This window comes from Mytilus trossulus, chromosome 7 (genome assembly GCF_036588685.1).
Source record: "Mytilus trossulus isolate FHL-02 chromosome 7, PNRI_Mtr1.1.1.hap1, whole genome shotgun sequence".
NCBI lineage: Eukaryota > Metazoa > Mollusca > Bivalvia > Mytilida > Mytilidae > Mytilus > Mytilus trossulus.
This window is the reverse complement of record NC_086379.1, coordinates 78,749,901-79,032,868: the sequence shown is the minus strand read 5'-3', so window position 1 is coordinate 79,032,868 and position 282,968 is coordinate 78,749,901. Positions and strand designations below refer to the sequence as shown.

At 31.9% G+C, this 282,968-nt stretch overlaps 10 protein-coding genes across 16 annotated transcripts; 4 read left to right on the top strand and 6 right to left on the bottom strand.

Annotated features, from left to right (window-relative positions):
* Positions 1-15,543: 15,543 nt before the first annotated feature.
* Positions 15,544-21,208, bottom strand: LOC134725914 (QRFP-like peptide receptor). The gene is made up of 3 exons (XM_063590202.1): positions 20,097-21,208; positions 16,919-17,134; positions 15,544-15,988 (listed from the first exon to the last, which is right to left on the bottom strand). The coding sequence occupies exons 1-3, from the start codon at positions 20,910-20,912 to the stop codon at positions 15,761-15,763; spliced, it is 1,260 nt and encodes a 419-aa protein (XP_063446272.1). The 5' UTR covers positions 20,913-21,208; the 3' UTR covers positions 15,544-15,760.
* Positions 21,209-25,605: 4,397 nt separating this feature from the next.
* LOC134725913 (uncharacterized) lies at positions 25,606-48,850 on the top strand. The gene is made up of 19 exons (XM_063590201.1): positions 25,606-25,813; positions 27,002-27,151; positions 27,656-27,832; positions 28,230-28,357; positions 28,852-28,929; positions 29,240-29,360; positions 29,519-29,647; positions 29,823-29,909; positions 31,523-31,627; positions 31,883-31,964; positions 32,284-32,396; positions 34,472-34,566; positions 35,464-35,503; positions 36,166-36,264; positions 36,597-36,692; positions 38,492-38,635; positions 47,070-47,123; positions 47,715-47,800; positions 48,364-48,850. The coding sequence occupies exons 1-19, from the start codon at positions 25,637-25,639 to the stop codon at positions 48,662-48,664; spliced, it is 2,262 nt and encodes a 753-aa protein (XP_063446271.1). The 5' UTR covers positions 25,606-25,636; the 3' UTR covers positions 48,665-48,850.
* Positions 48,851-57,800: 8,950 nt separating this feature from the next.
* On the bottom strand, positions 57,801-69,057 carry LOC134725911 (coiled-coil domain-containing protein 6-like). Of its 2 annotated transcripts, XM_063590197.1 has the most exons (9): positions 68,761-69,057; positions 67,456-67,605; positions 67,007-67,135; positions 65,103-65,206; positions 64,393-64,550; positions 63,602-63,758; positions 61,664-61,776; positions 60,761-60,897; positions 57,801-59,008 (listed from the first exon to the last, which is right to left on the bottom strand). In XM_063590197.1, exons 1-9 carry the CDS (start codon positions 68,980-68,982, stop codon positions 58,940-58,942), a joined length of 1,239 nt encoding a protein of 412 aa, XP_063446267.1. In that variant the 5' UTR covers positions 68,983-69,057; the 3' UTR covers positions 57,801-58,939. The 2 variants fall into 2 exon arrangements, with proteins under 2 accessions (XP_063446267.1, XP_063446268.1); XM_063590198.1 differs by lacking the exon at positions 60,761-60,897.
* Positions 69,058-69,134: 77 nt separating this feature from the next.
* Positions 69,135-86,404, top strand: LOC134725912 (uncharacterized). Its single transcript, XM_063590200.1, has 8 exons — positions 69,135-69,278; positions 75,509-75,623; positions 76,973-77,140; positions 77,683-77,757; positions 80,914-81,136; positions 81,826-82,034; positions 84,075-84,235; positions 85,499-86,404. The coding sequence occupies exons 1-8, from the start codon at positions 69,246-69,248 to the stop codon at positions 85,748-85,750; spliced, it is 1,236 nt and encodes a 411-aa protein (XP_063446270.1). The 5' UTR covers positions 69,135-69,245; the 3' UTR covers positions 85,751-86,404.
* Positions 86,405-93,433: 7,029 nt separating this feature from the next.
* Positions 93,434-103,163, bottom strand: LOC134725910 (hypoxia-inducible factor 1-alpha inhibitor-like). The gene is made up of 8 exons (XM_063590196.1): positions 102,993-103,163; positions 101,604-101,848; positions 100,347-100,495; positions 99,478-99,623; positions 98,905-99,011; positions 97,353-97,416; positions 96,074-96,184; positions 93,434-95,499 (listed from the first exon to the last, which is right to left on the bottom strand). The coding sequence occupies exons 1-8, from the start codon at positions 103,119-103,121 to the stop codon at positions 95,455-95,457; spliced, it is 996 nt and encodes a 331-aa protein (XP_063446266.1). The 5' UTR covers positions 103,122-103,163; the 3' UTR covers positions 93,434-95,454.
* Positions 103,164-105,106: 1,943 nt separating this feature from the next.
* Positions 105,107-158,680, top strand: LOC134725909 (major antigen-like). Of its 5 annotated transcripts, XM_063590191.1 has the most exons (23): positions 105,107-105,428; positions 112,691-112,771; positions 114,364-114,429; positions 114,848-114,999; positions 115,499-115,595; positions 116,017-116,691; positions 125,082-125,180; positions 126,776-126,991; positions 127,435-128,169; positions 132,803-132,886; positions 135,302-135,421; positions 136,887-136,955; positions 138,455-142,564; positions 144,808-144,915; positions 145,609-145,707; positions 147,980-148,088; positions 149,023-149,143; positions 150,268-150,411; positions 151,594-151,717; positions 152,420-152,506; positions 153,137-153,266; positions 153,815-153,937; positions 155,787-158,680. In XM_063590191.1, the coding sequence occupies exons 1-23, from the start codon at positions 105,318-105,320 to the stop codon at positions 155,900-155,902; spliced, it is 7,776 nt and encodes a 2,591-aa protein (XP_063446261.1). In that variant the 5' UTR covers positions 105,107-105,317; the 3' UTR covers positions 155,903-158,680. The 5 variants fall into 5 exon arrangements, with proteins under 5 accessions (XP_063446261.1, XP_063446262.1, XP_063446263.1 ...); XM_063590192.1 differs by lacking the exon at positions 136,887-136,955; XM_063590193.1 differs by lacking the exons at positions 105,107-105,428; positions 112,691-112,771; positions 114,364-114,429; ... (1 more) ...; positions 115,499-115,595; positions 116,017-116,691 and adding an exon at positions 121,002-121,103.
* A 3,725-nt stretch (positions 158,681-162,405) lies between these two features.
* Positions 162,406-165,711, bottom strand: LOC134727274 (mitochondrial import receptor subunit TOM22 homolog). Its single transcript, XM_063591653.1, has 3 exons — positions 165,525-165,711; positions 163,320-163,562; positions 162,406-162,601 (listed from the first exon to the last, which is right to left on the bottom strand). The coding sequence occupies exons 1-3, from the start codon at positions 165,591-165,593 to the stop codon at positions 162,518-162,520; spliced, it is 396 nt and encodes a 131-aa protein (XP_063447723.1). The 5' UTR covers positions 165,594-165,711; the 3' UTR covers positions 162,406-162,517.
* Positions 165,712-165,800: 89 nt separating this feature from the next.
* On the top strand, positions 165,801-222,854 carry LOC134725907 (exportin-6-like). The gene is made up of 24 exons (XM_063590188.1): positions 165,801-165,882; positions 167,207-167,297; positions 168,564-168,676; positions 168,993-169,190; positions 169,716-169,875; positions 170,633-170,767; positions 171,586-172,012; positions 173,186-173,312; positions 185,835-185,938; positions 186,502-186,610; positions 187,030-187,122; positions 188,181-188,410; positions 189,115-189,207; positions 190,144-190,294; positions 192,208-192,354; positions 192,852-193,041; positions 193,603-193,758; positions 194,868-194,988; positions 195,253-195,312; positions 195,586-195,697; positions 216,111-216,266; positions 218,672-218,770; positions 221,414-221,644; positions 222,103-222,854. Exons 1-24 carry the CDS (start codon positions 165,880-165,882, stop codon positions 222,202-222,204), a joined length of 3,408 nt encoding a protein of 1,135 aa, XP_063446258.1. The 5' UTR covers positions 165,801-165,879; the 3' UTR covers positions 222,205-222,854.
* An 11,818-nt stretch (positions 222,855-234,672) lies between these two features.
* On the bottom strand, positions 234,673-256,671 carry LOC134725906 (myosin heavy chain, striated muscle-like). The gene is made up of 33 exons (XM_063590187.1): positions 256,358-256,671; positions 255,775-255,918; positions 255,143-255,327; positions 254,277-254,400; positions 253,702-253,794; positions 251,660-251,723; positions 251,334-251,432; positions 250,970-251,073; positions 250,207-250,458; positions 249,591-249,740; positions 249,133-249,303; positions 248,464-248,640; positions 247,960-248,086; positions 247,630-247,691; positions 247,228-247,315; positions 246,644-246,761; positions 245,144-245,401; positions 244,319-244,784; positions 243,879-244,088; positions 243,259-243,404; positions 242,571-242,661; positions 241,069-241,458; positions 240,530-240,775; positions 239,989-240,185; positions 239,673-239,805; positions 239,181-239,397; positions 238,303-238,543; positions 237,775-237,967; positions 237,366-237,626; positions 236,705-236,944; positions 236,258-236,458; positions 235,492-235,671; positions 234,673-235,002 (listed from the first exon to the last, which is right to left on the bottom strand). Exons 1-32 carry the CDS (start codon positions 256,556-256,558, stop codon positions 235,495-235,497), a joined length of 5,826 nt encoding a protein of 1,941 aa, XP_063446257.1. The 5' UTR covers positions 256,559-256,671; the 3' UTR covers positions 234,673-235,002; positions 235,492-235,494.
* Positions 256,672-262,199: 5,528 nt separating this feature from the next.
* LOC134725904 (myosin heavy chain, striated muscle-like) lies at positions 262,200-280,802 on the bottom strand. Of its 2 annotated transcripts, none has more exons than XM_063590178.1 (27): positions 280,677-280,802; positions 280,010-280,294; positions 277,892-278,035; positions 277,226-277,410; positions 275,916-276,033; positions 275,519-275,611; positions 275,101-275,164; positions 274,077-274,279; positions 273,173-273,574; positions 272,495-272,845; positions 272,086-272,280; positions 271,744-271,831; positions 271,040-271,415; positions 270,311-270,776; positions 269,537-269,892; positions 268,985-269,132; positions 268,153-268,731; positions 267,550-267,746; positions 267,206-267,338; positions 266,739-266,955; positions 266,103-266,343; positions 265,420-265,873; positions 264,815-265,054; positions 264,293-264,493; positions 263,681-263,860; positions 262,995-263,037; positions 262,200-262,479 (listed from the first exon to the last, which is right to left on the bottom strand). In XM_063590178.1, the coding sequence occupies exons 2-26, from the start codon at positions 280,208-280,210 to the stop codon at positions 263,032-263,034; spliced, it is 5,838 nt and encodes a 1,945-aa protein (XP_063446248.1). In that variant the 5' UTR covers positions 280,211-280,294; positions 280,677-280,802; the 3' UTR covers positions 262,200-262,479; positions 262,995-263,031. The 2 variants fall into 2 exon arrangements, with proteins under 2 accessions (XP_063446248.1, XP_063446249.1); XM_063590179.1 differs by having other exon boundaries at positions 262,995-263,034.
* Positions 280,803-282,968: the final 2,166 nt, after the last annotated feature.

Sequence of the window (282,968 nt, the reverse complement as noted above, 5' to 3'; positions counted from 1 at the left end):
TCAACAAAAAATTTATATATGGGGTTCTTTGATATATGCTGTGTCAACTATTTAATCACAATTCAAATTCAGAGCTGTATCAAGCTTGAATGTTGTGTCCATACTTTCCCCAACTGTTCAGGGTTCAAACTCTGTGGTTGTATAAAGCATCTGTGGAGCATCTGGTTATATTTGTTGTAAAGTGAAACTTCACATTCAGCACTGATGTCAACACTTTTATATTTATTTCATTACCCAGCTGCTAGATAGAACTTTATATTTGTTATATAGCTGCTAGGCTATCATTGTAAAGCGTTTACATGCAGAAGGTGAGAGCCTACCCTGTCATTTATAATCCTAGAATTGGAAAGCCTTACATTTTAAGAAGTACATTTCAATGGCCACTTGTATTGATCAATATAATGAAGGTATATTCTTGAGAAGTAGTATGTTGTAAATCATTGTTTTTAATTTATTTTTTATTATTTCCTGTCTTTTTGCATTACTATATTAATGTATTTAACGTTTCCATCACTATTTCTTTGTTTTTTGCAGTTTACTATATATCCATATCCATATACTAAATTTGTTATATAGCTGCTAGGCTATCATTGTAAAGCGTTAGCATGCAGAAGATGAGAGCTTTCCCTGTCCTTTATAATCCTAGAATTGGAAAGCCGCCCTTACTTTTAAGAAGTACATTTCAAAGGCCACTTGTATTGATCAATATATGGAATGAAGGTATATTCTTGAGAAGTAGGTTTTTGTGATAAGTGGTAGATGTTATATATATAACATATATTAATATAAGATAAAAAAAAGAAATTACAATTGGCAAATGATCTTTATCATTATGCTTCAATGAAGTTAAATTCTGTTTAAAACTTACAATGAGGCAGCCATACATTTTCTGAATGAAATGAAAAATGACCCACAGTCCTACACCAACAGATGGTTTCACTTTGCTCAAACAACAAGACTGCTTATGAATCCTTAAAGCTGAGGAAAATATCTAAGAATGATATAATCTGGTAGTTATTCCTTTAATCAAAAATTTTTATAAAAGCCTTTACGAAATCTTTCAGTCAAATTTTAATAATTTTTTTCTAATATCTGACTGCGTTTATTGTCTTTTAATCACCTAAAGAGGGTAATATGTAGATTTATTATATTTCATGATAGGCAGGTTATAAAATTGGTCTTTATTTACCCTCTCCTTTAACATATCTAAATGTTTCTATTGTCCTGTTTGTTCTTGTTTCAAAGTTGCATCCTTGAGATTGGCATGTTTTATGGAAAACATTTATTTTTCTCTCAATCTGGGCTTTTGCCATCATTTTGTGTCCATCGTTGTTGTCTGCAGTCTGTTGTTGCAAATTCTTCCTCTCTGAAACCATTGAACAAAATATGACTAAACTTGACCTGAATGTTCCTTAGGTTCTAAACTGTTTCCAGGAATTTGATCCATCAACAAACTAGGCTGCTGTTGTGAAAAATAAAGCATGGGTAAAATGCCATATTTGACAAATAGAGAGGATTGAGTACATGACCCCTAAAAATCTTATCTACTCTTTTATTCAACATAGCTGAAATCGTCAATTGATCCCTTATTGCTATTGATTGTTTGCAAAAATCTATAGAAGATAGAGAGAATCATCAGTAGTAAAATGTAAGGCAAAATAAATTTATAATTAGGTCTACTTGAATGTAATCATAAATAGGAGTTATTGCCCTTGAAAGATGTGTTTTAAAAAAAAATGCAGAATCTATTAGAAAGAAATTGTGATTAGCAAACATTTTCAGCAAAATTTTATCTTTTAAGTCAACATGTCAAAAATGGTTAATTGACTCCTTATAGGAGTTTTTGCCCTTGATTTTTACACTTTTTTTGCATAGTTTGCAAAAAATATAAAGAAGATCAAGTGAATTGTCAGAAGTGAAATGTAAAACTTTCAGCTAAAGAAAACATGGACAAAATGACAAGTATACATTTTATAGATAATGTTGCTCTCAAAAGATATGTTTTACCCATTATTTGCAGAAACTATGCGATGAGCTAACATTCTTGCAAAAAAATAAGGTCTACAATTAGTCAACATGGCGTAAATCAATAATGAACCCTTAACAACAAATGGAAGTTTTTAACGACCTTGACTGGCTATACAGCCCTTGCACGGTCGGCTTAGAACCCTTAAAAGAGATATTGGTTTGAGATGATGTTTACCCATTTGTGCATAAACCATGGTACAGAGAGAATCTAAAAGTAGCAAAAATGTGCAGTAAAATAAGATCTTCAAAAAAAAAACATGCTCCAAAAATCGGAGAATGACACCTCCTAGTTATATTTGTTATTTCCCATATTTTGCACTACTAATTAGTTTTGATATATATAAAAAATAACACTAACAAATATGTATTGCCCTTTAATGGGAGAGATCCGTTTGCGCCAAAAATGAGTCCTTTTGTACCACAGCTTTTTTCTCTCCAATGCTACGTTTGCGCCACCTGTTTTAAAATTACATGGTATAATTTGCGCCAAAAATAAAACATATGATTGTGCCAATTAGAAGAAAAATGACTTCCCTCCTCCTTTATTTGGACTTGGAACTGGGAGTTTACACAGCAAATGTTTCCTTTTCTAAAACATACGTTCTTCTTTCTACTGCTGCATGGGTGCTTCAAAATTTGTTTTATGTAGTAGCTTGAAGGACATTGAAGGATGAAATGCAAAAAACAGATCATAATAATTCCTGTGGAATGCTTCTGCTCCATTACTCAGCAAAGCTTCTTTTTTCTTCTTTCGGCATGCCGCATATTTTTAGCTCACCTGGCCCGAAGGGCCAAGTGAGCTTTTCTCATCACTTGGCGTCCGTAGTCCGGCGTCGTTAACTTTTACAAAAAATCTTCTCCTCTGAAACTGCTGGGCCAAAATAATCCTAACTTGGCCATAATCATCATTGGGGTATCTTGTTTAAAAATTGTGTGGCTTGATCCCGCCAACCAACCAAGATGGCTGTGACGGCTAAAAATAGAAGATAGGGGTAAAATGCAGTTTTTGGCTTATAACTCAAAAACCAAAGCATTTAGAGCAAATCTGACATGGATAAAATTGTTTATCAGGTTAAGATCTATCTGCCCTAAAATTTTCAGATGAATCAGACAACCCGTTGTTGGATTGCTGCCCCTAAATTGGTAATTTTAAGGAAATTTTGCTGTTTTTGGTTATTATCTTGAATATTATTATAGATAGAGATAAACTGTAAACAGCAATAATGTTCAGCAAAGTTAGATCTACATATATGTTAGCATGACAGAAATGGTCAAATGACCCCTTTAGGAGTTATTGCCCTTTATAGTCAATTTTTAACCATTTTTCGTAGATCTTAGTAATCTTTTACAAAAATCTTCTCTGAAACAACTTGGCCAAATTAAACCAAACTTGGCCACAACTATCATTAGGGTATCTAGTTTAAAAATGTTTGGCGTGACCCGGCCAACCAACCAAGATGGCTGCAACAGCTAAAAATAGAACATAGGGGTAAAATGCAGTTTTTGGCTTATAACTCAAAAACCAAAGCATTTAGAGCAAATCTGACATGGGTAAAATTCTTATCAGGTCAACATCTATCTGCCCTGAATTTTTCAGATGAATCGGACAACCTGTTGTTGGGTTGCTGCCCCTGAATAGGCAATTTCAAGGAAATTTTGCTGTTTTTGGTTATTATCTTGAATTATATTATAGATAGAGATAAACTGTAAACAGCAATAATGTTCAGCAAAGTAAGATCTACAAATAAGATAACATGACCGAAATGGTCAGTTGGACCCCTTTAGGAGTTATTGCCCTTTAGAGTAAATTTTTAACAATTTTTTGTAAATCTTAGTTATCTTTTACAAAAATCTTCTGTTCTGATACTACATGGCCAAAATTAAACCAAACTTGGCCACAATCATCATTTGGGTATCTATTTTTTTAAAATGTGTGGCGTGACATGGTCAACTAACCAAGATGGCAGCCACGGTTAAAAATAGAACATAGGGGTAAAATTCAGTTTTTGGCTTTTAACTCAAAAACCAAAGCATTTAAAGCAAATCTGACTTGGAAGTAAAATTGTTTATCTAGTAAAAATATATCTGCCCTGAAATTTTTAGATGAATCAGACAACCTGTTGTTGGGTTGCTGCCCCTGAACAGGTAATTTTAAGGAAATTTTGCTGTTTTCGGTTATTATCTTGAATATTATTATAGATAGAGATAAACTTTGAAATACAATAAATGTTGGCAAAGTAATTTCTATAAATAAGTCAACATGACTGAAATTGTCATTTGACCCCTTTAAGAGTTATTGTCCTTTATAGTCAAGTTTTAACCATTTTTTTGTAAATCTTAGTAATCTTTTACAAAAATCTTCTCTGAAACTACTGGGCCAAGTTAATTATAGATAGAGATAATTGTAAGCAGCTAGAATGTTCAGTAAAGTAAGATGAACAAACACATCACCATCACCAAAACACAATTTTGTCATGAATCCATCTACGTCCTTTGTTTAATCATTCACAAAAACCAAGGTGAGCGACACAGGCTCTTTAGAGTCTCTAGTTATTAAATATTCAGAAAAGCAATAAGTTTTCTTCTCTCTCTGTGCATAAACTGTATAATGCATTTCAAGTCATTTCTCTCCAAGTGCTCATCTTCCATGCTGAAATATCTCCGAACATATGATACTTTTAAAGCCAAAAATAAGAATACATATTTATCATTAATATCTATGATAAAAATGTGTACAGGTGGACTGTCTCAAATGAGTTTCCGAATTTTGGCGCAATTGATACATTTGGATAAAAAAAATTGGCGCAAATGATACCCCTGAAAACAGTAATAAGCGCAAAAGGACTGCTGCCCCTTTCATGGTGATTTTTTTAAACACTTCCTCCAATTTTGACAATTATTTCGAAAAACTTTAATAAATAAGTTTAAAATGTAGACAAAGAAACTTATTATCTATAGAAGATCTACAACAATGCCAACAAATAATAAGAATTAGAAATAATCAAACATGATAATGATGTCAACAAAAGTTAAATAATTTCAAAATGGCATATTTTTACCAGGTGATCGATTTTGGCTCTTGGGGCCTCCTTTAAACAATATGAACATTAAACGTCTGATTATTTAGTAGTATATTTATCATGGAAAATATGATTTTCGAGGAAAGTCCTTCCTGATTTGTTTCTGTATTTTTTTGATAGTATTTCCTTATTTCTTTTTGGTACATTATTTTCTATATTCTTTATATATAAGCACTCGGTCTTTTATACTATATTTCGTAAACCTCATCTACATCCTCAATACATGTATGTCATTCTGTTTATATATTTAATGCCTTTGTAATTCGGTTTATGTCGGGGTTTTGAGTGTTGAATCATCGAACATAAAATGCTATAATCGCATTCTTTTTGCATTATCCAATTGCGTCCAACGAGGAACGATAACTATGATGTTTAGTAAGTAATAATAAATCGGAAATTTTTGGTTTATTGATATCATAACGGGACAGCAAGACAACAACACAGGCATTCAGGACATTTACTGATCTTCGTAAACAGATAAAAGTGTCTGTCCAATATGTTATTCTCTAAATCGTCAGAGTCTATAAAATTTGTGCTACATTTTGTTTATCACCTGAATTCCTATACCGGGTCAGAAGCATCTTTTTGTTCAGCCTCCAAATTTAGTCACAGTCAAAGGTGTCTATTGTAACTTACAGCTCTTTTCGTAATTGCTAGCAAGACAAAATATATAGATATTCTATTGATTTTGACGGATGACATTGTGTGCCCCTGACTTCCTCTACTACTAGAACTGTTCTGTATTATGACCAGAGAGATGATCTGATGTATGCCCTTTAGACCAGTTTAATATTTAAACAGTTCTACCCTAGAACATATTGTATCTTTAACAATTTTGGACAGATGTACTCCAAAACAGTTTACCTCAAGTGTTCTATTACTTAACACGGAAGCGTAAATATTTTTTTACTATGGCCACTCTTGAGATCAAAGCTCACTCTGGGTCAGCTATAATACTGGCAAATTTGCATTGACATATGTTTTCTCATTGCATGTGACGAAATGTAACAAGTCTTTGTCGTAAATGATTAGAATTTCTATTGACTCTGACTGAAGGCATTTTGTTTGCGTCTGACTTAGAGCCGTTCTAAATCATAACCAGAGCAAGGCCGTAGCGCATGTTCTTTTAAAGTGAGGATGCATGAAACGGAAGAAGCTTATTTCAGCATTACTATCTTAAATAAAAAACCAAAAAATATATAACAGACTGATTGCGTTTTTTTTATTAGCTAGCCTAGTAAGTAACAAAACAAGTTTCAACTCTGTTGGTCAACCAAAACTTTCCGATTCTCCTATGACCTGTACTATCAAAAAGCTTCAACACACGTTCTGATGTTTATATATATATTTATGTCCAACAGCAAGTTATAAGCTTCTTAAAGACGAGAACATATAAGTTTTAAGTCTTTGGTCTGACCTACCGTTCGGGGTTCGAACCCACGGCCTACCGAAATATAATCAATGGAACACGCTAGCATACAACCAGACAATGCTAATAATAATAATAAAACAAAGAAACACAAAAAAAATATTTTCAAACAATACCAAAAATATATTTCATGTTTTTATTAAAGATAAATAAAAATCATGAATTGCCTTATACATTAAAGACTTCCATATAAAAGGCGCTTCATGATTTTGTTTGAATTAATTATTAATAATCATTATGTTTTGGTCAATGAAATATTTTATCGATTTGCATTTGCGGCATGTTTGTTGTTCAGTGTGTAAACATTGGTAGATTCAAAAATAAACCAAGAAAGTTATAAGCCAGCATACTTATCGGGGGTGTTTATACTCATGAGTTTCCCTTTTCATCTTTTTTTCTCTTTAAAGAACCCGTCTTCAACCAGTTTTGTAACGACATAAATAAGATTTGTTTCTATTTGTGTATTTTGATTTGTAATCGGGACACTTATTTTTGTTACCGTCACCGCTATGCATGTAAAATAATTATATTCAGAATCGCTGCTGCAGATTGGAAACACTGTATGTAGTGTGCCGGTAAATAGTTTGAAACTTGAAACTCGCATATTGATAATGTAAAATACATGAAATTAAAAAAAATTGCCACTTCTAAAGTTTGATAGTCGTTTCAAAAGTGAGGCATTTGCCTCATTTGCCTCCATTACGCTACGGCCCTGAGTGAGAGAGCTGCTATAATTTATGTCAAATAGAACTGGTATACCATTCCGGAAGTTCTTCTTACAGTTTTACATTTGTACCATAAAAACAGTTTAGACCCTTTTACCAATAGAACCATGTAACAGTGTATATTCTGTCAATAAAGGCACACCTTCAGTACGAAGTTATAATTTAGTCAATCAACAAAATAATAATAATAAAGCCTCAGTACACTAAACATGTATGTCATTGTGATCCTTCACCAGCATCACACATATCAAGCTTTCTTATAATGATACTGATTCTGACACTTTACATGTAGTTGTATGACAGCTTTTCATGATGTTGCCAGTTATGAGGCGAAGTTAGATTTAGTCCGTTTATCTTCGTGTGTATTATGTTACACAGAAACAAGGATCACTGAACCAGAATTGTGGGTCCATTGATTTTATGCTCACCTGGCCCAAAGCCAAAGGGCCAAGTGAGCTTTTCCCATCACTTTGCGTCCGACGTCGTCCGTCGTCGTTAACTTTTACAAAAGTCTTCTTCTCTGGAACTACTGGGCCAAATTAAACCAAACTTGGCCGCAATCATCATTGGGTTATCTAGTTAAAAACATTTGTCCGGTGACCCGGTCACCCACCAAGCAAGTTGGCCGCAATGGCTAAAAATAGAACATAGGGATAAAATGCAGTTTTTGGCTTATAACTCAAAAACCTAGGGATAAATTTTTTTATCAGGTCAAGATCTATCTGCCCTGAAATTTTCAGATGAATCGGACAACCCGTTGTTGGGTTGCGGCCCCTGAATTGGTAATTTAAGGAATTTTTGCTGTTTTTGGTTATTATCTTGAATATTATTATAGATAGAGATAAACTGTAAACAGCATTAATGTTCAGCAAAGTAAGATTCACAAATAAGTCAACATGACCAAAATGGTCAGTAGACCCCTTTGGGAGTTATTGCCCTTTATAGTCAATTTGGGCTATCTAGTTTAAAAATGTGTCGGGTGACCCGGTCAATCAACCAAGATGACCGCCATGGCTAAAAATAGAACATAGGGGTAAAATGCAGTTTTTGGCTTTTAACTCAAAAATCAAAGCATTTAGAGAAAATCTGATGGGGTATAATTGTTAATCAGGTCAAATTCTACCAGCCTCAAAAATGTTCAGATGAATCGGACAACCCATTGTTGGGTTGCTGCCCCTGAATTGGTAATTTTAAAGACATTTTGCTGTTTTTGGTTATTGTCTTGAATATTATTATAGATAGAGATAAACTGTAAACAGCAATAATGTTCAACAAAGTAAGATTTACAAATAAGTCAACATTACCAAAATGGGCAGTTAACCCCTTTAGGAGTTATTGCCCTTTATAATCAATTTTTAACCATTTTCGTAAATCTAAATTATCTTTTACAAAAATCTTCTCCTCTGAAACTACTGGGTTAAATCAATCCAAACTTGGCCATAGTCATCTTTGGTGTATGTGGTTTGAAAAATGTGTCCGGTGACACGGTCATTCAACCAAGATGGCCGGCACGGTTAAATATAGAACATAGGAGTAAAATGCAGTTTTGGCTAATAACTCAAAAACCAAAGCATTAAGAGCAAATCTGTCGGGAGTAAAATTGTTTATCAGGTCAAGATCTATCTGCCCTGAAATTTTCAGATGAATCAGACAACCAGTTGTTAGGTTGCTGCCCCTGAATTGGTAATTTTAAGGAATTTTTGCTGTTTTTGGTTATTATCTTGAATATTATTATAGATAGAGATAAACTGTAAACAGCAATAATGTATAGTCAATTTTTTAAAAAAATCATAAAATTTGTAAATTTTAACTAACGTTTTCCACGGGACCAAGTTCATTATAAATCATTATAGATAGAGATAAGTGTAAGCAGCAAGAATGTTCAGCAAAGAAAGATGTACAAACACATCACCATCACCAAAACACAATTTTGTCATGAATCCATCTGCTCCCTTTGTTTAATATTCACATAGACCAAGGTGAGCGACACAGGCTCTTTAGAGCCTCTAGTTGTTTTATCGAGTACACAATCGGAGTTCAAGTTGATTCTTTTTTGTCAAACATACGGATAAAATGATGATAGTGGTTCGTGTTAGACAATATATCAAAGCAAAATATTACTGAAAATTCGGCCATACTTTAGTATCATATGTATTGCTATCATTGAAACTTTATCTTAGAAGTTGCAAAAATTAAAATTAAAAAAAATCCCAAGATATTCAATTTGACAGTTCTTTCTGCAATAAACATAAAATGATCAAATGTATCATTACAATGCACAAATTAATGATCTCCTGAATTGTCAAATCCATGCATAGATTGATTTGATAATAACAATAATGAAAATGTATAGAGTGCCCTATAAAAAAAATGAAATTGTAAGGTGCTGTACATTCAGAATGGTAAATAAGACAAACCAAATGCCTACTTTAATATAAAAGGTCAATACAAAAAAAAGTGTATGCTGAACATGCATCAGTACCTAATGATCTGTGTGTTTCACCTTTGCATTTATAATTTCAGAATGTACCACTCAATTATAATGTAGCTGCTGTAACGATATGTCAGTTGTATAAACGTTTAAGCACCCTTGTAGAAAACTGTCTAAACATTGAAGATAGAACCCCTAAAAGAATTTATTTTCAGAAAAAGTTTGGTGTTTAAAAATCGAAACTTGAGGCGAACAGTATATAAAAAATATATATAAATCAATTTATTTAAGGTATTGCAACTTTTTTTTCTCTTTAAGCAACTTCTGATTTTTTAATTATATTGTTGGATATATACGCAAAGATACATAAACAGTTTGCTTAACACGGTTCTTTATCTTGATCATTACTTAATTGAAACAATGTCGGCAGTATTTTTTGTATGCTCACTTTAATATTGCCAGATACTACTTAAGATGTGTATGCTGAGGCCGATTTAGGGGGAACCGGGCCCCCTGTTTCTGGGAAAAGTTTGCTTGATTTATATAGGAAATCACAGGAGCATGACGGAAGCGGGCACCCTCTTAGGCAGTCAGTGGGACCCCACTTATGAAAATTTGTGGTTCCGCCACTGTATGTAAGAATAAAACAAAAACAAATAAATGAAAATGGTGAAGGGCTAAATTTCTTGTCGCATAAATTTTAAAAACTTCAGCCAATAAACCAGTAAGATTCCAGTATCATATTCGATCAAACGAACTGTTCTATATAATCATACAAAGGCACACCAACGCACTTATTTTCTAAACGGAGTCATTGGCGGATCAAGGGGGAGGGGTCCGGGTGGGGTTTAGAATTCCCCTCTTTTGTTTGGACAATCAATGCATTTGAATGGGAGCATATAGTTGGAGTCCCCCTCCTTTACTATGGGTTGGCCCCCCCCCTTTTGAAATGACTGGATCCGCCCCTGGGAATGACATCTTTGATTCTAGTGGCAATAATTTCGGTATATGTTCAAATAAATGTCACTTTGTATTGCATGAAAAAAGGGGGATTAAGAGACATAAACTCCAAACAAAAGTACATACAATACTTTCATATTTATCTGTATAACGAACTGCTCGCTTTTTTGCTGATCGAATCGTACAGATAACGGAATTATGTAACTCTGACCAAAAAACCTTTCTTTTATAATATAATTATCCTATAATCTGATAATTAAACAGTATTCTGTGTCAAAATATGCATATATTTTACTTCCAGTTTGATATCATGTGTGTCAGTCGATTTCTTTTAAGTTACTTTTTTGTATTCATTAAATTGTAACACCACCATAGAACATATCTGTTTTTCGTCGTGTAGTGGATAAAGCCCATTTGAAAAGATATCATGAACGAAACTACAGTGTTCCATTTGTGGTACGATATATATGTTTCTTTTGCGCCTGTCCCAAGCCAGGAGCCTATGACCTTTTTAGTCTTGTATGATTTTTAATTTTAGTTCTTGTGTATAATTTGGAGTTTAGTATGACGTCCGTTATCACTGTACTAGTATACATATTTTTTATGGGCCAGCTGAAGAACATCTACGGGTGCGGGTATTCTCGCTACATTTAAGACCCATTGGTGGCCTTCGGCTGTTGTCTGCTCTATGGTCGGGTTGTTGTCGCTTTGACATATTCCCCATTTCCTTTCCCAATTCCATTCTGCTTAACATGTTTATATTTACAGTTCTTTGAACACTGAGCAAGAAAAGATATATACAGATCAAAGTTAAGATACAACCCAATTTCAGTAAAATATAGTGTTGGGTATTTTTATGCCCAATTTATGGGCATTACGTTTTTCTGATTTGTGTGTCCGTTTGTCTATTCGCTCGTTCGTTCTTCTGTCCCGCTTTTAGTTTTTGGTCGAGGTAATTTTTTTATGCAGTTGAAGTCTAATCAACTTGAAACTTACATGTAGTACGCATGATCCTTATGATACGATCTTTATAATTTTAATGCCAAATTAGAGTTTATACCCCATTTTCACGGTCCACTGAACATAAAAATGATAATGCGGATAGGGCATCCGTGTACTTGGGACACATTCTTGTTTATAATGCTTGTAAGTCTGTATGTATAAAGGCAATTTTAATGTATAATGGTAAGTTACCTATCAAGATCGCATTTAGTTTAATTTCAAACTGTCATTGTTTTTTTTTAATTATGCTTGCCCCTTTTTATAATAACCATACATAAGGGATGTAAAAACACAATTGTGTCGCCCTGACAGATTTGATTTTCATGTATGATTTTGTTCTGTAAGTCAAAAATATCAAGCATGTTTTCATTCTGTAATATGTTTAAAAAAAAACACTTTACGAGGTAATTTGTTTTTCTGTTACGATTTAAGTTATTTATCATATGTTTATATTTCAGTTTCTAAGGATATCTTAAAAGTCGTTCAGTGTTCGTCTTTATCACATGGTAATTGCAAGATGCAAACATAAAACTACCATTTACTTTTGAGTCTTTTACCTTTATATTTTTTCATAAAGATTTTTTTACAAGAATTTTCCAAAATGAAAAAAAGTTTACCGACGATCTTTAAGGTTTTTTTTATGTAATTCAATCAAAGAGTTTTATCATTACTTAATATACATAGTTGCGTTTACTTTTATTAGGATTGCACCATATGCCAGTGTCAGCATTTTACCGATTTACCTGACCGCTTTTATTTTGTCGGTTTTATACTTGGCATAAGAAAAGTAAAACAATAATTAAAAAAGAACAAGGTACATTTTTTAAAAGAGGGGCAGTCGATAAAAACTGACAAAATACCAACGTTAGACCTGATCAATCAGAGTAACCAACGGAAAACTACTGTCATATTCCTGGCTTGGTACAGGAATTTTCAGAATTATATGGTGAGTTAAACCTGGTTTATAATTTAACGGGCAAGATATTGCGGGTTGTGTTTTGACTGAATTTTGGCTTGTCGTTGTGTGTGTTTCCATAGAGGTTTTACCATTGTATGTAGTAATTGTGTATCCATAGAGGTTTTACTGTTGTATGTAGTCATATCTATCTTCGTTAGTTTTTATACGACCGCAAAAATAAAAATAAAATATGGTCGTATATTGGTATCACGTCGTCTTCGTCAACGTCATCCGAATACGGATGATTTCCGGATAATATCTTTATGCTGAGTTCACACGTAGTTCTTATTCGATTCGCATTAGCTAATTCGAATTAGTTTATTCTAATTCGAATTGGAATGCGCGTCAAATTCGCTTTACTGTCCTAACGACGTTATTTTTTAATTCGGATTAACAAAAACGTATTTCTAAGGCGAATTGGATAATTCGAATCAATTCGAATTAAAAAAGAAGATTACAAGTGAACGTGATTAGCGAATTTGATTCGCATTCGATTCGAATTCAATTCGAATTAAACGTACGTGTGAACGAGGCATAACCATGCATTTAGATTTTTGTAATTTGGGCCACTTTATCAATCGGTCTACATTGAGTTCTAAAGGGTCCAAAATTGAACTTTATTTGATTTCATACACAAAATGAATTTTTGGGGTTGTTTGATATGCCGAATCTAACCATGTATTTAGATTTTGGATATTTGACCATAATAGGTAAATGTCCAATTTGATTTTTTTTAAATTATTAGACAACATTCATTCTGTGTCTGAACCTATGCTGTGTCAATTATTTAATCTCAATTCAAATTAAATATTTGCCCTAATTGTTCAGGGTTCGACCTCTGCGATCATATCAATCTGCAGCCTGCGGAGCATCTGGTTTATCTAGTGTGTTTATTTTTATGAATTATTCAAGATCGAAACTAAATTAAAATATTTTTGGGATAATGTAAAACAGCAACCCAACAATCAAAATATGTCGGAGGTGAATTAAATAAAAAAAAAAGTTTAACTAACTCAACTTGCTTTAATTTTGTGCTTCTGGTGAGGCTTATTTAAGCAATATGTAACGAATGCAGACAAGATGAGCTTTAATTCTATTTGTAAAACTTTACCGACGAGGCATTATCATCTTTGGTGTTTCAAGTAAATTCAACTACGACGAAACCTGAAAAAAAATTGACTCGGAAGATGTTAAACAAAACGTCGTGGCAACAAAACATTATCTTTTAAAGATGTTGACAAATTGAAAAAAATACATGTAATTAAGTTATATTAGTATAATGCTCATCATTATTTAATATAAAAATAAGGAGATGTGGTATGATTGTAAATGTACAACTATCCACCAAAGTTTAAATGAAGAGAAAGTTTATCTAAATCTTTTAAAATTTTCGCTCTTGGTCATCTTAAGACAGTCATAATGGCGATAATGCAATCACATTTTGGTAGTACGCCTTAAAATTTGAAAAAAATCTTAAAGAACGCATTTAAAAGTGATACTCTGAATTTAGATAAAGATTAAAAGACTTCTAGGAAAATTGACCATATTTCATGTATCCGAATGATTCTATCTTGATTAACTGATCACCTTCAACCATCCTCTGCTTTGCTGTTACTAAACTCTGCCAGAGCATATTGCAATAAACCGAGATTAGAAATGACACGAGTTGTTTGAATATCTTTGTTATTGTCCTGGTGCAAGTGTTCTGAAAATTTTGCAAATAAGTTTTGACGCAGCATATGTATGCATACAGTTTCCTGATACAATCTAATATAAGGTTATTGAGTGAACATTTAATACTTGTTTCCGTACACAATCTTTGAACCAAACATGCATTAACAATGTTACCATGCTTTCATCATCTTAAAGTGGGGAGATGTTGAATAAGATCATTTGAAGATGAGGTAATAAGTACCAGGTAAAGCATCTGTTTACTTAATCACACGTGCTATTCCTGCTGTTCAAACTTTTAAAAGTAATCAAGTTCAAATATTAATATACTTTTGTAATTTCATTATATACTTTTGTAATCTCATTATATACTTTTGTAATTTCATTATTCATGAAAATTTATTTTGTAGACATATATGAACTATAAGGAGATGTGGGTTTATTGCCAATGAGACAATTATCCGCCAAGCACAAAACATGTGGATCTTAGCAAGTATAGGCCACCGTACGACTGTCAACACTACATATCATACTATAGCAGTCGAAAAAAGTCACCTATACAACCTTTAATACTTTTTGCTTAAACTGTCAGTTGAGTGGTATTGTATCGTGATTAAAATTCGTATAAATTGTAGCCAGACGGAATGTTTTAAGTTCGAAAGAACCGCACCCTGAACTATATTTCGTCTATTTTGTAATGTTATGACTGCGGCAATGTTGTTTTCAAAACTTCGACCTAACTCAAACTTGAATACATTCACGACTTGAAAGAAGAATACAAACTCATTTTATTTTCACATTAGCACTATTTATTTTGCATTGCTGTACATTGAGCTTTTATTTCTGTCCTGCTAGTAAAGCTCAGCAAAATACACTGCTATATATATGTTCCAACTATTGGTTACTTCAGAGACATATAATACAACTTTTACACGTATTCACTTGACATATGATGTTAATAGGGTGACACATATTAGCATTATACTTAATTACAAACTTATTATAACATCGTTAATATTCTCTTTACCACAGTGCTAACCCGATATAAGATATGCAGATGCAGCTTTTTTGGTATTTCTCTGTGAGGTGTATTGTAATATTTCAGGTAATACAAGGTAATTAGTGCGATTCTGGATTGCTTTACTATTTTACATCAAAGCATACTTATAACTAAGATGTGTATACATAGCCCTTAAGTGTTATTCACTTGTTAACTTTTGTGGGGTTTTGTTTTTCTGATCTGAGATTCATCCCGTGAATAAAAAAGGAGACATTTCTGAAATGAAATGAGATATACACCAGTGCAGTATTTAATCGTATGCAATTCCATCAACTGAAATTACAGTCAGATAGAAACAAGGAAGGAATATTACATGGCCCCATTTGTTACCTGAACAAACGATCTTGTCAAACTAGTTGCATATAATCCTGCCCTCTGTATACAGAAATACAGTATTGATAAACTACTTTATTACATCAGAATGCTTTACACGAAGTTCCTCTTGTCACATCTAATTTGTGTTTTAAGTTCTGGCAAGGTTCGTTGCTAGGTTCTAAATCTACTGGAAGTGACATCTTCTTGCGAAGTTTTCTATCTGTATATACTCCATCATTATCCTTCCAATACTGGGTCATCAATGTACCATTAGATACTAGAGAATCGGAACGGTTTTTAAACTGAAGACACAACGAACACAGGTCATGCTGAAATAAATATGAAAAAAATACAATAATTGATGTATGTCGATGAGCTTATTTAACATTAAAGACAAAAAAGTATATATTAAAAAATATTGTATTCTTCAACAAACGGCACCAACCACAAACTAATTTAATTTAAAAAAAAAACACATTTAAAATATAACACGCATAAGCTAGATGGATTGTGACTTGGTGCATTCAAAAAATGTGGTGGGGCTTAAACTAGTATTACGTACGCTGGTACACAGATCTCCATCCAAACAAAAATGAATAAAAAAAATCCTATAGACAGTGGTGCATCTAATAATATACCGATTAATTGAAGCTCAAATTACAGATGTTTTTTTTACAGAAACAATTGAGTTATTTTTGTAAAAAATCCTTCAACTGAACTGCCATTCATCAATTGTATTGTATTTTATTTCTATTTTTTCTCTTCCTGAATTAAAATACTGTATTTCTAACGTGATGGCTGCGATGTCTTCCTCTAGAGACAACCGAAGGTTGAACGAGAGACAACATTTTTTTCAGATGTAGATATAGGAAGATGCGGTCATGATGAGTGCCAATGAGACAACTGTCCATCCAAGTCACAAGTTGTAAAAGTAAACCATTATAGGTCAAAGTACGGTCTTCAACACGTAGCCTTGGCTCACACCCAACTGCAAGCTACATTTATATATAATTTATTCATTAATGTATTCATTTTCTTTGAGATTTTGTGTTGACTGATATTGTTCTGTCACTCATGCCTTCTGTCGAACATCTTAGGCGATTTCAGATTATGCTTTACAGTGAAAATCAAATTGGCGCTTGCATATTTTTACAATAGCTGTAGCCATTTTCTATTTTGGTTAGACTGCTTTGTCGCAATGACTTTTAACATACGGTACCCCTTTTTGTGTATAACTACACATATTTTTATTATCTTACCCTAAAACTGGCGTTCATGACTGTATAGATGATGGGATTAACGAAGCTGTTAGACATAGCTATCCAATGGACTGCGAAGTATATTGTGTGTATCACTGGCATCAGATCTGGGCGTGTAAATAAGTCCGAGTTGAAATCAACAGTCAATATAAAAGCATGCAATGGTATCCAACAAAGTCCAAACAGAGCTACTATAGTGATCAACATTTTCACAATCTGAAATTAGAAAAATATTTTGACAGTTATCTTTTTCTTGTATTATTTGATTGCATGTGTCTAACATTGTCTAAACGCTCGCCACATTTATCAGGTTTCGTTTACGACTCACAGAGGCCGAGCAGGTGAAATTCAAATTACATTTTTCTGAATGACAAGAATCTTCAAGTTTAAGAATTTAATTTTACTTAGATTTGTAAATTGCAAATAAAAATAATTCTTATGCATGTATGTGACTTATTGCTGATAAAAACACAACCTATGTATATGCATTTCTCCATTTAATAAAAATCCAAACATACACATTTTCCTCGCAAGTTGAGCGATAACGCTCGAATTTGAAGACTTCCTACGATACGCTTGCAGAAGATTTTCTTTGATTTTCAGAGCTTTTCGTTTTTAACGTTTACAAATTCAACATTTTCAACAAAATTCAATGAAATTAAGACTTCGGATTGCAATTTCTATTAAAATAAATCCATAAAGCAAAGTTTATAAAAAAAAAATTAAAGCATATAGGCAATTTTGATAAAATGCATTTGGTCAAGTTTGATGACATTTGCATTTTGAGTGTTTTGATTTTGACTCTGTATGAATAATTGCAAGGTTCTAAAAACCAACAAACAACTACTACATGTCGGAGTAACAAAATCAAAATATTTGAGGTATGCATTGAAAGAGCATTCTTGATTATTTAATGTGTTGCGTTTCTATGAACATTCAGTATAGTCGAATTTCTTTTATTTTCTGATGGCGATATTAATTCATGTAAAAAATTGGATACATTTTTTGAACACCAGATACTAATAAAAAATCTTATCTCTATATGTCTATGGTAAAACAGCAATTGTATTGCATTTTTATTAAGTTCTTCAGCTGGTAGGTTAATAAAAGATAATGCTTTAAAGATAACTTCATGTGTTGGATATTGAAGTTGTTTTCTTTCTGAACTGTGCTATTCACAAAAAAGTGTTAAATACACCTAGAAGTAGACCTTGGTCTGAATGACTGTATCTAATTTACACAAAGGTATTCTTATAAATATAGTTTTCAATAAGATAGGAGGAATGCTTTTACCGATCTGATCACATGTTATTGTCGTCCTGAATATGCATGAAATATTTGCCACTGAACGTTAAGCAACTAACATCAATCAATCAATTGGTAGATAGATATTAGAAGATGTGGAATGAGTGCCAACGAGACAACTCTCCATGATGGCATCCAAATAACAATATAAGTAAACCATTATAGGCCAATGTATTTTATTACCTATATATACATATAGATGCAGTGCATTCAGTTTAATTTAATTACATCTTGGTGTTAATGCAATTATTGATGATTTATCATTCTTTACGAATGTACGAGACACAGCAATGTTTTGCAACCGAAGGAATGGTTATAGAAACGTCAGCTCGAGGTGGAATTGGGGTATGGATGGATGGATATAACGAGGAATTTACCTCCAAAGTATGTTTTACATAGGTAGACTTACGAGTTACCACCCGTTATCCTCTCTGTTCTAACGACCTGTAGTGCTAATGTTCATACTTAAAATGATAATGGAAATGGGGAATCTGTCAGAGAGACAACAACCCGAACATAGAAAAAACAACAACAGAAGGTCACCAACAGGTCTTCAATGTAGCGAGAAATTCCAGCACCCGGAGGCGTCCTTCAGCTGGACCCAAAACAAATATGTACTAGTTCAGTGAAAATGAACGCCATACTAATTTCCAAATTGTACACAAGAAACTTAAATTAAAATAATACAAGACTAACAAAGGCCAGAGGCTCCTGACTTGGGATTTCGGTGTTATTCCACACGTCTGTTTTTTTTTATTGAATTGTCCCTACCAAAAATCAGATTGAAGCGGGTTTTCTTAAAACTATCCTAGAAGTCAGTTGAAACGATTAATTTTTAAATAAATATATATATAGTTTTAAGCAAATGTGAGTAATAAGTCAAACTACTCGGAACTCATATACATTGTATAATCGTAATTTGCTGTTATTTGTGATGTGTACGTAGTATATAAGTTCATAGTTCAGTGACGAGAAATAGTCTTCTGGTGGTCTTATTCAGATATATGGCGGACAACTGCACTGACAACTTTTGCTATATCTTTATTTTGTCATATGAATGTTAAAAAAACAACGAAAGTTTATCATTGGGCCAAAATATATGCAAAAAGTGCAATTCAAATACCAACAATCATTTTAATGAGTATCTGACTAGATTTCATTTTAAAATTTTTAAATCATGTCAACGCTATGGTAGTATTGACCTCAGTATTTAATTTCCTTAGCTGTATTTGACAAAACTTTTAGGAATGTTTGGTCCTCATTGCTTTACAACTTCGTACTCTATTTGGCCTTTTTAACTCTTTTTTTCATTCGAGCGTCACTGATGAGTATCTACTTTGTAGACGAAACGCTCGTCTGGCGCATATACAAAATTTTCAATCCTGGTATCTATGATGAGTTGATTTGTTAGTTTAATTTTCTCGCTAAAAATGTAAAACATTTGACATATTGCGTTCTCAAATGTATAGCTTGCTATGCTGTATAGAATTGGCTCATCAGTTTCAGGGGTCGTGCAGTGACCTATAGATGCTTCTATATGTATGTAATTTTATCTCATTTGGCGAGTTGTCTCATTTGCAATCATATCATATTGTCTTACTGATTTTCATAACGGTATGTTAAGGACCAAATAAAACGTTTTGAGTATCGACGAATAAAATACGAAAAGACATCTCTAATACCATAATATTCTAAACAACAACACCAAGTTTTAAAGGGTTAATGTTGTTCCATCTTGTGTTTTCTATGCCACGGTTGTGTTTTGTGGGCTTCTTTTGTCATCTTTCGTTGTGTTGGGGTTTTTTCCCCGACTTTTTTTGCCAGTTGTTGTATCTAGTTAAATGAAGATGATAAAACTGATCGTTATAAGTACCTGTCTTGTTGCCTTGTTATGTTGCTGGTCTCTGGCCTCGTTGACCTGACCTGGCATTTTTCTTCTCCATAGAATACACCCAACGATACTGTAAGTCACACTTAGAGTGGCCAGTGGAATTATCAAAGTTATAAATAAAATGAATAAAGTATAAGCTCTACGTGTGTATAAAGTATTGTCATTCCAGTCTTCTACACATTCCAGTATTTGAGTTAAATTATTGTGTCGGGCTTGAACGACTTTAAACTGGACAACATTAAACGTTATAGATACTATCCAAATGACTGCAATCATAATTGTGTGTCTTTGAGAAATTATTCTGGATTTCAATGGAAACGCAACGGCATAAAATCTATCTATTCCAATGGCAGTGTTCGTAAAAACACTTGCAGTAACTGCAGTAAGTTGTAAAAACAATACAATTGGACACATTGGCGGAGAAAATACCCATCTTTGTAACAACTTTGTAACAAAAGTAAATGGAATACAGAATATTGCCATGATCAGATCAGCAACCGCAAGATTGAGCAAAAAGGGACGTAAGTCGGTGCGACATTTTCTTCCCTTTGTAAATACAACAATCGCTAGTATATTCCCTACTATTGCAAGTAACGTTGTTACTGAGTATAACACAATAAATATCCCAGCCGCCTCGGGTGACAAGGCCAGGCCTGTCATCGTTACATTATTATTATATCCCGAGAACGGGTCAACAATTTCATTTTGTGTTGTCACTGATAATCCTAAAGAACTATTACTTCCAGATTCTGTTGAATTTAAAGCGCGAATGCGTCCCAAATCTACCAAATTAGCCATTTACATTAAACAAAAAAACTATTCACACATATTATTGTTTTCAAACAGCGACGGTCTTTTTGTTCCAGACTATTTTGTGAATCCTCAGTATTTGTGAACATTTTCATAATTTCTTTCGGTAATTAATCAGATATCAAACACAGTCTGTGATGTTTGACTGATATTCAGAAAGTCAGAACTAAGAGAAGTGCAGTGCTATGCTCCGTCAGATGTATACAACGTATAGATATGATTGCAACTAAGTATAGAAAACAACAACGTCAAACCTTGTCATCTCGGCAGATAGTATCACAAATAACCGGCTGTCCATCATAACACATATCATAAATATTGTTAAATACAACAAATAGCACAATTAATTAATATAATTGAAGAATCTATTAATAACATACTGGTATCGCATAATGCATTTTGTCACCCCCAAAATGAGTGATTTGTCCAGATGTATTAAGATTAATCAAATAATGATGTTGAATGATAAGGTATTTATTGGCATGCTATTTTTATTTAAGTACTTTATACAATAACAAATGTTTGTACTGGTGATTTGAAAATAAATGAAAGATTTTCAATTAAGGTGCAGGTTCGTTTAATATTAATATTATTTAGTTAAATTTAAATATGATTTGCAATAATTTCTAGGTATATGTTTTTAGAGTACAGTTTTAAATTTTTTATCTGAAATGTAAAAAAAACGGATCTCCTTGGATTCCCCTCAGTTTCATTTTACGTTCATCCTTCTAGAAGATGTATTTTTAACTAAACCATTTAATTAAAGGAAATTTGGCATGTCTGTTTTATTTCTCTAGTTCAATTAGGAAAACGTATTGATCAAAGTCCAACATGAAGGTATTATATCTATTAAAGATTCATCAAAAGATCACAGTTTACACGTGAATAACAATAAAACAAAAACAATTAAGTAGCACCATTCCATTCGCAAGTATTTCAAAGTTTCAACATGATATAGGTTCATAAGTACAAATATACGATATCATAGCATTAGTATTCATAGAAGGATTTCAACAATCATTCCAATAGACATGAAAAAGTTTGTTTTGCGTCACAAATTAAGCCATGTTTGCTATGTTATAAATGAATACCATATATACACCAGTCCCAATTCATTTCTACTTTAGAAAATGCAACTTTACTAGCAAACTGAATAAGGTTAAATTAAACATGAGACTAAGTGTTGTTCGATTATTTCTACCAAAAAGGGGTGAACTTAAGCTGGGGATATATTTTTCTTTTGATTTCTTTTTCCGATATTCAAACGCAATTGATGAATACTTAGTCTAAATCAGTAAATATTGTAAAGCGGGTTTAGATTATTTTTGATGATTGGAATATTACCAATGTTCGTAGTTACTGTATACTTGATGATAAAAATGTGAATAATTAAAATAAAAAAGCTGTCAGATTTTAAAACTTTTATTAAAAATTCAAGCAGCAAAAATAGGAGGACTGAGGACTAAAAGACAAATCACAAATAGTGAATTTCTCATTTCTAATCGCAGTTCAGCTAGATGTATTTAGCCTACTCACAGAATTCTTTTTTTGTTACTTTCTAGAGGTGCGCCTGAGACGAAGGTTTTGTATATGGTGGTCGTGTGGTCTAGCGGGACGGCTACAGTGCAGGCGATTTGGTGTTTTTTTTTTGTGAATTGCTAGATTGATGGTTCAATGCCAGCAGGTCTGATTTTTGATATTAATACTAAACCGACTAGTTTTCATATAACAAAAACAGTCCGTTGTCCATTCTGCTTATATTTTATGTAATTTTTAAAGATGATCTGATTTCTATTTAGTTTTATGCATAGTCATATCTGTTAGGCAATGATCCTTGCGTTTTTGTGTGCGAAAAATGGAAAAAAAACATTAATAAAAAAGTCAGAAAAGCAACTGACAGATTCCTGATCTGGCATAGGCATTCCTTAGAACATGGAGGGTTTAGTGTCGCTTTCTTTCTAGCTTATACGGCCATTTGTATGACAGTTGTTTAATGTTGTAATTTGTACAAGCACTTTTTGTACAAATTACAATTTATACAAAGTCAAAATACAAATTATGATGTGTACACTATTTTTGTACAAATTATAATTTTTACAAAGATCCGTTTTTTTGGCAATTGTGAACCATCTCTTTCTATGCAATAACATTTTAGTATCAATTTCTTATGGAAGACATATATACACCATTTTGCGTGAACTCGGTGTCTGGTTACAATATCAAATAGCTCATGCCTCGGAAGCGATTTTCTGGTTTAACAAGGCCTAATATTTGAAAGCCGAGGATGTATAAGTATCGATACATGAGAAGCTTTATGCCAAGAAGTATCTGAAAATATAGTCAAATCCACCTAAAGTCAACTTTCTCTGAGGGAGTTGAAATCTTAAATTAGCTACTTTATTATTTCAAAATTTATAAACAGGCAATTTTAGAAAAGTTTGTTATAAATCATGTCAGTACAATTATGACAGTTACAACTTACAAGGAAGCTCTTGAACGGAACGTTATTTAAGATACAGTTGTAGAGTTCTCATTTCAAAATAACATGTTTGTAAAAAATTGAGTGCGGAATAATATATTTGTACAAATGGTTTATGAATCGGTTATGTCTTGATGTTTGACAACAGACATTCGCCAAATCTGCTTTTTACGATAAGAAATATTCTAGCTGCTATACCTGATCAACGTCAGTTTTATAAGTGAGCAACACGGTCGAGGGTATCAATAATTGGATTAGAAATATTAGAAATCGCTGACCTTCTGGTTGATTTTATCCCTCGGTTTCTGCGGAAATTGTGTTAAATTTCATTTTCCCTCTTCTTTATTTTTTTCAGGTCATGGTGTTGTCTGTTTTCTTCGACTTATTCACAGTTGATTGCTCTATATCTTTTCACATTTTAAGTGAACTTAATATGTTTATTCACATGGCATACACATATAATACAGATGCCAATCGTTTAAAACCCACTTGAAATCTAAATAAACCTAAAAAGACATCTTTATCGTTAAAACGAATTTTTAAACTCCTAACCACTTATTTAATTTGTTATTACTTTTTTTATTGGTAATGAGAGATTTGGTGCATGCAACCTGTCAATAGGGCCAATCAATATTAGCAAGGATTTGTGTAGTTAGACAAACTATACACATCCTTGATACTAGTAAGCTATTCTCATCACTTGGCGTTCGCCGTCCGGGGTATCATGGTCCGGTAAGTCGTAGTTCTCCTTCGTCGTCAATAAACGAAAATCTTCTATGTACTACTGAGCCAAATTGAAACTTGGCCACAACTACTATTCTGGTATATTGTTAAAAAGATATGTGCGTTGATCCCGCCTTCCAACTGACATGACTGATAATAATACATGGGGTAACATGCAAGTTTTGTTTATTGTTCGGCTTTGTATAGAAAAAAACTTTAACTAACATGTTCAAAATGTTGAGCTGTCCGATAACTATTCATATAAGTTATTCCTTCCTTAAAGGATTCGGTTTTGTTCTTCCAAATTTACCTATCGTCTTGAAAACTATAATAGATAGACTTCCAGCACCTTAAATACTAGTACCAAACTAACATGATTTTCACCACTATAGATTGTTTTTGTCTGTTACCTCGAAAACTGTGATAGATTGATATATTCATTGATATTTAACACCACTCTCAACACTATGGTGCTATTTCGTGGCTGTCAGTTTTTATTGGTGTAGGAAACCGGATTGCCCGGAGATGACCACCGAATTCGAAAGAAACTTGATTGACAATCTATGTCAATCAAGGTTTATGACCCCTTCTGTAGCCATGTTATATCGAAATTTTTAAAACTGCAATAGTAATTAAATTAATAGTAGAGATGGGCCATTGTGTACATATACTAATGGGAAACTTAGTGCAATGCATTATTATTCATTGTTTCAATGCGTGAAGTAGAAAAGGGGGATTTTGTGGCAAATAAAACCATTTTTTTTTTAGAAAATCCACAGACTTTAATACAGAGAATTTTTTTTATAAAATTCAGAACATTGATGACTATAACTTGTTTTTCTATGATGTGCTATAGCGTTTATTGTTGGCAAAACTTTCTTAACAACCTTTAAATTAAAAAATACTTCTTGCTGAGTCACGAAAGTTGAGCGCATCCTAAAAGGTGTACTTGCATTGGTCCATATTTATATTTGATTTCACCAATATTCAAATATATAAACTTTGTAAAGGAAATCATTGCTAGCTGATTGCATGCAATAATCCTCTATCTATCAAGCAACGGATTTTTAAAGATGAGATTTCAAGGGAAAAGGCTGTTGATTTTCCATAAAATTTCCGTATGTTAAAGCATTGAGTCAACAGAAGGGTACATAATCCTTAAGAAACTTTGATAAAAAGATAGAAACTGGAAAACGCAGATTTTATCAGCAAGCTGACAAGATCTCCAAATTGTTCAGCACATATAATATCGTTAGATGTCGTCTTAGAGGAGTTATAGCCCTCAAATGACGATTTCTCCCTTGTTGTGTTTTGGACAAAAATTATAGTAGATAGATAGCCACTGTCTTCAACGCGGACGTCAAAGAAGACACTTTTCACGGAATCATTTCGCTTCAAATCCAGATCCGTTCACAATTTACAATCAAGACTGGTAACTGCCACTGCAATCATTTGCATTAGATCTGACGTAGACAAACTATCAATTATTGAACCAGTCGTCAATCGCGTGATGATGGCCAGTTGTTTGGGGCAGTTGTTTGGCGAAGACTGTTATTGTTTGAGTAAAATGATGTATGCATATGTGGTTTTACTGCTTGCAGCAACAGTATGCTGTAATGCTGATGCCAATTATATTATAGGCACAGGAATTTCAGATATTACAGGACCAGCTGCAGAAGTTGACATGGTATGAAACAACATGTATACATGTAGATGAAAAAAATAGATGGGAGTCATATGTTTTTGAAGTGCCTGTTATCATCTAGTTAATTTTTTGTCTGAACTGAATGTCATTTATGTGTTGTATGTGTCAAATTTTAGTTGAATTTTAAAAAAAAATCACATAATTTCATGAAAATTAATCATTGGTGCATGACAAATTTTGGTATTCAGGTTTATGACCCCTTCCGTAGTCATGTCAAGTATTTGTATAGTAAGATACAAATCATTGGCCCTGTGAATTATGAAAATTTAAAACTGCAATGGTATCAAAACAAAAGAGATAATATAATAGAGACGCGCTTTTTATAGCTGACTATGCGTTTTGGGCTTTGCTCATTGTTGAAGGCCTTTAAGTGACCTGTAGTTCTTAATTCCTGTGTCATTTTGGTCTTTTGTGGAGAGTTGTCTCATTGGCAATCATACCACATCTTCTTTTTGTATATGAAAACAAGAAATCAATTCAGATTAGATAAAAAAACATATGGGGTATTGTATACATGTACATTAATCTGAGAGCATCCCAGAGACCAACAAAATATTAACAGTCTTCAACACTATAAAAAGATGTTAACTGTAAATAGTTGTGTATAATCATATATTGGGTACATCTTTGCCCTCCAAGGTTTATGATCCAGTACCCTTCTCTCAAAGATGATTTTGGGTAAAACACACTCTTTTCCATCATGGACATTTTAAATTTGAAACTGGGTAAAACTGCTTTTAGTTTGAATTGTACCAATGTGATATCTAAAGCATCCCAAGTTTGATAAATAAAAATATGTGAATAATTTTTAATTTTGGCACCAACAACAAAAACATAAAACAGAATAATTTAATTTTGGATGTAACACGTCTTCTGATTGGCTGACATAATTTTGTTATGAGCCCATAGACATAACTTAGTCATGTGACCCTGACGTTATTCAGTGTGCAACAAATTTTTTATGTTATTTCTTCATAGACAGAAAAAAATATTACAGTCATTCCTTAATCAAATTATGATAAAAATAAACCACTGAATACATGTACATACATATAAGTTTCTGACTTAGGACAGCACATGCTTGACCATACTGCAGGGTTAAACTGTTTGTTTTCTTATTGCACATAACTGTCTCAAGTATATCTATCAGATTTACCTTTAATGATTTAGATGGGGTATGCCAACCCAGCACAAACCACACATGGAATACATCTGAGACAGTACAGCAGAGCATTTATCATCTCAGATATAAAGAACAGCAGTCGCATAGTATTTGTCAATACAGATTCATGCATGCAATCTCAAGGCTTAAAGTTAGAGGTAAGAATTGAATATTGTTTGACTTTTTTTTAGGAAGTGATTGTCATTGGTTTCTGATATGCCACATTTTTACATGAAGTTGTTTTGAATAGACTGTTTGGTTTCTCTTTTCAATTATTTTGTATTAAACTTTTTCATCTTTAATTTGCCTTTAATTATGCATCAGTATATCAACCATGTATCTTTTTCTGTCTGTCAAACTATTGGCTGGAACAAGCATCATATAAGGAGTAAAGTTTCAGTATGGAAACTGAAGAGATTATTACTGTTATAAATAGCTTTCCATTGACTTTAGGGTAGTAAAAGTAAAAAAAAAATCTGCTTTTGAAAAGTTCGTGTCAGTGTAGGAGTTTATATCATGCATATTTTGCATTTTAACATTATGGACAAAGAATTGAAATCTTATTGGTCTACATATATTTTATATTTGAGGGTTACATCTACAGTGTATTTTCATCTAGTTATTATCATTTATTATGCTATTTGTAAATTATTTGATTTCAGATAGTAAAACGATTAAAATCTAAGTATGGTAACCTATATACTGAAAGAAATTTATGTATCAGTGGTACACACACACATTCTGGACCAGGTGGATTCCATCAATATCTTCTGTATGATATTACATCTCTTGGTTTTGTTAAAGAGTCTTTTGATGCTTTGGTAACAGGAATTATTATGGTAAGTTCATTTAAACAGATGATCTTTACGAAATATTATTTGCTCAAGACAGTGGACACCAATAAGATAATTATGAAATTATTGCTTTTGTATACATGTATGATGTGTCAATGTTAATATTTTAACCAATTTTGTAGTAATGTGATAATCATAAATACTAATACATTTAGATTTAAAAATGATTATGTTCATCTCTGTGATTTCTGCAGTTTGTATGGTGAAGAAATAAATAAGTTCAAAGAGTTAAAGGTCTTCTGTAACATTTTAACAATGCCCATTGCATTTTACATTTCAACAAAGTGTATTTCCAAGATTGTTTTGCTATGGTTTAGTTGGATTTATATAAGATATTCCTATATAATAAAATTTTACAAAGATTTGATTTTACATTTAATAGAGCATAGATAGGGCTCACAGTAACCAGAAGCCAGGGAATATCTATGTAAACAGTGGAGAATTGTTGGAGAGTAATATAAACAGGAGTCCTACATCTTATTTGTACAACCCACCAGAAGAAAGAGCCAGGTAAGGAAGGGTTCTACATTGTTACTGAATTTTACTGGTACATTAGAAATTAATTAGAAATTAAAGAAGATTCATTGATTTTTATCAAATTATTTTTAAATTTTGATTTGTTACAAAGTGAATACCTTCAAAACAAGTCCAATTGATCTCCAACAACAATCTAAGGTCAAGGCCATACAAAAGTGTAGATTTGTTTTAGACAATTTACTGTCTAAAATTAGAACTTTGAGCTTGATAACTGAATATTCTTTAATTAATTGATATGTTTGATTTTAAAGATTTTTTATTGCATTTAGCTATTACAAAATTGCATCTGAAATTTGTATTAATTATACATGTAGCATTTATATTTTTAAAGAAACAGTCAATGAAAAATTTAGTTTTAAGAATTATATTTGATACTGTAAACATGTCTTGTTTTATAATACAATGTATATCAAAATATTTATGGGTCTAGTTATGTTAGAGGACTTGATTGAAAACTTTTCTTTCAGATATAAGCATGATGTAGATAAGAATATGACTGTACTTAAACTTGTTGATGCTGAAGAGAAGGACATTGGAATGATAAGGTAATACAGATAGATTTTATTCGTCATTTACGCAGCAGCAAGGAACATTTCACTATACCATTGCAATTTTGTTCATATCACACAAAGTTTATTTGCATTTATATTTGCAATGAAAAAGAGTTACTGTTACTGATAGTTATACTTTGGTAAGTTTTGACATCAAAGACACCACAATTTTATAAGAAACATGTTTAATCATATCATGTGCTGGTCTTATCATTCATATTTTTATATTTTTGGATATTTTTCCATTACTCTGAACATACATTAGTTGTTATAGCAGATATTTAATTATATATATTTTTTTTAGTTGGTTTGCAGTTCATTGTACGAGTATGAATAACACCAACCATTTAATCAGCAGTGATAACAAAGGATATGCAGAACAACTGTTTGAGATGAACAAGAATGGAGGAGCCTTCCCATCATTTGTAAGAAATACAATTATAACAACCATTAAAATCAATTTCTTTTTTCCAATAATTGCTTGCCCAGTCTTAATAAAATTAAGGTTGATTAAAAATACTCCATGCTAGAATTAAAAAGTTTTAGTTTCTGCAATTCATATTTCTTCTTATTTTTAATACAGGCAAATGGTAAATTTGTTGCTGCCTTTGCTCAAGCTAATGAAGGTGATGTTTCTCCAAATACAGCTGGTCCCAGGTGTTTAGATACAGGGAAACCATGTGACTCACCCCACAGTACATGTAATGGCAGGGTAAGTGTCTCATTATTCATTTCTAATTTCATTTTCTTATTTAACATGTTTTAGTAGTGTTTATAATACATATTCTTGATTTTTTAAAACATGTCGACAAGGAATCTTGGGATAGCAATGTTTTAAATGATATTTTCACTATTTCTTTATGGTAAAATTATACAATATATTTCAGAATGAAATGTGTGTAGCTTTTGGACCAGGAAAAGATATGTTTGAAAGTACAAAAATCATTGCAGAAAACCAATATAAAAAGGCATTGGTAAGTTAGTTGACTAAGTTTTAACAATTGTGTCACATTGTGATTGATTGTAACAATCTGTTAAATTGGACTTTACAAATTCATGTCACAGAATAATGTAAAAAATATCTGTCTATCAGCTTCAGGTGCAGAGCATGTTATGTAAAGACTCAATTACTAGTAATGTTTTTTAATATCTTAACAGATATGTTGATTTTATATATAAATTCTAATATGACATGCTTCTTTAGCTTTGTTAACAAACCGATGCTTTATTATGCAATAAAATTATTTTGCACATGCGTATATTGACTACGGCAGAAAAATGATTTTTTATCAAATTGGTATACGTTTGATGTATTTCATTAAATTAAAACACTTTCAAACACTAAAATGATACACATTTTGTTACTAATACTTTGAAAATGACAACAATGTGTTACAATTCGAAACTGACATATTTGACAAATATTCCGCAACGTTCATGTTCGCTGTTCTTACTTAAAAAAACTCCCTCTGAAAAACAGGTTTCATCTATCCTGTTAAAAAGGCGTGTCATTGTATATAATAATTTCATTGAAACATATGTTCCGACGATAAAATATAAAATAAAGTATAGGTTATTATTACTGTTGTACTGAAATAACAAAACTGTTTCATATTTCTGATAGCAGGGAATCGAAAACCCATTCTCCTAGTAAAAAATAGGCGTAATAAAATTTAAATAAAGTATAGGTTATTATTACTGTTGTACTGAAATAACAAAATTGTTTCATATTTCTGATAGTAGGGAATCGAAACCCATTCTCCTAGTAAAAAAATAGGCGTAATTACCATTATACCACTAATGTTTCCAATCCATTTTAATCGACAGGGAGGTTGATGGAAGAGCCTACACAAATAGTGTACACTTATACACAGCGAACATAGAAATTATCTTATTTGTCCTAATCAGAATCGAAATAATTGATGCCAGCTATACTTTATTGTAGTTTTAACATGGGTAGACATTATATTCACGTTATTTTAGCCCTCGCTATCGCTCTGGCAAAAATAATCACGAATATAATGCATACCCATGTTGAAACTACAATAAGGTATAGATGGCATCAAATATTTCTTAATTATTATTCCATGCCAATTAACTTTGGAAGGAAGGGGGGGATATTATAAAGAATCACTCTACTATCTGTCTGTATGTCCATGAGCCTTATAAGTGCATTTACTACTTAATGTCTAGACAGATATTGATGAAATTTATACAGTTATAGTTCAATAACCGTGGATGTTCACAGAAGAATATAGTTCTGATCCTAAATGTTTAAGGGGAAATAATAAAATTTACCAATATTGCAATATGTGATAATTGTCTCTCAAAACTCCTAACTGGCTTGACAGATGTTGATGAATCTTTGCACAGTTGTAATACGGAAATTTAGAATCTGCTGAAAGGAATTAAAAATTTGGTCCTACATATAACAGGGGAGATAATCCTGTTAATTTTTTCCATTTGGCATTACGAGGTAATCTTTAAATGTGTGAAACTAATATCTAGGAACATTCTAAATGTTCCTGGTTATATTTTTTAATTCAAATAGAATAAAATTGTATCAAATGTGCTTCATTTCTTACAGGAACTATATGATTCTGCCAAAACAATGTTGACAGGTCCAGTTGATTTCCGCCATTCTTATGTAGATATGACAAAAGTTGAGGTGCAGCTGAATGCTACAACTAAGGTTTGTAATAACTCAAAGTTCTTTTTTTTAGCATAAAGCATGTACTTCTATTTGAAAATGAATGTCATGAAAACACCCATTTACAACTATTTAAAATAGTGACAGTACTTTTTTAAATCATAACTGCATGAATTCAGGAATCACACACTAGAAATAAATATATATATAACAGTAAGAAGAATATATATTATGAAATGTATTGTACTAATTTTAGACCATTAAACATGCCCTGTACCCCTGTACATCTTATTACAGGTAAAAACATGTAAACCTGCCATGGGATACAGCTTTGCTGCAGGAACAACTGATGGTCCAGGGGCATTCAATTTTGAACAAGGTAAAAAACATGCAGCAGATTTTAAGAAAATCATTTAAAGGAAATTAATTATTAAGAAATGTTAAGATAAAAGTCTGAAAGATGTCAACCGCACAATAAATGTTATGGTAGGATATAATGTTCATAGTTTGCCGATATTTTGTGATATTTTTTTAGGTTTAAGAAAATTTGATTTGAATAAGATGCAATATCAATATAAACTAAATCAAGGTGTGAACTTCATCAACAACAATTTCAAGGTAAAAAGATTGCAATATAGGTGCTTAGATTTTGGGATTATGTAATTTAATGTAAAACATATTTTTTGTATCTTACTTAGGATCCAACTCAACCAACCCATTCTGGAACTTAATAAGTAGTTTCCTAAAAGCACCAACAGCTGAACAGATAGCATGTCACAAACCAAAACCTATACTGCTGGATACTGGAGAGGTGAGTACTAGTATATGTCTGATAATAAAAGTTAAACTTTTATAAAGTAGAGAGGAAAAGGCAGGTAACATATCAAATTTTGAAGTCAATATAACTCAATAAAATTGAAAACTAAAATTTAAGAAAATGTAGCAAACCAGACATCTCAGTTTCAATATACAGACTTTGCCATTTCATTTGTGAGCTTCGCATAATTGCATATAACGTGACGGTACCCAAATTGCACCTATTTTGACAGTTTTTTCACCTACGTTTTTTTATGATCAAGAAAAAAATGTCCATACTGTGTTTATTTTGTAGCCCTAACCTTCTTTATTGTATAGGTACACCAATTTAATTTCAAATTCATATTGAGTCATCAAAAAATGGGTTTGAATCAACCTCCAAACTATCCAGGATTCTGTAATGAGGAGTACCCAAATTGCATCCATGCTTAAGTTCACATCGTCAAAAGTCTAATAACTGAGCTTTTGTTAAATTATACCCCCGCTTTAAAAAAGGGGGGTATACTGTTTAACCTATGTCTGTCTGTCAGTTCGTCCGTCCGTCAGTCAGTCGTTCCATGAAACTTTCGTCACATTTTTCTCAGGAACTACACATCCACCCTTTCTGTAATTTGGTATCAACATTTATATATGTCAGCCATACCGTGTGATCATTGTCTGTCCATCCGTCAGTCAGTCCGTCACATGAAACTTTCGTCACATTTTTCTCAGGAACTACATATCCACCCTTTCTGTAATTTGGTATCAACATTTATATATGTCAGCCATACCGTGTGATGCGTTTTCAGATTGATCACTTGACAACTTTCTGTTTACCAAACACTTGTATGATTTTACATATGATAGCCAAGTTGAAAATTTTTGTCACATTTTTCTCAGGAACTACAATACAAGGATTTCTGAAATTTAGTTTCAGGATTTATATAAGTCAGCTATACCATGTGATGCGTTTTCAGATTGATCACTTCACAACTTCCTGTTAACTGAACACTTGTATGATTTTACACATGATAGCCAAGTTGAAAATTTTTGTCATATTTTTCTCAGGAACTACAATACAATGATTTCTGAAATTTGGTTTCAGGATTTATATAAGTCAGCTATACCGTGTGATGCGTTTTCAGATTGATCACTTGACAACTTCCTGTTTACCGAACATTTGTATGATTTTACACATGATAGCCAAGTTGAAAATTTTCGTCACATTTTTCTCAGGAACTACAATACAAGGATTTCTGAAATTTGATTTCAGGATTTATATAAGTCAGCTATACCGTAGCTCGCAGTTTCACTTGTTTTTTTCAAATCTTTGGAACAATTGGATATAAGTCCATGCTTACTCTTCATATTTTACGAAATAGATACTCATAATATATTGTATTTGCTAATTTTAAAAAGATGACGTTTTTGATGACGTCGCATGGTGACGTTTTCGTACATTTTGCTTTTTCAGTAAACATTCCATCTGTTGATAAATACTGTGAACGTTATGTGTACATCTAAATATGTTGAAAGACGTGCATAGTATCAAATCATTAAAATACAAATTGTTCATCTCTAGGAAATCTTGTATAAAGATTATCGTTGCTATTTTTTTTAAACAGTTGCAATTTGGGTACTCGGTGCAATTTGGGTACCCTTACGTTAGTTTGCCCATAGTTCTAACAGTTTAGTAGGAAAGATGAGAACTAGGATTAAAACATCTTTTCTGGGTTTACTTTAATCAAGAAAGCTCAAATTAAACATTTTAAAAACCAATGATGTATAGACCTCAACACTTAAAGAGTTATATAATGAATAAGACACCTAAAAATATATTCATCTTAGGTCAAAGGTCATAACAAATGTTCTAAAATTTCTTTTCCATATATACTGGCTACTTTCATGGAATATTTTTTACATTATCAGATACTGATGGGTAAGAAAAGAAAGTCAAACCTGAAGTATTATTGTATTACTCGAAACAATGAACCAATCAAAATGTGTATAATGATATAGAGGTCTTTACAATGTTTACACATTTAAATCGTCTACCCTATTACTATGTTTGTTTTGCTTTATCATTAATAGATGTCATCTCCGTACATGTGGGAACCAGAAATTGTAGACGTTCAATTATTGAGGATTGGGCAGTTAGCTTTAATTGCTGTTCCAGCAGAATTTACGTAAGAAGTTTAAACCTACACATAAATTTCTTTTTACATAATAGCCGAATTACTTCAAGAGATCATTACTCAAAGGTGTATCAGAAGAAATGGGATGGTCAACAACGGTACCAATTTGTCTACAAGTCTACACCAAATGCACATTTTGACAATAAACAAATAAAGGAGTAGGGGCATTAAGGCCTAGTTTTGGCCCAAGAAAATAAAATGTTTGATAACCATTTCAAATTGTCACATAATGTTTAGAAATGCATGGAGTCAAGAAATATACATGTAAAACATAAAGATTTTTATCTAATGACGTCACAATTACGTCATTATATGTACTGTTTTCACAAAAACGATGAAAAAATACAGAATATATGCAGTTTTCTATCTTTATTTCCGTTGTGGAAACATCCTGTGCAGCCAAGAAACAACAAAATAATGTAACAGAAGCTTTATTATAACTATTGGCATAATCTCACCAAATATAAAGTTGTTTCTTGGGTGCGCACATACTTTTTCAATCTAAAATATACTTTAAATTTGATGAAAAAACAAGGAAAATGACGAAATTTAACACAATATGCAAATTAAGCCATGCTTTGTTGCAATGGTAACTTGTTCAATGTCAAATTTGTTTTGTTTTTCTTAGTACCTTATACCTTAGTCAAGTTTTCAGTTATTTAAGAATATGTATGATAACTTTTAAATTTGCAGTATTTTCTGGGCCAAATAAGGGCCTTATTGCCCCTACTCCTTTAAAAATCCAAGACACTTTATTCATCATAATGGCCCTTGACCATTCTTGTCCATTTTAACTAGCTATGGTATTGTCAAAACATAAATTCACTTACAATAATAATAACCTCCTTTCAAGCAAGTTAGTATTATAATTACAATTTTTGTTTACAGAACTATGTCAGGTAGAAGAACTAGAGATGCCGTGAAAAAGGTATGTTATTTGTTATCTAAAAATAAGGAGATGGTGTATGATTGCCAGTGAGACGATTATCCACCAAAGGTCAAATTAAGTGGATGTAAGCAATTATAGGCAACCATATATCATTCAAAAAAGAGAGAACTCCATACCATATGGTTGGCCATAAAAGACTCTGACATGAAAAGTAGGAACAATCCAATTGAAAAGTAATGGCTAATTTATATCAAAACAATTTATGAAAACAAATATGACAGACATTAACTAACAACAAGCACTAAACTACAAGCTCCTGACTTGGGACAGACATATAAAGAATTTAATGGGGTTAAACATAATTTGTTTGATAACCTTCAAATTTAAAAGGATTATAATCTAAAATTATTATCAAGACAGTAAAATTTGCTCCAAAAGATTCTTTAATGTAATATAGATAGTTTTATTTCACATATTTAAAACATTTCCTAAGTATCTGGTATTATTACAATGTGTCAACAATATTCTGGAGAGTTAAAATATGTTTTATGCTTCAGTTCTATTCAAATGTAGCCTGTTGTGCCCCAAAAAGATCCTCCAAATTCAATGACAGTAAATGTATAATGGAATAGTTATCAATAAGTCTTTTGGCATAGTGAAGATCTATCCAAATCAACATCCATTTTTACTATTTTATTTAGACCTTAGTTATGAACGGATTCCCAGCAGATACCATTCCAGTTATTGCAGGACTATCTAATGACTATGCTGATTATGTTGCAACATATGAAGAATATCAGGTATGTCATACTTTTATTTTCCTGTTTTAGATTGCTGACCCTTTCCATAATGTATTGACTCTAGTCATTACTTTTTATCTGTTTATATCTTCATAAAGTTTTTTTCATTTTTGTCTTCTATTATGTAACTTCTCAGGTAGTCGGAATGAAACTTGACAGAATTTTTACTTGTCAAACATTGAAATTAAAAAAAATGGAGCTAGTATTTTGCTTCATGTTTTCTAAGAATATTTAATGAGCTTGCCAGCAAAGAAACAAATCTCTGCAATCGAAAGAAAAAGAAAATTTCGTTATGATTTTGAAGTTCATATGATATTTACTTTATTTTCCAGGCACAGAGATATGAAGCAGGATCTACTATTTTTGGTCCACACACATTAGAGGCATATATACAACAGTTTGAGATATTAGCTGAAGCCATGGCTAAGGTTTGTAATTGCACTTAATAATAGAATTAGATATTGTCTTCAAGTTTTAGAAATACCCTTGCATATTTGAACACAAATGTTTTTGTTGCAAGAAAGATGATATATAAAACAGGTCTAGCCTTTTATTAGCTCACCTGGCCCAAAGGGCCAAGTGAGCTTATGCCTTCACTTGGCGTCCGTCGTCTGTCGTCGTTGTCTGTAGTTGTAAACTATTTCAAGAATCTTCTCCTCTGAAACTACTAGGCCAAATACTTCCAAACTTTAACTGAATGTTCCTTAGGGTATTTAGTTTATAAATGTATCCGAAGTTTTGATCTATCAACAAACATGGTCGCCATTGCTAAAAATAGAACATAGGGGTCAAATGCAGTTTTTGGCTTATATCTCAAAAACGAAAGCATTTAGAGCAAATCTGACTCAGGTATAAATGTTCATCTATCAACCCTGAAATTTTCAGAGGAATCAAACAACCCATTGTTGGGTTGCTGCCACTTAATTGGTAATTTTAAGGAAATTTTGCAGTTTTTGGTCATTATCTTGAATATTATTATAGATAAAGATAAACTGTAAACAGAAAAAATGATCAGCAAAGTAAGATCTACAAATAAGATAATATGACCAAAATTGTCAATTGACCCCTTAAGGGGTTATTGTCCTTTAATGAAAAATTTTCAAAATTTGTTCATCATATTTGCTAACTTTAAAAAATCATCTTCTCTTAAACTACTCAACCAAATTCAACCAAACTTCAACTTAAGATCAGTAGGGTGTATAAAAAAAAATTGTGTTTTATTTTCTATTTTGTCAAAAAACATGGCCGTCATGGCTAAAAATAGAACACAGGGTGAAATGCAGTTTTGGCTTATATCTCAAAAACTCCAGCATTGAGAGCAAATAAGACAAGAAGTTAAAGTATTTATTATGTCAAGGTCTACCTGTCCTGAAATTTTCAGCTGAATTGGGTAACTGGTTTTTCAGGTGTAATGCCCCTGAATTGATGATTTTAAAGAAATTTTGCAGTTTTTGGTTATTATCTTGAACATTATTATAGATACAGATAAACTGTTATAGCAAAAATGTTAAGCAAAGTAAGATCTACAAATAAGTCAATTTGACCAAAATTGTCAATTGATCCCTTAAGGAGTTATTGCCCTTTAAAGACTTTTTTTCACAATTTGTTCATCATGTTGACTTACTTTAAAAATCTTCTCCTTTGAAACTGCTGTAGCAATTTCAGCCAAACTTAGACTAAATGAGTTTCAGAGTATGTAGTATAAATTTTATATTTTATTTCCTTGTATGTTTTAAAAGAAACATAGCTCCTATGGCTAAAATAGAACATAGGAGAAAATGAATTTTTTTTTTGCTTTTGAAGAAAATAGGACGATTCAAAGAACATTTAAATAAATTGAAAAGCCAAAATAATCATTGATGAGAGATTTAACCAAAAAAATTAAGGTGAGTGATTCAGGCTCTTGAGAGCCTCTTGTTTATCATGTTAACTGAATGATGTGTATATGCTGATCATTGTTTCTGGTTTTTATATTTTATATTTGGTATGGAGCTCTTTTATGATGAGTTGTGCTGTGTAGAAGATTTTCAAATCTGCCAGATAATTAGTTACTGTTAAGACCATACTTTACTTTGATGTTTTTGTCATTGTATAATAACGAATATTTATAAGTGTATACTATGCAAAATATTGTGTGAAACTGATTGTTGAAAGCCATACTGTCACCTGAAACACTTAGATATAGAAGGCTCTAACAGCAATAAACCTTACTTCTGTCTTTATTTAGGGAACACCTGCAGCACCTGGACCTAATCCTCCTAATCTGTTAGACAAGCAGCTGTCCTTTCTGTTACCAGTTGTATTTGATCATGCACCATTTGGTTCACATTATGGTGATGTTGTGGTTGATGCCAAACCTTCATACAAACAGGTAGGTTGAAATAAAACTCAAGATAAACATGAGGTAACCTGTTATCTAAACTTATTACTTCTTCATTCTGAAGATTCTACCTTTATTTTTTCACATAGTATTTCAACTCAAAAGGAAGTGAGCATTGAGAGCTAGTAAAATTCTTCACTTAATTGACAAGCTGCAAAAGTTATGAATTTGTTTAACATATATGTAATGTCATAACTTAAGGATGTACACCTCTGAGGAGCCAAAAATTTCTAGAATTAAAACTTTATTCTTAACCTGATTTTTGGGTTAATAAGACTGTAGCAAAATAATTGGTGAAAAAAAATGATATGGTGGTTTCGCTTCTTTTTTTGGTATGGCCCTTTGAAAATGGCCAAATTTGATGATTTTCCAATTTTTTATCGACTTTTACCTACTTTTGGGCTATTATCGTGAAAAAAATCACAGTTCCACAATTAAACTTTTTTTCATACTTTCTATAAAGATGAAGTGGACCAATCTAAATAATTTTTACTAAAAAAACTATAGGTAGGTGTTAAGTACAGCTCTTTATAAGAACCAGGCAGTGTGCCTTATACATGTGATACATGGGGTCTCTCAGATTTTATCTATAATTGGCCTAGTAGAAGCAATAAATGATAAATGCTCAAAAAATAATTTTGAGTGGGAAAATATAAGTGGTTGCCATGGTAACTGACACACAATTTTTTGGTTGTTAAGCGTTGTAAAATCTTTCAAAAATCAGCTAAATCACCACATTTCAGAGCCTGATTATGAATAGAATAATGCATTTTTCATTAATTTTCATATGTAACATTGATAGAACTTGGTTTAAGCTTCATTTTAGTGAAGATTGCATGTCAACCAAATTTGTAATTTTTTTGTAAAATTTTGTGAAAAAATGCATATTTTCAACTTTTCTGAAAATTGGATTTTGGCTGAATTACCACATTTTCTCTGGTGTTTTTCAGAAAAGTGCAAATGTGTACAGAATAGTTAGCACTGTAGTTATGAAGTTTGGATACTACTTTACCAAATTTAATAGAAAAATGTGTGGGATTTTTTTTAGTTTTATCACCATAGCAACCGTTTTTTTCCTTGGAAACGGAGTTTTCATTTGCAGAATATTGCAGTTTAAGAGCTTAAATGTCCTGAATTTTTCATAACTGATAAGAAAAATACATAAATGCTAACGCAAACTTTAAACTACAATCGTTAAGTGTTGTTGACCTCAATTGTTACCACGGAAAGACATATTATCCATAGCAACATCCACTAGAAAACTGCATAAATAGAAATTTATGTAAAAAAAATATATAAATAAAGGGTTCAAATTGGAATATGACTTCATTCTTTGCTTCACTCACAGTCTTGTCTGGGATTTTTTCTTCAGATTGTTCATTATATGTAATATGTCATGAAACATTAGGGTTGGGGGGTTTGGGGGGCTTGGAAAAAGGGGATGGGGGGTAAGTTGATTTTTTTGTTTAAATGTTGCATACAAGTAGATACTTGAAAGGAGAATTGCGTTTCGTCGTCCGAAAAAACGTATAAAAATATATTAAATACATTATCTGAGTGCCGATTACATAGACAAAGATTCAGACTTTGTTAAATTGCGAACACATTTCTTTGGTTTGGCTTACTTTCAAACTGACATGATTGAAGAATGCTTTGTTGAATTAATAGCCGATGATCCATCTTGCGATACATGCATGAAGTTTGCCGATTATATATTGGAATTGTGTATAAGATGGCAAGACGAGATTACCACCAAACATTTGGACATCACCTCCTGACCAAAGGATAAGAGAACAACGAATGGTGCCGAGCCTTTAATGCCCACCCGAACGAGCAGTTTTACGCTACCCATCTTAACATTTTTGTCTTTGTCGATGTGTTATTGAAACTACAAACAACATCGTACATAAAGATGAGAACTCTAACTGTAAAAACATCCGTTGGGAAATATGAAAAGCAGAAGATGGACTTCCTTCTCGAACACAATACAAAATTTGTAAACGGTGAATGTACTACTGTGGACTTTGTAAGACGTGTTGGCTACACCGAAATAGTCTGCCAGAACTGACTTATGATCTCATATCAAGATATATCTGATAAGTGCTGACTTTTGAACATACGCTTTGATATATATACATTTTAATGATGAATTTTACTTGCATGTAATGAAGACCTTTAACTTATAAATATTTTTTATTGTGGCTTTGCTTTCATCAACAGATCACTTTTAATATTATTTGCGGATAAGTAATAATTGATTTTTCCAGAATAGTAACTTTTTTTCCGGAAAAGTAAGATATCTATTTGCGGAATTGTAAACTTTTTTTTCCGGAAACGTCATATTTTTTTTCCGGAAAAGTATTGTCAATTTGCGGAAACGTAAAATGCCGGAAAAAACATTAGTTTTCGCACTTTAAAGTAAATAGAAATCTATGAAATTTTAACGCAAGGTTTATGACAATAAAGGAGGTTTATGATTGATTTTGGGAGTTTTGGTCCCAACAGGGTAGTAATTAGGGACCAAAAGGGTCAAAATTAAACTTTGTTTGATTTCATCAAAAATTGAATAATTGGGGTTCTTTAATATGCCGAATCTTAACTGTGAATGTAGATTCTTAGTTTTTGCTCCCGTTTTCAAATTGGTCTACATTAAGGTCCAAAGGGTCCAAAATTAAACTTAGTTTGATTTTTAATAAAAAATGTATTCTTGGGGGTTCTTTGATATGCTGAATCTAACCATGTATTTAGATTTTGGATATTGGACCATAATAGGTAAATGTTAAATTTTTAAATTGTTAAGTTCAAGTTCTTAGACCACATTTATTCTGTGTCAGAAAACTATGCTGTGTCAACTATTTAATCGCAATCCACATTCAGAGCTGTATCAAGCTTGAATGTTGTGTCGATACTTGCCCAAACTGTTCAGGGTTCGAACTCTGCGGTCGTATAAAGCTGTGCCCTGTGGAGCATTTGGTTTAAGGTTGACAGATGATAAACTTCATGGGATTGCAATAGCCGGGTCAACCTGGCTTATAGAAAGGCAAGATATATATGGCCCTAACAAATGTAAGAAAATTCTTAATTTCTTATGGCACACATCCGTCTGAGATGTTATTCCACCAGCATAAATCACAAAATTTATCCGTAACATACTATTAACAAACCAATAACAGAATCATTTGGTCAAAGCATTTCTAAACTGAAACTGAAGTGTGATGGACGGGCGGATATAGACGGACAGGCAAATTGAACACATTTTAAGTTGGTGGTGATTTAAAAAATAATAATAGGCAATGGGTGATAGCTAATATCGGAAGTCCAGTATAATGGAATCCTCTTAATATATACATGTAGCTATTAACATATCATCAATAACTGCTTTGTTGTACTACTATCCCGCAATTGAAATTCAGGATCTCCGAGATAGACAAATATAATACATCTGCTAAGTTGGAATTGTGCTAATCCCGGTAAAATAATTATGCTATTACCGGCAAAACTATCAAATCAGAATTATCAAGCAATAAAGTTGTATCAATAAGGAATCATTCCTCACTATGCGTCGTTCTACATATATCTCACAAGTTCTAGATTCCGATAACATAATATCTTGTTGTGTGTGTGTGTTTTGGGGAGGGGGATTCAACTGAAGCACACTTCTTATCCTTCTGAAACCCCCCTCCTCTCCTTTAAGATAGTAAACCGGTAAATAGAGGTAGAATTTTTTAGGATGAATCTTCAAAAAAAAAAATGTTTTGCTATTCTCAACATTTTTTTTAACCTTTACATGAATTACGCCCTTATTTTCTGTATATGTCTCTGTAACCTTTACAAAAGACTGCATTAATCCCGAGATTTGGAATGGAACCACTAAGCTTAGAATTTCTGCATAAATACAAGATTAATAACAGTAATAATTTGAATACAAATTCCACACATTCAATTAACTGCAACACTAGAAACAGAGCAGTACATACCAATCTTATTTTTCTTTGTAATTATCAATGTATTGTAGTCCAACAAGTTGTAAACATTCATGAATACAAGACTTCAGTGTCCCATGTGGAATAAAAAAAGTAAATTTCCAATGTCCCACTCTTTGTGCACATATTTGATCGATTCAAGGTCATGCGAAGGTACAAGGGCAAAAACTAAAATAAACACTTTCGTGCCGCATTTTTAATTTTTTTTGGGGCCGCTGGGGGGGGGGGGGGAGTTGTAGTAGGTTTAACCCATGTTCGTCAGTGCATTAGTTGTCACAAAGTTGGTTTTTATAATTTTGGTTTGCCTCAATTAAATCTTATGAAACATGTATACACAGAGATCAAGTTTGAATGTTATTGGTGTCACTGTTAACTGTATAATTTGCCTTATATGGCCTGGTTAACGTAAGAAATTTCTAAAAGCTACCATTATATTTTTCGACTTTCATGTAGATTTTTTTTTTATCTTTTCGTAATAATGGCATGTGACCGTCTCATTAACAATTATACCACATCTTCTTTTTAGTCCGACAATCCATTGCTCCGACCAGCCCAATACTCCGACAGTCCAACACTTATCAAGTCAAGCATAAGGGTAACAGGATAAAAAAAAATTGTCCGTCTGTATTATTACGTTTAGGTATAAAAACATGTTTTTAAAGAAATAATTCCGTATATATAACATCAGGCTTAGGTAGTTCGAATAATTTCTATATACTCAATTCGAAATCTGTATATAGTATAAAACAGAACAGAATATTTTATTTTTTCAAATTAAAGGGTCTATAAAGAGCATATAAACAACCAGTGATGGTGCAAACTACTTTTTTTTTTTAACTTGGCTGTCATGTGAAAAGTGTTCGGTAAACAGGAAGTGGTTTAGTGAAGAAACTGAAAACTTATCACACAATATAGCCGACTTCAATAAACCTTTCAGAAATCCTTGTAATGTAGTTCATGAAAAAATTCAACGAAAATTTGCATGGGATGGAGGGATGAACTGGACGGATGGAAGGACGGAGAGACAGACAGAGGCAAACCAGTATACCCCACTTTTTTGAAGCGGCGGTATAATGATTGGAACAACATAAAGACTTTATAACAATAATAATATGATATAATTATCTTTATAGCACCATAAGCCTCAGTCACAATCGGAGCCAAAATAAAATAGAAAAAACCCTACTATATTTCTCAAATAACAGTCAGTATCAAGACATGTACTACATAATTCAAAAGAACTATTTTTTAACAATACAATCGTCAGTATCCCCCATAATAGTCAAGTTTTCTTGTGTTAACATCGAGATGTGCTAGAAATGTGCTGAAAGAGTCCCTCCCTCAAATTGTTATGAAGTGAGCATTCGATTGAAAATTACACTCATCCTCATCTCTATCAGCTGTACATTACAATTTTTCAATTCTAAATGTAATGGGTGAGCACAGATTCTTAACTAACATATGCACTTCCTTTCTTAAAATCTACGGAAGCGTATTAGCGCCACATATTTTTTTTTAATTTTTCTTCCAATGTTTGCGTTACAACGCAAACATTTGCGAAATAATGCAAACCTTTGTTTTATCTTATTTCTTATTTAAGATTCAAAGAAAACAGTTGTTATTAATAGAGGAGGCTGTTTATATCAAAATGTATCACTATTGTAGTCATTGCAAAGTAAAATCCTTGATTAATTAGATCATATTATTGACTTCAATAATGAGCAGAATAATATAAGAAAATGTGGTATGAATGCCAATAAGAAAACTCTTTATCTAAGTCACTATTCCTAAAAGTAAACCATCATAGGCCACAGTACGGTTTTCAACACGGAGCATTATCTTACACTGCATGAACAACAAACTATAAAGGCCCCCCAGGAACAATATCCTTGTTACTACTAGTATATATATTTTACAAAGAAAATTGAGTAAATTGCGGTTATACGGAAAAACAAAAATCAACCCTGCTAATAAAGCTATAACCGATTATAAATATAAAGTAAGCTCTCGTTTGTGTAAAGTAGGTTGGCAAGAAATCTATATCACATGTAAAAGATTTATAAAAAAATAAATGGGGGTCAATGCCATTTTTATGGCATTCAAATGAATAAAACCTGAGGTTTCCGAAAATCTGACAAAAAATCAAAAACATGGCAAGAGAACTGCAAAGTACCTTAACTAACCTCTGAAGCTAAACCCAAGTTATAGATTATCGATCTCATATATATAAAATGTCTGAAAAAAAAATGAATCGATTTATAATCAGGCTCTCGGACCAAACATAATCTTTTGAAGATTCTACATGTATGTTATCTTTAAAAAATAAACCTACCCCCCCCCCCCCCCCTCCCTTTCTTTCTAACCTTCCAACCATAATATTACATTATATATTACATTTGTTGAACCGTATGAAATAAACAGAATAGACTGTAAGTGAAGCAAAGCAATCATATTCCAATTTGAAAATAAACACCCTCTATTTATGTATTTTTTTACATAAGTTTTTATTTATGCAATTTCAGAGTGGATGTTGCTAAGGATAATATGTGTTTCCGTGGTAACAATTGAAGTCAACAACACTTGACAATTGTTATTTAAAGTTTGCGTTAGCTTTTATGTATTTTTCTTATCGGTTATGAAAAAATCAGGACATTTAAGCTCTTATACTGCAATATTCTGCAAATGAAAACTCCGTTTCCAAGGAAAAAATCGGTTGCTATGGTGATAAAACTAAAAAAAATCCCACACATTTTACTATTAAATTTGGTAAAGTAGTATCCAAACTTCATAACTACAGTGCTAACTATTCTGTACACATTTGCACTTTTCTGAAAAACACCAGAGAAAATGTGGTAATTCAGCCAAAATCCAATTTTCAGAAAAGTTGAAAATATGCATTTTTTCACAAAATTTTACAAAAAAATTACAAATTTGGTTGACATGCAATCTTCACTAAAATGAAGCTTAAACCAAGTTCTATCAATGTAACATATGAAAATTAATGAAAAATGCATTATTCTATTCATAATCAGGCTCTGAAATGTGGTGATTTAGCTGATTTTTGAAAGATTTTATAACGCTTAACAACCAAAAAATTGTGTGTCAGTTACCATGGCAACCACTTATATTTTCCCACTCAAAATTATTTTTTGAGCATTTTTCATTTATTGCTTCTACTAGACCAATTATAGAAAAAATCTGAAACCTTCATGTATCGCACACTGCCTGGTTCTTACAAAGAGCTGTACTTATAAGAAAGTTTTATCATATTTTGACGCTTTTTTGTGTAAAATTTACCATGCTGTCAATTTTGTCTTTTTGTGATTTTTCTCAGTTTTTAGAACAAAGTGCATATTATTTCAACTTTTTTGTTATAAATGATTGAAAAAATACATATCTAAGAAATTTGAAAAGACCAAAATGATATGGGATGAACATGATTCTTGTAAAATCAATTTTTTTATCCCTCACCCATTTTCTAAAATTTTGGCTAAAAATACTGACTTGATTGGTCGTAAAATTTGTAAACTGGATCACTCAAAAACCGTTCATTGTAAATACACATTTTTTTCACAGAGTTATGTTTGATTATATTATTTTTAAAATTCATTGATATTTTCCACTTGTATCACATGTTTTGGAAATAATTCATGAACGAGATTTAAACGAGACTGAACGAGATTGAAAAGTCAGAGGAATACATCCTTAATAAAAATATGATAAATATTCATCACTATTTCAGGTCAGAATAAGACATGAATTTGATTCTTCTTTAAATATAAAAAAATAAAAATTCCAACCTGGCCTAGCCATTCAATCATTTGTCAAGAGTACCTGACCCAAGTAGACTTTTTTGGAATCACAAATTCACCTGAAGAGTAATTACTGTTCACCAAAAAATAATAGATTTCTACGATATTAGAGGGGCATTATGTTTTCTGGTCTGTGCCTCCGTTCGTCCGTTTGTTCGTCCTGCTTCAGGTTAAAGTTTTTGGTCCAGGTAGTTTTTGATGAAGTTGAAGTCCAATCAATTTGAAACTTAGTACACATGTTCCCCATGATATGATCTTTCTAATTTTAATGCCAAATTATAGTTTTGACCCCAATTTCATGGTCCACTGAACATAAAAATGATAGTACGAAGTTCAGGTTAAAGTTTTTGGCAAGGTAGTTTTTGATGAAGTTAAAGTTACATCAACTTGAAACTTAGTACACATGTTCCCTATAATATGATCTTTCTAATTATAATTCCAAATTATAATTTTGACCCCAATTTCACGGTACACCGAACATAGAAAATGATTGTGCGAGTGGGGCATCTGTGTACTATGGACACATTCTTGTTCACCATTACCCCTCATATTACATGACTACTTTGATAGAATAAATAAAACAGTTGATAAGAATATTGTTTAAACTGATTATTCATAATTTTATTTCAGGGAGATTCAGTTGTAGTAAAGTTTATTGGAGCCAATCCCAGAAATGATAGAAAGGTAGAGTTTTCATGTTATCATTTTATGTTTCAAAAATATTTTATTGTCTCTGTGTATAAAGGGATTATACTTTTTTTTCATGCGCATGTATGCTCTGATTGATTATTTAGTGGCCTTTGTTGCCAATGGTCTAAGTAATCAAAATGTTTTATCAAAAAAGAAGTTGCTAGTTAAATTCCACAAGAGGTAGGTGTACTTGAAATCAATCTTAATTGACTAGGATTGTCAGTTTTCCTATTGAAGGTCAATGGTTCTCCAAGGGCACTCAATAATTTTCACGATTCTTCCATCAATAAAATATGACACAATGGTCATTCAATCAATGAACATTGTAGCAAAGTGTTCCCATATTTGTGTAACTTGGAACTCTGTGCTCTGTAATTGAGACATCATTTAGTATGGTGAAATCATTATAGTTTACCTTTTACATTTTTACCCAATATACTTTGGTTTATATACTTATATATTGCATCCACAAACTGTATTCAAATTATAATCAGTTGGAGAACTAACACACAAAAATACATAGCACGTTTCATTCAACGTTAATATTACTTTTGTATAAAACTTGACTTTTTTTTGTATTTTCAGTGGGAGAATACATTCCTGACCGTTGACATGTTAGGTCCTGGTCAAAACTGGACAACTGTTTACACAGATGGACAATGGCCAACAAAGTAAATATTTATTAATTGTTTAAGATTATGCTTATTTATCCATGTATACAGTAGTCTTCTTTCTTATGTGCATTCCTTTTCTTTAAGTATACGGTAATGATCATAGGAATATGCACTGCTAAGACTTTAAATAATGGAGAAATGACTGACATCTTTTGAGAAGGTATTTTTAGAGTTACTATTGATTAACACTGTCTTTTCATCAAAGTAGATCATAAATGTCATTAGTTTGGTAATAGTGACCCGTTCACAGATATGGTTGAATTTTTTTTGAAGAAGCTTTTTTGCTCCATGCAAATCTCGGGTATGGCACCTGCCTTCTTAAAACTTACACAATTTCCTGTCTGAGAAGATGTTAACAACTGATTCAAGCAAGCTTTCTTAACTTAATATCTACAGCTTACTTTTAATAGAATGTTTCTAGACAGAATTGCTGGTTAATAGGTTGGGTTGTACATTCCAAAGTTTACTTCTGATTTTCTTAGGTGATTGTTTTAGAGATTGTTGAGACAAGAGGAATTGAATATGAACTTGAATTAATGCTTAAAATATTGATATTTTAGATTTGAATGGCATTCAACCAGCATGTTCCTAGGTGAAAGTCAAGCTACCATTACATGGGATATTCCTGCTGACCAACAGATTGGAACTTATCGTATTCAGTACTTTGGAAATTGGAAAGAAATTAGTGGATCCATTACAACTTTTCATGGAAAAACAAAACAATTCAAAGTTACTTCGCTCAAAGACTTTTACAAAAGAAAGCTTCAAAAGTCATCATTAAAAGAAAAAATTAGGCAGAATATGGCTTTGACAAATGATATACTGGCGTCAAAATTTAAAATTCCACAAAATTTAGGTTGATTGAATTTAGATCATTTTTGTGTAGATTTCATTCCAGGCTACTTAATCTGGGTCAATGTATGCTAGTCATTTTTGTATGCAGTGATTTCAGCAAAAAATATGTCTCTTTAATTATATTTGATTGTTACATGTACTAATTTATTGAAATTGTTTTATAATTTTGTAATTAAACAAATCTTGTTTCAAGCATTTTTCTCTCTTTTTTTGTATGAATGCAATTGTTCACAAGGCATTTTGAACAATTTGTTATAATTTTAACAGACTATATTAAGATGCAGCTTTGATAACCCCTTTCATAAGGTCAACTTTAAATGACTGTCTCAATATGTGGATTGTTCTTCTGATTGATTCTGATCACATACCCATCAGTAAAAACATGGGCGATTGTAGTTCAGAATTTACAATGAACCCTTTGATAATAGAATTAATACAATGCACTTATGTTTACACAACACTCAGTGTATTGAAGTTGTGAAATTAATGCATAATTAACCAAAGATTATTAGAAATCTGCAGACACACATTGAAACACAGGACATGGAAAGTTTTCAATATACAATTGTATCATTGTTGATCAGTTTGGATGAATTAATTGCCTGGATAAAAAATCACACTCTTCTGCAATTTTATTGCTCAAGTTTTTTTTTGAGTAATTGTTGTCATAAAGTGTTCTGTTGTTGGGATTGTGACTTAGCGTGATATAGTAATCTGGCAGTGGTGGATACAGCAGCAGCAGCAGCGTTAGCTCACTTTTTAAAAGCTTTATATTTTAGAAAGTGGATGACCTGGATACTTTGTATATAGAAGCCTCATGTAACTAAGTTTCATTCTGTCACATGCCCATGGTCCTTGACCTCATTTTCATGGTTCAGTGACAAATTGAAAAAAAAGTTAAGATTTTTTGTAATGCTAATTTCTGTCTTACGAGTAAAAGGATACCGGCAACTATATTATGTATGTGCGTACCTTGCAAGGTCCTCATGCCCGTCAGACAGCTTTCACTTGACCTTGACCTCATTTCATGGATCAGTTGACAAGATTAAGTTTTGGTTTTTAAGTTCATATCTAGAATACTATAAGCAATAGATTTAGTATATTCGGTGTATGGAAAGACTAAGGTGTACATGTCCAACTGATAGGTGTCATCTGACCTTGACCTCATTTTCAAAGTTCAGTTTTTGTGTTTTGGTCTGTTTTTCTTATACTGTGAAAGTACTTTTATTTGTGGGGTACCAATTTTCGTGGTTTGACAATTCAAGATACATTTATAGCATATGTTTATGTTACTGATTTCTGTAGGTGACATGTTTATGGCCTATATAAAACCTTTGATGGATTTAATCTGTTGTTCACTTTATCTTGGGTTAATTGGTGTTGTCACTACGATTTACATGGGTCAATGATATTGCAATTTCCTTCAATTCTGACTATTCATTTCTAAGGGGGCGTATGACATTTGCGCCGATTTTGAAAATTTTCACTCTTTCATTTGCGCCGATTTCATTTTTTCATTTGCGCCGATTTTATATTTTTCCTAATTGGATTTACAGGTAAGTTACAGGTAAGTTCATACTTTTACATTGGCTGAGCACAGAGTATAAAGACAAATTAAGTGACATTGCAATTGGTAAATGGTTATCCGAATGTTTCGGGTTACCATTCCTTTCCCTAAATGAAATCGATGACTGCTTCACGTTTGACATTGTCTGACGCTCCGCTCCTTCTGATGACAAATTTCAGACAACGTACAAGTACACATTACATAACGGTCAACCAATTTGTAATGGCGTCCAAAAAATTATCGAAGGGATGATTTCAACTTCACCATTTGGAACTCTAGGTTTAATAGCTTCCTTGTGAGAAAATGCGAACTATAGAAATGCCCCCACCAGTACGTTTGCCAGACAAAGAAAAGATGGCCTTCGTTATCGACAATTACGCCAAATATAGAAGAGATGAAATCACAAGAAAGGAATATATTAGATGTGTTGACTATACATGCTCGGCAAGACCAGATTTATGATCGGATTTGAGTGTATTCCGTTTTTATGGATTTGAATGCTGTACATATGTTTTTAATTCGTCATTTTAGTATAAACAAAGTGTTTTTATTTCTTGATTTTAGGCAGGAGACAATAGTTATATACATGTTATGATTGACGATTCATAACATATGAACAACTGGCTAACGGAAGAGGTCTTTAACGATAAATAAAAATAACATTACTGGGATGGAGAGTTGTCTCATTGCACTCATACCACATCTTCTTATATCATTTCACCTGTAATTTACCTGTAAAAAAATCGGCGCAAATGAAAAATAAAATCGGCGCAAATGAAAAATAAAATCGGCGCAAATGAAAAAAAAATTCGGCGCAAATGAAATGCAGATCGGCGCAAATGCAAAACGCCGTTCTAAGGGCTTTAATTTTTCAATTATTTTTTTTATGCAGAAAACAAAAAGGCACGAATTTAAAAACACACGAACATGTAAATATTGCCCAAACCACAAAATTAAAGTACTTTCACAGTACTGTATGAAATAGGTCTTTTACTATAGTTGGCGTGTGGAATGATTGTAAGGTGTACATGTCTAGCTGGCAGGTGTCATTTGACCTTGACCTCATATTCATGGTTCAGTTTTTTGAGGTTTGGTCTTTTTTTCTAATTATATACTATATGCAATAGGTTAACTATATTTGGTGTAAAGAAAAATATAATGCTGTACATGTCAGTTTCGCAGGTATTTGACTGTGACCTTATTTTCACGGTTCATTGCTCATTGTTATGTTTTGTGTATTAGTCTGTTTTTCTTAAACTATAAGCATTAAGTCAACTATATTTATTGAAGGAACAATTGTAACCTGTTCATGATGGCCTGGCATGGTTCATCTGACCTTGACCTCATTCTCATGGTTCATGGGTCAATGTTTGGTTTTCACGTTTAAGTCTGTTTCATAGAAACTATAAACAATAGGTCAACTATATTTAGTGTATTGAATGATTGTGAGGAGTACATGTATTTTTTGTTTGGTTTATATGACCTTGACCTCATTTTCTTGGATTAAGTTAAGTTTATGTGATACATGTAGTAAATCTTTATATTTAAGATTAGTCAAAAAGGGAACATTTCAGTGTGTCCACTCTTGTCTATAATAGATGTATAAAACTTGACTTCTTTGCCATCTAATATCAGAAGATTAAGCATATATTTCTTCTTTTGTTCCTGGTGGCTTGTATCCAAGGTACAAAGTAATAATAAGCATTAGTCTAATCCCTGTGGATCCTTAAAGGTACATGGTCCTAGAAATATCATATTTGATAGAATAATTGTCAGGATCTGTTGTGAATCAAATCATTGTGGCATTTTAATCTGGTAATTTGGATAGGCAGTATTGTCTTTTGACTGTCATACATTGTGTAATTTTAATGTATAGCTTTATGGTGTAAAGTTTATCAAAAGGAAAATCTTTTAAGACCAGGTTTAAACTACAAGTATCACATAAACATAACTTTGTCAAGAACCATGAAAATAAGGTCGGTGAAATAAACTACTGCAATTGTTTGCACCTGTCCTTAGTCAGGAATCTGATGTTCAGTGGTTGTCTTTTGTTTGTGTGGTCCATAAGTGTTTCTCATTTCTCGGTTTTTACATAGATTAGATCATCGGTTTTCCTGTTTGAACGCTTTCACACTATTAATTTTTGGGGTGTGAGTCTAGGCTCTGTGTTAAAGACAGTACCTTGACCTATAATAAATGATTCTTATATATTATGGCTTGGAAGGAGAGTATTCTCATTGGCACTCATACCACATCTTCCTATATCGATATGCCAGGTGGAAATGTACACCTTACTTTCATTCAATAAACCATATATAGTTGACCAATAGCTTATTGTGTGAGGGGAAAGGAATTAACTACAGATACTTAAATGTTGGTCAAAGGTTTAATAGACAATGAACCGGTAGATCATGCAAGATTCAGTATACCTGACATAATTATTTCATTACTTATAATATGTTAAACTGAATCCTAAAAATGAGTTCAAGGACAATAGCCATAACCAGACAGAAACTTGAGAACATATGTAATCTGTATACAAGTATTCAGGTCTTCTAAATTTATAAAGCTTTAGTTTTATAGATATAGTGTATGCCTCCGCTGCCTACAGTATAAATCCTAGAACTAAATTTCAGGACGCTCTGATGTGTGGTTCCTGAGAAGGGACAACAAAATTCATGAGATGTACCAACACACAGAGATGCAACAGCAAACCCCTCCTCTTTGGAGCAGGGCCTTGGGGTATTATATCTTGATACATATACTTCCAGTTGTCTCTGCTTTTTGGGAGTCAAAACAAAACAGAAATATCATGTGTCAATTTTACTCAGATACATAACAAGGTTTATATACAACAGAGCAGCACATACATAACAAAAATTATCACAATTGTCAGTCTGACAGTACAACAGACTTATATAGCTTAATAAAATACTTGGTCAATCACATTAATTGATGAAATATACGCTTTAGAAAGCTAGCTGAGCATAAAACTTTATTCTAAAGTTAGAGAATGCTGGTGTGAATACTATCATTTTGTAACTAATAAACAAATAAAGCATGCAAAAGAAAGAATATTCCATTGGCATTGAAAATGTGCCAGATCAGTTGTAATATCATGAGGTCTTTGCCTCAAAAGACTTTTCGTAAGAATTGCCATATGAATTTTGATTTAATTTTCCAAACTTTTTTTTGTATAATACACTCAAAGTCTTGAACACTTAACTCCATAAGATTCGGGTAGAGTTTATATAAATCAGGGACCATGACAAAAATTTGGTGACAAATTAAAGTCATCCTTATTGGTTCATTATAATAGAGGTGGAACACAATTAAGAATTAAGTTCCATCTCTTTACACTGCAGGTAATCTACACTTTTGAAAAAAAACATATTTATACCTGAATGGGTTAATCTTTGGATCACTGACATCCATATCTTTAAACAAACAAAAATTTCTAGACTTACTCCAACGTTCAAAAACGAAAAGTGCAAAAGAAAGAAATGATATATATATATGATTAACTACATAAATTCCATCCTTCTGGGAAGGATATAAAACAAGGGATACTTACATTATATCAGTAACCAGAGAGAGGATTTCAACCTTGACTTTTCTGAATTCAGAATTAAATAAATAAATGTCAAAATCTGTTCTTTTTTGCATTCAAAGTAAATTGAACTTGGGTATGTTTTTTATGATAATTAGATATAAGGTGACTTAAGATAATGATTAATAACCAATTGTTCTACATCAGTAGCTGTCCTTCATCAAACCAATACTGTATCAAAACTTACTAGACTAAGAAATATGGTTGTTTACCTTATGTTAAAAGAAAAAGGATAGAATACGCAAATATTTTATAAGCTTTACCTGTATATAAATTTTTATACATTTAAAATTGTAATTTTTTTTAACATTTTTTGCACTCTCTGTAACATGAATTAAATACTGATAGCTTCAATAATTTACCAGAAACGGATAAAAATGTACTTCTACAAATTACAACTTTAAATAAACTGGATTACAAATTCCTGTTGGATTTTCCAGAGACAAAAGGGATAAACCTAAGCAAATCTATAAGACTATATTGAAAATATCTGCATTCAGACTAACCAACATTTCACAATCATTCACGAGAAACTGCTTTCTATTACAACACACATTCAACAGATTTCTTTAGAAAAAATAAAATTAATTATTACAAAATCAATGACATCAAGCATAAGGCTATCTATATTTGCAAATTTAATCATTTTTCATATATAAAGCAAAATAAAGTCCAAACTTTTAAACAGTTGAAATCAACTCAACTGATAATTCCTTAACAGCGATTTACCTGAACCTAGGAGTTATTCTATTTTAAAGTTCAAAAATAGAGATCTGTTAGCAATTGCTATCATTAGAGAGTTAAATTATTCTTCCAATAGGGAACATACTTTATATACTTGTTTAAATAAACCAATTTTTCAAGACGTTTTGGCCATTGGCCTTCCTCAGTTCTTTATTTTTTCTTTCAATTACATGGCTGACATTACATTTGTATTTCCTATGTAATGTCAGCCATGTAATTGAAAGAAAAATTTAAAACTGAGGAAGGCCAATGGCCGAAACGTCTTGAAAAATTGGTTTATTTAAACAAGAAGTTAAATTATTGGTAACAACTACTTCATTTGAAGAAGAATGCATAAAACCAATTAGTTGTTGTTATGACAACCAGTTGGTATCTTCAAAGTAAACAAACTCAAATAATTAACCTTTAATCTGAACAGAATAGCCATAAGATTTACTATCAATTTCGTTGTTATTAAAATCAGCAATTCAAGAGTAAATGTTCAATTTCAAATTACTTTATGCATTACACAATACAACATAAATGCTTTTATCTATATAGCTGCCATTATATCTGACAATTCAAACAATAAATAAGCTTCAAAGACAAAATATAAGCTTCAAGGTCAATCAAGGACTAAATATAAGCAAACTTGGTTATTAAACACAGATTACACAGTAACAGTTTTAGATAAAGGAATTGCTTTAACACTTCATATAGGAAAAAAACATTTTTGGCATCTTATTAATTTAGACAGTTGGGTGCAAACCATACATAACTACATAAATAAAGATGCATCATGTTATATTCAGAAGCACTTTATCTGAGCAAAGTAAGTGTGTGACATTTGTAGTATACAGTCTTTGACACCAACTAAACGTACACAATGTAAACATGCAACCACTTAAGAAGATTTCATATTGACCATGTTTATGTACTAGCAGAACACTTAACTTGTGAAATATGTGCAAGCAGCATTTTGTTTGTGATATTCATTGTCTGCACACAGCCTGTAGTTATGATAATTTTAAAAGTCAGTAAAAAAGCAGGAAATATAGTGCTTAAAAATTAGAGAAAAATCATGAAAAAAGGATAGTATTAAAATGATGACATTATTTGCAAGCATTTTTGTGAGTAAGACAAATTTGATTGTTCAAACAATTGGAAATGGATCATTTAAATGTCATCCTATTTTCCCTTAAAGCAAAAATACTTTTTTTTATCTTTCTTTTTTGAGACTAACTTTTTATTTTCAGTACATTTATCTAAAAAAAAAAATTTCTCCAAAAGTCCAATATCACTCATATATTTTTTACAAATTAAAAATTCCCTTCTTAAAAAAAGCATTATCAGTGCCATAAAGACCCATCACAGAACAAAAGACTTTTTTTTTATCTTGGCTTTAGCATATTAAACATTATTGCATCAGAATACTGAACTAGGAAGGTTAGAAAGCACTAAACAAAGGCATATTTAGATATCTTTGTACTTTAAAGTCTATAGCTAGTTTCATGGGTGCAAACAATACATACATTGTTATCAGCAATACAACAAAAAAACAGGCTTTCAAACTTAGAAATGTGTTTAAAATGAGCTAATTTCCTAATGCATGTAGAATAAAACTTTGGTTAGCTTGCTTGCTTTGTTTGTATATTGTACAATCATTAGGATAACACCAAATTAAATTCAAATATGATATATACAGGTTAAACCATGCCTTATAGAACTTATAGAACAGTGCCGTTTTATTGTCAACCTATGTACCTTAACCCGTCCATATGAAGAACCGTTTTTTCTGTGTGACAAGTGCGGAAGGTTTTTCGGTGATATAACTATTCACATCGTACTTTCTTGTGAAAATTTCCAGTCAAAAAGGGACAAGTTTTGGTGTGATTTAATAGATATAGGTCCAATCGAATTCAGTGCCTATCTACATAGCTTAACTGACAAAGACTTTTTAGCATGCATCTTATCATGTCATACAGACTTCGATCTAAACGAAGATAAACGGACTATGTTTCAAAGGGCCTGCATCACAAACATATACTGGATGTGTGCGACTTGAATTAGATGAAAAGAACAATTTCTACATATTAAACAATTAGTTATGTTTAAGATTTTACTGTGTGAACATTAATTGCTACTTTCTTAGGCTGATAAACATTTAATTTTATTCTCTTTACGCATTCTTCACATTTATATATTTGTGTAAAGGTTAATTTTGATATACTGTATGTACATATACTGTCCTATCTTCCAACTTTACTATAACTATCGATCTAACTAATGCTCTTCATTATTGGAGGAAATAAAGATATATATATATATATATATGCCTATATAAATTGTTTATAGATGTCAATCTCATTTTCAAAGCTTGTATAAACAATGATACAAACAAAGCAAGCAAGCTAACCAAATTTCTACTTTGCAAACATTAGGAAATCAGCTGTAAAATGAGCTTTGAACACTTCTGCTATGATTTTAAATGTAAAGCTGTACTACTAGAAAGCAACACACCAACCAAAAGATACTTATATACCGACAGCATTTACTTTCTGGAGAAGATACTTATATACCGACAGCATTTACTTTCTGGAGAAGATACTTATATACTGACAGCATTTACTTTCTGGAGAAGATACTTATATACTGACAGCATTTACTTTCTGGAGAAGATACTTATATACCGACAGCATTTACTTTCTGGAGAAGATACTTATATACCGACAGCATTTACTATCTGGAGAAGATACTTATATACCGACAGCATTTACTTTCTGGAGAAGATACTTATATACTGACAGCATTTACTTTCTGGAGAAGATACTTATATACTGACAGCATTTACTTTCTGGAGAAGATACTTATATACTGACAGCATTTACTTTCTGGAGAAGATACTTATATACTGACAGCATTTACTTTCTGGAGAAGATACTAATATACTGACAGCATTTACTTTCTGGAGAAGATACTTATATATTGACAGCATTTACTTTCTGGAGAAAACTTTAATTTTAATATTGTTTTTGGTAATTTCTATTGTATATGTTTAAACACTTACTTTTTTCTTAAGGGGTAAATTGAATTTCAAGACACTGAGCTAAAGAGGCTTTTAATACAATCTATATATCAATAATTATACACATACATGTACAAGCATATTGAAAAAATATTCATTAGTCAAGAGGGGGCGAATAAAATTTAAAAAGAAAAAAATGTTGAGATGCATTATAAATCTTTAAAAGAATGGAATGATATCATAGTATTGTAATATATGAGCAAAACTTTTATGCATGCAGTGTGTTTTTATCAACCATCTCTTTAAATCATAGTGAACACAACCTCCGTCAAAACATTAGTTAACTTGGATGAAAAAAACAACACACTTGAAAGTTACATGTATCTGCAGACAATTCTTATTTGAAACATTCCAAAAGCTTAAAAAAGAAAATTAATCTAAATAGACAAAATCTATTGACAAATGGTTGCAACCTAATTAGACTAAATTTCTTAGGACTGTTTTGTATAAAATCTGTAATTTAAATCACACACAGTCGATCATTTTAAGACACGTAACTATCAATTAATGTAAAAGGTTTTATGATAATTTTTATAAAACTGGTCAATTCTAATTCAATTTGATGATGATATGTTATAAAAAAAAAATATCAGGTGTTGAAAGTTAAGAGAATCAACTATAGTCCAGTTTAATAGGTGTTTTACTGCAGAACCATTGATATTTTACATCTAACAAATATTCAAATAGCTCATAGTAAAATTTTAACTGATTAGCTGCAAGAAACTGTAAATACCTGTATAAAATTAGGTGTAATTTCAGGATTAGTAGAAATTAATCTTTGAACTTATTTTTATATTTCAAACCATGCAAATACTGATATTAATTCAAATACAATGGTCAGCACAAACATACTGAATTCCACAAAAAGTTATCTAACTTGCCAATATACATTTGATACAACTGCTTGTTCCTCTAGTGCTTAAGGAATTGATCATAAAGTGCTCAAAACTAACAATAAACAAAAGCATATAATATATGTAATGACAATATGTTTACTTGGATCAAGCATGCTAAATCTAATTATCTGTAACACACCAGTGTTTCCCTTTCTTAAACAAAAAATATAATATCCAAAATCAAATTCCTTAAAAGAAGTGCCTCCATTATAAACAATAAAGTAAAAACAAACAGATGGAATATCCTTTTCTAACAGTAACTGACTGCAAATAACAAAAATAATGCAAAAGCACAATCAAAACCACAGTCTTTTCCCCTGTCGGCTCTGGAAATCTTGGCCTTGGATAAGCGTGAAACACAAATCACTTTTAGCACCAAACAAGAAATGGAATTCTTCTTTCAGGTTTTATCATTTCTTTCTGGAAAACTGCTTGGTCTAGCAAATTTTTCAGTACTAGGTCTTGGTTTCTGAAAAAAATAAACAAATTGATAATTTCTATTTTACCTCAGTATCAACCGACATGTAATAAGATTTACAATTTACCATGATGGCATTTAGTAACAAAAATGTAGTTAAAGTGTTAAAGAGACTAAGAAGATATAGGGGTCATAAAATGTTTAACCCACAACATGTGTGTCTGTCAAAGTCAGGAGCCTGAGGCCTTTGTTTGTCCAGTATGTTTAAAAAAAAACTTAGTTCATTTATATGTTTTGGAGTTTGTGTGACACCCATTTTCACTGAACTAGTACACATTTTTGCTTAAGGGAATCTGTTTTCTGCTCTTTGGTTGGTTTGTACTCTCTTTGACATTCACCATTACCATTCTCAATTTTTATTAGGAAATTATACAATGTAGCATGGTAAAGAGAAGATGACAGAAAATTATGTATGAAACTATATAACAAAATGTGTCTGAGCATAGATGAGTTTCTGATGGCAGGACTGAAAGAATTAATATACCCTCTGTAGCCTTACAGGCAGGAGGCAATAAAACTCAGATGTGGGGGAAATCTTAATAAGACAGGAACAAAACAATACAAGTTTAAGATATTTTAAGGTCACAACACATTCTTTGATGAATGCCAAAAGTAAATTTTATATGCCTGACTAAGCACTATGGTGTGTACTGACATTATATTGTAAGCTTAAACATTATTCTAGATAGACATGAAAATTCAACCATGTCAATAAACTTTGAATAATTTGTTCTTCTCCAATTTTGGGTGAATGACCAACACATTTTTTTCGTTTTTTTTTTTGGTGACTTTGTCCTCTTTTGACACACCTAAAGTGTTATAGAATCATATACGAAAATATTACGGTAAACTTCTATTAGATAATAGACAGTTAATAACAGACAACATGAGTGCAATAGACTTTTTCAAAAAGTGACAACTTTTTCCTGAATTCATGCAATGAAAAAGGGTGTGCACATTATGATACAAGGTATGATCAACACTAGGCAACATTTTGTGAAAGTTTCATTGAAATCCAGTCTGTAGCAATATTTGTGGATACAAAGTACAAACAAGGTAGACACACATAGAAACATCCAAACTGAAGACAATGAACAAATGAACAAACTGACACAACAATTACTATGCACTGACATTTTATAGGGTAGGCTTTTCAAACAGTCACAAAAGCCTGAAATGATAGGCAAAGTGACTAAAATGTTCTCTTTCTATCATGTCAAACACGAAGTTTAAAGCTACTGGGAAAGACTTACACCACTGCCTCAGGTTAGGGGAGGGTTGGGATCCCCCTAAAATGTTTAACCCGTCCACATTCTGTATTCATGTGTCTGTTCCAAGTCTGGAGCATGTAATTCAGTGGTTGTCATTTGATACTGAATTACATATTAGTTTTCGTTCATTTTTTTTGGACATAAATTAGGTGTAAGTTTTCTCATTTGAAATGTTTTACATTTGTCATTTGGGACCTTTTAATTTTTAGCTGACTATGCATTATGGGCTTTGTTCATTGTTGAAGGCTGTAAGGTGAACTATAGTTGTTAATTTCTGTGACATTTGGTCTCTTGAGGAGAGTTGTCTCATTGGCAATCATACCACAGCTTCCTTTTTATATTAACACACATAACTCTGATTGAAAGATAGAACTTCACTAAATCTCAATGGATGTACAGAAGTATAAGTGTAAATCTATATGGTTATTCACATTCTTGAATGGGAAATAAAATGTGTGTGGGGTATAATTACCTGCATGGGCGAATGTACAGGAGGTGACGTTCCAGGGTAATGGTGGGGAGGGTGAAATGTTCCACTACTAGTACTGCTGGTACTACCAGTACTCCTCCTCATGGGACTTGGAGGACTAAACGCTGGATAATTCACTCCTATAATTATATCCATACTCGCTCTTAATACTTAATAAAAGGCAAAAAAGTACACAGGCATTTTAGAAAGTGTGGAAATTAAAGAAAATTTTATTTGGTCAAGGATATTCAAATTTAAATTTCAATTTTGTAATTAGGAAATTTAGCTAAGTATAGTTATGTTAGCTTTTTTCCCCTGATAAGCACAATCAATTATGCCATTGTAAATCTGAATTCAAAATGAACTGAACTACATTTAGTTTTTTTCTAATACAGCAAAACTACTGAAAGTTCTAACGCATGTAGGACTGTAGGATTTTTCAAATCACTACCAAAGGTTTTACTGTATAAATAAGCTGCACTATTAACAATTATTCGGTAGACGTGTTGATTAACTAAAGGATATACAGGAGTCACTAAATTATACCTCTCCTTTTGCCCCCCATAAAATACTAAATGTATCAATGACATCCATTTTGCAATTCAATTCTGTGTAATTGGATATTAAGTGTGAAAATATCAGCACTGTTTATAGTGGCCTGATAGAACATTCTTTTAAGCAATGTTCTATAACAAATGTCAGTATTTGTGTTAATTCAAACCTCAAAACATCTTGAATTTAATAACTGTCTAACCAAGTCTGCTCGTTATGTGGTTTAAAACCAGATACACATTTTTTTCTTATTTTTACATTATTTGTGAATTGAGATTTGATGCTTGAATACACACAATTGGGAATATTAAAGGGCATGCAAACAATGACTACAGCTACCATCATTTCACTAACCTGGAGATATAGGTCTGGCTGTATTAGGAGAACCATATGGGATAGGACTTGATACTGTTCTAGGTCTAACACCATGACTTAAATCTTGCTGCTTTGTCATTTCATTAAAATGCCTGTAAACAAATGTGTTAACACATATTTATGCATATCTTTTACAATCTAGTTTAAATTCTTTAAGTACATGCAGTAAGCATTCATACAATAAAACTTACAGAAATCGATTCCTCAAGAATAGCAGTAACTCTGTAAGGTTGTAATAAATATTGACAAGATTGATATTACTGGTTTTTGTAAATAAAGTTACTTGTTATTCCTGTTATAAACTGTTGACACAGAGATATGCCTTTAAGAATTGAAGAAACACATATTATAAATCAAATTAGTATAAAAGTCCATACTCCTGAGCAGGGTTTGTGCTGGCGGTCGCCATTTTCGCAATTTGCGAAAAAATAATAATTGTGGCGATTAAAATTCGTCATTGGCGAAAGAATTTGGCGAAAGAAATATATATAACAATTTATTTTCAGCCATCTTGTTTATTTACCTTTTTACGGGTTTCTCTGACTTTACCGATCAGACAATACTCGGAATTCACCTTGAACTCGTTAGATTTTGACAGAAAATCAATAATCAGCTGATTGCATTCATAGCTATCGACATCAAAGGACTAATTAATAAAGGTGTTGATTGTATGATATGACAAAATGATAAGGTTAAATGGCTTCTGTCACATGTCACAAAAGGGATTTATTAACCACTTTGCGACGCACGTGTTTGAAGCAAAATTTTTACGCTTCCTTTCCTTCTTTTAATGATAGTCCAGAAAAGAAAATTGTTGTTATAACGAATATTGTTCAAAAGCAAAAAAGGTCTCTGATTTAAAACTTTATCATTTAACTTTCATATAGATCATTGATTTGAGTTGGTACTTCAAAGTTGTTTCAGTGACACACGTGTTTCAAGCATATAGTTTTACTTATTTACGATGGTCTAGAAAAGAAAACTGTCGTTATGAAGAAATCTATTTAAAAGGTTGGCATGAGAATAACCCTTCCATGTAATGACTACACCACACACGAGGGATCAATTCCAAGTGATAACATGCTTCATTTCGTTTTAAAAAAACACTTCTTATTTAGGAGGGGGGGGGGGGGGGGGGCTAGATAAAAAGGAAAATTTTTAAAAGAAAAATATATTGGTGTTACTTGGCGAAAAAAATAATAAAGTGGCGAAAAATATATGGTTTTGGCGAAAGAGGTGGCGAAAAAAAATAATTGACCCAGGGGAAACCCTGCTCCTGAGGTTATAATAGCAATATAGGAAAGGTGTACTGAAATAAGAGGTCTCTAAACCAGTGTTCTCCCCAGGCAATTTTAGCGCCACGATATTCAGCCCGATCACATTTTCCCGCTGTGCCATCGCACTGACTGCAGCGATATCCAACGCAAGCGAGTCGTTATATTTTTTTTTATTATTTTCATAATTTTTCACTTTGGATCACATGATTGACTGGTTTACTATTTCTGAATAAATAATTTTCGTTGTATTAAGTAACTCTGTGGGACCAGTCTAATAAATTTTTACAAAATGGCAACTTTGAAAGATAAAAATAAACAAAGATTTCAACTTAACATCTATTGTTTTAATAAATAGAATATATAAAGGCATATATGAATGAAATGAGATAAAATAAATTAACCACATTTCCCCACGACACTCAAAATTAACGGGCTCGTCTAGATATATCACATGATATAGTCAGTATCAAAAACGAAATTACCTATTAATTTATATGTCACAGGTTGTATGAGGCCAGAAGAAGAATAAATACTACTAAAACATCATTTTTACATTTGTTGAAAGGGAGACAGATTCATACATAACAAAATGATATTTGATTTTTTGTTTTCAGACAATAAGTTGACAAATCAAACATACCTTTCATCATCCATTTCAAGACTAGATTCACTTTCAGACAGGTGACGACAAAGGTTTTCTCTTCTTTCCATCTCCAATTGTAATTTTCTTTGTAGACGTAAATTTTCTTCCCTTATGTGTTTTTCTTCTTGAGCATAATGTGCCATTTTTTCTTCATCTACAATGTATGAATATATTCTTTAATTATTAAATCGAATAATAAGATCTTTCCAGGTGTATTTCACCATTTTTATTCATTTTCTCACTGATTATAGCTGTCAGTAGAACTATATAGACGAAATAGCCATAGATTTAATTTCTAATAATTTCATTTTCTCACTGATTATAGCTGTCAGTAGAACTATACAGATGAAATAGCCATAGATTTAATTTCTAATAATTTATTTTTTCTAAATTTTTAACCCATATCAAAAACCTATTCCTAACCTGATTAGATTGGTATTGAAGGTTTAGTCCTGCTTAACTACTAATTTAAATTCAGTCTCAGAAGCTTACAGTGTAAAGTTGTTTATTTTCAAAAACTTGTCTACTTTCATTATATACAGGAAATAAAGAAAAATTCTAGGTACTGTACTTCAATAACTAGCCTTAACAAGGAGACTTTATCAGGGCAAGCTATACAAAAACAGACATCAGTCTGCTGACTGTTCAATTATAGCCATTCATGGCTGATAAACAGTAAGACAATTTTGATAAGGGGAATTCAGGAAGGAAAATGAAACAACAATACTGGCCTGTTGGTCTCAGTTTTATTTGTTTCCTGCACTTTTTTATCTGAAATATATATTTACGTTCTACTTGTGCTCTCCGCAGCATGTCTTTCAAATTATTGACTTCTCCTCTCAGGTTTTCTATATGTTGTGTTAAATTCTGTGCTGTATCGCCATTGTTCATATCACGGGGGGAAGGAGGGCCAGTCACAGGTTGGTCTAACTTTTCCTGAAGCAATCTAAATAATAAACATACAACCACATGTATCAAGTTCTAACTATCCTTTTTCAAACACAAAAATTCAATTGACTACCATTAGATGTCTGTGAGATCCAGGGCATCCATTGACAGCTCCAGCTTGTGTGGTCTTAGTTTTTTGTACACACTTCCTAAAGATAATGAATCCTCTAACTTGCATCAATAATCAAGGTATGAAACAATGGTAAGTCAAATTTAAGTTTATGGCCTTGAACAGAATTAGATTTCGACCTAAAATGCAGCATATTATACACAATAACCCTTCTTGTGGAGGCAGCCTGCATGAAACAGTGTATTATTGAACTCACTATTATTTTGGAATGTATCATGCAAAAGTAGGATTTATTTTCAGCAACTTTGGCCTTCTACAGTAAAGCTGTTTTAAAAAAGACTGACAAATTAATTCATGGTTCAGGGTCCAAATATATATCAAGATTGATATTATAAGTTTTAGTCAAGTTCATTCTTGACACCCAATTTATTTTTAATGATACGAAATTCCCAAGATAGAGGTCATTTTAAAACAACATACCTTTTCTCTGCTTCTAATTTGTCCATTCTTTTCCACAACTTGTTGACTAGGGACTCTTGTTCTTGTTCTAATGCATTTTCTAATTCCACTTTTTCTCGTCTTAACTAAATACAAAAAAAGACTGATTATTTGATAAATCTTAAAGTCATGTGAAACAAGTTTCTTGTAGTTCTAATGTTGTCAAAATTATTGAAACAATACATGCAATAAGCAGCATTTGTACAAAACTATTCCTGTTTGAATGGTTTTACACTTTTAATTTTAGGGGCTTTTTATAGCTTGCTGTTTGCGTGATTCAAGGCTCCATGTGGAAGAATGTACTTTGATCTATAATGGTTTACTTTTACAAATTGTATTTTAGATGGAGAGTTGTCTCATTGGCACTCACACCACATCTTCTTACATCTAAGTCTGGTATGCATACTTTTATATTTATTACACATCTATACTGTAAAATAAACAATTAATATTTCATTGAGTGATAGTTGAGTTTATTAATTTTCTAGGTTGATGTCTAAGTTTAGGGATCGTGACATTGATTAATTAACAACAAAGAAAATGTAGATTGTGACGAATAAGTGACTTGATAATATATTTTTCTTATATTTGCCAAGCATTCCAAATTGTTCAATTATTGTTGTAATAAGTATTGTATAAGTAATGTGTTGATCAGTCTCTCATTGATTATGTTCTATATTGATTAGTTGTTCTATAATCAATACAGGTATTTAATGTAAAACCAAGATTTCCCAGCTGCACATATTAAGGGAACTGATCACACAATATTAAAAGTTTCATTGTAAGAAAATCAATAAATATGATCTGATGACAACTGTACCTGTTCAAGAGTAACTTGTTTAGACAAGGTTTCATGTTCTAACTTTACAACTGTACCTGTTCAAGAGTAACTTGTTTAGACAAGGTTTCTCGTTCTAACTTTACAACTGTACCTGCTCAAGAGTAACTTGTTTAGACAAGGTTTCTCGTTCTAACTTTACAACTGTACCTGCTCAAGAGTAACTTGTTTAGACAAGGTTTCTCGTTCTAACTTTACAACTGTACCTGTTCAAGAGTAACTTGTTTAGACAAGGTTTCTCGTTCTAACTTTACAACTGTACCTGTTCAAGAGTAACTTGTTTAGACAAGGTTTCTCGTTCTAACTTTACAACTGTACCTGTTCAAGAGTAACTTGTTTAGACAAGGTTTCTCGTTCTAACTTTACAACTGTACCTGCTCAAGAGTAACTTGTTTAGACAAGGTTTCATGTTCTAACTTTACAACTGTACCTGTTCAAGAGTAACTTGTTTAAGACAAGGTTTCTCGTTCTATCTTAACAACTGTACCTGTTCAAGAGTAACTTGTTTAGACAAGGTTTCTCGTTCTAACTTTACAACTGTACCTGCTCAAGAGTAACTTGTTTAGACAAGGTTTCTCGTTCTAACTTTACAACTGTACCTGCTCAAGAGTAACTTGTTTAGACAAGGTTTCTCGTTCTAACTTTACAACTGTACCTGTTCAAGAGTAACTTGTTTAGACAAGGTTTCTCGTTCTAACTTTACAACTGTACCTGTTCAAGAGTAACTTGTTTAGACAAGGTTTCTCGTTCTAACTTTACAACTGTACCTGTTCAAGAGTAACTTGTTTAGACAAGGTTTCTCGTTCTAACTTTACAACTGTACCTGCTCAAGAGTAACTTGTTTAGACAAGGTTTCATGTTCTAACTTTACAACTGTACCTGTTCAAGAGTAACTTGTTTAAGACAAGGTTTCTCGTTCTATCTTAACAACTGTACCTGTTCAAGAGTAACTTGTTTAGACAAGGTTTCATGTTCTAACTTTACAACTGTACCTGTTCAAGAGTAACTTGTTTAGACAAGGTTTCTCGTTCTTTCTTAACAACTGTACCTGTTCAAGAGTAACTTGTTTAGACAATGTTTCTCGTTCTAACTTTTCAATCTTCCTCATCAATTTGTTAACTTGATATTCTTGTTCTTTTTCTAATGTCTCCTCCAGTTCTACTTTTTCGTTCCTAAGCTGTAACAAAAATATCATTTATTATTAAAGAATTTAATACCACACCTTTTTTTACAACAAAAACAACAAATTGTCCTTTATTTTGAAGGGTAAATGGCATGACCCCAAACATAAACTTTTAATGCTGTTTTTCATCATAAAAGCAGTCAGGCTTTAACAGGGAGCATAAACAAAAACCTTTCACCTCGCTGCAAGTTTAAAACAGCCCCTGGCATCGGCATTGGATAGACTTTGTAAGATGTAATAATCCTTTTTTTTTCTTATTTGTGTTGATACTTTTTTTTCTTAAAATTTCCTATCAACACATGAATAAACTTTACCTGTGTTAATTTTCTTGACAAATCATTGGTTAAGAATTCTTCTTCTTGTTCATAATTCATAGCCAATGACTCTTTTTCCTTTTTCAGACATTGTATCTTCTTTAGTAAGGTATTACTAATGAATTCTTCCTCTTGTTCAGCTCTGGCTTGCTAAAATATATTAACAGTACCATAATAAAATGACTGATCTATACTTCAACAAGCATGACAAGATGTTGAAATTATAAAACATGTGCAGTGATTAAAAAAATAAGACACTATTGTTATTAAAACCTCTTGTAACGGAATTTTTATTTCAAATAACTTGTAAAAATAAAAAAAAAAGTCAAAACCAAAAAAAAACAAGATATATATTTTTTCTCTGGTAAAGGTATGTATATATGATTATATGTTTATAAGTATTGTCTTTTTTAAAAATGTGTAAAAGATTTTGATTATGTGAGTAAAATTGAGAAAGGAAATGATGAATGTGTCAAAGCGAAAACCACCTGACCATAGAGCAGACAACATGTGAGTGCATGGATGTTTTCATAGTGATTATTTGATGATTACCAGACCAAGTATTTCAGGAATATTTGATTGATTGTTGGTTGCTTAACATCCAGTGGCAAATATTTTATGCATATTCAAGATGAGAACAAGTTAACATTACATACAATAGGTAGGTTGTTGTAATAGAGGCCATCTAGGATGTTGGTCGGGATGTTTTGACTGCCGCTGGAAAACAAGGGCAAGGACTATTTGATTATCCAGGACTGTTTAAAAATACATTGTGATTTTATTTGCAAAAAAAATGTGATTATGAGAGTACTTTGACACCCCATGAGCATGATGAGGGGCCTCAGAGCTCCAGGTGGTTGGCAATTTTTTTCCAGAATAGACTTGATTGGGCTTGATAAAGGTATTTTGAGGGCTGCCAAATCAGAAAATAGCTGTGTAAGCAGAATCCCAGAGCGGATTACTCATTTGAGGAACAATCCATTATTTGTCGGGTTTTCCCCACTCTTATAAAACTATTTTGATTTGAATCAATCAGAATTTTAATCATGATAATAGTGTACTTCAAAATCATGCATTATCTTGCTGATTCTCCTATCAAACAAACTCAAACATTGTATACATGTCCCATAGTCTATGAATCATATCTTAAATTTAGAAATGACAAAGAGACATGGAAGTCCTGTTAGTGACAACAATGACAACTCATCTCTTGACTAAAAACAGACATTTTACGAACATTTCAAAAGATATACGGAACGAAAATCCCTTTTCTACAAATAAATTAACATTTAAATATATGCTAACAATGTTGACACTGGCTTTCTGGAGTTCTTTTTTGTCCTCCTGTAACGTCTTGCATTTCAGTTTATATGTTTCTAACTCCATTTTTAAAACTCTGTTTTCTTGCTGTAATGATTCTATTCTTTTCTGAAGTTGTTCTAATGTTGCCGGAGATGGTGGTTTAAGCGTAGGGCCCCCATCAATAGAGCTCGTATCACTTTCGAGCTCGCTCGCACTGTCCGCCATTTTTGTTGTTTTCTTTCAAAACGTGATCATTTGTATTTTCGAATTTAAAAATATAATATTCAAAATGCCCTCAAAATGTGTGAGATTTTGATAATCAAATTAATACGAACACATTTAATATATCTCAAAAAAAATATTGGCTAATCCGAGAATCAATTAATTAGAAATCTATGTTCGTAAAAAGTCGCACTAATTAGTGAACTTTGCGAACTTTGCGCCGAATTTCTCGTTCGATATTATTGTGGATCTGGCCGCTGCTTAGCATGGCAAAACACGTTAATGTGTCAGAATTGAAGGTGAGAGACAAAAGAAACAAATAAAATTGGTTGTATTGAATGTAGTATTTTAAATGAGTCTACAGTCCAGAGACAGCCTAAAGAAATGTTGGATTTCTAAAATTCTAGTCACTTGACACTTCGGCATTTGGTCAAATCGGCACCACTTATAATAGGGAAGCACAAGTGGGTGTATCTTTTGAACAATAACGGTAAACAAATCTTGCAAAGTGAAGTTAACAGTAAAACATTTTTGGCGCCTGATGATAAAATGTACACTTTATACCTTATACATGTACCTTTATAACGTAACGGTACCCAAATTGCAACAAGTACCCAAATTGCATCTATTTAGCAAAAATAGCAGTGGAAATCTTACAAGGTTTCCTAGGGACTAAGCAAGTTGTATTTTTATGATCCGATAGTATGTACATCTTTCAACAAAGGTAAATATATTTAGATATACACAAAACGTTTACAGTATTTATCAACAGATGAAGTGTTTACTGAAAAAGCAATATCGTCTTGGTACCTGTTTTGACGCAGACCAGAAATGATGCACCAATTTAGTTTTGGGTTTTATATTTCTAAACAAAAGCTGTGACGTCATCGATAATTACTATTCATAACATGATGGTGAAGGTCACATGACTACAACATAGATGCCTCAAACTCTGTCCAGAAATGTTATTATTGCTTGAATTAGTAAAGATAATGCAATTTCCGCCATTTTATTAAGGTCAAAAACATTCTACCCTTCCCAGAATGATTATCAGTCCTAAATCCACTTTGGCCGGCAAAAGCATGTAAGCACATGCTGCCCCAGTTTGTGCTTTTCAAATCATATGACTGTCATGTGTCATGGTATTACATTTAAGCGGGAATCACTGTAGAACAAATGATCGTCACTTATATACTGAGTGCCAGTGAAAACGCAACACTTATATTTAAAAAAAAAATCTTATAATTTTTATTTTATTTATATTAGAATTTTATATAGTTGGTTTAAAATGACTTTTAAGACAATTGACGACAACTTTATGGTTGAGTGATTTTTGGAACAAATGCGAAGTAAGGTTTATTTTGAACGGACATAAACCGAGTTCACCGCTTTTTAACATACGCACCGTTTTCACGATTTTGTCATTTAAAGCTTGGCTAATGTCATGAATTTGCAATAAACATCTGAGTAAATGCCAGGAATTTCTGACATCCAGCGACATGCAGTTTTGGGCATGATCCAATGAAGTCTTTCAGTACATACAATCACGAGAAGACTGAAGTTGTAGCCTCTACAATAACCCAAATCATTCACAAATTCAACCAAAATGGATCATTTAATGATAAGCGACATCCCGGGGTACAAAAAGCAAGAAACGCTCAGCCGGACCGATACATTTGGTCTTAAACATATTCGATATTTAATCTGATGGGTGTACAAAGGTCACGAGAGTTAAATGGTGGTCACGGTAGATCCTTTGGAGCAATTTCAGTAATGCATCATTTGCGCAGAAATCGTTAAAAAGCACCAAAATCTTTCCTTAGTGACATCTAAACGGCCGTAAGGCATAAATATCGAATTCTGTAGACCATAAATCATTCATTGTGTACCAAAAATCGTCAGTGGATGTTACATAGACATTTGGCACCCATCTTGGCCAAATGTCACGTGTAGCACCCGATTTTGGTCCAATCATGCAAATTTTGCATCAGATTGGACATGATTTAGACGATGAAAACCACCACCAATATCATAAAGTCAGCTTGAGTTTCATATGCGGGACAAGTGGAACAACATTCCTTGAGATCACATTAAACGTCCGGGTTGATTAATTCCACGGGGCTGTCGAGATTGCGCTACACAACTGGGTTGTAACATGTTTTGTTAGGACTGTGAGTTGATGATTCGACATTGGATGTTTTGTTTACCTATAGCGTCTGAAAGATGACAATGGAACATTTTTGTTTGAAATCGATCTATTGTTAGAATTGTTAATTTTCAAGAACAATTTATTTTTAGAGATTATCATTTCTAATATAAATTTTATTTTTGAAAAACCAAGTGTAGCGTTTTCATTGGCACTCAGTATATAATTTTCTATGGTTTATCGATTTTTTTTCATTCATTGTACAGAGAATACATTGATAAATGTTTTAATGTCAATGTTGTTTTATGAATGCAATTACTTCTTATTTTCAAGTATATGGAATATATATGTCACTTTGATAAATTTTGAACAATTTTATATAAAATTTGAAATAAAATATAGGTTACAATTAAATTAATGAAAAAAATTGTGTTGCTATCAACATGATCATAAAAGTGACTGTATATGTCAAAATTTGTTATTAAAATTAAATTTGTTGAATTGTGTTAACTTTAAATTATCCGGATTGAAGCAATTTTTAGAACATCAGGTACACTGCAAGTAGTTTTTACTGGTTTGTTTATAGTGCGTCATTACTGCTATCCATTATAAGTTGACAGTCCGTTTGTAATGTTAGCAAACATGATTTTTATTGCTTTTACTGTTTCAAAAATCAACTGTTTAATGATTGAAATACATTAACAAGTGATCAATCTTTCATTCTATTCCGTGTTTCTTATTCTTTTAAATGGTAGATTAAATGCAGAGACAAACACAACGTTAGGTGCATCATTACTGGTTCCTCGGGGATATGTTCTGAAACGTCATCAAAACGTCATCTTTTTAAAATTAGCAAATACAATATGTTTCAAGTATCCATTTCTTAAAAAAAAGAGTAAGCATGGACAAATATTCAATTGTTCAAAATATTTGAAAAAAAATAAACAAAAGCTCTGTTATTCGACTTTTTACGATGCAAATTTGAACATGGATGCAATTTGGTTACTTCTCATTACAGAATCATCGATGATTTGGAGGTTAGTTTACACCAATTTTTCTATGATTCCATATGAATTAAAAATTAAATTGGTGTACCTATATAATAAAGAAGGATACGGCTACAAAATAAACACAAAATGGAAATGTTTGTCTTGATCATAAAAAGATGCAGTTAAAAAAACTGTCAAAATAGGTGCAATTTGGGAACCGTCACGTTACCTTTATCTTCGGGTCATTGCATAAGCCAAAGGCTTCTACTGTACTGTAGTACAGACCCCTCATCTTGGATTGTTGTACAAATGTATATGATTTCTCATCTCATAATAATATATTTAATGTGCTTTTAATATGCCTTTTATGTGCAAACCATTTCATTTCATGCATTTGTGCTTTTGTGTTTTTATCTCATAATTGCATGTATCAGTATGTGTTAAACTTGTAAGATGCTTAAAGAACTTTTGTGCTGCATGTTTATATACTGATTGAACTCTTGCTTTATATGTTTAATGTTGTGTGCATGACTCGATATGTATGTTTTGTTTTATTTGTTGTTATGTCGGGTTTAAAAGCTCTTCAGAGCTTATGTTTGTAATTGCTTGCTTATACCGACTCTAAATAAAGCTTTATGTCTTATGTCTTATGTCTTATTTATATATAACACTGTAACACCCCCGTGATATCACGGGCCCGTGACGGAATTAAAGTATATTACTATGCGCAAGCCTTGTTAGTATTAGCATTGCCATCTGATAAAGTCATGCCGATTATAAGATACACAGTTTTTCTCTGCTTTCAAATCTTTTTGTTTGAACCCGTCGAACTGGAACATACCAATTATTGGTAATATTAATTATTTGGAAAACAAAAGGTCCTGGAATGGAGTATTTTTTAATCAACAGCATTGTCCTATATTAGTTATAAATAAAGTTGAATTCTTTGATTCGCTGTTTTACGTCATGCCCACTAAGAAATTGAAAATTGTCCTTATATGCCTTATATTTTTAGTATTCGTATTGTTAACTTAGAAAGTCTTACTGATTAAAATACTACAATAGGTAACACTTTGACAATTTAGTGGTGTCAACCCTGTGATTATGACCCGTGTATATAGCATAATTATATTAATCCTGAATACACCGTTTGGTGGTGCGCCTGTCAGTTGGGGAACGTACAGATAAGGTAAAGGTAACAGGTGAATATACTATTGGTATCGGACTCAGAACTTCTTAATTATTGGCAATATTAATTACGTGGAAAACAAAAGGGCCTGGGGTAGTGTAATTTTTAATCTACACCTTTGTACTATATTAGTTGTATATAAAGTTGAATTCTGTGATTCGTCGTTTTTACGTGATGACGGCTGACAAATTGGACCTCGTAATTATAGTATTATAGATATTAAACTTTATATCAAAAATACTTATTTAGATGTGCACAGCTGTTAGAAACACTTAACACAAACATATATGAATTTAAATGAGTTCTAATTTTCGCAATTTAATGCAGACTAAAAAATATTCAGAGTCTTCGCCGTCACCGTTGAAGTCTTGCACTGTTTTTTAGAAAGATATAATGAGTGACTTCTAGTATTATTAGATGGTGCTATGGTAAATAGGCTCCTCCAGTCGATGTCATCTATACCATGCAATGATTTGTAGACTTGTATCATATCACTCCTATCCCTATGATATTCCAAGGTTGGCAAACCCAATGAATGTAGCCTGTCTTCATAAATTAAGATGACAAATATTTTTTACCAGTTTTGTGGCCCTTCTTTGTACAGATTCCAGTTTGCGGATGTCTTTTTTAAGATATGGTGACCAGACACATGTCGCATCTGAGAATCTGTGCCACTTGAACTATATACGTCGTGCAACAATCACTTTTCCTTTGTGGTGTAATTTCCCATTAGATGTCAAAATTTTACACGTACATTTGTGATGTTAATTAGTTATTGCAGACAAATAGCAATAAAGTTGTATTGGAACTTATGTCATATTGACATAAAGGAACCTCTAGTTATGACAACTGCACATTACTGGTTAACATGGGCTCTAAGAATGGTGCCAATGTTTTTTTATTTCATACAACTAGACAGGAAATGCAGAGAAAAAAACAACCAATCTATTAAACAATGAATAAATTACTTTTTCTACCAAACTGTGGATTAAACAACCTCTTGCTTAAAGTAGATTCATGGTATACAGCCACCTTGGATTGTACTATTGCAGTACACAATCAGTCTAATTTGCCCAAAACTGTTATTTGTAGACAGATATGGAATTTTATTGGTTAGACTGTTTATTTATATGGAGAAAACTTGCTGATTTATTGCATGAATAAAAATATTTAAACAAATACCAAACATTTTGTCTAAGAATATTTCTTACTTTGGACTTAATCCTCTTCGCTCCTTGTGGAACATAGGGCTGCTACAGTTGCTTTCCATCTTACTCTATTTTGGCCTATCCTTTTTGCTTCGGTCCAGGTATATCCAATTTCCTCGAGCTCTTTGTGCTTTGATCTTTTCCAGCTGTGAAATGGTCTTCCCGGTCTCCAATGTCCTTGGGGATTCCATTCTAATGCCTGTCTAGCGATGGTACCTACAGGTTTCCTCAAAGTATGCCCAATCCATTGCCAAGTTCTCCTCTTTAGCTTTTTAGTTGCTGGTTCTTGGTTGGTTCTTTCCCATAAGCATTTGTTACTAATGGTTTCTGGCCACCAAAATTTACAAATTTGGCACAGGCATTTGTTGATAAAAACCTGGATTTGATGTTGTACACCTGCTGTAAGTCTCCAGGTCTCTGCACCATAAAAAAGGACTGATTTAACATTTGTGTTAAAAATACGAATTTTGGTGTTTTCTGTAAATGCTGTTGATTTCCAAACTGGCTTCAGCATAGCAAAAGCTTGTCAAGCTTTACTTATTCTCGTCCTGATGTCTGCATCTGTCCCACCAGTTCTATCCATGATGCTTCCTAAATAAGTAAACTGGTCTACTTCTTCAATATCTTCCCCTTCAATTGACACTGTTCCTCCTTTTCTGGTCTTTACTTTACTTTACTTTCATAATTTTTGTCTTCTTGATTTAAGGGGAAATAACTCTTTTAGTAAAAAAAGATTATACTGGAATGATCATGATGAATAGGGAAATACATTGTGTACTTTCCACAATTAGAAAAACTTTTATGACTTACTCAGTAAGCAATATCCAATGCCCCAATTAATTCCTTTAAAAGAGTGTTAAATCCTTTAAATCCTTTAAAAAAAAAAATTGCAAGCTGGGCCATTTGTTCATGATTTAGATTTTGTATTAATTGATTTAGTAGCTAGTTTGCTTCAGATTTACCATTTAAATCCAATTAAGTTTGAAGCTATTTTCAGGGATTTGATTGGTGGGTACAGTTCAGAAATCCATATGATACCATAGAGAAACATGCCTCTTTTCTTGGAGTAGAAATAGTTTGTTTTACAGGAACTCTGCTAACCCTTATACATGGTAAGTGTAGATATGATTGGTTTTACAGAAACTCTACTTACCCTTACTTATTATATGATAGTATATGGTAAAGTAAATGATTGATTTACACAATCTTTGCTTACATTTCATCATTTGTACAAATGAACATGCTTGTAAAGGAAAACTTATAAGAGTTTATATATAAATATACCTCTACTTTTTTTTTTATGATTTATGCTTTCCCTGGATGGTAGATTTTCTTTTTTCATCAATATAGGGTTTCTTGATTGCTGATCTTTATCATGTTTATTTTATAAATATTCTGTTATGAAGTCAATATCCTAGCTGTCTCCTGATTTTTTTTAACTGACCTGACCCGAAGGGCCAAGTGAGTTTTTTTCATGACTTGGTGTTCGTCGTCGTTAACTTTTACAAATATTTTCTCCTCTGAAACTACTGGGCCAAATTTACCAAACTTGGCCACAATCATCACTTGAGTATCTAGTTAAGAAAAATGTGTCCAGTGACCCAGCCAACCAACTAAGATCATGTCAAGATCAATCTGCCCTGAAATTTTCAGATGAATCGGAAAACTGGTTGTTGGGTTGCTGCCCCTAAATTGGTAATTTTAAGGAAATTTTGCCGCTTTTGGTTATTATCTTGAATATTATTATAGATAGAGGTAAACTATATATAACAATAATGTTCAGCTGAGTAAGATCTACAAATAAGTCATCATGACCAAAATGGTCAGTTGACCCCTTGAGGAGTTATTGCCCTTTATAGTCAATTTTTAACAATTTTCATTAATTTGGTAAATTTTTGAAAATTTTTACAAAATATTTTCCTCTGTTTTAAACTAATGGTTAAAAAGTTTATTTTAGATAGAGAAAATTGTAAGTAGCAAGAATGTTCAGTTAAGAAATATCTACAAACACATTACCACCACCAAAACACAATTTTGTCATGAATCCATCTGTGTCCTTTGTTTAATATGCACATAGACCAAGATGCGAGACACAGGCTCTTTAGAGCCTCTAGTTTACGCTATAAGGATGTTGTAAAAAAAGGCAATCATGCCAGATGTCATCACATAGGATCCGACAACATGATCTCTATGCAGATCATTAAAAAATAAATATAAAGAACTACATAGAAAATTATTAAAGAAACAAATTGCAGCATTGTATCTTGTTTGATGTGATTGTTTCTCCTGTCTCTGTAGAGATGATCAAACATTTTATGAGAAAGGGTCTTATTTTGAATTTGAGAGGAGATTTATCTTATAACAATTGATGTTAAGATAGATTCTATTTATTTAATAGTAAATCTTATGTAATGCCATAATTTAAAGGACACCACATAACTTTTTATTGTAAATATTTCAGCTATAAGAAATGGTGGTAGATTTCGATGGTTATGGCTGGCAACTGTTCTCCATGGAATAACAGTGGAATGTGTTTCTTATTTTTTACCAGATATTGATAATTTCTGGCATGCCCAAGGTGTGGTCACCTTCCTAGGACTCAGGCTTCCACTATACATTGCTTTGATATGTAAGTGTTTATTAAAATTAAATGTTAATAAATAACTTTCAAGAATCTAAATGTTCATGTGTTTGAGATTTTTTTACGGGGACAACATTTGGGTATAGTCTGTGATGAAAGATTTTCAAACTTGAATAGCACTATGAGCAAAAAGAAATTGCAGAAACAATTACACTATAAAACTGACAGCAGCAATGGTAGGTGAGACATAACAGTTCAATAGAATTCTTAGTAGATTTTTGTGTAAATATTTTGTTATCAGTCCTTTCATTATAAAGCATGCAGTTATCAACTGTGAAAGTTTCTAAATAAAATAGCTGAAATAATGTCATATCTCTGTGGAGTGGATTTTTTTTTGGTGAACAGAATTAGGACCAAAGTGCATTGATACTTAAGCAATTTACTATCTACAAGATTCTTCAAATAAATCAGTCATTATTCTTCCCAAATACAATTTGTTTGAAGGAAAACTTGAAAAGGGAGATGAGGGGTAAATTTTATCTTTTGCTTGTTACATTGTAATACATTAGAATACTTTTTCTTGATTACAGATCCGTACTTTATATATACAGCCTCTGTAGCAGTGTCCCACATGAGGTTACCCTGGTGGGGAGAACCATTTGCAGGTTTGTTAGAACTAGAATATCATGGACTGATTCTATTACCAGTACTTTCAATATTTAAGGGTATAATCTGCTATTTTTAAATTTACAGATTTTGAATAACTATTTTGATAGAAATTACTTATAATAAAGCTTATTTAATTTATTTTTTTACATAATTTGAAGGAACATTGATTGTTGGCATACCTGTAGCCAGGGGGGGTGTTGTTAAAGTCAAGTTTGTGAGTCCAACGAACCCCTCTTGGAAATTCCTGGCTACAGGCCTGGTTGGATTAAAGATGTTTTTCAACCTTTCCATACTTTTTTTACTTGAAAATGTGTTTAGAATTTATTTGTTAAGGCTTTATGATATAGATATATTAATGTGAACTGTATATGGACTTGAAAGGATTATTTGAATGAAAAAATTTCAATGTTATTACAGTGAGTTGCGTATAGGTGTTACTGTAAAATTTTACCTATAGCTCAACCTGTTTTTAAAATTGTCAACACAATAGGGACATTTAAATTGACCAGTTGGTATTGTTAGATTTGAATCTACCTTGATGCTACCTGTAAAAAAATTTATTCACCTAACCAAAAGTTTCAGCATGCTTTTTTCCTGAACTTTTTTTTACCTAGGATTATTCTATTGAGAGATTTTTATTTTACTGTCATTCAAAATCTTATTACGAGTGATCAAGCCAAACAAGAATGACTATATCATATATTTTATTTTCTTGCAGTTAATTTAAAATTGCATGACCTAAAATGCACTACATTTCATCTAAATGTTTGCATAGCCACTACTAGCAGTGTTTAATACCCTAAATAATCCAGTCGTAATATTTCACTCACTTTAATGAAACCTCAAAATCATATTTGAACAAACAATTTCATTTATTTTTTTACACTTATATTTGACATCTCATCCAGAATTCCAAAGACTTTAAATAATTCCCAATTTTATTCATTTTTCACTACTTCACTAGATTTTTTTCTAAATCCATAGTATAAATCCTGATTAATTTCCAATGATATACATCCTAATTTAACAGGTGCAGAATCTATACATAATTCAGAATCATTTCCATTACTATATTCCAAATAGTTATCCTCACTTATATTTTGTAATATTTTATTTGTATTTTTACTATATATCACCTGATTTTAATATATCCACAGTAAAAATTTTATTTCATTTCCTATAATAAATTTCCAAATCAATCAATATTTGATTCAGAATTTTATAATGACTATTTCCAATTTCACATTCACTTCAAACATTTCCTCATGTTAGGAATATTTTACTTTCATTTTTCACTTTATCACTAGATTAGACTATATCCACTGCATTACTTCACATTTTATTTCATTTCCAAGATCCCACTTAAATAGGGAATCATCTTAAATTTGTAATAGATCCCAAAATTAATAATGAATATTTCAAAAATCACATTTAAAGCCACAGAAACATGTTGGATGAACACACACTATATCTCTTACTTGAATTCCAGTTTTGAAATTTTTAAATCTTTAACATAACTAAATCCCATTGTATGAAAAATTGAATTTCCTTTAGTGAACACAGCATTTTAACTCCCACTAATATTATAATAGATTTCAAATTAAAAACACATCAAGGTATACTCCAAAATTATTTCGAATTTTATATGTACAACATCATATGTAAGCCCCACAAAACGGTTTGAATGAATTATTTCCTCCTTGATGTCCTTCATGACAATAAAATCTTGAAAGAAACAAATCACAATTTAAGAAGCAAAATTGCTATAAAAAGTCTGAGTAGTGAATTCAAATAAAATAAATCCAATATTGAATATTGTATGCACAATGACACCAAAAAATTTCAAACATTGCAAATAATAATCCAAAATGAGAATCTTGAAGGGTCATTTGAAGAAAAGAACAACATATCCCTCTGAAAATTTAAACTGTAAACACCTGAGCAGCTATTTCTTGTTTCACTGGCAGCTGGACAATACTATGTATAAGGGTTAGAATTTTAAAGAAGCATTTTGGTGTAAAAACAGTTTAAATTTTCAAACATAGCAATACATATTTATTTTAATCTTTTACTGATTTAGAATTTTAGGTAAAAAATAGATAAATCATATATATATCAGGGATTTAAAACAATTAAAACCAAAACTATTTTCTTCCCTATCAATTTTTAATCGAATAATCCTAGGTAAAAAAATCTTCAGGAAAAAAGCATGCTGAAACTTTGGGTTAGGTGTAGAGGTAGAATCAAGGTATATTTTAAATCTAACAATACCAACTGGTCAATTTAAATGTCTCTATTGTGTTGACAATTTTAAAAACAGGTTGAGCTATAGGTAAAATTTTACAGTAACACCTATAAGCATCTCACTGTAAGATTGGTGTAGGAAGGCTGTCTCTCTCTCTCTATATATATATATTCGATCCCTAACATCACTGAAGAGACATTTATTGTCGAAATCTGGATCTGGTGTACAATTTTTTTGCACCTCATGTTTGTGGTATAACATCTGCCTGCAAGTTCATTGTTTTCTGTTTAGCATAAAATTAATATTAAGATCCATTTTGTTGCATCTTGTGATCAATTTATTTGGCAATCACCAATGGCAGTCAGCAGGGTTTAAGAACATCAGTTGTTCGACCTGTTAGTCAAATGCTTTTTTTTTAAATACTGTGGATTCATTATTATTTGTTGGATACCAATTTTCGTGGGTACTGGCGAACCACGAAATTAAATGTCCAACGAATAACAAATATTGTATGTAGAAAACCACGTAATTAGACATCCACAAACATGCAAATTTCGCTCATTCCATGAAAATTAGTACCCACCAAAATAAATGAATCCACAGGATGTTTTTTCACTTTTTTAGTCTTTTGGAAAATATTGTTTGTGCTGTATTTTTATACCATTCTGAAGTCTGAATTGATATATATTTATATATATAGAGAGCGAGAGACAACCGACTTGTAAACAGGCTAATTGAATAATATAGAAAATTACTGAGTTCTTTATTAAAAATACAATGTATGATCTAAGCAGTAATAATCATGAAATAATTGATTTTCCAATGTTGAGATTTGACAAAATATTGTTCACAGGTATGTTTATTTTTCTTACCCTGTGTACTCCAATTGTTATATTTTCTATTTCAGTTGGAGTATCAGTCGTATTGATAGACCTGCCCTATGACATCATGGGTATAAAGTCGTTATGGTGGACCTGGCATGACACAGATCCTAACATTTACGATCGGCATTATTGGGTGCCGTGGACAAGCTATTACTTCCATGCAACATTTGCTTCTGGATTCACATTTGTGTTCCATGGAATAAGAAAACTTCTGGATAATCAAACAGAAAAATGGGTCTCATCAAGGTAATAGAAAATATAAGATTTTTGTATTGATCCTCCACATTTTGGTAATTGCTATTCCTTTAAAAAGGATTTTGAAAGTAAAAAAAGAAATTCTGAATACCCCAACAACCAACATACTTTCTCAAAGGTAGATTAACTGTATACCGCCAATCTGCCATCTTGGATTAAAAAGTAAGCAGTACACAATCGGTCTTAGTAGCTCTTTGCTTACATCTGCACATTTTGAGTCATACAGCATAATGGAAATGTATGTGTAAGATTGTTTATTTAGTTGAAAGGAAAATAAGTGATTTATTGCATTTTTTTTTTAAATACTGTAAATTCAGAAATTATTGCGAGGTTTTTATTATTGCGAATAATGCAACTGAGTTGTAAACGCAATAATTAAAACTCGCATTTTGTAATATTTTAACTGAATTAAGCATGACTTTTCTCAAAATCGTAAAAATTAAAATCGCATTCAAGTGTAAAATGACAAAATCACAATAATAAATGCACGCAATAATTTCTGAATTTACAGTACCAAATTACAGTTTTTGTTTGTATCGTTATTTGAACTTAGCTGTATAAGAGGAGATAACTCTTTAATATTTTATCTGCATTTTAAAATGATTAATTCTAGTAGCAGTCAATAATGTCTTTCTGGTTGTTTAAAATCCATGAATAGCTGTGGGTTTTTTTAATTTCAGTTTTTCCAAGGAGCTTATCACATGTGTATTAACTGGACTTCTTGGAATGCCATTAGGAGTTTTACAATTCTTACCAATCTACCATCCCCTCCATGATACCAACAAACTACACTCAGAAGTTTGTGTTGCTCTGCTATTTGCTTTCTATGTTATGATTATATGGTCTGCAGACAGATCTAAATCTGAAAGCAAACCAACAGATAGGAAAAGTAAGTGTGTTGTGTGATAAGTCAAAAATATATTTATATCAAAAGAGTTTATGAAAATCTTACAGCATTAACATGCACAGATGGTCATAAGTGATTTATTCATGAGGGGTTAAACTTAACAATAAATCTGAAAAAAAATTCATCACATGTACAAGGTTAAAAAATTCATCACATGTACAAGGTTATAAATAAAATGCCAAACAAATGTTTCATCTACATAAGGATCATCAAGGGCTCACCAGTCAAAACAGTTAAACATACTTTTAAAATTGAATAAAATTCATATATTACTAATAAGTTTGAGTGGAATTCTTATAACTTTTCTATATTCAATACTGCACATGGAATAGTATGCAGGGGCGGATTAAGGCGGGGGTGTGGCAGGCGTGCACCTCCCTAAAATTTGCAAAGTATGGGTTGTCTTCAACTTGTTTCAGTATCAGAAGAGAACATTCCTTCTTAACATTCAAAGTATATAAAACAGTCAGTTTAACCAGGTACTTTCTATACTAAGTAACTTAGTAACAGAATCAACGTGTTTACTAATCAACTGACCTACGATTTATTTGAGTTCAATAAATATTATATACTTCAAAGGAAGGTGTTTCTGACTGTATTCTGACTGTATTCTGACTGAAAAATTAAAAAAAATGTTACATTGTATTTGCTGTTTTTATAATCAATTTCTTTGATAATCAAAGTGCTGAATTGGGGATACCGTATAACAAGCATGGCTGGGATCCCCACAAAATAAAAATAACTTCGTAAATGCATCTTATTCTGATTTTATTGATTTGTGGCGAACACAGTATATATTAAGTCTGGCACAACCTCCGAAAATCCAAAAAGTAAAAACAGATATTATGAAAGGACAATTGAAAATCACGGTGAAAAGTGGAAATTTTCGTTTGCAAAATAAAATTCTAGTATCTAGTATTGGTCATGTGAGCTGATGTGATCTGTCTTGTCACGCTTTGCTTCCGTTGATCCGCCCGTCTATCTGTCAACTCTTTACATTACCGTTGTCCTAATCAAGTTTGTCGAGGATGGTGTTATGAAGTTATCGTAAATACCGCACACTGGATGTTTACTATGTACCGCGCTTCTATCATCCACTTTATGATAGAAGTGTTAAAGTAATTCTTAAGTGAACTGGTCTCATTTCACATATTAATTGAAACCATGTACATGATGTACAAATGCCTAAGACACATTGATGATCTGCAAACAAGGGCTTCTTATTTTTGTGATGTTTCTGTATTTTTATTTATTACAACTACCAGCACCAATGTCTTTCAAGGATTGGTTGACTGAGATATTTATTACCTGATATTGATATATAAAATATATTAGAAGTGCTGGTGTCTTAAGTGTAGATTGATTTGCATAGGAACACAGAATCAAAACAAAATGTTCTCATGATCTTCAGCTTCTATTTTGTGCTGCAGCTTTAGAACTGTAGCTTTATAAACTCTATCATAGATATGCAGAATGAATCTCAGACTCTTACATGTAGTGCGTAAAGTATTGGTGTTAGGAGATTGTTGAAGATTTTTTAAGTTTGTAGGAGACCTTGCCATCATAACTGAGAGTTTTTTTTCGCGGAACAGGGACATATTGTTTTACATCTGTCCGTCCATGATACTAGTGATTGTAGATTGTTGTCAGGTTGAATTTAGGTGGTTTCTACTTGAAACTTTAATTTCTTGCTGACTGTACCTCACAATAGTTTTAAATACCTAAATTGCACCCCGTAAGAAGAATATTTCAAAAAAAATAACCTATAAATTTTTTTTTTCGCCCCTCTCCAATCGCCGAATATAAACACTGTGCCCCCCCCCCCCTAATCTGAAATCCTGGATCCGCCCCTGGTATGATGGCATGACAAATAATGGCATCAAAATACCTTAAAAATTGGATTTTAATTATAACAGGTTAATTTTGGGGCTAAACTTATAATGTCATAAACAACATAGCCTATGCTATAAAGTATAAATATATCAAATGTTAATTTGGTTAACCTAGGGAGTTTTATTTTAGATAAATACAATAGTGAGATCCTGCTTCAATTGATCCTCCATTATGGATTCTACGTCATCCTTGTATTCATATCTAAACCAGAGAATAATGTAGTCACAGGTCTACATGAACCTGTAGGAGCTTGTCAGGAAACGGTACCAGTCTACACAGCATTTGGTCATGTAAGTTTAATACCTCTTATTAATTTTGTCACTCTAAAAAGGGGGCGATACATTATTATTTTACTTTTTGAAGATTTATTATTCTTAACACTTTTTGTCAGAATTTAAGTTTTATGTATTTTATATGAAACACCTTTCTTGTAGTGGTTTTATCTTCAGTTTCTGATAGTTAAGGTGGTACCAAACACTACAGGGAGATAACTCTGTAAAGTCAGCTAAACATTTTAATAATGTTGTGTTGTAAAAGGAATATTAAGCTTCTCAATGATCAAAATTGGTGTTTGTCAAATTGCTATATATAACCAGTGTAATTTTTCTGATAAAATGGTTGGTTAAAAAAAAATTAATTTTTATATTTTTGTTGAAGTGTCAAAGTAAATACTTTGACAAAATTTTATGAAAATTAAACGAGCCAAATTAATTTTAGTGAAAGTGTTCCACTTTATTTTTTGTCTATCTGATGAGTTTAGCCTTTTTCAACTGATTTTTATAGTTCGTTCTTATGTTGTACTGTTATACCACTGTCCCAGGTTAGGGGGAGGGTTGGGATCCCCTTAACATGTTTAACCCCGCCACATTATATATGTATGCGCCTGGCCCAAGTCAGGAGCCTGTAATTCAGTGGTTGTCGTTTGTTTATGTGTTACATATTTGTTTTTCGTTCATTTTTTTACATAAATAAGGCCGTTAGTTTTCTCGTTTGAATTGTTTTACATTGTCTTATCGGGGCCTTTTATAACTGACTATATGCGGTATGGGCTTTGCTCATTGTTGAAGGCTGTACGGTGACCTATAATTATTAATGTTTGTGTCATTTTGGTCTTTTGTTGATAGTTGTCTAATTGGCAATCATACCACATCTTCTTTTTTATATATTGGGTACCACCTTAAGCCATCAAAAAGTACATTTAACAAAATTGATTTGCCTTATTGGGATTGTGAAAGCAGTCTTCATGATTACCTTAGATAATAGATAATAATGATGATTAAGTTTTATTTAGAGTCTGCAAAGTAAACAAACAAGAACCTAACATAAGCTCTTTTGAGCTTTTAACCAACATGCATAAAGACTTGAGGCCCTGGCCCAGTAAAAAGATTGTCAGCCAGATGAATTTCCCCCAAAACAGGCATCATAAGCCATAGAAGTTTATTTTTGGTAAGACTAATTTTGGGGCTTGTTCATCTAGAATTTCTTTGTGAAGACTGTGAAGTAGACACAGTGATTTGAAATGCATGTTTACTATTTATTGTTTGTATTTTTAGGTGTTGGCAAAGAATAAATATCTATGTTTGGACCACTATGATGAAGCCATTTTTGACTTTCACTGTGTGAAGAATTTACCAAAACCCGGCACTGACTATTATACAATTTGTGGAACAAAATTCCCTAACCATGCTGAATATATTGCAGTTGTATGTGGTGTTTGTACATTTGGATTTTATTGGTTTTTCCAGATTATGACACAATCATACAGCCTTCCAAGAACAACACAAAAGAAAGTCAAAACCAATTAACTTGTTTTCTACATTTTTTAATGAATGATTACTAGTCCAAAACCACCTTATTTAATCTTTCTTTTTAAAATAACCCGTTCATTAATGTACCAGTCATTATACTGTAAGGTGTTGGGTGTTTCGTCTGTCTGTCTGTAGACAATTTGTTGATTGTCAGCTTTAACTTTTAGTCAAGTCAACCATTTCTTGTTTAATTTTTATAACAAAAGCAAAAGTATTGATTCTAGATATGCTAGTCACACTTTTTTAAAGGTTAATAGGGTAATACATATTATTTTTGCAAAAAGTTAATGTAGTATATTGTATATGTTTTACCTCAGACAGTTAGTCTGTTGATTTTTTTTTATTAGCATTTCAGAAAAGTTGTCTTTGAGAGCTTAACTACCAGAAGCTGTAGTTCTATCAAAATTCACCTGGGTGTGCATTATTTTTTCTGGCATATTTTGTAATAATTAGTGAAGTCTTTTAGGAAATAAAACATGTGCTTAAAACCAAAATCTTTTGTTGAAAATGTTTGTTGATTATATAAAATTATGTATGCTTCAATTTTGTATTCTGTTAAGTTGGTGCATTTGGTGTAGATGTAAATAATAGTGCTGAATTAAGTTGGTGCATTTGGTGCAGATATAAATAATAGTGCTGAATAAATATAAAGTTTTTCATTGATTGAAGTTATCCTGCCATACATCTATGAGATTATTAATTCATATATATAAGTTTTGTTAAATTTATTTATTCAAATTTTGTTAATGGGATCAAAAAAGGGGTATGGGAAAGATGCCATTGAGGCATAATCACAGTGTAAATGTCTACATTATTTGGTTTGGGTGGAGAGTTGTCTCATTGGCAATTATACCACATATTCTTATTTTGATTTGAAATTACTGTGCTTATTCAGTGGGCTTTTGCATATCACAGTAGGTATTTAACTCGTTGAGTGAACAACTAATGAAAGTGACAACATCTGGGCAAATATTGTCTTAGTTTCAATGGCCAACGGTCTATTTTGCTTTATTATTGATAAAATCATGTGTTTAAAGTAACCTACAAGGAATTTTCTTGAAAATTCATTACATGCAAGCTAAAAAGGGAAAAATGTAAATCACAAGAAAGTTTCTATTATAAATTTCTCTTTTGTTAAATGCATATTGGTAATGATTTTTTTAAAACAGATTTCAACTCTTTAGCAAAAGTAGTTGTTAGGATTATAAAAAGAAAATCAGATTAACATTACGAACAGTTGAATTCCAACATGTTCATTTAAACAGTGGAATTTTTGGTGAACTTTTTAAGATATGCTTGTACATACATGTATGATAATTTCATTAAAGATCTTTGTTGTTGTTTGAAATGTAAAATATATAGTATGCTGTTGTAGTTATTGTTTTATGTTTCTTGCTTTTGATGTAAATTACAAAAAAGTTTCACTTTTCTTTGTTCCGATATATTACCAATCAGATTATATATCCTCAAAAAATGTAGTGAGCATCTGTATTGCATGTTGCATGGCAAGCAAACAAGTTTTCTGCTCTTTGGTCAGGTTGTTGTCTCTTTGACACATTCCCCATTTCCATTCTCAATTTTATATATGCAGATATATTTAGTGGGATAAAGTCCTTTTATAGTTTGTCTATTAATAACTCATTAAAAACGCCATTTTATCATAGGTTTTAAGGAGAAGTAAAATAACTGGTGTAGTGAGATAATGGTACATTCCATGCTTAATTGAAACAAAACGAAATATTTTTAAATGCATGTAAATGTTTTCTAATGATTAAATATCCAGTTGTTGTTTACATTGTCATATCTTGTTGAAATTACAGTATAAATAAATAACTGCTGAATTTTGATATTGAATATTGTTTTCATGTTGACCAATAGTCTAATTGGAAAGTTGGATCTTCTCGATTCATTTGGGCCCTCAAAAGGGAAAGTTGGATCTTGTTGATTCATTTGGGCCCTCTAAAGGGAAAGTTGGATCTTGTCGATTCATTTGGGCCCTCTAAAGGGAAAATTGGATCTTGTCGATTAGTTTGGGCCCTCTAAAGGGAAAATTGGATCTTGTAGATTCATTTGGGCCCTCTAAAGGGAAAATTGGATCTTGTCGACTCATTTGGGCCCTCTAAAGGGAAAGTTGGATCTTGTTTAACCATTTGGAGCCTCTTGTATTGTAATTGATATGCATCTTGTTTTTCAACAGTTCAGTTCTGAACTTAAACCATTCATAAACAATTTACGTCACACAAGGTGGCTTCCAATTCATTTATTTATACTTGAATTGATATTGCTGTTCCAATTTTAGGAATTCACAAGATGTAATGAATGAATTGTAGGAGTATCCTACATTTATCTCTGACTTGCAGACTTGATAATGTAAATAAAAAGAGAACTGAGTAGACAGCAACCCAAGTTACCCAACATCAAAAAATTTAAAAAATAAAACATCCAGGAGGCAACATAGTGCTCAACAATAGACATGCGTCTTAACAATATTACAAGGTCTAAATTGTACCCAGTCTTATCTTTGCTAGCCAAAGGTTACATTTCAGTACTCTTTTCTCCACCCTTGGTGGATAAAATCGTATATTCACAAAGGAATGTTCATTGTCGCAATTGTAACAGGCAGCATCCTATCAATCAAAAGCAATTTGAAGATAATCACAGGTAAATATAGAAAATTTAAATAAACAAACCAAATGTTGATTGTGCATCAAGTCTTAACCCTAGCAATACATAGGATGATATTTAGTGACAACTTTATAGTTCTTAACTAATTGCAGCTTCTCAGTACGTTTCTTGTACAAATAATAGAATGTCAAAGCATATTTTCTGTTCCTGATTTACTGATAATCACAGGTAATGTAGAAAATGTAAATAAACAAATACCACATCCTGATTGTGCAACAATTCTTATAGTGCGGTGACTGAAGGTAGATTTTTTTTAATTTAATCTCCCTACCGAACACACACCTATTTAATATATCATTGGAAAGAGGAAATCATGTACTATAATAATATGCCTGTCGTCAGGACAAAGTATGGTCACATTTTTTTAAAATTGAGGTCAAAGGTCATATATGAAAATCTGAAAATTTGGGAGGGTTTCAATTTTGACATTTTTTTTCTATTTCTAAACTCTACATAAATACAAACGATACTGTTTTGGCTTTATTGATGTTTGTTGTTATACATAAACCTTAATCATTAAGATTTATTTTATCAAAAAAATCAGAAAACAACGTTTTATAAACAAAACTTCAAAAATTAAGTTTTCAAGCGATAAAATGTTTAGAGCACCTTTACCTTTTGAAAAATTTCAATTTCAGGTAAAAATCAAGTGTCATGCAGGACAATACTTTAAAATTATTTTTTAAACCATCATATTGGGTGAGGTATCAAATCAAAGCAATAGAGCACTACAGTCAAATATGACCTCAAATTGAATTGCGGATACTTCAGGTTTTATTCGTTGCTTTGGTTTTTTTTTCACAATTATTACTGCTTCCATATAGTATTATCTGTTGTTGCGTATTTTACTCTGTACCTATATCCCCCTTTTTTTTCCTTGCAACGTACCAAAAACTTTAAAAGTATTCCATATAAAAAAAAGAAGATGTGATATGATTGCAAATGAGGCAACCCTCCAAATGAGACTTAAATTACCAATACGTCCCGTACCGGCTTCAACAATGAGTAAAATTTATACTGCATAGTCTTCGATTCACGAAATGAATATTGTTAAACAAACGAAAAATCTCTAGACCTGATTGATATACAAAATGAATAAGAAACAAAAAAAATATAGTATATAGAAAAAAACACTGCATTACCGCCTCGTGACTTGAAACAGACGCAAACAGAATGTGGCGGGGTTTGACTTTTTAAGGGCACGCCAACACTCCCCAAACCCGGGGGCTGTGACCGTGTGTATTAGTTCAACAAGCTCTATACCTAATCAGCCGTTATCTCCATCATCTTCCTTTTCACCAACCGTCATAAGACATGTTTTTAATTTTTCTATACATTTCACATGGCCACAGGTATGCACATGAAAGATTCTGCTCAAAGCAAACACGTTATTTTGAGTTTTTCTTTACAAGTACAGACAAGGTATTGTAGGAAGTCTGAAGACATTTGTTCCAAAGAAATACCAGCTTCAAACCATCCCTTTCAATTCATCCAAGATTTAACAGAGATCTAAATTGGGGTTAAGATGACATCCATATGCTTGTTTGCAAAGATGATGGGGAAACATTATGCATGAGACGTACACACTATCTTGATTTCGCTCAATTTCATGGTTGGCAACACATGAGATAGTGTCGCACTCTACTTTAAAAAGCATAAAATCCATTGGCATTCAATATTTCAACAAGGTGTTTTGAACCAAACTCATGGTACATTTGTAAAGCCAATCCTAAATGAAAAGGAGGAAAAAAAAATGGCCACACAAACGGTTGACGCAACAATTGCTTAAGCAATTACGCAATTTCTGTGATGCCATTTCCTGAGAATAGTCTTGGCTATGCAGATTCATCGAGTTACCATAAAATCAATTGCAATAAAGACGAAGGTATTGACTGAACTGAAGAAGAAAGAGATAATTCTTCCGAAGTAGGGTATACTTCTGTAGAGTTTGTAGAGATGTCTTTTCTATTGTATACTTGCAGCGGAATGACATATCTGTCCGTTTTTTGTGTCTATTACATATGACATTAAAAATTTTGAGTTCAGTTTTCAATTGACTAGCAGCTGATATGGCATCTCAAATAGTTATTTTGCTACAAAATATTGTTATATTTGCCTTGAAGTTGTTTGACAACTGAATTTCTATAGAAATCAATAAGTTTAGACTACATTTTACAAGTAGAATATTTTAAATTAGAATCAGCTGGAAGAAAAAATCTACTACTAAGTAGTATATTTATCTAGTAATGGTGTCATAAGGAATGACCATTACATCGTTGTCAATAGCCAAAATGAAATTAGTAAAAGCAGTATCGTGATCTGAGATATCTGATTTTTTTTTCGTTTTTAGCAAATAATTTGTAATGCAACCAAAATGACAGAGTGCTTGAAGTTTAAAAGATGGACGGGAAACCATTTTAAACTTTAAATTAACTTTATCTGACACGGTTAAAACATTCTTAATATGCTCATCTGATTCAAACTTGAGTATTTTTTTATCTTTCTAAAATGTTTTGTTGCAACAAAATATACAAGCGGTCCAGTTGAACGACTGCATTCTAGAACGCGTACACATACCCGAAACTGAGGGACAACAGTCCGATAATTGTATGTCGTCATTAAATATCAGATTAGAAGCTTTTTCGCTCTAAAAGTGGGAACAAATATGTTCACTTGTGTAACTTTTGTAGCATGAACAATGATAAACAGCCTGCACGCTAAATTAACAGCTATCGCCTGAAACATCTTGATGTTCACCTCATCTAATCTTTTATTCAATGCAGATACAAAAATCAACTTTCCTATACTGGTAAATTGACTCAAATTTTTTTTTTTTCTTTGCATATGAAGCACTGCATAAAATTTAACAACTTTTGTCTTTTCTTTGGACTTAATGGAGCAAGTTGCAACAGACTTGACATATCACGGAATATTTACTGAAACTATCCGTCAGTTATTTTGATTTTACAATTAGACTTTTCTGACAAAGTATATTAAATGTTATATAACAAAAAAACATAGAATATAAACAGAAACAAACAAAGAATGTAGCAGATATCAGTGCAAATATGTGTATATAATAGCGAAAAGGTAGTAATATCATATATCAGTTGAGAGCAAATTATTGACTAATACACAAAATGTGACAGAAGGCAAGTGATTAAGTTCCATGTTGAAATTGAAGTTTTTTATTCCATTCTTTTTCCATTGATTTCTTATGGTTTTTTTCATATTTTGGTTCCGAAATTGTTATCACTGATTAGTTTTATGAAATACTATATGCTAAAAATATTATGGGATAATTTTTATTACTTTTATGAAGAAGAAACTAAAGTTTGTATCTGAATTTGCAATTAAAATTACATCAATTTTTAACAGTCTAAACTTCGCAAATTTTATAGATTATTAGAAAATGAAATACTAAATAGAATATTTCGATATATGAAAATAGCTTCAGGAAAAACTATTTCAGTTAAATATAAGCAAACATACACAATTTTTCATTTTGAAAAAGGGGTGTTGGAACTCTCCAATATACTACTAGTCATTAAAACGCCTTTTTAGAAAAATGTGACTGTACGAAATTCTGACGACCGTTCAAAAACTAATGAAGACATATTTGTCTTTAAGTTAAGACCATTTTTAGCCGTGTGTTATTTGGGGAGATTAAACTCGCGATCTAGACGACTTTTTACACTTCTGTCACCGCACTATTAACCCTAGCAATACTTTGGACGATATTTAGAATCAATTTTTATGTATATTTTCTGTTCCTTATTTTCCAAATTTGTAAACACATTTGATATGATTGATATTTTATTTGGTCTTTTTATGTTGAAATATTACACTACTGTCTTAGGTTAGGGTGAAGGTTAGAGCTTGTTGAAACCTTTAAACCAGTGTCATTTTTATGCACCTGTCCAGTTGGGAGCCTGTTGCTAAGTAGTTGTGGTTTGTTGATGTGCTTTGGAAGTGTTTCACGTTGGTTTTTTTTATAAATAAAATGGTTAGTTTTCCTGTTTGAATTGTTTTATACTAGTCATTTTGGGACCCTTTCTTGCATGCTGTTTCGCAGTTTGGCGTGAATCAAGACTATGTGTTGAAGGCTGTACTTTGACCTATAATTGTTTACTTTCTTGCATTGTGCTTTGTGAACATGAGTGAAACCTTTTGACAAAAAACTAAAACACTTGGTGCTAATGTTTGCCATTATGTGTAGTCGACCATATTAAACCTTCAATACAATTTGACAATTATTATAGGAGTTATAGCCATGTGGAACTTTAACCATATTTTGACCACAATAACACATTGTCACTTACAATTTAATTTCTCATTTAAAGTTAACAGCACAATCTTATTACATTTGTGCTTCTATTCAATGCTTTACATACAAAAAAGGACACACTTCAAGTAGACATTTACAAAACAACCAAAGAACTAAGATACAAATATCAGTTTCTACAAACCAAGACTAAATTAACACAGAGACATAGTAAGATGAAAGAGTGTCCTCCTTGGAGCAGGATCTGCTTACCCTTCCAGATCACCCTCAGATTTGGTAGGGTTGTTTTGCTTGATCTTTAGTTTTCAATGTTATGTTTTGAATACTATTATTTGTCTGTTTTACTTTTCTTTTTTAGCCATGGACGTTTCAATTTATTTTTCAATCTTTAATTTTGAATATCCCTCTGGTATCTTTTGCCCCTCTTTTGTAAATTAGGGTTACTGCAAACACTTAGCAACCATTAAATCATAAACTCACTTGAATTACTTTAATGGAGTTAGAGTCTATCAAGCGACAAGGATCATTTATGCTTCTGACAATTTAGATCCAATAACTATGGAATGACAAATCAAGGAGATTGACATTCAAATCACTTTAAGCCATTTAAGGGGCAAATTCTTTTACAGAATGGAACAGAACAACCTTCACCTTTAAAACAAAACTAATTCACCATCAACAGGACAATTTAATTACTTTAAAAAAAACACAACAGTTCATATACTTGTTTATATCAATTAATTCTTAACATTAAATAACACATACAAATATTAATCCGAAAGCCCAACTTTAACATACTATACAAGTTAGTAAAACAGTAATAAACTCTTATAAAACCTTTAAAAAATCTGTCCAATGTTTCTAATACATTTGTACCATGATTATTTACCTCTTCTAGAAAGCATAAGAAATATTTGTACATTACAGAGGAATCTGTATATTGTAAACCAACTTATCTTGTGGATACATATTTTAGCATAGCCTTTTCGAGCTGATTCCACAGGAATATTAACTCACAATTTTCTAAAATAGTTTAACTTGTTTTCATAAAAGAGAAAATTCTAATTTGTCATAATCGCAACGATAAATACTCACAAAAAATCTCTTGTGAAAATTAGTTGGTTTACAGTATTCCACCATTTAATATTATAATAGGTGCAACCAAAACAATACATATACTATGAAAAAAACAGAAAAAAATTAATATAATAATACAAAAATATGGGACAGATGTTTATCAATCTGATTGAAATACATATTCTAGGTCCATACTTTGCTTACAATTGTCTGACAACGCTCTCTTCTGGGTCCTCATGATTCAGACCTTCAAAAATTTTAAGGTAAAATTTCATTGGATAAGGTAAAAATAATTAAATTACTAAAACAGAAATTAAAACGGAGTGTTGTCAGATTGTTGTTAAATAAGTGTTGACACAATATCTGTATTTTAACCAGATTAGATGTTAATGGGACAATATATAATATATAGTTTCACAAAAACCAACTAAACTGGAAGTTTACATCACATCCTCTGGAATGAGAGCAAAACTTAACCATGAAAAATCCCAATAAAGAAAAGATCAAAATCATTTTGTTGTTTAGCTTCAAAGATGACCACCCTAATTCAGAGTTTTTAAAACTATTTCAAATACTAAATTAAAACTCTTGAATTCAATGAAGCAAAATTAAAATGCCATCAAGCAAACTAAAAAGTCTTAATAAGTATACATAAGTAGTCAAAATTATAATAAAGCACAAGTAATAACTTTTTTAGATTTATAACATAAAACACCTAACAAAACATAAACTTCAAAAAAGGAGGTACAAAAAGTGTCATTACTTGGTTCCTGTTATTCCAAAAACTTTAAAAAAATTTCAGATATTTCAAAATTTCAACCTAATGTGAATGAAAATCAAACACTTTTAATTGTATCTTTTTCGTAGTCTTTACACTCTTTCTAGTTTTGCCTATTCTTGATTACACATCACAATGATAAAACAGAATTCATTTGGGATGCAATGACAGAAATTCAATAATAAGTTGAGTTCAAATTTGCTGAGTGTTTAAATGAAAACATTGAAAAAGGTTTATAGAGGCTGTAACAAAATCAAGTGATTGTTGACTTTAACTGAACTTATTATAGACTGTGTACTAGTACGGAGTTTGTTTCATTTATTGACTACTGGCTGTTCAATGTCCAGCGGCAAATATTTAATGCATATTCTGGACGATATTAACAAAGTAAACTTTCTTGACAAAAATAAAATGAAAAATAAAACGAAAAGATAGGTTATGAGATGTGGGCGAACCTTTAAAATGTATCTGTTCATTTCACTTATGCAAATAACTCAAAAATGTAAATTCCAGTGACACAATTGTAAACATATCATGATTGAAAAATACGAGTGGAGGAAATGAAAATCCTGAGTAAATATCAGCCACACAACTTAACAAAGCTAATACATACTACAAAATTATAAGGGTATTGATTTCATAAATTTATAATGTTTTTTTAGTCAAATGAAAATTATGTTACTTTTTTTTTCATAAATCAAACCATAAGTATACTATTTATTATTAAGCATATGAAATACAGCACTAAATATGAATTTAAACCAAATATCTTTTGATTTCAAGGTCAATAACTCCTATTTGGCTAGCACAGTCGTGAATTTCATACATGGATGAACATTTGTTCTGATGATTTTGTTCATTGCAACTTTTAACTCTTCAAGTATATCTCCCTAATACCATATTTTGCATGAATTCTGGAACCTGTAAAACAAAATGTTTGTATTAACCATTGCATGAAAGAATTAACAAAAATTGTCTTTAAAAGATTAAGTTGAATTATTCATGAGCTATTATTACATTGTATTAGTTGTTATTGGGTTTAAACTAGTTTTCAGTAACTGAAAGTACTCTTAGATTAGAAATTTGAGTGTGTGTTTTTTTTTGTTATCTTTATGCAAGTTGTATTTTTGTGAATTTTGTTTGAATTGTTATCAGAGGTAATGTATAGCTGAGTATTTGCAGTATACAGTACCTATTTGCTCATTGTTAAAGGCCATTCATTGCCCTATAGTGGCTTAAATCCCCTTCATTCTTGATTAGATAGTTGTTTCATGTCACATCTCATATTTTTAGTTGATCATTGGCTTTTGTGTTATTTCTAGGATTTCTAAAACTTCTGTTTGTATTACTTTTCGAATGCTTGCTAAATTATATTAAAATTAAAATAGCCTGTAGAAAAAATAATTTCTGAACCAATACCTTCAGTTATTATAAGAAATCAAAAGGTCCCAGTGAAGTACACAGAGATCAATAGTTATGTTAAAGGGTATCTCACCTCATCTGGGTTGTTCAGTGCTTGGGCAATCATTTTTTCTATGTTTCTCATCATGGCAACTTTTTGATGTGCATTCAAAGGATACGTAACTTTCTCTGGTGTTGGACGACCCTAAATAAAATACAGAAACGGTAATGGTAATACATTGTACTTGCAAGCATCATAATAGGACATTGATAGGATCTGTTATGTAGTATTAGACATGACTAAAAATAAATAAATCATTTAATATCTTGTTACATAGTGGGCATTTACTTTCAATAAATTCTTGTCATAAGAAAAAGTTGGGCATAATTTCAAATTACTTATCACATTTTTCCATTTATTTACATGATAATGTGAATTTTTCTTAATATAAATTAATTCCCTAAAACTGCCTTTTGAGATAAGAACCTTAGACACACTTGAACATTGGGAATCAATAAATATTCAAATATGCAATAAAGCTTTAAATTTAAAAAATAAAAAAGTATGGACGATTATACACAAAATATTTAGTTTTTTTGCAGTATGTAAATTTAAATCAATGATTGAATTTGAAATAAAAAGCATTGACTTTTTTGTTTAGTAATTGTTTTTTTTATTCTTATTTACAAGTTATTCTCAGAGAATTTTGTGTGTGTTTACAACAATTTGTTCAAAGAGAATTAAGGTGGTACCCAACACTTTCACTAAAATTAATTTGGCTGAGTTGGCTCCTTTAATTTTCATAAAATTTTGACAATGTATTTACTTTGACCCTTTTTTTGACCCAAAAATAAAAAAAAAATAAAAAAATTTGAACCAACCGTTTTGTCAGAAAAATTACACTGGTTATATAGCAGGTTGACAAACACCAATTTTGATCATTGAGAAGCTAAATATTCACTTTACAACACAACGTAATTAAAATATTTAGCTGACTTTACAGAGTTATCTCCCTGTAGTGTTAGGTACCAACTTAAGTCATCTATTTTGCTATATTCAATAACTAAAAAAATGTTGCATGAGGATTTTATAACAAATTTCCTTTGATGAGTTCACTTTCTTTCAACAAAATTGGTCAACTAACCTCAGACTTATCAGATGAAATAATGGTACATTTATTCCATTACATTGTTTTTCCCAATATATTAAAAAAATAAAATGCTATTCCCTAAAAAAAAAATCTTTATATATTGCAAAATCCTTTAAAAATAATTCCACAAAAAGGTATGTTTAAGCTACTGGTACAAACCCATTTTTAAACAACAACAAAATAAGCTTTTCAAATGTTGACACATCATTTTTATAATCTTACCTTGTACCAGAATGTGACAGAAATGGTGTGTCCTTCATTTGGTATGGATTCAACCTGGTGCCACCTGAAATACACAATCATCATCACACCACAAATTATGCCTCATTTATTTAAGTACAACTAGAGCAATATTACCCTTAAATATTATGACATGATAATTCTTATATGATTTGCATATAAGGAAATACGTTGATATGATTGGTTGAGAGGAATTCTGGTAGTTGATATTGATGTTGGTTATTTTTCATTCTAATATGACGTCCTTATTACGCTTTGTAAACAAAGCCGTGTTCTAATGAGCATAAAAAATATGTTTGACACATGCGCACGAACTTACTGTGTATATTAACGTTATTTCCATCGTTATCCTTTAAAATGTATACATTTAAGCAGCTAGCATAAACTTTTATTATATATTTTTATAAAACAACATATATTTACCCTGCTCGTAGTTTTTAAACTTATCAAATATGAAATGTAATGCAGACTCATCGTGGTGGGAATGGGAAAAGTCAAACATTTTTATGGTATTTTCGTACGCTTCGACCTATAAAAATACTGTTTTTGTCCTATTAGAATCGAAATAATTCCTTCGTGTCATGCTCTATGCTCATTTTAACATGGGTAGGCATTATATTTGACCATATTTTACACCTCGCTAACGCTCAGTGTAAAATATCGACAAATATAATGCCTACCCATGTTAAAATGAGCATAGAGCATGACACGAAGGAATTATTTCTTAAATAGACAACGTTGATTGAACTTCTTTCCATAACCAATGTAAATAAGATGGCGGCAATAATAATAACACTCACGTTAACAAAATTTATTGTCACTGCACGTTCATAAAATAATATAATACACAAAAACATTGTTGAATGATATAAATGGTTTGTGCAGTTTACTTTTTATCATATACATGTAGCAAATTTCATCGAGTACAAATTTATTCGTTAACCAACAAATATATTCATGCGTCAGGCCTATTCAATGACATAAATATATAATTTACGTTTGATAGGGGTAACGAGTGGAAAAATATATTCCCTATCTCCAATTTAAAAGAACTAAAGGAATTTATTGGTGTATAAATTGGACCAAGTCACTCACAAACATAGCATAAAAGTCCTTCAGACTTTTATTATACACCATTAAATTCCTTTAAAAAGGGGTAAAATCCTATAATGTTACCTATCTAGTAGTAATGTAATCATGAAATTCAACAAAAGTATATATGTAACAGGATTTTTTTATTTGAAATTATCTCCCTTGCATATTTTTGTTGTTTACAAATAGATAATTTTGTACAATCTATCAATCATTTCACCATACAGAGATATAATCTGAATGAAGGTAACACAAACTTTCCAAAATGATTGATTTTACTGACAATATGCACCTTGTGAAGGATATATAGGAATCAATGTTAAAATGTTCATTTCATCACATATTGAACTGTTAAAAAGTCACACTTTAATGTGAAATGTATGAAAAATTCATTCGTTGTATTTCATGAATTAATACTAAAGCTAAAACAAACTTTACTTACCAATATATAGGGATATAAAGAACATCACCAGGTCCAACTATTGTCTCAAAACCTGTGGCATTTCGAAACTTTGGAAATTTCTCAAAATCTGGGTTATCAAAATCAACCTGAAAGATCCAAACATCACAAGATACTTAAAGCTTGAACTTAAATGTATGCTTCATACATTTTTTTAATAGTGAGTTATACAATACTTTCATTTTCACTTTATTTTTCTCCTTTTTAGTACAATATTGTGTTTACTGTCTCCTTTGTACTTCCAATAAGCAACAATTCAAATAATTTAATGTAAATTTCTAATAATGTAAGCATCGCATGGAAATCCTTTGATCAGATAGAGGTCAAAATGATAAGACTTATTCATTAATATTGAAATTCTAAATTCCACCTTAACATAAAGGCATGAATAAAATTTTGGATCGAAAAAAAACAACAAATTGCTAGAAGACTCAGTATTTAACAAGTTTACTTCTTGTTAAATAAAACATTGATAACATTTGTGAATGAAAATTAAGAATAAATATGATATAATTGATGGTCTTAATATAACATATTGGTAATGTTTCTACAAACCTGACTTTGTCTGTCACATGGATGATAGGTAGGATGTGGATATAAATTTGGAAATTCTTCTGGTGGAAATAAAATAAATCTCTTATATCCATATACTTGTGCAAAGAAATTCTCTTGTTCATCATAATGGACTGGAGTTATGTTTCCTACAATGTACACTTAATTTGTAAACAAAAGTATATTTATATTTAAATCATTAAATGCTATACAGGTTCCGATGATGTACATGTATTAAATTTAAACACTTTAATTCAATAAATAACTAGAAGTTGCACTCTTTGTCATGTTAAGTTATCACTTCTGATAATTCAAATTTTGAAAAACAGGAAGTATATGTCTAACAAACAAAAAAGATTTAAAACTTTCAAACTTATCTTGTCATGCTGCTGACCAAATTTTGATAAAGATCCTTTCAAATAAATTTGTTTTGAAATATGTCATGAAATTAACAAGGTGCTTAAATGATTATCAACTCCCATTAAAAAGTTCTCATTGGCATCAGTTTTCGATCTTAATTAAAATATTGATCTGAATTAAAATATTTTTATAGAAATTTTATAAAAAATCATTAGGAATTACAAAGGTGATATCGCCTACATGGCAAGCTAGTACAAATTGTGGCTTAAATACTATTCTTCTTATTATTATTATTGAGAAAAAAATATTATACTCATCTCCTGAGAAGAACAGGAAATATAAATAGCAAATTCAATTATGGAGTTTAATAATTTGGTAAAAAAAATATTTTACAAAACATTTTTTTTTGTATAATGGCCTGTTTTGTTTCCCTATTACATTTTTTTATTTTTTTATTCAAAAATTGAACAAGCCATATTGGGAACTTATAAGAAACAAAACATTGGATATACCTTCTTGGCCTATTAGTAACATGTTATTTGTGAGAGGGCCAAAACTATTCTTTTTCTGTTGAGCTGTTACCCAGTTCCAGTTGAATCCAAGGAAGTCTGAGACAATGTTCTTTCCAACTGTCTCATTCAATGTCTGTTGTAAATAACATCTGTCAAACAATAATACAAACAAAATATAGCAGACATTCAGTCTTTGTCATTTGTTAATGTGGTTCATAAGTGTTTCTAGTTTTTTATATAGATTAGACCGTTGGTTTTCCTGTTTAAATGGTTTAACACTAGTAATTTTTTGGGCCCTTTATAGCTTACTGACTGTTCAGTGTGAGCAAGGGCTCTGTGTTGAAGACCGTACTTTGACCTATAATGGTTTACTTTTACAAGTTGTGACTTGGATGTAGAGTTATCTCATTGGCACTCATACCATATCTTTCTAATTTTTACTATTCATAAAATATTATCAATATTTAATATTCATGTCAAAGGATATCATAAAAAATACCCCCGTTCCTATGAAAAATATATTGCTTCCACCTTCAAAGGTGTTTTTTTATACAATAATATTGTATATCATTGTTATGAGAATAGTCGTATTAATTTTAGCTCAATTTTTAATTTCATATTTGTTATATGAAACTTGGTTTCTTTGTGAAAACTTCAAAAACAGGATGTTATTAGTATTTAAGTAGAATTGGTATGGATCTTTGTTAATGAAAGTCTTATGTTGACATTAAATTGTTTGGCAGTGCTCTTCACTGACTGCTATTGACATCTTTTATACTAAATTCATTGGATGTGAACTAATTGATACGATAGTCTTGGCAAACATGATGTTTTAAGTGTCTGTCCCAAGTCAGGATTGTTGTTGTTGATTTAAGTCTGTCTATTTTTCTTTTTCCTTTGTTGTTTTGAAATAAATTAGGTTGTTATTTTTCAATTCAAAATATTTTATTGTTCAAATATCAAATGAACATTTAAAGAAAGGGGTTGTTGGTTTTTTTTCTCTTGAACTGCTTAAACTTTTCATATTTCTGGGCTTTTATATAGCAGACTATCTAATATGGATAATGATTTTGTTCTTTGGTGAAATCTGCAGTGAGCTAAATTGCATAGTTGATTATATCTACCTCATTTGGGATATGGTGGATAGGTGTCTCAAAGGCAATCATATGTTTGTTTCCTTATTTTTACAGCTTTATCGAATGCTGTTTAAAATTATTTTAACTGTTTTGATATTTTGGAAGGACAAATATTCCATACCTTTGTCCTTTTGATTTTCCTTTGTTGATTTTTTGTACAAAGTCATCAAATGTTAGCTCTTCTTGTTCCATTGGCTTCTTGAAGCTTTTTACATTTGGACATTTTTTGTCATCATAATATTTGAATTTTTTACTGCTTGAAAAATAGGTCATAAACTTTCCATCGCCAATGTTATCATGGAGATAATCTATGTTCCAATGCTTGGCTGATGCAACTAAATTTACATCTGGAATGACCACTGGCAACTGAAAAAAACAATCATAATTTCATAAACATGCTAAGTTGATTGTTTATTTATTAAGTTAAGACTTTCTTAAGACTTAATCCCACATATTAACCATAACAGAGATTCAGGTTGCTATAGGTGATGAATACCACTATGTAATGGAATGCAGCAGTCTACTGGCAGATAGAGCACTAATTATTGCAAAGACCTAACGAACTGTAATGTTTTAAAATTTTATGCTATTATGAACAGAAATCTTAACTTCAAAAATTGTGCAAATTTAATATCAGAATTATAAATGACAAACTGGATTCTCTCTGATGTTAACCTGTCGGCTATACTGATCATACTGATGTACTACAACTCATATTTTATGCTTCCTATACAAATGTGCAATGCAATGTAATGTTAATTAATATGTTGTTTTTCTTTATACCTTTGTTCATCTTAGGTGAATAAAATTATATACAAAGGTAACCAGGTTAATGCGATAGCAATAAGGTGAAGTGTATTGTTGCATTCAATTACATAACAAAAAGGTGTCAGAGGGACAGTAATTTTGGATTTTCCTGCAGAGGTTGGACTCTGATCAGTTGAGCAAGTAAAGACACAACAATTGAGCTTAAATCAACTCTGAATTTGGAATTGGACTGTGCCATGTGGAATATTTGATACAGCATGCTTAGGTTTGTGACACAATATGAATGTGATCAAAGAAATTAAAATTGGAAATTGGACATTTACGTAATACCTATTATGGTCCAATATCCATGAAGTTCGAATAGAGAAATTCCCAGACCCCAAAAGGGTCAATCCCGAAATTAAAAACACCTGATCCCGGAGTCCTGATCAAGGTCCTATCCCCCCTCATACAACCATATCAACATTTAAGCATACATGTACATGTACTGTATCATTTTTATAAATTTTATTATTGATTTTTAATTTTCATTAACATTAGAATTATAAACCTTAAAATATATAATGTAGGATTTTAAAATTACCACAATTGCTAATAATCAAAATAAAGCTGATGTTTTTATTTGATTTATGTCTCTGATTTAATTTGGAGAGGGAAAAATGACTACATGATATGATGTAGCAATGGAAACCGAAAGTTGACTGTAGAAATGAAACTAGAAATAATTCATTTGGAAACATACTCCATTTGCGATACGTTCTTCACATTCTGGATCATGACAGCTCAGTCTAGGTATGACTTCGGTGGCGAAGGTGTATTTTTTCACTTCAAAACTTTTTCTTCCGTCTGTGAGACGTGTTGTTTGTGACATTTTGTTTACCTTCTCAGTTATCTCCCCTACACATGAACTTGTCTAAAAATACATTTTATTTTTGAAAGGTGCACAGAAGTTCATTACCTTCTGTATAAATCTGAATTATATTTTTTGATAAATTAAGATCGTGATACAATTTGCAAAGTAAAGTAAAATAGTTTAAATAATCCTTATGGCTTGGGACTATATTTTAGTAAGCCGTATTCAAGAAAGTTCCGGAACTATTTTCAAATAATATTTTTGATGGCCTGTGTACATGATAATTTCCCGAAACATCACTTAAAGGAATCTTCACCATGTATTTATCGGACGATACACTCAAACTATAATTATATGAGATTTGTGATATCATTTTAAACAGACAGTTCAACATAAAATAAAATAGTTTCACTTGTTTATCTCACTCATGATCTGTCTTTTCAATTTGTCCAATCACTTGACATGATAAACGCCCTCAGTATACGCCCCTCATTGGGTGTCCAAGTAATCACATAATCTCAACGTTTTCGCCAATATCATCTCAATGTCATCAATCAATTTGTTAACAAGATTATCAAATTAATAAAAAAAAATATGGATTTTCAAATAATTATAAAACTTCTGGTCTGGTAATCAAATAATCGATAGAGAAACGACCAAGTAATCACATAATCAAAAACTCCACTTGGAGGCTCAGGTGCTGAGCACATGCATAATCGATTTTTTTATCCAAAGGTCGCATAAACTATGTTTCTTTCTGTTTTCCGATTTTGTAAATGTTAAAAATATTTTTTTTTTCAATTTTGATCTCAGTGATCATTAATTGTGACTAATTCCCTTTTAAGTGTTTTCCTATATTATGACAAGTAAGCGGGATTAAAACATCGACTGCATAGCCACTTAACTGAAACAGAACACTTCATTTTTATTGGAAGAAACATCAATTTCAAATATTAAAAAAAAAAAAAAAGAAGAAGATATGTGATATGATTGGCAATAAGGCAACTCTCCACTAGAGACCAAAATGACACAGAAATTATCAGAGACATATTTATTTATAGTCAGCTATAAAAGGCTCCGAACTTATGATGACAATAAAAAACAATTCAAGCGAGAAAACTAACGGCCTTTGGCTTATTTAAATAAGACTGTATCAAGATCGTTGTTGAAATTATCATGCAACCGTCAAAACAACAGTATTTTAAAAACCTTCAATTGAATATGCAGCTACCGTATCCGGTAGCGATCTATATAGAATTTCGCTCTTTTGCCGGTCTTATTACAGATATTTTATCAGATTATATGAAATAAAAATTTCATAGAAACTTTTCATACACCAATGAAATATGTGACTAGATGTAAATAACCTTTTAGCCTTTACTTTGCTTTCAAAGTCTTTGTAACACTATAGTATAATATTTTGAGGTTGTTGAATTAGCTAGAATGTTCCTTTTTTCAAAACTAGTGGGAAATCGTTTTTAAAAGATTTAAATAAAATGTCGATTTTTTTTATATTGGTGTGTATGTTTTACTTTATGTGTATTGATTAAAAAAATCATATCATTTTTGATATTTATGCTTTTTAAAAAAAAGTGTTATAAAAAGGACAAAAAAATCGAGACTTCTTGATATTAAAGTATAAAATTAAGTATAGGCCTACCAATAATTATGTTCCTGGTAAAGCATATCATTTTCACTATGCATGCTTTGTATCATGACTGATTTTTGTCTTAAAGAAGGCCTATATATGTTTTTTTTATCAAAGTGTATGTTTCTATATTTTTGTCTATTCTTAATTTATAAAGCCGGACCGGCAAAATAGCAAAACTCTATCAAAATAGCCACTTCCTCATTATTAATTTCAAAATTAAAGATCCAGGCCTCGAGATCCTGACAATGAGACTATACAAATCCTTGTTGCAGGTTAGCAATTGTGACCTTACTATACGAATATTTGTTACAGGTTAGCAATAGTGTAACCTTTCAGTTCCGGTTACCTTATATATTACTACGCCGTGTTGACAGTTCCACACCTGTTTCAGAAGACCTGTTGATAATAATATTTCGTGAATATGTTGCCTTTTACTTTTCGTGGTCTGGTTTGATGTATAAAAAAACAGGCGGACAAAATATAACTATGACTAATTTAAAGTGAAATTCGCACGATTAGATATAAGTTCGAAAGTACCAGGAAAGTAATGTAAACAAAGTGTAATGGCTCTTAAATGCAGAAAGTTTGAACCCAATATATTCAACAAACTTAAATGTCAGAGCTGTTTTGGAGCAAAGGAACATCATTCTGCAGAGGCTCTTCAAAATAATAAGGTATGATGACTGCAAATTCCCACCTATATAAAATATATCTGCACAATTGTGTCGACCCTGGTTTCATTTATAAAAATTAACAAGGGATTTAAAAGGGAAGGGATGCCCTTTACCCTCAGTCGTCTTCTGGTTGTTTTCAGCTACCGTAAGCGTCAATTGGTTAAAAAATTCATAAAAATACAATTTATCCTTATTTTCTTTACAGATGTCTCGATTAATTGAGGGTAGTAATGGGGTACCTTCATGACGTACACAACAGTAAAAATTCTTGCCAAATGACGTTAACGGTAATTTAAAGTAAATGACGATAAAACACGTTCTTTCATTCGAAAGAAAAAAAAATCAGCTGAATTTGACGAGCTACGCTATTTTTTTCCCAAAAATAATGGTAACGATAATAATTTGACACATCTGATTAATCACATAAAGGATATTTTGAGGAACTACAGATTTTTTTAACCAATTTGACGCCTGACGATAAAGGGGCATTACCACCCTTATAATTCTTGTTACCTTTATCTAAGGGAAAAAAAAACATGATTTGTCAATATCAGTAGATTATTTTTCGTCTAAAAGAAATAGTACATTTTATCGTCATGTACTTATAGGTTATCGTTGATCATCTCAACAAGATTGATTTTCTTGTTTGAGCCGGGACCGCGAAAACGAGACAAGCAATCGAGTTGAGATGACCAATGATAATCTGTTTATCGCTATTTTACCTTTGACGACGTTGGTCAATTTCGTTAGCAACACTGCGGTTCTGCTTAGTTTCTATTGATAATTTTCCAGCTCAAGCAAGTAGCATGATATGAAAAATTATCACAAAAAAAGATCAAAGGAAAAATGCACAAAATAGCGATAACAAAAATTAATACCGTGAACGTCAATTGGCAAGAATTTTTACCGTTACTCGTTCATGAAAGTACCCTCTATTAGACCCTCATTAAAAAGCAAATCTTTGGTGTTAGAACAATTTGTTGGGAACTTTTGTATTAAATTAACTATAAATAAATTTCCAAACAGATCTGCTTTAAAATGGTCAAGCCAATGGAAATTTATATGGGTAACAAGAACTTGACAGTCCAATCTAATAGAAATAAGTTCTTTGCACTTGCTCCTCATTGTCACATGGAACATATGAACAACGAGGAGAAAGTGCGAAGAACTAATTTTAATTATAAAAATTTATATTGTTGACAGTCTTCACCTAACTTGCTTGAACTTTAACACGCTGAACAACACAAGGAACACCAAGCACTCGCCTCTTTCATAAGCAGTTAACACCTTACACGTTCACAACCTTTAAAAAGTTTGTGTGTCTCGCTAACACTCTCTCTTGTACAGCTCATGCCAGATTTTTATGAAACTTATTTGAAATACAGAACAGACTTATTATTCTTAAAAGATTTATGTCCCTGAGAAACATTAATTGTTTTGTACATGTACATGTATATTGACAATTGCATCATTAGCTCTCTTATACAAATGTATGTACATATATGTGTTCAATTCCTTCCAATTTTTTTTTAAACATATCATTTCATAGGTTTATACCAGCAATGACCTTGACCGGTACAAAAATCAGTAACTATTAAATATTTTTGCAAAGAGTTATATCCCTTATGTACTCTCATGTACATGTACATATACAATTCTTGCAAGATTTATATGAATTTAGAAATTTTTATTTTGGGATGAAAACATCCATGTCTTACACAAATTTGAAAATCAATGCAAAGCAATTATTTTTTAAAAGAGTACCCAGTGTGCCCTTGGAAAATTGCATTGTTAGCACTCTTGTGTACAATTCCTCTTGCATGATTTCTTATGAAATTTTATGTATAGGTTTATATCAGCAATGTCTTTGTCACTTTCGAAAAGAAGTGCTGATCAAATATTTTTAACTAGTTACAAATGTACATGCATGTCCCTTGGAGAAATCAATGTTTTAATGAAAGGCAATCAATATACATGTAAAAAGTTCTTCTTTCTCAAAAATTAAATTAAGCTTTTTAAGGCACATTTTGAATCATCAAAAATTTCATGTAAATGTCATTTAAAAAAATGAAATGATGTTCTTTCAACACTTTTAACAGTTAGTGTGTTCACTAATAAATAATCCATAATGCATTAAAGGAGGATATTTTCTGTTGCTTTATTCAATGAAATTATCATGTATTTTATACATCTTGTAAATCAATAGAATTAGCAGATTTTACATATTTTCATCATGATCAGTTCTCCAAACTAACCATACTGGATGTATTGTACTGAGAATTAAAAAACACTGTGGTGCACATATATAGGAAATTTATATAAATTGCATTTGTCTTAGGAATATATGTTCAATTGATACATGTGTTGTGCAGCTGGTAAACTTTAAGAACTGATGTTTTCTCGATATTAAAATAAAATAAATTATAAATGCTGTGTATGTCCATTTATAAATATTAAATACATATTTTATTTAGGTTTTGTGTTGTTAAATGCCTTTATACATTAATATTGTAATTAACATATACTCCCGATCTGCTTTGATTTATGTATAGCAAATCTTCTGAACCCAATGTTTGGTTTGTTACATGTTCAATGTTTAGATTCTAGCCAAGGCTGTTCTTTGCATCACATGAATCATACATGTACATGTATGTGAAGGAAATAATTACAATATCAGCTGTTAGGGCTAATCAGGAACATACACCATCATTTCTGTAAACAAATTATAACTAGAAAATAAACAAATCAACAGATAACCAGTACACATTTTATTTAACCATGCAAACTGACAAATAGAATGTATCTACATGAACATGATTGTACTTTAAGAAATATATAAAACTGTTTACTAAATCATTAAAATCGGTTGAAAATTTGAAGGTTTTTTAGTATCAAATTAACTTTATTTCTGTACATTTATTATAATTTAATGATCTTCAACTATGAAATGTGCACATCTGCCTTTATCAAAAAGGTAGTAAATATTATTTTATTGATTTTTTGCATCAGTGGAAAAGTAATTATGCACTTTAATGTTAATCCATGTAGGTGTATAAAGTTATAGAGAGTGAATAAACTCCTTAAGATTCCAAAAATGTTTTTCATATTTTCATTAATAAATATCATCAATGTCCTTGTTATTATTCATCTTTTCTCCCACAAATATGTTGAAGTAATAATACGCTTTTGAGCATAGGTGACTAACTACGACCACTGCCCTAGGGTCTGGTATGAATGTGTTGTGATTGATATGGACATGGCTAGTCATTTGGATAATCATCTTCCTTAAAAACATTTTAACAAATACACATATTATTTTAAAGTATCATCAATGACCCAAATAAAAAATTCTTCTGACAGGTTTAACGATTTACATTTGAAACCATTCACCCGTAGATAATATTAAATACAAGCACCTTAAATTACCTCGTTTTATAACATTTAATTGAGTGAACACTGAGGTTTATACAATGATATTATATAGCATTATATAATGGTACATTTATTTCTGACCATGGCCCCTCTGTCATATAATAAATGACAAATTCCTACCTCATCAGGACACACTTGTCTAAGGTAGATTTTATTATGATAAATTTTCTTTAAAACCTACTTCTTTTGTGGTTATGTTGGTCACATAGGTACAGAACAATTATGTATTATACATGTGTTTTCCTCAGACAAACAAAACAACATGAAACAAATATTATGGTCCTGTATTTAAAAAAAAAACGGTTACACTAGAGAAAATATTGAAACTCCTGTATTTTCACTGATGATTTTAAGACAATAGGATCTTTAGAATGTCATTGTTTTGATAACACTTACAAATGTACATGAACTTCACTTCATCTGCAATGTATTAATTATTGATATGACTTGTAACTATGAAATGTAACCACAATTTACAAAATATTTATAGATACAATATACATGTAGAAAGTTTCCAACTTTGGTAAAGAAGTTTGGTCCTCTGACTTTTCCACATTTTCTATTGTTGTCAAAATAGGAAAGAAATGTTTTAGAATTTTGAAATGAACTTTTTTTTCACTTCTTCCTTATTTTCTTTTATTAAGTAGTAGTATGCTTGTTACTTTAATTCTTGTTATTAGTATTCATTAAATTCCTTTTTCTTCAAATTTTTACACATGTATAAACTTGTACAAATCATTAATTGATAAGGATTCAATAAAATGGAGTACATTTGTAGTACAAAATATAGCTTTCATCCACTCCATTTGGACTCTTTTTGATAGTTGTCTCTTTAGCAATCATACCAAATCTCATTTTGTTTGAAGTACAAAATCTAGTTCATTTTATTACTAATGAGCAATTTATATACTAACTACAAAAGATCAGAGATTCTAAGTGAAATAAATATAAACCAGTCAACTTTACATTTACTTTATATCAAAGTCACCCTAAAAGGGACATTATTATTTAATGATTAGTTAAACTACAATATGCAAATATATGTATTATGATAAAACATGTAAAAGTACTTGTAATTACTATAACTTCACCTGCTATTTATTTCTGTATATATATCTGAAATATCATTTGAGTTTCAATAAACATGAAATAATTCTTCTTATCATCTGAATCATTTTGCTACTGACCATGCAAGACCAAATGGGTAGTCGAGGGCGTTAAACACCCCATAGCAGTAGTACATTTTGTGGGGAATGGTTTATCATGAAGTATATTTACAAAGTATAAATTTGATAAAAGTTCGGTCCTCTTGAATGCTCTTCATAGATCTTCATATTGTATTTGGCCTTTTGTAATAAATGCATGTCTGGCGCACTTAAATGAGTTTTTGTATACTTACCATTTTCAAAATAATAGGGTTTAGAAGAGAAATTAAAACACTCATACTAGTCCCCCCATTTTTTGCTCAAAACATGGGAGCTTGCATTCACTGAGATTATAATCCTTATTACTATTTAATAATCAAAATTATGAGAGTGATTCATTTTCTAAGTGTACATTTTGTGCATGCACTAGACATTCATTGCAATGCACCAAAGCATTAACTTTTTTTTGCATTCCATTATCAAAATAAAAGATTACTAAGTAGAATTTTTAGGGGAGAAAACTGCACGGCATATGCACATGTTTATCTGATTAAACTGATTAAATCGTAGTTATAGAACAAATATTTCATGAAATTTATGTCTAATGGCATTATGCAATTGCATATACAAATGTATAAGCATCAATTTGAAAACTTCAAATAATTTTGAATATCACTGTACTCATTAAATTAGCATATATTTGTTTACAAATAAAAGTCAGTGGGTACCTGGAGATAACATTAGGATCAATTCTTCTGACAGGCAGAAATCTGAAGTAAAGTTTTAAACATATGGGTTATTATCTTGACATGTAGAAGGTTACCAATGTTTGAAATGTGATATATTATTACAGGTGAAACTTATGTTAAATAGGGCATGTATATACTTTAAAAGAATTTAAATACAAAAAAAGGATAGACCCACTATTGTTTTGTCTTTTAATTTACATATGTTCAGTACATGTCATTTTTTAAGTTACAAAATTAGGATAAGACCACCAGTGTTTTGTCTTTCAATAAACATATGTTTAGAACTATACATTTTTGGAGTGGCAATATAAGTCTTTTTATTTAATTTTAATATACCTTCCTATAAAAAAAAAAATAATACATTTATTTGTGAACATGTTTGTTACAAACACTTTCTTACACAGGTTTAACAATTTGAAAGAATAGGAATGGACTCCCTATTAAATCTGACACATTCTTGATTTCATAACCAGATGTTAGAGATACAGTACAGCCCATGTTGTGTTGTGGGATCTGCTTTTCCAAAGAGAGCAGCGTACTCATAAACATACAAATTTTTGCTCTTTAAAAAACCCCAAATATTTAAAACAAATATGTATCTGTGGTACCTGCAAGTCTCATTTAGTCTGAAAGGAAACATAATGTCCACTTCCTTCATGCGAGGGGGTGTTGGACAGGGTAGATAAGGTATAATTTTTATGGATCCTGCATTTACTCCCATTTGACAGGGGGAAAAAGAAATAAACAATGTATTTTTTTTTTCGGATTCATTGCATACATATGATTAATTCACTGCAGGAATAGCTTCATTGTGAAGGAATATTTTTATAACATACTATTCACACATATGAACCAGTATGGTACTTTGGCCTGTATTAGATAGAGTTACAAAGTTTCATTTCAATTCTTGATCTTCTCGAGTTAAACAGCTATACAAAACAATCAATATTCTATTAGTTAAAGCATTACCTTAGATTTAATTTAAACAGATAATGCAATTTTCATCTCCTTCTTGGAGACATTTCGAGATGGTTGAATTCTTAAGAGTCTCATCATGAAGTTACAAGTATCAGGTTTATCGTGATATGGCATTATCAAAGATGTGTGGCCTTTCTTATAGGAAATATGATATCGATCCAATGCATTGCTATGAGTATTTTTGTTCGTTATGACAGCAGTTATTCCGGCCCTATTTTCTTATGATTCTTTACATTGTTTGGAATACTCAGACTGTATATTTGTACTCTATAGATGATAGGATAGTAGACTGATTGACAGTTAGGAATACTATTTTTACAACCCCAACTCTATTTTCATCCATGTTTAACATTATTAAATGACATTAGGCATTGAAAAGTACATTTTGTACATGTAGAATAAAATTATACATGTCATTCTTGAATATGTTTTCTAAACTTGATATACCAACATTTATATATCGATCTTTGAATTTTTTGCTTTCTCAGTCTGCCTATTCGATGGACTTAAGATATTCCTAATCCAAATGGTGATGAATAGACAGAGAATTCAGAAGATCATCATGTTGACATTTATACCTGTATTAAAATGAATTATAACAATCAAGGTTCAAAAGCTGGCATATGATATTGATGATGATAGTAAATTTGATAAAACAAGATACCTGTACTTGCAAACTTTCATTTCAATCTATTACTTAAACAGTCCAAACAGTACATACATGTAGATATGGTTTTACATTTGTAGTTTTTGGGGCCCTTTATTGCTTGCTGTTCTGTGTGAGCCAAGGCTCTGTGTTGAAGACTGTACATTGACCTATAGTTCATTAATTGTATACTTTTATAAATAATTATTAGTTGTCTTATTGGCACTAATACCACATCTTCCTATATCTATAGATATATGATTTGGACATACATGTATTTATCAAATTGTGTTTTTTTTTTGTGTTTTTCAGGCTTCCAGAAAAGTTTCAAAGTGTGGCTACCTGTTTGTTGCTCCAGATTATGATTTTAATAATCCACTAGACAAATCTAGGGTAAGCTCTCACTATCAACAAAAAGATTTGTATTTCATTCAATTTAATGGTCAATATTCTAAATAAAAATGTGAAAGGAATTTTACATTTAACACAAACACAACACTGAAGGAATGACATATGTTTCCTTGAACATCTACTGATTGTGAAATCATCAAAATAAAATGAAAAGAATTGAAATATACATTTCATAGATAGATACCATATTTAATTGCTTTATAATGACATTTTATTTTTAAAAAGACTCATTTTTATCTCATCAGTTTATGTTAACTTTAAATGTAATTTATATATCTCGAGGTTTTAAAAATGAAGAATGTGTTTTTTTGGGCATAAATTTTTATCAAAAAGAAAGGGAAATTCACAACAAGTAAAGGGAGGTCTTCTCTGGATGGAATGTGTATAGCCAGCTTCAACTGAACAACACAAGAATCTACCTCTCTTGGTATCACAGTTAATCCCAAAAGTTGCTGTTAAAGTTTCTGTGTAATAATTAAGGACAACTTTAAGTTGCAGATTACCAAAATAAAGCTATCCACATCCATTTGGTATAAACTGTATGCTTATTAATGCATTTTCTAGCATTCTTTAGGGTTCAATAAAAAGAATCATAACAAATGGGAATAGATAGAAAACCATACAGAATTCCTAAGTTAATCAACTAACCCCACACATTTTATTCCCAAATTATTCACTTTAAATAAAACTTTCTACAAATGACACAGAAAGGACCATTCTCAATTCACACTTCTTGACTTCTGCTAATAATGTTCCTATATACTACTGTAAATTCAGAAATTATCGCATGCATTTATTATTGCGATTATGTCATTTTAGGCTTAAATGCGATTTGAATTTTTACGATTTTGAGAAAAATCCTGTTAAATTCATATAAAATATTTCAAAATGCGAGTTTAAATTATTGCGTTTACAACTCAGTCGCATTTTTCGCAATAATAAAAACCTCGCATTAATTTCTGAATTTTCAGTGTACTGTTAAGCACATTAAAGATTGTGGAGTTAAATGGCTATGAAGACATTCTTCATAAGGAATAAAGTCTGATTATAGGTGAAATTGAATGATATCATATTGAATCCAACATTACTTATATTTCAAAGTGCTCTTACCCAGACACATGCAAAGCATTTTTTCACCACCATCATAAAGACCAACACACTAAAAAAAAAAACTTTTTTAATGTATATAGAAAATTTGTACTGTTATGAAGTCAGTGATAATTTATAAATGAAAGGAGATGATGGTGTATTTCAATGAGGCAGCAACCCATCATCACAATCAAAGAAAGAACATCTTGAAGTCAACATGTAATCTTCATTGATAGACAAGTGGGACAAGTTCTGAATCCTTGAATTCAAAGAGATAGTGTGATTTTAAATAAGGGAGGGAATAGAAATTCCTCAAAAAATATAATCAACAGAACAAAAATACTAAGATATAATTTATAATTAAATAATACTACTACTGACAAGTCCTTGACATTTAGACATGCACATTAACATGTGGTGGTCTTACAAAAATTATGAAAATTGTGAAATAACTATAACCATTGATGTTTTTGTTAATATTTCAGAGATGGCAGCGACGATTATTTCGATTGTATGATGATGGAGAACTGTCATACTATGTGGATGAAGATGTAAGTTTAACTTATAATAAAACATAATTCATACATGTATATCAAAAGTTCTTTAATTATTCTATTTTCAATTTTTGGACTAGAATCTCATTTGAAAAATTTCAGAAAGGGGAGATAATTATTACCATTGAAATATTTTCCTGTCTTCTTTTCTATTCTGGGAATGATAGATCATGATAACTATGGTAGACATGAGGCCGTTGAATAGTATATTAGTGATTCTAATACATTTAAGAGTGAATTATGTACATAATCAGTAAAGGAAGATTTTGGAGAGGCTGTTTGTGGAACAAGGGTCCTCAAAATATTGTAAATACAGAATTGAACTGAAATTGAAAGTTGCCATTTATAACCTTGACCTGATTAATTTAAGAGAGTGTATAATTGCCTAATAAATAATCTTGTTTTTTTATTCCAGCCTGACACTATACCCCAACAGATAGTAGATATGAACAAATGTACGGAGGTTAAGGATGCAGAAAAACTAACCACCCATCACTGTTCCTTGGCTGTCATCACACCAGACAAAACAACATACATTAAAGCTGCTTCTAAGGAAGAAATTATGTGGTAAGGTCTAAATCTTTGGACAGAAAGGGCATCAGGATTCAGTCATTTCATATCAAACCAAAAAGTTATTGGAAAAATTCATTTTTGTGATAATCATACAGACTGTTACAGGGATGAACAAGTACACCTTCCTGTCAATAGTGTTCAACTTTATATAAAAATATTTTTTTTATTATTTGATATACATTTATAATAAATTTAAAGAAGTAATGGGTTATATAAATTTTCTCTAATACTTAACATTTTTTTGCTATACATGTATGAAATGACTAAACAATGATGTTCTTTTAGCATGTTTAGTTAACATTAACGTAAATTTCAATGATTTTATATTATTCTGTACACAAAACATGCAAAAAACAAACAGATGAACAATTTGATTGATCATTTGAAATCCAAAATAAAATGCATCGAACGATCTGTTTAAGTTGTTATAAAATTAATGACTACATGATAAGCATTAATAATTGAAAATAATTTGCTGACTTATCTTATTCAGGTGGCATGATGCTCTTGTAGTGTATCCAAGAAGTCTGCAGAAACCAAAGAACAGGAGGTTTACTATGCCAATCTTTAGTAGCAAAGACAAGATAGCAGTAAGATATATATCTAAAAATTCTTGTAATTCTAAATTTATCAAGTTACTCTTCTCCTTTTCTAAATGGAGACCAATACATCTGTTTAAAAATGTAAGAATTTTTTACTCTATATTCCTACAGGAATTCATATTCAAACTTCTTCCTGATTAAGTTTACTGTGTTTTACAAGCTTTGAAAATGATCCTTTGAGAGAATTATAAATGGATGTATGCTTGGTAAAATATAAAATGGTTCACTTGTTCCCAATATTTGGATGGTAGTAAAGCGAATAATTTGTTTTAAGACAACTCAACACATTAATTACTACGGGGACATATAAACAAAGTAATTTTTCATAATGATCTATGACATGCATTGGAAAGGGATACAGATATTACCATTTTGAAGAATCTCCTAATATGGTATTTTATTATTTCAGCCTTTGGACAGTGGTAGATTGTCAGGTGAAAGTGCTGACACTGCAGCTATTACTACAGGAAGATTTCAGGTAGAGAAAGTTAAACCAAAGGAAACTCATATGACCTACCGTGGTGTTAGAAATATGAAGCACAAGGGAGATAAGCACTTACAAGATGGCCTTCGTAAGAGTAGTAGTTTACATGATTTATCATCAGATGAGGTGGGATTAGATTTGGCTGCTTCACGCTATCTCAGCAGGTCAGGAGAACAATTAGACAAATTAAATGGCGCTCAAAATATTCTTAATGATCCAAAGGTTGTAAATAACCCATACTTCACATTACCAAGGAATACCTGGCAAACTCTAGCTAATAATAGCAGACAGACAGCTTCACAGCCTGCTTTGACACAGCCGCTAGCGCCACCTAGTAGTGCAACAAAGAAACCAGAAGAGAGATCAGGTATCACACGACCAAAAAATACAACTGAGAGGAACAGATTACATAGAGAGCGATCATCCAGTCTGAAAGATTTCCATTCACAGTTTACCCTGGCACCCGAGAAGGGTAATAGGACATCCTTATCTGGTATAGATAGGTTGACAACACATTCTGATTCAGTTGATGGGACCAGTGATAGAGGCAGTGTAAGCAGTGTGTACTCATCTAAAGACAATGAAACAGATGAACTCAAGGTAGGACTACATCATATTATTACAAGAAGTCAGGATACATGAAATACTGTGGATTCATTTATTTCAGGGGTACCACACCCAATTTTCGTGGATTATGGAAAACTTGCATGTTCTTGGATATTTAATTTCCTGGTTTTGCTAAGGTCTGCATATAGGCCTGTAGAAAATTTGTTGTTTTTTAAACATTTAATTTTGTGCTTCACCTGGATCCACTAAAGCCACGAAAATTGGTATCCAATGAATAATAATGAATCCATAGTAGTATTTGTTCTGTTATGTAGCAAGGTAAATGCAAAATTTTTGATGAGAATGCTGTTTGTCTGTTTTAACTCCAGTCAAAGGGAGACAACTGTTATTGCTTATGCCTGAAAATATGCATAAAGTATAACACTATATTTCTTCTGTTATTAAATGTGGAGCTTTCAACTGTACTCAAAGAACTTTCCATTATTGCTACAAAATAACTTAATATATACAAAAGAAATCTGCTAAAACTTCCTGTAGACAGCTACATCAAATGGTCGTTTAGTAGATAAATACTTGTTCTCTTGTCTAACTTTACCAGATAAATTTATTTTGAATTATGTTATTTAATCAAGCATATGATAAAAAGAAATAAGTAGCCAATTTTGTATACAAAAGTAACTCACAGCACTTAATGCATAAAGCATGTATTGATAACACTTTCTGAAAATGATCATGAACTTTTAACTTTGTTTAAAATAACATGCTTCTCAAAATCACAAAAAAAGTATGATTAGAACTGAATACAATTTCATAGTTTGAAAACATAAATATGTTTTTTGTTAAAATTTAAGAACAAATAGAAGGAAAATCTCTAGGTAGAGAAGATCTTTTTGTTGTGATCGTGCAAATGCAGAACTTTTGTCAATGTTAAGATTAATGATAAGCTTCTCCACATCACAAAAAACAGTTTTCTTAACTCTATCTATTATCTAAAATTAAAATACTGCCACTATTGCAATTGTGGTACCACTGCTTTCTCTTTTTTTCAAATTTCCATTCTTGACTTATTAAAATCAATATCAAGGACAAATACTGGTTAGCTTATAAGTTGTCAGGTAGCACATGCTTAAAAATCTTCTTAAGTGGTCATTTATTTATGGCTTTCATTTTCATTAATAACCAATGTAAGTGTCACTTATAGACCCTAATAGCTCAGTTAACAAAATAAAACATGTGACACAATGTTCTATATGACCCCATAGGGAAAATTGAAAATAAACACCATAAAATTAAAAGGAAGTAATAATTTTATACTGTACTCAAGTACTACCCTAGTAAATAATAAAACAGTAATGAGAATTATTGGTTCATTTTTATGTCCCATTTATGGGCATTATGTTTTCTGGTCTGTTGGTCCGTTTGTCCGTCTGTTCCTCTGTCCTGCTTCAGGTTAATGTTTTGGTTAAAGTTTTTGGTGGAGGTAGTTTTTGATGAAGTTGAAATCCAATCAACTTGAAACTTAGTACACATGTTTCCTATAATATGATCTTTCTAATTTTAATGCCAAATTAGAGATTTTCCCTCATTTTCACAGTCCACTGAACATAGAAAATGATATTGGAGATGGGGCATCTGGGATCCGTGTACTTGTGACACATTCTTGTTTTTTAAATGTTAGAAGTGTTAATGTAAACTGTTATGCTTTTTATTAAAGTGAGGAAGGCTTTTCTATAGTAACTGGTGATGATGAGCACCTTCATTTAAAGAGTTTGATTTATATTTGATCTTATATTCTGGATTTGACTTGATAAGTTGATATAAAGTGAAGGTATAATGAAATGTGATGCCTGTCTGAAATGATCTGTATGAAATAATACATGCTACTTGATGTAAATATTTTAAAACTGGGATCAGAAATTTGACATTGACAGTTGTTTTAGATGCCAGTCATTAGAATAATAATCTTTGTCCTCCTGTCCATAAGTCTGTCCAAATAAGAACAATACTCAAAACGCTATTCATCCAGTACCCTGCAAAAAGCCGTGAGGATGGGTGGAACATATGTTGTAAGTTAATTACATGCATTAATCTCCTATTGATTTATTTATCAAGAACTACCAAAATCCTCATAACAAGAGCAAAGTTAATACACGTATAAAACTGGAAAATCTAAAAAAATTCAATGTAAGTTTTCTGTCTTTTTCGTATGAAAACATCACCGGATAAAATAAATGAAATTTTGGTAAACAAGATTGTAAACATGTCAACCTGTATATATTTTTGTTTTTGTGTAGAAATATTATAATTGGATTTTTAATTACATAAAACCTTATTATGATAAAAAATAAATTACATGGATAATGGTGTAATGGATAAAGTGTCTAAAACATGATCAACAGCAGGGACAACTCTGTATTCCAGATTATTTTCATCAAATTATGCAAGAAATTCAGTAAACTTGGTTATTTTATTGTTGAGGCCTCGATCATGAAGATAAATATGTATGATATTTCAGCTTTATATTTTAAAATATAACAGATTATTGTTTGGATTTCTGTCATGTCATTGCACAAAGTAAAAATAATTAGATAGTAATAAGAGCTTGATGTTGGAACAAAACTTATTATAAGTTTATTAAATTAATCTTGAGTCATGCAGTTTAACATACTATATAGGTAAAAGGGAGTACATCCTCTTTCATACCTAACATCTCTGCCTCTTACTATAAGCTGAAAAACTATCAGATTGGTTTAAATAATGAAACAGTGCTTTTCTATATACTGGTGTTTTCCAGTCTGGTTCCACATGGTCTTCCTTAAAATACTGTAAATCATTGTTTGTCGACATTTTAGAAATATTTCAAAGTATGTGTTCATATTATCATTAAAAAATCAAATTTGCATCTTATATAAAAGGGGCATTAAGTGCTTCCTTGACCTTCAGTCTGTCCCATTTTCGTTTCTGCATTCTACTTAAGTTTTCCTCATCCAATTTTTTTGAAATTCATACGCAATATTAAAACTTAAACTGTCAGACTGTTTGAATTTGGGTATTGAATCAATTATCATTCTAGAGTAATGAACATTTTTAACTTTAAAAATTGGAAAGCTTTGAAGAGCGGGGGCATTCATGTCCTAAGACATATTCCTCATTTATTGATTAACTTCATTCACCAATGTATAAAAAAACTGGTGTACTGTAGGTAATTGTATTCCTTTAGAGTTTTAGTTTGTAGTGTAAAATAACTTGTTTTTAGTGATAAGTTTCATTCCTACTCCACGTCTGCCCAGTTACAGTACCTGAAAATAGATACATTGTACATGTAAGTAAACAACTGATAAACCGTCTGCTTTGATCAAATATCATATTCTTAATTAAACTCACTTTGTCAACTTTAAATTGAATCAGAGTTTGTTGACAAGAACTTCGCAACAAAATGGGGGTATTGTCCGCCATAAATCTTCAGGTAGTAATAAAAGACAAGATAACAGGTACATTAATATTCATCTTTAAAATGTGTATCCTTCTGTTACTGTCACATGACAGAATACTTCACCTTTATGAATATTTACGTATTTTAGGGAAAATTACTCTCATTTATTATTACCAAGTTTTAACGGAATTTTTATTGCAATTTTAAAATGAATTTAGTTTTATCCGGTTGACAAATGTATTTGTAAGTATCTCAGAAACAGTTTGGTTTCATACATGTACCTGGATCTGACACCTATTCAAATTTTTGCTTGGAACTAGCAGAACATTAATCAGCTCTTTTCATGTTCAAAGATAACTAAAGTGTACACATCAGATGAATCAAGGCTTAGCTGACCAATGTCAATAATATGTCAATAACATCAAAACTTTGGGTATCAACTTTGAATAAATAAAATTTGTAAAGTTTGTGAAATATCAAATAATTGTTTTAACAAATTCAGGATAATCCTTTACAGCTGCTAAAGAATTGATGTTTATTTAGTTTTGATTTAAAATGGTGTAGTAATTCTAATTTATCAATAGTTTTGGGATTAACTTTTATTTGAAGTTGACACAAGATACTGAAATTCACCTAAATATTTAGACATGGGATAAATTTTGCTGCTTTGGACTTCTTTTTTCTTTAAAGTTCAAATTGCTACTTGAAATACAAGTACATCGATTATATCCTGAAGAACAAAACTTTTAATTGTCAAGTAAATCTAACATTTTCTGATCAGATTTATACTGAAGCATGTGATTTAAATTTTATTGAGATGATAAAATGAAGGATTATGCAAATTTATAAGACATTTATGAAGACTAGCACATCATAAAAGTTTTATGATTCAGTATTATATGGAAATGATTATCTGAGTTGCACAATGGATGATACTGATTATTTATATCTTATAAATCATCTTGATCTATATGTTGACTTGTACATCTGGAAAAATCGTCTAATATGTCAGGTGAGAGGGACATTTTTATACTTTGTATCAAAATATTAAAACCTGCTACACATGTGACTGTTTATGATAAAGATTGACCTTTTTTTCTGTATTGGACCCTACATACAAATGAACAATACTTTAATCTGTAACTTATTTTTGTTATTTGACCGAAAATTCAAAAATTTCGGTGTCAGCTAAAATAGTAACTGATACTTTTTTTTATCCAAAGTATTGTTAAATGTTAAAAGATGAAGAAATTCAGACAAGAGCGATAAGAAAGGTTCTTTATAAAATCTATGTGAACAGAGAAAAATATTAAATCTCCTTGTTATACAATATGAAAAAAAAAGAATTCATTTCCTCTTGAAAATACAAATATAGAAAAGAAAATGTGGTATGAATGCCAATGAGACAACTCTCCACAAGAGACCAAAATGACACAGAAATTAACAACTATAGGTCATCCTATGGCCTTCAACAATGAGCAATAAAGAATAGTCAGCTTAAAAAGGCCCTGAAATCACAATGTAAAACAATTCAAATGACAAAACTAACAGCCTTATTTATGTTCAAAAAGCACAGATAAAGTTATTGAATTCGGTCTAGTTCACTTTTAAACTTTGACTTTCTTCTTAGATCATGAAATCTGTTCATAATATTCACTCTGAACTGAATTTGTACCATTCCATAGTTTGCACAAGTTAATATATTCAGCAGGAAGACTTATCACCCACAAGGGTGCACTACTCTTGACACCAGTTGACAACTCATTGCTCTTACTTAAAAATGTAAATACTTAAAACAAAAATACCACAAATACCAATGGTTTGTGGTTAACCCTGGTTGGTGATTCAACCAATGACATCCCTATTACCTAACCACAATGCAATATGAGAGCTTAACACCAATAGACTTATGTTTAACTTATTTGTCACTTGATTAAACAATTGATCTGATAACAAAACAGAGACACCTCCTGATTTGTCTCTTCAAAACAAAAAAGAGACAAGACACCAACTTTTGTAAATAAGTAGTTCAAGCTATGGTTTCCCTGTAGAAATAAACACAATACTTCAATAAAATTTACTTTGGTAAGAACTTGAAAAGAAGGCAAAAATTATCCTCGTTTGTGGTCACTTCTCTCATACCTGTTGTGATCTGTCAACTTTTATAGTATATAATGAAAGAAATGTTGGTAAAAACTTTTGTTCATCCCCAAAGTAATCCATAAAAATTTCTACAATTCACTCATTTCTGATAGGTCTTACTTTGACATTTGTTATTAGACGTTTCATAGTGTCACATGATTTGTATTAGTGTATGTGTGTAATAGATATATAATAAAGAATAATAAAAAAAGAATACTAGTGAAATAATAACATTTAAAGTAATTATAAGTATTGACAAGTTTTATGTCAAGGTGATGGAATGTGTCGTCCCTGGTCCTGAGGCACTTAGACGGGTAGAAGACATTATGAATTAAATGACGTATATTGACTGTATGATTTGGTGTACGATTACATCAAATTAGGCAAATAAAAATGAGAGATACCCTCAATTTTAACGTATATATCAATCAAATAAGGTTCATTATTTACTTCTTTAAGTCTTTCATCTAGAATTTAGTGGTGCATTAAATAGAGTCAAAATGAAGTACAATCGCTTACAATTATAGAAAGATTTTCTTTTAGATCGGAATCACAGCCGTTTAATTAAAGGTTATGTAATATAACATTAAAAGTAAGTACACTACCATTGTTTTGTAAGAAGGTTTAGATCACCACTTTTTGTCCACTATAAGATGGATGTTTAGGGAGGATTGTAGAGTTGATAGATTGGATGGTATTACACACCTGTATAATTGTGACCTGATTGTTGTATTATTTACATAAATTACAAATTCTGACAGGTATCTTATATTTAATGGTATCATATAGTACGGATTGTAGTGTTTTAAATGTACAAAATCATTGGAATTTGGGATTTTAATGAAAGGACAACATTGTTTTTAGTGTAGAAAGGATACATTTAAAATGTTTGTTATACCTGGGATTTGTTTCAAGTAAGCTTATTTCATTATATGTTCTTCATCAAGAGTACACACATGGCAGGTATTTGTTTATTGCTGGATTTAGTAAATAAATTTCTTCTATGACATGAGGTATGGGACTAATTGTTTGCTAATGTAATGCAGCCATTTTTGTTATGCCTCAGCCCTCTGACAGCTACAAGAATATTTATAACCAGGCACTGACATCAATAGGTAATGTTCAATTTAATTCTTCATGTATCTTAGTAAGAACTTCTCATCATAATCCAGGTATGCTCTTATTGCAGATTTTGACAAGGTATATTTCCATCTGATTTTTAGTTATTTTTTGGAAGCTAACCATGAAAGTCTAAAATTTCTAGTAAATATTACTTTGGATTGCTTGAAAGTATTTTTAATATGAAATAAAAAAAAAACAAAAAAACAGTGTTTTATTTCATATACAGGTAGACAATCTATATTTTGATTTCAAACAATTTTCCTGGTTATTTCTTGTTTTGATGCAATTTGATAAATGTCTCATAATTATTAATAAGCATATGTTTGTATGAATAGATCTTTATGACAATCTACATAATATTTTGTTCCATGAAAACAATCTTCCTATTGATTTTGAAAATCTACTTTTCCAGTCTTAAGTTATTGGTCTGTAATAAATTCGAATTTGACAACTGAGCATATGTCATCTGAACTCAGGTGTTAATATTGAGTCTATACCATAAGCCCTGATGTTGCAATGTTTCTATCGATTTGCTGTAAAGTAAGGGAAGCATATACATGCATGTATGTGTTATTTTTAATATGGGAGTTTAACATGAAAGCACTAATACCAAACAGAAAAGGTCTTTTATACTTACATTTAATGCTTCATTAATTTTGTTAAACCCCAAGTTAAGAGTTAGGAAACTAACTTACTTTTAATCATGGTACAATGGTATTGTTACACCCCTTGTCTGGTGACTTCAAGGAATAGTTGGTCACCTAACCTACTGTTGATGCTGACTTTAGCAAGAAATTTTACTCTCTGAGATTTTTTCTCCCATACTTTATCTTGCAGTCATGCTTCTGTGGATTCATTTATTTTTTCGTGGGTATCAATTTTCGTGGATTGCTGAAAACTTGCATATTTGTGGATAGTGGATTTCGTGGTTTTGTCAATCTCTGTATACAAAGCCTATTGAAAAGATGATATTTGTTCAACATTTGATTTCGTGGTTCCACGAAATCCACAAAAATTGATATCCAACGAATAATAATGAATCCACAGTACCTCATTTTCAAATGTATCCGTCAATAAATATCATATGAATTACATTTATCATAAAATGTACAGTGTCTGTGACTTTGACTAACTGTAGTGAAATATTTCATGCTTTTTACTTTGAAATTCAATTCTACTTCAATAACAGGTTTAATTACCCTTTGATTTAAAGATGCTTTAATTTATTATAAGACTGAGTCAAAGTTTGTAATTGTAGATAACTTATCTTTTACTTTCACAAACCTTCAGATAGGTTAGAAATGTAATGTTATACAATCTAGGAAGAAAGAAATATAGTACAAATTGTAATCCCTGATGCAGTATTTATCTCTTTACAACTTGTAGTTGGTGTGGATAAACTTTTGTATCCAGACTTTGAATTTATTACTTGATTAATATCGTTTTGTAAAACTTCAATACGACCAGAGCTGATAACACATATTAATATCTGTTGCATTTTATGCATATATTGCATGTTATGAGAGGCAATAAAATTCTGTAATTATTGATATCAGTTGTGGGAGACACTTTGTCTCCAGAGATGATGAATTTGGAAAATGTATTGATTTGAGGTATGAGAATAATTGGAAGTCCATGTTTAGTTTGCTTTGATAATTATTCAGCAGACAAGCATTTAACTATTGGTTAATGTCATTTTAATAAATGATATTATCTTTTATTACAGATGGCTAAATCTAGTGAGTTACAGGCTGCAGGAAGATCACAGTCAGCTTCAGCCTTGCATCCTGCAGGGGCACAGGCTAGTGTAGGGACGAGATATGAGGTAAGTTTTCAAAATAACATTGGGACAAGGTGAAGACAGGGAGAAAATAGGATACAAGATGCTCTTGATGAAAATCAGTCAATTACACTTGTAAAATTCTTCAAATGTTAAAAAAAAGAAATTTCAGGCTTAGGTTCTGAGATTTAATATATTGGGTAATTAAACACCCCTCAATCATACAGGTAACCAGTCAAAGAGAGAAACCAGGTCATAATAGGGAGCAAATGGAAATGTTGGAACTGGCCTGTGGTCTGCTTATGTACAAAGTTAGATATTGTAATGCAAGCAAACAAAAGGTAAGAATAGCAAGTGTTTGCAAGCTTGATAAGCTTTGAGGTTGTGTAGGCAAAGCAAAGCCATAGAGAAACTTCAGTAGAGTTATCAAAAAGCACTTTACAAGGGTCTGTTTACAGAGTTTCCATATACGCTTTGTCACCTATAGTCAGGTAACAATTAAGTAATGTGTGAAGCATTCAAAAGTAAAGCAGAGAGTTTCTTTTTTGATTATAGTGTAGAACTAGGTATTGGTATGCATTAAACAGTGTTAAGCAAGTTATTTTCTAGAATTATAGGTTTTTACTTTTTATTGAAGTGCATCCAAAGGAAGGTCTAAATGCCTTCATTGATTTGATTTCATTTTGAGTTGAATGTATACTAAAGTGAAGAACTGCCAATAGTAAAAAAAAGTTGTTTTATAACTTTTATTGAATAAAGAAAGATTTCTTGAATATTGCAATGCTTTGCTTGATTTCTTGTTTTATACTTTCAAATCTTGTCCTGAGAAAACTTTCAGCTTTTCAGTAGAATTATTTTGTGTGAAGTGAGAGTGAGCTAGACAGCACAGCATTTTAAAGCATGTTTAAAATAAATGGAGGATTTCTGGATTTTGTTTTACATTTATGTCTGTATAATGAAAGCTTAGGGGCGGTGATTAGCAGGTACTCATGAGTTTGTTAAATCAGGAAGCCAGAGTTTAGAAGTTGATATGTATAGCTACAATTGAAGGCTAAAAGAGCAAAAGTGGAAATGAAATCAGAATGATTAATGCTTGAAATCAAGAATGGACTGTTAGACTTGCCAGTAACAAATTAGCAAAAATTTGTTGTTTATTCAAATCAACTTAATGCTGCTTATTGAAAATAAAGAAAAAGAAGGGTTGATTAATTTAGAACACAATATTTGCATGTTTTCTTAAATCTAATTGAATGGTATTTAATTATTCAAGGTTATAGGTTTATCTTGAACATAATAAACTTCTACTTTGATTTTAATCAGAAGTAAACAATAAGTTCATCAGAGAATAGAAGGTTAAATAGAATTTTATCAACAGAAAAGATTGTTATTTAAACAATGTTGAAAAAGGTATGCTTAATCTTACGACGCGGCTGATTTTAAGCATGCCTGTGTAAGGTTGTTACTTTTGTTTTGAATTGTTATTGATACTTATTTGTGTAAGAGTTTTCTGTGTTTAACAAATCGGCTGAAATAAAATCCAAACAGATGCTTTAAGCAAGTTTAAATGTCACTGAACCATGCGTACTAGTTAAGTCAAGGTATGGTTAAAATGTTGAGTAAAATAATGTGTTTGATTTTAGGATCTTATGTACATGAAGAAGGGCTGGCTGATCAAGCAAGGTATATCAGAAAAAGATTGGAAGAAGCATTGGTTTGTCTTGACTGGAAACTCTTTACGTTATTATAAAGATGCCAAAGCCGAGGAAACCAACACTTTAGATGGTAGAATAGATTTATCTACATGTTACGATATTGTTGAAGTCAGTATTGGTAGGAATTATGGATTTCGTATAAAGGTAAGTCTAAATAAAGTTATCATTTTGATCTTAATTTTTGTAATGGAGCTTGGATTGATTTGATCTTTATTGTGCATTAACTCTTTCATCAGGTTTTAGTAAAATATAAAGAAATACCCTATATATTCAATTTGAAGGATGATTTTCAAATACCAACTTTTTATAGTCATATACTGTAAACAAACTTATTTTCACGGATACTTTATTTTGCCTTAAGCCCTTTCTATCCCATTTTGCTGCGAATTAATTTCGTGATTTTCAAATTAACTTGAGGTAGTCGTATAAAGAACAATCTAAGATTTACTTATTCTTTTGATTTATATTCATGTTATTTTTCTACTCCTAAAAAATAAGTTGGATTACAGTAAGTCAAATGTCTCTTTCTGACTTTGTTTATTTTAAGCCAAAGTGAGGTTAAAATGTTATATTTCTACTTGTTACAGACAAGGAATGGAGAGTATTTGTTATCAGCAATGACCTCTGGCATAAGAAACAACTGGATGAAAGCTGTTCGTCTTGTTATGGATTTACAAAACTCAAATGTTAAATCTGAGTCTAAATCTTCTTCAACTGACTCTTCTCGTCAAGGTTCAGAAGAATTAGACCAGGCAGCTGTCAATGGTAGACTTGGCACTGCAGCTTCTAGTGATAGTAAACAAGACACTAAAAAGAAAGAAAGTTTAAAAAATTCTCGTAGACATCATTCTGATATTAATTTAGCTGTGAATGTAGGACAGTTGTTAAAGGTTAACGAAATGAGTGATAGTTTGGAAGGACTTGACTTAGGAAATGTTCAGGTTCCAGAACAATCTACTCTATCTAGGGATATAGCTGATGCAGGTGATGAACCAAAGCTCAAAATGTCTGCTAGTGATTCTGCTGTTGATAGTCTTCCATTAAATAGATTTGTAGAGGGAAGTGAAAACGTAACTCCAGTATCTGCATCAACAACTTCTGTTGATCCAACAAGGCCTAAAAAGAGTGAGAGCAAGAAAGAAGAAGATGAGAGGAAACAGCGTGCAAAATCACCCAGTGCCAGAATCAAGGACAAAACAAGGTCAAAAGCACAAAAAGTATCCTCTGATGATCTAAGAATGGCTATACCTGGCTCTGATAAAGATGATACCAAATATTCCAGTTCTGATGGAGATACAGGGGACCAGGAGTCATCTCAAGCTGTAAGTTGTTATTCATTATTCAACATGGATACACTATTCAAATTGATATTTGTATATGAATAAATATATATACAAATCATCTAAACATCAACCCAACAATGTTATATCTGTAAATTTGCTTTCCCAAATAAATATGAGTTTTTTGGCAATTTTTTTTATAGTAGATACATGGACAACAAAATTGTCAGTAAACAAATGATCAGCAGGACAAGATATTTCCATCTTAATCCTGTTACCTTCATATTTAGAAATCTTTCTATACAAGGACAGGGTGCCATATTTTCCCTTATTTTTCCCTAAAATTAAAATAAGATTTACACTTATAAGTTTATAACTATGTCAAAGTTGAGATACTGTAATACAAAAAAACTAAAACATGGAGATAGAATCAATGATGTCACAATAAAAGTTGGTGTGAGTTGATGAAAAGTCACTAGAGATGAAGAAATTTTATACGACCGCAAATTTTGAAAAAATTTTCGTCGTATATTGCTATCACGTTGGCGTCGTCGTCGTCGTCGTCGTCGTCGTCCGAATACTTTTAGTTTTCGCACTCTAACTTTAGTAAAAGTGAATAGAAATCTATGAAATTTTAACACAAGGTTCATGACCATAAAAGGAAGGCTGGTATTGATTTTGGGAGTTTTGGTCCCAATATTTTAGGAATTAGGGGCCAAAAAGGGCCCAAATAAGCATTTTCTTGGTTTTCGCACTATAACTTTAGTTTAAGTTAATAGAAATCTATGAAATTTTGACACAAGGTTTATGACCACAAAAGAAAGGTTGGGATTGATTTTCGGAGTTTTGGTTTCAACAGTTTAGGAATTAGGGGCCAAAAAAGGGCCCAAATAAGCATTATTCTTGGTTTTCGCACAATAACTTTAGTTAAAGTAAATAGAAATCAATGAAATTTAAACACAATGTTTATGACCACAAAAGGAAGGTTGGTATTGATTTTGGGAGTTACGGTCCCAACAGTTTAGGAATTAGGGGCCAAAAAGGGACCCAAATAAGCATTTTTCTTGGTTTTCCCACCATAGCGTTAGTATAAGTGAATAGAAATCTATGAAATTTAAACACAAGGTTTATGACTATAAGAGGAAGGTTGGTATAGATTTTGGGAGTTTTGGTCCCAACAGTTAAGGAAAAAGGGGCCCAAAGGGTCCAAAATTAAACTTTGTTTGATTTCATCAAAATAGAATAATTGGGGTTCTTTAATATGTCGAATCTAACTGTGTATGTAGATTCTTAATTTTTGGTCCCGTTTTCAAATTGGTCTACATTAAGGTCCAAAGGGTCCAAAATTAAACTTAGTTTGATTTTAACAAAAATTGAAACCTTGGGGTTCTTTGATATGCTGAATCTAAAAATGTACTTAGATTTTTGATTATTGGCCCAGTTTTCAAGTTGGCCCAAAACGAGGTCCAAAATTAAACATTGTTTGATTTCATCAAAAATTGAATAATTGGGGTTCTTTGATATGCCAAATCTAACTGTGTATGTAGATTCTTAATTTTTCGTCCAGTTTTAAAATTGGTCTAAATTAAAGTGCAAAGGGTCCAAAATTAAACTAAGTTTGATTTTAACAAAAATCAAATTCTTGGGCCTCTTTGATATGCTGAATCTAAACATGTACTTAGATTTTTGATTATGGGCCCAGTTTTCAAGTTGGTCTAAATCAGGATCTAAAATTATTATATTAAGTATTGTGCAATATCAAGTCTTTTCAATTGCACAGTATTGTGCAATGGCAAGAAATATCTAATTTCACAATATTGTGAAATAGCAAATTTTTTTTTAATTAAGAGTTATCTTTCTTTGTCCAGTAAAGTAAGCAAGAAATATCTGCAAGATTTTTTTTTAATTGGAGTTATCTTTCTTTGTCCAGAATCAACTTAAATCTTTGTTATATATAATATACAATGTATATTCACTTTTTACTACCAACTGATAAATTTAAATAATCTTTACCATTCAGTGATAACAAGCAGTTTTTTTATATCTTAATATTTTATGATGTATTTAAATGAGTAGTAATTGTTGCAAACTCCATTAGAATATTTTAATTGAAATTAGTTTTGGAATAAGGGAAAGGGGGATGTGATTAAAAAATTGGGTTCAATTTTTCTCATTTGAAATTTCATAAATAAAAAGAAAATTTCTTCAAACATTTTTTTGAGAGGATTAATTTTCAACAGCATAGTGAATTGCTCTAAGAGAAAACAAAAAATTAAGTTCATTTGAATACATTCATTCTGTGTCAGAAACCTATGCTGTGTCAACTATTTAATCACAATCCAAATTTAGAGCGGAATCCAGCTTGAATGTTGTGTCCATACTTGCCCCAACTGTTCAGGGTTCAACCTCTGCGGTCGTATAAAGCTACGCCCTGCGGAGCATCTGGTTACACTTTAAGGGGCTTATTGTATATTACAATATGTACTTCAGTTTTTTGGTCCTTAAGTAGCATAAGTGTACCTCTTTTCCTTTGGAGACTCGGTAAAAGATGCATTATAAATAATATAAATGTTCCGGACCATATGAGTATTTGGACCATACTCATATGGTCATGACTATATGCGTATACTCATATGGTCCGACCATACGCGTATGGTCCGACCGTACGCGTATGGTCGGACCATATGAGTATAATACTCGTTTGGTTATTAACGGGCCAGACCATATGAGTATTTGGACCATCTAGGTATATATTTTTTTTAATTACATTATAAAAGTTTCAATAACACAAAAACTTTATCTAAAAAAATGATGGTAACATGACAATGCATTATTTTTATAATATACTACGTAAAAATTATATATTGATGCCATAGTTAGTTTTCATCGTTAATCACATTTACTTCCATGCAGTATCATATTTCTTTTGCATTTGCAAGTCTGGGTTGTGCACGATCCTTTTCATTTACACCTTTTGTTTTGCTAGTGAAAAGCTAGTCTTTTTGTAGCTCTGCGTACAGTGAACTCGAGGTCTTGGGCCATTCCGATATGTCTACGGTGTATTTTTTTAAAGAAGCTCTAGATCTCAAATATCGTAACATGACTGCAATACATCATATTCACAAACCACTTAAATAAACTATGTTACTTTCCAGTTACTCCTTAATTGAGTAATGTTGTTCATAGATATAGGAAGATGTGGTGTGAGTGCCAATGAGACAACTCTCCATCCAAATAACAATTTAAAAATTAAGTTCATTAAGAAATTTTTGGAAGTTTATTTTTTTTAAATCGAAATATTGCCATTCACTCGTAATAACAAATCGTATTGGCCATTGGTAATGACCATAAGTATAAAATGTGTTTATTATAGTTTTGACAAGTAAGTAAAATTAACTAGGCTAATTTTTATTTAGCTTATCTTTTTATTATAATATATTAATACAATTACTTTTATGATAGCGTCTTTTTGATGAACAGTCATACCATATGAAGAGTTTAGAAGTATTAAAAGTAAACTGTAACAGAGTGTTAATTACCCCGACCATACGCGTACGGTCGGACCATACGCGTATGGTCGGACCATATGAGTACATTTGTATATACCCATATGGTCATGACCATACGCGTATGGTCCAAATACTCATATGGTCCCGAACATAAACATAAGGTGATGTGGAATGATAGCTAGTATCCACCAAAAAGCAGCACCACACTTAAAAATATTTTGGTTTGCCCAAACCCTTTTCTGGACAAAGAGAAATTTAAGTGTCAGATGTTTCTTAATCTTCATGCCTATTTGATAAAAAAACAAAAAAACTTTTCACATCAGGACAATAAAAGATTTTGAGTAGGCAGCTATTTTCTGGCTTGGAAGGGTTATCACAAACAAACATATCCATTTTTATGGCCCATTAAGGATATAGATGTAGGCAGCTTCAAACCACCATATATATGTACAGCCTTTATCAATGAGCATTTATTTTACATTTTCTTTCCTTTTTTGCATGGATTGAAATCAAATAATCAGTTCATCTATTTAAGGATATAATCTCTTACTTTTCTCACTTTAGTGACGTTACACTACAATTTATTCATAATTAAAACATGATATTGATCATTGTCTAAACATGACACTATTTCTGCAAATCAGATGAATTCATATTGATATTGATGGTTCTTCTTTCACAACACATGTGTATCTTGTCTTCTATTTATTTTGTAACATTTAATTTGCCATTGATTATAGATTATTTTTCACCACATGTTGCATATTCTTACACCTTATAACAGGACTATCTTTATCTTGTAGTCAATTTTATAAAATACTTTGTGTTAATGTACCTTGTAAGACTGATTGAGCACTTTGTTTATGTTAAACTAATGGAATTTAAACATTCTTATGTTTTATTCAAGTAATGTTGTGAGTGAAATTTATAAATGTCCTTTAATTTTATAGATTGGAACTTATGTAATGGATGTTGTTGACAAAGCTTTAACATGGAAAGCACAACCTTTATATTCGTACCTGATGAGATACAAAGATATTTGCATTTGACATGTGTCACATGTATACTTTTAGTGCAGTTGGAAAAGAAAACTGATAAATAAACAATGTGGATATCATTAGAATAGGATAACATATAAATGTAAATGATGTTTATGTTTATTACAGGAGACTTCATACCATTCCCTGATGGATGATAACCTGACTGCTTCCTCTGGGGATGGCATGTTGGTGGAACTACTAGAAACTGAGGTGGGTATATTGTATAATAATTTTATTTTTGTGAGGATTTAATTTTCTTCGTGCATAGCTGTGTGGTCTTAGTAGTTGTAGACCTGTCACTTCTTCGTTAAAGTTCAGATGTCACTTCAGTACACATGATCAGGTTAAAGGTCAGGCATCACAACAGTACACATGAGGTTAGAGTTCAGACATCACTTCATAGTATTTACAACAATAAATGAATTTAAGAATTTTTACCTGCATTTAAAAAAGGAATGTTTTTGAAAGTCAGTCATTTTCATCACTAGAACTCACCTTAATGAGATTGATCATTATATATTTATACAAAAAAGGAGATGTGGTATAATTGCCAACGAGACAGCTATATCCACTAAAAACCACAGGACAGGAAGGTACATAACTATAAGACACTTTATGGCCTTCCACAAATAAAAAAAACAAACATATTGTATAAACTACTAGACACTTTATGGTCTTCAACAATACGGAAAAAAATACTGTATTGATTGACTGATTAATGATTGCTTTATGCCACATTGGGTACAGTATAGTAAGGTCTCTGGCATATCAAAATGTGAAAATTCAAGAGAAAAAACAACATCCATATTAATGCTTAAAGCAACATACAAAAAACATATAATCATGTAGTCCTTGGTAACGAAAGTGGCATTATATCCTTAATAATCAGACTATGTAATAAGATAAACTTTGTGATAGATAACCAAAGTTCAAAAACTCCTAACTGAAATGACAGGAAACTATTCTTAAAAATACAAAATTTCATACAACTTTTAATATATATACAGTGAGAAAATTTATCACTTTTTCAATGGTTGCAGGTTTCTGTTTAATTTCTTTGTCTTCCTATATGCATTAGAAGATTGTTTTACTTGTATTTTTGGTTGCATCTTTTTAAGACAAATGTTTAGTCAAATTAGGGTTAAATTAATGGCTTTTAATTCACTTTTACTATGGTTATAGTTAGACATAAGCTACATATATAGACAGTGATTACATTTCACCTTTCTAAGTTTAATATTTTACTGATTTTCCCAGATAACAAGGTGTAAATGTAGTCCAGATTTCTGATTTAATAAAGATTTGATTGATTTTAAACCACCCGAAAACAGCAAACCTTGTACTTAGCAAGTAGAAGTTAATTTTTACACATTTATCTTACAAGCTAGAAAGTTGAGGAAAAGATTATTTTTGATTGACAAAAAGATTATATTTACTGTAATTATCTATAAGACATGATAAAAGTAGCTAACATTCAGATAAAAGTTCTATTAGGTCAGGTAAATTTACCAGGTAAGGCCATATGAATAACATTTCCTTCATTTTCGGCAGCAGTTCAAATAGAATAAGATGGGGAATTTTGTTTGATGTTTAGACTTCAGACAAAATTAGTTTTTGATTTATTGTTAATAGAAATTGAAAGGGGTAGAGTTTATTAAATATGATAAAATCTTGAATCTACATAACTATCACTATGTTTAGATTCATTGAAATTGATTTGATCCCGCCTTGACCATTGATTGATAGTTTATTGCAAGTAGCCTTTGAATTATTGATTCTTGACATGGTAGTCATCAAGTCATAAAAGTTATCTTGTTTTAAAGCTCCCCAATAAACCTAATCACTGTTTTATGGACAAAGCAATAGCATAAAATAAGGATTAGTTTTAAAGTGCATTAGAAAGATAGATTTGATTGTGAAGCTGCCAATATTTTGACTGGTGATTCAATTTTGCAGCTATGTCTCAGAGCAAAAAATTTGTAGGATAATTTTAGTGTTTTGTTTACAGTTGCACTTTAATTTGTGGAAAACAATCACAAAACTTAATTGATATGATATTCTTGTGTGATCTTTGGTGATAATTCAGAGTCTCCTGGCATGCCTGGTGATCTATAATATTTTCATATTTGTGCATGGATTTGGGAGAAAAAAAATGAAAACAATAAAGTATCTGAGGAATTTTAAGTAAACAGGGTGTTGTGTAATTTTACGGCATTTATTTATAATTCTGAGATTAAACAAGGAAAATTTACTTGACATTTGTGGTGCTTAACACACTTTTCTTTCTGTACAGCATACATTTTGTTTACAAGTTGATATATTGATTTATTTTTTGTGATTTTCTTTGATAATCAGATTGTGACACAACTTGTGATTTATAAACCTTTAAAACAATATTTGAGAATAGTTCGATAGAAGGGGTAATAGACCAAACCTCACTTAATTTCGCCTGGCTTTACATTGTACTATAATTGGAAACATTTATATAGCAATTAATTCAGAATTGATAGCACAAAAAAAATATCAATAATTCTCATTATTGCAATTTTTCTAGATTTGTCCCTGTGAAAAAAATAAATTCATTGTTTTAGAATGATTAAAGATATAATGGTAATATGATTGCAGGTTGATTCCCTCAAGGACCAGTTGGATCATACTCATGACGAGATTGTAAAATTACACGAGACAAACATGGATTTAAAGAACCGATTACAAACTGCAGTACGAGAAAAGGACGTAACACAGGTATACAAGTTGATTTATCTCTCTATAGCATGGTTCTGCCGTAGATCATTCTGCTGTAGATGAACACAGTCAGATAGCTTGCACAAATATGTAGATATGATGCTACAGAAGTTAATGACAAATTCTGCTAATCTTAAGTTTGCGATTGTTTGCTTTAATTTTAAATATAATGTTTTTGTTGTGTTTGCTTTCTTTAATTTTTCGCAAAATTGAATGCTTTAAAAGCTGCCATTAATAGTAATCATTCAAGATATTTTAATCACTATTAAAAAGATTTATTAAAATGAAATATATATATGTATCTATTTCATTCTAACAAAAAGAGGTTTTATCAAAAACTGTCTTGACCAAATGAAAATTGTTTGAAATTATACCTCTTACGGTCTTTATGGTATAAAGACCTTATGTGTTAACTAAAAGTTATATTTGAGGAAAGATGTGTCCAATAACATAGGTATTGATGGGAAATGATAGGACATACTGCTTATTTTAGTCATTTATTTTATTAAAAAAGTGCTTGATATTTTTACTGTAATAGCATTACATATTAAGTTTTTGAACTTTCAAGTACACAACACACTCTTTAGTTATTTAAGATAGTAACTATATATTTGGAGAAAAAAAACCGGCATTAGAAATTAGGGAACAACTGTATGTGGTCAGAGAACAGTTTGAATTAGAATTTAGGCATAGTAGATATTTTTGGATGAGATGCTAGATTATAGTGTTAGCTTAGATTATGCCTGTTAAAGGACATACAGCTTAATTCAGCTTTATAATAAGCTTTGGGCTACACTAGGAATATCTGCAGTGTTGATATGCATCTTTTTTACATGATGTTTAAAAATTTAGACCATAGTACGGTAGCAACCTACCACTATATACATTAAATTTTAAAATGCCTTTCAGCACCTCAAAAAGATATTTTTGAGTAGCCCTCATTATGTTTATGAGTTTTAGCTACTTCATTTGCTAATTTGGTTTAGTTTTCTTATTATTTCAGTCAGATCTGTAGCCATTTGCATGTTTTTCTTTTCTTTTTATGTATATTTATTTTTAAGTTTACGAATCTTTCTTTTATAAATTGTTTGAGACTGATACTTATTTAAACTGAAGTGAAAATAAATTATTAAATGAAATAAAAAAAAAAAGAAAGAAATTTTCAGAAAAATATCAATGAAAAACAACATTAATATAAGGATGAACATGTCATATGGTTACAGAAATTGAATTAACTATTGATTCATGGTCACATGTTGCTTGATAAAAAAATTCATCTTACTTCAAGAATTTCTTGTGGGATATTGTCTTGTAACTAAAACAGAGTAGAAAAATATTAAAGCTTTGAATGGACTAAGGTACATGGTGATGGTCTTAAGTAAAATCTTGAGTAACATGTGACCATTGGTTATTAGTGCTTGCTATTTCGGCTTTGTTACTAAGCTTTGGTTAACTGTTTTTACAGCCTCAGACAGGGTTAGAAAGTCCCATAATACGTAGTATGTACAACGATCAAAATCAAGATTCTATGCAGGTTTGTATGAAATGCTCTGTTGCTATATATACTGTATATCTGCTTTATGTTTGATGATGAGATGGTGATATGTCCAAAATGTGTAGCATTGCTAAGAAACATAGAGAAAGTTTCATATACCTTCAATTCATCAGTTAAAAGTTTTAGATGTATACATGAAATGTGTTTATTTATGTTTTGAATATTGTTTTGCTTCTGTATTTCAGTCTATATTTTATGCATGTGAGGATTTATATGTTGTTTCGCTTTGTGTTATTTGTTTCAACTCTTGGTTTTACATCGTTTATAATTGGCCTTTTCAGAATCTAAAGCATTATGGGTAATTTCATTGTTCGTACCCCAAAGTGAAAATAACGTCACATCATTGGTTGAATTTCCATTGTTTATAATGTTTTATACCAATCAAAACGCTTTGGTGTATGCTTTTGAAAATATTTCCCAGGATGCATTAGATTCTGAAACGGTCAATTGTCTCTTTATTATATTACTCCATGTACTTCAAGTTATTTATCATGTCAACAAAAAGTATGCAACAGAATGCAAGACATATGGATGCATATTAAGGTGCAGACGAACAGTCGTCAACTATTTGCATAAAACTTTATGTTTCAGAAGGTATAAAAACTCAAGAATCCTACAGTAATCTTATAAACAGATGCATTGTGGTATACAGTTTCTGTCTGTTGTCCTTGACTTTATTTTCATGGTTCATGGTTCAATGACTCAATAAAAAAATATTTTTTGTTTATTACATAATCTTTTCAGTTCCTGTGAGTAATATGTCACTGTATTTGGTATATTGATTCATTGCAAGGTATTTTAATTCTTATTGACATTGTTCACTTGATCTCATTTTCATCTTGTGGTTTCTTCATTCTTAAGTCAGCTTCTCAGATACACCGTAATAAGTCAGCTATAAATAGGTCAACTATACTTGGTGTATATTATGATTGTGATGTCTGTATCCATCTGACCTGGAAGTTGTTGCCATTTTTCATTAGTCATGTGAAGTTTTTGGGATGAGGTCATATTTTCAGTCTCCATAAGTTATACGTGAAATAAATGTATTTCTTGTGAAGAAACATTTATGGTATAAATTCATTCTGACAGGAGTTATCTTACCTTGACCTCCTTTTTTTTCATTGATCAATATCAAGATTCGTTATTAGGTTATGTTCTCAGTTACTATGAACAATTATATTTTTTATACAATAGTAAAAATTTGATCTGAAATACTTTCTTATCAAGATTCACTCATATGTATTCAAGCATACAAGATATTTTGGTATCTTCAGTGTTTCCTGTAAACAATATTTCTTGAATGAAATATTGATATATCAGAATATGAAAAATTGCAAATTAAACATTTATATTTGACCATTAGAAAAAAAACTCTACCATTCTACCAATTGATGCTTTTTTCAATGTTAATGATAAAACATATCAAATATTGTTAAGTGAATTTATGGTTGAAAATTGATAATTTATTTATTTTACAGGTTACAACAATGAGAAGACAAGTGAAGGAAGCCAGAGAAACAATCCAAAAACAAAAACAAGATATCGAAACACTTCAGGCAAAACTTGCTATGTCTACGTCAAAATTAACGGGAACGGAAAAAGCTCTGTCAGAAGCTCTCAAAGAACTGAAGCAGGAAAAAGATAAATTTATGAAATTATCTAATGACTGGAATAGAAAGATACGTAGTTTAGAAAACCAGTTAAAGGAAGTAAATGGTCAGTTTGATCGGCAGAAAAGCAGCGTTACTGCAAAAGAAAATGACAATAAACGCCTTGATAATGAATTAAAAGCGAGTCATGTAAGATGTAACGAACTTGAAAGACAAATAAAATCTTATGAACTAGAAAAAAAAAGATTGAAAGATAATTTAGATGATACCAATAGGAAAGTAGCCTTATTGAAAGATGAATTAAAAATGAAAGAAGGAAAACTTCAAGAAATAGAATCACATTATGAAAACCAGATTGCAGAGTTAGAACAGGAATTTGCACAGGAGAGAGATGACGTTGAACAACATATGGAAGATCTAAAGAAACAGTGGATGGAAGCTCAACGTAAAACTGACGAATCTGACTCCCTGACGAACAATATGGCGGACATTATAGGAGAAAAGGATGAAATTATCAACCAGTTAGAAGAGAAAATGATAGAATGTGACAAGAAAATGTGTGATATCACGGAAGATTACAATTCTAAATTACAGGAGCTCAAAAACTTGCAAAGTTCTTCTAAAAAACTTAAGGAGGAAAATAAAAAACTGGAGAAGAAATTAGAAGACTTGGAAAAGTCAAAATCTAAAATTCATACTGACAGAAGTAAGATTGATAATGAAAGCGAATCATATAAGAAACAATATGATGATGTTAAGAAAGAAAACATAAGTTTAATGGAAGAACTAGAAACTGAAAAGCAATCGCTATCAGACTTGATTAAAGAAAAGGCGGAGCTTGAGCATTCAGTAAATAGATTAGAAATGCAAGTACAGGATAGTCGTGGAAGGTCCAACGATTCAACTTCTTCAGATAATTCCACCGTAAAAGAAATGATACATAATTTTATCATGATTGAATCTGAAATGCAGGAGTTAACACAGTCAGTAGAGGATATACAGACAATATTTAGTGACTATCTCTGTGATAAAGAAGAGGAAGACCATGTTGAGTTAGTGGGTGTGGCTCAAATGGTGGACGATGTTCATAGTCATTGCAACAAACTTTTAGATATTCTAAAGGAAGGATCCAAAGAGTTGGGTATGGAATCTCCTGAGAAAGATTCGTCATCCTCTGAAATGAGTAGCAAATTCGAAGAAGCAATGTCTCAAGTTAAAAAGTTAAAATCTGAATTAAAAGATTCACATACTCAATATGAATTGATGAAAAATAGTGAAAAAGAACTTACCACAAAACTACGCAACATGGAAACCAGATATCAAGGGCAGATTGATGCAATGTCAGAAAAGATTGAAAAGTTATACAGTAGATGTGAGAAAAATGTCAAACAAATGCCTAAACCTCAACCAAAAACTACTGAAAAGGGAAGACATTCCTTAGAATTATCAGAACAAATTGAAGCACAACTAACTCAGCTAGAAGAGAAAATCAGCATTGTTGAACAAGTTTTACCAAACATTAGCCTACCACCTTCTGAGGAGGATGAGGATACAGGAAGTGAGATAGACGAGGATTCTGATAGTTTTGAAAGCTCAGAGGAAGATGGAAGTGAAAGTGACGATGAAAGTGAACCAAGTGATATCTTAAGTAAATTAAAACAAATGAAGTCACAGTTAGAAAGGACCAACAATAGAATTCAGGACTTGACATGTGATTTAAGTGATCAAACATTTAGTTCTGCCAATGATTCAACTGCTGATGGTGACAGTCAACAGCTTAGGTCAACACTTCAGAAATGTGGAGAAAAAATAGATAGTTTAACTACTCGTTTTACAGAGAATGTTAGAATGGCTAAATCTGGTGTGGTACCTGGAAGTCTGGCTTCTGTTCATATGTTTAAAAATTGTGTTAATGATGTGAAACAAAAATTAAAGGACATTAACAAAATTGTTACAGAGCATGAAGTTCTAGACGCCAAAGGTCTGAAAGTTATTAACGATAAAATTTATAAGTTATTTGAATATCTTGCGCCGTACCAAAGACTTCAAACTTCTGACTTTGAAATAATTGGTCAGGTTTTACAACAAAAAACAGTTTGCCAGTCTGCTATTGTTGATAAGGAGAATGCTGCCAAAAGAAAACATTTAGGATATGAAGACAAGCTCCATGTTTATGCTGACAGGTTGTCAGTTGAGGCTATTGTATTAGGGCAAATGGCCTCATTAATACAGCAACACCATGTGACCAATTTATACCGGGACCAATTAATGAATGAAATAAACTCTCTAAATCAAGTTCTGTATGAACTTAAAAAGAAAGTAGATAGTGTATCTCATTCACCAACTAGTGGTAATGTTGTGTCGATGTATGCTTCTGTACTTGCTGAAAAAATCATTCTTGAAGGTCAACTGGCATCATGTGCTGTAACTGATGACCATCACCCCACAGATGATACTGCCATTTTGTCTTCACTTAACATTTCGGACAATCCTTCAATAATGGCAATGGAAGTGTTTCTCCGTTCACAAGTGGATTCTTCTGTGTACCGACAATTACAACGATCAGGAGAATTATTAGACAATGCCACTGCTCAGGTAGTCACTCGATTTCTGTTACAAGGGGAAATCACTCAAGCTTTACAAAAAATCAAAGATAAATATAGAACTGATACTGAACATGAAAAAGTTCAAGATTTAGTCATTCGACAAAGAAAATTTTGTACCGAGGAACTTATAGAGAGACATGAGACTGTGTCAGAAAGTATCGATGTACATTTAAAACTAGTTTTATATCTAATCAAACAATCACCAAATAAAAAACAAGCTTTAGAATCATTTATTAATCTACTCAAAAGAATCTTTCAAAGACAATCAACAGAATTGCAAGAACTTCATTCGGGTAATAACTTTGAACAAAACAAAAGTCAGCAGGTTTGCTCAACTCTTCAGTCTGACCTTGATCAGCTGCTGTCTCAAATACCAAAGGTATTTGATGAAGTAAGTGATCCATCTACGGAAGTAGAAGAATCTGTTGAAACCTTATCTACGCAGGTAGCAGATATGTTACTTCAGAAATCTGTAACCAAAGGATGGTTAACATACATTTGTCATTTAAATCAATCTAATAGTGTACCAGTTGTAGTTGAGGTAGAAAACCAGTCCATTGATGGACACTCTCAGGCTCTTAGTCAATCACTAATGGACGAAGCTACATCAAAGCAAACTTTATCTGTGGAATTGAAGTCTCAAAACAAGGAATCTGAAAAGTTAACAAACTTTGTGAATGCTTTACCTGATATTGGCTTGTTTAATCCAGAAAATATGGATTCATATTCTGAAAATTTAGTAAAGGAAGCCATATTTCAGTCACAGTTGACCTATTTGACCTTCAAAATGAAATTAGAACATGAGCGACAAATGAGAGACTTGAAAATCAAACTAGAATCTGGTCAGAAAGTGGCATTAACTTCTGTAATAAGTAAAGATTCAGAAGGGGATATTCAGTCTTCATTATCTGTGTTTGAGGAAATATTAGAGACCAAGTTTGAAGATGAATGTGAAGTTCTGAGTAATTTAGACAAGGAACTTAAACAATTACAATCCATCACAAGTGATAATCCTGAACTTAGTAAAGAATTAACTAACTTTGCTTCCATGTTTGATCACGAGCTCTCTGTGGCACAAGAAAGACATGATATACATTTAGATGTTCTACGACAAGAAATGACAGCCATTTGTATCAGAATGGAAACTGTGGCCGAAAGCAACGAAACAGAAAAAGAATCTCTGATCTGTGAATATGAGGACCGTATAAAGAGAATGCAGGATGAATTGGTGTGTGTGAAGATTGATCATGAGGAGGAGTTAGAACAAGTTAGGCAAGATATAATGACAGCTGTCTGTGCCATCAAAGCTAACGAAGAGGAGGAGCCAGATCACATAAAGCATAAAATGTTACAACATAAACATGCTGTGCTGGTAAGTTGATACTTTATAACATAACATAAAACATAAAATGTTACAACATAAACATTCTGTGTTGGTAAGTTGATACTTTATAACATAACATAAAACATAAAATGTTACAACATAAAGATGCTCTGCTGGTAAGTTAATACTTTATAACATAACAAAAGGCATAAAATGTTACAACATAAACATGCTGTGCTGGTAAGTTGATACTTTATAACATAACATAAAGCACAAAATGTTACAACATAAACATGCTGCGTTGGTAAGTTGATACTTTATAACATAACATAAAACATAAAATGTTACAACATAAACATGCTGTGCTGGTAAGTTGATACTTTATAACATAACATAAAACATAAAATGTTACAACATAAACATGCTGCGTTGGTAAGTTGATACTTTATAACATAACATAAAACATAAAATGTTACAACATAAACATGCTGCGTTGGTAAGTTGATACTTTATAACATAACATAAAACATAAAATGTTACAACATAAACATGCTGCGTTGGTAAGTTGATACTTTATAACATAACATAAAACATAAAATGTTACAACATAAACATGCTGTGCTGGTAAGTTGATACTTTATAACATAACTTAAAACATAAAATGTTACAACATAAGCATGCTGTGCTGGTAAGTTGATACTTTATAACATAACTTAAAACATAAAATGTTACAACATAAGCATGCTGTGCTGGTAAGTTGATACTTTATAACATAACATAAAGCACAAAATGTTACAACATAAACATGCTGCGTTGGTAAGTTGATACTTTATAACATAACATAAAACATAAAATGTTACAACATAAACATGCTGCGTTGGTAAGTTGATACTTTATAACATAACATAAAACATAAAATGTTACAACATAAACATGCTGCGTTGGTAAGTTGATACTTTATAACATAACATAAAACATAAAATGTTACAACATAAACATGCTGTGCTGGTAAGTTGATACTTTATAACATAACTTAAAACATAAAATGTTACAACATAAGCATGCTGTGCTGGTAAGTTGATACTTTATAACATAACTTAAAACATAAAATGTTACAACATAAGCATGCTGTGCTGGTAAGTTGATACTTTATAACATAACATAAAGCATAAAATGTTACAACATAAACATGCTGTGCTGGTAAGTTGATACTTTATCACATAACATAAAGCATAAAATGTTACAACATAAACATGCTGTGCTGGTAAGTTGATACTTTATAACATAACATAAAGCATAAAATGTTACAACATAAGCATGCTGTGCTGGTAAGTTGATACTTTATAACATAACATAAAGCATAAAATGTTACAACATAAGCATGCTGTGCTGGTAAGTTGATACTTTATCACATAACATAAAGCATAAAATGTTACAACATAAACATGCTGTGCTGGTAAGTTGATACTTTATAACATAACATAAAGCATAAAATGTTACAACATAAACATGCTCTGCTGGTAAGTTAATACTTTATAACATAACATAAAGCATAAAATGTTACAACATAAACATGCTGTGCTGGTAAGTTGATACTTTATAACATAACATAAAGCATAAAATGTTACAACATAAACATTCTGTTTTGGTAAGTTATTACTTTATACATGTTATAAAAAAAAACATAGATTAGAATGTTAAAATATAAATATCTGATTTTGATATGATAATACTTTTTAACATGACATAAAACATATAAAATGGCATAAAGCATATATTGTCACAACATGAACATGCTGTGTTGGTAAGTTTTTACTGTAATATACAACAAAACATAAAAAAGTTTTTAATAATTGATTTTGGTAAGTTAATTCTTTATAAGATGACATAAAACCTAAGACTTTACAGCATAGATGTGCTATTTCTGTAAAACCTAAGACTTTACAGCATAGATGTGCTATTTCTGTACATATAAATCATTTCATTTTTACAATGATACAAAACAAATATATTTATAAACAACACAATGATTCAATGCAAACATAAAAACTACAGTGATACAGTGATATGGTGACTTCATGAACATGAACATAGCAGAATGACTCAATACACATTTTCAAAACAACAGAATGGTTCAATGAAAAATATAAAGAAACAAAATTAACACAATAAAGAAAAAATAAAAGGTAGATATTTTTATTGTAAAGAATGATTGAATCATTACCAATGATAACATTGGACAGTAAGCTAAACTGCATAGATAATTAACCAATGATGAATTGATATTTCAGATACTTTTAGAAGACATACAGTCGTCACTAGGAGGTGTCAACAATGATTTGGTAAAGAAACTGAAAGAACAAATAGAGGAACTCAAAGCAGTCTTCCTCACTATTGAGGTAGGCTTAAATTTGTCTATATTTTTTTTTCAAATATTTATTTTCTGAACCATATTCAACAGAGCATACAGTTAAGAAAAAAAGCATATTTGATGATATTTGCAACAATTGAAAAAATGAGAAAAAGGTAATTATGCTGGAAGGCAATTTATATAATGTTGTTTGTTTTACATTCAGTGGCAAATATTTCATGTATATTCAAGATATGAACATAACAAAAATACTTGTCTGCAAGTTTTGAGATGAAGGGTTGAAACTGTTACTAGAAAATGTGACATTGTTGGATAGGGACAGATATTTCTTACATACCACCTACGCTCTTTAGAGAGTTATCTGAAAACAGGGGGGCATGACACTCTGCCTACATAAGGCATTGAACTCAATGTCACCATTTCGTCTGCATATTTGCACATCCTGTTCAGCCAAACAATGCACATGGTCACACAGAAGAAATTATGCATTTGAATTACAAGAAAGGAAAAAATATATAAAATAATACAATTATAAGTATTCGTTTGAAATTATCTTAAAATGATTCATGATTAATTCTGTCTATTGAGTTCTGGCTTATATTCTATTTCAAAGGAGGAAAAAAATAGGTGTATTTCATGAAATGATTTATATCACATTGCCTCTGTTCCTTCTGAACATAACACTATCAAATAATAATACTCATCTCATCTTTTATTATAGGATCCAACAGATGATCCAGCTGCAGTTATGTCCCCTGTTGCTAAGGATGGAGATGTTTACCCAGATAGAAGAATATCCATCTCAGCATCTAACTTAGAGGTAAAGGGAAAATTATTAATGTATGATATATATTTTTCCCATAATTATGTATTTTGGGTGATTGGGTTAGTTTTGTTTTGCTAGTTCACAAAAACATGTTCAAATGGTTCCTTAATTTCTTCAGATTTTGGAATCTCAAACATTTCAGCTTCTTTTTTAGCTCACCTGGCCCGAAGGGCCAAGTGAGCTTTTCTCATCACTTGGCGTCCGTCGTCCGTCGTCGTCCGTTGTCGTTAACTTTTACAAAAATCTTCTCCTCTGAAACTACTTGGCCAAATCAAACCAAACTTGGCCACAATCACCATTGGGGTATCTAGTTTAAAAAATGTGTGGCGTGACCCGGTCAACCAACCAAGATGGCCGCCACGGCTAAAAACAGAACATAGGGGTAAAATGCATTTTTTGGCTTATAACTCAAAACCAAAGCATTTAGAGCAAATCTGACATGGGGGTAAAAATGTTTATCAGGTCAAGATCTATCTGCCCTGAAATTTTCAGATGAATCGGTCAATCGGTTGTTGGGTTGCTGCCCCTGAATTGGTAATTTTGAAGAAATTTTGCTGTTTTTGGTTATTATCTTCAATATTATTATAGTTAGAGATAAACTGTAAACAGCAATAATGTTCAGCAAAGTAAGATCTACAAATAAGTCAACATGACCAAAATGGTCAGTTGACCCGTTTAGGAGTTATTGCCCTTTATAGTCAATTTTTAACCATTTTTCGTTAATTAAAGTAATCTTTTACAAAAATCTTCTCCTCTGAAACTACTTGGCCAAATTAATCCAAACTTGGCCACAATCATCTTTGGGGTATCTAGTTTAAAAAATGTGTGGCGTGACCTGGTCAACCAACCAAGATGGCCGCCACCGCTAAAAATAGAACATAGGGGTAAAATGCAGTTTTTGGCTTATAACTCAAAAACCAAAGCATTTTGAGGAAATCTGATTGGGATAAAAATGTTTATCAGGTCAAGAACTATCTGCCCTGAAATTTTCAGATGAATCGGTCAATCGGTTGTTGTGTTGCTGCCCCTGAATTGGTAATTTTGAGGAAATTTTGCTGTTTTTGGTTATTATCTTGAATATTATTATAGATAGAGATAAATTGTAAACAGCAATAATGTTCAGCAAAGTAAGATCTACAAATAAGTCAACATGACCAAAATGGTCAGTTGACCCCTTTAGGAGTTATTGCCCTTTATAGTCAATCTTTAACCATTTTTCATAAATCTAAGTAATCTTTTACAAAATCTCCACTGAAACTACTAGGCCACAATCATCTTTGGGTTATCTAGTTTGAAAAATGTGTCCGATGACCTGGCCATTCAACCAAGATGGCCGCCACGGCTAAAAATAGAACATAGGGGTAAAATGCAGTTTTTTGCTTATAACTATGAAACCAAAGCATCTAGAGCAAATCTGACAAGAAGTTAAATTGTTAATCAAGTCAATATCTATCTGCCCTGAATTTTTCAGATGAATTGGACAACTGGTTGTTGGGTTGCTGCCCTCCAATTGGTAATTTTTAAAGAAATTTTGCCGTTTTTGGTTATCTTGAATACTATTATAGATAGCGATAAACTGTAAACAGCAATAATGTTCAGCAAAGTAAGATCTACAAATAAGTCAACATGACCTAAATGGTCAATTGACCCCTTAAGGAGTTATTGCCCTTTATAGTCAATTTTTAACAATTTTCATTAATTTGGTAAATTTATGTAAATTTTTACCAAATATAGTTCTCTGTTACTAATGGGCAAAGTTCATGATAGATATAATTGTAAGAAGCAAAATCGTTCAGTAAAGTAAGAACTTCAAACACATCACCATCACCAAAATACAATTTTGTCATGAATCCATTTGTGTCCTTTGCTTAATATGCACATAGACCAAGGTGAGCGACACAGGCTCTTTAGAGCCTCTAGTTTGTAATTGGAAATAAATTTCCCCAAGCTTCTGTTCATTCTGATTGGCATGTTATGTGACAGATGGATACCTTTTTGTTGCAAGTTAAGACTTTATATGATGCTTCATCATTTAAGGACTCATTTCATTCAAAAACAGTTTTTCATAAATTTCCTGAGTTAGAAAGGATTTAACAAAGACAAAAAGTTAGAAAGGATTTAACAAAGACAAAACATGCACATGTTTTAAAATTTTAAATGAATAAATGTAGAATGATAAACTTTTCATAAACAGAACAGGAAATATAAAAACAAATTCTAAACTTATTAAATCTTACATTTATATCAAGTATTGGTTTAATTACAGCCTCCTGGTACCCCAGGTCTGGATATATCTCACCATGAACATGAACTGGAACTTCTCAAGAAACAAAAAGATGATGCCCTGGCAGAGGAAATCAAGACGACAAAAGCTGGTAAGTCTTTAGAACATATTGCCATAATGGGAAAGTGAGAAAAGCAATTGAGTTGTGATGACCAATGATAATTTGTTAATCACTATTTTACCTATGATGATGTGGTTTATTTCTTTGACCATGGCACATGCACCCTCAGTTTCTAGTGAAACATTTTCATATCGCTCTACTGTGCTGAGAATAGAAATTATCAGTCAATAAGATCAAAGGAAAATTTCTTATATAGCAATAATAAAATTGAGAATGGAAATGGGGAATGTGTCAAAGAGACAACAATCCGACCAAATAAAAAACAACAGCAGAAGGTCACCAACAGGTCTTCAATGTAGCGAGAAATTCCTGCACCCGGAGGCGTCCTTCAGCTGGCCCCTAAACAAATATATACTAGTTCAGTGATAATGAAGGCCATACTAATTTCCAAATTGTACACAAGAAACTAATATAAAAAAAATACAAGACTAACAAAGGCCAGAGGCTCCTGACTTGGGACAGGCGTAAAAAAAACAAACTATATTTAGAAATGAAAATCTTTTTATAAAAACATGTGCATATCTGAGTGCTTTGATTTTCCTTAGAAAACAATAAAAAAAATATTTTAAATTATATATGAATAAATATTTTGCATGATGTAAGCCCTATTGCTAATTTTCATGCTTTCAGTTAAAAATTCATAATTCTCTAAAATTTTGTACGCTGCATTTCTTTTCCAAACTTTGATGTTTATGTGCAATTCTATTACTCTGTTTACAGATAAGTTTTGGTAATAATTGTTTGTTAAATACATAGTTATAGCTAAAATTATATTTGTTTCCATTTCTTAAAGTGAAATTTTTACCAGTTTTGGGAGTAGGCATGGGAAATTTGTAATTCCCAAAATCATATGATTTTATAAAATAATTTTGTTAAATAAGACATTATTTGTTATTTACCTTAGCTTTGGATGCCATGAGAAAGGCATATGAAGAGGATTTAGAAGAAGAAAAGCAAAAGTACAGAGATGCTCTGAAATCTATGTTTACTGATGATTTTGTGGAAGAAATAAGGAGACGTCATGAGTATATTTTCTTTCCTTTCATGTGACATGAGTGATTTGTCAAAATATAATAAATTTGTGTTTCAGTAGTACAAATTAGAAAAAACCAAGAATGTGTCCACAGTACATGGATGCCCCACTCGCACTATCATTTTCTATGTTTAGTGGACCGTGAAATTGGAATAAATTCTCTAATTTGGCATTAAAATTAGAATGATGTTATCAAAGGGACCATGTACACTAAGTTTCAAGTTGATTGGACTTCTACTTTATCAAAAACTACCTTGACCAAAAACTTTAACCTGAAATTTGCACTATCATTTTCTATGTTCAGTGAACCGTAAAATTGGGGTCAAAACTCTAATTTGGCATTTAAATTACAAAGATCATATCATAGGGCACATGTATACCAAGTTTCAAGTTGATTGGACTTCAACTTCATCAAAAACTACCTTGACCAAAAACTTTAACCTGAAGCGGGACAGGCAGACGGACGCACAGATGGACGGACGAATGGAGGCACAGACCAGAAAACATAATGCCCCTCTACTATCGTAGGTGGGGCATAAAAACCTATATTACAACTATAGGCTACTATACAGTTTCAACAATACAATAAACAATAACCTAACCTTAATCAGTTTATAATAAACAGCAACTAACGAAAACCACTGAATAACAGACTTCTGACTTGGGATAGTGCAATTTTTCAAATTTGAAACATGTTGCTTTACAGTATTATGAAAATGTTGTCAAGTTGTGTTAACGATTATTGCAAAAATTTTAAAAAGATGGACTCCCTGATCAGCTCTTTACTCTTAGCTGTTAATGAATATTAATGTAACTTGAACGAGTGGTCTAAGTAGTCTAACTACTGTTAACACTGTGGTTGTAAGTTGAATCCTGCATGTGGCAGGTGTGCTTATCTTCAACCTTAATTGATTATATTGTCAGTTTTCCTACCCAAGGTCAATGATCTCTATGGGCAACCTGGCTAACTCCACCAATAAAAATTGACAGTCACAAATATGCACAATAGTGCTGAAAGTGGCGTAAAACACCAATCAATTAATCCAATTTATCATTTAAACCTTACAATATATATTCCATTGCTGTTCTTGAATGTTATGTTTATATTTATTTTAGGACTGAAATGAGTAAAACAACAGAAGAATTGAAGCAGTTAAGAATGCATTACGATTCAAAATGTGAAGATTACAAAGTTCTAGAATCTAAGAGTGACAATACAAAATCAGCTTATGAAACTCACATTAAACATCTTACAACCAGGTAATGTTAAACATCAATGTTTTGTGTTTGAAAGGTCTTAATATCACGTTTGAAAGGTCTAAATATCGTGTTTGAAAGGTCTTAATATCATGCTTGAAACTGCTAGAAATCATTTGTGAGAATTCTAGATTTCATGTTTGTTAGCTTTATATATCATGCTTTAAAGTTCTTGATATCATGTTTGAAAGTTCTAGATATCATGTATGAAAGTTCTAGATATCATGGTTTTAAGAGCTAGATATCGTGTTTTGAAGTTCTAGATATCATATTTGAAAGTTCCAGATATCATGTATGAAAGTTCTAGATATCATGATTGAAAGTTCCAGATATCATGTATGAAAGTTCTAGATATCATGTATGAAAGTTCTAGATATCATGTATGAAAGTTCTAGATATCATGTATGAAAGTTCCAGATATCATGTATGAAAGTTCTAGATATCATGATTGAAAGTTCCAGATATCATGTATGAAAGTTCTAGATATCATGATTGAAAGTTCCAGATATCATGTATGAAAGTTCTAGATATCATGTATGAAAGTTCTAGATATCATGTATGAAAGTTCTAGATATCATGTATGAAAGTTCTAGATATCATGATTGAAAGTTCCAGATATCATGTATGAAAGTTCTAGATATCATGTATGAAAGTTCCAGATATCATGTATGAAAGTTCTAGATATCAAGATTGAAAGTTCTAGATATCATGTATGAAAGTTCCAGATATCATGTATGAAAGTTCTAGATATCATGATTGAAAGTTCCAGATATCATGTATGAAAGTTCTAGATATCATGTATGAAAGTTCTAGATATCATGTATGAAAGTTCCAGATATCATGTATGAAAGTTCTAGATATCATGTATGAAAGTTCTAGATATCATGTATGAAAGTTCTAGATAACTTGTTTTAAAAGTTCTAGATATTGTGTTTGATAGCTTTAAACATAATGTTTTAAAGTTCTCAATATCGTGTTTGATCTTTTCTTCTTGAACCTGTAAGACTAAAATAACACTGTAAAAATGTACATAGCTTTCCTTACTTTTTAGAAATTGAAATGCAAGTTCACATGAAGATTGTGGTATTATAACAAAATATTCTGAAAATAGTTGTTTTGATTTTTCATTTTGTATTACAGTAAAAGGTATTTTAGCCTTATCTCAATTATAAATTTTATTTTCAGTAATCAACAATTACAAGACCTTGTGAATGAGGAGATAGGAAAGTTAAAGGACTTCATACAAAACAGAACTATGGCCTCTGTTCCAGGAAATGGTACCATAGAAGAAGAACTTTATGATGCTCAGGTACAGAAAGTCACATGATATGAAAATATTTTTATGTCCCTGCCGTAGCCAAGGGGGAATTAAATTTTAACCTTGTTTGTCTGTACTTCAGTACGTCCCAGAATTGGTTTATTTTCTCTAACTTAAGTTTGCCTTAACCATCTTATACACAATGCTTATTATTATTTACTGTAATCCTTCTAAAATGATATTGTCAACACCAGTATTGGCTAAAAAATTTGTTTCTATGGAAAAGGTATATAAATTAAATATCAAACCTTTTGAAAAATATTTTGGTTCTTGGATCTGCTTTTAAAGAAAAATTTAAGATCAAATATCTGATTAAAAGTGACCGTACTAAAGTAGAAGGATTGTGTTAATTTATAGTTAAATGTACTGAAATGAGTTTTGATGAGTGTAAGGAATGTAATAAATGAAAGCTTTATGAATGTAATAAATGAGAGATAGTTTATGCAGATGTATTAATGAAAAATGTCTCAGTAGTGAGAGATGTTATTGTAGATATTAAATAGGAAAATGTGTTTGAAAAAATCTTTCAATAGTTCATAAAAAAAAAATCACAAGAGTAGAAAAATCTTTCTAGCTTGCTTGACAGTGTTGACAAAAAAACAAACAGTAAGAGATTAAATTTGTGATTTTATGAATTATCTCCCTTTTCTTTCTAAATGATGAGTTTTTAACAATTTTTTTATGAAATTCTAGATTATGGTAAGAGTGAAGGATGCTGAATTACAGAAACTCAGGTCACAAACGAAGAATTTACAGAACAGTTTGGATAGAAGTTCTGAGGTTAGTAATTTTTATTTTTTAAACGGGTGATTTAAAATGTTGCATCATTTTGGAGGGTGTGATACTCAATTTGACGTTTTCAGTTATTTTTTCACCCAAACATGGCAAAGAATGTGATGCAGGTTTGCACTATTACAGGTTAAATTCAGTTTAATGGGGCATGCAAATATTTAGTCAATGATATTTGGTATGCAGCTATATTAACATTGGCACATCTCTTTTCAGTGCAGATTTTATGGCCCCAGCCTCTTGGTCATGTTCTATTGACTTTGAAAGTTTTTATTAATTTAATAAGATATTTAGTGGAAATAGGGAATGTGTCACATAGTCAAAAATGCAACCAAAGAGTAAAAAAATATGTTGCCATGCTTATTTCAATATTTCTTCATACTATAAAAACTACACATTGTACCCTGTCTAAAAGATACTTTTTATGTATAAAGTATATGTTGAGGTTAACTTGTGATCTTTCTGTTAAATGATACCTTCAAAGTATTAAATAGGCTATTTCTTATTTGAAGTATACATAGGACAAACTTGATTTTGAGGATTGTTATTTAACTCTGTGCAGGCTTTTATAAAATTAAGTACAAGCAATTGTTATAAAGCATCCATATTTTTCATTTATAGGAACAACGTGTAAGCATGACACAATATTTCCAACTGAACAAGAAATACCAGGAGTCCCAGAAACAGTTAAAAGAAATATTAGAAGAGAAACGTGCAGAGGAAGCCAAATCATCTAGATCCCTGCGTAGAGGTATGTTATTATTCTTAGGAATAGTTGTATCAGATAGAAACGGGTCACTTTGATATAAAGGAGTTTTTACCAATAATTCAAATCAAATTTTAAGTAATTTGAAAGGTATAACACCATGAATTTGAAGACATCAGACATTCTCAACCAATGGTCTTAATCTGCTGCAAGAAAAACACATTATTGGAATTATTTGAATGAACGTAGAGAATTAAAAACTTAAGGTGGTGCCTAACACTGCAGGGAGATAACTCTGTAAATTCAGGTTAACATTTCAATTACCTTGTGTTGTCAAAATCGGTGTTTGTCAAACTGCTTTATAACCAGTGTAATTTTTCTGATAAAAATGATTGGTTCAAAATTTTTTGTTAAAGGGTCAAAGTAAATACTTTGTCAAAATTTTATGAAAATTGAACGAGCCAAATTAATTTTAGTGAGAGTGTTTGGTACTAACTTAAGTGACTTAAATCTTCAAATTGATGAAGAATATTTTGCACACACAGTACGAGTCTTTGATGCATGCTGTAATATAGTATTTGTTTATTTTCCAGCTCCATCGTTTCACCATCGTGCTAGAAGTCCAAGTCCTCAGCCTACAACATCTCCCAATAAGAAGGATGCTGCTGAACATCACAGCAGAGATTCACATAGAAGGAGACATATTGATGCAAGAGGTAAATATTTTACCAAATCTTATGTGAGGAGGGGCAATAGGGGGTCTGTTAACATGTTAACAACACATCGTATATGAGGAGGGGCAATAGGGGGTCTTTTAACCTGTTAACAACACATCGATTTTGGCAAAAACAGTTAACAAAAATGAAAAAATGCTGATAACAGTTAACAAAGTGGGTTGAAAACAGTTAACAGCTTTAATTTGTCTCAAATAACAGTTAACAACACCTTGAAAAGGGCCAAAACAGGTTAACATGAAAGGTATTGCCCAGGGCTTCCAAAATTTTTCTGAGCCAGCCGGACATTTTATATCTGATCCGAATTTTAATTCCTAAGACAAAAGTCACAAAAGACAATTATGGTAATCAGATGGCCATCCCAATGATTGACATCAAATTAAAATCGATGTTAAACTTTACTTTGATATGAATTTGATGTTCTGACATAAACTGTTAAAATTGGCATTGCATCATTCAAAGTGTGCACATCAGCGTGCTCATATCTGCATTAGACTCTTTATTTGTGCAAAATGAAGTTGTCTAGAACTTTACTTTCGTTTTTAAAGTCACATTTTTCAAAACCGGATGTTGACTTGACAATGGTAAAACATGGACCATAAACAGATACGTAAAATCCGTGTACGTTAACATAGAACTACTAAGCGAAGAATCTCTTTCTACGTTATTTCTTCAACAAAATACTTGAAATGAACGTTAGATACAGGTATCAATGATACTTTTAGAATTTTTGAAGAAATGTATGATGCATAATTGAATTTCCCACCTGTGCACATGCGCACACGTGTTCTTGTTCATACAACGTAGTGCTGACGATTTTTCATTTAAAACCTTTTTAAATGATTTATCAAATCATGTTTATAAATGTATTTATTATATATTTTAAATGAATTAGATACAAGCTGCTGAAATGTACGAAAATAATTGTGAATGGACCGATTAATTTATACGATGTCCGGTACTGAAAATAGTTTACCTGCCACCTGAACAGGTAGTTTTCAGCTGTCCAACAACTAATCAGCCTTGATTAAAATTAGAAAGTATTTAAGTAGGGGTTGTTTTGATAGTAATTAATCATCATGTCACTTTTATGACCGGAAATGTATAGCTGTTAAAGGCAAAATGTTGGGTCAAAAAGATCGTGAATTTATATGTTAAAATGACCGAAAAAGCCTTTGAAACTAAAAAGTATATGACCGTTTCATGCTTTGCCCAGCCGGTCTTTTACCGGACATTATACAAATGACCGGCATATATGACCGTTTTGGAAGCCTTGGTATTGCCCCCGTCATATATTTATATCCATTTTCAAAATTGATATGTGTTCCATGTTTTATGTCTTACATTCTAGCTTTAAAAGTTTAAGCAATGTTAGATAAAAAAAAAAAAAACCTCTTCACACTTTAAAATCTACATCATTCAATTATTTCACAAGTTTTCTAGTGGAAAACAAAACTATTAAGATAGAAATTCCTTAAGAAGTTATCAAAGTAGTGTATGTATAAGTCATATTTATTTTTTAGATGCATGTACAATTAAACCATGGCAAAATTAAATAAACAAAAAATAGAAACACTCTTAAAAGATGGAGCAACTCTGACAGATTTCCATTACATCTGTAGATATTTTTAAAAGCTATATACTTTTTATTGTTATGTTTCAAGTTAACATTAAAGGGTAAAAAGTTTTCTCAATATTCCTCTCTAACAATAACTTCTAATTTGTTTGTATTTCTTGGATATTTATCTTTTTGCCATGTCAAACTCATAACTATTTCTTCCAATTTTATCTTTTTGCCATGTCAAACTCATAACTATTTCTTCCATTTCAGACTTAAAAAGATCAAAAAGTAGTCCCTCTATTCCATATGTATTTGATGGTCGCCCAGTTGGAAGTCTAGGGAAAAGCAAAGATTTGAAGAAATTAACAAGATCTCCTAAATCCTGAAGAGATATTCAGCAAAATAGACTATAAAAGTGGAACTTTGTTGAAAAATCTTCATGCCGATTTCATGCCAAATTTTTTTTGTCTTCCTTTGAATTATTTTTGTATCAAGACCATTAGATAAACCTTCCAATATGTAATGGAGAGAGGAACAATATACTGCCAATCATTTATCTACCATAAGATGAACCATAAAAGTTTTACACGCAATATTTCATCAAGAAAATGTTAGATAATTTTTTTCTCACATTTGATCCACCTTAGACATACAAGTTTCTTTATATGTCGTATGTTTAGAAAATATTTACAAAATTAAGTTGTCAGTTGTAAAATTTTGACAATAATTGTAATTACATAGGTTGTTTACAATGCGGATGCTGGATGTTTTACAGAAAGTACAAATTGAAAAATTAGGAAGTATTATCAGACATTGTAAAATTAAGCTAGAAGTATCCACAAAACTGGAAAGATTTTGTTCTTAAGGTTTTTTCAATAATGAAAGGTTGTTAATTGTTAGGTTGTAGAAGTTTACGACAAAGATTCACCATTTTTTATGCCCCATTTATGGGCATTATGTTTTCGGGTCCGTTCATTCATCCGTCTGTCCCACTTCAAGTTAAAGTTTTTGGTCGAGGTAGTTTTTGATGAAGTTGAAGTCCAATCAATTTGAAACTTAGTACACATGTTCCCTATGGTATGATCTTTCTAATTTAAATGCCAAATTAGAGATTTCCCCACATTTTCACGGTCCACTGAATATAGAAAATTATAGCGAGGATTGGGCATCTGTTTACTGGGGACTCATTCTTGTTTATTATTTTTTTCTCACTGAATCACTACTTAAATTGAAGGCATACCTAAATAAGCAGTGCTTTATAAAGTTACTGTAAACATAACTAGAATTAATATTTTTGTGCACTATGACAGAAGTCTTTAACAGGACTGAACCATTGCAGGTGAAGGGAAATTAACCAAAAACCAAGGCGGAAACATCACACATACTTATTAATATATGACATATTTTTTTGATATTGCTTTTGATGTGAATTGTGATAATTAACCAGTGTAATATCAATGATTATTAACCACTGTAATATCAATGATTATTAACCACTGTAATATCAATGATTATTAACCAGTGTAATATCAATGATTATTAACCAGTGTAATATCAATGATAATTAACCAGTGTAATATCAATGATTATTAACCAGTGATATATCAATACCATAGATCTGCTCCATATTTATCATGTAATACCATATCCTAGACACCTTTACATAGAAGTATTATATTGAAGTTTATCGTCTTCTGTATGTAGTACCATATACTAATATTCATGTATTATATTGAAGCTTATCATCCCTGTGATTTTTAAACAAGTCTTTATAGCAAATTGTAAATGGAGTCTGCAATACAAAGTGATCTACATTGTAAATGGAGTCTACAATACAAAGTGGACAATATTGGGGGTCCATTATAGAAATTGGGTTGTCTTTCTTTTACAAGAAAAGTTATTTGAAAATTTGAAGTTGTCAATATCAAAATACCCATAGTAATATTTATGTCCAAAAAGTTATTGGTACTTCAGTTCGTCTATATGTGTGTAAGGAAGTAATGATAATGTGCATGTTGATTTTATATGAATTCAATTTTTTCCACTTTAAAATCCTTTGAGAATAGCAAATCAATGTTTTAAATTTCTTTTTTCAGTACTACTGAATTATACGAGCTCATCATTGAACTAAAAATGACCAAATCTCTCTTTTTCTCATTTTTTTCTTGTATTTTATGATTCCATTTACATGATTTAAAGACTTTTAAGTGTATACATACCTACATATATATATATGTGCAGTTAGTGTGTTTTTGTTGTATGTTTATCGGTTGTGTGTATATGTAACCATGACAATTAATCTGTCCATTAAATTTACACCATATCATATATTTTTATAGATATTGTGATCGTACTATATATAATCATGTGTAATTTATATGATTATTGTGCCTTTTTATTCAGGAATCTAGCTAGAAGTTTATTATTTAACCCTTGAATGTGTAATGTTTTGATACAAAATAACCATTAAACCAGACTGTTTATTTTGTCTTACAAAATAACAACTAAACCAGACGATGGAATGTAACCAAGATGAAGTTGGTTTTTAGTGTATAGTTTAGAAAACCAAAAAATGTATATTCATTATAGGATTTTTGAAGTCCCTTTGTAGATGCTTAGAAAGTATGAAATTTCTCAAGTTATCTTGTACTTAATATACTAAAGATTAATTTTCAAATTCAGATTTGTTCAAAATTATTACAAAATTATGCCCACAAATGATGAGTGAAACTTAAGTTATAACAAACCAATTATTTATATATTTTATTTTTAAAGTTACAAGTTTTCCTTCCTGTGGAAATTATAGATATTAATGATTTACCATTTGTTAATAATATAAAGCAATTATTTTAGTCATAACCAATGTATATTGTCATTCCTTCAACCATTATTGGTATGGTAAAATCTTGAAAGAAATTGATGCAGATTTCAATAGGAATTAAGGTTGACTTTCATATAAGCGAAAAAGGTTGTCGTTTACTTAGTTATAATGCTGTTGTAGTACTTTGATGTGAAGAAAGATTTGTAAGTCAGTGCTAAAGTTAACATATTTATTGAAATTGTGTGGGTTGGGTAATAATTTCAAAGTCTTTAACCAATTTACAGCCAAATATTTATACAATACCATTTTTATATTAAAATAATTTAATATTTATTACTTTCTTTGTTTGTACTTCTACTGGTTATTTTAATACATGAAATATATCCTACTGTTATAGATATATTAAATATTAAGAAGATGTGGTATGAGCACCAATGAGACAACTCTTCATACAAGTCATAATTTGTAAAAGTAAACACCATTACAGGTCAAAGTATGGTCTTCAACATGCAAAATCCTGTGTCTCACCTGTGGAACCCTGTGTCTCACCTGTGATTGCTGCTGTTGGTGTCAAAGTGTAATGTTGACTTACAAAAAACCCATTTATCAGCAAAATACAGATAATTTTTTTTTTTAAAGTCCAAACACTGAAATGTCTCTTCTACTGACCATTGTGTTTATGTTGCAAGTCTTTAAAACTTAAGGTTTAACTAAAAACATCACAGAAATTAAGGTCAGATAAATGCTGTCAGACAGACATTTTCATATTACAATTTTTTTTATACACAAAATATCATTGACCTATTGCTTATGATAATTGAAAACATAAAAAAAAACAACCTTAAAATTGACCAATAAACCATGAAAAAATGTGAAGGTCAAATTATACTTGCCAGACATATATATGCACATTAAAACCATTCCATACACCAAATATAGTTGACCTTTTGCTTAAAGTACTTGGAAAACAGACAAAACCATGAAAAAATTAAAATTGACTAATGAACCATGAAAGTGAGGTCAAGGTCAGATGAAACTTGCCAGACTGATATGTACTCATCACAGTCATACAAGACACCACATATAGTTGACCAATTGCTTATAGTATTTGAGAAAAGAAACAAAACACAATTATTACTTTAAAATGAGGTCAAGGACATACCTCCTGAATTCTCATGCATATGTACTCTGGAACAGACCTTATACTGATAACTTAAGTAAAACATTTAGGTTAAGATGGACATACTTCTACAAACAAAACATATATTAGTACCAAGAATTGTTGATGTCTCATGTAGTCACTTATGAACATGGCTGACATAAAATTGAGATCAAATATAAAAAAGAAGATGTGGTGTTACTGCAAATGAGACTAACTCTCCACAAGAGACCAAAATGACACACAAATTAAAAACTATAGGTACAGCCTTTAACATTGATTAAAGCCCATACCACATAGTCAGCTATAATAGGCCCTGAAATGACGATGTAAAACAATTCATATGAGAAAACTAACGGCATTATTTATGTACATAAAAAGAACGAAAAAACAAAAAGATAACACAAAGACAAACGACAACCACTGAATTACAGACAAAGTTTATATGAGCCACATATACTCCTCGTAACCTATGTAAAGACCTAATATTATTGACCTATAAGGTTTAAACAAATCTCATCCTGGTAACAACCATACCACATGGGTGTAAAATTATGGTCATAACCACATAAAATATAACAGAAACATACAAACAACAAATCTTTAAACCAAGTATTCATCACATTTTAAGTACAGATTGAGATACGAGTTCAAAGTTATATAACATAGCCATGAAATATAAGACAGATATATATTCCCCATGACCAATGTACAAACAAACTATTGTTGACCAATGATATATAGTTACTGAGGAAAGCCAACTCACACCAAACTGACCAATGTACAAACAAACTATTGTTGACCAATGATATATAGTTACTGAGGAAAGCCAACTCACACCAAACTGACCAATGTACAAACAAACTATTGTTGACCAATGATATATAGTTACTGAGGAAGGCCAACTCACACCAAACTGGGATTTGGGCTGGCTTGAGAGGTTTATCTAGCTATAAAACCAGAATTAAGAAAATGCCTGTTCCAAGGAAGGAATATGACAGTTGTATTCCATTAGATTTTGTTATTCTATAACAGACTTCTCGTTTGGTATTTTTTATTTTTTTTTTATTTTTTGTAGCTGTGAGTACTCATAAGTGAGCACTTTCTGTCTCCTGATTGTTTGTTTAGGCTTTTTGGTAATTCAAAAATTAGAACTTGGTACGGTTTTCAATGAGAACACGGTCCAGCAAAGATGTATTATAACATGTTAACATACAGCCTAATACAATGAACTAACTGATATATTAACAGGCCCTTTGATAACAAAACCTACAATTTAAAACACTTTAATTTATTGTTCCAGAGGTTAGATTAAGTGTATGATATTGTCAACATATTTAGTGTGTAAATTTATTATTAGATAATACTAGTAAGTGCTAAAGGTCTCTCTGGACACTCAAGACTTCTCCACTGGCTGTCATAATGCTTATAGTGACATTAAACACAAACAAACAATCAATAGATAAATATACTCTTATGTCTGCCTGTCACATCGCCTATAACCTTTATTTCAAGCTTTGGTCAGGTTGTCGTCTGATTGTTTTATAAATGTTATCCAATATTTCATGTTATACCCAAAGATTTATATGTTTATTGGAATGTATAATGTTATACACGTGGTGAGACTTTAATAAAATATTGAATCTGTATATACCAAGACTATCTCCTTCAATTAATATCACATGACCCTTTGAGATATACAAATGTAGATAATGAAATGATATTTAATGTCCAGTGGCAAATATAACATGAATATAAGGACTAAGCTTGTCAATGTGATATGAATATAAACCCTGCTTGCAAAATGCTAAGCTTAATTTTTAACATGCCAGTTAACACGGTTACAGCAGAAAGATGTGTCACTCTACCATAACATTACTCTGACAATGATGACAAGTATTTGTGTTTACTAGTAAATGATTGTGGAGAAGCAGCAAACTTATTTTCAAGCGTTTGCTTTTTTTCAACTGAATATCTAAACCCATGCCCTCCATGAGTGAGGTTAGGAGGGGTCCTGATCTCAAAATCCTGTGCCAAAAACACAAAATCCTGAGGTCCCAAATTTAAAAAAATTAAAATTCTGACATCCTGTAGTTAAAAAAAAAGAATTCCTGGATCCTGAAAGGGTCAATTCCGAAATCCAGAGCTTAAAAATACCCGATCCCTGAGTCCCTATAAAGGTCCTATCCCCCTCCTCCATCCCTCAAGGCATGCATGCTACAATGAGATTAATGAGGAAGTGTGTAAGATATGGACTTTTAACATTATATTTAGTAAATTTATACATAATATACATATGTGCCTGTCCCCAGTCAGGAGCTTGTAGTATAGTGGTCGTTGTTGGTTCGTGTCTGTTATATTTGTTTTTCATAAATTATGTTATAGATGAAGGCGGTTAGTTTTCTCAATTGAATTTGTTCATGTCTGAGCCTTTAGTAGCCCATCATATAGTATGAGGTTTTTCTCATTGATGAAGGCTGTACAGTAACCTATAACTGCTTATATTCACTTCATTTGAACTTTGGTGGATAGCTGTCTCATTAGCAATCATACATTGTACCACATCTCCTTATTTTTATATGATCAGTAGGTTCAAAAGAGACATAGATTTCAGGGGAAAAGATCCTGCTGTTTAACTTTTCCTGGATATAAAGTGTTTCAGCCAAACTACAGCAAAGGCTCCTTAGAACTTCAAATATTTTGTAAGCCAACACCTATCTTACCATTATGTATAACTAAAAAACATTGAAGTAATATCTGTAAAACAACTGCTCTGGATTCTTTTTTTAATGGAGTGTTTCCAAATTGTCTAATTTTGTCGGAGACAATATCAGACTAAAATGAATTACTCTTTTCAAAATTTGTTCATCTTGTTTGATTAAAAGTCACTGTAATACATTATTCTAATGCTCTTTTCAACATCAATTTAATATTAAAATGGTTTGTACAATTACTACTGCAAACATACACACATTCAGTCTAACACTCATCCAAATACATAAATGCTAATATTGTTTTTTATCATGATGTTGGTGGCATTGGTGGCATCATTCCTGGCATCATGGGAGAACTTCCACCCATAGCAGCATTTGGTCCCAGCAATATCTGTATAAAAAAATCATAACTTAAAATGATGTACAATATAGTCTACAACATATTAGAAGTCTTAATCAGACATTATTAACACTTTATAGTTCATTAACGAAATCTGGTTGTTAATCAAACTTTTCCCGCTACAACTTTTTTATAAGCATTTAGCCTTTCTATTCCATTTTTTGCAATATACAACTTTCGAGTTCGATGCATTTCCGTCATAAACTTAGGTTTTAGTGAACGTCACTCGTGTGTTTATGTGCGTCTTGACTTGCTTTTCAATGTTGAGCGAGTGGTTGAAAAACAATAAAGATATAATGCACGAATTATTCGGCAAATTAAATTCTCATAATTGACAATCTGTACCACTGTCATTATAGAGGGAATTGTGATTAAGTACCTACAGAACAAGTATTTCTAATTTATCCTGCACGATGACAATCACTAAGATGCTTGATGAACGTTTATAGTGCAGGGATACAGGCGACCCCCCTCTGGTAAATGACGTCACAAAGGCGTGTATAATTGACAAGTTTTTTCCAGTGACGGATGAACTTGAAAGTGGTCTATTGATTTCCTTTTTATTTTGTTGGTGAATTTATAGAGACTTTGGGAGTTTGAAACCTTGAATGGCTTACATGTCTCAAGTCAAAATGTTTCAAAATGTGAAAGACAAATTTTTAAATTAGTTTGTTTACAGTAGAACCCTAAAATCTTATTCTTTTTTCACCTGTCTTTCTTGCTGTCTTTGTTGTTCTTGATGTTGAGCCCTTTCTTTTTCAAAAACAACAGGTAAGACTAAAAGTGTTGCAGCAGATGTGGCAACCCACAGTAAGTTCCTGGTCAGACCATATCCTTGTACTGTATATTTTCCTGATAAACTGACAGCTTGACTGCAGAAATTTCTAAGGCCTTCAGGAAACATTTCCGTTAAACCAACCAATCTCTCAACAATGGTTTCATCCATAAGGTCCTGGAAATAAATTATATATATAATTCACATAAAAAGTAATGAAGACATCACAAATGTTCCATTACTCCTCAATGTCATATCAGAAAATTATAAAATTTAATGGAAAATGTGTCCATAGGGACACAGATGATAGCCCCTGCTAGCAAATAGCGTTATTAAGGCACATCTGTCGATAGCTATAGAATGCAATTAGATGATTATTGATATTCTGTCCTAATCTAAATGAGGTCAAGGTGAATTCCAAGTATTGTCTGATCGGGTAAAATCTGAGAAATTCGAAAAAAGTAAAGACACAAGATTGAGGAAAATAAATCTGTATGTATATTTCTTTCGCCAAATTCTTTCGCAAATGACGAATTTTTATCGCCATACTTATTATTTTTTCGCAAATTGCGGAAACCCTGATTACTAGTGTAAAACCATTCAAACAGGAGAACCAACAATGTAATCTATTATATAAAAACAATGAGAAACACTTATGAACCACATCAACAAATGACATCTACTGAACTATAGGTTCCAGACTTCAGACAGGTGCAAACAAATCTATAGGGTTAAAAAGTTTTAATAGCTACCAACCTTCACCCTTACCCAAAACAATAAACCTTAACGCTATATAGTCCAATCCAGGAAAAAAACATCAATTTTACAACTTCCTTTATAGGTCAGGCCGCCGTAAATAGAGGTCATCAATAGTGAGCTGAGGGGGGGAAAACTTTAAAAAGCGATCATCAAGAAACTTAAATAGAGTATGATCCCCTTTTTTCAAAATTTAAATTGAAGTAAAAAATAGTTTGTTTAAAGTATTTACGGTAGTTTAAACAGGTCTCATTAAAAAGTATCATGCATGGTAGTCCAAATAATCATGACGTCTTGAAAGTCATAATTATTTCGAATACATGCATGGTTAATACACCTTATCACTAATCCCGGCTGCTTGAACTTTTGATGCGTACAATAATCACTTTTCCATTGTAGTGTCAGATATTTTGTTTTATGATGTCAAGATTTTACGGGAACGTGTGTGATATCCAGTAATGGCGGACAAATAGCGATAAGGTGTATTGCTTAAACAGGGTCCAAGATAGCTTCAACTGGATAAAAAAGTTGTGTAATTTTAGAACTTATCCGGAATGGAATAAAATAAAATAGCGATTAGGTGTATAGTGTATAGTGTACATGCACATGTAACATCACAACATCGACTAACTGTCACCATGTCACACTGAACCGGAGTTATCTCCCATGTGATTTACCGTCTCTAGTCACAGAAAGACACTCTAATATGGGGACAAAATCCCCAATAACAGTAGAAAATTCAATAAAAAAAAAAATTCAGGAAAATTTCCCGAATTTTTCATTGTACTAATGAACTCAAAATTGTTCAATTTTTTTTATGTCATGTTTTGAAATCCTGGACCTGAGCAGAAATCTACAATGTACTTCCTTTTTCCGGTTTCGTGTTGTATGAATCTTTGAGTAAAATGTTTATTTATCAGTCTTGTATAAATAGGAAGGAATGCAATACCAATTTCATTTTTAATAATTCCTTGATACCTGATGATAGCGTTTCTTTGTTTACATTGCATATGACGTCACAACTTAAATCCCTAACAACAGAACCAAAATCGGAAACGTTACGGTATTTCCGTTTCTCTGTTTTAACAAATATTTAAGTTACAAAAATAATATAATTCATAAACAGACTTCGTCTCCATTTAAAGGTAATGCATGCCTCATATCAAACGTCACTTTGATTTTTAAAATATCAATAGACACATGCTTAAAATCTTATTCAACACAAAACATTTAAAAAAGAGTGCAAACGTTTGAGAATCGAACGTGAAAGGGGACGAACGAGAAATGGGAGCAAACGTTATTTTGGGCGAATCTCAGGGGCGAATAGACTCAGTTTCCTCTTCGATCGAATTTCTCCCTCAATGAATTTATTTCAACTCTTACATCATCGTCTTCGTCGAGAGGTATGTCTTCAATCTCTTTAGGTGGGGATCCCTGACCGTCAAGTGACATTCTGATTTTCTTGAAAATATCGGTTCAACTCGTGTATTCGATTTCCTGTCAACGTTAAAATGAACTTGATGCGAAAATAAGCGTTTACGTCTAATCAAGCACCAATCTGATTTTGATATTTCAAGTGGAAAAAACAAGTAGCCTTCCGAATGTGTATGCTGGTTCTTACTTCTATTTTCAGTGTCCTCTTACCTCTGTTCCAAATGAACCAGTTGTTAATTCATTCGGAAGTACCCCGGAAAAATGATATGTGATTTACATTTGTTCCGTCTGCAGAGTATATAAAATGGTTTGTATTTAGTGAAATAAACAAACATAACTGAGACATTCCCATTCTGACAAAGACAAAGTCATGGTCGGTTTTAGAGTTAGAACTTATGGCCAAGTTAAGAATAAGATTTGGAGTACAGTGCTCACAGAAGTAGAGAAGGCGAAGAGGTGTCAGATATGAAATAACTTACAAGCTTTCAAAATTATAAAACTAAAATGAAATTCAAAGATATCCGTTAGACTTAAATCAACGCCCAGTCTGTAACATGTCTGTTCTCGATAGTAATCAGTTCACGATAGCAATGCACGTGGTTAAAATAGAAGTAGTTCACGAAATCGCACATGTTTTCTATTTGTCAGAATTTCAAGGACAGAATAAAAACTCGCTTCAAGTAAGCATTAATTTCAACAGTTCAAGTTTTCAGACATTTTACAACAGTAAAAATAATATTTTCCGATTTTATACTCCTTTTCCTTTTTCCAGATACAACCCCAACTTCATCCCCTCGGTTGATAAATCATTGTAAATAGCACGTTTCAAATGTAAACAAAACTTAGCTAGAAAAGAAGGTCAAGTTCACATACGTAATACACAAATGCAAGATGTGGTGTGACGTCGCTATGAAAAAAAATCTATGGAACACAGTTTGGGCCATATCTTATCAGCAATGCAATTCATTTATCGGAAAAGTAATGCCCTTAAATATTGTTACTGTGACAGAAAATATTAAAAACAGCTGTGACAACATCTTATAACATATAAGAATTGGTTCAACAATTTAAAACCATCTAATAAAATAATATTCAATGCAAATTTTTTTCCTTGAGTGATAATTCCTAGGACATCAATAAAGATTATGAAATACTGTCAGTGGACAATATTTTATATGAAAATTTGTCCGACAGACAATATTTCATGGAGGACAATATTTTATGTTACAATAGTTATATTGAAGTTCCATTAACAACAAGAGGACCAGTGTGACTTTTAGAAAATAAATTCTATCAATTGATGTTTGAATTATTAGAATTATATAAATATATATTTATTTTTAATTTTTTTCGGGCATTGGATGAAAATTCCTTGCCAGCATTGAAAGTTCATCAAAACCTGTTGATTTAAGTTCTTTGGAAATAAACTCTATCAATTGATGTTTGAATTATTATAATTATATAAATATATATTTATTTTCAGGCTTCAGATGAAAATTCCTTTCTAGCCTTGAAAGAGCCTGAAAATCTGTTGATTTAAATTCTTAGGAAATAAACTCCAACAATTGTTGTTTGAACTATCAATGACTATTCTACATGTTCTAATTAAATAAATATATATTTATTTTCAGGCTTCAGATGAAAATTCCTTGCGAGCCTTGGAAGGGCTGATGAATGAATTCTTTGCTGGGCAAACAACTAATGAAAGGAAGAGAGAAATTGGTATAAATTATATATATAACTCTCATGACTTGTATATAACACTTTTATTTTATTTACATTCAATTTCACCACAAGTGTCTTTAATATATTTTCAAATATCGTGAAACTTTCATCCATGTCACAAGGAAATGAAAAAGAACATTTGTTACTAGTTTTGCCTGTTAACAATTAAACAAATGCTGTGAAGAGTGACACACCTTGAACTCATCTAGGGTCATTGTCAACTCCAAATATCAAGTTTTTTTACTAGGTCCATTTAATCAAGGATGTACACCTCTGAGGAGCCAAACATTTCTAGAATCAAACTTTTTTTCTCAACCTGATTTTGGGGTTTATAAGACTGTAACAAAATAATTGGTGAAGAAAAAATCATATGGTGGTGCACTTCTTTTTTTTGCTACAGCCCTTTAAATATGCCCAATTTTGATGATTTTCCCATTCTTCATCTATTTTTACCTATTTTTGGGCTATTATCATGAAAAAAAAATATAGTTCCACAATTAAACTTTTATCCATACTTTCTATAAAGATGAAGTGGACCAATCTGAATAAATTTTACTTGCAAAAACTATAGGTAGGTGTTAATATAAGAAAGTCTTATCATATTTTAACACTTTTTTGTGTAAAATTTACCGTGCTGTCAATTTTGTATTTTTGTGATTTTTCTCAGTTTTATAAGAACAAAATGCATATTATTTCAACTTTTTTGTTATATAAAATGATTGAAAAAATACATATCTAAGAAATTTGAAAAGACCAAAATGATATGGGATGTACATGATTCTTGTAAAATCATTTTTATTTTTATCCCTCACCCATTTTCTCAAAATTTTGGCTAAAAATACTGACTTGATTGGTCATAAAATTTTAGAACTGGATTACTCAAAAACCATTCATTGTAAATACACAATTTTTTCACAGATTTATGTTTGATTATAATATTTCTAAAATTCATTGAAATTTTCCACTTCTATTGCATGTTTTGGAAATAATTCAATAACGAGATTTCAACGAGACTGAACGAGACTGAAAAGTCAGAAGAATACATCCTTAAGAATAAAAAGTTTTAAAGAACAAATCAAATGTTTTTTTAGTTATTGCCCTTTAGTTTATGTTGGATAGATAGAATATGTGCAATAATTAGGACATTGGAACTCTCTTCTTTTCTTTATAGCTATTTGAAAATCAAATTGACTGTTTTTATGAGTAATCTTTGTACATATACATGTACATCATTAGGTAAAAACTGATATTTTATACTTTCAGAAACAATTCTAAACAGTTTTTGCCAGACAAGAGATGCATGGAGACATAGTTTATATTTCTTAGCCAATACACGGAATGAATATGTTATGATGTTTTGTATGACCGCAATGGAGGTATGTAAAGGTTATCTGATTCTTAGTCATGCTTGTGAAAAATGGATGAAGAACTTTTCTACCAATATATTTCTTTGGTATGTCCATTGATCTGTTTCATAGACAATTAAAACAAAGAATTTCAAAATTTAAATTTATATTTTTTATGGCCAGATTGTGGCAGAGGGGGAATTAGTGTTACCCTTGTCTGTCTGTACATACATTTGTATGTCTTCTGAATGAACTTCCCAAAATCAGTTTCTATTTTTAAACTTTTTTTTAGCCTCAACCAAATGAAACTTATACTTACTGCTTATTACATATTTTTATTTTTTAGAATATGATTAATAGACAGTGGATTGGTCTGAGTGCTGAAGACAAATTAGTGATAAGATCAACATTAAACCAGTTTTTACTTGAACATCATACTAAAGTTCCAAATTATATACGTAACAAACTAGTGAAAGTGATAGTGGATATAGGACGTATTGATTGGCCACATTTCTATCCAGACTTCTTGTCAAATATTTTACAGGTTTGTATTATGTGTAAGAAGAAGATTTGTATAATTACCAATGAGACAACTATCCACCAGAAACCAAAGAACATAGTTGATAGCATCTACAAAATATAACATGACCCTCAACAATGAGAAAAACTAATACTGTTTATTTATCACAATTTATCATTTATGATTTGAAATAAAAATCTGTAGCCTAGTGAATGGTTGTTCATTGTTCACTGTATAACCAAGTCTGCACTAAATGAAATAAATAACTACCCGTAGGCATCTATTTATTTATTATTTTTTTTGCTTCTTGAATTTTCAGTGTTTCTGTGGACAGGAATATCATTGATCACTTGATGCCCTAATTATCGTTTTTTGAATTATTAGAAAAAAAACAAGATTAAAAAAAATAAGGAAAATGTGATGAGAAAAAGTCTCTTTGTTAAACTATTTTTTTTGTGCCTTAATTAATGTTTTTTTTTATTTATATCAATTATATTTATAGCCTTTATAAGTTACCACTTATACAGTAACTTAAATTTTATATTGCAGTTGACCTCCCAAACAGACACTGTATTGTTAGGAGTGATAATACTACAAACTGTATCAGAAGAATTAGCAACACCAAGGGAAGATCTGAGTATGGCTAGGAAGGAAGAATTACAACGTCTTCTCATAATTCAAGTGCCAAATATACTTAGTCTACTTAACAGTAAGATTCAATAGAGGGTGCTGATACTGTTTAAGACTTATAGCTATTATAGCCAATAGTGTAGACTTTTACATGATTCAATAAGAATTATTTGTTTCATATTTTAGGACTGTTGTGTTCTGTTTGATTAAGCTCTAGGTCTGTCAATCTTGACTTATATTTTTGTAGAAATATAATTTACATATTCTTTGTTGCAAATGCATAATATGTTCAACATATAAGCCTAAAAGGGGCATTAGCTGTCAAAGTTACGTTCACTAATTTGACTCCCATTTCCTTTTCATTAATGATTGAACAAAAAAAACAAAAAAAATTGTATCCAATACAATGCCCCTTTAAGAATGCATGCTCAAATCTAAATTTTAAGTTTTGGAAGTAGAAAAATATTTTACATATAGCTCCTTAATTAACATTTCCCTTCTTTCTTATGTCAAAATTCCCTGCTCAGATAAGGAAAAAATAAAACCATTCCCAACAAAGTTTACAGTTATATGACATCATAAGGGTACACTACCAATCTAGGCACCTATAATTTTTTAACCACTTATCAACTGTATCAATGTTCCAACCAATAGAATTCATATATATATATATATAATATGCACCTTCATGTTAATTACATTTTAGATTCTAAAACTGTTATTGTGGGTTTATTAACATACTGAAAGGTACAAACTAACATTGTAAATTCTAATTTTGTCCAAATCAATGAGTACAAGTACATGTTATCTGTAAAAATGCTTTTATCTTATTTCAGATATATTAGAATCTGTTTTGGAGAAACACCGACATTTGGTGGCAGCTACACCTCCACCCTCTCCAACATCAGGAGAACGAAACAATCATAGAGGATTGGAATCTTCAATGTTACTTATCTCATCTTCACCATCAGGTAGGCTTTCTATTATAATGTAGATAGGGACTGAATTAGAATTGATAGAACATGTGTTTCGGTAGTGACCTATAGTTGTTAATTTCTGTGTGATTTTTGGTCCTTTAGGGAGAGTTGTCTCATTGGCAATCATACCACATCTTAATATTAAACATTTTATCTGATATAGCAAATAATCTTTACAGACTTGATCATGGGTAATATATTCCATCCAGATTGTCTTGAATTATTTCCCTTTGATAACTTGTTGATTGATGGCATTTATCTTGAGTTATTTCCCTTTGATTACTGGTTGATTGATGGCATTTGTCTTGAGTTATTTCCCTTTGATTACTGGTTTATTGATGGCATTTTTCTGCTTTATTAGAATTGAAATCAAGAAAGATATTGATTTACTGTATTCTTGATAAAATTTTATGCAATGAAAATAAAGTAAGTATTTTTGAACTGCATTACAAACAATATTGTAAGTAAAAATGGAAACTTTCCTCAGTTAGTTGATTAATATATATGACATAAAAAGAGACATTGTTGAATTTTGACAAGATTGTTAAACTTCTGTATAGAAACAAACTTTGTGGTGTTGTAATAAAGAAGTAAGGGGTTTCTTTCATGTTAACTAATGCAAAGCGAAATAAGCTTTTATAGGTCTTCAACCTGACAGGGGTAAAATAAACAGCTCCGAGTATTAAAATGTACATCAATTTATGTGTGGGTTCATGCAATCCTAAAAATATTTTTGATTTGTATAGGAAATTCATGCAAGAACTGATGCGTGAGAAATTTTATATTCTTATGGTAAGATTTTTTTTTTGCAGACAGCATCCTAAGTAACATGTTCAAGTCACCTGGTCGTCATGTCCAAGTAGAAGCATTGCCACCTCTGGATGACCAGTCTAAACTTTTATGTACCCATGCATTGACAACATTATCACAATACTTTAGTTGGATACCTTTATCGTCAACAATAACACCACAATTATTAAGTACTATATTCCATTTTGCTGGTTTTGGTTGTGAAACAAAATCAAATTCATCTTCATCCAACTTTAATACGAATACTCAATCTTTAGGAATTTTAGCAATGAATTGTATCAATGAATTATTGTCGAAAAACTGTGTTCCAGTAGAATTTGAAGACTTTCTTTTACAAATGTTTCAACAGACATTTTATCTTCTACAAAAGTTAACAAAGGACAGTAGTACAAATTCAACTGGAAATAGATTGTCTGAAATAGATGAAGGGTATGTTTATCTATTATATTATGTTGTGTAAAACTTAAAATTACGGAATTTGATGAGACTGTCATTAAAGTGAGAGGGTTAGCGCTATAGAACCAGGTTTAATCCACCATTTTCTACATATGAAAAGTACCAATTCAGGAATATGACAGTTCTTGTCCATTCGTTTTTGATACGTTTTTTTATTTGATTTTGCCATGTGATTATGGACTTTCCGAATTGATTTTCCTCTAAGTTCAGTATTTTTGTGATTTTACTTTTTAAGTGTTATCTCATTGATCTTATACAGACTGATATAAAAATATATATCACGTTATTATTTATAAATACTATGTATATTTATTTTGTGGATCTTCATCGAATATTTACCTGCAAAAAAAGAAGAAAATCAACTCTCCACCAAAATTACTTATCAATACATCACTAGCAAACATCAATATACGGTACAGAAAAATTAAACAAATTTTGTTTGAATATTTATTAAATCTAACAAACAGAAACATATCTCATGGTATATATATTTGGTTTCTCTCATTTCTGGATTATGTTAACCTGTACTTTTTCTGAATATTTTTTTTTTATCAAAGTCAAGTTTGTTTTTCTTAGCTCCTTTAATTGTTAGAATTTAACAATGATGATAAAATTTTTCACCTGTTCTCAGTTCTTGCCATTTTAACATTGTATAAATTTGCAACTGTGCCTAGACAGTACAAAGAAAGAACACATTTTCCTTAGATTAACAGAAAACAATGTCAAAGTAGCATATACATGTATTAGATTATTAGACAAACATATTCTATGTCAGTATTCAGTGTGAATCATCTCTCCATTTTCAAAACAAACAGTTTAATTTCATATTTTTAAAATGCTTGGCAATCTATGCAGTGGTGTTTCTTTCTTTCTTTCTCTTTTTTTTTTGGATAAGTTAGTTTTATTTATTATGAAATTTTACAGCACTAATTTTGTTGCAAACAATAAACGCTAGGGTAAATCTAGATGATAGAACTTGAAATCTGTATTCATATTTGCAATTTGGCTCAAACTGTAGGGACCTGAAAAGACGAATTAAAACTAAAAAGAATTGCTTTTGCCTTTATCTTAGGCACTGTTATGTTTTTTTTTATTTTTTGTTTCTTGGATACAAACAACTAATTTGAAACTTCTTTTAATTTTCAGGTATTTAGAGAAATTTACAGATTTTTTAAAGTTGTTTGTTAGTATACATCTAAGACGTTTCGAAAGTAATCCCAAATTTTCTGTGATGGAATTTTTAGCTTTGTTCCTTAAATATACTTTTAGACAAGTAAGTGGTATTTTATTTTGCATGCAGTTTTGATGTGTGCATGATCCTATTAGATAGGTCCTACATTGTATATAAAGAAAACACCAAAATGAGTTTCCATAAGAAATTATTGTTAAGTTTTTATGATTGAGCATTAAGAAAACTATGTTTGTGGAAAGAATTTTGCCAGAGATAAATGCAAAATGGAAAAGAAGATTTTAACTCCATTAAAATTCATGATATACGAAAGGACCATTGTAATTTTTATTAAAGGAGTTCAGTTATGTACAAGGATTAAAACTGGACCTCAAAAGATGGCAGCAATGAAGAAACTTTAAAAATAGATACATCTCTAACATCTGCTCCAGTAATATTATTCAGTATTTAATGTATACAATTGTAGTAGGTTGTTTTCAAGGCTTAGGAATAACACCAATGAGAGCTTAAGGTTCTGATGATTTATTACCAGTATATAAAACAAGTCTGAAATAGCAATACAACATATATAAATAACAAGCTATTTCATATACTTTTACGAATATCACAGGTTATATAGTACAAGAATATAATTAATAATACATTTAACTGTTATTAACTAGGTAGCAAGTAAAATGTATTGCAAGTAGAAAATGTTCATTGTTTACTTTCAATGAAATTGACATCGGGTGTCACGTGTACTTTTACAAATGTTTGACCTTTAACTATACACTAAATCGGAATGTCATACGTAATTTAAGTGTATCTGTGTATTTGTATTCAATACTGGTTTACCTTACAAACGGTATATAATAAATGTTACAACTACATTTATTAATAATGACTTCATTAAAATATATAATACGTATAATAATTAACTATATAATATCATACAACAATCATAAAGTTGCAAATATAATAATCATAAAGACTTATGATGTCAATATTATCGATTCATTAAAAGCTCCAAACTAACGGGAGATAACTCATGTTTACAATACTATATAAACAAAGCTAAACTATAAATAAATATACTCTTACCCCTTGTGGAGTGAGTTGTACTGATAAGGTTAACGGCACATCATATAAACATCACAATCATGTGTTTTACATAATTACATTACATGGAGTCCTGAAACCAAAATACGAACATAAATACTCGGACTCTAATTATAAAAATATACAACGTAACAAATATTCTTTACGCATTTATATTTGTACTTGATAAAAACTATTTACTTCAAAACTATTACTTTATATAAATTGAAACACTTTTCCTTCTTTTAACTTAATAAGCCGTCATTTATAAGATATAGACTATTCATGACAATAATCAAATAGTAATGTACGCAAATTAACAATACAATTCTACCGTGGCAAATAAACCGTAGATTATAAAATCATATACTTCTAGCTTAATGAAATACTCTCGTACATCTTGTGTACTTGTGTTACATACATGCGATATGAGGAGAACGTTACAAAACAAAATAGAAACTTTACTAGAATATCATTTACGTGAAAAATATAAATAATGTTAATAAAGAAGTAACTTACAGTATTCTATAATAATGTTGTCCAAAATATATATAAGGTTTACAGGTAAACTATGTGGTCAAGATAAATAGACATAAATTCAATGGACTGTCATGGCTATCGTCCGTGGAAATGTACAGGTACAAAACAAAGGAAATTAAACTTGACCGCGAAATATAAACAGCCAATCAGATACAATGATTTAAGTAAATCCCTAATAAATATTCATAAAATAACGTGAATATTACTATACATAAAAATAATGTTTGCAAGTAATAATTTAAACTGAATATACAATATTCAAAATATGTAATTAAGCTTTTTAATAAATATAGTAATTAAATAGATGATTTTTACAATATATAAAATGATCATAAAAATCACTCTACTACATTCTCCCCGCTGTAGAAAAATGACTTCCACGTCATTCCCGTCTGTTTCCCCCTTCACTGAAGGTTGACGTCCTCGGCAAGCCATTAACCAGTTCGCATGATGTCGAGGATGGTTCTTGACAACTCCATCTCTAAGCCTTTAAATCTTCCTTTTCTTGCTTCAGACTCCAACCAGTGAATCCTCATTAACCAATCAGGCTGTTGGATAGTAGTAGCATGCTTAGATAAAACATAGTCATCTAGGTATTTCGGTGGTTTCCTTTCTCTCTGAGGTCTAGTTGATACTGGTGGGTCTCGTGGTGGTGTCGGTAGTATACGTCTCCTTCTTCGTTGTTGTTCCGGAGCTACATGTATGGTGGGTTCATCTGCCTCTTCTAGTGATAAGTCTGTTGGCGCACTCTCATCCTGATCAATAGAAGTGTTTTCTTCAGTTGTCTGAGCAGTCACTTCTTCAGGTTCCTCATCACTCACAGGGTTTGGTTCTGCAGCTGTAATAATGTCCACAGGAAGAGCGTCCCCTCCTAAACCAGTTCCCTGCTGATCACTACTCTCAGCTCCATCATGGCCGTCACCAGTGAAACCAAGAGTTCCTTCTTCTTGTAGGTCCACAACTGGTACATCACTGTTAGTGTTGTCCTGTGTATCCTTATCAAGTATCCAATATCCATACTCCTGCTCCGACTCCTCATCTGATACTTCATCAGTGGTCCTGTTCTCACTGTTCCCTTCAGATTTCGTCGGTTCCTCGGGCTGCTTATTTCTTCTTTGTTGCCTGGGCGCAGGACGTTTCTTTTCTTTATCAATATCTTTGGGCAGATCTCCAATAGGCAAGAACAGATTTCTATGCAAAGTCCTCTTTCTTCCTTCCTTGTTTTCTTTCTGAACCACGTACACTGGGATTCCATAATTAGGCTGACTAATTATACGGTACGGGTCATCTTCCCACCTATCTGCTAACTTGTGCTTTCCATCAAAAGCTAGAGTCTTGACTAAAACTCTATCTCCAGGCTTTAGCACAGCTCCTTTAACTTTCTGATCGTAGTGTGTCTTTTGTCGTTTCTGGGCAGCAAAGATGTTCCTTGTTGCTGTATCATATGCTTTACGAAGTCTTTCTTGCATTTCTTCTGCATATGTAGTTGTAGTAATAGGTTCAGCTTCATCTCCAATTCCAAAAGCGATGTCAATAGGTAGCTTTGGTTGTCTTCCGAACATCAGATAGTAAGGAGAGAATCCAGTTGACGTTTGACGAGTGCAATTGTAAGCATGGACAAGACCAGCAACATGCGACTTCCAATCTTTCTTCTGTACGTTCTCTAATGTTCCAAGCATTCCAAGTAATGTCCTGTTGAATCTTTCAGTGATGCCATTACCCATCGGATGATATGGTGTTGTTCGTGACTTCGTCATACCAGTGATGTTGCATAATTCCTTGATGATTTTGGATCCGAAGTTGGCACCTTGGTCGGAGTGAATTCTTTCAGGCAAACCATAGTGGACGACAAAGTTGTTAAAGAATGCGTCTGCAGTTGTTTTTGCTGTCTGGTTTCTTGTTGGTATTGCCAATGCATATCGAGTGAAGTGGTCTGTTATTACAAGTATGTTCTCAAATCCACCTGTAGATCTTTCAAGTGAGAGATAGTCCATACATACTAACTCCAGTGGTTGTGTTGTCTCGATACTAATGAGTGGTGCTCTATGACTTGCAGGTTGCTTTCGTCGAATACATCTGTCGCAATTCGATATCCAGTTGTCAACATCTCTATTCATTCCAAACCAAACAAAACGATCTCTAACCAATGATACTGTTTTGTCTCTGCCTTGATGTCCCATCTCATCATGTAATGATGTTAGTACTTTGGAAATGTAGACTTCAGGTAGTACAAGTTGTTTATGTTGTTCCCCATTGTCGTGGATAATACGATAGAGTACACCATCAACCATTTTCAATTTTTCGTAGTTGTTAATAAACCAAGTGTTCCATGGTGAATGTTCTAACTGTTCTTTTCGTGGCTTGCGATGTTCATCAACCCAATATATCCAATCCTTAAGGTAAGTATCTTGCTTCTGTTCCATCTTGATGTTGACTAGATGTTGTGAAGGTAAGTATGGATCATCAGTGGCTTTAGATGTTGTCATCGATAACGTCTGAACATATGGTTGTGCATGTTGTAACTGACAAATGGCTTTCACAGAATCTGTACTAATGTTGGAGGTGTTGGTACGACCAAGTAGTTCTGGAAGTCTGGAAAGTGCATCTGCATCAGCGTTGTTAGCACCAGGTCGATAGACGATATTAAAGTTGTATGATGACAAACTTGCTATCCAACGATGTCCAGTGGCATCAAGCTTTGCTGTTGTTAAGATGTAAGTAAGTGGGTTGTTGTCTGTAACCACGATAAATGTGTTGCCATAAAGGTAATCATGAAACTTCTCTGTTACTGACCATTTCAGGGCAAGGAATTCTAATTTATGGACTGGGTAGTTCCTCTCAGTCTTGCTAAGTCCTCTGCTGGCATAAGCTATGGGTCTTTTCTTTCCTTCTTGTGATTGGTAAAGTATTGCTCCAAGACCAAGCATAGATGCGTCTGTATGTAGTTCAAAAGGTTCCTTGTAACGTGGATAACCAAGAACTGGTGGCATCGCAAGTTGACTTTTGAGCTTCTGGAAGGCATCTTCTTGTGGCTTGTCCCAAACCCATGATGTAACTGTTGGCTTCTTAGGTTTTCTCTTACTGGACTTCTTTGGTGCAGGCATCAAGTCTGTGAGCGGTTTTGCTATCTTAGAGAAGTCTTTGACAAACTTGCGGTAATAACCGACGAAACCAAGGAAGCGACGTACTTCTTCTGGCGTTGTGGGTCGAGGCCAGTTGATGACTTTCTCTAATTTATCTGGATCGGGTGAAATACCATCTTTTGAGACTATGTGGCCGATGTACTTGACTTTGTCTTTGAAGAATGCACATTTCTTGGGCGAAAGTTTCAAGTTGTGTTCTCTAAGTCGTTGTAGTACCATCTGTAACCTTTCAAGATGTTCTTCATACGTCTCTGAAAAGATGATCAAGTCGTCAAGGTATATAAAGCATATATCTAGGTGAAGATCTCCAAGTATCTGTTCCATGAGACGTTGGTACGTTGCTGGACTGTTTACGAGGCCAAACGGAAGTCTGTTAAATTCATAGAAACCAAGAGGGCCGACTGTAAATGCTGTTCTAGCCTTGTGTGTCTCTTCTACCTCTACTTGGTGATAACCACTCTTCATGTCCATGACGGTATAGTAGTTGTTTCCTCCCAAGGCGTCAAGTATTTCTTCGCTTCTTGGAAGAGCATATGAGTCTTTAATTGTCAGCTGGTTCAGTTGTCTATAGTCTACACACATTCTGAGCTTGTTGTCTTTCTTCCTAACCAATACAACATTCGATGACCAAGGCGAATGTGAACGACGAATGATCCCAGCAGTAAGTAGTTGTTGAAGGTGTGTTCTAACTTCGTCAAATAAGGCAGGTGGAATACGCCGGTGTCGTTGTTTGAATGGTGTTTCATCTATCAGTTCTATCTTGTGCTGAACGGCGGTGATGTGGCCTATATCAGTATCTGATGTGCTGAATACGTCTCTGAATTGATGTAGTAATTCTCTGGCTTTATGTAGTTGATCATCACTAAGTGTGTCTGGAAATGTAGATTCATTCCATGCATCTTGTTCATAGGTATCTGGTACATCAATGTCGGTGACTGAAACAGGTTGAAGTTCGCAAAGGATGGCATTTGGCGAAACGGTCACATTCCTGGTGGTTACATTACTGATATGTACCGGTATGATGCTGTTGTTTCTGTACTCATATGAGACTAGCGATGGAGCTATATCTAAGTCAGATGGTATTGCTGCTCTATCAGTTGACTGTAGGAGTCCACAAACTGGATGGTATGGTAGTTCATGGTCCATGTATCCCTGTAGAACGACATCTTTGTTAGGTGGTATACGGATTGTCTTTCCTTCAGCACTCTTGATGATGGCAAGTCTGTTGCATCTCTTTTGTAGTTCTTTATCTCTTAAAAGCAAACATCTAAACGTAATATACCAAGGTGTATGTAGATCTGCTGTTTGTAGAAACCGTGATCCATATCGTTGCTTTACATCAGTCATAGCTGCTGTCAAGACGTTGGTTCCAAGTAGAAGTGGTACTAGCTGGTTATAAGAACTGTCTGGAACGACTAACAGTAAGCATTGTTGAGAATCTGCTGATGTAGATGTACCTGGTAATTGTAGATCTGCTGAGATGTAACCAAGGTATGGCATGTTCTGGCCATCTGCACATTCGATATGAAGTATCTGGTTGAGTGTCTGGATAGGACTGTCAGCAAGGTACTGTCGATGGAATGACTGGCTAACTGTACTAACTGTAGAACCAGTATCTAGTAGTGCTGCTGCTTGAAGTCCATTGATGACTACTGTGACTTCATTTGGGCTACCAAGTAATCCTTCTGTATCACCTGATGACTGTCGTTGTTGATACATCTTAGCTTCAGTGTTCATCTGCTGAAAGTTACAAGCTTTTCTAGTGTGATCCAGTCTAACACAGCAGGCAAAGGCATAGTGACCTGGTTGTCCACATCTGTAGCATATAACAGGTTCTCTGGATGGTTGAGATACATAAGTCGGAGTAGGAGCAGGTTGGTATTCAGCTTCTATCTGGTCCCAGTATGGACGTTGTCTGTTGCGTCTTCGGTGGCGACGACGTTTTCTGCGTGGTGGATAGTACTGTGGATCAAAAGTGTCGTAGGTATTGTAGGGTTGGTCATACATTGCGTTGTAACATGGCTCATTCGGTTGGTCATACATGGCTAACGGTGTAGACTAGTGTACCTATAAACATTCAATTCATTCACCCTAATTCAAGTTCAATAATAATGCAAAAATCTAATAAGTGTCAACACCACCACACTAAATGATCAAATGCAAATTTTTAATCAATATTAAAAAATAATAAACAATGTCTAGCAACAATCTCAAAATCTAGGTACTATCTAACTCAGTGAATGTCTAATATGTAAATAATATGACAATAAATTTAATTCATATCAATTTAAGTACCAAGTCACTATACAAAGTACATTTATAAAAACGATATATATACTATGTATCTAATATCAACTAGCAATGCTACACATAAAACATAATGTGTGTTATAATTGCTAAGTTCAACTGAGCATTGACCTATACCATGTGGGTTATAGACAGCACTCTTGATGATGGCAAGTCTGTTGCATCTCTTTTGTAGTTCTTTATCTCTTAAAAGCAAACATCTAAACGTAATATACCAAGGTGTATGTAGATCTGCTGTTTGTAGAAACCGTGATCCATATCGTTGCTTTACATCAGTCATAGCTGCTGTCAAGACGTTGGTTCCAAGTAGAAGTGGTACTAGCTGGTTATAAGAACTGTCTGGAACGACTAACAGTAAGCATTGTTGAGAATCTGCTGATGTAGATGTACCTGGTAATTGTAGATCTGCTGAGATGTAACCAAGGTATGGCATGTTCTGGCCATCTGCACATTCGATATGAAGTATCTGGTTGAGTGTCTGGATAGGACTGTCAGCAAGGTACTGTCGATGGAATGACTGGCTAACTGTACTAACTGTAGAACCAGTATCTAGTAGTGCTGCTGCTTGAAGTCCATTGATGACTACTGTGACTTCATTTGGGCTACCAAGTAATCCTTCTGTATCACCTGATGACTGTCGTTGTTGATACATCTTAGCTTCAGTGTTCATCTGCTGAAAGTTACAAGCTTTTCTAGTGTGATCCAGTCTAACACAGCAGGCAAAGGCATAGTGACCTGGTTGTCCACATCTGTAGCATATAACAGGTTCTCTGGATGGTTGAGATACATAAATCGGAGTAGGAGCAGGTTGGTATTCAGCTTCTATCTGGTCCCAGTATGGACGTTGTCTGTTGCGTCTTCGGTGGCGACGACGTTTTCTGCGTGGTGGATAGTACTGTGGATCAAAAGTGTCGTAGGTATTGTAGGGTTGGTCATACATTGCGTTGTAACATGGCTCATTCGGTTGGTCATACATGGCTAACGGTGTAGACTAGTGTACCTATAAACATTCAATTCATTCACCCTAATTCAAGTTCAATAATAATGCAAAAATCTAATAAGTGTCAACACCACCACACTAAATGATCAAATGCAAATTTTTAATCAATATTAAAAAATAATAAACAATGTCTAGCAACAATCTCAAAATCTAGGTACTATCTAACTCAGTGAATGTCTAATATGTAAATAATATGACAATAAATTTAATTCATATCAATTTAAGTACCAAGTCACTATACAAAGTACATTTATAAAAACGATATATATACTATGTATCTAATATCAACTAGCAATGCTACACATAAAACATAATGTGTGTTATAATTGCTAAGTTCAACTGAGCATTGACCTATACCATGTGGGTTATAGACAGCACTCTTGATGATGGCAAGTCTGTTGCATCTCTTTTGTAGTTCTTTATCTCTTAAAAGCAAACATCTAAACGTAATATACCAAGGTGTATGTAGATCTGCTGTTTGTAGAAACCGTGATCCATATCGTTGCTTTACATCAGTCATAGCTGCTGTCAAGACGTTGGTTCCAAGTAGAAGTGGTACTAGCTGGTTATAAGAACTGTCTGGAACGACTAACAGTAAGCATTGTTGAGAATCTGCTGATGTAAATGTACCTGGTAATTGTAGATCTGCTGAGATGTAACCAAGGTATGGCATGTTCTGGCCATCTGCACATTCGATATGAAGTATCTGGTTGAGTGTCTGGATAGGACTGTCAGCAAGGTACTGTTGATGGAATGACTGGCTAACTGTACTAACTGTAGAACCAGTATCTAGTAGTGCTGCTGCTTGAAGTCCATTGATGACTACTGTGACTTCATTTGGGCTACCAAGTAATCCTTCTGTATCACCTGATGACTGTCGTTGTTGATACATCTTAGCTTCAGTGTTTATCTGCTGAAAGTTACAAGCTTTTCTAGTGTGATCCAGTCTAACACAGCAGGCAAAGGCATAGTGACCTGGTTGTCCACATCTGTAGCATATAACAGGTTCTCTGGATGGTTGAGATACATAAGTCGGAGTAGGAGCAGGTTGGTATTCAGCTTCTATCTGGTCCCAGTATGGACGTTGTCTGTTGCGTCTTCGGTGGCGACGACGTTTTCTGCGTGGTGGATAGTACTGTGGATCAAAAGTGTCGTAGGTATTGTAGGGTTGGTCATACATTGCGTTGTAACATGGCTCATTCGGTTGGTCATACATGGCTAACGGTGTAGACTAGTGTACCTATAAACATTCAATTCATTCACCCTAATTCAAGTTCAATAATAATGCAAAAATCTAATAAGTGTCAACACCACCACACTAAATGATCAAATGCAAATTTTTAATCAATATTAAAAAATAATAAACAATGTCTAGCAACAATCTCAAAATCTAGGTACTATCTAACTCAGTGAATGTCTAATATGTAAATAATATGACAATAAATTTAATTCATATCAATTTAAGTACCAAGTCACTATACAAAGTACATTTATAAAAACGATATATATACTATGTATCTAATATCAACTAGCAATGCTACACATAAAACATAATGTGTGTTATAATTGCTAAGTTCAACTGAGCATTGACCTATACCATGTGGGTTATAGTTCAATGTAAGTACAATACACTACAACTGTATACCGAAAAATAAATTTAAAATATAAAAGTGTATGCTATATACTATGTAGCTATGCTACTGTAATCTACAAAGTATGTATATCACTATCAGTAATACATGTACACCATAAATGAATGCCTAAATAATATAAGTGTACATGTCCTCTGACAGACTAAGTCCAAATCCAAGTAAGCCTCGGAAAAAAAAATTAAAAATTTTAATGTGTATAAATGTTTAAGTATGAAAAGGTCAAAATGTAGGACGTCAAAAAAAAATTTAAAGTCCAAAAAGTGGATGTAAAATTTCAAAATTAAATTCGAAATGTGTAAATGTTTCAAGTGTATGCTAAGTTTCAATGTATCAAAATGGTATACAGTATATAATGTAAATAAATAAATCCTACCTTAAACTAGAAAATTATTCCAATAATTACACTGTTCCACAAAAGTATAATTAAATCACAATATTTCACAATGTAGAATAATTACAAGTTCAGTTTTCCAAAAATGAAAACAAAAAGTCAAGTTACTATAAGTAACATCCGGTACTATAATGTCATCCAGTAAACTGTAAACAAACGCACGTGGACGATAATCACATGGGTCGGAATGTTAGTAAACATAAGCACGTGGTAAAGTTCATCACATGGTACCATAACGGAACTAAACAAACACACATGGTCACTGCATACATGGACTCGAGACATCTAATGGTGGTCACTGACATCACATCTGGATCTCCACAAAAACTGGTATGTGCCATCAACCCAACGAAACGTGGGCGCCATTTGTAGTAGGTTGTTTTCAAGGCTTAGGAATAACACCAATGAGAGCTTAAGGTTCTGATGATTTATTACCAGTATATAAAACAAGTCTGAAATAGCAATACAACATATATAAATAACAAGCTATTTCATATACTTTTACGAATATCACAGGTTATATAGTACAAGAATATAATTAATAATACATTTAACTGTTATTAACTAGGTAGCAAGTAAAATGTATTGCAAGTAGAAAATGTTCATTGTTTACTTTCAATGAAATTGACATCGGGTGTCACGTGTACTTTTACAAATGTTTGACCTTTAACTATACACTAAATCGGAATGTCATACGTGATTTAAGTGTATCTGTGTATTTGTATTCAATACTGGTTTACCTTACAAACGGTATATAATAAATGTTACAACTACATTTATTAATAATGACTTCATTAAAATATATAATACGTATAATAATTAACTATATAATATCATACAACAATCATAAAGTTGCAAATATAATAATCATAAAGACTTATGATGTCAATATTATCGATTCATTAAAAGCTCCAAACTAACGGGAGATAACTCATGTTTACAATACTATATAAACAAAGCTAAACTATAAATAAATATACTCTTACCACTTGTGGAGTGAGTTGTACTGATAAGGTTAACGGCACATCATATAAACATCACAATCATGTGTTTTACATAATTACATTACATCGAGTCCTGAAACCAAAATACGAACATAAATACTCGGACTCTAATTATAAAAATATACAACGTAACAAATATTCTTTACGCATTTATATTTGTACTTGATAAAAACTATTTACTTCAAAACTATTACTTTATATAAATTGAAACACTTTTCCTTCTTTTAACTTAATAAGCCGTCATTTATAAGATATAGACTATTCATGACAATAATCAAATAGTAATGTACGCAAATTAACAATACAATTCTACCGTGGCAAATAAACCGTAGATTATAAAATCATATACTTCTAGCTTAATGAAATACTCTCTCGTACATCTTGTGTACTTGTGTTACATACATGCGATATGAGGAGAACGTTACAAAACAAAATAGAAACTTTACTAGAATATCATTTACGTGAAAAATATAAATAATGTTAATAAAGAAGTAACTTACAGTATTCTATAATAATGTTGTCCAAAATATATAAGGTTTACAGGTAAACTATGTGGTCAAGATAAACAGACATAAATTCAATAGACTGTCATGGCTATCGTCCGTGGAAATGTACAGGTACAAAACAAAGGAAATTAAACTTGACCGCGAAATATAAACAGCCAATCAGATACAATGATTTAAGTAAATCCCTAATAAATATTCATAAAATAACGTGAATATTACTATACATAAAAATAATGTTTGCAAGTAATAATTTAAACTGAATATACAATATTCAAAATATGTAATTAAGCTTTTTAATAAATATAGTAATTAAATAGATGATTTTTACAATATATAAAATGATCATAAAAATCACTCTACTACACAATCAATAAAAATAGACTTTAAAAATACAGGTATAGGGTACCTGATGGGGAATACCTTGGCATAAAGCCTAAACCGAAACACCAGGTGTATCAAATGATAATAGACTAGGCATGTGATTATAATCATTTAATGCTTTTCTATGACAAAATGTATGACGAGATTCAATCAATCAAACATTTATATCAATACGGATCAATTAAGCCTCTGCATGGCTCATCGGATTGGTTCAGGACACGTCATATATTTAAAAGTTTTTTCACACACACACTTGCATCTTATATCAGTTTATCTTTTTTAACATTTGATAATGACTGTTCACTCATATCTTTTTATAAAATAAAATATTAACATATCTTCAATGCTAACATACAATGTTGACCATATTGAAACTCACAACATCAGATAAGTCAAATAGTTATGTTTGGTCTTTGACTTATTTAGTTTCAACATTTATTTGCTTTACTCATAGATAATTTGGGAGTTAAACATTTAACCATATAGTATTATATATGTTAATGCTATGAATCTTAAAATTACCATACTACCTTTGGGTGGATTTTGTGTAGGGTTCTGAAAAACAAAATTCTTATCAATGAAAAAATTATACAAATTATTTTCAGCCAACTTTTGATGGATATTATAATTGTTTAGATACTTGGAATACATTCCTTGATTTTATCCACACAAAGGAAAGAACTGCTGAATGGAAATCAATTATAACAAGGTATATTTCTCAATTTTATACTCATTTTTTATGTTTATCTTTAAAAAGTTATGCATAATAGAAGCACATATGAAAGAAAAGGAAAGTTCTGACAATTTAAGGCTTGAAATATAGTATGGATATTTGTGTATTATTGAATTCCTCTGTGATGAAAGGTAAATGTCTCTTAAATTTCATGGTGTTGTTTCACAATGTAACTTTATATTTCTGTGTTTCTGTTTTCCCGGTATGAATAGTAATTTAAATGTCTTTTTACCATTTGGTGCATTTGATTTTGAAGACAGTTCTTAAATATTCCATGTTAAATTTATTCTGAACTTTTACAGACTGGGAAATTTAGGGTTTGACATGGATACCTGGCGATTTTTGAAAACTATGTCGGACAGCTTTTGGTAAATTAATTTATATTATGTGGGCTGTCTATTTGGCATTTAACCCATATATCCATTTATGTCTCATTATGAAAAACTTTATAAAATGTTTAGATGTAATATCAGATCTGATCAATGTAATAAAAAATTCACAAAAATGGCATGTTATACAATAGTCTTATTTGATTGTAGATATCAAGAAGCTTTACTGACTCTGGTATCCCATATTTTACATAAGTTACAGTTTAAATATTACCAGTCACAGTTGGAGGAATTAGATGATGATATACTGGATGATGACGTAAGTTTAGAAATACTTTGGTTGGCACATTGATAATCTAAATGTTTTTTTCATAATTTATTTTCTGGACCTTTTATAGTTCACTGTACAGGTTTGTAGTTTGCTCATTTTTAAAAGCTTTTCAGTGACCAGTAGTTGTAAACATTCTTGATTTCAAGTGGATCGTCATCTAATTGGCTATTATACCACATCGCTTTTTTATATTTTTTGTTTTTTTCATGTTATTATTTTTATTTCCTAGACCTGATTATATTACAAATAGCAAAACAAGCACTTGTTGAAAGTTTAAGCTTTTTAAAATTGCTTGGAGAGTCTAAAACTTTTTATTCAAAAAATTAACAACTCAATAAAAGTAATATTCTCTTATGTTTATTCTTTCTAAATGTTTCTGACTTTCATCTGATAACTTATTGTTGCAGAGTGAAACTGAATGGCAGCAGTTCATAAGACAAAGTTTAGAAGTTGTTGCTAAAGTGGCTGAAATGTTAACTGCAGAAACTTTCCAGCTTTTGGTATGTACTTGAAAAAAAAATCATGTATTATCAAATTGGGTTTTACCTTCAAGTCATAAGAAACCTCAAATTAAAAAAAAATATGCATATGTTTTTATCACTAAATGGATAGTTTTCATTATACAACTAATGTACATATACTTTTTTCTGAGGAAAATTCTTTAATTTGTCCACATTTAGAAGAAGTTCACTTATTTTTAATTGCTTCCTAGCCAGGAAGCAATTTGCTGACATATTTTCGGTATGCATAGTGACCTGAGCGTAACCTTCCTCGTAAAAATCCAGCAATCGCAATACACATGGATCTGTCATTGAAATAAACAATTATCTGATTGAACATGTCAAACACGTGCTCAATACCCATGCTTTTTGTTATTTGTTTACTATTAGGTGACAATCAGTAAACTTTGGCTTCAAAACACGGCATTTAATGAGCAGCCATATTTGTTAAATCATAACAGACAGAGAGAAAAAAAAATGAGGATTAAACAACATATTTGTGTAAAAAATGAGAAATTTGTGCACGGAGGACAAATTGTTTTACCAAGGGTATCATTTGCCAGCCTGGATGGTCGTGAGACCCGCAGTAGCTGGCCCGCGTCTAATGTGAGGTTTCCCGAAGTTTATGATAAATACATGCATTGGTTCAAGAATTGGATAAACATTATTTTTGACCACCCACTCATTTCATATGACTTTAAAATAGCGTGATCATCTTGCAACAAAAAATTACTTGGTAATTCCAATACCAATAATGATATTGCAGTCAATACAAACATGATAAAAGGACACTTAACCAGCTTGCTGAAATTGTTCAAGGAAAATCCAAATGGTTTGGGAAATATGCAATACTTTTTCAATGTGTAAATGGGAATTTAGAAACATATATGTTCCTCTTATAATTGATGAAAATAATTAACAATTTATAAAGCTGTTTATATGGTAATATGCATAACAGAAGCAATTTAGAATTTCCCGTTAATTTTTAAAGAACCACTATAATGATTGTATATTGTATTAATACTGTGCCATGATAAATCATTCTTATATTTTGACAGTACCAGCCATTCAGTGAAAACTTGCATGTATACCACAGTTTAGAACAGTATATTGCTGCTAGTGGTAATAAAAGACATCTGATAATCTCGGCTGAAAATGAATGTAGACGCTTACATTGTGCCTTAAAAGATCTGTCATCATTACTGCAAGCCTTAGGGAGAATGGCAGAACATTTTATTGGTGAAAACTTCCCACAAAGACTATCTGATGGTACCATGCTGTTAGAAAAGTAATACTGCTATGTCTATATTTGATAATTGCTCAAACTTATTAACTTGTTATAAAAAATGTGTGCCACATTTTAAATACCGGTTAGGAAGGTTTGTGATTTTGTCACAATATTTGATTTTATTTTTGTTATAAAATTATTTAAAAAAAAATTTAATACCAGTAAAGTATTAAAAATAAAATCATTTTGACTTTTTCCATTATTTTTTTATTCCTCGTTAATGAATCTTAAGACATATTAAAGAAGTGAATTTTAAGAGAATTATTTTCATCAAAGATGTGTTAATTTAAAGTTATATTGTAATCACAATTTTATGAAAGAACATACTTCAGTGTCAGTCATATAAAATAAGTACCAATTAATTAATAAATAGCTACAAGGGTAAAGAAATAAATACGAAATATACAAAAGTTTAATTAATTGGGATTAATAAACAAGAGCAGTGCTCTCATATAAATATGTCTCCCTAATTTCAAAAATAAAATTACAAGCTATAAACACATGCTGAATATCAACCAAATAAATATGTAACAACATACATGTACAGTCAATAATTACAATAACAAAATTCATAAGAAAAATATATAGAGCAAAGGAAGGGGGTGAAAGTGTTTTAAAAAAAAATGAGAGTGTTATTAAAGAATTAAACATTTTTTTTTATAAAGAGGAGGAGTGAGTAATTAGAATTTACATTTTTCTTCCAGGCTTGTAAGCTGTGTAGAATATGGTACAAAAACTAAGTTATATGAAGTCAGATCTACAGTACAGAATGTGTTAGATGCTGATTTTCAGTCAGTGTAAGTATCTATTATTAAATGGAGTGATGCATTTTTGGTCTATTTTTTCAGCTGTAAGTCTCCAATTTCCTTAACCTGTCAATTGGTATCATTTATCACCCCTCATTCCTAATGGTAAAACTGAATGATCTATTTATCCAACATTGGTTTTCACAAATGAATAACTCTTCAAGAGGTTCATTTCATTCAGATTACAAACAGGAATTTCGTTTGGAAACCTATTTGATAAAGTTGAAGCTGTGTGACAGGATTTATATAGTAAAATTCAGATGCTCAAATTAAAAATTTCCTGTAGAAACTGGAAGATGGTCAGGAATACCAAAAAATGTGTGAATTTGTCATCTCTGTGGAAATGGTATAGGAAATGAATTTCATTATCTTTTCAAATGTCAAAAACAGGAAATAGAACTGCTTAGAAATAAATATATACCACAATATTATACTGCAAATCCAATGGAATACAAATTAATACAGCTTTTAACATTCTGTCATGTAGAACTTTATAAAAACTTAGCAATATTTAAAAAAAATACTTACACGATACTTATGATTTATGTTGTCTTATTTATGTGAATATTATGGTAATTTGTAAATTGACACTTTGCTATATTTACCATGCATGCATTATTATGTTTAGTGTTATTGAGCATAAAAATGTGTATACTTGTATATATGATGTCCTCTTGTACACCTATGTGTCTGAGGTTTAATAATAAAGTATTGTAAGGTATTATTAGACTTTTTCAATTTTCTTGACTAGTGTTGTTTTTTACAGTGGAAAACATTGATCTGTGTTATTTCATCATTATACTTAAAGAAATTATTAACTTCTATTTCTTATAAAGCATTGAAACTTTTAGAGGATTTGCCGTTTTGTATTCTTTATTTAACTCTTAAATCAAAACAAAATCTATATTATGTTACATTGATTTTCAGGCAAGCACAAGCCATAGCATCAGTTAAGGCATTTTGTCACTGGTTATCACAGTATTACAATGAAGTCCACAAAGAACCACAGATGAAGCAGAAGTTTATATCTATGATGACCACATTGTTAGAAGCTGTTACACCATTATTTTCTAGTCAGGTAAAAGCACAAGGGTTGAGTTTCCTTGAAATATTTTAAGTTCATATGAAAGTAGTTTACCATCAAAAGTGCCTGACAAGTTGTCTCTATATAGCAGAAAACTACCTTTATATGTCACTGTCAAGAGTCTTGTTATATTCTCATAGCTTTTAATATTAACCTTTGTCTAAAGGGAACATATCTTGCTTCCGTCAGAAGCCCTTTATGTATTGGTTTGACTATAGTTAGAAATTTGTTTTCTATTTGATTTTGAAATAATTTAAGGATAAGCAGGTAAAGTTAGATGAAAAATAGTTAAATATCAGCAGTGATGCCAAAGGACAAGGTATGATAAGGGCTATTTTTGGCCCCCTCTCCGAATAAGTTTAAATTGATATCAATGATGGTCTTAGTGTAGACACTAGAAAAAATAATGATTTTATTGTGTTCCGGTGAAAGGAAGGTTGCCTAGCAACGGTTTTTATGAAGAATGAAAATTATCACATTTTAATTGCTTTATCAGTAAAAATTTTAATATTTGCAAATGATATTGTTTGTCCAAGAAGAACTTGAAGTCACAAATGAAAATACCCTTTGATTTTGTTTATTATATGCTTAAAAACAACCTTGGCAACAGAAATGTTGCCTAGCAACGGTTAAAAAAGTATGAATTAAGCTGTTGCTTGAAGATTTATTTTTCCATTTGGTGTTTCATCCAATATTTTTTCATATACATCTTTTTTTTTAATTCTTTACAAATTTCATATTGAGCATAGCAACACAAGTGTTGCTTAGCAACAGCAAACCATGTTTGAATTAAAGCCAACTACAAATCAATAAGTCATTTTATTGAACAAATTAAATTGAATGCAATGCACATTGTCTTTTTCTAAACATGTTTAGTTAGAAATGAAAACTTAGTTCAATTGTAGGTCACTACACGCTGATCAACAACTAAATTACATAACAAGTGCATATCAACAATGCAATAATAGGTTCTTTATATTTTTTGAAGTATGAGCTAAGTTATTTTTTAAGAATATACTTCTTATACGGTGTTACACTATAATATACACATCAAGATTGTCATTATTTTTTGGACGAATTCTATATTGAGTATAGAATCCCACATCTTACTAAGCAACCTCAAACATTTTGTTTAATTTGTAGACCAGTACAAAATCTTTGTTTCAATGTGAAAGTCTTTTCATGAAAACAAGAATATATAAGATTTAATAATTTGAGATGAGTTTAAAACAGTTTTTAAAGATACTTAACAGTTAATGGAATAAAAGAGACGTGACTTGTACCACATACAGACATTTTGCGCAATAAAATGTCTAACCCAGGCAATTACAAATTAATATGATGTACACATGTAGGGGTTGGAATAAATATTTGAACTACATCAACATTAATGTTCAAGGAATGTCTGGTATAAATATGATCGTGGGTCGTAGGTACGCTCATAGTTTAAAATGCAGAAAAAGTTTTGGAAACTGCCATTTTTCTGCCCTTTTCGCGGATATTGAGGTCTTTACAGCAACAGAGCATGAATAATATCAACGGAAGTTGAAAAATCTATTGATGTTAACAAAAATATAGGTTTTAAACTTTAAGAATAATGTATTTTAATTAATGGCAAGTCACTTTTAATTTGAACGAAATTAGGGGGCCGTTCTCTAATGCTTATCGTAACTTGTCCTTTTGAAATCAATAATGAAAATGAATTGGTGATTGTAAATGTGACTGTGGCATATACATTTCCTGATTGTGTCAAGTTTTGAGATTAACTCCATTTTCTCATCAACCTAAGCACTACATAGATTCCAATTTATCAATACAGACATAAAGTTTGCTATATTCAAGACAAAATTATTTTTCACAAAAAAATGGTGTCGCAATGACCTACATTTCATGTTGACCTATTTTAGGTACCAGAAAGAATAGTTCATTCAGCAGCACATGTTGTTTTATCCATAACAACTACAGTAAAACCTGCCTTCCTACTCCAGCTTCCCTGTATACAGAATTTATTATCCTCTGTAACACAAGGTACACTGGACAGTCTAACAACAGAGGTCAGTAAAGATAATTGTAATAAATATAATACTTGTTATATAAAACTGCTAAAAGAGAAATATTTTAAAAACCACATCTACATAGATACAAACCTATGTTTTAAGATACAGGTATTGTATGCCCCTGCAGTTCCATTTCAATTTATTCTCTTTAGCCTGAATAAGCAAAACATATTTGATGGTCTCAAGGTGGTCACTTCAAGTGCTGGAGGTTATGGTTCAATCCCATGCTGGGTTTATAGACCAAAGGCATTAGAATTGGTATTAACTGCTTCTCCACCAAGCATCCAGCATTAATGATTTGGTTGCTTAGTTTAAGAATAACCATGAACATTAGGTCCACATGAAAAATAATACGAACACAAACAAATTTCATAATGAAATATTTACTTAGATTTAACCTCAATAAAGTGATGAATGCTTAATCTGATGATGATGATATTTTTAACATCAAAGCTCTATCTATTAAATGAAGAATGTTGATTTTGCATCAATAGGTACAACTACTAGTCTACAGATCAATGTCAAATGCCTTAATTCTACCTTGGCCAAATGAGTCAGACGCTGGTCAAAACTGGACAGAGAGAGCGTCACATCACCAGATTTATGTACAACAGATAGCTAGGAACGTTCTTCTATTGAAGTCTGAACTTGGTAATCACAAGCATCTGAGGGAAGATTCGACAAGTAAGTGTCTTCTTGATTTTACTAAATGCTGCTGTGAGCAAAAATAATTAACTACATGTAATTCATCAAAACATTTTTTAAATTATCATTGTGAAACTATTCAACTGAATAATACATTTTGATATACCAGACATGCAAAACACCAATTTTAATGTTGTGAATTTCAAATAAAAATGTACAAATATACCATGTTGCAAAATTAATAGGTTCATATTAGTGATTACAATTAAAGATCTGCAATTATGTAATTTTGACCCTTGTGGCTTTTTGTTGTCCTTTGTATGTGTTTGAAGACTGTTTGGTGGCCTCTTTATATTTTTCTGTTATTTAGTGCTGCTCTTTGATGTATGACCAATATCTCCATTATTTCATTACATATTTGTTAAGTTGCAATATAAATATTTATATTTCGACTGCAAGATCCCTTGAATGTAGTCAAAAGTATTTAGTATTTATAGGAAATAAAAAATTCTGTTCTTAACTTAAATATGAACTAAATTGAAAAGTTTCCAATTCTCAATACTATACCTCCTTACAAGACTTTATATCCTCTTTTTACAGGTAAACAAGTGATAAGAAAGGCATTGAGTATATTCCAGGATTGGATTGAGGCTGTTTCTGGAGAAGTTGTGAAAAGTAAACAGATCTGCTATCAATCATTACAAGAAGTCATTCAAGTGTCCATAGCATTGTTTCCAATCTATCTGCATCCCCCAGGTAATTTATTAGGTGATGGTTGCTAAAGTTATTGACACATCAATTACATGTTGTATGTATATTTTAAGATACAAGGTTTGATTTTGTTACAAAAAGACACCAAGTATACTTTTATTGCATTTAAAATTTGAAATATAAAACATCTGATAGAATTGTTGTATTGTTATATTTGTATACCAAATACTTATTTTTAAAAAGAAGTTGTGGTATGATTCCAATCAGAGGACTTTACACCAAAAACTAAATGGTGTGGAAGTAAGAAACTATAGGTCAACATGAGGCTTTCAGCCATGAGCATAACAGCATGATCTGCAAACCAAGCTATATTAACATAAAACACCTCGTAATTGAGAAGAAAATTGTAATTTTGTTTGTTTATATTAACTTTTAAAATTTTTGTCACTATAGTAAACAATACATTACACATTTATCACCTTCTCTGACAAAGAGCTTCGTTTCTTTATACCCCCGCTTTAAAAAAAGGGGGGGGGGGGGGTATACTGTTTTACCTCTGTCTGTCCTTCCGTCAGTCAGTCCGTCCGTCCCATGAATATTTTTCGTCGCATTTTACTCAGGAACTGCAATACAAGGATTTCTGAAATTTGGTTTCAGGGTTTATCTAAGTCAGCTATTCAGTGTGATGCGTTTTCAGATTGATCACTTGACAACTTCCTGTTTACCGAACACTTGTATGATTTTACACATGATAGCCAAGTTGAAAATTTTCGTCACATTTTTCTCAGGAACTACAATACAAGGATTTCTGAAATTTGGTTTCAGGATTTATATAGGTCAGCTATACTGTGTGATGCGTTTTCAGATTCATCACTCGACAACTTCCTGTTTACCGAACACTTGCATATTTTTACACTATTTATATTAACCACTTGCGGTGGGGGTATCATCATTGAGCAGTAGCTCGCAGTTTCACTTGTTTGTTCTATTTCAACCTGGTTTCCGACTGTATGGTTTCATTGGACAATACTTTTGTAACTTCACAAGCCTACCAGACAGATATACACAATGCTGATGTTATTGTAAGTCTTTATGAAATAGAATTGAAACATCTTTTGTACATGTTTATGAAGAAACTGACAAATTAATTTCAGAGGTTGAAGTAATAGAAGCAATGATGAGTTTCTTTTTATCCCTGTTCCAAGGATTGAGAGTACAGATGGGTGTTGCATTTACTCAACAGACAATAACAACATTTATGTCACTTTTTACACAGTAAGTTATTTATCTTGTCCCTTTAACAATGATCAGACATATTATGCATTCCAATTGCAACTGTTTATATATTGAAATTTGAATGGAAGGACATGTTAGGTATGGGTAAGGCACCCTTACTCACAAACATACATACACACACTCAAGACATTTAAGTCTAAATGAGATTCCAGAGAATTTACAACTTAAACTAAAAACATATTTGCAAAAATATACTTTTTGGTTGCAGTTTTGATTTTAGATAAAACTTATTTACAATTTCAGACAACAGTTGGCAGAGACAATTTTCCAAGAAAGTAGTGCTGCCCACAGAGTTGTAGAAAAGTAAGAATGATTTACCTGCATGAAAACAGTATAATTGCTCATTATAATTAAATTTACAGGATTTTAAATTCATCATTTAATATAAATTATATGCCTGAAATGTTTATGAATGTTCTCCAGTTATTATCTATAGATTTTAGATTTTGCATTAGCACCTTAGATGCCAAGTACAATTTCTAACACATTATTGACTGGATGGGATTACATAGAAAACCTTTTTGAAATGATAATTGTTTGAAGAAATATAAAGATTGTTTTGATTGTATCTTGCAGATTTTTAAAGATATTAGAATTAGTGGTACAAGAACCAGGTTCAGCTTTCAAGTCATTCATACCAAGTGTTATATCTATATGTATAGATCAAATCTACCCAATCATTGCTCAGGTACTGTATTAGTAATCATCAAGTCATTCATACCAAGTGTTATATCCATATGTATAGATCAAATCTACCCCATCATAGCTCAGGTACTGTATTAGTCATCATCAAGTCATTCATACCAAGTGTTATAGCCATATGTATAGATCAAATCTACCCCATCATAGCTCAGGTAATGTATTAGTCATCATCAAGTCATTCATACCAAGTGTTATATCCATATGTATAGATCAAATCTACCCCATCATAGCTCAGGTAATGTATTAGTCATCATCAAGTCATTCATACCAAGTGTTATAGCCATATGTATAGATCAAATCTACCCCATCATTGCTCAGGTAATGTATTAGTCATCATCAAGTCATTTATACAAAGTGTTATAGCCATATGTATAGATCAAATCTACCCCATCATAGCTCAGGTACTGTATTAGTCATCATCAAGTCATTCATACCAAGTGTTATAGCCATATGTATAGATCAAATCTACCCAATCATTGCTCAGGTACTGTATTAGTCATCATCAAGTCATTCATACCAAGTGTTATAGCCATATGTATAGATCAAATCTACCCCATCATAGCTCAGGTACTGTATTAGTCATCATCAAGTCATTCATACCAAGTGTTATATCCATATGTATAGATCAAATCTACCCAATCATAGCTCAGGTACTGTATTAGTAATCATTAAGTCATTCATACCAAGTGTTATATCCATATGTATAGATCAAATCTACCCCATCATAGCTCAGGTACTGTATTAGTCTTCATCAAGTCATTCATACCAAGTGTTATATCCATATGTATAGATCAAATCTACCCCATCATAGCTCAGGTACTGTATTAGTCATCATCAAGTCATTCATACCAAGTGTTATATCCATATGTATAGATCAAATCTACCCCATCATAGCTCAGGTAATGTATTAGTAATCATCAAGTCATTCATACCAAGTGTTATATCCATATGTATAGATCAAATATACCCCATCATAGCTCAGGTACTGTATTAGTCATCATCAAGTCATTCATACCAAGTGTTATATCCATATGTATAGATCAAATCTACCCAATCATAGCTCAGGTAATGTATTAGTAATCATCAAGTCATTTATACCAAGTGTTATAGCCATATGTATAGATCAAATCTACCCAATCATAGCTCAGGTAATGTATTAGTAATCATCAAGTCATTCATACCAAGTGTTATATCCATATGTATAGATCAAATCTACCCAATCATTGCTCAGGTAATGTATTAGTCATCATCAAGTCATTCATACCAAGTGTTATAGCCATATGTATAGATCAAATCTACCCCATCATAGCTCAGGTAATGTATTAGTAATCATCAAGTCATTCATACCAAGTGTTATAGCCATATGTATAGATCAAATCTACCCAATCATAGCTCAGGTAATGTATAAGTCATCATCAAGTCATTCATACCAAGTGTTATATCCATATGTATAGATCAAATCTACCCAATCATAGCTCAGGTATTGTATTAGTCATCATCAAGTCATTCATACCAAGTGTTATATCCATATGTATAGATCAAATCTACCCCATCATAGCTCAGGTACTGTATTAGTCATCATCAAGTCATTCATACCAAGTGTTATATCCATATGTATAGATCAAATCTACCCCATCATAGCTCAGGTAATGTATTAGTCATCATCAAGTCATTCATACCAAGTGTTATAGCCATATGTATAGATCAAATCTACCCCATCATAGCTCAGGTAATGTATTAGTCATCATCAAGTCATTCATACCAAGTGTTATAGCCATATGTATAGATCAAATCTACCCAATCATAGCTCAGGTAATGTATTAGTCATTATCAAGTCATTCATACCAAGTGTTATAGCCATATGTATAGATCAAATCTACCCAATCATAGCTCAGGTAATGTATTAGTCATCATCAAGTCATTTATACCAAGTGTTATATCTATATGTATAGATCAAATCTACCCCATCATAGCTCAGGTACTGTATTAGTCATCATCAAGTCATTCATACCAAGTGTTATATCCATATGTATAGATCAAATCTACCCAATCATAGCTCAGGTACTGCATTAGTCATCATCAAGTCATTTATACCAAGTGTTATATCTATATGTATAGATCAAATCTACCCCATCATAGCTCAGGTACTGTATTAGTCATCATCAAGTCATTCATACCAAGTGTTATAGCCATATGTATAGATCAAATCTACCCAATCATAGCTCAGGTACTGTATTAGTCATCATCAAGTCATTCATACCAAGTGTTATAGCCATATGTATAGATCAAATCTACCCAATCATAGCTCAGGTAATGTATTAGTAATCATCAAGTCATTCATACCAAGTGTTATAGCCATATGTATAGATCAAATCTACCCCATCATAGCTCAGGTAATGTATTAGTAATCATCAAGTCATTCATACCAAGTGTTATAGCCATATGTATAGATCAAATCTACCCCATCATAGCTCAGGTACTGTATTAGTCATCATCAAGTCATTCATACCAAGTGTTATATCCATATGTATAGATCAAATCTACCCCATCATAGCTCAGGTACTGTATTAGTCATCATCAAGTCATTCATACCAAGTGTTATATCCATATGTATAGATCAAATCTACCCAATCATAGCTCAGGTAATGTATTAGTAATCATCAAGTCATTCATACCAAGTGTTATAGCCATATGTATAGATCAAATCTACCCCATCATAGCTCAGGTAATGTATTAGTCATCATCAAGTCATTCATACCAAGTGTTATATCCATATGTATAGATCAAATCTACCCCATGATAGCTCAGGTAATGTATTAGTCATCATCAAGTCATTTATACCAAGTGTTATAGCCATATGTATAGATCAAATCTACCCCATCATTGCTCAGGTAATGTATTAGTAATCATCAAGTCATTCATACCAAGTGTTATATCCATATGTATAGATCAAATCTACCCCATCATAGCTCAGGTACTGTATTAGTCATCATCAAGTCATTCATACCAAGTGTTATATCCATATGTATAGATCAAATCTACCCAATCATAGCTCAGGTACTGTATTAGTCATCATCAAGTCATTCATACCAAGTGTTATAGCCATATGTATAGATCAAATCTACCCCATCATAGCTCAGGTACTGTATTAGTCATCATCAAGTCATTCATACCAAGTGTTATAGCCATATGTATAGATCAAATCTACCCCATCATAGCTCCGGTACTGTATTAGTCATCATCAAGTCATTCATACCAAGTGTTATAGCCATATGTATAGATCAAATCTACCCAATCATAGCTCAGGTACTGTATTAGTCATCATCAAGTCATTCATACCAAGTGTTATAGCCATATGTATAGATCAAATCTACCCCATCATAGCTCAGGTACTGTATTAGTCATCATCAAGTCATTCATACCAAGTGTTATATCCATATGTATAGATCAAATCTACCCCATCATAGCTCAGGTAATGTATTAGTAATCATCAAGTCATTCATACCAAGTGTTATATCCATATGTATAGATCAAATCTACCCAATCATAGCTCAGGTAATGTATTAGTCATCATCAAGTCATTCATACCAAGTGTTATATCCATATGTATAGATCAAATCTACCCCATCATAGCTCAGGTAATGTATTAGTCATCATCAAGTCATTCATACCAAGTGTTATATCCATATGTATAGATCAAATCTACCCAATCATAGCTCAGGTAATGTATTAGTCATCATCAAGTCATTCATACCAAGTGTTATATCCATATGTATAGATCAAATCTACCCAATCATAGCTCAGGTACTGTATTAGTCATCATCAAGTCATTCATACCAAGTGTTATATCCATATGTATAGATCAAATCTACCCAATCATAGCTCAGGTAATGTATTAGTCATCATCAAGTCATTCATACCAAGTGTTATATCCATATGTATAGATCAAATCTACCCAATCATAGCTCAGGTAATGTATTAGTAATCATCAAGTCATTCATACCAAGTGTTATATCCATATGTATAGATCAAATCTACCCCATCATAGCTCAGGTACTGTATTAGTAATCATCAAGTCATTCATACCAAGTGTTATATCCATATGTATAGATCAAATCTACCCCATCATAGCTCAGGTACTGTATTAGTCATCATCAAGTCATTCATACCAAGTGTTATATCCATATGTATAGATCAAATCTACCCCATCATAGCTCAGGTACTGTATTAGTCATCATCAAGTCATTCATACCAAGTGTTATAGCCATATGTATAGATCAAATCTACCCCATCATAGCTCAGGTACTGTATTAGTAATCATCAAGTCATTCATACCAAGTGTTATATCCATATGTATAGATCAAATCTACCCCATCATAGCTCAGGTACTGTATTAGTAATCATCAAGTCATTTATACCAAGTGTTATAGCCATATGTATAGATCAAATCTACCCAATCATAGCTCAGGTACTGTATTAGTCATCATCAAGTCATTCATACCAAGTGTTATATCCATATGTATAGATCAAATCTACCCCATCATAGCTCAGGTAATGTATTAGTAATCATCAAGTCATTCATACCAAGTGTTATAGCCATATGTATAGATCAAATCTACCCCATCATAGCTCAGGTACTGTATTAGTCATCATCAAGTCATTCATACCAAGTGTTATATCCATATGTATAGATCAAATCTACCCCATCATAGCTCAGGTAATGTATTAGTCATCATCAAGTCATTCATACCAAGTGTTATATCCATATGTCTAGATCAAATCTACCCCATCATAGCTCAGGTAATGTATTAGTAATCATCAAGTCATTCATACCAAGTGTTATAGCCATATGTATAGATCAAATCTACCCAATCATAGCTCAGGTAATGTATTAGTGATCATCAAGTCATTCATACCAAGTGTTATATCCATATGTATAGATCAAATCTACCCCATCATAGCTCAGGTACTGTATTAGTCATCATCAAGTCATTCATACCAAGTGTTATATCCATATGTATAGATCAAATCTACCCCATCATAGCTCAGGTAATGTATTAGTAATCATCAAGTCATTCATACCAAGTGTTATATCCATATGTATAGATCAAATCTACCCCATCATAGCTCAGGTAATGTATTAGTCATCACCAAGTCATTCATACCAAGTGTTATATCCATATGTATAGATCAAATCTACCCCATCATAGCTCAGGTACTGTATTAGTCATCATCAAGTCATTCATACCAAGTGTTATAGCCATATGTATAGATCAAATCTACCCCATCATAGCTCAGGTACTGTATTAGTCATCATCAAGTCATTCATACCAAGTGTTATATCCATATGTATAGATCAAATCTACCCCATCATAGCTCAGGTAATGTATTAGTCATCATCAAGTCATTCATACCAAGTGTTATAGCCATATGTATAGATCAAATCTACCCCATCATAGCTCAGGTAATGTATTAGTCATCATCAAGTCATTCATACCAAGTGTTATAGCCATATGTATAGATCAAATCTACCCAATCATAGCTCAGGTAATGTATTAGTCATTATCAAGTCATTCATACCAAGTGTTATAGCCATATGTATAGATCAAATCTACCCAATCATAGCTCAGGTAATGTATTAGTCATCATCAAGTCATTTATACCAAGTGTTATATCTATATGTATAGATCAAATCTACCCCATCATAGCTCAGGTACTGTATTAGTCATCATCAAGTCATTCATACCAAGTGTTATATCCATATGTATAGATCAAATCTACCCAATCATAGCTCAGGTACTGTATTAGTCATCATCAAGTCATTTATACCAAGTGTTATATCTATATGTATAGATCAAATCTACCCCATCATAGCTCAGGTACTGTATTAGTCATCATCAAGTCATTCATACCAAGTGTTATAGCCATATGTATAGATCAAATCTACCCAATCATAGCTCAGGTACTGTATTAGTCATCATCAAGTCATTCATACCAAGTGTTATAGCCATATGTATAGATCAAATCTACCCCATCATAGCTCAGGTAATGTATTAGTAATCATCAAGTCATTCATACCAAGTGTTATATCCATATGTATAGATCAAATCTACCCAATCATAGCTCAGGTAATGTATTAGTCATCATCAAGTCATTCATACCAAGTGTTATAGCCATATGTATAGATCAAATCTACTCCATCATAGCTCAGGTAATGTATTAGTCATCATCAAGTCATTCATACCAAGTGTTATATCCATATGTATAGATCAAATCTACCCAATCATAGCTCAGGTACTGTATTAGTCATCATCAAGTCATTCATACCAAGTGTTATATCCATATGTATAGATCAAATCTACCCAATCATAGCTCAGGTAATGTATTAGTAATCATCAAGTCATTCATACCAAGTGTTATAGCCATATGTATAGATCAAATCTACCCCATCATAGCTCAGGTAATGTATTAGTCATCATCAAGTCATTCATACCAAGTGTTATATCCATATGTATAGATCAAATCTACCCCATAATAGCTCAGGTAATGTATTAGTCATCATCAAGTCATTTATACCAAGTGCTATAGCCATATGTATAGATCAAATCTACCCCATCATTGCTCAGGTAATGTATTAGTAATCATCAAGTCATTCATACCAAGTGTTATATCCATATGTATAGATCAAATCTACCCCATCATAGCTCAGGTACTGTATTAGTCATCATCAAGTCATTCATACCAAGTGTTATATCCATATGTATAGATCAAATCTACCCAATCATAGCTCAGGTACTGTATTAGTCATCATCAAGTCATTCATACCAAGTGTTATAGCCATATGTATAGATCAAATCTACCCCATCATAGCTCAGGTACTGTATTAGTCATCATCAAGTCATTCATACCAAGTGTTATAGCCATATGTATAGATCAAATCTACCCCATCATAGCTCCGGTACTGTATTAGTCATCATCAAGTCATTCATACCAAGTGTTATAGCCATATGTATAGATCAAATCTACCCAATCATAGCTCAGGTACTGTATTAGTCATCATCAAGTCATTCATACCAAGTGTTATAGCCATATGTATAGATCAAATCTACCCCATCATAGCTCAGGTACTGTATTAGTCATCATCAAGTCATTCATACCAAGTGTTATATCCATATGTATAGATCAAATCTACCCCATCATAGCTCAGGTACTGTATTAGTAATCATCAAGTCATTCATACCAAGTGTTATATCTATATGTATAGATCAAATCTACCCCATCATAGCTCAGGTACTGTATTAGTAATCATCAAGTCATTCATACCAAGTGTTATATCTATATGTATAGATCAAATCTACCCAATCATTGCTCAGGTACTGTATTAGTCATCATCAAGTCATTCATACCAAGTGTTATATCCATATGTATAGATCAAATCTACCCCATCATAGCTCAGGTACTGTATTAGTAATCATCAAGTCATTCATACCAAGTGTTATATCTATATGTATAGATCAAATCTACCCAATCATTGCTCAGGTACTGTATTAGTCATCATCAAGTCATTCATACCAAGTGTTATATCCATATGTATAGATCAAATCTACCCCATCATAGCTCAGGTAATGTATTAGTAATCATCAAGTCATTCATACCAAGTGTTATATCCATATGTATAGATCAAATCTACCCAATCATAGCTCAGGTAATGTATTAGTCATCATCAAGTCATTCATACCAAGTGTTATATCCATATGTATAGATCAAATCTACCCCATCATAGCTCAGGTAATGTATTAGTCATCATCAAGTCATTCATACCAAGTGTTATATCCATATGTATAGATCAAATCTACCCAATCATAGCTCAGGTAATGTATTAGTCATCATCAAGTCATTCATACCAAGTGTTATATCCATATGTATAGATCAAATCTACCCAATCATAGCTCAGGTACTGTATTAGTCATCATCAAGTCATTCATACCAAGTGTTATATCCATATGTATAGATCAAATCTACCCAATCATAGCTCAGGTAATGTATTAGTCATCATCAAGTCATTCATACCAAGTGTTATATCCATATGTATAGATCAAATCTACCCAATCATAGCTCAGGTAATGTATTAGTAATCATCAAGTCATTCATACCAAGTGTTATATCCATATGTATAGATCAAATCTACCCCATCATAGCTCAGGTACTGTATTAGCAATCATCAAGTCATTCATACCAAGTGTTATATCCATATGTATAGATCAAATCTACCCCATCATAGCTCAGGTACTGTATTAGTCATCATCAAGTCATTCATACCAAGTGTTATATCCATATGTATAGATCAAATCTACCCCATCATAGCTCAGGTACTGTATTAGTCATCATCAAGTCATTCATACCAAGTGTTATAGCCATATGTATAGATCAAATCTACCCCATCATAGCTCAGGTACTGTATTAGTAATCATCAAGTCATTCATACCAAGTGTTATATCCATATGTATAGATCAAATCTACCCCATCATAGCTCAGGTACTGTATTAGTAATCATCAAGTCATTTATACCAAGTGTTATAGCCATATGTATAGATCAAATCTACCCAATCATAGCTCAGGTACTGTATTAGTCATCATCAAGTCATTCATACCAAGTGTTATATCCATATGTATAGATCAAATCTACCCCATCATAGCTCAGGTAATGTATTAGTAATCATCAAGTCATTCATACCAAGTGTTATAGCCATATGTATAGATCAAATCTACCCCATCATAGCTCAGGTACTGTATTAGTCATCATCAAGTCATTCATACCAAGTGTTATATCCATATGTATAGATCAAATCTACCCCATCATAGCTCAGGTAATGTATTAGTAATCATCAAGTCATTCATACCAAGTGTTATAGCCATATGTATAGATCAAATCTACCCAATCATAGCTCAGGTAATGTATTAGTGATCATCAAGTCATTCATACCAAGTGTTATATCCATATGTATAGATCAAATCTACCCCATCATAGCTCAGGTACTGTATTAGTCATCATCAAGTCATTCATACCAAGTGTTATATCCATATGTATAGATCAAATCTACCCCATCATAGCTCAGGTAATGTATTAGTAATCATCAAGTCATTCATACCAAGTGTTATATCCATATGTATAGATCAAATCTACCCCATCATAGCTCAGGTAATGTATTAGTCATCATCAAGTCATTCATACCAAGTGTTATATCCATATGTATAGATCAAATCTACCCCATCATAGCTCAGGTACTGTATTAGTCATCATCAATTCATTCATACCAAGTGTTATAGCCATATGTATAGATCAAATCTACCCCATCATAGCTCAGGTACTGTATTAGTCATCATCAAGTCATTCATACCAAGTGTTATATCCATATGTATAGATCAAATCTACCCCATCATAGCTCAGGTAATGTATTAGTCATCATCAAGTCATTCATACCAAGTGTTATATCCATATGTATAGATCAAATCTACCCCATCATAGCTCAGGTACTGTATTAGTCATCATCAAGTCATTCATACCAAGTGTTATAGCCATATGTATAGATCAAATCTACCCCATCATAGCTCAGGTATTGTATTAGTCATCATCAAGTCATTCATACCAAGTGTTATATCCATATGTATAGATCAAATCTACCCAATCATAGCTCAGGTAATGTATTAGTCATCATCAAGTCATTAATACCAAGTGTTATATCCATATGTATAGATCAAATCTACCCCATCATAGCTCAGGTACTGTATTAGTCATCATCAAGTCATTCATACCAAGTGTTATAGCCATATGTATAGATCAAATCTACCCAATCATAGCTCAGGTACTGTATTAGTCATCATCAAGTCATTCATACCAAGTGTTATATCCATATGTATAGATCAAATCTACCCCATCATAGCTCAGGTAATGTATTAGTCATCATCAAGTCATTCATACCAAGTGTTATATCCATATGTATAGATCAAATCTACCCTATCATAGCTCAGGTAATGTATTAGTCATCATCAAGTCATTCATACCAAGTGTTATATCCATATGTATAGATCAAATCTACCCAATCATAGCTCAGGTAATGTATTAGTCATCATCAAGTCATGCATACCAAGTGTTATATCCATATGTATAGATCAAATCTACCCCATCATAGCTCAGGTACTGTATTAGTCATCATCAAGTCATTCATACCAAGTGTTATATCCATATGTATAGATCAAATCTACCCAATCATAGCTCAGGTACTGTATTAGTAATCATCAAGTCATTCATACCAAGTGTTATATCCATATGTATAGATCAAATCTACCCCATCATAGCTCAGGTAATGTATTAGTCATCATCAAGTCATTCATACCAAGTGTTATAGCCATATGTATAGATCAAATCTACCCCATCATAGCTCAGGTACTGTATTAGTCATCATCAAGTCATTCATACCAAGTGTTATAGCCATATGTATAGATCAAATCTACCCAATCGTAGCTCAGGTAATGTATTAGTAATCATCAAGTCATTCATACCAAGTGTTATAGCCATATGTATAGATCAAATCTACCCCATCATAGCTCAGGTAATGTATTAGTCATCATCAAGTCATTCATACCAAGTGTTATATCCATATGTATAGATCAAATCTACCCCATCATAGCTCAGGTAATGTATTAGTCATCATCAAGTCATTAATACCAAGTGTTATATCCATATGTATAGATCAAATCTACCCCATCATAGCTCAGGTAATGTATTAGTCATCATCAAGTCATTCATACCAAGTGTTATATCCATATGTATAGATCAAATCTACCCCATCATAGCTCAGGTACTGTATTAGTCATCATCAAGTCATTCATACCAAGTGTTATAGCCATATGTATAGATCAAATCTACCCCATCATAGCTCAGGTACTGTATTAGTCATCATCAAGTCATTCATACCAAGTGTTATATCCATATGTATAGATCAAATCTACCCCATCATAGCTCAGGTAATGTATTAGTCATCATCAAGTCATTCATACCAAGTGTTATATCCATATGTATAGATCAAATCTACCCCATCATAGCTCAGGTAATGTATTAGTCATCATCAAGTCATTCATACCAAGTGTTATATCCATATGTATAGATCAAATCTACCCCATCATAGCTCAGGTACTGTATTAGTCATCATCAAGTCATTCATACCAAGTGTTATAGCCATATGTATAGATCAAATCTACCCCATCATAGCTCAGGTAATGTATTAGTCATCATCAAGTCATTCATACCAAGTGTTATATCCATATGTATAGATCAAATCTACCCCATCATAGCTCAGCTACTGTATAAGTAATCATCAAGTCATTCATACCAAGTGTTATATCCATATTTATCATATATTTAGTACAAAATACAGCTATTTTGTATATCTAATAAAGGTTCTTTTTTCCAGTCTGTAACACCTACCCTGTATCGCATACCCCGTATCGCATGGCTAAACCCGTATCGCATACCCCGTATCGCATGGTAAAATCCGTATCGCATACCTTTTTTTTTTTTTTTTAAACTAAAGTCAGTTTATTTTGGTTTTTTTTGCTTAAGAATTTTTTTTTCTAACAATAGGTCAATTTTTTGAATGACGTCATATTTGGTATGTAACGTCACGAACATCAAGTTTTCATATTGTATGTGACGTCACGAACATCAAGTTTTTACAAAAAAAAAATTGGCACACTAAATGCAACTATAAAAAATACAAGACACTCAAATATATACAAAAATAAACAAAATATTTTCAAAACAACAGATTGTAAGGTAACCTAGGTGCTTCGTATAAATAATTGAGCAGTTATTTTAACCCTTTGACTGCCAACATATTTGAAACAAGACAAAAGCAGAACTGAAGGTAACCTAGTGCTATGGATCAGAAAACAGTTCATATAATATAACACTCTTCTGTTGAAATATATGATAAAGCGTATAATACATGGCAAAATCCGTATCACATGCCGTATCACCCTCGACCAATATCATCCCTCGGGCCTAAAGGCCCTCGGGCTGATATTGATGTCTCGGGATGATACGACATATGATACGGATTTTGCCATGTATTATTCTCTATGTATAGATCAAATCTACCCAATCATAGCTCAGGTACTGTATTAGTAATCATCAAGTCATTCATACCAAGTGTTATAGCCATATGTATAGATCAAATCTACCCAATCATTGCTCAGGTACTGTATTAGTGATCATCAAGTCATTCATACCAAGTGTTATATCCATATGTATAGATCAAATCTACCCAATCATAGCTCAGGTACTGTATTAGTAATCATCAAGTCATTCATACCAAGTGTTATAGCCATATGTATAGATCAAATCTACCCAATCATAGCTCAGGTACTGTATTAGTAATCATCAAGTCATTCATACCAAGTGTTATATCCATATGTATAGATCAAATCTACCCAATCATTGCTCAGGTACTGTATTAGTAATCATCAAGTCATTCATACCAAGTGTTATAGCCATATGTATAGATCAAATCTACCCAATCATAGCTCAGGTAATGTATTAGTAATCATCAAGTCATTCATACCAAGTGTTATAGCCATATGTATAGATCAAATCTACCCCATCATAGCTCAGGTACTGTATTAGTCATCATCAAGTCATTCATACCAAGTGTTATAGCCATATGTATAGATCAAATCTACCCCATCATAGCTCAGGTACTGTATTAGTCATCATCAAGTCATTCATACCAAGTGTTATAGCCATATGTATAGATCAAATCTACCCCATCATAGCTCAGGTACTGTATTAGTCATCATCAAGTCATTCATACCAAGTGTTATAGCCATATGTATAGATCAAATCTACCCCATCATAGCTCAGGTAATGTATTAGTCATCATCAAGTCATTCATACCAAGTGTTATATCCATATGTATAGATCAAATCTACCCAATCATAGCTCAGGTACTGTATTAGTAATCATCAAGTCATTCATACCAAGTGTTATATCCATATGTATAGATCAAATCTACCCCATCATAGCTCAGGTAATGTATTAGTCATCATCAAGTCATTCATACCAAGTGTTATAGCCATATGTATAGATCAAATCTACCCCATCATAGCTCAGGTAATGTATTAGTCATCATCAAGTCATTCATACCAAGTGTTATAGCCATATGTATAGATCAAATCTACCCCATCATAGCTCAGGTAATGTATTAGTCATCATCAAGTCATTCATACCAAGTGTTATATCCATATGTATAGATCAAATCTACCCCATCATAGCTCAGGTAATGTATTAGTCATCATCAAGTCATTCATACCAAGTGTTATATCCATATGTATAGATCAAATCTACCCAATCGTAGCTCAGGTACTGTATAAGTCATCATCAAGTCATTCATACCAAGTGTTATAGCCATATGTATAGATCAAATCTACCCAATCATAGCTCAGGTACTGTATTAGTAATCATCAAGTCATTCATACCAAGTGTTATAGCCATATGTATAGATCAAATCTACCCAATCATAGCTCAGCTACTGTATTAGTCATCATCAAGTCATTCATACCAAGTGTTATAGCCATATGTATAGATCAAATCTACCCCATCATAGCTCAGGTAATGTATTAGTCATCATCAAGTCATTCATACCAAGTGTTATATCTATATGTATAGATCAAATCTACCCCATCATAGCTCAGGTAATGTATTAGTCATCATCAAGTCATTCATACCAAGTGTTATAGCCATATGTATAGATCAAATCTAAACCATCATAGCTCAGGTACTGTATTAGTAATCATCAAGTCATTCATACCAAGTGTTATAGCCATATGTATAGATCAAATCTACCCAATCATAGCTCAGGTAATGTATTAGTCATCATCAAGTCATTCATACCAAGTGTTATAGCCATATGTATAGATCAAATCTACCCAATCATAGCTCAGGTAATGTATTAGTCATCATCAAGTCATTCATACCAAGTGTTATATCTATATGTATAGATCAAATCTACCCCCATCATAGCTCAGGTACTGTATTAGTCATCATCAAGTCATTCATACCAAGTGTTATAGCCATATGTATAGATCAAATCTACCCCATCATAGCTCAGGTACTGTATTAGTCATCATCAAGTCATTCATACCAAGTGTTATATCCATATGTATAGATCAAATTTACCCAATCATAGCTCAGGTACTGTATTAGTCATCATCAAGTCATTCATACCAATTGTTATAGCCATATGTATAGATCAAATCTACCCAATCATAGCTCAGGTAATGTATTAGTAATCATCAAGTCATTCATACCAAGTGTTATAGCCATATGTATAGATCAAATCTACCCCATCATAGCTCAGGTAATGTATTAGTCATCATCAAGTCATTCATACCAAGTGTTATAGCCATATGTATAGATCAAATCTACCCAATCATAGCTCAGGTACTGTATTAGTAATCATCAAGTCATTCATACCAAGTGTTATAGCCATATGTATAGATCAAATCTACCCCATCATAGCTCAGGTACTGTATTAGTCATCATCAAGTCATTCATACCAAGTGTTATAGCCATATGTATAGATCAAATATACCCCATCATAGCTCAGGTACTGTATTAGTCATCATCAAGTCATTCATACCAAGTGTTATATCCATATGTATAGATCAAATCTACCCCATCATAGCTCAGGTACTGTATTAGTCATCATCAAGTCATTCATACCAAGTGTTATAGCCATATGTATAGATCAAATCTACCCAATCATTGCTCAGGTACTGTATTAGTCATCATCAAGTCATTCATACCAAGTGTTATAGCCATATGTATAGATCAAATCTACCCCATCATAGCTCAGGTACTGTATTAGTCATCATCAAGTCATTCATACCAAGTGTTATAGCCATATGTATAGATCAAATCTACCCCATCATAGCTCAGGTAATGTATTAGTAATCATCAAGTCATTCATACCAAGTGTTATAGCCATATGTATAGATCAAATCTACCCCATCATAGGTCAGGTAATGTATTAGTCATCATCAAGTCATTCATACCAAGTGTTATAGCCATATGTATAGATCAAATTTACCCAATCATTGCTCAGGTAATGTATTAGTCATCATCAAGTCATTCATACCAAGTGTTATAGCCATATGTATAGATCAAATCTACCCAATCATAGCTCAGGTACTGTATTAGTCATCATCAAGTCATTCATACCAAGTGTTATAGCCATATGTATAGATCAAATCTACCCCATCATAGCTCAGGTACTGTATTAGTCATCATCAAGTCATTCATACCAAGTGTTATAGCCATATGTATAGATCAAATCTACCCAATCATAGCTCAGGTACTGTATTAGTAATCATCAAGTCATTCATACCAAGTGTTATATCTATATGTATAGATCAAATCTACCCAATCATTGCTCAGGTACTGTATTAATCATCATCAAGTCATTCATACCAAGTGTTATATCCATATGTATAGATCAAATCTACCCAATCATAGCTCAGCTACTGTATTAGTCATCATCAAGTCATTCATACCAAGTGTTATAGCCATATGTATAGATCAAATCTACCCCATAATAGCTCAGGTACTGTATTAGTCATCATCAAGTCATTCATACCAAGTGTTATAGCCATATGTATAGATCAAATCTACCCCATCATAGCTCAGGTACTGTATTAGTCATCATCAAGTCATTCATACCAAGTGTTATATCCATATGTATAGATCAAATCTACCCAATCATAGCTCAGGTACTGTATTAGTCATCATCAAGTCATTCATACCAAGTGTTATAGCCATATGTATAGATCAAATCTACCCAATCATAGCTCAGGTAATGTATTAGTAATCATCAAGTCATTCATACCAAGTGTTATAGCCATATGTATAGATCAAATATACCCCATCATAGCTCAGGTACTGTATTAGTCATCATCAAGTCATTCATACCAAGTGTTATATCTATATGTATAGATCAAATCTACCCAATCATTGCTCAGGTACTGTATTAGTCATCATCAAGTCATTCATACCAAGTGTTATATCCATATGTATAGATCAAATCTACCCAATCATAGCTCAGGTACTGTATTAGTCATCATCAAGTCATTCATACCAAGTGTTATAGCCATATGTATAGATCAAATCTACCCAATCATAGCTCAGGTACTGTATTAGTAATCATCAAGTCATTCATACCAAGTGTTATATCTATATGTATAGATCAAATCTACCCCATCATAGCTCAGGTACTGTATTAGTCATCATCAAGTCATTCATACCAAGTGTTATAGCCATATGTATAGATCAAATCTACCCCATCATAGCTCAGGTAATGTATTAGTCATCATCAAGTCATTCATACCAAGTGTTATATCCATATGTATAGATCAAATCTACCCAATCATAGCTCAGGTAATGTATTAGTCATCATCAAGTCATTCATACCAAGTGTTATAGCCATATGTATAGATCAAATCTACCCAATCATAGCTCAGGTACTGTATTAGTCATCATCAAGTCATTCATACCAAGTGTTATAGCCATATGTATAGATCAAATATATCCCATCATAGCTCAGGTACTGTATTAGTCATCATCAAGTCATTCATACCAAGTGTTATAGCCATATGTATAGATCAAATATACCCCATCATAGCTCAGGTACTGTATTATTTAGATAAATAGCCATTAAATGATGAAAACTTATTTTTATGTTTTATATCTGTGAAAATTGTTTATTTTCTGAATGTAAAAATACAAGAGAAGTAACAAAGTCAAGTCGGAAGAAAAAATTATAATTTAAGTCACCTGCTGGATTCATCAGGAGACCCATACATGTTTTGAAATGATAGTCCCCAAGGTTTGAATTCTTCAGTTTTTAAAGGGCCAAGTGAGCTTTTCTCATCACTTGGCGTCCATTGTCTGTCAACTTCCTGCGTCCCTCGTCTTTAACTTTTACAACAATCTTCTCCTCTGAAACTACTGGACCAAATTTAACCAAACTTGGGGACAATCATTATTTAAAAATGTGTCCGGTGACCAAGCCAACTAACCAAGATGGCGACCATGGCTAAAAATAGAACATAGGGGTAAAATGTAGATTTTGGCTTATATCTCTGAATCCAAAGCAATTAAAGCATCGGGGTGAAATTGTTCATCAGGTCAAGATCTATCTACCCTGAAATTTTCAGATGAATCGGACAACCTGTTGTTGGGTTGCTGCCCCTGAATTGTTAATTTTAAATAAGTTTTGCCGTTTTTATACGACTGCAAATTTTGAAAAAAATTTCGTCGTATATTGCTATCACGTTGGCGTCGTCGTCGTCGTCCGAATACTTTTAGTTTTCGCACTCTAACTTTAGTAAAAGTGAATAGAAATCTATGAAATTTTAACACAAGGTTTATGACCATAAAAGGAAGGCTGGTATTGATTTTGGGAGTTTTGGTCCTAATATTTTAGGAATTAGGGGCCAAAAAGGGCCCAAATAAGCATTTTCTTGGTTTTCGCACTATAACTTTAGTTTAAGTTAATAGAAATCTATGAAATTTTGACACAAGGTTTATGACCACAAAAGAAAAGATGGGATTGATTTTGGGAGTTTTGGTTTCAACAATTTAGGAATTAGGGGCCAAAAAATGGCCCAAATAAGCATTATTCTTGGTTTTCGCACAATAACTTTAGTTAAAGTAAATAGAAATCAATGAAATTTAAACACAATGTTTATGACCACAAAAGGAAGGTTGGTATTGATTTTGGGAGTTTCGGTCCCAACAGTTTAGGAATTAGGGGCCAAAAAGGGACCCAAATAAGCATTTTTCTTGGTTTTCGCACCATAGCGTTAGTATAAGTAAATAGAAATCTATGAAATTTAAACACAAGGTTTATGACTATAAAAGGAAGGTTGGTATTGATTTTGGGAGTTTTGGTCCCAACAGTTAAGGAAAAAGGGGCCCAAAGGGTCCAAAATTAAACTTTGTTTGATTTCATCAAAATTGAATAATTGGGGTTCTTTAATATGCCGAATCTAACTGTGTATGTAGATTCTTAATTTTTGGTCCCGTTTTCAAATTGGTCTACATTAAGGTCCAAAGGGTCCAAAATTAAACTTAGTTTGATTTTAACAAAAATTGAAACCTTGGGGTTCTTTGATATGCTGAATCTAAAAATGTACTTAGATTTTTGATTATTGGCCCAGTTTTCAAGTTGGCCCAAATCAAGGTCCAAAATTAAACATTGTTTGATTTCATCAAAAATTGAATAATTGGGGTTCGTTGATATGCCAAATCTAACTGTGTATGTAGATTCTTAATTTTTGGTCCAGTTTTAAAATTGGTCTAAATTAAAGTGCAAAGGGTCCAAAATTAAACTAAGTTTGATTTTAACAAAAATCAAATTCTTGGGCCTCTTTGATATGCTGAATCTAAACATGTACTTAGATTTTTGATTATGGGCCCAGTTTTCAAGTTGGTCCAAATCAGGATCTAAAATTATTATATTAAGTATTGTGCAATGGCAAGAAATATCTTATTTCACAATATTGTGAAATAGCAATTTTTTTTTTAATTAAGAGTTATCTTTCTTTGTCCAGTAAAGTAAGCAAGAAATATCTGCAAGATTTTTTTTTAATTGGAGTTATCTTTCTTTGTCCAGAATCAACTTAAATCTTCGTTATATACAATATACAATGTATATTCACTTTTTACTACCAACTGATAAATTTAAATAATCTTTACCATTCAGTGATAACAAGCAGTTTTTTTTACATCTTAATATTTTATGATGTATTTAAATGAGTAGTAATTGTTGCAAACTCCATTAGAATATCTTAATTGAAATTAGTTTTGGAATAAGGGAAAGGGGGATGTGATTAAAAAATTGGGTTCAATTTTTCTCATTTGAAATTTCATAAATAAAAAGAAAATTTCTTCAAACATTTTTTTGAGAGGATTAATATTCAACAGCATAGTGAATTGCTCTAAGAGAAAACAAAAATTTTAAGTTCATTTGAATACATTCATTCTGTGTAAGAAACCTATGCTGTGTCAACTATTTAATCACAATCCAAATTTAGAGCGGACTCCAGCTTGAATGTTGTGTCCATACTTGCCCCAACTGTTCAGGGTTCAACCTCTGCGGTCGTATAAAGCTACGCCCTGCGGAGCATCTGGTTGGTTATTATCTTGAATATTATTATAGATATAGATAAACTTAAAACAGCAGTAATGTTCAGCAAAGTGAGATCTACAAATAATTCAACATTAGCAAAATAAATGGTCAATTGACCCTTTAAGGAGTTATTGCCCTTTATAGTCAATTTTAACAATTTTCATAAATTTTGTAAATTTTGGTAAATTTTTACAAAATGTTTTTTCTCTCAAACTTCTGGGCAAAGTGCATTATAGATTGATATATTGTTAACAGCAAGAGTGTTCAGTATATCTACAAACAGTAAACACATAGACCAAGGTGAGGGACAAAGGCTCTTATAAACAGCTTCTAGTTTTATAATTATACCCCTGCTTTAAAAAAGGGGGGGTATACTGTTTAACCTCTGTCTGTTTGTCCGTCCGTCAGTCCGTCAGTCCATCCGTCCGTCCGTCAGTCAGTCCGTCCCATGAAACTTTCGTCACATTTTTCTCAGTAACTACACATCCACCCTTTCTGTAATTTGGTTTCAACATTTATATATGTCACCCATACCGTGTGATGCATTTTCAGATTGATCACTTGACAACTTCCTGTTTACCGAACACTTGTATGATTTTACACATGATAGCCAAGTTGAAAATTTTTGTCACATTTTTCTCAAGAACTACAATACAAGGATTTCTGAAATTTGGTTTCAGGATTTATATAAGTCAGCTATACTGTGTGATGCGTTTTCAGATTTATCACTCGACAACTTCCTGTTTACCGAACACTTGCATATTTTTTCACTATTAATATTATCCACTTGCGGCGGGGGTATCATCAGTGAGCAGTAGCTCGCAGTTTCACTTGTTATGCCTGTAGTAATTGAAATGATATTAGTTTATAAGTAAATGATTGTGGGTTGCAAACTGAGTTTGTTTTTAAGAATAACATAATGCAATCCAGTAGAAAGATTTTGTCATATTTGACCACTTTGGCAAAAAAATCTGATAGTTAAAGTTTGAACTCAGTGTTTTATAAGATATTAAAAACCTCTGTCTGCACAAGAATTATTTTGATATAATCATCAAACAAGAGGTACAACTTTGAAGAGGAGGAATTTAAGCTTTTTTGGTGATTCGAAACAAAGCATGACCCTGTTTAATATTAATTAATTTATTTATTATACAGAGACCATCACCAGATATGAAACTAGTCCTCTACAATCTACTTCATGAACTTCTGGTTCATAACTGGAGATATTTCTTTAAAAGTAATGTACTAATGAAGATGAACAACCAGCCTGAACAGGTCGAGAATGTTCAACAGTTCACATCAGTTCTACAGGTAACTCATCTTATTGTGTGTAGGGGCCTCTGTGGCAGAGTGTCTTAGTAGCAACTACTGTAATCACTTGCCAGACATCACTTTCTCCACCAGAAAAAAACTAACCTCCACGAAATAGCCTAAATGATGTGCTTAAAAGTGCTGTTAAAACACCAAAAATCAAATCAAATCTTATTGTGTAGTTTTAAATAGGGTTATTGTAGAAAATAAATATTCAGCAAGGTAAGCTTCTTGAAAATCTAAAGAAGTTGATAAAATATTGCTGTTACTACTGAGCTGTTCTAAATTTTTAATTTGAATTTTTAGGCAGTTAAGCTGCCTTATGCGAGCACCCTGGATTTGTGTGCTACCCAATAAATGCGGAAATACGTGCCATTGTTATCATCTACCTGGCTACTATATTATTTATAACTTATTGGACAGTTTTCTCATACTTTTCATTCTGGATTACAAAAAATATGACCAGAAAAACCTTAAATGATCGTCGATTTTCCCAAAAGTTTTGAAGTTGCACATAGGAAGTAGAGCACATAAGGAATCCTCATGTAGTTTATCATCCCCTGAGCTTTTGGCTAAGATGTCAAAGAACAAATGTATGAAATAATTAATCGCCGAAAATCTCTTAAGACAAGTAGTTAAGATTTCCTAAATTGCAAAAGTCGTAGGAATATTATTTGTCGTCAATACGTAGTCAACTACGTATATATACGTCAGTAGTCTATTAATATAAGTTCAACTGATCACGCTGTTGGGGGCAATTTTGAATTAGAAGTCCAAATTTTTTTATCTTTTCAATTTGGACGCAGGGGTTCAAATTAGCGGTGGTCCGAGGTCTGCGACCTTCCACTTTTGCAGTCGGACTTTCTACTTGGTTACTGCTACGCCCGACATGCCCGACGGACCTTGAAAGAAAATAAAAAAACAACTTTGCAAACATTATTACCAAAGTTTCCTAATAAACGATCTCAAACTTATTTTCATCATTACTATTCATGACAGCGATGTTCGATTTATTCAACCGCTAGCTTTATACAGAAAATCGCCGATAAATAATGTGTAAATCCGAGCAAAATTGTATCTCACTATCTGTCAATAACAATTGAAAACAAAATGGCTGCCGCGAGTAGACAATACAATATCGGATCCGATACCGGAAGCGGATAAGGGTAATCCCGGGTTTTGGCTATCAACTAAAAATAACCAGACAGGTGACAAAATACATCTATGCATGATAAATAAATATAAACACTAGAATTGAAAACCAAAAGATATATTTTAAAGAAAGAAAAAGCAGAAAATATTTTGTACACCAATTTTAATGTCAAAATCAAATACAATGTGACAGCTGGGAACAGTTTATCTAACAATATGTATGTTCCTGGTAACAGTATAAATTTTCTTTATCAGTGATAAGTGTTGGTAATGCATGTAACTGCTTTTCAAGTTGAACATATTACTGCAATTTCAAGGGGTATTTTTTTCTTCTCAATTTTGATAGGTCAGTTAAAACAGCTGGAAGTTTCTTATATAAAAAAAAGATGTGGTATGATTGCCAATGAGACAACTATCCACAAGAGACCAAAATGACCAAAACTTAGTAACTGTCAAGATCCCCACCCCTAAACCATATATATTCATGTATGTGACAATATAACAAATCATATGAAATATAGGTGGAGTTCGTGGGGCCACTCTACCCCTTTCTGTTTGAGAATTTATAAAGGTCGAGATCCACAATCTTAAACAGTATATATTTATGTATGAGACAATATTACAAATCAAATGAATTATAAGGGGGTCCCTATGGTCACTGTACACCCTCCTGTTTGAGAACTTGGAAACATTTGAGATCATCACTCCTTAACTATATATACTCATGTATAAGACTATATAACAAATCAAATGAAATATAGGGGAAGTCCCTGTGGTCACCCTACCCCTCATGTTTAAGAACTTTGAAACAGATGGGATCCCCAACTGTAAATTAAATGAAATATAGGGGGAGTTCCTGCAGTCACCCCACCCCTCCTGATTGAGAAATTGGAAACAGTCTATGAAATTCTTACTACAACTATATTAAGCACATGTTCAGAATCAAGGCATCATTGTAGATACATGCAATGTGTTCAATTAGATTGGACCAAACGAGTTTTATTACAACCAAAAATAAACATTTACAGTTTTGAGAAAAAACACAAGGCTTGTCTTTGGAAGAAAATGGATTTTAGAATGCAGATTTCAAAAGGAAACAAAAAGAAATTTAGAGTATGTTCTGTTCAGTATTTTAGTTCATATAGCCTATCATTAGTAAAGTGATCAGATATTAAAGACGTGTAATATCAGTCATTCAAATTTGGTGAACAGTTTATCTTCATGAACATTAATAATTTGTTTTCTTATTTCAGTCATATGGTCAGTCATTTCTACAGCCAGATATTGATGTCTTCAGACAGAATTTAGAATCCTTAGAAAATCTCAACTTTAAATGGAAACTCTACAGCAAGGTTAGAAATTTTGATTTGAAAATGAATTTTCTTTACCAGAAATTAAAGATTTAAAGCATTTAATGTTTATATAGTAACTTTGTTTTCATGCATACTTTTTCATATTGGTAATAATAATACCAAGAACATAGAGTAAAATTTTACAACTGAGTTACTGAAACTGTTTACCCTTCAACTTTGTTTTAATTCAACTATAATATGGTTATTTTAGTTGAGTTTACTCCTTAAATAACATATAATAATTCTAAAAATAGGAAAATAATAATAACTCAGGTCTACTGTATAAGCATAATAATTGACAGCTTTTATATTATCTGATTATCTTTGTCCAATTTACAGCTGAGATGAAGATTTTGTGTTATGTCTTTGATATTAATACATCAACTGATACACCGTGTAGAACGCCACATGCGGGGTGTCGGCTATGTTTGACACGGGGTGGCAATTTTGAAGCGACAAAAAAGTAACAAGGTAAGTTCAAGCATCAAAATTTCTTATTTTAAGAACTCTCAGTAACATAAAATGTATTGCACGGAAGAAACCGCAACATAATCTATTTCCTGAAAGCAGAAGCAGTCGTTTTCAGTGCTCAGTTTTCTCAAACACCTCGCCCTAGTTTTCTGTGTTGCAGATTTCGAGGCTTTATATGCAAATTTCGGTATAAAAACTACTTTACACAACTAGCCTCCGTATTATTTATATAGAATTGTATTCCTCTCATAGACTTCTACCAAATACCAGTTTCTGTGTTAAAATTAATTGGTTTTAAAACTATTATTCATCAAAATATGAGGTGTCGCTCGGGGTGTCAGATTTTGCATGTCAAGGGGTAGAGGCTTGTCATAAAAAAAGATATATTTACATGTAAATTAGTCTTCATATGATACATTTATTTCAGACAAACTTTCTATACTATGACAAAATAAGGGTACTTCATTTTGCCTGTTTTAGTCTTATAAAAAGTATGCTTTTGATTTCATTCACAGTACAAAATGGCTCAAAATATTTAATTTTAAAGCTGGTGAATGATTTCTTTTCTTTTTCCTTTATCATGGTCAGACAAAAGTCAAGGATATAGCTCAATAAACCCAAACCTGGTGGAAAATCACAAAATAGTCCTCAATATAAAATCTGCCCGAAACCTCCACCAGCGTAACTGCATCATACTTCATCACCAGGTTTATCTAAAAAGCACTCGTGCACGCCGCAAAAATGCATCCATAGAATACTCTATCCAAAGAAACACTCACCGGAATCTTTTTCATCGAATGAAAACACAACTTCAAGTAATCCTGAAGACAATAATACTACATATTGTGAATGATTTCAAAACATCGAATAAAATTTTTTAAAAAGTTCATTTGGCTGCTGAATTTATCCATTTATCCAAATGGTAAAAGAAAATACATTTCCTCTAGACAATATTTCGCTTAACTTTTTCCTAGAAACAGTCAGATTCATGTTAAATAGAATAACATCAGATTTGTCTGTTGAAATCATTTAATTAATTGTATTCCTATGCAACTTAATTTAAATCAAAATGATTTGATAATAAATCGGGTACAGTCACCCTCCTTCATTCATATGTGTAATTTTCATATTCTTACGTGCATTTGTCAATATTTTTGTTATTTGAAGGTATTATATAAAACAAATTACATTTCACCTCTATTCATATACAATTATTTTTCCACTTTGAAGCTCTATTTGCTATGTTTTTCAATAAAAATGCACATTACTTAAAAGACTAAAATATGAGCCAAATGACATACCTTAAGTTTGTAATTTGTCATCATAACAGTGTAGGTGTGTTGGAATTAAAAAGTAACAGACAGAGACCGATTTCTAAGAAAATGTATTCTTTTTTAATGACAAGCCTCTACCCCTTGACATGCAAAATCTGACACCCCAAGCGACACCTCATATTTTGATGAATAATAGTTTTAAAACCAATTAATTTTAACACAGAAACTGGTATTTGGTAGAAGTCCATGAGAGGAATACGATTCTATATAAATAATACGGAGGGTAGTTGTGTAAAGTAGTTTTTTATACCGAAATTTGCATATAAAGCCACGAAATCTGCAACACAGAAAACTAGGGCGAGGTGTTTGAAAAAACTGAGCACTGAAAACGACTGCTTCTGCTTTCAGGAAATAGATTACGTTGCGGTTCCTTCCGTGCAATACATTTTATGTTACTGAGAGTTCTTACAATAAGAAATTTTGATGCTTGAACTTACCTTGTTACTTTTGTGTCGCTTCAAAATTGCCACCCCATGTCAAACATAGCCGACACCCCGCATGTGGCGTTCTACACGGTGTGATAAGAGAAAAGTAAAATCACAAAAATACTGAACTTAGAGGAAAATCAATTCAGAAAGTCCATAATCACATGGCAAAATCAAATAATAAAACGCATCAAAAACGAATGAACAAGAACTGTCATATTCCTGACTTAGTACAGGCATTTTCAAATGTAGAAAATGGTGGATTAAACCTGGTTCTTTAGCGCTAACCCTCTCACTTTAATGACAGTCTCATCAAATTCCGTTCTTTTTACATTGATGCGTTAAATAAAGGATCCATTTCATATTGTGTATTCATGATTTTTTATTGCCATAATGTTACTTTTCTTTTTCAGACAATCTTTGCACAAGGAATGTTGACACAGTTTCTAAATGTTTTATTACAAGTTCTTGTTCATAGATCACATGACCTTCTCCAAGAGGAGATAACTGTGACTATTCACAATATGGCCTGTGTAGATTTTGAAAGATTTTATAATGACTTCCTTCATCAGTTCCTATCAGATTGTGAAGGGCTTACTCCTGATCAGAAAACTATTTTACAACAAAATTTCAAAATAGAAAAGGTAAGATTAAAATTTGAATAATTTTGACTTCACACTACAAAGTATAAGTTATATATAGTGAACCTGATGTTTAGTAGTTATTGTTTGTTTATGGGGTTCATGAATGTTTCTCAGTCCTAAGACTTTTATATAGATTCGACCATTGATTTTCCCATTTGAATAGATTTACATTTAGACTGTGTTGAAGTCTGTTATTTGACCTATAATGCTTACTTTTAATTATGACTTGGATGTATAGTTGTCTCAAAAGAGACTTTGGACCTCATACCACATCTTTTTATATCAATTTACACCCATCTGATTGTCATTCTGTCAGAAATCTGTGTTACCAGATAATGAATCAAATACTAAATGAACAATTTACTTAGAAAAATGTCACATGTTATAATATAATTTATGAAGGAAGTGGGGAATTTGGTTGCATTTACAATAAATCTCTTTGTTTCTTATGCTTGCAGGATTTACCATCATTCAGTCAAAGTATACAGAGATTGGTTAATGATCTGAGATATTACAGACAAGTCAACAGTAGTCTACCAGAAGGATCGGTTAAATTCTGAAATATGCAAAGTAACCAGCAATGAGAACCATAAAATATGCTGCCATTGATGATAACCATCAAATATGCAACCGTTGATGATAACCAGTTTGAACATCAGTGTTATATTCAGACCATTGTAAGCAGTTTGAGTTTGGACAAATCATATAAAAACCATGTAGCCATCAGATTTTTTTTCTCTAAACAACAGGTTTGCTGTAGCTCTTGCCATAGACTGGTGAACATAAATATATTTCACATTTTTGTTCATTCTATGTTTTTCTAAGATTGATTGGGATCAAAACGTTATGAAACAGATTGAATCAGCACAGCATCTTTATAGGATATATCATTATTTCTCATGCTTTGTCCGATTGTTATATTGAATATTTGCTAAAAGCAAAGTGGATTTTATATTTAGGAGGGAAATTATCAGCTAATCATTGTACCTGCTGTGCCAAACATTTACGTTTTAATATGATCAAGTGCTATATTTTCTAATGCAACTGAATCCTAATTACAGCGATATTTATTGGTATATTGCATAGTTTTGTTGACATTTTTATTAGTGTATCCTCTAGAAGCCTTGTAATGTGAAGGAGACAAGTTTGTTGATATCATGTGCTTGTATTACTGTGATAAATATAACTATAAATAAACTATATAATTTTACCTTCACCTTTTTGTAATTTATATAACACAAAAATTCATGGCTTCAAATGGGGTACTGTGAAAGTACTTTAATTGGTGGGTATCAATTTTCCTATGTAATATTAGCAATATTAACATGTTTGTGGGTTTTTAAATTAGGGAATTTTAGTTTTCTAAAAAAAATAAAAAATTGAAAGCTTTTAGAAACGAAGGTTACAAATAGTCTGGATTGAGGGAAATTGCAAAGTAAACATTGACCCATGTAAATTGTAGTGATAACACTAATTAATCCATGATAAAGTGATCAACAGGTTAAAGACCATCAAAGATGTTAAATAGGCCATAAACATGTCACCTTAAGAAAACAGTAACATTAACAAATGCTTTGAACATATCTTGAATTGTCAAATAATTCTTATCAAAATCAAGCCCAGCTTGAAACTATTATTATGTAAGAGAACTATGAGGATATAAAATGAACACTTTATCATACTAGCATATCAATACCGGAAATCTGACTTTTATCGATCAATGAGAATTAAAAGATCAAAAGTTGGACAGTTTTGATTATTAAAGATTAAATGGGTATAATCCTGCATGGGTGTGTAGTTCTGTGACTGCTATTAAAGTATTCTCAGATTTGGCGTTATTCAATATGTTATCTAGATTATATTAGTAGTCAAACCTACCGATGGGGATCTTTCCATGTCTTGATTTGGACAATGATTGTTTTATTTCGTTGGACATTTAAAATTTGTGGATAAAGTCATCACCAAAAACTACGAAAATTGGTACCCCACGAATAAAAGTACTTTCATAGTATGGGATGGATCCACATGAGATATCATTCTTAGCTTAAAAATGGAGATGAATGCAACATGAGATATCATTCTTAGCTTAAAAATTGAGATGAATGCAACATGAGATATCATTCTTGGCTTGAAAATGGAGATGAATACAAGATAAGATATCATTCTTGGCTTAAAAATGGAGATGAATGCAACATGAGATATCATTCTTAGCTTAAAAATGGAGATGAATGCAACATGAGATATCATTCTTGGCTTGAAAATGGAGATGAATGCAACATGAGATATCATTCTTGGCTTAAAAATGGAGATGAATACAAGATAAGATATCATTCTTGGCTTGAAAATGGAGATGAATGCAACATGAGATATCATTCTTGGCTTAAAAATGGAGATGAATGCAACATGAGATATCATTCTTAGCTTAAAAATGGAGATGAATGCAACATGAGATACCATTCTTGGCTTGAAAATGGAGATGAATGCAACATGAGATATCATTCTTGGCTTAAAAATGGAGATGAATACAAGATAAGATATCATTCTTGGCTTGAAAATGGAGATGAATGCAACATAAGATATCATTCTTGGCTTGAAAATGGAGATGAATGCAACATGAGATATTATTCTTGGCTTGAAAATGGAGATGAATGCAACATGAGATATTATTCTTGGCTTGAAAATGGAGATGAATGCAACATGATATATCATTCTTGGCTTGAAAATGGAGATGAATGCAACATGAGATATCATTCTTGGCTTGAAAATGGAGATGAATACAAGATAAGATATCATTCTTGGCTTAAAAATGGAGATGAATGCAACATGAGATATCATTCTTAGCTTAAAAATGGAGATGAATGCAACATGAGATATCATTCTTGGCTTGAAAATGGAGATGAATGCAACATGAGATATCATTCTTGGCTTAAAAATGGAGATGAATACAAGATAAGATATCATTCTTGGCTTGAAAATGGAGATGAATGCAACATGAGATATCATTCTTGGATTAAAAATGGAGATGAATGCAACATTAGATATCATTCTTAGCTTAAAAATGGAGATGAATGCAACATGAGATATCATTCTTGGCTTGAAAATGGAGATGAATGCAACATGAGATATCATTCTTGGCTTGAAAATGGAGATGAATACAAGATAAGATATCATTCTTGGCTTAAAAATGGAGATGAATGCAACATGAGATATCATTCTTAGCTTAAAAATGGAGATGAATGCAAAGTGAGATATCATTCTTGGCTTGAAAATGGAGATGAATGCAACATGAGATATCATTCTTGGCTTAAAAATGGAGATGAATACAAGATAAGATATCATTCTTGGCTTGAAAATGGAGATGAATGCAACATGAGATATCATTCTTGGCTTAAAAATGGAGATGAATGCAACATGAGATATCATTCTTAGCTTGAAAATGGAGATGAATGCAACATAAGATATCATTCTTGGCTTGAAAATGGAGATGAATGCAACATGAGATATTATTCTTGGCTTGAAAATGGAGATGAATGCAACATGAGATATTATTCTTGGCTTGAAAATGGAGATGAATGCAACATGAGATATCATTCTTGGCTTGAAAATGGAGATGAATGCAACATGAGATATCATTCTTGGCTTGAAAATGGAGATGAATGCAACATGAGATATCATTCTTGGCTTGAAAATGGAGATGAATGCAACATGAGATATCATTCTTGGCTTGAAAATGGAGATGAATGCAACATGAGATATCATTCTTGGCTTGAAAATGGAGATGAATGCAACATGAGATATCATTCTTGGCTTGAAAATGGAGATGAATGCAACATGAGATATCATTCTTGGCTTGAAAATGGAGATGAATGCAACATGAGATATTATTCTTGGCTTGAAAATGGAGATGAATACAAGATAAGATATCATTCTTGGCTTGAAAATGGAGATGAATGCAACATGAGATATCATTCTTCAAACATTCTGGGTGATAACAACATACCTAGACAACAATGCTTTATTAAATTTTCATTTCTTTATTTTGACTTTATTTCTATTATGACAGTATCAAAGGTGCACTAGCTGTCAAATTCATGTTCACTGATTTTAATCAAATTCTCATATTTGATATACTGTAAACCAACTTATTTTCGAGACCTTCGCGAGTAGAAAAATAACGCGAATATAAATCGTTACGAATATGTAAACCTTGAATCTTTCCTTATTAAACTTCATCAAGTAAATCAGAAAATCGCGAAATTAAATAGCCACGAACTGTAATCAACGACCTCAAACAACGATACATCTTTGGAAGAGTAAACTGGGATCATTTAAAAACTTATATAAATATAATAAAAAAGGACATCTGTAAGGACATCTGTAATCATATAAATGCCAAAACACAAAACTTGATAAACCTTCAAGAACGACTAATAAAAAGCCATCAGTTCAATGATTTTAAAAATAGAAACGTATTCAAATGCTCAAAAGGAAAGCAAGATTGCATAAACATGCTTACCAAACTGAAAGCTACAAGGAATATAAACAATTCCAAAAAGACTGCAAACGCCAAACCAGGAAAGGAGAATGGAATGACATCATATATGCAGAATTCGAAAAGAATAGCTCTTTACCATTCTGGAATTTTATGAAAGTGAAAAAACGAGACAACATCGAAGTAGCATCATTCAAATCAAATGGAGGCCTTACAAACGACAGCAAAGAAAAGGCAGAAATTTAAAACTACCAGTTCAAATCAGTATTCACGATATAAGATACATATTCACAAATACCAGTGCTAAAAAAGAGATCAACTTCTAATTTGACATATCGGAAGGCATACACAAATTATTGAAAAATGTAAATCCATTTAAAGTCTTGAGACCAGACGAAATTCCAAACACCATCATAAAAATTGTACAGAAGAATTCAACATAATGTCACCGCCATCTTTCAAAAATCAGTTGTTACCGGCATTTAACCTGCAGATTGGCTGAGTGCAAATATAGCTTCAGTATTTAAAGAGGGAGACGTCAACACAGCAGAAAATTACGGGCCAATCTCACGGACCCATGTATCCTGAAGCTATTGGATCTTATCATCTGTAAATCACCTAGAAAGGAGAGAAAACTTCAGATCAGGATTTTCATGTACAACACAGTACTTAGTCACAACAGAAGGTCTACAATAGAGATTTGACACTTACATTCAACTTCACATGGCCATGCTAGACTGTTCAAAGGCATTCGATACCGTGCCACACGACAAACTACTGGCAAAGCTACATAGGTATGGAATAGATGGAAATCTGAATACATGGTTAGCATAATTCCTGCAAAAGCAATCAATATGGTTTGTTGTTGAATCTGAGCTCATAGGATATCATGTAGACTATGGCGTACCAAAAGGTACAGTGCTAGGACCGCTCCTCTTCCTATGCCACATCAACGACATCCCGAAATTTGTAAAATGCTAAGTTGACTACTTACTCTATCGAGAATTCAACACCATTGGGTATTTGGGACCCATTCACCATCAGAGAAATAGAAAAGATAGGACGTATAAGTATATAGAAAAGTGGTGCACGTTTCATCATTTTAGAGAAACAGAATGTGTTACAAATATGGAGTTCAAGCTGGAACTACGACCTCTCTAGAAACAAAGATAACATTTGAGACCGACTATGTTATAGAAAGTGTTTTGGGGGTTGGTGCCGGCTATTGAACCAACAAACAACTTGCAAGAAATCAGATAACAAATGCCATGCCAAAGCAATAAACATTAGTGATTTCCGATACCCGAACATCGTACAAAGACAAGAAACCCGAAATATAAGGTCATTCTAATTGATAGACAGCAAAAATGACATCCGAAAAAATCCGTTTTTCCAAAAGGATAGTGCACTTTAACCATCTGGAAGACAAGATCGTATGGCAAAAGACAGTTGGTGGATTCACTACTGTCCTCCATAATTAGGACTAACAAACCAGCTCTCTTTTAAGTGCAAATATATATGGGATTGGATCCTGAACTGTGTCACATACATATTTCAATTCAGAAATAAAGATTAAGGTAGTATGCTGATGATCCGATATTAGGTATATGGTAGTAAACCGATATCACTCCCACTGTTTGGTGGGGGTCGTGTTGCTCAGTTTAGTTTTCTATGCTGTTTTTTGTGAACTATTAATTGGTTGTCTTTTTCTATTTTAGACATGGTGTTGTCATTTTATTTTCGACTTATGAGTTTTAATGTCCGTCTGGTATCTTCGTGCTTATCTCATCAGTCCAGATATAAAGTATTAGGTAGCTTACCGTGTGTGCTCACCTAATCTCATCACTCTAGGTATAAAGTATAAGGTTGTTGTAAATCTTGAAAATAATAAAAATTGAAAAAAAAAAGTATAAGGTTGTTTACCGCAGTTCAGCTTATCTCATCACTCCAGGTATAAAGTATTATGTAGTTTACCGATGTTCACCTAATCTCATTACTCTAGGTATAAAGTATAAGGTAGTTTACCGTTGTTCACCTAATCTCATCAGTCTAGTATAAAGCGTTGGGTAGTTTATCGCTGTTCATCTAATCTCATCACTGCAGGTATAAAGTATTAGGTAGTTTACCGATGTTCACATAATCTCATCACTCTAGGTATAAAGTATAAGGTAGTTTACCGCTGTTCAGCTAATCTCATCACTGCAGGTATAAAATATTAGGTAGTTTACCGCAGTTTAGATAATCTCATCACTGCAGGAATAAAGTATTAGGTAGTTTACCGCTGTTCACCTTATCTCATCAGTCCAGGAATAAACTATTAAGAAGTTTACCGCTGTTCAGCTAATCTCATCACTCCAGTGTACTATACCGATGTTCAACTAAAACTAGTTATTCCACGTGTAATATATTTATACCTTTTGACTGTGTATAACTGGAATAATAACTTTATTGTCCCCTGTAGTACAGCTATTGTCCTGAGCCGTAGCCGATGACTATAGTTGTATTCCTCGAATGTGCAGTCAGTAAGTGCTTTTATATACCGAAAGAGACCACAGACCTTTAATGTCGGGATTCAACTATCGTTAAAAAAAGATACTCTGCCTGCGATTAATTAATCTTGTCGGTCCAGGTATGACATTTCATCAATTCTTATAAGGATCCCGATAAGTGACGGGCCGCCCTATAGGGTTCTGTCTTTCCGGTCGTCAGTCACAAATTGCGACTGCTCTTTATCTAGAAAACTGGTATATTTTCATACGTCATACTTTTTGTACAACTCTTATGTCAAAGTTCAAGGTCAAAACATTTGGTTTCAGTTGACAACCTGGTGTCCCCTCTAAATCCTGAGAACCGTTATGATTTTTAAGTTTAAACTTGACATGTATATAAATCAACACCAGATGTTGTGTCGTAATGTTTGTACAACTTCCATGGTCAAAGGTCAAAATCTTCAATTGACAACCCCAGGTCCTATAATGTAGACCATGTCCGCTTTTTATCGTATGATTTTAAAGTTTATACTTGATATGTATATTAACTAACACTAGAAGGTGTGTCATAATGTATGTACAACATCCTAGGTCAAAGTTGCGTCCGTCTGTCTGTCGATCCATCTGCCTCTAACAAATGGCGTCCGCTCTATATCTTGAGAACCATTATGACAACATATTTCATACCTAACATGTATATTTATCAATACCAGAGGGTGTGTAATAATGTTTGTACAACTTGCTAGTTCCAAGTCAAGGGTCAAAAACTTTAGTTTTAGTTGATTAAACCATGTCCTATGGAAAAGATCGTGACCGTTCTATATCTTGAGAACTTTATGATTTCAAAGTTTTTACTTGACATGTATATTAACCAACATCACAGGGTGTGTCGTAATGTATGTACACATTCCTTGCTTTTTTTGTCAAGGTCAATCTTTACCACACGTTGTATACAGCAGGGGCCACACAGACGACTTCTATAATCTCTTATGATGTCTAGTTAGTCCAGGTATATAGTAAAAAGTAAAATCACAAAAATACTGAACTCAGAGGAAAATCAATTTGGAAAGTCCATAATCACAGGGTAGTATTGGGTAGTATACCAATGTTCAGCTAAGATCATCTAATTTAATCTAAAGAATAAGTTATAGTGTAGTATACAAATTGCAATGTGTTCGCCAACCTTTCTTCCCGATTATATCAACCATAATGCCAGATAGACACCATTTTAAACCAAGCACTTACCCAAAAATTTTAATAACAAACAAAACGATCAGAATAATTACTAATGCTCCAAACGTAAATATCCAACACTCACACAACCTACTATTGTTTCTTGATTGAAAAGTCTCATTTTTGTGTCGTAAGACGGTATTTCAATTATCCCTCATAATTGGATTTTGGGTGATGTTCTGAATTTAAACACACTGAACTGAATCATGCGTGACAACTTTATTGACGATATTGGCATACTCACCAATACAAGATGAGTTTACAGTGGTTGGTTTACATTTGTGTGGGTTCTAAAATTTTCGTCTATTAAACACACCGGTATAACATTAAACAAATGTTTTGGAGCAGTTGGGTTAGCCAGCAATATAACGTTACATGCAAGATAAAAATTTAATAGATTTATCCAATACAGTAAACGAAGATCCGCTTTTCGTTGTCTGGTCTAGATTCCAATGACCACATATTTATTCAGGATTCAGTAATAAGTGTCGTGGTAGTATATGTTAAGTTTCCAAGGTAATTGTCGATACATCATTCCTTTGTTTAGCAGTGTATGTTTTGTCATTTTTACAAATTAATAGCGCACAAAAAAATAAAACATAACACAGAGGAACAAGCAAAACTCCGAGGAAAATTCATAACGGAAAGTATCATATCAAATGGAAAATCAAAAGTTCAAACATATCAAACCAATGATAACAACTGTCATAGTATTGAAATGGAACAGGTATTTATTTATGTTGAAAATGGTGGATTACACATGGTTTTAAAGCTAGTTTAACCTTTCACTTGTATGAGCGACATGGCGTTATCAGTTCATTTTCAATCTATGAGTTTGACTTTCTCTCTGGTATTTTTCGCCCCTCTCTTGTATGACAGTGGCATACAATTCATTTATATATATATATAAATATTGACAACGATATAGGAACAAAACAATCCGACATAATAGATAAAAAATTACAAAGTAGGGGTACAGTAGTCAACATTTTGTTATAATCTTTATCACTATAAAACCAAAGAAATATGTAACAAAGAAAAACAAAAAAGGCATATAGACAAAGCACATTGGTAAAATGAAAGAAGAAATAGAAGAATGTACCATACCGAAAGAGTGATCAGTGTGTTGTATATTCCTTTCACAACATATTTGTAAATTTGGAGTTAGACTTTTCAACAAATTTTCGGCATTCCTTCCGATGTGAACGAACTGTGCACTTGTAAAAAAGAAGATCGAAGAAGCCATATCCTGTTCTTTCACATTCTGATATTGTTTATGGTCTTTCCTTTAACAATCCACATGTTGCACCCATCGTGTTGCCAAGTTTAGTACAAGTCCAGTTATATTCTTATTCGGTTGGTCACATTGAGAAAAGGGGACGTTAAATATCAGCTATCAGCTTTGAAACGAATATTCCATGACGGTCAATTAACTCGTGATGCCTTCCGTAAAAATGAAGTGATAATTATACCGGCCCTTTGATCTATCCATCAGTCCGTCCGTCCCATGAATATATTTCGTCATGTTTTTTCTCAGGAACTACAATCTAAAGATTTCTAAAATTTGGTGTCAGGATTTATATTTGTCAGCTATACCGTCTATATGTGATGCGTTTTCAGATTCATCACTCAGCAACTTCCTGTTTACTGAACACTTGAATCATTTTACACCTGATAGCCAAGTTGAAATTTTCGTCACATTTTCCCCAGGATCTACAATTCAAAGATTTCTGAAATTTGGTTTCAGTGTTTATACAAGTCAGCTATGCCGTATGATGTGTTTTCATATTCATCACTCGACAAATTCCTGTTTACCGAACACTTGTATCTTTTTACACATCTTTTTTTATAGCAAAGTTGAAAATTTTCATCACATTTAACTCAGGAATACAATACAAGAATTTCGGAAATTTGGTTTCAATGTTTATACAAGTCAGTTATACCTTATGATGCGTTTTCAGATTCATCACTCAACAACTTCCTGTTTAATGAACACGTACACATTTTTACACTATCAAAATTATCCCCTCACGTCGGGGGTATCATCAGTGAGTATTGTAGCTGGCAGTTTGACTTGTTTTAACTGCAACACTTGGATTCCTGGTTTAATAGCTAATTTGTGAACGCAAATCCTCCGACAAGGAAAACATGATATGAAATACAAGCCCTTTAATATCGTATCAGCTAGGATACACTCCATTATAGGCTCTGCTGTTGCTACATAAAAATAGAAAGTTCACAAATGGACAGCTGAAATAATCTCTTTAGTCGTATAAATTTGTTTTAACCGACCCTCATTGTGAATTTCTATATGTTTTGTGTGAGTCAAGATCTGTGAGACTTTATTATGTACTGAAATGATTTTAAATAAACTTTCTAAAATTGTTCGTTTATAAATTTATAAATTATAAAAAAAAAACTGCTTTTCAACGTTTACGGTTCATATTAATCCTTGGCTTTCAAATATTTGGCTTTAAGTATTTCTGGTTAAGTTAAATCTAGAAAAGCGCTTAGGACGCATGAAATTTATAACGAGTTGTTTTCATTTATAAACGGTATCTGTTGTATCCTTTATTTGGAGTTCGATGGGATAGATGCCTTCAATAGTCACCAATTTTTTTAATGATAAAGTGAGAGAGCATTATCTATATAGTGAAATGATATTGTTTACTTATTTTCTTTCTTCATAATTAGTTCCTGAATGAAGTCAGCCTCATAATAATGAAGGAACAATTCGACGTGAGGAGGAGCACAGTAGGTTTCCAATGGAAAGCTGATTGTTTGTTGAAAAACACGTCATCCAAACGTAACACATCATTTCAAGCTTCTTGGTACTGTCAATTCCAGACAATTATAACAGTTTTTTTTTACAAAGTATGATCTGCCTCTCTCTAGGACAAGATGATTGTATATATGTTGGCTCTTCTTGTATATACTTTTGGAATGTCTCCGTATTTATACCTACCGCCATTGCGTATTGTGTTGTGTACCTATTTTTGTGATCTTGTCTGTCATTTTTGCCATTGTACTTTTTCTATAGAGTGTGTTTATTCCATTTTGTTTTTCTTTGTTGAAATAGTGATTTATATTTACAGTGATTAAGCTGTTAACACAATATTATGACTGTTGTTATCAATTCGTTTTATGTTTCAGCTCTTATTTTTAACATTTGATTAGGGACTTTCCGTTTTGATTTGTTTTCGGTGTTTAGTATTTTTGTTAATTTACTTTTGACATCTGTAGCCCAAATTTTGACATTTATACCTTTTATGTCTGTTTGTTTTGTTAACATGGTTGTCAACATAAAATACTGCTATACTACTGTCATACAAGTATGATGTTTAGATAGCTTTAAAATCAAGTTTACTTCACCATATTCTACATAAGAAAATGCCTGTTCTAAGTCAGCAATATGACAGTTGTTTCTCAATCGTTTGGTGTGTTTGAGCTTTTCATTTTGTCATTTGATGAATGTTCCTTGGAGTTGACTTTTCCTTTGTATTATTTGGCTAAACCATTCGGGTGTTCATAATGCTCTTTAAGTTCATAATTTATTTTCGAGATGAACTTGTGTAATGTATATCTTTCTGCTAAATTAAGAACCGTTTAAAACATCTCAATAGCTCAATGGATCATCGACCTTTTAACAATAAAAGTCGAAAATTACATCAGTTTTGTATGAAGAGATGCAGCATCCAAAGTAAGTTGATTTTACTATTTATTTAAGTAACAGTTTAAAATACATTCACTATATTTTTTTGGATGTAGAATAAATAACCAAAAGGATGGAGGGGAAATAATAAAAAAAAATCGAGAATACATTTAGGAAAAGTTAAATAAGTCTGTTATTTTTGTTTTTAAGATCTTATCTGTTTAAAATTAGAAATCATCTATTAGCATTTATGCTTTTCGCTAATCTTAAATCTAACTGCAACTTAATATTAAATAAACTCATCATAGATACCAGGATTGAAATTTTATATTTGCACCAGACGTGCGCTTCGCCTACAAAATGCCCATCAGTGATGCTCGAATAATAAAATGTTAAAAAGGCCAAATAAAGCATGAAGTTGAAGAGCAGCGAGGACTAAACATTCATAAAAGCTTTGCCAAATACAGTTAAGGTAATCAACCTATTCCTGAGGTAGAAGAGCCTTAGTATTTCAACAATTCAAAGTTTTGTAAACCGTTAATTTATAATTATGAACATATGAATTATATGGTTTAGTCCATCATTTTCGATATAAGAAAATGCATGTACCAACTCAGGAAAATGACAGTTGTGATCCAGTCGTTTGATGTGTTTGAACTGCTGCTATTTGAATAGGAACTTTCCTTTTCGAATTTTCCCCAGAGTTCGGTATTTTTATGATTTTACTATCGATAGCCTAAGGCATCATTTATAAAACTACTGATTAAGGAACACTACTCTCATGGAATCATTGGATGAATTCTGAGCAACATGGTGTAGGCATTTAAAACGTTATATCAAAGCGAATTCGCCTCTTGGATTTCTATTGAAATAATACTTCAACAGAGCATAGAGTTAAAGCAGGCTTATAATTCTATAGTTCAGTCTTTTGTTTAATATGTTTTGTTTGGTGTACTGTTAAATGTCCTCCTTCCTTTTTGTATTTGCCATCGTGTTATCAGTTTGCTTTCGACTTAAAGTTTAAATGTCCCTTCGGTATTTTCGAATCTCTGTTTCATAGGACATCGATATTATAACATACATATACTTGTTTTCTTTCATCTATAACCATATGCCCAAACTCTTTTATAGTATTAATTTGTTACTAGATAATCGAAACCAATAACAATAAATATAATTTATTTCAAGGATTATAAAGGAACATCACAAATGTATCACTTGTCACACTGTCCTAGCAAAGGATCATGCAGTACTCAACATTTATTAAATGTCTCTGCTAGCTCTACCATAGCCCATTAATAAATAACGAATAAAAATCTATTAACACTATAACACTGGACTAATATAGAGCTATCTTTTCAGAGTCTAGGATAGAGCCGGCCAGATTAAAGTCTTAAAACGTCTTGTGTAGTAGCTGATGTTACAGGCTGTTAAAATAAATGCTATGTCCAAGTCACCTCAGCAGGACGACAACAAGTTAGTTATAAAGTATCTGAAAAAGAAGAATATAATGAAGGTAAAGTATGTACTTTCAAGGGTATGATTCATAATTTAGACTGAAAATGGAAAATTTAATATGAGTTCAGTTGAATCTAAAGCAAAATACAGGTTCAATATAAAGTCGTGATATTTTTATTATTCTCTCCATATTTCTTTGAGGTTTCCGATATAACTATATAAAAAAAAAAATCCTAATATAAATAATATGTATGTATTTCCGCTCGATGTATATGTGAATGGTTTATCTCATTCTGTACAATTGAAATATCTTTATAGCATGTTTAGTCCATGTGGTTTTTTTTTTATTAAATTGAAAAAGTGTACACACAAATTCTTTAGGAATTTCCTTTCTTAAGCTAAATTTGATTCCCATTATTCCAGACTTGTTCTGAAACTGCTGAAATTACCTTGATAGTTTATTTATTTTTAATCACCTATAAACAGTTATTACTTTTCATAACCTAATATATAACAAACTCACAGTTTATTGAGAGTTCATACTAGAAGACAATATACTAGTACGTTGTACTGATACAGAGCTACGGTTCTTGGCACGAAGTTTCTGTAGAGCGGTATCGGCACTGTCGGCACGTTCTTCAGAATCCTCCAATTCCTGCTGTACTTTCCTGTATTTAGCCAGATTAACGGCAGCAATTTCTTCCTATTATGATAGAAAATATATGGTAAATTGTAGATGAACAAAATTTAAGAAAAACAAATATAGATATAGGAAGATGTGGTGTGAGTGCCAATGAGACAACTCTCCATCCAAATATCAAATTTAAAAAGTAAACCATTATAGGTTAAAGTACGGCCTTCAACATGGAGCCTTGGCTTACACCGAACAACAAGCTATAAAGGGCCCCAAAATTACTAGTGTAAAACCATTCAAACGGGAAAACCAACGGTCTAATCTATATAAACAAAACGAGTTCTGTTCTCTTGTAATAAAAAAACAACAACATGGAATTGAATTATGAAAAAATTTCGGCGACAAATTGCAAGAAACTTGTCTATGATTGTTTTTTTAGTTGTTGTGAAGATATAATCAGGTTTTTGTTTAAACTATTTTCTAAATAATTCTTTTATCTATTATACTTAAGGCTCGTGTAGATGTATAAGGGTTTTTGTTTAGACTATTTTCTAAATAATTCCATTTATCTTTTCTACTTAAGGCTCGTGTAGATGTGTAAGGGTTTTTGTTTTAGACTATTTTCTAAATAATTCTATTTATCTATTCTACTTACAGCCTCCTCAACTTGTCGTTTGTATGTTTTGATTTTAGAATTGAGTGCATCAATCATTTCCTGGAGTCTGTCTTGAATCTTTCTATCCTCATCAGCCTGGAAGGCGATTTCCTTCAATCTTCTATCAGCCTTTCGCATGTTCTTCTGTGTTTCAGCATGACGACGTTGTTCATTATCAAGTTCACCTTCCAGTTCAACTACCTATGAAAAAACATTATTTTACACTAATTTATTACATAAAAATACAAGCATATACATTACTTCTATAAACACTGAGACTTTTAACCAGAGTTTTAAACAAAAATTATTAGCTATTGCTTCTCATATTTCATAAATTTTAATCTATGCTTTCATATTTTTCTTTTGTAATTCTATAGTAGGTTCTAAATTCAATAAATAGTACATATATTTAGAAAATACTTATGATGAAACATCAGATATACGCACTCTCTGTTCTAATTTGGCAATCAACTTCTTTCCTCCCTTTAGGGCCTGTCCTTCAGCCTCATCCAGTCTAATCTGCAAGTCCTTAACTGTAGATTCGATAGACTTGCGTTGTTTCTCTACTTGCAGGCTGTGATCTTGTTCGTTTCTCAGTTCATTGGCAAGTCTTTCAGCATCAGCTGTAGCCTTTCTTGCACGCTCATCAGCAGCCTTAATCTCATTGCTCATATCATCGAGATCAGTCTTGGTAAAATAAAGAAAACATAATGTCATGGCTTGTCGATAAATCTTAACAGATGCTGACTTATATTGCTTCCAAAATTTAAACATATTTCATTTAGTCAACATATACGTTTATTTCAAGCTAAAAAGAAAATTAAAGTTTTTGCAAAATATTCAATGATGTTGATGTGAATGCAAGTGGCAAATACGATACTACTCGAGGTGTTTGGAACGTCTTACAGGATCAAGTGTGGAATGAAGGTTTTAAAGAATTTGCGAAGATTACACTGAAAAAGTGTGATACATGGTTGTTTCACGATATTTTATGTTTTTCTGTTTACCTCTTACATTTCTCTTCAAAGCTGCATTTTAACTTGTAAAACATGTAATTTTGCATGGTACACATTGCTTTTTTTTAACTTCCTTCATGTATCTAACTTACCTGCATAGCCTGCATATCAGATTCGTGTTTACGTTTCTGTCCTTGTGCAGAACTAACTTCAGCAGATAATTCATTGACTCTATCACTGGCTTCATAAAGTTCATTCTCTGCGTTCTTTCTTGCTCTCTCTGCTTGTTCAAGGGCTGTTCTCAATTCCTCTGTTTCTCCCTGGAGCATGTTGCATCGTCTTTCTACCATGTTATATGATTCACGTGCTTCTTCACGCTGGCGTTGTTCATCCTCAAGCTGTGCTTGAATTTCCTGAAAAAAAAAGAACAAATAATTAACTCAACTAGAACTTGAAAAAACTGTCGAAAAAATTATTAATTCAAACAGAATATTTAGATGAAGATTATTTTAATTATAACCAAGATGTTGTTTTTTCAGTAGGGTCTCTAAAATTACTTACTATAACTTGTTGTTGATATCTCTTGATATTCTTTTCTAGTTCGGCCTTTGCTCTATTAGAAGCGTCAACAGCTACCTCCAATTCGTTTATATCTTGTTCTAGTTTTTTCTTGATTCTCAATGCCTCAGCTTTACCCTTACTTTCTGCTTCAAGACTTGCATTCATCGAGTCTAGGGCCCTTTGGTGGTTGCGACTTTAAAAAAAAAGTATAAGTTTTATTAATCTTATATCCTAGAAAATAAATTATGATTTGTACGCATTCATTACATGTTAATATTGAGAACAAAAAGGATAACAAAAATACCGAACTTCAATATTAATGGGGAGGTCCATAAGTACTGACAAATTCAAACTTTATCAACCAACCGAATTAATGAAAACTTGTTTTATTTATAATTATCAATAGCTTCTACCGTATGAACATCTTTATCATTTTTATTATTATTAAAATTTTAATAAACATCTATACAATGTACAATTTATTATGACTATCTGCATGAGTCGATGCTGTAACAAGTATCCTCCTACCGTGTGTTTTCGAATTCGTCATCTTTTTCGTGAATTCTTCTGTCGATGTCGTTTCTTATTGCTGATATTTCTAGCTGTGATCTTGCAACTTTAGCCTCCTCTTGTTCCAATGTAGATTCAGCCTCTTCCAAAGCGGCCTGCAGTTCTTCCTTCTCCATTTCGAGACGTCTCTTGGCTTTCTCGACCTCATGTACACTTCGTCCTCCTTCAGAAAGCTGATCTGTTAACTCTTGGATCTCCTCTGTAAAACGAAACAGTAAATACCAGTCAGATAAAAAAAAAATGTGCCCATAGTACACATATGCCCCACTCCCAGTATCATTTTCTGTGTTTAGTGGACCGTAAAATTGGGGTAAAAACTCTAATTTGGCATTAAAATTGAAAAGATCATATCATAGGGAACATGTATACTAAGTTTCAAGGTGATTGGACTTCAACTTCATCAAACTACCTTGACCAAACACTTTAACCAAAAACTTAAAACAAAAATTTGCACTATTATTTTCTATGTTCAATTGACCGTAAAATCGGGGTCAAAAGTATCATTTGGCATTATATTTAGAAAGATCATATCATATCATAGGAAACATGCATACTAAGTTTCAGGTTGATTGGATTTCAACTTCATCAAAAACTACCTTGACCAAAAACGTTAACTTGAATCGGGACAGACGGACGAACGAACGAACGGACGCACAGACCAGAAAACATAATGTCCCTCTACTATCGTAGGTGGAGCATAAATATTAAACAGCCATTTTTCTAATTATTCTTTTGTTTCATATACAATTTTTTTACTATTATGTCAAATTATCATGTTGCAATAAGTGACAAACAATAAATTAAATATCTTTTGAATATTGATTGTAAATTCGTACCGGCTAGATTCTTATTTTCTCTCCTCAAAGCTTCAATGGAGTCCTGTGATTCCTCAACCTGTGCTTTAACTCTGAACAGCTCTGCTGAGTAGCTTCGGGCTTCCTTCTGGGCTCCTTCCAATTCAACTTGGAGTTCTGAGACCTTGTCCTTCCATTCTTGTATTGTCTTGTCAAATCCGCGCTGCTTCTTTTCCATAGCGTTGGCATTGGCAGTTGCCTATACAGAATGAATAAATTAAATACTTACTAAATGTAACAAAAATATGCACAACAATATTTGAGCATCCTGTACTGTTCAATTTGTTGGTGTTTGTTTTAGATACCACAGACAAACACAGTATTAGTTCTTACAATTTATTATAACTTTGGAAACTATATAATTTCTAAACACATTTTAAATAATTGCACTACCTAGAATAATTGTATCGTTGTTCTGCATTAATACTTGACATAATGACTAGTATGGTAGTTTGTTATAATTAGAATACTCACTCTTTCAGCTTCAATGGATATGTCTTCCAGTTCTCCCTGGAGCCTGTTTTTAGCCTTCTCTAGTTGGTTTGCTCTTTGGTTTGCAGCTTCTGCATTCTGTTCAGCTTCAGCTAATTTGGCTTGAAGTTTACGTCTAAAATGATCAAATGGACATGAAAATATTTTCGAAATATTTTTTTATGCTGACATGAAAGGGTTTCCTTAATGACTATTCATAATATTGAAATCAAAAAAGATGATAATATTTATAAAACTATTATAATATGGTTTCGTATTTGTTTTTGAATTGTTGATACACGTTAGCTTTATGCTTTACCTTGATTCTTCAAGTTCCTCAGCCTTCGCCGCTCCTTCACCTTCATATTTAGCTTTCCATGCTAGAGCATCAGCATTTGCCCTTGCAAGCTGTCTTTGAAGGTCATTCTTTCCTTCTTGTTCTTCTTCGAGTTGTTCACGAACACCGTCCAAGTCATTACTCAAATTTCTCATCTCACCCTGGAGTTTCTGTCTTGCCTGTAAAGAATTATGTTTCAGACTAAAATATTGTCTCTACTCAACCTCATTTTTTATAATTTAATATAGCTTTTAAATGATTAAATATCATCTAGTTTTTCCAGAGCTTTACGCTGTTCATTATTGTCATTAGCCATTTGATAGTTGAATACAAATATAAAAAAAAATATTTACAAATTAGAATAAATGCATACCTTAGGTATAAATAAATAATCCTTCTATATAACTTCAAATGACTTCTAACTCAATATAAGAATAGTTAAACATTTTTATCTTTAATGAGGAAAGGTAATAAATATATAACTAGATTTTTTTAATATTAGAACATAGTGGGGAAAACAAACCCTTGTTTCATCTTCCAAAGCAGCTTTGGCATCTTCGAGTAGTTGAGCCAATCGTGATTTCTCCTTCGACATACTTCCAACGTTATGTTCAGCCTCTTCAAGTTGACTCATCAAGTCAGATGCATCACGTTCAAACTTAGCCTTCTGGTTCGTCATGTCAACAAGGTTTCTTTGGCTTTTCTCCAATTCAGCGTTGATGTCAGCAATCTGTGATTCGAACTGTTTGACAACCTTATCAGATGCCCCCTAAAATATAAATATTAATGCATAGTGTACTTTACTGTTGAAATTCTAAATTTAAAAAAAATTAAAGTAACACGACAAAAGACTTGATGCTCTGATTATACACTGAAATTAACGTGAAAACAAATCATCCTCGAAATAATAAAACCGAGCATTCGGGTTGTTGTCTCTTTGAAAAATTCCCCATTTCCATTCTCATTTGTATTCCTTTATTAAACCAAGCCATGTTTATCAATAGAGGTAGCCAATCTTTTCTTTACAGTCATAGTTTTTAAAACATAGGATAATGTACTTACTCTATTTTTCAACTGGTGTTGGAAGTTGGATTGCATATCATCCATCTCGCGTTTCATGTCTTTCTTTTCCTTATCTAACTTATTTCTAACTTTCTGAAGATTATCTATTTGGTCAGCCATTTCATTGGCTGCATCTTGCTGTTTCTTGCGTAGAGATGAAACCTGAGCCTCATGTTGGAGTGCTGATTCTTCCAAATCACGACGCATTTTTACTAATTCTTGTTCTCTCTTCTTATTCAAGTCGAGCTGTGCTTGTGTGGCTCCTCCTGCCTCGTCTAATCTGTCGGCAAGTTCATCCAATTCTCTTGCGATCTCAGCACGTTGTTTGTCAACCTTTGTTCTAGCTGATCTTTCTGCTTCTAACTCTTCTTCTAGCTCCTCAATTCTGGCCTGCAATTATTTTACTTAATTACAAGTTTTGCTTTGAATCCAGTTGAAATGTGAAACATAATTAGATGTGGGATAATTGTCAATACAAATATCTGAGGAACGCATGACTTTGCGCATTGCCATAAATAAGTAAACAGTATCGAAAGTAGAGTTTGAAAGCTAGTTCAAGGCCAATTACATTATGTTTTCACAGATTAAAATATCAATCGTTACACATCAAATGGGTTTTGCATAATGACGTCATAAACTATTTCCGGAACGCATGAAGTTGTGCAATGCCAAACTATCTATAATACTAAAATTACGAGGTCCAATTTGTCAGCCGTCATCACGTAAAAACGACGAATCAAAGAATTCAACTTTATATATAACTAATATAGTACAAAGGTGTAGATTAAAAATTACACCACTCCAGGCCCTTTTGTTTTCCACTTAATTAATATCGCCAATAATTAAGAAGTTCCGGGTCGAGTCCGATACCGATACCAATAGTATATTCATCTGTTACCTATTACCTTATCTGTACGTTCTGCATTTGACAGGCGGACCACCAAACGGTGTATTCAGGATATGCTATATACACGGGTCATAATCACAGGGTTGACACTACTAAATTGTCAAATTGTTACCTATTGTAGTATTTTAATCAGTAAGACTTTATAAGATAACAATACGAATACTAAAAATAAGGCGTATAGGTACAGTTTTCAATTTGTTAGCGGGCATGGCGTAAAACAGCGAATCAAAGAATTCAACTTTATTTATACTTGATATAGGACAATGCTGTTGATTAAAAAAATACTCAATCCCAGGACCTTTTGTTTTCCAAATAATTAATATTACCAATAATTGATAAGTTCCAGTTAGACGGGTTCAAACAGAAAGATTTGAAAGCAGAGAAAACTGTGATAACTATCTTATAATCGGCATGACTTTATCAGATGACAATACTAATACAAAAATAAGTCTTGCGCATAGTTATATACTTTCATTCAGTCACGGACCCGCGATATCACGGGTGTGTTCTAGTATATAGTATAACGAAAATACACTTCCAACAATAATGGTTTTCTTTATTCACATAGTTTGTCTATTTCAGCTTAAAAACTTACCTGTAGTTCTTTGATCTTTCTTTGAAGTTGTGCAATAAGATTTTGTTCATCTTCAAGACGTGAATGGAGACTGCCAATTTCAGCATCTTTCCTACAATAGTACAAGAATTATAGGAAAATGCTCTTATTATTTTGATACGGATAAAAAGTAAAAATACGAAAAAAACTGAACTCCGAGGAAAATTCTCTTAACACATAGCAAAATCAAAAATTCAAACACATCAAACGAATGGATAACAACTGTCATATTTCTGATAAAAGACAATAATGTGAACATAAGAACTGTTTTATACCTCAGTTATCTAATAATTGAACTTTTTCTGGTATGCTTTGACATATTGTACACTATAACGTACGCTTAATATTGAAGAACTTCAAAATACTATTAAAAATTCTATTCTTTCAAGCTGTACAGATTTGTCTTCCTTTTAAGGAGGTAGACCTCGGTTTAGGGAAATAACTCTTAAAATCATCAGCATGTTTGTTTCAACCATTTTCATAAATATATTCTAAGCTTCTAGGTAACATAGATTATTTTCAATCTGTTTCAGGTAAATGCTTAAAGTGCATTGATGAAATAATTTTACTTTACAAACACATCACTGATTTATAGGGTTATCTCCTTGAAGAAAGGACTGAACCCTTAAGTTCATTGTATTATAGTTAAAACATCGCTAACGGCACGTACTTCCTATTGGCATCTTCAAGATCCCTTTTCACACGTTCTAAGTCTTCAACAGCTTCTTGTGTGGCCTTCAGATCTTGTTCAATTTTTCGTTTTGCTTTCTCTACGTCGCCTCTGACCTTCTTCTCACGCTCCAAACCATCTTCAAGCTAAAAGCATCAGAAACAAATCAGATTTTTTTTTTAAAGATATCCAATTAACTCTACATTTTATCACAAAAAGATGAACAAAAAAGTTGAATATGTGTTGTATACTTAAATAGCAAAATATCACTACAAAGCACGTGCACATAGACTTAATTTTATTTTTAATCATAATCCTTTATTTTTCTAAACTGTCAAAAATGTACTGCTATTAAATTGTTGTCTCCCAGTACCAATATTTTCCCAAAACCGGAATGTTAAATAGCAGCCATATTTTTTAGATCAACAATCAAGTACTGAAATATCTGATATCCATTCTACTTTAAGGATTCGTAATTATTTGGGAAAAACGTGAATAGAGGACCCAGTTAAGTATATATGATTACACTGGCTCAACAGATTTTAAGGGAATTATCTGAAATTCGTTTTATATTACTTTAATCATCAGCAAGAACAACAAATACAACAACATCAAATTACCTCATCTAAAGTGGATTCCAATTTCTGTTTAATTTTGTTAAGATGGTTCACTTTATCTTCCTCCTTTTGTAAATCGCTAGTAGTTTTCTTATGAGCATCATCCATAGCCTTTTTGTCTTTGTTCAGCTTAGATATTTGTTCATCCTGTTGTGACATCTCATCTTGGAGTGTTTTAATCTGGTTATCTTTGGTAGTCTTTTCTTGTTCAGCCTATGAATAAATATGACAAGTAATTAGAAATTTGTTATGACATATTTGAATGATTAGGCAAATGATTTTCAATAAAACTTCCATCAAGGTGTTATACGTTGCAAAGATAGTTTTCCTAAAACAAAACAAAAAGGGCACTTTCGTCTTACACTAAATATCAACACATTTCCAAGTGAATTCATAATATACAAGACAGTTTACTGTATAAAGATAATGCAACATTAACATACCTTTGCAAGAGAACTTTCTAAATCTTCTATATCTTTCTTGAGCTCATCATTCTCTCCCTCCATTTTCTTTTTAATAGTTTCTAATTCGGCTGCAGCATCTTCCTCGTCAAGAAGACGTTCTTCCATTTCTTTGATTTGAGATTCATAATCAGCTTTCTGTGTGACGAGCTGTTCGACTCTCTGTTCCAAGTCAATGACATTGTCTTGCTCTGTCTGCAACTGAAGGAAGAGATCATTCTTTTGCTCGAGAAGAGTGACGTTTTGTACTTCTAGTTCTTTTTTCAATCTTTCACATTTAGCTAGATCTTCTTCAAGTTTCTTCAGTTGTTCAAGTTTCTTTGCCATTTCCTCTTCCTGTCTAGCAATGTTCAACAAAGGCTTGACCTTGGCGTATATCTTCCACCATTGCCAATTTTTGAGAATAAGCCATTTTCTGATGTTACGTTGGATGACACACAGACCAACTCTGTAAAAATATGTGATGGATAAAATATAACATCTATAGAACTGAAGAATATATCTTATTATATTGTTTTAAAAATGAATGGTTGTTAATGACTTTGAAGATTAGAACAAGAATCTAGTTTAAACGTTAAACACAAAGGATCGAAATTCTCGCAATTTTTCAACTAACACAATTAAAATACTGAGCGTCTATACGAATCAGCAATAAAAACATTAAAAAGCAAAGATAAGTATGCATTTTTTTTAAAAGAAATATATGCGTGGAATCTGTAAGAACATTGACAATTAAAGCTTCATCAGTCCAATATTATTTGTTAGCAGGTGTCATGGTTAACCAAAAAATCGCCAAGTTATACATACCTTTGATCGCACAATTTCTTGTAGGACTTTCTGATCAGATAGGCTCTAATGTGGGCTTGCATCATGGAAATGATTGCACTAAGACGTTCATCACGCATATTTTCAAGATTACCGACAACACCTGCTTTGAAGAAGACTTTGGTGTTGCCAAGTCTGTATTCTGCTGGATCCAATTGTAGAGCCAACAAAACTTTCTCAGAAACGACTTTACCATCAACGAAGCCCTGTGGGACAGCGTTTGGAGCCAAAATAGAATATCTAAAAAAGAAAATAACAATGTAAAGGCAAAGGTATTAATACCGCTGTTCAAAATTCATAAATCGATTGAGTAAAAACAAATCCAGGCTACAAACAAAAACCGAAGGAAACAGATCAACTATAAGAGGAAAACAAATTAATAGCAGGAACACTGAAGTGCAACAAAAACAAACGACAACGTACAGAAACGAACTATTTGATAACAAATGCCATATTCATCACTTAATTCGGGACATTTTAAGAGAAAATGGTGGGTTAAATCTTTTTTATGGCTAGCCAAACCTGCCGCTTATATACTAGACTATTAAAACGAACTAGCCACTATTATTGGGCAGGCAAAACAATTTGGCTTAAAATTATTACGTTCTACGGTGTATTGTTTAATAACCTTAAGGGCATACGATACAGTTACAGGGGAGGTACTGACGTTGCTAACGTAAATTGTTATTTTCGCGAAGTCAAACTATGACTTATCGGAGAAAGATTCAGTTTTCGACTGATTTTAATCCTTCAAACTTATTTGACTTGAAAACGAGTTCAAAATGCCATTTGGTTTTATTACGCGAGAAGATTATGTGTGCCAACTTTCATGAAACGTAAATAGTGCAATGTTTAAAATTTGATAAATATACAGAAAAAAATGATGTTTTTTTTCTACATTCATGAACATTTGATTAATATGAGTTATTTCTGAATAAAACATGTATTATTTTGTATGGTACTATAAAATACAGAAATTACAAGTTCTTTAACAAAAAACAATTTGTGCTAATCTTCTCAAACAAAAATGTTATGTCTTTCTTTCGAAAGGGAAAATAAGGCCACAAATTGGAATTTTGAGCAAATATACAAAATGTCTACCACATTTTACCCAAAACGTAGCACATGAAGGTATATTTTTTATTACATATTTGATTTAATTCGGTAAAAAAAGTCTATATGGAAATTTTTATCAAAATGTAAATACGGGATCAAAACTGTATCGTATGCCCTTAAATAATCAAAAGAATTGGATACGTTGGATATCGTATCTAAAGTTCGGGCCTTATGATGTGATATTCCATTTGTAACATTTTTCAAAACCAAAGAAAAGATTAGTTTTGCTTTTGATATAAGATTGAAAAAACATGTTTACCAATTCAATATTTTCTTGTAATCAAAGTGAAACGAAAACATTGTTTCCATCATTTTGCACAGGTGTAATGAATTTATATTACAAATAGAAAATGGATAACACCCTACCTTTGTTTGAACTCAGAGTATATGATTCTGCTGGGGAATCCTTTACGGCAAATACGGATTCCTTCCAGTACACCGTTACATTGGAGCTGGTTCAATACCAAGAAAGCATCAATCATACCTGGAAAAAATAGACATTTTAATTGATATCCTCCAAAACCAGTTCAGCTAGTGTTTTTTATACAAATTGTTTCACTAATTGGAAAAAAAGTTAACACTTAAATAGGGTTTTCACTAAAGCGAGTCGATGAGTCGCTAACTCGTGAAAATCTGCCTGGACTCACCATTTTCAAAACTGGTGAGTCAAGGAAAGCATCAAGATTGAAATATTTTGTATAAACTGTACACACATATCATCATTTTTTAGCAACAGTTTAAAAAGACATCTGAATTTAACAAATGTCGTTTCATCGCTCTATTAGGTCATGAAGACAAAAAATAAACATTATATTGCAAAATAATATCTTCTTACTGCTGGACACGTCATGAACAAAAATCACATGTCCCTGGGCTCGCCTTAAAAATCCTTAGTGAAAACCCTGCCTTATCTGTGTTATCTTGCGACAATGGGAAAGAAGCATATTTACCTGGTTGTTTCAATTCGTTAGGAATGATACATCTGACAAAGTGGGGATGTGTGCTGTACAAGTTCTTCATCAATTTATTCAAAGATTCCTAAAAAATTAAGAATAAATGAATAAGCTTTCAGTAGCACAATATGTTATGCAGATTAGCTAGAATATTTTCATGATAAAGATGATTTCAAACATATTTTAATATATGAAAATGCAATTAATAATTGATAAGAATATAAAAATTAAAAAACCCTTTAAAATACAGAAAAATGGGGAATTTTTGCATCAGATTTAAAAGATGGATTTTACATTGGTTTATGCAATTATATATTATTTACTAGTATCCTTGGAAAAATACCTGAATGTTGTGTTATAAACTCATTTATTGTCAAATACTATAATAAATATACATACCCTGTGCACAGCAGAAATGGTTTGGAAGGCAGAAGATTTCTTTTTCTTGTGAGAACCTCCCTCTGTTAACATAAGACATTTTTTTTTAAATCTTATCTTAATAAAAAGAAAATTGTAACATTTTGCAGTTATTGAGTGATTTTCTTTGATATGTACTTTCTTTTGTGTAAAGAAATTAACTATCTGCACATTATTTTTTTTGCACATATTGATTTAAACAAAAGTTCATAATGCAAACAAACATATAAATTTCAGTATCACCTTTTAAATGATGATATGACAAAGAACAAAAATAACTATGAAATTGTAACTATCCAAATTTATGCAAACCTGGAACTGCTGGAGGCTGGAATAGGGTAGCTACAAGGTGCTCCTTAGATTTTGCAAGTAATTCTACTACAGTCTCGTTAATGGGATCTTTGTTCTTTTCTAACCAACCTTCAGTACCATATGGAACCTTTATGGAGAAAGAAGATGCATCAGTATAAATAAGAAGATGTGATATGAGTGCCAAATAGACAATAGTCATAATGTATCAAAAGTGACCAATAATATGTCAAAGTACGGCCTTCAACACCGAGACTTGGCTCACACCGAAAGGCAAGCTATATGGGACCCCAAACTGACCTGTGTAAAACAATTCAAACAGGAAAACTAATGGTCTAATTTATATAAAAATGTCTGTATGAATATATCAGTGCAATATTTATCATAAACTGTATTGATGTTTAAATATGAAAAAAAATATGATGAGAGCTATACCAAAACAAAACACATTTTAAAAGGTTTGTAATATTGATACACATGTGTTTCAGAGTAAAATAAGTTACTTACAACTCCGGCATAGTGACCAAGTTCGAAGTCGGATCTCTTTCCCTTTGAAGCTTTGCCTGGTTTATTAAAGTTGGGTGATTTTCCCATGTGAGTTGAGTACAGCTTTTCTTTGAAAGATTTGTCTGAAGCCTTGGGGAACATGCATTCCTCTTCAAGAATAGATAGAATACCCATGGGCTGTAAAAGAAAAGAGAAAAATATGATATTCAAACATTATTTCATAACAAATCAATCTATTCAAGGTATGTAAATAGCATGTAATTATCTCCATAGCGTGTATTTATCTATTAAATTTTGTTTATACATTATATGATTACTTTGATACAAATAGCCTAAGCGAAATGACTCAGCTGACGTTATAAGTAAAAAAAACAAAAATACCAAACTCCACAGAAAATTCAATACGGAAAGTTCTTTTACCAAATTGCCAAAATCAAAACACAGGCACTTGTTTCTATCCACTATCAATGTATATTTACGAATTTTACGATGATAGTGGATCTCCTCATGGATAGAAACAATTGCATGTGAACAAAAGCTCAAACACTTTGAAAGAATGAAAATCAACTGTCATAGTCTTGACTTGGTACAAACATTTCCGTGTGTAGAAAAAGTGAATAAACAAATTACAGGGTTATTTCAAATTGCAAATTGATAGGAATAGCATACCTTCTCAATAAGATCGATACAGGCTTGTAAGTCCATACCAAAGTTGATAAACTCCCACTGGATTCCTTCTTTCTTGTATTCTTCTTGTTCCAGAACAAACATGTGATGATTGAAGAACTGTTGCAGTCTTTCGTTGGTGTAGTTGATGCACAATTGTTCGAAGGTATTGTACTATAATACATATAAATCGATAGTTACAACAAATAAGGCAAAACAAACCTTGCAATACTTTTTGGATATTGCCTGACAATAAGGCCATGAATGTAACGTTTTTCGTAATTACAATAATTCAAATGCAGTATACTAGTACTTAAAACAGTATTTTTACCAACTTACTTTTCCATACTTTGTGGAATACTTCATCTTATGTATATTAGAACAAACTATTCCGCAGGCTTCGCTGTATATTATTTCAAATTCTACGTAATTGTTTTGTTCTATATTAATCAGGCACTCACCTCGAAAATTTCGAACCCAGCGATATCCAGTACACCAATATAGTAGTTCCTCTTGGCTTTGGTGTCGAGTGTTTTGTTTACTCTTACTACGAGCCAGTTGAATAGTCTGTCATAGAGAGATTTGCTCATGGCAGAAACTGAGTAGACAACCTGTAATAAATCAACAAAGATTTCATAAGTGTTTGTATATGGTAAATTTAAAATCGTTTGCCACTCAAATTGCTTTTCAATACTTCCAAATATTTATCCACTTTGTCTCATTACAAAAAAAATCTACTCAAAATGATTTTGATTTTTTTTATCTTTTTTAAAAGTATAAAGATAATTTTCCAAGTTACTTTGATCATCAAAAATTGCAAAGACTTGTATCAAACCAGTATTTTGTAAACCTATCAGTTGTAAGGATCAAGATATAGGAAGATGTTGAGTAAGTGCCAATGAGACAACTCTCCATCCAATTTTTTTTTTATAAAAGTAAACCACTAGAGGTCAATGTATGGCCTTCAACACGAAGCCTTGGCTCACACTGAACAATATGCTATACAGGGCCTCAAATTTATTAGTGAAAACCCATTCAAACGGGAAAACCAACGGTCTAATCTATAAAGATATGTACCTGTTCCTTTGTACGTCCCTGGACGACAACCTCTGTGCCGACCTTAATCTTAGGTTTGACCAAAGCTTTAATGAAATCGTTAGAGTTAACTCCCAACAGGAAGGAAACTTTCTCAGCTTCAGCACTGCCATCAGCCTCAGCCTGTTCACCTCTTTGTTTGAAGGTCATCTCACCCATGTGCATGATGGCAGCAGTGCACTTGTATGCACTGACCTTTTCTGTCTCAGAGAAACCCAAGATATCAAACGCTTCCTGCAAAACCATATTGAAACTTTTCCAATTGTTTTTAAAAGAATAAAATATACCACCAGTTTACATACGTAAACAGTTTTGAATATGCAGGGATACCGGTTTCATGTTTTTTTTACCCTGATAAGCAGATCATAAAGTAGCATAACAATGATATATGGTATTGGAGAATAATGTCTTATGCAATTTAAATTAACGAAGACATCCAGATACATTTGGAATATGGTTGAGCTAAGATTGATCTTGATCATTATGAACAAAAATCGACATAAAACTAACAGTGGAAAGACTTATAAATTAATTTTAAAAAAAACACAATATACTGAAAAACAGGATTAAAGAATTTCTTTCATTACTGATTGAAAACAATCAGATGATAACTTCTAAACATTACAATTGCAAGGGTTTGTAAGCAGTAAGATATACTAGTGGAATCAGCAATCTACTGCAAGAGGCATCGTAACAGTTGTGTTTATAGTAAAGGTACGTTTTAAACAAAATTGTTAAATCTTACATCACAAAGCAACGCTTCTTCTACGTCATCAATACCATCAACAGTAAGAGCGCCTTGATTGATAAAAGAATATAGTCCGGCATCTGGTTGGATCAAACATATTTCTGAAAAGGAAAGCAAATTCCTACATGTATTAAAGATCAGGGTATAAAATTATCAAGTAGGTCGTAAATGTGTATAAACAACTTCAATACATCAAAAATTTAAGCCGCTGGTCAAACCCGAATTAAAAAGATGGCATCCTGTGATCTACTCTTATTTATTCAGAAATTCGCAGTATTGCATAAATGTAGTCTTAAATGTGTTGTCAGATGCTCAAAACTTGCAAAATTGTGTATATGTTTTAGAATAAGATTATACATACCATGTAATTTAGGAATGGCACTACAACACAACTGGTAGAAAATATGGTAATTTCTCTCAGATGACTGTTGGAAGGTTACACGAGATTTCTCCAACAGATCTACAATTACAATTATTTTCGTATAACTTTCGTCAATTTATGACTCTCAAATTCAGTTACAATTTTCAAGAAATCCCTTGTTCTTTAAATTCCATGAAAATTCAGCACACAAAACTTTTAAAATATAGCTAGTCATATTCTTTGTTATTCATTTTTTTTTACAATATATTTTAGAGTTTCATCTAGACATAAACCTTAACAATATACCAACAATGCAAAATACTCACATGTTTCAATATCGGCACCAGAAATTTTTCCAGTTGGCCCAAAGTGAATACGGATGAACTTTCCCTACAATAGTAAGTAAATTTTAAAATACAATCGTTTTGTACATCGTTAATATAACTACTTCAATTACTAAACTGTTCATTGACACATATAATGCTATTGACGTTTTCAAACCATGCTCCTTCACTTTTAAAATTGCTAAATGTGATCAACAGGTTTTATTATACGAATTAACTTTTCAGGCACAAAACTTAAAAATCAAACACTTAAAAGATGGATTTCATACTTTAAAAAAATCAATGAAAACCAAATCCATAAGGCCAAATAAAATTGTTTGTATGGTTCCAGTTACCCTACCTACCTTACTTTTTAGCCTTAACAATAGCGTAACATAAAGATTTTTTTTTGTATTTTTTCATTAAGCACTGTTAAAGTCACAACATTGCTCCCTGATACTCAAAAAACCTACCTACCTTAACTTTTTTAAGATGTATCTAGAACCACACATACTATTTTTCGGTTGGCCTGATATTAAGATGTTCCATGCGCTCTCATTGAAGCCCTGTTGTCGTTGTTAAAGTTTTGTTTTACCAAGAACACTTGGTTAAAGGTTTTGAAGGAATCTTGAGAAAGAAAAGTGATAATAAAATTGGAAGACTGTCTTTGATGGATTAGTATCTCATGTTATTGGAAATAAAAATTTGGAAGGAACGCCTTTAAAGGAAATCAACCAATCACAGATGGGTTTGTAAATGATGAAAATTTGTTTCACTCAACAAAAGCATATACTGGCAAAAGTGTTGAAAAAACTATGAGTTGAATAAGTATGATGACTTCCAGTAAAAGTTAAATAAAGTTGTTATGGACAAACTGCATGAAAGATTACTTACAATACCTCATGTGCTGTAAATAAAACAGTTGTTTTAATATGTCTCCTACTAATTGTATTACTTAAACGATGTAGTAAAAAGTAAAACCACAAAAAAAAATTAGGAAAATTCATAAAAGGAAAGTCCCTAATCAAATGACAAAATCAAAAGTCTAAACACATAAAACGAGTAATACATTTTTTTTTCTGTGAGGAGTTTTAAGAGCCACTGCAAAACGAAAGTCCTCCTTTTCGTTGGCCAATTTCCAGAACAACTTTGATAGTGTCAATATTTCACAAAGGCTTGTTTAAAGTTTTCTTTAACCAAGTTTTTGATGAAAAACATTGACAGTGGCTACAGGGCTTCAGTTGAAGAAAATATATAATACTTACATTTCACATCGTCTGTGTAAATTACAATTCCTATATGTGACCATCATATCACACCTAAACATCATATCACACCTAAACACACCAAGGCAACGAAAAGGTAAAGGTCACAGTGTAATCAAATCGAGTAAAACTCGCTTATAATTCTACATAATGCCAAAGAGATCCAAATAATTTAAAGTAAATTATAAGCGAATATTTACTGTGTAATTAATAAACAAAATGTTAAAGTGGAAATCACGAGAAACACAAATAAAAACTATATATTTTTAAAGAAAAAAGCATTGTGAAAGATCTAAAACATGATACAAGTGATATTTCTAGTGACTTCCAATGACAAATCTAGAAAAAAAGGAAGGGATCACACATAACTGGTAAAATCTGTTCAAACAATATGGAGCATGCAAACGGATAATTCTGGAAGACAGGTATTGGAATTGGCTACAACTAATTTGTTAAAAAAAATGCTCATTAATTTAAATGAAAAGTCAAAAGTAATTCAGTTAATTTTTGGTTCAAAGTCATGGGTTTACTTATGAATGAATGACTCTGTAAGGTATATGCTATATCATACGTTGCATTATTGGTTTATAGCAGTAAATGTATACATCATAATGTTATAGGGTTTCATAGGATAAAAGATACACAAAGGTTTTGTTCAAATTTCGTAAAACATAATGAGCTTTGTAAAGAATTAGTTTCACACAAGGAATGCAATGAAAATTGTGACTGTTTCTTGATGATATGAATGGTTGAGTGATCAATTTGTTTTTCTATACTTACGAATCGAGACGAGTTGTTATTTCTGGTAGTCTTAGCATTACCATAGGCTTCAAGTACAGGGTTAGCTTGAATGATCTGATCTTCTAGGGAACCCTTGAAAAGGAAATTAAAAAAACATTATCTAAATTTATCCGAGGATGGCACTTTAAAATAAAATATTCTAACTATTATGATAAATTTCTCCGTCGGTAAATATTTTTAAACAATGTTAAGATGGCTTTTAAAAATGTGGAGTGATCTTAGTACATGTATATGTTAATTTGAATGATATTGTGAGGTTAACACATAAAACTAATGTCCCAGTTTGTCTGGTAGCAGTTAAATATATTCTCATAGAATATGCATGGGTGATAAAAGGAGAGTTTATCTAAATCGGGCTTGGAACACAAATTGAATGCTAAGACACCCCCCTTTTTTTCACTCCGATGTCCTTTACAATGTATCTAATAACTTTACCAGGATGTAACCCATTTTATTACGAATTACCTTTGTATAAATTATTTTTCTAAAGATTCATATCGTGTCACAGATATAACATTTCCCTTGATACATAATTGTTTTATCAGTATATTTACCACTTTAGTATCGACTTTCTTTTCTTCCTCGGCAGCATCTTTTTTACCAAGAGAAGCAGCTACTTTGGCAAAGTACATGATTACTTTCTTCGTATTTTCAGTCTTACCAGCTCCAGATTCACCTCTGATTATAAATAAATGTGAAATTTGAAGAAGAAAAATCGTTAAATGTATTTAGCGCAACACAATAACATATGAACAAACTGCAAAGATCGACACAAATAACAAAATTTAACTTATCCCTCCCCCCAACAAAAAAAGAGACAAATGATGGAAAATATCCATCTAACAAAACTCGAATTTATTGTACTGTTTGGTCTGGTAGGATTTGGTATTTATTTGACAAATCCTATAAATACCCGTTTATGACTAATGTGTCTTTTTTAAAGAGAAAAATAAGTTTCAATATAACGACTGCTTTTACTATTAAAACTATATGTTTATCTGTAGATAATATGTGAAAATCTGTATAATATGGTTAATTGGTGACAACACCTAGGACAGGATATGAATTGTTAAAAAGGACATAGATTTGAGAGAAATATGGACTTAGAATTCAGACTACTTCTATTACTCAATACAGGATGGGACATCTATAGATCTGAATAATGACACAGATTTAAGGCTGAATATAGATCTGTGCTTTTTTTTATGTATAACCAATAAAAAAATACTTCATGTGAAAACGAATCAAGAACTTAAACGAATGTTGACGCCGCCGACGCCACTGAGAAGCAGCGCACATTAGTCTAGCTTTCTTAGAAGTCACAGGCGAGACAGCAAAATAGAAGAAGATGGTAAGTCACCAAATATATATTTATGGAGATATTTGATAAAGTTAACAATACTAAATATCATATACTCACGTGATCAAAATAGACTGGTTTTCACGATCTTGCAACATGAACTGGTAAGCATTGTCAGCGATGGAGAACAAATGGGGAGGCATCTCTGTCTTCCTCTTTCCCTTGAATTTACCGATGACGCTGTCTGTGTAGATTGGAAGACGTCTGTAGGGATTGATAGCGACGCAGAAAAGTCCAGAGTAGGTCTAAAAGAGAAGCATATTTTGCAAAATCGATCATAAAAATCTATAAACCTTATTGATTTTCAATAAAAAAATTCACAGTTTCGAATTTTAAGATAGTATAGTGTTTTGAATGGTTATAATTTCTTTCAAGATTTTGCAATATTTCTTGAACGTTCAGAACATTAGCTTATTTGAAGTTTGACTTGTCTGGACAGGAAAAAGGCTATATAAGACAACCAAAATAGCAAACATTTATCAAAAGGCCTGACGACCATCCAGACATCGTTGTATACTAGTATGTGTACATAATTCTTATGTAGACTATAAATTGTATCTTTGATATCCCCAAAATTGTCTAAACCAGTCCCAAGCAACGACGCCTGCTTAGAACGTTAAATGTTTTCATTGCATAAGTGCTAAATATAAACATGCGCAATATATAAATCGTTGGACACATTGATTACTTACATAGATAAGCTGTGCCTTATAACGTGCTCTCAAGTTGTGCAATACAGAAGCTTCGTTCAAATAGGTTAAATTAGCCATGTCTTCACTCATTTCGTACTTAGGTGGATTCATCTGTTGGATGTCATCTTTCTTTACTGTTCTGTTCTGTGGACGAAAAACATTTACTGCGATTATAGTTTTTTTATTATAGCAATCATTTAGTTTTAAGATACATATAATTATACTTTTGTGCATGTTTTGTATATATTTTGAAAAAAGTAAAAACACAAAAATACTGAACTCTAAGGAAAATTTAAAAAGGAAAGTCTCAAATCAATCCTCAGAGTGCGTATTATTTAAACAGTTCCACTATTATGTACCTTTATTGGTAAATATTATTTACACTTCCAAAATATTCAAGACAATTGAAGTCCTTTTATTACCAATATCAATTTAAGACATGGTCAGAAGATGGACTTTTGCATATTGTTGACGACATGCTTTTTCTTTAAATTGTTTGAAACTATGTGTCATTGAAACACTTGAAAACTCTTCTAACTATGTATATTGTTCAGAAATAAGTCAGCAATACTGTAATTTATACCTGTTGGGATTCAGTGATTTTAACTGTAAGTTCCTCTCCTTTTGAAGACTGAATTTCAGCACCAATGAATCCTTCTTTTTCATCTGGGCACCAGCAAGCTTTCTTACCATCGAATTCTTTCATTTCCTTCATTAATTTGACCCGGTCCACGCACAAGTACTGGAAATCCGGGTCATCTTTGGGTACTCCCATATACGACATCTTGATTTGTTAATGTGACAATTCTCCAAAATACAGGAATAGTATAAACCGAAACTGGAGAAATGCGGAGATCGTCTGAGCTCTGGACAAACTACTACACAAGGCCAGAACCTACTCTAAATGAGAAATATTTATATATATACAAATGATGGAAAGGAGAGCGAAGGGAATCTTTTGTATATATTCAAAATGATTATAAACTTGATTTGAAAGAGTATAAAAAAAAACAAATAACTTTTGATGATAAGGCCTCATTGTGATTTTGAGATGAAGAACAGCAATAAAAGCGCTGTTCCTTTGCTTTTTGTTTGTTTGTTTGTTTGTGTTTGTTGTTGTTGTTACTGTGCATGTATTGATTTTGTTTACCCCATATCCTTTGTTTTTTCTATTGTTTCCCTACAACTTCCATGCTTATTGGTTATCATGATATGACAAAATGGTTTTATAATAGTTACACGTACACTGTGTTTTTGTTTTATTGACGTGTGTGCCATTTTGTTTATTGATAAGTACTAAAGATATACTCTTTGCAGGTAAAAATTGCATGAAAAATTACGAAAATATTATGTTTACTATAGAAACAAATATATTTTTCATACGTTCAAAGACCTACATCTTTTTAATCAGCCTTACTTCAGGGCCCTGGTGAAAGTTCATATTTTCAAACAATTAAACCACATCTTTTTACTTTTAAACTGGCTTTTTGTGAAATATCGGTTTACCCACAAATCAACCCAGACCGCCAGTGTCGTGGCAACATCAACCAAATAACTTTTCGTTACTTTGTAATTTACTCAATGGCAAAATCAACCAAACAACCTTTCGTTACTATGTCATTTTATTTTACTCACTACTTGGTTAATGCTAGACAGAGTGAACAACATGCATATAGCTCATCTGAATCTTTAGCTTTACCCATATTGTTTAATGGGAGAGGAGTCTAGCTAAACTTCTATTACAATCTGGTGGTTACACATGCAAAGGGGTACTGTATCATTATTACTATAAACACACGATTGGCAGAATTCCGAAAATATCACATTTACGAGCAAAACTAATCAACAGTCATAATTCATCGGACAATTTATTACAACAAGAAAGCCACCACATATACCAAGAAATATGACTTTAGACCCCCCTCCCCCTTTTCCGGTCTGCAAAGAACAATCGCCTAGTCAACATACGGTGTCCGACTATAGGTATGATTTTACTTAATACAATTGAATCTAGAAAAGTTGTGAACAGAAAAAAAAAATTTCAACTTCAAATATTCCTTTAGTAACAAGTAATGCTAGAACTGTAGACAACTACTGGCAGTGTTCCTCATTTTACACGTAATAGATAATATTTTCATAAAAAAATGTTTGGTCAACAGCAGATTTATTTGAGTGTGTACAAAGTAAAATCAAATTAAGTAATTTTATAGGTTGGCCATTTATTTTTGGGGTTTATCAATAAAAGCCTGTAAATCAAACATGGTTTTCCTAACAAACAATCAAACTTCATGTTTACATACTTTAATATTTACAAAAGTTTAAAATAGCACACACCCAAAAGGTTAAAAAAATCCAAAAGTCATTCCAAGGTTAAACAACTGACTTATCAGCAGCTTATTTACCACAAACTCATGTAATCAGTTAACGTCGAAAGCAGAAAGCAGACAACAATACGATAAGTCGCTATCTCCATTTCACTTGATTAAGCAATGGAGATCACTGATAAGCTTAGAACACAAGATTAAGCTAAAGATATTTGTAAGTTATGTGATTCACATTTCATCCTGCATGTTTTGATTTATGCAGAGTGGTATCTAAGACTCTGATTGACGTAATAAGTTAAGACTGCTCCTGTAGGCGGATATACCATATAAGGTCATCCCAGAGGATGCACCAAAGAAACAAGTATTTTATACAAATATTGAACATTTTTTGCATGTTTTCTTTAAACCTCAATATGGGCACGGCATTTGATTTCAGGGAGGGGCGGATGTGAAGATATTTGGTGGAGATAAGTTATTTATGACATAATTTCAATAAATATGTTGTCTGCACGAAGATTAATTTTGTCTTTGTTCCGTAAAATTTGATACTACCATGTTCTTAGTGCCAAAACACCGGTGGCCAAAATGATCAAGAAAATGAAATAACTGAAAAAAATACCTGCCTGGATTGTCGTGAAAATTTATGACGATGAACAATTTAATGAAAACACCATTAGGGCGTGTATTCTAATGTACTCCCAGATATTATCAAGCGAATGCATATTATAGCTTTTTATAAATTTAGGAGAGGGTTCCTGGAGTAGTTCAACCTTATGTTATGAAAAAGTACAATCAATACAATCAAAATCCAATTATAAGTTGCCCTTCACTTTCATCAATACCCCATTAGAACCCTGTTCATGGGCGGGGAAGGTCAAATAAGGAGAAAGCTGATTCTAAAATAAAAATATTAACTTCCAAACAACTCTGTGATTAATGAAGCGTTGTACAGCAGAGAGAGTGTAAGAATTCAGATTTTCAAAGAACAACCTGTATTAAGATCATGTGATACACAAAAAGCTATTCAGGCACTACCTAATTTTCGATGTTTTGCATATTGTTTTATTTCCAAAAATCCTATTTTATATCGTTATTTGATATACATTTATAATCATTAACCAATATAATTATTTTACAGTAATGACTGCCTGTTAGCATATATCTCCTAGTCAAGTGACTTATACATACAGTTTTCTGTTTTATCATTTAATTTGTTTAGGTATTTTTTCACCTGTTTGTTTAAAAACAAGATTTTGAATTTAATATCAATAACATCTTTCTCCTCCATTTCATAAAAAAATGTCCTTCATTACCAAAGCAGAATGTCAGAGATGAGAATTTTTGTTTGGAAATTGAAATTTTATCGTTTGGAAATTTCCTGATATTCTTAAACTTTTTTTTAAATGGTAGAGATGTATTACTATTGCATTCCAAACAAACTGGCATTGTGTAGACTAAAGATTCTATGAGCTCTTTTGATTTGATGAAGTTTATGCTCAACGATCAAAAACAATTTGAAGAGTACACTACATAAAATTATAATGTGAAATTAGTGTTGTCATAATGAGAAAAAAGTTTGTTAATCTTAATAAATTTTGCTCCATTTCTGAAACTTTATTTAGATTGTTTTTTATTTGTTTACAATAAACATTATTTTTGTTTTCCACTATCCAATTTTTGTTCGACTTTATCTGTCGTATTTGCCTACATTTACAATAATTGAGGAATGATTTTAATCTTATCTATTAACCAGATCTAGTTACAATTCGAAATACTCATTCATTTATTTGTTTTGTTTTATTAATTTATTTGTCTTTTTTTTTATTTGCAATTAATCTAACCTGACGTACTTTCTATGTATTATTTGCTGAAATTGGTATTTCCTTTACAATGACAATTAAAAATCCATATGACTGAGTTTTACTGTTAACAGATGTTGCAATAATTTGCAAAAATCATAGTTAAAAAAATCACACTACTCCTAGGCTAAAAAGAACCAACCGGCACCTACCGTTATAATTGACACTTAAGTTCCAACTTTGATAAATCCTGTGAACACTAAATCCAAGTACTAGTAATCTGTCAACTTTATGTCAAATATTTGAGAAAAAGGTATATAGAGGATAAGGATAGAAAGAAGAAAGGAAAACTCCAAGGTATAATTAGTTTATTGAGAAATTCTATAGTAGGTTCTAGTATTGGTTAAGGTAAAGGATAGAGGTAAATCACACAAGGTTCAAACATACTTACTCCTTCAGCGGTTCTGTGTAACAAAACTTTACAATTCTTTATATATACTCGCCCAAAAAGTCAGAAAAATCTTATTGTTTTGTTTCGAGATTTTTGGTTGGTTAAAGTTTCAAGTAAATTACTTCCTGAACCAATTATAATTTTCGTTATATAAATGTATATCGATAACAGGCAGCTACTTTTGGACATAGCAGCCGTTTCCTGGTTACTGCATTGTGTAGGCTCATCAGTTTTATGATCATCTTTCATCTTATATTTCTTTCATCTTGATAACACAAACCGAAGTATATAAATATTAAGTGTATTCCATCTGATAAAGCATAAATATTGGGGATTTGTATCAGTACAAATGCTTTAATTGTTTCATTGTCAGACAAGACAGGAATCGGCCGAGAAATCATTCCAAAGGTAAAAGAGAGAAAATATTCCATGGGGCTAACGAAGAAATTAATTTTAAAATTATGAAAAGAAGTTATTTGATTTTGAAATTTTAATATTTAAGACGAAATCAAAATCATTTAATGGTATTGTCCAAAGATCTCCAAACTATGTCATAGCTGTGCCAGAAAGAAATTTATTGACAATATCGTAAGAAAGCTTTGGGCGTTGTTTTGTTCGGAGATTTCTAATAAATGAAATTATTTATATTTTACTATTAGTTTGATTACTTAGTAGAAAACAAGAAATGCTTATCATAATATTTAAGCATAGCAGCAAATGTATATTGGTGTATGTAAGCGTGTGTGATAATGAGGAAGGCAGATTTCATCTATTTTTAATGGATTTGGCAAGCTTCCTAGTATGATAACATTTTACACCCCCGAAAGCTGGATAGATTCTGATAACTGAAAGAATTTGCAAGCAATGTTGCGGTTAAGAAAGTATCTGTCTTAATTTCAGTTTTGTCAGAAAACTTATTTTTCGCCGACTATAATTGGATGTCCCTTTGTACCCTTAAATAACTGGTATATGTTACATTCCAGAAGTACAATGTGTTTTTGTTATTTTGGGGATTCCGTTTACGCTTTCAATATCCTTTGAACCAGGTATAAATGGTTCTTTCATTCACCGACTAGAATACATTATGTTGGCTCAATTTTACATATATTGTTATAGATCGTATGTTGACCACTAGTCTTGAATTGTGGTTATTTTCGTTGAGTTGTTGTCCGATAGGCGTAATCCTATTCACATTTTATTTTCAGATTCCAAAATGTAAGGTATTCACATGACAAACCATTGCAGATTTCTTAGGCAGATTCATTTCATTAAAGAGCAAACGAGACCAAAAACAAAGAATCAACAGAATAATTCATTCCCTCTTTTTTGTTGTTATATGTGTTCCTGTTGAAGAAAGTTTTAGAGAACACTTTAATATAAGGAGGCGTGTTGTTCTGATTTGTTCGCCATTGTATTTTTTTTGTTCTGATAGCCTCAATTCCAAGTTTTTAATTGCTTTTCTGAAATTTGCCTGAATTGCGGAAGCTACAAAACTAACCACCAAGAACAATTTACTATTAATCCAAATCCACTGAATTAGGGACAAAAAAATAAACAATAGGGACCATAGGGAGAAAAAAAGAAACCAACGATCTTTCAAAGAAGAAACCAATGATTGAAAAACTCTAAAATCTTGCTTGATAGCTTATCAACTAACTTTATAAAGACTTGTTGTTGATTAGCTAGTGACAACTGTGTTGATCCGTTATTTTGACAATAACTGCATACCGTTGTCATATGAAAGATCCTTGAATGGTACAGTATAACCCATACACAGCCGTTCATTACTGGTGACAATGTCATTGATTTCTCAAATATCCACCAAGTTGTTGTTCAACAAGAAGATAAAGCTTTGAGCACATATATTTATTTGCAGGGAATAACAAGAGAAAAAAATATATCTGTAACACAAATCCTAGAAAGATCACACAGACTATAATTACATTTTTACATGTTAGCGATCGCTATATAAAACTATACTCTTGATAAAAAAATAAATAAATAGTCCAATAAGTTAATGAACGTTCTCAATCAATACGTCACTTCACATGTAACTATATAACAGTCTTCTTCACTCTCTGGCTGTGTCACATTATAAAGGGTAAAACAGAGTTGTCTCCCGTCCTACAGTCTGAAAAAAAGAAGAATTCAGATATAAAAGATTTGTTTTTTAGATACAAAAATATATTTCCAGATATAAATGTTTGATACAAATGAAACGAAATCTTGGTATAATTGAAGATAAAAGTACAACTCATCGAAACAAAACATTAAAACCCAAAAATTCAAATGTTTCTGTAAGAACCTTTAAATCAGGTAAGTTTAACAAATCAATCATACAGTTTTGAAAAAAAAATCCTTTAACATTTTTAAGGTATCAAAAAGAAGGGATTAAAAAGGACATTAACACAAGAAAAGCTAATAAAGAAATACCAAAACCAGAGTAGATTATAAAGAACCAATGATTCAACTTTGACTGTGTTTAGACGTTATCTCGTTATGACAAGTATTATTTTTCATGTCCAAACTATGCTTTTAATTTAAATAGGCATTATATAAACTTTTTTGTTTTTTGTAAAACTGTCGTTGATATCTTACATATGTTGCTTCATTAAATGCCACTGTCAATCTATACACCATATTTACCTAGTAATTCCTTATGGCACGTTGTATACAGCACAGCTTACTGCTGGAAAGAAAGAACGAAATGTAACATTTTTTACCTTTTATAAATTGATATATGTGGAACCAATAATCATTATTTTCATAAACCGAACCACAGTAATGGTAAAAATTCTGTTATAATTTATACAAAAGTATTAGAGTGTAAATCCAAACGATTTTTATAAATGATTGCTTATCGTCCAGGGACAAATATTTCAAGTATAAATATTTAAATTTAGAGATGTCGGGATTTAAATTTCTTAAAATTCGGGACCTCGGAATTTCATGTTTGTAAGCCCGGGATTTCGGGATCAGGACCCTTACGACTACCCCCCCCCCTGGAAACTGTACCCCGATTTATTTACACTTTCAAAAGTTGTTTTGATAATAATGTTCATCTACTATTTAAATATTCTTTACTGTATTTATTTAGTGTAATATGATGTGAGTAAGTGTACAATGAAATTCAGAGATTCTGAATCTTGATACCTATTTGACTTCAGACAATAACACAGATATTGTTTAGTAAATTATTTTATTCGTTTTCTGATCTTAATGTGCTTAAAACACTTTAACCATATCGTAACTTTATAAAATCAATAATATTTAAAAAGATGAAGTTATCAATAAAACAAATAAAATATAGTTTAACTAATATTACTACTTACAGTTGAGCTCATGTTGCTAACTGAAACACTTTTAATGGTCCTTGTACTGGACATTGAGCTACGGTTTTTGGTACGAAGTTTTGTCAGGGATGCTTCGGAACTCTCTGCACGCTCTTCTGCATCTTCAAATTCGGCCTGAACTTTGCGGTATTTAGCCAGATTAATTGCAGCAATTTCTTCCTGAAATTGAAGAAAATCCATTAAAAGTTTTGTGATGAAATTTTGAAGAAGCAACTTGACATAACTTTACTTGGGAATCTGACTTTGGAATCCGAAACTATATTTACCTTAAAGTTGTAATTCTTTTACTCGAAAAAAAATCTGACAAGTAATATTGTGTTCCTGGAGTAATTGCTTTGAAGTAATATTGAGTTCCTGAAGTAATTGTTTTAAGTTGCATAATATAATAACTACTTTGTAACCTTTCACTATCGATTTAATTTTTCTTTTGACATGAATTTCATCATAATTAATTTGTATTCCTTACTTTTTTTTATCGGTACTTTTTTATACTGTAATTTCTTTTTTTTATAATTTAAAACTTAGAAAAAAAAGGATTGTACCACAAAGGATTTAAGCCCAAAGGGTAAGAAATGCATATAATTGACTTACAGCTTCCTCGACTTGACGTTTGAATGTCTTGACTTTGGAATTTAGTTTGTCAATCATGTCCGTAAGTCTTTCTTGACCCTTGCGGTCTTCATCACATTGGAAGGCCAATTCCTTCATCCTGCGGTCAGCCTTGCGCATGTTTTTCTGTGTTTCAGCATGGCGACGTTGTTCGTTGTCTAATTCGCTCTCAAGATCTTGGACCTAGTGAGGAAATGATCATTAAATTATCTGCTTTACATCTGTGTTTACCGTATTTTTGATAGTGGTGGAATATCTTAGTCTATTTTTGATTCGGAACTTTCTGTTTTGAATTTTCATCGGAGTTCAGTATATTTTTGTGATTCTACTTCTTCAGTACTAGTATATCCCAATAATGAAGAAAAAAGGTTATTTATTGTTAATTTTTTTTAAATATAATAGTTTGTTTGGAATAGAAAAATTGAGGAACTATCGTCGATCTTTATTATCCATTGATACACGATTCATAATTTTCTCCTTTTTACTGCTGAAAATTTTACTTACTCTCTGTTCCAACTTAGCGATGACTTTTCTGCCTCCTTTAACACCACTCGCCTCGGCCTCGTCAACGCGGACATGCAATTCCTTTATGGTTATTTCCAAAGTCTTTCTCATTTTCTCGATCTGAGAACTGTGTTCCTGTTCAGCTCTCAGTTCGTCAGAAAGTCTTGTGGTATCCATAACGGCTCTCTTGGCACGGTCATCAGCAGCCTTGATCTCGTTTTGAAGTTCATCCAGATCAGCCTAATCATGTTAAAAAATGAATAAATATTTATTACTGTTTAAATTGTCATAGCAAATGTTTTGTACTGTGTTGTTCCTTAATTGGAATACAATATGTTATTCGCATTTAAATTTTACTGTAGTAAACTAAGTTTATTCGATTTGACTTTGAACCTAGAACTTTAAGCATTATTGTCTGATCAGTTTTACTTCTAATATTGAATTTCTTTCAACCCTTACTTTAAATCTTAGGTTTTGATTAACATTGTTTCATATAATTTTGTACAATGGAAACGACTTTTCTCTAATCAAATACTTGCATTCTATCAGTGATACATTACAAAATAACTGTTTAGTATTCAAATTATAAATACAAATGTGCTTACAGACATGGCTTGCATATCTCCCTCAACCTTTCTCTTTTGGGCTTGTGCTGAACTGACTTGAGCGGCCAATTCGTTGATGCGATCTTGTGATTCATAGAGTTCACTTTCAGCTGTCTTTCTTGCTCTCTCGGATTGTTCGAGAGCGGATCTGACTTCATCGACTTCGCTGACAAGAAGGTTACAACGTCTCTCGATCATGACGTAAGATTCACGTGATTCATCACGGGCACGTGTTTCCTCTTCGAGCTTCATGGTGAGTTCTTGAATTTGAACGATATATCTCTTAAGGTTCTTTTCCGCCTCGGCCTTAGCTCTATTTGATGTATCAAGAGCCATCTCAAGTTCATTAATGTCTTGTTCAAGTTTCTTTCTGATCCTGTGTGCCTCGGCTTTGCCCTTAGCCTCTGCATCCAGACTGATTTGCATGGATTCGAGAGCTCTCTGGTGATTGCGTCTGCAATTAAACAGTGAATAAGAAAACAATAAAGATCTTATTATCTTCTTGGGCTAGTTTTTAAGCGTAAAATATTAATTTTTATAATTGTTTAAAGATCTTTGAAATTACGAATCAAGATTAGTGACTCTCTACATCATTAATATTAAACAATCTACTCTTAGGACAGAAATTCGGAAAACAGGGCAACATTTTTCATATCGGATTAAGATTTATTTTCCTAACATACCGAGTATTTTCAAATTCTTCTTCCTTCTCGTGAATCCTTCTATCAATTTCAGTTCTGATGGTAGACATTTCCAGCTGAGAACGCACGACCTTGGCTTCTTCTTGTTCCAATGCAGACTCTGCCTCTTCTAAAGCAGCTTGAAGTTCTTCCTTCTCCATCTCAAGACGTCTCTTAGCTTTCTCGACCTCGTGAGAACTCCTGCCACCATCACTTAGTTGGTCAGATAACTCACGGATTTCATCTATAAACACAAATAATTTATATAATATTTCGTATTTAAGATATGAATTGATTTTAGTACCAATCACGCTTCATGCTGAATAATGAAACAATTATAAGGTTGGTGTGAAATAATGAATACGAACATTACAAATAGAAATACATGTACCAATGAACATTTAAATTGAAAATCAAAGTTTTACATCAATACTCAAAAGTAAACCGAGCGGGCTATCACCATGTAGTAAATAGTCTTCCCATCAAAGTATACATCTAGCACGAATATGCTTTCCTGAAAATCCGACAAATTCGTATCTTTAGTTAAACATTTATCCAATACTCATTTTCTAAAGATAGACTCACAAGCTTTAAATCAATAATTTTCAAAATTAATAGATCTTCATTTATATAGCTTACCAGCAAGATTTTTGTTTTCTCTTCTGAGAGCCTCAATTGTGTCATTGGTCTCTTCATATTGAGCTTTAACTCTAAAGAGTTCAGCAGAGTAACCGCGAGCCTCGGTATGAGCAGTATCAATCTCGGTTTGGAGCTCTTTAACTTTAAGAGTCCATTCTTGGATTGTCCTGTCAAACTGTTTTTGTTTCTTTTCCAAAGTACTGGAGCTAACATTGGACTGTAAAAGTAAAATAATAAAATTGAGAATGGAAATGGGGAATTTGTCAAAGAGATCTAGACAACAAGTTAACCCGAACAAAGAGCAGAATACAAATAGTTGAAAAAGATGTTTCTATATAAGGTTTTAACTTGCTTTCGAGACACTAACTAGTCAATTTTCAAGTATATTCATGTTTAATTGCAATCTTCTATTTTATTTGACCTCTGTTATACATATCAAAATATGCAAGATTTGTACTCATACTTACACGTTCGACCTCAACGAGGAGGTCGTCAAGTTCTCCTTGCAGTCTGTTTTTGGCCTTTTCCAATCCACTAGCTTTGGCATTTGCAGCTTCAGCTGCCTGTTCAGCCTCTGCCAATTTTGCAGAAAGTTTGCGTCTGAAATGACAGAAGTTGCAAATGAATTATGTTCTTTTAACAATAGATGACATGTATTGTATTTTACGAGAATTTTTTCAAGGGAAAAGGTTTTAAAAGAATAAATCTAATGACTTCCAAAACGCTATTAAAAAACATAACTATAAGATAGCTATGAAAACTTTTATCATGTTATATGCACTTTTCCCCCTATTAACTAAGAAATACATACTTTGACTCTTCCAATTCGTCTGCTTTGGCAGCACCTTCGGTCTCATATTTAGATCTCCATTGTTGTGCTTCGTTCTTTGCTTTCGAGAGTTGGCGTTGCAGATCGCTCTTTGACTCCTGCTCTTCTTCTAATGCTTCACGTACTGAATCAACGTCAGCATTCAAGTTTCTAACCTCACCCTGGAATTTCTGGCGCATCTATAGTAACAAAAAGTCTTATTACTATATACATATTCAGCAAATATTCTATCAGACTATAACATGACAGTGTTTATATCAGATATTTTATCAGTCCACAATGTTTTGGTATCAGCTCTAGAGCCAAAGGTTCGAGGACTCGGAAGACGGATAATACATCTGATATAATGGACTTTTTATCATATACTTCCGCTTGGAAAAATATCATTGTAAATAATGTTTTGCTTAATAAAGGATATCGATTTTAACTACGCATTTATACTGTAAGTTAGCATAGTCAAAAATATATCAAAAGAAAGTTTGACAGTAATTCTTTGTCATACACAAAAGTGACAAATTTTAAGCATTTGTATAGAAAAGAAATGAAAATATCAACATTTTACATGTTTAATGATTAAACACTTACCCTAGTTTCCTCCTCAAGTGAACGTTTGGCTTCTTCTAATTGACTGGTAAGGGCAGATTTGTCCTTGGTCAAACTACCAATGGTATGTTCTGCATCTTCCAGTTGTCGGTTAATTTCAGTCACCTCACTTTGAAGCTTTGATTTCTGTGAATTGATTTCAACAATTGTTCTCTGGGTTTCTTCAACTTTATAGGTTATTTCTGAGATTTGGGACTCATACTGTTTGGCCACCTTGTCTGACACACCCTTATTCTTCATGGAATGAGAAAATTGACTTTGAACATCATCGAGTTCACGTTTAAGATCTTTTTTCTCCTTTTCTAATCTTGATTTGAGTTTGTTCAATTGGTCGATCTGGTCAGCCATCTCGTTGTTAGATTCTTGTTGTTTTTTCCTGAACTGAGCAACTTGAGCCTCACTTTGGAGTGTCATTTCCTCCATTTCACGACGAAGTCTCATCAATTCTTGTTCACGTTTTTTGTTGAGGTCCATTTGAGCCTGTGTAGCACCGCCTTGTTCTTCCAGCTGAGAACTAAGTTCGTCCAATTCCCTAGCCAGTTCATTGCGCTGTTTCTCAACCTAAACAAAGTAACATTGTTTACAAGCATTTTTGCGCTGGTGCATGCATATTTTATATAAAAGTTTAAAAATATATTTAAAAATAATCTGTTTTGTTATAACCTGGATATAAATTTACATTTTCAACTGACTTAAAACTTAAATTAAATTGAGAAAGGAAATGGTGAATATGTCAAAGCGACAACCACCCGACCATAGAGCAAACAGCAAAACATGATTACAGCTATAATATAATGATTCGTCATTGACATACTTTAGCTCTTGCAGCTCTCTCGGCTTCCAATTCTTCTTCCAATTCCTCAATAATTTGTTGAAGTTCCTTAATTTTTCTGTTTTGATTTGCATTTACTCCCTCACAGTCCTCAATTCTAGAATGCAAACTGTTCAGCTCGACATCTTTCCTAAAATTATAAATAATTGCACATTCCTTTAATATTAAGAATCAGTGATACGTTAAAACTAATTTGACAATCAATTTGAATTTAAAAACAGAATTTATTTTTTGAAAATTTTATTGCATAAAAACACTTTCCTAGATTAACTTTAGGAATGGTAGGAACAAGACAGATGTTTGCTAAGACATGTTGTTTAAATGCATTAGGAAGGAGGGGGAAGAAAAAGAACGGATTAAGGTCACATTCATTTTAGATATTATAACCTTATAAGAATAAAATTGTTTATTATAGTGTCATATATTGATTGAAACAAGGCATTCACGCAATATTCATATACATACAAACAATCTTATACATTATTATTATCACCATAGAAATAAAGGTAACATTTAAAGATATTATGTAAATACCTCCTGACTGCTTCTTCCATTTCTCTCTTGACACCTTCTAGTTCTTCTACAACTTCTTGTGTTGCCTTCAAGTCTTGTTCAACCTTACGCTTGGATTTCTCAACATCTCCTCTGACTTTCTTTTCCCTCTCTAAGTTATCTTCCATCTCGTCAAGAGTACTTTCAAGTTTTGCCTTAATTTTGTTGAGATGATTTACTTTGTCTTCTTCCTTTTGTAGATCTGCAAGAGTCTTTATGTTAACTTCTTCCAAGTTTTTCTTTTCTTTACCTAATTTGCTAATTTGTTCATCTTGTTGTGCCATCTCACCTTGGAGAGTCTTGATTTGGTTGTCCTTGTGCGTCTTATCCTGTTCAGCCTGTTTGAAAATAAAATAAATACGAAAAATCAATATAAAATCAAAGATTCAGAAAACTGAAATAAACGATACAAGTAAAAACAAAACCGACATTATTTTTTATTATATTCACTGAAAGCAGTGACATGCCTTCATACTGAAATATAGGCTATCTACTATAATGTATGCCTTCATACTGAAATATAGGCTATCTACTATAATGGGTGCCTTCATACTGAAATATAGGCTATCTCTATAATGGGTGCCTTCATACTGAAATATAGGCTATCTACTATAATGTATGCCTTCATACTGAAATATAGGCTATCTACTATAATGTATGCCTTCATACTGAAATATAGGCTATCTACTATAATGTATGCCTTCATACTGAAATATAGGCTATCTACTATAATTTAGGAAAATAATTCATAATTACCTTGGCCAATGTTGTCTCCAGGTCCTCGATGTCTCTCTTCATCTCGGAATTTTCACCTTCCATTTTCTTCTTCAAACCTTCCAGTTCAGAAGCAGCATCTTCCTCATCGAGTAGACGTTCTTCCATCTCTTTCATTTGTGATTCGAATTCTGCTTTCTGCGTGATAAGTTGCTCTACTCTTTGTTCAAGGTCAACAACGTTATCTTGCTCAGATTGCAGTTGTAGGTACATGTCATTCTTCTGTTCCAATAATTCAACGTTTTTGATTTCAAGTTCTTTCTTGATCTTTTCCAATTTGGCTATGTCTTCTTCCATTTTCTTCATCTCTTCGAGTTTCTTCTGCATTTCTTCCTCTTCACGGGCAATGTTCAACATGGGTTTGACTTTGGCGTACATCTTCCACCATTGCCAGTTGCGGAGCAATAACCATTTTCTGATGTTACGCTGGATGACAGACAGACCAACTCTAATGTAAACAATGAAAACAGTAAGTGCGTGAAGAGTTTTATGTAAATCTCAAGATAGATTGGTCTTGTTTTCATGTCTAAAATTATCAAAAACTGAAGAAAAGGACATGTAAGGTAATTGCATTTTTGCGGGGTCGCATAACCAATTAAAATAGAAAAGAACTACATTGAAATAATCATCTAATTGACATAAATATTCATTTTATTCGAGTTTTTTTGTAATCAATTGCTTAGATGGTATGATACAGCTATAAGTACTAACCTCTGATCCTGAAGTTTCTTGTATGCCTTTCTGATCAAAAAGGCTCTGATGTGGGCTTGCATCATGGAAATGATAGCACCAAGACGTTCATCACGCATGTTTTCTAGGTTACCCAAAACACCGGCTTTGAAGAAGACTTTGGTATTTCCAAGTTTGTATTCTGCTGGATCAAGCTGCAGAGCCAATAGTACTTTTTCTGTGACAACTTTGCCGTCAACAAATCCCTGTGGTACAGCACTGGCAGCCAGGATTGAATATCTTTGTTTGAACTCAGCATATATGATTCTGCTTGGGTAACCCTTACGACAGATACGGATTCCTTCCAGTACACCGTTACATTGGAGCTGGTTTAATACTAAAGCAGCATCAATCATACCTGGAATATTAAGACATTTTAAATTGATATCTATACCAAATATACTGTTAGACAAGCATCATAATGATATTAGACCTAGAAACAAAAACAAAAATACAAGTATTAGCTTTCTTAAGAAGCATGCAAAGATAAATGAAACTCTTCTAGTAATTATCTTTATCAATATTTATTTTTCCACTTGGAAAATTCCTATTCATTTAAAGCTATTTAAAAAATGCATACCCATTTTTTTAGTTCAGTACCTTTCAACTTTCAATAGTATCGTTATATTTACAATCAATTCACATGTGCAATGGTATTGTTGATGTATAGTATAACGAAATTTTACCTGGTTGTTTCAATTCGTTTGGAATGATACATCTGACGAAATGAGGATGAGTGGCGTACAAGTTCTTCATCAATTTGTTCAAAGATTCCTGTAAAAATGAAGTAAATATGCAAGAAATCTGTATTGTTATTATTTTTCAAGATTTAATCACGTTCTATTTCATGGAAAATATTCAGCTTTTCGTTTTTTGTCAAAGGGTCAAAGTGAATATTTTGTCAAAATTTTATGAAATTAAACGAGCTATGTTAATTCCAGTCAAGGTGTTTGGTACCACCTGAAGTAAAACAACATAATGAAGTTTTCAAAAGGGTGAAAAACAAACATCCATATAGACAGACGTACCCTGTGAACAGCAGAGATGGTCTGGAAAGCAGAGGACTTCTTCTTCTTCTTGGGTCCACCACTTCCTTCTGCTGGTGTTTCTGCTGCAAAGAGGGTCTGGACTAAGTGTTCCTTTGATTGTTGCAACAATTGTACAACAGTTTCGTTGATTGGATCCTTGTTTTTGTCCAACCATCCCTTGAGATTGTATGGTACCTTTTGCGAAATTGAGATAAATGAAAAACTTTATTTCAATAAACGTAACAATTGTAAATAAAGACACAGACATATATATATTGTTTTCCCATAACATTGGTGTGTTATTAAACCTGTATATTGGTGTATTCTCATTTATATAATTTGTCATTAAACATTCTGATAAAAGGTCGGAAGTTCCACTTAACTGTTCTGATACTATGTTTATACTTACAATTCCGGCGTAATGATGGAGTTCAAAGTCGCCATTCGCACCACCCTTGGCTGCCTTTCCTGGTTTGGTAAAGTTGGGTGATTTACCCATGTGGTTGGAGAACAACATTTCTTTCAAGGACTTATCGTCAGCTTTAGGGAACATGCACTGTTCTTCAAGGATGGACAAGATACCCATTGGTTTCTCGATCAGATCGATACAGGCTTGTAAGTCCATACCAAAGTTGATAAACTCCCACTCGATTCCCTCCTTTTTATACTCCTCCTGCTCCAGTACAAACATAGTGTAGTTGAAGAACTGTTGAAGTCTCTCGTTGGTGTAGTTAATACACAATTGCTCGAATGTGTTGAACTGCAAAATAAAAGTAAATTAATGAAATACTAACGTGTGTTTAGTTGTCTGTCGTTTCATTTCATTTTATAATCAGGACAAGGACTAGAAATTAAAAAGCTACCTGTTTTAAATATTTGGTTATTTTTTTATATTATTTTATTTTCGTTTGGTTTTTGCCTCAATTGTCTACGGTATTGCAGTGTTTCAATGCTATTAGTATGACATGCTGATTTTCATGAAGGCAGTTCCAATCAGATATTATTTGTTGCTTTAAATATATAATTAAAATATATAATTAGAATTAAAAAAGTATATATGATTAACATGATTGAAAAAACCACTTACATCAAAGATTTCAAAACCTGCAATATCTAGTACACCAATGTAGTAATTTCTCTTATTTTTTGTATCAAGACTGTGGTTGACTCTCTTGACTAGCCAGTTGAACACACGGTCATACAAAGATTTGGACATAGCACTGATGGAGTTGACGACTTGTTGTTTGGTACGAGACTGGGCCACGACCTCTGTGCCGACCTTGATCTTTGGCTTAACAAGAGATTTAATGAAATCGTTTGAATTAACTCCTAAGAGGAATGAAACTTTTTCAGCCTCTGTGGTGCCGTCTGGTTCAGCTTGTTCTCCTCTCTGTTTGAATTTCATTTCACCCATGTGCAAGATAGCGGCGGTACATTTGTAACAACTCTTCTTCTCATCCTGTGAGAAGCCCAGAATGTCGAAAGCTTCCTTAAAAGTAAAATAAATAACATTATTTTAAACTATAATTTTTTTCTTTTAAATTTTCTGATTGTGCAAAAATTGACAAGGAAAGCATTGCCTTAGAACATTAACCTATGCTATTAGATGTACAAAAGGGGAGATTCTAAGAAGCCATTTCAATTTGTACAAATAATTGGGTACGGCATTGAATGAAATTGTGTTCTTTGAACGGCCCCTCGTGATTAGCTTTGATTTCATATCAATAACAGTGTATAATAAATTAAACTTCTTCATTTGCTGAACTACATATACGATAAATAAGAATATCTGGTATGATTATAAATGGGATAACTCTCTACCAGAGACCAAATGACGAAAAAGCTAGTAACTATAAGTCATCGTACGACCTTCAACAAAGAGCAACAACTTTACCAATTTGAATATATAGATCTCATCGAAAATCGAAAATCTGTGCTAAAAATTAAAGTGTGTTGGTTTTGGAAAGCCTAATTATTTTTATTATACTAACGTCCATGAGCTTCATTTCCTCATTATCATCAATGGAGTCTACGGTTAGAGCACCTTGGTTGATGAATGTATAAAGAGCTGGATCTGGGGTAAGTAACATCATTTCATGATGTTCTTTCATGGCGGGTGTCATCAGCTGATAGAAAACGTGGTAGTTTCTCTCGGCAGATAAGCAGAAAGTGACACGAGATTTCTCCAACAGATCTGTTAAAAAAATATAAAGTTAGTGTAATACAATTTGCATTTACACATCTTTAGAAATAACTTAATCGGTATATTTTGAAGAAAGCTACTAGTATTACTTTTGAAATTGAGACTCTTTATTTTTAAGGGCATACGATACAGTTTTGATCCTGTATTTACAAGTTCATGAAAATTTGCATATAGGCTATTTTCTACCTGATTTAATGAAATATGTAATAAAAAATATACCTTCATGTGCTACTTTTTGAGTAAAATGAGGTCGAAATTTTGTATATTTGCTCAAAATTCAGATTTGTGGCCGTAATTTCGTTTTCGAAAGAAAGACATAACTTTTTTGTTATAAAAGATAAACACAAATTGTTTTTTGTTAAATAATCGGTAATTTCTGTATTTTATAAATATCCTAAAAAAATATGCAATTTTTTATTCAGAAATAACTCATATTTATCAAATGTTCATGAATTGAGGAAAAAACGTCATTATTTACTGCATGTTTATCAAAATTTAAAAAAATCCTCTATTTACAGTTTTATAAAATTTGGGTCACATAATCTCCCTGCAAAATGAAACAAAATGCCGTTTTGAAAAATAGGGGTCCATGAATTCGTTTTCAAATTAAATCTGTTTGAATGATAAAAAATCAGTCGAAAAATGCATCTTTTCCCGATATGTCACAGTTTGACGTCGCGAAAATAACAAATTACGTTAGCAACGTCATTACCTTCCCTGTAACTGTATCGTATGCCCTTAAGTGAAAGAAAGCATGAACTTTGCTGAATTTGTTCTTTGGTAAAATATTTAAGAAACAAATGAACACTTACATGTTTCAATATCAGCACCAGCAATTTTACCATCAGGACCAAAGTGAATTCGGATAAACTTTCCCTGTAAAATAAAAAGGAGATAAAGGATACACATGAATATAATTTCAATTAAGACATATTTTTCAATTGAATTTCAGCATCTTTATCAACATTCAGACATATTAGAAAGGAAAATAAATATATGATTAGCTAATATATTACACTATATGTGTAGATACAAAATTCATTGAACTTATTTTGTTAAAACGAAAAATATTTCGATTGATTGGTTAATTGATGAGTGTTTTATGCCTTTTTGAGCACGATTGGTTATTATATTGGCGGATGAATATACATATAATTTATATTTATCATTATTGTTAGTCTCAATGTCGATAATAACAAGTTTCACGGCACACACTTCGATAATACTTACGAATCTGGACGAGTTGTTATTTCTGGTAGTCTTAGCATTACCGTAGGCTTCAAGTACCGGGTTAGCTTGAATAATTTGATCTTCCAGTGAACCCTTCAAATGTACAAATACATCTGTTATAGTATATAATGAAACGAAATATGAACTCTTTAATTGAAAAGAAGTAAGTGCAAAGAAAATTTCATATAGATATTGACTCTTGCATTCAATTTCAAACTCTTAAATACTTTTAAAATTCAAACTGATAAATGATAAGAATGATAAGATATGGAAATAAGAAGATGTGGTATGATTGAGACATCTTTCTTCTAGAGACTCAATGACATAAAAGTTAACAACTATACGGTCTTCAACAATGAACAAAACCCATAACGCTTAAACATTCATTAATATTCACCTTCTTTGAGGCAGTATCTTCTTCTTCTTTTTCTTTCTTTGCAAGAGAGGCGGCGACCTTGGCGAAGTACATAATAACTTTTTTGGTGTTTTCTGTCTTTCCAGCACCAGATTCACCTCTATAAGAGAAAGTAATGGGAATTACATAGAATAAGAGATAGTAATGTGAATTACATAAAATAAGAGAAAGAAATGTGAATTACATAAAATAAGAGAAAGAAATGTGAATTACATAAAATAAGAGAAAGAAATGTGAATTACATAAAATAAGAGAAAGAAATGTGAATAACATAAAATAAGAGAAAGAAATGTGAATTACATAAAATAAGAGAAAGAAATGTGAATTACATAAAATAAGAGAAAGAAATGTGAATTACATAAAATAAGAGAAAGAAATGTGAATTACATAGAATAAGAGAAAGTAATGTGAATTACATAAAATAAGAGAAAGAAATGTGAATTACATAAAATAAGAGAAAGAAATGTGAATTACATAGAATAAGAGAAAGTAATGTGAATTACATAGAATAAGAGAAAGTAATGTGAATTACATAAAACAAGAGAAAGTAATGTGAATTACATAAAATAAGAGAAAGAAATGTGAATTACATAGAATAAGAGAAAGAAATGTGAATTACATAAAATAAGAGAAAGAAATGTGAATTATATAGAATAAGAGAAAGAAATGTGAATTACATAAAATAAGAGAAAGAAATGTGAATTACATAGAATAAGAGAAAGAAATGTGAATTACATAGAATAAGAGAAAGTAATGTGAATTACATAAAATAAGAGAAAGAAATGTGAATTACATAGAATAAGAGAAAGTAATGTGAATTACATAAAATAAGAGAAAGAAATGTGAATTACATAAAATAAGAGAAAGAAATGTGAATTACATAGAATAAGAGAAAGAAATGTGAATTACATAGAATAAGAGAAAGTAATGTGAATTACATAAAATAAGAGAAAGAAATGTGAATTACATAGAATAAGAGAAAGTAATGTGAATTACATAAAATAAGAGAAAGAAATGTGAATTACATAAAATGGATTTTAATTATTCAGCTAGAAATTATTGATTAAGGATTAAGAGAGCTAATTAATGATGTATATGTACACAATTGATTGAGTAATGGTTGCTTAACGTCCAGTGGCAAATAGTTCATGCATGTTGATGACGATATATATAAACGAGAAAGAAAACAAAAGATTCAAAATAATCTAATAGAGCATTTTTTTGTTCAACTGTACTGCATGTACTCTGGTCAAATGATAAAAAATGTATAACCATGTGTTTTCAGGACTTACGTAATCAAACAAGACTGGTTTTCACGATCTTGCAACATGAACTGGTAAGCATTGTCAGCCACAGAGAACAGATGGGGAGGCATCTCTGTCTTCCTCTTTCCCTTGAATTTAGCAACCACGCTGTCTGTGTAGATAGGGAGACGTCTGTAGGGATTGACGGCAACACAGAAAAGTCCAGAGTAGGTCTGTAAATTATAAATAAATAATAATAATAATATAATAATAATAATAATATATATGTGATTCCTATATCAACTGATTATTTCTTTCATTCGTAATTTCAGAAAGAATTAAAGTTTAGGTTCGTAAAAGTGTGAATCGTGTGTACATTTTTTTTCATGAAGCCATGGCTTTTTGTTGACAACGAGTTAATTATAGCAAAATTAACGACTGTTTTCCTATTGCGTTTGTTTTGACGTTGACAAAAGAATCTCGTACCTTCATAAATGTTGAATTATATTGAGTAAAATAATTTGATATTGAATAACCTGCGATTAATTTCAGCCAATCAAAAGTTTGTATTTCATGAAACATCTATGTATAATGTAATTCAGTATGAGCCGTATACGGTTTGAGAGAGAAAAATATCACATGATAAGGCCTTTTCTTACTTTGTCAATTAAAGTTAACTCTTAACTAGGCCTATTCATTGATTTGAAAACTTACGTAAATAAGTGCGTTGGAATATCTAGCTCTCAGATTGTGAAGTACAGAAGCTTCGTTCAAATATGTCATGTTAGCCATGTCTTCAATCATTTCATATTTGGGTGGATTCATCTGTTGGAGGTCATCTTTTTTAACTGTCCTGTCCTGTAAAAAAGTAAATAATTATTTAGTACAGTCTGTAGTACCATGGTTGATTGATGGATAAATGATGAACGTCTAGCGGCAAATATTACACGCATCTCCAAGACAATGATATGTTAAGGTAGGAGGCCTAGATTGTGATAATTAGCATATTACGTCTATTTCAAATTAGCTTGATGTCAACATGTCGCGCGTGAATTATCTTCTATGGTCTTCTTTCATTCCGTATTTCATGTTACCAGCCTGATGTTACAATATAAAATTGCACTTTTAAATCAAAACAAATGTTGTCTAGCGTAATCATTATTTTTCACTCATATTTTATAGAGGTATCCCATTTTTGGTAACACTAGCCGATAAAAGGGACGTACAGTTTCTTAATTAAAGTTTCTATTTAAGAATTGAACGCTGTTTTGTAAATTCATTGTAGTGTAAAGGCGTTGATCGAACCCGTTTATTCTAAAAAATAAAGCATGGCCCGGTCAATGCTTTTTACAATCCTATGAAATAACTGAAAGAAGTATTAAATACTTATAATCACATGTGTTCGCTATAATCATGAAAACACGATTACTATCAAGCTTTCCTTTAATTTACATGTGCACTTTATTGTGGAAACATGTGTCATCATCTATGTTTACAATTCGTGCAATTTGTAATTGTAATGATATATTTTATAACAATTGCATTAATATAATGTTTGTACTTGTACTTTTAAATTTGCAAAGGTATCACCTCCTCCAAAACATTTAAATATATAGTCTTATAAGAATACGAATGTTGTGTAAATTAACATTTTATATGTTTGTATGATTGTCATGTTTGTCTTGGTAACAATCCAATATTTGGATTTTACACCAATGAAATGATTTGATTTGATTTGATTTGATTTGCAATTCATTTTGCAATGATGAATGACGTGTGATTGCTGTTAGCCAATCAACATAACGCATAATAATGAAACATACAACTAATGTAATTATTCGGAATTGAACCACCCTTTTTTTATCAAAAGATTGCATCGAGAGTCAAAGAGTCAAGCTATCGACTATGTGTGAATAAATGTTAGATTCGCGTATGATATGTTAGTTAACCGTTCAAAAATAGATGAGCATGTAAATGTGACCTTCCGACGAAGTCAAATATTCTAATGGCTCTTTAATCTAATAAAAACTACAAAATTACAACTGAATATAAATGAAAAGCATTATTTCGAGTTTTATATTGAATATTTATGGAAACAAGCCAAAATTAAGCACCAATATGTTTAATATTTTAGGACATGATGAATAATATCACTAGGATAATATGATAATGTACAGAAGACATTTCTTGTGCTTCAATAACAAGCATCAGTTTTAGAAAAGACATCATAGAACAAACTATAAACGCAACAATAAAACTATGAGTATTCTCATATTTCAATTAAGAATTGAATGGTCCTTTTTTTAAATTAGTTGGGGTGTAAAAGCGTTGACCGAAGTACATTTTCTATGAAACGCAGAAGCGTTTCATAATAAATATGTACGCAAGGTCAACCGGCTTTTCAACCCTAATTACTAAAAGAAGTATTCAATACATATAATAATACATTTTTCGCTATGATCAAGAAAACAGGATAACCATCAAGTTTTTTTCTTTTATTTACCCGTGTACTTTATTGTGGAAAAATGTGCCATCATGTATATTTGAATTCATGCACCGTTTATTTTAAAATGAAGAATGACGCGAGATTGTTATATCCAATCAAAATACCGTATAATAATGAAAAATGAAAAATACACTATATATGTCATTATTGGTTTATATAAATGATTTTTTTTCACTATCATTTTCAATTGTCACTCAATCTTTGAGCAAATTTAATCAGTTCTATATCATATATATGTCTCATTTTGTGTTCATTAAAAATGAAAGTTCAGTTCTAATTCCGTAACTAAGCAAAATACGAGTAAATAATGGGATAAATGACTGTACCTGCATTGAGTCGATACATTTTACGGTAATATCATCTCCTTTTGTGGACTGAATTTCAGCCTTTACAAATCCTTCTTTATCGTCGGGAATCCAGCACATTTTCTTGCCATCGAACTCCTTGGTTTGCTCTGCCATTAATTTCTTCCTATCTACCATAAGGTATTGATAGTCCGGATCTTTGGGGTCGATTTGGGACGACATCTTGATAAAGCGAAAGTGCTACAAGGAGACTTTTTATACTCTGGACAAGTCCGTGTTGATATGCAGAACCAGCTCTAGATAAGTCTGCAAATAATAGCGCTAAATGTTAAGGGTTTTATAGAAGATTTTTTTTTAAATATACAGGTGTTGTTAGGTTAGGTTTGTGTGTAAAGGTAAAGTTTATTAGGGATAACAGGGTTTTTGTCACTCGGGAAAATGTTTTTCAATTTAAACTGGTATATCACACTCATCCATAAGTTACCGGTACTATAATACAAATCAAATGTAAAAAAAGAAAAAAAAAGAAATAATATTCATTTTTTTTTATTCCATTAGAATAATCATTCCCATAAAGTATTTATGAGAAAGAAAATTAATCTTGAAAGTTTCAAAACTTTCACATTTGAGATGTATATAGTACAAAGGTATAAGGATTTTAGGATGAAGGGATACACACTATACTTACATGTCTAAAGCTGTTCTGGTGCTCGGTTAAAGTATTTCTTTAGTTTTATACTTAGGCACGGACACCTATCAAATCCCTGTTATCTGATTGGCTTATCATTGTCGTTGATCGTTTTTTTGGAAACCCATGAGAATACAAATATGGATATATCACCTTCCTGTAAACCACGTGTTTGTCATCATTTGTATTATCGTCGACTTGAACATTATGTTAATTAATGCACAGCCAAAATCTACATCGGGGGTGTTAATTATCTCCAGATATTGATGTTTCATCTGCCAGTCAATCACCGATCACCTCACTACCATACAATCTTTTAACCCTATGTTCACTGGATGTCGTATTTTTGGGAATATAATTTGTTTTTAATATTTTCTTAACATATGAAAAGTGGAATTAGTTTTTTCTTTATTTAATAATTAAGGTACAATTCAAAGTATGAAAATAATAGAAAAAGAAATAAATATGATATTCTGCATAAGAAATATATGATCTGTTTTACCAGATTTTTTATTCCTCTTTCTTTACCTGCTTCTCTTATTTTACATGTCGTTTACTTTTATAAGATATACACGCTTAACGGGTAAATCAAGCTATTTATAACTTTAATTCATACTTTTACATATTGTCTCATAGAACTTCATAAATTCATGTTCTTGTGCTCCTAGTCTCTATCAAAATATCGTTAATTTTATGCAAGAATAAATGTCTAAGCGACTTTTTAATCAATTTATAATAAGTCTACTTTGGGTCGTCGTAACATCTTTGCGATAAGTATGTGATATTTATGTTTTCGTGACAAAACTTGATTAATGCAACACTCAAGGATTATATGTTTGTTTGCCCTAAAAAAAGTTCGTTTTGGTTTGGTACGTATTCTTTCTATATAACTACTAACATCTTTCGTTTTTCTCTTTTGTATGACTTTGTCTTTCATCTTTTCTTTAATAGTATAAAAATAAGAGCCTGAAAAAAGAGAGATTACTTATTTCACTCCTCATGCCGTCAAACGTGCCAACATAAAACAAATCTGCTCTCACTTTTGCAATATACTAATTGTCTATCAATAATATGGGAATACTTTACAATTTAGTACATGTGGTATTAATGATCTCTATGTCAGAACTTTAATGGCTGCTAAAAAATAGTCTGTGAGTGCACAATACGTGGCCAATGTTCTGGTTAATATATACATGTATACCTATTCTATAATATTTACTTATATCAAAAAGATTTGACATTGATTGCTGCTCTGCATAGCTTACAGGAATTATAAGTAAAACCAGAAACGATGGATTATATCCGTTAAGACCAGACCAACCCTCGAAAACGTTTAACAACATGTATAAATATATTATATTACTTTATTTACTAAGTAAACCTGTATAATAATAGTCCACACAGCAGCTAATTACTATTAATCTGTATGATTTCCTTCGTAGAAACATAATGCTTCAGCAATTATTTCGCTGCGGCAACAACAAACATTGTAAAACAGGTGGTATATGGTACGGTACCTTCTTCTATTAGTTGCTAAAGATTGCAAGGGGAAATATACATAATCTGATGAATATCTCTTTAATATATTCCAATCACAGTGATTGTCATTAATATTTTCGGTAGCAATCAGCTAGGTACGTGAAAAAAATAGAAGAATAAACAGCTCTTTTTTGTTTAAATATCCCATGACAAAATTCAATAAATTTCAAGACTGTTGCATGGTTGGCCAGGTATTGCATCCTCATAACAACAGACACTTTAAAGTTTTCATTCATGTAAATAGACAGGTTTTTACAATTGCAGTTGTCGAACATTTTATTTAAAAAAAAACAAAAATACAAGACCCCGTTTACACTGACAAAAAAAATCGATCTTTGGTCCAGTTTAAACGGGTTTGATCGGACTTAGAAAGTCTACCTGTAAAGGTGGTTTTGAAAAGATCGATCTTATTTGAATCGATCTTTTTCAGGTATTTGTTATATTCAGAAAGAAAATTAAGGGGATGTGGTATTGTTGACAATGAGACAACTATTATGAACACCAAAGGACAAAAAATATTTAACTGTCACTGTAAGGTCTTAAAAAAGAGCAATGTGAAACAATATAAAAAAGAAAACCATCAACCTGATATATCAGAGGAATAAGAGCCGATAGACTATGTATATTTTTGTTCTGATTCTTAAATTCTTATGAAATAGGACACGTGTATTGCTTTTGATTCACTAAGATTCCTTGCGTGATTGTCTTTTATGTTTATCGCGTCATATAAACAGTGGGGAAAATAAAAATAAA

What these genes read in the sequence shown, in the direction of transcription:
- LOC134725904 (XM_063590178.1), bottom strand. Translation starts at nt 280,210, where the DNA reads ATGTCGTCCCAAATCGACCCCAAAGATCCGGACTATCAATACCTTATG. An exon ending in ATAACAACTCGTCCAGATTC is followed by an intron (nt 275,165 to 275,518) that starts GTAAGTATTATC and finishes TTTATTTTACAG; the next exon opens with GGAAAGTTTATCCGAATTCA. An exon ending in TGGAGACAACATTGGCCAAG is followed by an intron (nt 269,893 to 270,310) that starts GTAATTATGAAT and finishes ATTTTCAAACAG; the next exon opens with GCTGAACAGGATAAGACGCA.
- LOC134725907 (XM_063590188.1), top strand. An exon ending in TATCTCATCTTCACCATCAG is followed by an intron (nt 170,768 to 171,585) that starts GTAGGCTTTCTA and finishes TTTTTTTTGCAG; the next exon opens with ACAGCATCCTAAGTAACATG. An exon ending in TGGAAATCAATTATAACAAG is followed by an intron (nt 185,939 to 186,501) that starts GTATATTTCTCA and finishes ATTTGATTGTAG; the next exon opens with ATATCAAGAAGCTTTACTGA.
- LOC134725910 (XM_063590196.1), bottom strand. Translation starts at nt 103,121, where the DNA reads ATGTCACAAACAACACGTCTCACAGACGGAAGAAAAAGTTTTGAAGTG. An exon ending in GTTACTAATAGGCCAAGAAG is followed by an intron (nt 99,624 to 100,346) that starts GTATATCCAATG and finishes TGTACATTGTAG; the next exon opens with GAAACATAACTCCAGTCCAT. An exon ending in CATGTGACAGACAAAGTCAG is followed by an intron (nt 99,012 to 99,477) that starts GTTTGTAGAAAC and finishes TGGATCTTTCAG; the next exon opens with GTTGATTTTGATAACCCAGA.
- LOC134725911 (XM_063590197.1), bottom strand. Translation starts at nt 68,982, where the DNA reads ATGGCGGACAGTGCGAGCGAGCTCGAAAGTGATACGAGCTCTATTGAT. An exon ending in AAATTAGAAGCAGAGAAAAG is followed by an intron (nt 64,551 to 65,102) that starts GTATGTTGTTTT and finishes TTTATTATTTAG; the next exon opens with ATTGCTTCAGGAAAAGTTAG. An exon ending in CTGTACATTCGCCCATGCAG is followed by an intron (nt 59,009 to 60,760) that starts GTAATTATACCC and finishes TATTTTTTTCAG; the next exon opens with AAACCAAGACCTAGTACTGA.
- LOC134725906 (XM_063590187.1), bottom strand. Translation starts at nt 256,558, where the DNA reads ATGTCGTATATGGGAGTACCCAAAGATGACCCGGATTTCCAGTACTTG. An exon ending in ATAACAACTCGTCTCGATTC is followed by an intron (nt 251,724 to 253,701) that starts GTAAGTATAGAA and finishes TTACTATTGTAG; the next exon opens with GGAAAGTTCATCCGTATTCA. An exon ending in AGGGACGTACAAAGGAACAG is followed by an intron (nt 249,741 to 250,206) that starts GTACATATCTTT and finishes GATTTATTACAG; the next exon opens with GTTGTCTACTCAGTTTCTGC.
- LOC134725909 (XM_063590191.1), top strand. Translation starts at nt 105,318, where the DNA reads ATGGCTCTTAAATGCAGAAAGTTTGAACCCAATATATTCAACAAACTT. An exon ending in TCTAAGGAAGAAATTATGTG is followed by an intron (nt 115,000 to 115,498) that starts GTAAGGTCTAAA and finishes TATCTTATTCAG; the next exon opens with GTGGCATGATGCTCTTGTAG. An exon ending in CAGTCTTCCTCACTATTGAG is followed by an intron (nt 144,916 to 145,608) that starts GTAGGCTTAAAT and finishes CTTTTATTATAG; the next exon opens with GATCCAACAGATGATCCAGC.
- LOC134725912 (XM_063590200.1), top strand. Translation starts at nt 69,246, where the DNA reads ATGGCAAAACACGTTAATGTGTCAGAATTGAAG. An exon ending in TCTGCTAACCCTTATACATG is followed by an intron (nt 75,624 to 76,972) that starts GTAAGTGTAGAT and finishes TAAATATTTCAG; the next exon opens with CTATAAGAAATGGTGGTAGA. An exon ending in CAAACCAACAGATAGGAAAA is followed by an intron (nt 82,035 to 84,074) that starts GTAAGTGTGTTG and finishes GTTTTATTTTAG; the next exon opens with ATAAATACAATAGTGAGATC.
- LOC134727274 (XM_063591653.1), bottom strand. Translation starts at nt 165,593, where the DNA reads ATGTCACTTGACGGTCAGGGATCCCCACCTAAAGAGATTGAAGACATA. An exon ending in CTCTCGACGAAGACGATGAT is followed by an intron (nt 163,563 to 165,524) that starts GTAAGAGTTGAA and finishes ATTTATTTCCAG; the next exon opens with GACCTTATGGATGAAACCAT. An exon ending in AAAGACAGCAAGAAAGACAG is followed by an intron (nt 162,602 to 163,319) that starts GTGAAAAAAGAA and finishes TTTTTTATACAG; the next exon opens with ATATTGCTGGGACCAAATGC.
- LOC134725913 (XM_063590201.1), top strand. Translation starts at nt 25,637, where the DNA reads ATGATGGCCAGTTGTTTGGGGCAGTTGTTTGGCGAAGACTGTTATTGT. An exon ending in CTCAAGGCTTAAAGTTAGAG is followed by an intron (nt 27,152 to 27,655) that starts GTAAGAATTGAA and finishes ATTTGATTTCAG; the next exon opens with ATAGTAAAACGATTAAAATC. An exon ending in ACAGTACATGTAATGGCAGG is followed by an intron (nt 29,648 to 29,822) that starts GTAAGTGTCTCA and finishes AATATATTTCAG; the next exon opens with AATGAAATGTGTGTAGCTTT.
- LOC134725914 (XM_063590202.1), bottom strand. Translation starts at nt 20,912, where the DNA reads ATGGCTAATTTGGTAGATTTGGGACGCATTCGCGCTTTAAATTCAACA. An exon ending in ATAACAAGGCAACAAGACAG is followed by an intron (nt 17,135 to 20,096) that starts GTACTTATAACG and finishes TTCTAATTTCAG; the next exon opens with ATTGTGAAAATGTTGATCAC. An exon ending in TCATGAACGCCAGTTTTAGG is followed by an intron (nt 15,989 to 16,918) that starts GTAAGATAATAA and finishes TATTTATTTCAG; the next exon opens with CATGACCTGTGTTCGTTGTG.